This window comes from Cyanistes caeruleus, chromosome 5 (genome assembly GCF_971803275.1).
Source record: "Cyanistes caeruleus chromosome 5, bCyaCae1.hap1.1, whole genome shotgun sequence".
NCBI lineage: Eukaryota > Metazoa > Chordata > Aves > Passeriformes > Paridae > Cyanistes > Cyanistes caeruleus.
The window spans coordinates 57,547,549-57,755,290 of NC_141705.1; the positions used below are offsets into that span (position 1 = coordinate 57,547,549).

Sequence of the window (207,742 nt, forward strand, 5' to 3'; positions counted from 1 at the left end):
GTGATGCAACCAAAGGCTCTGAGAGGGCTGTATTTCTTATTGGAAACATCTGCCTGTCACTTGGCATTTGAATGAGCAGTTGGAAGCTGCTGGTAGGTGCTTGTGTCATGGCAATGACTGTGACAGGCTTTTTCCACCTCTGAGGAGATGGTTGTGACATTTGCTTTGACTGTGGCTTTGAAGCCACTGAGTTCCTGTGCTTGAGAGCAGACAGTGAGGATGAATGCTGTGTAAGGCTGTATTTCAGATCAACCCAGCAATTAACACTGTGCAGGCAGTGCCATCTGACTGGTGCTGCTGCACCTGTGAACAGCAGCATGCCCTGCCCTGCCAGAGGCTGCTGCAGCCTTGGAATTGAGCATGGACTGTTCAATGCTGCCCTACATCCTCTGCTGTTACACATGGGTTGGATCTGTTTGAGCCTCTTCTCCCTACAGCTTTGCATGGTGCTCCAGGGAACACTGAACACTGCTGTTGGCTGCTTTTCCCTCTTTTCCAGGTGGGATTCAGTGGAGAAATGGCCCTCACTGAGTTTAGGAATAAGTTAGGAAGGAAAAACTGTAAGGGACAGGCTGGTTTCAGGAAAGGATTAGCCATCAATACAGCATAAAGGTATTCTCTTTTGTATAGGAAGGATGGGCAATTGCAAGCTGGAACAATCAAGAATGCAAACTTGTCCTCCCTCCCCTGAACTATGCTCTGTTTCCACTGAGAAAAGGAATGAAAACTACAAGACTTACCTTATATCTTGAAATTGAGTGATTTTAAGGTGTCTTCAAAATGCAGAGGACAGCAGGCTTATGAGAGCCCAGTACCACCAGTTTCCATACTTTCTAACCTGTTAAACAGCTGAGAGCTGGGCTGTCAGCAGCAGAACCTCAGTGCCAGCCCAGCATTCTGTGTCTCTTCCAAAAGACAGGGTGTAGAGCAGGGCAGGCTGATGGGAGCAGCACTAGTAAGTGAAGCATCTGCAAGCTTGCCCCCAGTATTTGGGGGGTGTCCTAGGCAGAGGTCACCAGGATGCCCCCTCTGGAGAGACTCCCACAATGGTCAGATCCCAAGCAGGATTACAGATAAGGTACCACGGGCAGAGATGAGCCACTGGCAGGGAGCAGGGCGAGCCTGGTGACAGTGGCCAGGGTCATCAGAGAGCCCTGATCAGCAGAGCAGCCTGCAGTGAGGAGGGACAAGATCAGCTCTGTCACCGACTGCCAGCACAGCTGCAGCAAAGCTCAGGCAAGGAGCAGGCCTGATAGCCTGGACATGAATACAGCTCATGTGCCAGGGGACAGTCACACTTATCAGAGGTTTGGTCCCCTGCACCAGCTTCGGGGGATTTGCGGGGTGTTGATGGCTCTTTCTGGCAAGGCTGGCACATGGGATGAACCTTCCCAGCCTTTGTAGCAAAATTCTGCTTTTACTGCCAAAATTAATCCCAGGTAAGCATGAGAGACAGGGCACACTGCTCAGGGGTCATGGAGGGAGCTGATGTGGCTTGGCTTTGCTTCAACATGAACAAGGGGATGTGTGTGTGGGGAGGGTAAGAGAGAAGAAAAAGTCCCATCTTCCTGCACCCCTGCAAAGGAGTTTCAGGGTGTTCCACACAAACCCCATGATTTGATGTGGGTCTTCCCCTCCCTTCCCCACTAGTTGCCTTTGTTTTCATCGAAGAAACTTGGAGATTTAACACACACACACAAAAAAAAAAAAAAAAAGAAAAGAAAAAAAAAAGAAAAAAAGGGGTAGGATGTGAAGAAAAAACTGATAGGATTAAAGCAGGATTTGGGCACTGGCAGAGAGCTGCCGTGGGTGGTGGGTATTAGCAGTAACAGCTGCCGTGCTTCCCATTAGAGGAGCAGGCGAGGAGGGTCCCTGAAAGGATGGGTCTCCGGCAGGCTGGCAGGGCAGTGGTGGCAGCGAGCCCAGCAGTGAACGTGTCCCAAGGTAAGCGCCGGCGGCACCGGCAGCCGGAGCCCGGGCAGCCCCGGGCAGCAGCGCTGCTCCCCGCGGGGACGGGCACCGCTGGGGCTGGGGTGGGAAACGGCACAGCCGGGGCAACAGCCAAGGGAAAGAGCTGCTCCTCGGGGCTTCTTCCATGAGCTCCTGCGAGAAATCTTATCCAGCAAGGGAGGTTTAGGTGTGCCCAGATAGGAGGCTGGCTCCGTGAAGAGGAGACATCCTGCTGCTGGTCCAGGAGGGCTGGGAGAGTTAACAAAGATTCCTGTGATTTTCACATGCATCTTCTGGCACACAACTGGTTGGAGTGGCAGGATGCTTGACTGTGGAAGGTTAAATGCATCCATCTGCTTGCTGCTTTAGGCTGGGCATGAACTGTTTTGCGTGCAGTGGTGCTTCATTAGTCAGCTGGCAAGATTCAGAAGTGCTTGAGAGGGAGGTGTAAGTTAGACCTCCTCAGCCTCTGTTTCCTCTGATTTATTTATGTTTGCTCATTGACTAAGTGTAATGACATCTAAGGCAGGAAAGGCTGCATGTTGAAAAGAAGATGTTAGAAAGCGCTACATTAAAATCAAAAGTACCTGCTTTGTGATATCCATTACAATAAATGCCACACACTCACCCTTCAGCTTCACTTTGCAAAGCACGTTTTAAAAAAGCAGAATGGCACGATACTCTGTTCAATCTGGAAATGTGTTTTGTGCTGTCACCGCAGGGATGTAGCTCTGTGATGGCAGGCAGGCACAGGCTCTGCTCTGGCCACCAGCCCCATATGTGATGGGGCCTGCAGCAACTCTGCAGGTCTAAGGGGCAGATGCTTCCCCTGTTGACCAGGCTGTACATTTGGGGTGGGAGTAGTGGAGGGTGCTGAGTGTGGCTCAGTACAGAGCCTGCTTCTCCTCCTAAACCCCACAAGACTTTTTAGATAAATCTTTTCTGTCCACTCCCTCTGTGGGCAGCTTCACAAGAAATACATCCTCTTGTGGGGGGCTTTTCCCTCTCCCAGCCTGAACAGTTTACTTCAGAATGTAAATGCTATAGATTCCCAAAGTGGCTCCAGGTGCCACAGAGATCACTTATTCCCTTATGTTTAAAGACAGGGGGGGAGGTGGTTCTGGAGATCAGATAAATCAATGGCACCATTTGGGAAGTCACTGCTTTGAAGTGAACTCCACATTGTTTCCTGCTGTAGGATGGAGGATGGTGGGAGAGCCCACACTGCCATTGTTGGCTGGGCCTGCACGACCCTGTGCTTGGTCTCCTACGCGGCCGCCTTCTCGCAGGGCGCCAGCCTTTCCGCTTGCACCGACATGATGCCCAGGCACCTAAGGGTGCAGCTGCACAGCTCCAACAACAACTACGTCACAGTCCACACCAACATGTCCTTCTACTTCCCAGGAGACAAGGTGCCAGGTAAGGAACAGCTTCTCATTCCTGCATCTGAAAAAAACACGGCAACTTATCTCAAGTGATGGAATTAAATCTCTGTGAGGTCTGGGAAGATGGCTAACCGCTCTGAGTGAGCTACAACACCCCTCTTGTCATGAGGACATATTTACAGAGGAGTTCTGTTTGCAGCATGGGTGCTTTGGGTGGGATTCCTTTATCTCAGCTGTGTCTCAACCATACCAAACCTTGTTACATGCAATGGCACACGAGAGGCACCCCAAGTGGGTAAGGTCACCTTCCCAGCCCCTCTGCACCACTCACCAGGTGACTCACCTGACTCTTGGGCATGGTTGGCAGCATTCCCCATCCCTGGCATTGCTGCTCCTCAGGCAGATGCAGACAGAGCTGAGAGGCACCATTCCCCAGCTTGGCCACTTGCCTATTCAACCCTGTGCAAAACAAAACCCTTCTGAGAGCAGAACATGAGCTTTCACACACATAGAGTGGTGTCCAAACCTCCTTCCTTAAAAATGGTTCAGCTGCATGTTGCCTGATCCAATGTGGTTAACATCATCAAGGAAGGATGGGGCGTAGGGAGGGTGGGGAAAGTCTCAGGCAAATCCTGTGCGCAATTACACACTGCAAAACCAAAGGTAAAAGTCTGGCCTTCTGTATCCAGCATGTCCAAGACAGACTGTGAGAACAAAGACAGTAAGGTGTTTTCAGTAGAGTTGCCCCAAGTTTTTTCTGGAAACTCCATTGCAGGCAATTTACTCCATAACAGCAAGACAAATCCCTTTGTGTCCTGTGTTTTGTTTTCTAAAAGTGACAGTAAGAAGCACCCGGGATTACATGGGCTTTATGCTGCAAGCTCGCAAAGTGTCCAACAACGAAACTGCTGGCACGTTCATCTTCCTGCCTCCTGGTTCCAAGCTGCTGACTTGTTTTGAAGATGGTGACACTGTCACACACTCGGACAAGTCGCTGAAGAGAAACCTGTCCTTCGTATGGAAAGCACCAGATCAACCCATGGGAGACATCAAGTTTTTGTAAGGATGTGCTGGTTCCTAATCAGAATTTGTGTCTTCTCAGTTACAGGCTGTCCAGCACAGTGCTTTTATGTATCTTGAACCCAATATAGCTAAATACTTACCAAATGCTGCAACAGCATCCCAGCTAGTACATAAATCACCATTAATATCTGCTGAGTAGTGCTGCTTTTTATTTACATAGCCACTGTTTTCTCAGAATAGATACACGGAAAGATGACAGCTTAAGCATTTTAGGAAAAAGAAATATTAAGGCATAAAGAGAGAACTGTGACCATGTTGCCTGTCTTTGTAAATAATACAGCCCACAGGACATCCCTGCCTACAGTATAATCTTGTATGTCACTTCTTAAGGAAAAAACAAAAGTAGCTTAAAAAAAATTAAATGCATACAGAATTATTCACAATAGAAAGAGAGTGAGCACTGTGTCAAAACTTGACATCTCTCTTTTTGCACCAAAGTCCCAAACTGTCCAAGTAGCTTGGTTCTGATTTGGAATGAAATTAAATATCTCCTAAACTGCCTTAGAGGAAGCACAGTGGCTTTTCATTTCAAAAGAGATGAAATTGTTATATTTCAACTTTACAAAATCACTTAGAAACTGCTTGGCCAGATCCTTGGATGCTTCCCAAATCCTAAACATCCTGTTGAGTGTTGTGGCTTGAGCATCTCATTGTGATTCAAGAAAAATTCATTGAAACAGAAATATTGCTACTTGGAATTTCCAATTTTTGGCCATTGCTTTAGATCAAACAATCAATAAAGTTTAAAGAAATACTATTAAACTCACAAAAACCCCCAAATAAACCCAAACAAATCCCAACAAGACCTAGTCCTAGTCACCCACTCTGATACTTCCTTCACACTCTGGCTTTTGACCCTCTGAGCTGATATCTGATAGACTCTCCCTTTTTACCCTGTCACAGCATCTGGAAAATGCCTTGTTAGGCTTAAAAATACCTTGTAAGTGTCATCTGGCACAGAAAAACCCAGGTTGGTTTCCCCTTAGATAATTCTCAGAAGCAGCTGAGCAATCTGAGCTGAAATTCTCCCAAATTCATGTCTAGCTTAAATAAGGCTCTCGGGGTGAAGTTAAAGGTTGGCCAAAACAATTTTGGCACCTGAAAAAAAGCAGAGGATTAGGCAGGCTCAAATATCAGGCTGAGAAGAGAGACTTTTTCTTCACCTTACCTATTCTGCTGTTTGTACAAGTTACATTGGCTTGTTTTAATTAATAAATACCACTGTTGTTTCCCTGCCTACAGAAGATTATAAACAGAGCTAGTCCAAGTTCTACAAATGTACTTCAATCAACATGATGAATGTAATAGAGCTTTTTTAAATATTTTTTTTTAAGTTCCCACACATTTTTTGGCTGAGCTTAATTATTAATTGAGTGGTGATTCCTCACCCTGAATCTTTCTTATGGGACCTGCTACGTTTTATTTTTAATAGAAAATGTACGACAGGGTAATCCTTTAAAATACTTGTGCATTGGTTCTGTCTTCAGATTAAAGCAGTCTTTGTGATTAGCTAAACAGTCAGATGTTTTATTAATGCCATAAAGCCAGTAAATTCTTGCCTGATTATGTTTTAACAGCATCTCCATAGTCCAGTCATACTTTGTTTACTGGGCAAAGATTGAATCTGCTGTTGTGGCCCAGGGAGGGCAAAACAAGACTCTTGATGACAAGAAGCCTGATGCCGTAGCCCCTGCGCCCCTACAGGGACCAGCTGAGCCTCACCCAACAGGTATGGTGAGCAAGCCTTGTTTTGTTCCAGCACCCCCTGCAGAGTAGTTTTACAGCTTATTCTGGGCAAGTGTCTAACACAAGTGACCCAGACAAGCTGGGGGGACCCATTTAACTCCTGTGTCTGTCTAGGAGATCATTGATGGCCATGGTGAGCTCCTTGAAGTGAAGGTGTGGGTCAGTGTTTGAGGTGTGGGTCAGTATTTGAGGAGTTCCAAGGAGGGCACCAGAAAGTCAAATGAGGTTGCCAGATCTTCTGATTTCAATGCAAATCTTAGCATATTTACCTAAAACTTTAGGTCTTAAAGAGAAGGAAGTGCAATTAACAATGTTGCCTGAACAGAGGAACATTTTTTTCTATATATGTGATTGTTGCCCTCCAGGTATATATTTAGTTGTATTTATGCAGCCTTTGGTCAGTAAGATGCTCCAAGAATTTACTTATACAAATCAGACATATTTCTCAGCATTTTTGGTATGACACCAATGCTGAGTTTTAATTATTTTACTTGGCCATTACATAGGCAGCGAGCTTTGCTGCTTTAATTTCCACGTGGGTTCTCTCTTAAAAGTAAGTGGCATGAAAATAAAAGAGTCACTGTTACAAACCTTCCTGGCAAACCTTGGCACCGAGTGGGATTTGAAATAAACAAACCGAAGACAATAGACTTCTGCTCCTCTCTCCCTGATTTTTGTTTTGTCTCCCTGCTGGACAAGGTCCCATCTCTCCTGCAGCTGCCGCTGGCTCCCTGCTGCCTGCCAGCCCCACTGGCATCATGGCAACACCAGCACTGGAGCCAGGTTTTGGTGTGGGGTCAGACACTCATCCCGTTGCTGAGCCGAAGCAGCCAGCCCGGTCATCACGGGTTGTGTCCAGCAGGAGCATCCAGTCCAGAGACTGGGGGCTGGAGCTGTCACTTCCCACCCAAGACATTGGAATGGTGGATGCCTTGCAAGGTTCCCTCTCCCAGGACAATGCCTCCAGCTCCAGCACCTTCAATGGGTAAATCTAGGTGGTGGGAAAAGCTGTTTCTCCCATCCCTGTGGGGAAGGAAAATACTACTAGTTTCCCTGCAGATGAGCAAGGAAGATGTAGGAAGGTGTCTGTGTGTGTAGGGGGGAGGTGAGAGGGTGTTTGTTTGCTGAGATTTTGAGAAATAATCCTTTGGATATTGCACATGACAAACAGTGACAGGGAGAAAATCCAAAACTCCTAAGAACCCAACACTGTGTTGCTCAGCACAGTGGGAGATTGGCTAGGTGGTGGAAAAATGTGATAAAACCTATCGACTGTTACAACATTTTTCTGAAAGTGCATACAAATATTCAGTGGAACAGTGAACTCGACAGACCTATTTCTCCATCTGCAGGGAGAAGGAAAAAAAAGGATGCAAAGCAATTATGAAATTTGGGCTTGAGGATGTCTGCTCAGATCTTAGAAGGCTTGGGCTGCATGCGCTTTCATGCAGCATTTCATACTGTGGGTGAAATGATGGGGAATCAGTGACCAGGCATAATTCAAAATACAGCTTATATGATCTGCATTGCATGCATCTCAAAACTGCTCTAAGGAGCAGCACTTCTCAGTGGTGTGAGCCACGGGTGTCACTTGCTAGCCTTGCCTTTCCTCTGTCCCTATTTCAGAGCAGGAAGCATTGCCAGTGCTGCCACCCCACACCTGTGTTTGATGTGTACAGGCAACAGGAAGGTAAGCACCGGGGTGGGGAGGACACCCTTGCAGCCCATGTAGGTGTCATAAGTGGCTAAAGCTACATAGAGACTTGTAAAATTTTTTTAATTTTTGGTTTTGTTTTTTTTTTTCTTGGTGTGGTTTTTTTTTTTTGAGCCCACTGCCTGGGTTTTAAAGAGGCCCATTGTAAAAACAATTGCTCAATTGCTTTCCCTTATGTGACTACAGGCTGCTAGAAATGTGTGTGCTTCGAGATACAGGATACACAGTTAACAGGGTAAGTCCACTATGCAGGTGATGAAGAGAAGAAAAATACAAGGAGAAGAAAGAACTAGACCTGGTTTCCAGGATGCCAAAGGAGGAAGAGAAATAATCTCACAGAAAATGAAAGAGAAAGGGGACATACAGCACAGAATGAGCCAGAAATATTTAGGAAGTAGCAGAAGACAGAGAACAAGGAGAGATGTGTACCATAAGCATCTGGTGCACCCATGGAGAGAAGTGGAGAACTGGCAGTAGATGGAAACCAAAGGGAAGAACGAGTTATTGCACAAGATCAGATGAGCCTAATGAAGCAAAAACACTAAGAAATTAGGAAAAATGGAGAGGAGTATGAAAAGAAAGGAGAAATGAGCTGAGATAGGGCAAGAATTTCTTGAGGAAGTTCCATTTTCTATCCCAAATCCTATATCCTTACTGTATGGCATTTGCATTTTGAGGGCAAGTGATCCATACACATGCAATCCTAGCTTTGCCAGCCTGCTACTTTACAGATTGCATTTAATCCACTGAAAGTCTTCTATTTCCTGCTGTATTTTAATAGCACCTTCAGAAACAATCCCTTCCACAAAGGATGCTCTGACCCTCCACTACTTTCCTTCACAGCTTGCCAGGGCTCCTGCCTCAGCTTTGTGCTCTTGTCACACTGTCTTCCCAGGAAGCTTTAGAAATCACTAATGATGGTAGAGGGTGAGAGTTTCTCTGGTGTAATTAATGGATGTGTGAAAAAGCCTGCTGGGCTGGACAGGCTGGAGAGGTGCCAGCTACTGAGGGCCAGATCCAAATCTCAGTGGAGCCAAATTAAAAACTCCAGTACATTTTGCAGGTTTTGGATAGGGGCTCAGGTGCATATTGGGAATGCAAAAATTCATTGGGGATCTCCTAAATTGCATGCTTGTTCCCAAGTATTATCTTGGATGATACCTGCAGCAAAGCCTGAGCTGCAGAACTGGTGTGGAGCAGCTGGCATTTTGTGACAGTTAAAATAAGGTGCATGGAACCAGACGGTCCCCAGAAACAGGCAGGAACCATCATTCCCACTAAAATGGGTGGTTAAGCAACAGAGGGGCAGAAGATTTCAGAGTGGCTGTATAAACTGAAAAAGTAAGACAGGCCTTGGGGAGAGTTTATAGGTTTTATGTGAATGCCCCAAAACTGCTGATGGCAAAGGCCACTCTAAGTCTCCTGTGCCCATCCACTCCATAGCCTCAGAAGGGCAATACTGAATCCCAGTGGGTCCATGTGAGCCTACACATGCAGCTTGGCTGGGAAAATCACAGCTGCCCTTTCAGCATGACCCTGGTGCCACTCAAGGTGGGAATTGTTTATTAAGTGATATTATTTTGTGATAAAGATGCCTGTGAAAAATACCACCACCACAACAGGAACTGCAGGCATTCAGTTAGATGAAGCAGTGACCTTCCTCTCCACCTGTGCCCTTCACCTTTGTCCCTCCAACCCACACTGACTTTGTCCCTGGGACCAACTCGAGTGCCTTGTTCCTCCCATGGCAATTCTGGTACGGAATGAGCAGGGTTGCATCTGCTTCACCTTCTAAAAGCTACTGAGTAAACAGGGAATAAAGAAGAATTAGTCTAAAGGCAGAGGGACACATGGGCAGCAGAAACAGAGTTGAAGTGTTCCATGAGATAGGTAGTGAGAACTTAATCAGCCCCCTTTTCTCTTCCCTTACTGCACATTTTGGCATGTTTTTGCTTTCCAAGGGAAGTACTGACAATGGGACCATCTTGAAAGCCTCCCTACGTGTGACAGCGTCTCCCCCTGCCCTGCACATACACACACACCCGGGTGACATTACTGCAACCACAGTCTGGCTTGGTGATGCCAATGCTACTGGCAATTTGTCCTCGGCTTCAAGGCAAATGGCAGAAAGAGAACTGGCACCGCAGCCAGAGGAGGCAGGCACCAGGGGTGAGGAGGACAAGGATGAGCAGCAGGCAGCTGGGAATTCCCTGACATGGGTGACCAGACCAGCTCCCGAACCTGCTGTTCCCGAGAAAGAGGAAGGCCCTGGTAGAGGAACGCGACTCCTTGCAGCCCAACTTGGCATTGTCCTGGTCTGCACGGCTGTGCTGGGCCTGGTGCTGGCAGCTGCCATGCGCTGTGTCTGCACCCAGCACTGCCACAAGCGGGCCGAGGTGTCCTTCAGCGAGCCAGACCCCGATGTCATCACTATCACGGAAAACGGGGAGGTGATGCACTTCCGAAAGATCCGGGAGAACGGCTTCGTGCTGGTGCAAGCTGAGTACAACCGGGTCAGCCCCTCGGGCAGTGGGAAGACTATGGTGCTTTAGTCCCTCTTTGTGCTGTCATATAGAAAAACAAGCCCAAAGCAGCCAGTTTCAGACAGAGGTGTTAGGCAAAAGTATCTAAACTACAGCTGCTGAGAAAATAGAAGCTGATAGATTACACAGTGTTACACTTACTGCAATTAATATTGTATATCTTCTCATTAGCTGTCACTGTGGCAATGACAAACACTTCCTCTGTTACCTTAACGGTGTAGCCAAAAATAGAAATTCTTCCTCAGCACTATGATATTGGCTCCGGTTTCATCTCAATTAAAAAAAAAGTTTCTAGGAACTACAAACCCAACCGTTCTCATTTAAGAGTTTACAGGTTTGACTCTGTGCACTTGGTATCCCTCAGATTACAAATATTTGCCACAAGATTTCAAGTTTCAATTTGAAAATAAAAAGCAATAACTCGTTAGTGGAGAACATTGATCCCAAGAATGCTGAATTGATCCACGAGTGAGACACAGGATGGCAGACACCAGCTTTTGGGGGAGAAACATGCCTCTTCATCAGGTGCAAATGGAAGGAAATCTTTCCTGTCCATTTGCACCTGATGAAGAAGCTTGTTGAAGCCTGACAGTCAACATTTATTTAGTCTTTTATTTTGAGCCAGCTCAGTGACACTGTGCAGAAACACGGACTGAGAAGTACCCTTCCCAGGTCACTTGTCCTGCAATAGGAAGTTAACAGCATCGTTATTTTCTGAGTTTGTGCAAACTTCTCTCTGTGTGATTTTCTGCAGGAGACCCCAAAAGCAATCCTTTGAAAACAGCATGATCCTGGACACCTCCTAAGATTGAGAGATAAAGACAGCAAGGGTAAAGTTTTATTTTACTGCAGCTTTACAAGAGCCAGAAATAGACATGATAATGATCCTCTTGAGATGTACATTTTAGAGTCTTTCAGAGAGCAGGAATTGACCCTTCTGGTGTCCTTTTCTAGGGTGGATCAGCTCAGAGCTGATCATTCCCAAGCCATGTAGTGGGGAACAAACTTACATTTTGGTGCTGCAGCCTAATTCACAGCCCACAGCAATCCCCCTGAATAAGCAGATAATGACAGGACTCTGATGGTTCACCCAGCCTTCCTGGTGACAACTTCCCCTCTGTCAGGAGGGCCTCGTGGCCATCTCCAACTAGTTGCCCATCTCCATGCTGGATAGTCAGTCAAAGCCCTGCTCTCACATCCTCCCTTACCTCACCACTGACTTCAGAGGAGACAGGTGGGACATGAGTTCTCCTGCTCTGGCTCCAGCATGATGCACAGAGTGCAGCTTTTGCTAATGATGCCTTCCATTAGCATTCAGAAAGAGCTGGTTTCTGATCGTACTGCTGCACTGTGATCAGTGACATTTGTGCTGCACACATGGACAAATTTTTATCAACTTCACTTCTAGGCCCAGTGAGCCTTGGGCAAAATAAATGAGTAAGAAGTAAGTGTACTCACAAACGCAGCTTGCAGAGATGAGCTTGATGCTCTTAACCACTGTACTTTGAAGAGAAGGGCAACGGCACCATAGCCCTTTGTTGCAGAAAAAATAAGGGTAGTGCTGTAATTGAAAAGACAAAGTTTGGTTTACAACTCAGAAGGATGCCAGGTGAATGGTTTTATATTCACTCACTGAGCTTATGCCCTACCTACTAGTAAGTCTCCAGGTTTTTAAGCACACATCTAGACACTTACAATGGCATTCCTCCCCCTTGTCATGTGCCTTAGAAAGAAATCATGTTTCTGTAACCCAGTGTAACTGAACTGTGTAGTGACTAAAACAGACTGCATTCTAGTCATTGTTAATGCAGCCAAAAAAAAATCCTAATTAACTGAGAAAATAGGTCAACAAACTCTTAAATATTTAAAGAACTATCACATATTGTTTTAAAAAGTTTCTTATGATGGCATAGCTGTTTATGAATAAATTACAAATACCTATGGCCTCTTTCACTGTCTCTCTAGGATTAATGTTACCAGACTGCTCTGGCTGTAAGACCAGAACCTTCCTCTCCTCAGCTCTTTCCCCACAACCCATCATTGCTTCTTTCTAGGCTGACTAGAGCAAGGGAAGGTCTCACTGAGATGTTTGATTGGGGGAGTGGCACTTCAACGTTCTGCCTTCTGCTAAATTGATGTGCTCCAGTATTATTAGTAGTAAGACCAGTAATGGTGAGCTCTGAGGGATGCAGCTTCTCTGAATTAGTAATGAGTTTTGCTACTTTGCGGCTCTCTTGGCTGAGACCTAAAGTGCCCGTGTTTTTTTCTTGACTTCCGAATCATGTTCCATTTGTTGTAGTTGCCATGACAGAAGGAATGGAGGTCTTATCTCTTTTTTAAAGCTCTTAAAAACATGAGCACTAGTTAGTTTATTAAAAGGCAAACCATTCAAACATCCCCATTCTTAATTGGCCTGTCTTATATGGGAATTAGTCTGTGCTCATGCTTGTAACAGATTTCAGGGAAAAAAATGTCAGAATTAGGAAAACAGAGGCACAAATCATTCTAATATTTACTGGAGAGACAAGTGAAAGTTGTTGCCTTGTTTCACTGTCTAGGTGCATGACTGGGCTGGTCACAAACGTTCTGCTGGAACTGGGGATCTCAGTTCCTCCAGGGTTGCTCAGTCACCTGTGGCCCACATCAGGCTGTCATCCCTCAGCAATGTGACATGGTTTGGGGTCAGAAGCATTGAAAGCAGCTAATGAACACCTATCCTGAGCCTATCTTCCCACCAGCCAAAGAGGCATCAAACATAGTTTTGGCAGTAAAAACATCTATGGCTCTTGCAATGCTTGAGCTATCCTGACTCAAGAAAAAAAATAATTTAGAAATAACAAAATGTAATGTGGACAGGTTGCACTAAGCAAGACAGTTGATCCAAAGCTTGGACATCACAGACACTTCCTGCATTGGTTGAATTGTCACTAGTAAGCAAAAAAAGCCAGACATGCTTTGATTTGGCCCGCTTCAAAAAGGGTAACAAGACTCACAGGAGAAACCACAGGCCCTGTAGGCCCAGCAATCATGGTCAGCAGGGATGTGCGAGCTCAGGCTCTCCCAGATCAGTGTGGGATGCAGCCCCAGGCATTTCAGAGATCTGGCCGGCTGGCTTGGCCAGCCCTTTTGGCACAGTTTCTGCAACTACTCAGGACCACAAAAAACAAGGCAAAAAAAAGGAAGGCAAAGCAGCAAGCTCAGGAACCCGGAGGTGTTTCATTTATTCACTCAGATTTAAATAAGAATAACAAATGCCTGCAAAAAAGAAAAGGAGATACTCTAACAATTCCTGCAACATTCAGCTCCAAAAAGACAGCTGCTTATTAGCAAAAACAAATGACAAGGTAGGAGCCTGACCTGCACAGCTGGTGAACAGCAGAACAGACCTCTCACTCCTCCTGGTAAGCTGGACACATACACTGCCCCTGCCAGGCCCTTAAGGCTCATTGTGTCTGGACAGCTCTACAGGGCTCCCTTCCTTCCTTTGCCTTCCCTTCTCTCTCCTGTCAGCTCATCCAAGGCTACCAGGAGGGCAGAGAAGGACCTGGGGAGTCACAACTTTCCTTGGACGAGGAGCTGCTCAGAGATCTGTCCCAGCCCCTTCCTGCCACCAAACTGCTTCCCCTTCACAGGTCTTGTCTCAGCAGCCCTCTTTCCTTATTAGTGTGTGTGTGACCCTCTCAATAAAACATTTTGCTGTGTGATGTATGAAGGACCGTGTCTCAAACCACATTTTACTGTATATTTAAGTGCGAGTTTTGCTGATTTACTACTGTTCTAGAGAACATCTCCCTCCCCGAGCAGGGCAGGCCTGTAACGGATACATCAGCTCTGAGTAATGATTATTAGTACATCCCAAGGTTATGTCCCACAATCAAATAATGTGTAGGAGGGAAGAGAGACTCCAGCTTACTCGACTGAGGACAAAGATCACAGATAGTCTCTTTCAATCTTCAGATTGCAATATCCATTACAGATTGCCACCTTCTAATGTCAAAGTATAATTTGTTGTTGAGAAAATGTGTCGCTGTTCCAAAGGTGAGTCAAAGATCAGCCCGGCTGTATATCAGCGCATGTTGATGTACATTAAGAACTGATGGCCAGGTACCAAGGACATGGGGCAGCCGGTGCACAGAGAACGGCAGCAGACGTGACTTGCTGATCCTTCCTGTGCAAACACGCGGCCCGGAGCGGGAAAATATTTAACCCAGTCAAAGTCAGGTGTCACCGGTAATAGCCAATGTCTAAGGCAGCACCAATGCGACGTGTCAGAGGCAGCGGCTGCCTGCAGCGGCTCCGGGCAGGAATGGTGCTGTTCCCGCGCTGGCGGCCGGGTCCGAGCGGCCGCAGGCCCCGGGATCCATCCCCAGCTATTCCCGCCGGGCAGCGCCGCCCGCCCCGCGCTCCCGCCGCCAGGGGGCAGCATCGTCCCGGCGATGGCGGCCCCGCGCTCCGGGAGCGCCCGGGCTGAGGGAGGCCTGGGATCCTCCCCGGCTCTTACCCGTGCCGCCTCAACTTACCTGGCTTATACTCGCTCTTATTGTCAAGCCACTACAGAGACGGTGCTACTTTATACTGTAGTTGGTGGGGATTTTTTTCTTTCTAGAAATCCACTACACAAACGCTGCTGGGAAAACAATAGGCAGGGTGTAAGTTCTCTTATGTCCCCTTCTCCCTGCCAGATCCCTACTGACAAAGACATTTATGACAAAAAGCAATCCTCTCTCCAGTTCCAGAGGTGCCACGTGGGCTGTCTGGGCCCCATGGTCAGAGCTGGGCCCGGCTGAGCTCAAGTGACTCCAGCAGGTCACAGCCCTGGCCAGAGAAGGCTGAGGCAATGCTGTGCTGGTGGGTGATGCAACCAAAGGCTCTGAGAGGGCTGTATTTCTTATTGGAAACATCTGCCTGTCACTTGGCATTTGAATGAGCAGTTGGAAGCTGCTGGTAGGTGCTTGTGTCATGGCAATGACTGTGACAGGCTTTTTCCACCTCTGAGGAGATGGTTGTGACATTTGCTTTGAGTGCAACCCTGAAGTCACCGAGTTCCTCTGGTTGAGAACAATTTCCTCCTAATATCTATTCTAAAGCTACCAACACTGTAAAGCCATTCCTCTTCGTTCTATTACTACTTGCCCTTGTAAAAAAAGTCCCTCTCCAGCTTTATTTTAGCCCCTCTGATTGCAGAGGCCCCCAGAACTTCCTGCTACCAGCTTGCAGGAAAACACCACGTGTGGCATCATGGTCTCATTGGGAGGTTCACTGCCACCCTGCTCTCTGCAGCTGCTTCCCAGCAGCCCCTTCCCAAAAAACACCCACTAGAGTACATGGCTCCTGCAGACAGCACACACAAGTCCAATCTGGTTACAGCTATGTTAGGTGTGCAGAGCAGCACAAGTCAGATGTGCCAGAGACAGCTAAGCAGTGTCATCCTTCCTGTTCAAAGCACGGAAACATGGATGCAGCACAGTCCATGCTGGCCACGTCAGCCACAGCAACACCCTCCGGGAGGCTCCCTGTTCTTGATGTCAACAAGAGCTAGTGCTGTTCTGGGCCCACACTGACAAGGGCAGTTGTGGCACCTGGAACGTGAGGCCAAGGATGCAGCTTGTGTCTGTGGCTCCTTGATCCTTCCTTCTTCCTATCTGCCATGCTTACACATCCCCCTCATCAACTCCTCCCTCTCTCTCTGCCCTTCTCTCCTCCCTGCTATCTTTTCCCCCTGAATCCAAGGTTTGTCCCACCTGTGAACAGACTTGGTGTTGCAGGTGCTGTCAGCTAGCTCACCTCGGCCTTCCATGGCATTACAGATGCAGTTTCCTGGGTCCTTCTGCTCCTACCAGGTTCTTCTCCCCAGAATGACCCCAACTCTTCCTTCAAACACCTCTGAAGTGTGACCAGCTCACGCATCAGTGTCCCTTTGTTATCTGAAATCTTGCTCTTTCTTTATGGCACTGTAACTCCTTTCAGCTTCTCCCTGCCTTTGTGACAGTCAGCAATTTTGCTTGTCATGCTCAGGAGCTTCCCAGGTCTGCTCTGTTAGCTAAGGCTTTTGCCAGGCCCTAGTCACCAGCTTGTGTGCCTCAATGTGTCCTCCCTAAGGTGTCTGCATGTGGCATTGTCTTCTCCTGTCCTCTTCCTAGCCTTGATGTGCCAGTCTTCTCCATCCTGTGGAGCAGACAGTTCCAGCCCTTTGGAGTGACTCCCTTTGTGCCCAAGTGGTCTGGCACAGCCTCATTTTGCAGGTTCTGGGCAAGGAAGTTCTTGCCTTGCTCAGGAGACCAAACTGGACTGAAAGCATGTTAAACCACAAACATAGGCAACTTTATTTCAGCAACTAAGTCAACGTTAGCATTTGCATACATGCAGAGGAACAATGTGGGCAGGACAGAGTGGGCCATTGGTACTGAGGCGGCCTTTGGTTCAGCAGGCATTGCCTCAGCAGGAAATGGTCACCGTCCCATGCAACCTGCACTGGATGCTGTCCATTCTCCTGCTCAGTCTGTAACTACCTGTAGGTTCTTCAGGAGGTCCCGGATCCCAGTGAAGAATTCGACCAACTTCTTGAGTGGAAATGGACAGCTCTTACTCTCTTCCACTGGTGTCGGTAGCGAACTTGGATTCTGCGTGGGAGGTGGTCTTGGCGATGGATTCTGAGTGGGAGGTGGTCTTGGCAATGGATTCTGAGTGGGAGGTGGTCTTGTCCATGGATTCTGAGTGGGAGGTGGTCTTGGCCACGGATTCTGAGTGGGAGGTGGTCTCGGCCACGGATTCTGAGTGGGAGGTGGTCTTGGCGATGGATTCTGAGTGGGAGGTGGTCTTGGCCATGGATTCTGAGTGGGAGGTGGTCTTGGCCACGGATTCTGAGTGGGAGGTGGTCTTGGCCATGGATTCTGAGTGGGAGGTGGTCTCGGCCACGGATTCTGAGTGGGAGGTGGTCTTGACCATGGCTTCTGAGTAGGCCATGGGGTGTTCGTATGATGAGTCCAGGGTTGTGAGGCAGTTGTATAATGACTCCATGCCCAAGAAGACTCTACTTGTGGAAGCAGTTCCATCTGAATCAGAATCCAGTTATAGAAGTGCTGAACAGAAGTATATATCCCAGGCCGTTTTTCTCTGGCACAGCCTCTTCCCCAGCTGGTCACTCCAACAACCCAGAAGAAGTCAGCACTGTTGTCTTTGCACATGAGTGGACCCCCGCTGTCACCCTGCAGAGGAGCAGAAAGGATTAAGGTGGTATTGGGTGGCCCCTGTCAGCACTGGGGCTGCCTCCTTCTCTCTCACAGCCCCTGCCAGAGCTGTATTCCCAGCAGAGCAAGGCTCTGCTTAGGTGCTGGAGCCTCTAGAAGCTTGGCCAGGAGTGGGTTGGGGGTCTATGAAGTCAGGCTCTCAGCTTTGCCCAGTGATCCTGGATGTGCAGAGGACAGATGTTCCAGCATTGGTATCTGGACCTCTAGGCTGCCACGAGCACTACAGCAGGGCTTTCTGGGCAGAGTGCCAGGCCTCTGGGACTAGGCAGGCCCTGGGCTAGGCCCTGTAGACGGGGAATGGGTGGGAAGGCCCAGGAAAGGTGGGGAGCCGGAGCTGAGGGTAACTGGCCAGGAAAAGCAGGGGCTGGGCAGTGTTGGGGTGGTACTGCCTGTGCTGCTGGGGGCTGAGTGATTTGTCACACGCTCCTACCTGGCAGGTGTCGATGCCACCCTCTGGGTAGCCAGCACACAAGTTGTGGGTGTGGACGTCCCCCCCATACCACTCGCTGCTGTTGCAGAGCTGGACACTGATAAGGTGGACCTTGGCCTCCTGCAGGACATCACTTACTGTTTGAGCTGTGAGTACAGAAAGGAATGAGGACCTGGCAGCTCACTGCCACTTTGCCCATCTGGGTGTCATCCCCTTCCCTAGGGCTTGGCTTTGTTTCTACAGAGGTGCTGGAGCTCTGTGTCCCTGCTGTCTTTGTAAGCCTGACTCTGGCTTTGGCCTCTGCTGTCAGGAAGCCCAGCCCATTTTCCCAGTGTATTGAGCTTGCTCTCCATTTTTGGAAACTCACATCTTGCAGTGGTGGCACCCCAGCCAGCAACATAGCAGGTTTCCAGCTGTGCCACACTCAGTGTAGCATTGGGTACGCAGACCAGCTGGACGTAGGGGCTGCACTGGACAGGCTTGTTCAGTTCCAGCAGCGCAATGTCATTGCTCTGGTCGGCAGAATTGTATTCCTTGTGAACCAGCAGCCGCTTAATCGTGCGCACCTCGGCCCCAGGGCCCGGCTCAGTCAGCTGGGTGGCCCCAATCAGCAGGCGAATGGCGCTGATGTTCCTGAAGGCACGTGGAGAGAGGGGTGAGAGGGAGCAGAGCCTGGAGCTGTGGCAGCCCAGCAGTGACTACTCTAGCATGCCTTAGGCTCTGGGAATGTCAGCTGAAGGCTGCTAGGAGTAGTGGCATGTGCCCACCCTTCTCCTGAGTAATTTCTCATCTGGGTTCTGCACTGCCCAGGCACTGGGCACACTGCAAGGAAACGAGATGGAAGAGGCGTATGGCACTGCTGACAGGGAACCTGCTGATGTTGTGGGGATATCCCTGTTGCCTGCTCCTTCTTACCTGGAATCAGCAAAGCAGTGGGCTGCCGTGAGGACCCACTGTACACTGATGAGGGACCCTCCACACAGATGCCCCGTGCCTGCAACCGAGGAATCCTGGATGCTGACAAGCCAGGGCCAGGCCCCTGCCTCGGCGCTTGTGCCACCCACAACGCGTGTCATGCCTCGCTCATCATCAGAAGCCAACGGCCGGAGCCCACAGTTCCCTCTGCAATTAGAAAATCATTTCCATCCTGCTCCATGGCTTGCTGCTGCTCGAGCAGGAGCTCTCCACAAGGTGTGCAGGGACAGCAGGCCAGGGAAGGCCATGGGGTGTGAGCCTGTCCACAAGGAACTGAGGCTTTCCTCTGGGGTTTAGGAAGCTGTGGCCTGGCCATGGAGGCCAAGTGGGCCCTCTCCAGGGAGCCCCTGAAGTGCTGCCCAAGCTCCCTCCCAGAGCCTGGGGCCACTTACTCGCAGGCGTTCCACATGCCCTGCACAGGCCGGCATGTGGCCAGCAGGACGAAGAGGCAGAGCAGCAGCATCGCTGCCCGTGTCTCGTGTCAGCTGCGGGAGTGAGGCCTCAGCGCACCAGCACAGCCGCAGTGCCCACAGCACCTGAAGCGCCCTCAGCCCTGGGCTGATGTCACAGAGCAGCCGGTTCCATGTTCTGGGCCTCTGGCACAGTGAGCAACATGGAACCATAGAATGGTTTGGGGTCGGAATGAACTTTAACAGTCATCCAGCTCCAACCCTGTTAGGGTCAGAAGTACAGACTGTACCCTTATCTGTGATGCCTGGCTCTGACACCCAAGAGAGCGCTGAATTTTGTGTAAAACCACGGAGACAGCTGTTAAAGTTAAGCAGAGAAATTGGGAATGTGAGTGTGTAAGTTATATAGAGTTTTCTTAAGTCACTAGGTGAGAAAGAGTTTAAGGTTTAAGCTATTTTAGAAAATAAGAGACAAGATGGAGGACTTAGGGTGTTGTCACTTTCTCCTTTTTCTTCCTTCATCTAGGGATTTTTGGGTAATACTAAGTGATTAGGTAGAAAATGCCACAATGCAGCACACAGGTGTCGGGTCATTGGAGCACTAAGAAAAATAATTTACTTGGCATTTGTTAATTGGACAAATAGACATACAAAAGACCTTGAAGAGGTTCTTCATTAGCCATTTTGCACCTCTCTATCTCAGTATATGTAGCTCCTTGTACTCTGTAGATATGTAATATAGATAAGAAAAGAATAAACAGCCAAGTCCAAACAAGAGAAAACAGTCTCTCTCATCACTCTCAGTCCAAGGAAAAAGAACCCAATTACCAGTATCGCATCCCAACACAACCCCTGCCATAGGCAGGGACATCTCACACCAGACCAGGCTGCTCAAAGATCCATCCAACTGGGCTTTGAACATTTCCAGGGATGGGGCAGCCACAGCTTCTCTGGGCCATCTGTGCCTGTGCCTCACCACCCTCACAGTCAAACATTTCATCCTCATGCCTATTCTAAACCTGCTCTCTTTCAGTTTGAAACCATTCCCTCTTGTTCTACTTGCCCTTATAAAAAATCCTTCTCCAGCTTTTTTGTAGGCACCTCTGCTTGCAGGATGAGGGCGTGCAGGCCCTGGGGCACAGGGAAGCACAGATGCATTTGTCAGCAAGACAGACCATTTTGCTTTCATTCTTTAAAATACAGCAATTTGACGGACTTTTCCTATCATTTTCCTAATATGACAATTTGACTGTCTCTTCCTGGCCAGTTTTCCTAAGTAAAAGTCAGCTTGGCCATGTATGTGTGGTATTTGGGCCTGTCTATCGAAAGTGGAAAATACCTGTGTCCCTGCTTTCCAGGACGACTTGTCAGCTGCAGTCAGCATTCTCTCTGAAAGACTATAAAGTGCTAAGTGCTGCCTACAAAAAGCAAGGCATAGAGAAAACACTGATGAAAGCACATGATATTAAGAAGCATTGAGATATATCTGATAAAATCTAGCTTTGCTTTCCATGCCAGCCCATATATTCTGAAAACCTCCTGAAGATCCTTAACCAACCAACCAAAAAAGAAAATATGTAATCAAAATGGCATCTAAATATTAACCTGCTGACTGAAGCAGATGTATACAATTAATATGTGTATATACACATATTATTCTAGTTCCATAGTGCTTTCTACCCCTTTTTCTGTTTTCAGACAGAGCAAGGAAAAGATACCCACAAAGAAGAAAAAATGGGAAACTTGAAAAAGAGTCGAAATCTGTACTTGCAAACCAAATTAAATTTTTAGACACCTCGGTGTTTAAGCACTTTCTTTTCAATCTTATTAAAAGTGCCAAGTTCTCAGAGAGTACCTGTCCTCCCAAAATGATGGTTACCTGATATGTCAGTGCCAGCTGAGCATCTGCCATCATTTCTTATTATGGGAAATGTAGGCCCCATGTGTTTACACTTCTTGAGACTGTCAATCTCTTTCAAGGACTTGGCAAAAGGTTTGCATTTGCATTGGTTTTACTTATCTGAGTTGTTTTCCTATTCTTATGATCACCCTTTTTCTCTGTGAGAGTTTGAATTTCTGGTATAGTAATATCTATCCACATAAAAATGAAGGCTCGACACATTTTAAAAGGGAGAGTAATTTAATCATTGATGAAGGTGCAATATTCTGAGGAAGTCTTAAAACCACCAGAGGTCACACATGGGTTTCTTCCTTCCCCTTTTCCTCTTCCAGCATTTTTTTAAAATTTGTTTGGTTGTTTGCCTGTGCAGCTGGATTTTTGATACAAGGTAGCTAAACTTCACATGTGGAAGATACTGAAAAATAACTGCATTCAATGTTTGAACAGACCAAGTGATTCTAAATAAGTATTTTCCTGTGAAAATTAATGCTGTGCCCAGAATATGAAATGAAGCTGGTTTGCACAACTTGGCAAATTTGTAATGTATCATTTTAATGACAAACAGGAGAAATTAAAAGTATGTGGGTGTTCTTTTGTTGTTGTTTTAGGAGATTTTTGGTTGGTTGGTGGTTTTTTTTCTTTTAAGAGGGATATGGCAGTCAACACATTTGGAGAAATCTCATACAATGTTAGTTATGTCAGCTAGAACCACAACTTCTGCTGGCATAAAGGTCACATATAGAGTTTTCTTTTTGGTGACGATGCTGAACAGCTGAATATCTGAATGGGATACATGTCTCATGCTGATTTGAAATTTACTAGAGAAGTACAGACTTAGGATAAACTACATTGTTCCTGCCTTCTAATTTCAGCCTGTATTAGCATCCTCTGTGTGTGAGTACAAACTGATATATAGGATAGTATTTGTAGTCATACAATTTTGTGGTACTATGTCTTGCAATTAGTTGACACATTTCAACTCTAAATCAGTTCCCAAACAACAACCAAAGAATAATCAAGGGTACTTAAAAACTAGTTGGAAGTCATTGATCAGACTCTTCCATTATATTAGGAAAAAATCATAGACATAATGGAATGTGTGCTGCAGAAGCACCAGTGACCACACCAAATAAGCTCAAATCAACAAAAATCTAATTAAGTAAACTTAAAAATTACCTACAATGTATTCTTGAAAGATAAGAGGAGCACAAAGTATCTACAACTTCCAGAACAGAGGTAACTGAAACAGTGGAAGATGTTGGAATATTCCAGGACCTGATCAGGGCCCTGGGCCATGACTGACAGACACACGAACACAAAGAGTGTCCAAGTTAAAGATGTTCAAATCCACTGTCAGCTCTGGCTTCTCAGGAGACTTGGGGTACTCCATAATACTGAGGAAGGAGAAATAACTGGGACACTCATTAACACAAACCAGTTACCAGTTACTGTGGTGGAATTTCTCTAGAAACTAGGCATCCACATTTATCAAGAATCCAGGCCTGCCAGCCCTCTCATTTTCCAAACTGCAAAAAACCAAAAAATAATAAGGCCCAGGACAACCATCAGTCCAAATTTTTCACTTCAAGTCAAAGGACTGATTTGACTTTTGATTTTTAAAGGACAACTATCATGGCTTTTAAGCAATAATCTGCAGAAGAGATGAATAGCACACTTAGGATCTTCATGATTTATTTGGCAAAGCCTATTAGTTCTTTCTGGAGAAAATTAATAATAATTCTCATCTATTTGTCAGTGGGAATTTAATGTAGGCTAAAAAGTCACTGAGAGTTTTCTTCAGATGGAACTCTGATCAAAACAGAACAAAAAAGATGAGTTTGAGAAAAATGCTTAATAAAGTCTTCTTTAAATGAAAATTACTCAAGACTTGACTGTTAATCAAAAGAACATTACTTACCTTACTCAGCACCACTGTATCAAAATCTGGCAGCAAGTTTTTAAAAGGAACCCTTTTCTCTTTCTTATATCGTCATAATTTATAACAGCTGAATTATTGGCTATAAATACTCTTTTCTTTCTACTAATGTATTATGCTTCTGGGATTGTTCAGAGCAGATATTTTGTTACTAAGAGAATAAGCTCCTAAATTCAGGCTTCTGGAAAAAAAAAAATTAAAACACATTCAAAGTAGCAGCTGTTCAAAGAATATCACTGTGCCATCTTAACAGACTAAATTTTATTTTCACTAATATTAAAAAATATTGAAATTTGTCACTAAATTTATTTTCTGAACAAAGGAAGCTGCTGCTTGCCATAAACTGGAGCATATTTATGCATATACCAAAATTAAAGGTTCATATTCAATTCAAATATAAAAATTCAAATGGGATGATTTAGCAGAGGGAGTTTGCTGTTGAAAGCAGAGAGTTAGATAAGCAAAATACATTCCTAAAAATATGTTTAGTATCGAATTATAGAACATAAAAGATAATGGTGTAATATATATAATCATACACATGGAGGAGTTTTTCTACACATACTATGCACCTTACTTTAAAACAACACAAAAAACCCCTACCAAAAAATATTCTGTAAAACTAATACCAGCAAGATTTGAATTTTGTTGGGTTTTTTTGAAAATGCCCTGATAGATTCTTAATATGAGATGGTTTGGAACACTGATATGTGACAGTGTAGCTATATACAGCTCTTTATGCCTTTTATAATCAGAGAGGTTACACGTTAGTGTTTTGTGTCACAAGTAGGAGTTACCTGATCGCAAACACGATACGAGTCGGGCTCCGCTGACTGCAGCGCTTCTGTTCTCTTCCCTGACTCACACAAAATCTCATGTATCACAATTCCCCTGTTTTTACACCTGCAGAGGCTGAGGGAGGAAGTTTGTGAGCACAGGATGGTGCAGTACTGTGGGATGTGGCTCTGAATCCGGGAGAGAGCAACGCGGGATGCTCGCAGCCAGCCAGGCTGGAAAGATACAGGCTTCTCACATTAACACTCTGTGAGCTGCAGCAAACAGAGTTACCAGATTAGCTGGCTCAAATTGTGTCATGAACTTATTTTTAGCATGCTATTATGCCTCTGGGATATATTTTATTTATGAGGGAATTGAACCTAAACAGATGTTGTAGCTGTTTTCTGAAAACGGGCTTTATGCAACTTGCTGTGAGGAACCTGAAAGACTGTATGTTTTGGGGAAGGGGCAGAGTGAATGTGTGAGGCTAACATAGTAGTCCTGAGGCGCTTCTGGGAAATCAATTTTCCAAACAGACACCTAAAATAGATAAAAAAGGGGTTTCTTTTCAATTTTTATAAAGAAAAATAGAAGTTCTCCCAACATTTCTCTTAATTTGAAGCAGTATTATGAAACAGAAAAAGCAGGAATTTGCTGGATAGCTTGGCAAAATATGTCAACAGCAGTATGGGATTGCCCAAAGAACTGACAGTGACTCTAGTGGATCCAGCAGTGAGCTGCAGGTATGCATTATGTGGGTGTTCCCTCCCGGGGGAGCTGCAAGTCCTAACAAAGAACACAAGAACTGTAATTTGCACGGGTTAAGTTGCTCAGTCTCAGCACAAAAAACTGAGTTCTGCTTCCCCAAGCATCATCTTGGAAGGCTGCCCTGGTTTCTTGGCTACAGGACAGGGTCTCTAAGAGAGCTTGGAGAGCAGATGAGAGCATCATCTTGGTGATGACACCAGGTTCAGTTAGGGACAGCTAACTGGGAAAAGCTAAAATAAAACAAATTTTTTAAAAAAGGGAAAAAGACATTTTATCACTTACTTAGCAGTGTTGACAAGAAGTGGCAAAACTACACAGGGAAGGCACCAGGAAATAAAACAATTTTGTGACATCTTGGGTATGGGCTGTGCAGCAGACAAAGGACAGAAACAGGGAAGGACTGCAGTCACAATGCTAAGGAACAGAGGGAGCACAGAATTGCAAAAGCTTTTGTCAATAGGATTTCATACCCAATTATTGTCACAGGACTCTCAAATTTTATTTCCTGCATTTCTCCTGGCAGAAGGCCAGTTCTCACATGACCTCCATAATTTTTTAATCCTATCAATGAAATTGTCTTTCCTTCAAGGAAAGCCCATTTTCTTCCCTTTCAAGACAGCTGATTTTCCCTAGAAGTTACAACTGTTTTATAAGAAAACTGACCATGAATTGTAAGTTTTCTCTTACAGAGATGAACCAGCACCAGCATGCCAACATTTGCAAGTCTTTGATTTTGTGATTATTATACTAGATGCAGCCCTCCCACACAGGATGCCACACAGAGGCTTTTTTTCCTTTTTCTTACCTGGGTGTCAAATGGTTGTGCCAGGTGGCAGTTTTGAACACAGGCAAAGAGCAGATGAGACACACCAGCACGGGATCCTTAGGAGATGCTTGGCCTCTTCCATAGGCTGTAGCTGCTGGGTATGGAGTGCTCCTAATCTCACACCTGCTTCTGGCTGGGGCTAGCAACACAGTCAAAGCTCATCTGAACCTACCAGGAAGCCTTAAGAATTCACAGATTATTTTGTTGCTTAAAAATCCAGATGTTTCTTATCAGCTCAGCAGGGCTCTTTTCTGCATAATAATTCCTTTGATTTATCTGCCCTCCCTGTCCCTGACTATGGTCAGAAGAGTAGGTGGCAGGGAGCAAAGCCTGATTCAGCAGCTGCTATTGCTCATTTTCTTGTCACTCCATAGGTCACTGGCTGGCAGAAATCTCTGTGGAAATGCATCTAAAAATATTTTGAAAACTTGGCCTCCACTGATGAGAAAATTAAGTGGTGACTCATGCTCCCATCAGCTCCAGACTCGATTACTGCAATTTGATGGACTGAGAAGCTGATGCTCCACCGAGACTGCAATTTGCTTAGGGGAGCAGCCGAGAGGCCTCATTGGCATTCCTTGTTTCCAACACATCTCTCTTGTCCTTTTAATCACCAATAAATTTAATTTCACTTCTCACTGAAGATCTCACTCTCCACCTTTCTTGGCAAGAGGAACAATCCAGAGGCTGCTTTCATGACCTATGCTGCAGCTTCAGATGACAGCACAAAGCAGACCTGCCTGGAGCAATGCCTCCAACCTGCATTTCCCACCATAGCTTTCTCTAGTCCTGCACAGTCCATGCAACTCCAGAAGATTCCTTACCATCCTGCAGGTGTTCCCTGTAGAATGGGAATTTTACAGGAACAGGCAGAAGCGGCAGTGTAATGATCATGATCATAATGTGGTTGAAGCAAGAAAATGGCAAAGAGGAGACCACATCCCTCTCCTGACATTGTTCTGACAGGATGCTGTAAGTTTTGGTCTGGGAGACTGGGGCTACGGGCTACCCCCTGCATCCTTCCCCCCCAAAAAAAATAGGGACAAAAGAGATTTGGTTTGTAAGATGCTGGAAAGGGCAGGCCGTCAAATCTAAAGTAAAATACTCTTCATTTACTCTCATCATGTGCTACATTATCCCTGAGCTTTGTTAGAACGATGGCAGGGCTCTTCAAACAGCTTCCCTGGGGAGACTGCTCTGCAGCTTAACAACCTTGCACTGGAGATGTGCAAGTGTAACCAAGGGCAGAATTTAGTCTCTTGTCTATTTAACGTGTTTGCGAGGGACTGCCTGTGTTCCTGGCACTTTATAATAATAGTAATATAAATGCATTTGGATTATAACCAAATGGAGAAACTATGATTTAGCCCTTTACTGTGTTGTAATTCCCAAATGCATCAACATCTATTTAAGTGCAAAACAGTCTACAGTTTACAAATACAAAGCTGCGATTGTCTGCTGTAAGGGTTCTGTATGAGAGTATGATTCAATACAAAACACAATTCAGTGTCTGAAATTTCATTTTTAATGGCAGAATAACATCAAAAAAAGTAGCTCTTTCTCCATATGCAGTCTTGCAAAAAAAAAATGTATCCCAGGGACTTGGTCCTTTCTAGTCATTTCTACATATATAGCTGCTCATCTCTTATGCACGTATGCACTCGCACATAAATCAGTGTGCTTGCAGACAGACCATATTTCATCTTGCCTTCCAACCTCCCGCTGTCAAGATATTTCCACAGAAAAATGTACACAAATAAAACTAACAGCTCCTTTTTCCCTGACTGCCAGAGTAATGTAGGGGACTACTTCTGTAAAGCCAAGTTCCTTCTGCTCTGTGAACAAGCACAAGTGCGCAGCTTCTGCTGAGACTGCCTTTCTACCACATAACCTGTTCACACTAACTAAAGGATCAACGAGAAGAAACAACACAACCACATCTTTGATTTTAACTACATTAAAATCACTTATCTTGGTAAGTTACTGGAGTCATCAAAAGCTTTTCAAATTAATGCACAGAAAGGGAAATAAAATGTTTGAGTAACTCAACAAAAAGTGCAAACATTGCCTACGACCTCTGAAGTGCTGTTTCATTGTTTGTGTGTTTTTTTTTTTCCTCTGCTATCATTAGATGGGATTCTAGAGATGCAGAAATAGGAAACCTTGATGATCAAGAAAATCTTCATGTTGTAACATGGGCGAAAGTTCTCATTTGCCATCAGTTTTGTCTGATTTAATATCAGTTAAATTTAAAGACAAGTTGAAAAGATTCACAACTGTTCTAAGTCTTTACTGAAAACCTAGTTCAGTTCAATGCATTAATTTTCAATTGATGACAACTAGCAGTGTTTTGAGGACTTTCTTTCCTCAAGTTCATAAAGTATTTTCAGACAGTTAATGGGTTTTTTTTAAAAAACCAACCAAATAAAAAAGCAAACAATTTAAAAGCTCACCCACAAAAGAATATAACAGATAACAGAGGTAAAAATGTGACCTAGAGGATAAATAATTTTATCTTGTTTTCCTTTTAACAAAATTGAATTCAAAACCATTCTGTTTATTAAAGACATATAACAAGCCATAAAACAAATATCTTAACAGTCTTAACAGAATTGATGTGCACAATTCAGTTTCATTAAGTATGGATTTAAAATATATATTTCAGTTTAGCTTGATATTCCCTTTAGACCAACACCTCCAACACTCATACACGATATTTAAGCTGCCCCAAAGCAATCAACAAGGACTTTGTAAAGACTAACAAAACTACATTGTTAAACAGTTTGAAATACTTTTATGAAAAAAAAGCCCCAAAAAACAAAGGATGTGTTCAATGGAATCTAAGCAAGTTGTTGGAAGTACTGAAAGACAGAGATTCAGTACACAGAGGTAGCTCAGTAAGGGTACTTGCAGTGTTCTGACTATTTAGCATTGACACAACCACAGTCAGCTACTGTCTGCTTGAACTCTTCCTATGTACTTTAAAAAAGGGAACACTGCTTCTGGGCCTGTTGTCTCACCATTCAAAACCAACAGCAAGAGTCACTGATTTCAGTGGGATTGGGATTAAGTCTTTACATTTTCTGAAAATTCAGGTTTATGGAAGCAGAACAAAAAGAAACCATCCTGAGTTTGGAAGCAGTCCCCTGCTGCAAGCAGGGTTTTTAAACCCAGATGAATTTTTTTCCCATATGGAACCAGTTACCACTCAGAATGCTTAAGGAAGTGGAATCTTGAATTTGGCCCAGGAACTCTCCAGTTCCTCTCAGGCCTTTTGGTGGATCTGCCTGTGCTATCCAGGGATGCACTGATCAAACTTGTGAGCTCACTGTCCATGGGAAGAGAGCAGAGCCCTGGTGACATGGCCAGTGGACAGTGTCCCTCAGCCTCCTCACCTACTCAGCAAGGAGAGCTTGATCCCCCTCCAGGGAAGGAAAGAATTCAGCATGTGCCACCTCCCTACCTTTGTCACGTGGTCCTTTTATTGTTGTGCCAGGTCTGAACAGGGTGATGCTGTCAGCTCCCCATAGTTTCTCATACTGATGGCAACAGGAAGTGGCCATCAGGTAAAGCACCGAGGACTGGTACCGCATTACTTTTTGCCTGTTGTTCACAGGACTGGAAGTAACAGACTAGGTAAACTAAGCAGGTTTGTTTTGTTTTTTTTAAAATAAGGCAAAAAGATATTAATTTCACATGCCTATTATCACACAGAAGATCTTCAGCTTGTGTAAAGGCTTACAGCCTTATCAGAGCTCTGATAATCTATATTTGCTAAAGACTTGTTAGGTGTTTGTGCTCAGCCACACCTTTAGTTGCAGTGTTAACCATGACACACACGGAAGCTCTGCATTTATACCATTGACCTATTCCTTTCCTTACTTAATATTTTAATGCACAATTGCCAGCACAGTTTTTGCAGATGGGCACACCTCCCAGTCTGGACTAGAGCATGTTTCTGAAATCTTGATCTTCCAGACCAGATGTAGTCAGTGCTGGCTGCATGTTTAAATATATGCCTGCATTCCTTTCTCTTCAACACCTAGAAATAGTATCTTGTATTCTTTTTTTTTATATAAGTTTATTAGAAAGAGTAATACTATTTTTAAAAAGTCATGATTGATTGTCAAATGAGCTAAGCTAGAGTTTCTGTTACTATAAGGATCCTTTTAATTAGCAGAAAAAAAAATAATTGTCAACTTTCTTGTCCTCACAAGCTACTATTCATTACCAATGCAGCAACAGAGAAAATATAGCTTGGCTTACTACAATAAAGGCTCTGATTCATCATCCTAAATTCTCTGTGCAGGTCTCTGTGCATTGCACAGGGGGAAGGAACAGAAAAAAAAGAAAACCAAAAATTTGTGATCTTCAGGGGTAAATTATAAAAAGATCTCCTAGCTGCAAACACAAATACTTCACTCATAACCCAAGCACCAGACCATTTCTTTGAAGAAGCTTATGAGGCATTTAAGATATACAATGGCACAATATCATACAATGGAATTAAAAGAATTTTCTTGAGAAACCATTAACTTTGAAGGAATGTCTAGACAACTGTGTCAACAAATGCAAATAATTCATGCTTTTCAGCTTCTATCCATTGGATGGCCCCATGCTGAGTATACACAAACTCAGAAGAAAAAGGCATGTCACAGTCATATGACTGGGGAGTGTAACAGAGTCACACAAAAATTCAAGTCAATCTCAGACAAAAACCTTCAGAAAGCTCTTCCCCAGGATAAGCCAGCAGTGGGATAGGCTTCTGGTCATTTTGGCTAGTTTAAAACAGAGCTGGTGCACCCTGGCTTCAAAGCAGGGGCAATGGAAGAACCAGCTGTCAGTCATGACCATTTACTCGGTTAGAAAAATAAAGGACTCCAAAATACTGTACAACCTCTTGCAGCAGCCAACAAAGTGGCTTCTGAAAACAATGCTTTTGCCAAAAATGCATCTGTAAGGCACTTAACAGGTATCTTTTAATATATATATATATAGATATAGATATATATAAAAAAATAAAATATGCACCGAAGCAACATTCACAAAACCCAGCTGTGTCAATTGTCCGTGTGTACAGTATAGTACATATATACATTCACTGTGACACAGGCCATCTCCACAATTATACCTTCACGGGTGCTTTGGGCTGCCTGGTTAGTTTCAGTGCCTGTGAACAGGAAATGAAAAAGTCACTTTTTTGTACCCTTAAAAGACAAGCAACAGCACAGGGTAAGAGTCTCATTTTATAAGGGGCAACAAAACACTGTACTTCTGAGAGGCTGAGAGAGGAGTCAGCGTGCAGCTGACAGGCTGTGGGTTCTGAGATGATGTTTTTGTCTCTAATGGCCCATCACAACCTCCACTTACACACAGAAACCACCAGGACCATGGCTACAGTGCCAGTGAAGGAAGCAGAGATGGGTCTCAGATGCCTTTTAGAAAGCGACTATTTGGACCCCACTCAAACCACTCATGGCACAGATAGAAGAGCTTCAGACCCACTTAAGGAAAGACAGGGAAGAATTCTTTATACAGAATTTGTGCCAACACCTTTGCGTCCCCAGCTTCCTTCCACATGGCTCAAAGTCTGCTCAGAGGATAATCACTGCTGCAGTGGTGGATGTCATGCACCTCTGATGTTTATACCTTCCTTTCTGAGAAAAGGTAAGGATAAGCCAAAGTCCATCAGTCCAGAGGTGATCTTATGCCAGGGGACACCTGGTATCTTTGTAGCTCTGTTGTTGCTGAGGAAGAAAGAAATCCCTTTCTATTCTGACAGCAGGGTCCAGCTCTGTGTTCCTCACAGGGCTGGCCAGTTATGGTAGCTGAGCTATTTATTCAGTGTGACAGAAGTTCAACTCAGTGCTCATGCTTCCAGTTTGGCAGGAAGCAGCCTCTCTAGGAACTCTCCCTCAACTAGGGAGAGAAATGTGATAGGCTTAAGAAGGCCAGGTTTTCAGCTGCTCCTGTACAGCAGTGTGGTCACTGGGAAGGATGCTGGCTGTTGGTGTGCTCGGAAGCAAAAAAAAACTCCGTGCCTTCTTACAGGGAAATTAGCAAATTCCAGAAATTTGTAACCTGTGTTTTACCAAATTCTTTTGGGTGAAGAGCCCTGACAGACTGGCATTTGTCTGACTTCCCATTTCCAGCAGGTTTGCTAAACAAGCAATTTTCAGTCTGAGAGACACCTGATGGGGCTTCTTATTGTAGATATTAACCTTTAATATTGCACATTTAAAGCTTGTAAGCACTGCTTGAAAATCACTCCAGCACAAATGTAAACCCTTAAAAAACCCCCAAACCTTTAAAAATAAATGGGCTATATTCCCCTCAGAAACACCAGCATTTAACAATTGTTAAATCCAGCCCTTTGAGATTAGTCTTTTGGATATTATTCAGCAAGAGACTTCGGAGAGAGAGACATCATTCCACACTTTGTTTGGGGAAACAATTTTTTAACTTTGTAGTTTGGCAGATTCTGCTGCCATATTTACAAAGTAGAAATACCTTAGTGTAGATGAACCTCTAAATATTTAAATTCAATTTCATACAACTCGATCACATGTACTATCATAATTAAGTAAGAATGTCACTGCAGTTGAGTACTGTGACTGGATAACTGCCTCCCCCTGCAAGAGAGATGCCAAAATGAAGCCAAGGTGTTTGTAGAAAATAAACATCAAGGGTGATGATGACATGTTTATTTTCAAAGCAGGAGACCATTATCCAGTCACAACATTCACTTCTATTATACTTATTGCAACTGTACCAGATCCAACCTCATTGATTTTTTTCAAAGAGTAATTAAAATAACATTTGTGAATAATACAGAAGACCAACTAAAGAAACTGCTGCAACAGAACAACAATCCCCCAAAGTGGTTCTACAGTGGCATTACAGTCTGCTTAGCACAGGAGGTTTATTTGATGCTTAATGAATAAGAAACTAGTGCTGGTGAACTGTAAATCTCTCCAGTACTGATTGACTCTTCTGATGCTTTGTTTAAAGGCTGTTTTAACTTGCAGCAGCTGACAGCAGCCCCTAAAGGCCATTACTGCCCTGAGAATCAGGGAGGTCTGGATGAGCTCCAGCCCCACTCCTGAGATGCTGTAGAGAAGTCAGCATTGCAGGGATTGTTCTGTCACCAGCAGCATTAACTTTAGGCTATCTTTCTACAGGAATAACATGGAATTTTCTTTACACCACCTGTAAAGTCTCCTGATAATTTCTGATTGAAAGAAAAACCATGATTTTCAGACTGATAGGTAACTGCCACTGGATTCTCAGATTTTCATTTTCAGATACTCAGACCGGTATATATTAACAAGGTCTGATTTCTGAACACAGCTTCTGAAAACTGAGAGTTTTCCTGCTTTTTTACAGTTCAGGTAGCACATGAAAAGCACTGTTTTGGGGAATTTTAGCATTCAAGATAGCAAGGTTACTTTAGTGGTGTGAAGCTGCAAAATGACTATCACTAGGTTTTGCTGAAAATTATAAAGGTGAGTGTTATCAATAAAATAGATTTCTCCACAGCTAAGTGGAAAATGCAGGGTGCTGATGGAGCTGGGCTCAGCTCAGTAGGTCTCAGCCATCACTGAAAATGGCTGCCAAAGGTTGCTTCAGTTGCTGCAGCTTTTTAATCTTTATTATCTCAGAACATTAAAAGACAGCATTAAAGTCGATTTCATGGACTAGCTTTTTGCAGGGTTATTCTGAGAACCTGACTAAAACCACTACAATTATTTCCCATAGATCACAGAATGGCTGTCAGGTATTGATACCTTCAGTTTTGTACTGAAATAAACATAATTTGAATCAGTGATGTTGATTCCAAACCCTCTAGGTTATAGTCTATAATCCTACAAGTTATCCCATGCCTTAATTTTGGCATGAAATGGGATGCCCCAGACTGCTGTGAACTCCTTGTTATTGTAAAAGGTGACCCAAGTGGTGGGGGGGAAGGGGAAAAAAGTTTTCATCCTGTTTCAATCCAGTTCAGAAAGTGTCCTTATTTTACCTCATTTCCCCAGCTCACATGCCAGCCAACACATCTTTGTCACTTCTCCATAAAGGAGATCCAAAGCTGTGATTATTAGTCAGCTAATGGATGGAGACATTCTTATGGCATAATTTGAATGAATTTGTAATTTGAATTAACTGTAGAGGTCTAACTTCATGCTTTGAACTTTTTCATAGTCTTTTCAATCCCCATTTCAAGTGGGATAAAGTTCTGCATTTTTAATTTGACACTGCTGTGATTATCACTGTTACAGAGAAAGCAAGGAAATAGAAAAATCCCTACCATAGAAGGAACCCCAGGAGTTTAGGACATGTTTAGGTATTTTTCCCCTCACAATACACTTGCCATTATAAATCAAATCCAGCAATTCTTACCTTTTGCCTAGAAACCATCCAGGATTTTATTGTTGGTACCAACAGACTGCCAAGAAGGATCTGAGCAGGGTGATAGATGAGCAAAGGGACGGAAATTAAGGACAAGTGTTCATAACCTGCAAATACTATCTTCAGCATGGGAATCCCTGCAGGCAGAAAAACAGGAGACAGACTCTCACCTCAGACTTTGAGCTCCAGATAAAAGCAAACCATTTTATGTTGCACTGACATTTCACAAAAAAAAAAAAAAAATCCCCCAAATCCCAAAATGAACTGAAATGTTTTATATATTAAATCAAATCCAAACGAGCAAGAACATTAAAACAAAAAATACATGGCAGAGAAAGTTCTGTGGCAGAAGGGAGGAGTAGGGAATGCCAAAAAAGATCTTTTCTAATTATGGTAATATAGCAGTAAATAAAAACTGCTGCTGAAGACTTGATATACAATGCTAGAGCATGACTGTTCAGTTGCTGAGCACAGTTCTGAGCTGCTTTTTCTGAACTACTTCCTCACACTGGGCTGTTCTGTATTCACATCCAATCTCCATCCATGTCCTCCATCCATCTATCCATCCAACCTGCCCAACTCCTGCTTGTAACCTTTGCAGCCTTTCCTTGGTCTGTTCTCCACTGGAGGAGGGCCATGATTTGCTTGTACATTCCCTCCAGTTGGTGAGCATCCAAATGAGAGCCTTCCCTGCTTTGACTGATCCATGAGACAGAAAAGGTTTAGTCAGCTGAGTGAGCAATATGAAGTGATCCTGCCCACTAAGAGTTGGGCAGCAGCTGGAGTACAGAAGTTGCTGGATGCTGGAAGAAGTGTGCTAAGACCTAGAGATGGGCCATTTTTCCTAAGAGCTGGAATTTGCAGTCAACAGTGCTAATTCTATCAGACATCTCTGTGCACAATCTTCCCACTTGATGATGTGATACGTAAACCAATCATTCCCTTCTGCAGAAATGAAACCAGTTATGCCTACTTTGAGCATTAGTGCCCAAAATTATGTTTAAATCTTGGAACTTTGCTACCATACTCTACAAAGTACAGGTGCGGGCAAAACCTGCAACCAGCTCTGTCTTGCCTGACCAGATATTTGCACAGCTGCCAACAAGAGCAACTGCAATTCCTCAGGAGTCTCCTGAGAATGCACTTTATTTTCTCTCTCATCTTAAATGCCACTCTAGGAATCCTCTGCCAGCATCAATCTTGAAGTGAAACAGACTATACACACAGTTTTCACAGAGCTCATCTGAGTGTCTCATAGAATCATAGAGTGGTTTGGGTTGGAAAGGACCTCAAAGACCATCTTGTTCCAGGCCCCTGCCACAGGGACACCTTCCAGCAGACCAGGTTGCTCCAATCCCCATACAACCTGGCTCTGCCTTGTCTCCTTTCTCAGTAACGACAAAACAGATTTGTGCCACATACCCTCTATTTCCCCAGGAGGAGATCTGCCAGAGCTGTCATATTTATGGAAACTTTTCTTTCTATCTTGGATAAACTCCCATTCTCAACACCATTTCAGATTTCCTTTATTAAGTTGATGCCTCCCTATGTGAGCAAACAGCTTATTTGTTGAATATTACCACTTCCACATTACCAGTGTCCCACTATTGCTGACATGTGTCTAGGCTTGCTGAAATCTTCACTATGTTTCCACAGCACCATTTACATTATTATTATTATTATTATTATTAGCTTCATCACATCATGCCACTAAAAATCTCATGCTTATGCTAGTAGCTTTACCTATGTGTATATTTCCAGGGATGGATAAAATCAAATAAATAAAAGCTTCCATGCTTTATTTCAGTATCATGATTACCTTCAAAACAACATCATGGACCTATCCCACAATTGCTTATTATTAACAGTAATTTCTGGGTCATGGGAATAAATACTATTTAGATAGAAATTAAATAGGCATTTGCATTATATTAAGGCATGTAATTTACCTCAAATGCCCATCATACTGCTTCTGTAAACAAATAAAGGTTTTATTGCCTGTTTCCACATCTCAAATTGACCCTTGTGGGTCCTCTTCTATTTTCTAATCATAGAAAAACACACTAGAGTCCCAAGCTATGAACATGCTGTATTTCTGTTTGTAAGACAGTACCTGGTGTTTTGGTAGTGCAATTTCATCCACAGATCCAAAAACATTTTAGTAAGCTGAAGAGGGCTCCTACAGAGAATCAAAAACACTACAATGACTAGCCTAAGATCACACAGAAACTAATGGCAGAGATGTGAACAGAATGCATCCAAAGTGACTGAGACATGCTTTAGATAACTGTACATTTTCTGAAAGAAATATAAGAAATTCCAGCCTAAAAGGTAAATTCTCTAGAGGAAAACTATTTCTGTAAACTAGGAAGAGAAAATTAAAGTTGTCAAATATAAATACAAAATACTGTAATTAGCATGACAATATAATTAGATCACTGGGTAGAAAGAGGTTCTTAATTCACAGCTTGTTTAAATACATGTCACAACAACAGGTTCCTGGAAGCTACTAATGTGCAATTAGAGTTCCTGTTATTTACCAGGAAATGCTAACTGGTAAAAAGAAGAAATAATAACCATTTTTGCAGGTAAGGACTAGTCTAATGGAAAGAAAAAAACCCCAACCTTGTTGCCTTTTGGTTGCGCTTTCTGATCTTTATAATTCTAACTTTGCCAGTTTGCAACTCTGTCAGAAAATATTTTGTGATAGAGATCCCCATAGTGTAGTCACAAATGCTTGTGTCAGTAACATTACCACAAAGCTACACAGAATGAGTTTTATTTATTTTAAAAACGCCATCTAAACTTTTTAGTAGCAATGTGTAGTAGCTGCAAGCATCAGTATGACTTTAAATGACATAGAAAACCAATGCAAATATCTAATTAGGAAAACCATTCTCTAATAGTTACTTTTACTTCTTTTATAATGAAGCACAAAAGCAACTACATTTTTCTCATATATATATGTATATAAATATACATATATAAACACTTGGGGAAAAAACAAACACTGAAGGCTCACGCCACAAACACCCATTCATGCTGCTGTCATTTATGGAGTTAAAAGCTTCCAGCAATCTGGTTCAACCCTCTGCCACAGACCCTCACTCACTAAATATCATGAGACCTGAATAACAAAGTTCTCTTCTTGCTTTGGCACTAAGCTGGTCAGCTTTGCTCAAAGTGGGGGTTTAACAAGCTTCCCATCCTCCTCCAAAGAAAGGAGTGGGATGAGACAGCAGCACCCCACCTAACTAGGGCTATAGAGAGCTTCAGCAGAAGGGAGAAAAAACAAAGATTGTTCTACAGGCAGCCCTTTCAAACAGAATCATTGGTCTTCCCAACTTTTACCCCAAATTTCCCTCTTCCCCTTTGTTTGGGTATGTTTCTCCTACCAGTGATCCCCCATGTTCCCATCTTCCTCCTTGCTCTTTGGCTCTGGTATTCAGAAGCTCTTTTTCTCTTCGTATTTTCTCCCTTCCTCCTTTTCCCTCTGCCACTCCCATGCTTCCAACCTGCAAGGGTTTGTTTCCCAAGACCTTTGATTCTATTCATTGCAGAAATGTAAGTTTTGGGTAAAATCACTCAGCTGCACTAAGGGCAGGGGCACCAACATCACTATCCCACTCCAGCTGAGAGAAGAAGACGGGCCTGTGACCATGTTTCAGTTTTCTCTCTTTTTGTGTCCTCACTTGGCTCTTTTTTTTCCACATTGAGCACTTTGAAATCTGAGGAAAGCAAAGGAAACACTGTTAATCCATGACCTTCAACAGAAGCAGGGAAGAGTGAGAGAACTGCTCTTGAAGCCCAGTATAGGAAAGCCCTCTTTGCTCTCCATCACTCCAGGGTGTTCCAGTTTGGCTCCAAACAAGGTTATCGGCCCTGGCCAGAGGCCACTGCTTCTCTAATAACCTGCTCAACTGAAAACTACTTAATCCTTCCTCCAGTTTGCACCCACTATAGCCTCCCACATCCTCCCTTTTCCCCTTTGCTACTTTCACATTTCCTAAAAGGCCCATGAAAATATTATGCTGCACTTCACTACATTTAGTTAACTGTAAAATAATAATAATAAAAAACCCTAAAAGATTTGAAGGTATTTTTAAGATAATTTAAATATAGGACTCTTTTCATCTAGCTATCACTGCAGTAATATAAATGAAGCAAATTAATTTTAATGCTCCAAGGTACTGATTCTGTGTCACTGTCACTGACAGGATCCAACTAGACTTTATGAGACGGCATTTGACTTTATGGAAGTGAGCACTATGCACGCATTTACAATTTTACAGGGACTTTAAGCTGTCATGCTGAAAAATGTTTATAAAACATTAATCAAAAAATGCCTCTTTAATACAATGCATTGTCTGAAAGATGTTAGAAGGCACATATTGTAAATGGATTCTTTTTCTGACTAAAGTAATTTCTACCAAAAGCCTTTCCCCACTGCTATACAAGTACACAGTGTGGAGAGATAAAGAGCACTTTCTCAGCACATTACTACCTGATCCAAACACTTGGGAAATCACTAATGTACAGCATGCCATATTTCCATGTCACACATGACACATTTGTCTAAAATTACCCAACAGAGTTTGACATTGCAGCACATTCCTTAGCAGAGCTTTCAACTGACATCTGCCAAGTAAGAACTTCAAGTAGGAGCTTTCTTCTTCTAACAAGCAAGTAAGAGTTTTCTTTTATCCTATACCCATGACGGAAATGATAAAACAGTAAGTACTGGAAATCAGAGTTTTTTTCTATTTTAATCTGTTTATTTTATGCTCGCTGGATGTGTAAGCTCCCCTTAAAGCTCTGTTTCATCATTTGCTGATCTCTATCACATTGCAGTGTGTTTCAGAGAACTTAATAGAACATTTTTATTACCACCAAAACACAGGCCATTATCTCTCACACCCAAAGCAGAATTATTGCTAGTGCTCTACTTCCATACTTCACTGTATAGGTTTTTTCCCTTCAATGTCTTCATAACAAACAATTTATCCTAAACCTTTATTGCCTACATTACTGAAACACATTCCACATCACAAAACACTGCAGCATTTCTTCTCAGGAAAAGATATTTGGGGCAAAACAAAGAGGTCATTCTAGGGCTGTGGAACCATCAGGCATTCACAAATTAGAATGCCAAAGAACCCTCACAAAGTGCAAATACTTGGAAGAAAAGCTTTAGCCTCTGAATTTTCACCTCTCTTGTACTTGCCAATGCATTTCAGAACTCTGAATTGCCACAATCTTCAAGTGTAATACACAGAATGAATCAGGTGTATGATGGTAGCTTCTCTGATGCTCTCTATGCTACTCTCATTCTGAAGGATCCTCTCAGAGATTGATGTGAAAAGAACATTATTGGTCAAACAGCTATTTATTTTTTCATCTGAGAAAAGGCCTGTAAAGAGGGGCATATATTGATTGCACTGAACCTCTCCTAAGCTGCCAGAGCAGTGGGGTTCTGAATTCATGCTGCCAAGACAGTGCCAAATGAGCACCTGAAATTTGAGCGCTAAGTTTCAGAACAGCTCTGCGTGGACCCCAGTGACTGCGTGGTGGGAAGGGCTGGTGAGATTCAGGCAGGGCCTGATTTAGAGAATTAGAGAAGAGTTGTTCATGCAGAGAGTGGTCAGAACAGCAAGATACTGCCCATCTTACTTGAAAACTTTCTTAAGAGTTTCCCTGTTTCTTCCCAGGCAAATCATTGCTGTGGTTAGTTTTGAGGAGACAGAAGGTCACACACTGTGCCTGTCTTCAATGAAGCCTAACCAGGGATAGACGTTTCTTGCCCTCGTTCAGACAGTGCTATGACATACTGAGATCACCAGAGAAGATGTTTTTGACAAATTAACTGGATTCTTTTTCCTACATCCATGCCCTCTCCAAAGCACAACCTGAATTCAAGTTAAATGCTTTTCCCTAAGGACCAGTTTCTTTCAGGTATGGGAATAGATAAATGATACCTGACAGCCTCTAACAATGCAAATATTTGTTTGCTACTGAGTATTCCCATTCCAGCCAAAGAAAGCACCTTCCAATGTAATAAGAAATCACATTACATTGCAGGGAGAATTGTGCCCTTTTGCCCACATACATACTGTATGAAGAAGACTTACATCTAAAACATTCTCAGGGGAAAAAAGGACAATTTTTTTTTCAGTATGTTTTCATATTTCAGGTCAGTGACAAGTGTGATGGAAAGCAAAAACCAGGCTCATGGAGTAGTAAAAACAAACATCTGAGGTGGGGATTACACAAGGGACTGTGTGATGTTAGGAGACTCTGGAAGGACTGCAGGAGAAAACTGCAAAATGGAGGCTGTCCTCGCTCAGTTTGGAGGTGTGGACCCTAATCTTTAAAAATATTTCCCTCTCTTTGGGAAAGAACAATCCCCTTGCATTACAATAAATGATTTACCTCTTGCCAGGACTAGAATTACGGGCCTTAGTGATGTGGCCACATACTGGCCATACAGTTCTGCTGGGATGCAAGAATTTATACTATAAGAGACTGGACTGGTCTAATATTTAGGTAAAGAAGTAAGGGGAAGAGAAATTAATGAGAAAGAGGATTTTCCTTTTGCTGTAACTCCAACAAGAATTTAAAAAAAGAAGAAAACCTAATATGCTTTGAATGCTTTTGTTCATTCTTTTTCTTCAGGTAAATGCCCCTCTATAGTCATACAGAAATCAGTAATTCAAGTGCAATGTGAGTACAGTTACCAAAGAACAGCATATCTTCATACTCTCAAAGTTTTGAGGAAATAAAACTGCAAAAGCAGGGAGAAAGAGAAAGAAAGTACTGTTTGTCTGTTTCTGGGGTTTCAATGGATGCACTCAGATTGGAAATGAATTTTAATGAACACCACAGGCAATCTTACCAACTGCTAACAATGAAACCTTTAACACTAACAACTGAAGACTGGTGCCTGAGACTCCAGAACACCTCCACCTGACTGACAATATGGTGGCAGGAATTAGTTAACAGGGAATTCAGCAATGATTTGAACCACCATAAATCATTTTTCATGTGACTTTTTCTTAATTTGGCACCACAATGTGGATGTAGCAACGTTGTAAGCCCACATTCACACTTCAGTGCTTTTTTTATTCCTTGGATATCAGCTCACTCTTTATACACACACTCTACTCAAAGCATGGACAGCAAATTGATAATGAATTACAAATTTGCTATCAATAATGAAGCTACAAAGCTAAAAATAATAGAATTTTAAACCCTTTTTAGCGGTTTAGTACGGGAAACCTACGAATGAAAGGCATTCTGGACAAAGAGATGGACAAGCAACCTAAACCCACAAAGCTGAGATTTAATTAATTTCATTATTTCCTTGAACACTACTGCCCTTCCACACACAGCTGAGGTTAAGATTTCACAGTATTCAAGTTTTGATTATATAGATTTATCTACACATACTATTAAAAAAACCCATTAAAAATATGTTTTATAGTTGCTCTTATTATATTTGTAAACACAGGCAGGAAAGGTTTATGCTCCAACCTGTTTCATTCTATCTTTTCATCAGATTTTTTTAAAGCTTTTCTCAACCTGTAACCTTGATGCAAAGGAAAACACGATACACAAATTCATTATAAATAGTAAATCAGTAAAACTCTTCATTAAGGAAAAATCTTCAATTTTTCCTTTATTCATCTAAATTCTGTAAAATTTCAGAAAACCTTCCTGCTCCATTTGAGAAAGCATTTTGAGAAAAGTAGCTCCCTACACCTTGAAATCCTATGGGATACCATCTCCTGTTCTAAAACTCTGTGGATAGGGTTATGCACTTGCAGTGGTCATGGCAGCTTTTAGAGATGGATCGCTGTTCCAGACTCCCAAACTATTCTGCAATAGGAGATTTTTAGATTTCGCTGCTGCTGTTGATTTCTCACATCTCTGCACCCACTGCTTTAGAAGTGTCTGGAGTCAGCAGCTCAGACTGGCTGCCAGAAGGTGCACTGAGAGCAGCAAATGTAGATACAACTCTCTCAGGGAGACTCAACATCATCTTCAATAGTCACCAGCTTTCGTATGGGTGACACTTGTAGCCTCTGCCAGCTTGAGGTAGAAAAAACAAAACTTGAGTCATGTCCAAACATGGATCTTCCCAAGGGTAACCTGTCAGCTGTCTGCTGAATATAATGTAGTCTCTTAAAGTAGATAAATTAACTGTTTTAGGTGGGGAGGGAGAGCTCCTGTGTCATTATCATTTTACAGTTGGATATGTGTGTTTACTTTTTTTTTATTTCATTATAAAGAGGTATGAGCTTGCTGTCATTAAAACCCTGCAATCTGGTTTTTAGTGTCTGATCCAATTACGTGTGCTCCTGGAGAGACACACAACCAAATAAATAATTGGAGAGGTGCAACTCTGAAATGACAATTGTTATTCATCGATCTCTTTCTGCAAGTCAAGATTGAGAGATGTAAACTTCAAGTGAATGAGATCTCCTGGGTGAGATTCTTCAGTTCAAACACAGTAAACAACTGTTGTCCTCTGATGCACATTTTAGTACTGCTGCAGGCAAACTTTCTAAATATTAATAAAAAACCTATACAGATGAAAAGGAAGCCCTGGGAGCTGGTACAGAATTTCTTGCACACATTCTAGGTCTAATCAAAGAAACATATGTTTCAGGTCAGAAAGGAAAGGAGATTCCCTAATTTGCTGTAGTACTGCCCCTTTTGGAATCACAGAGGTCAAAATTTACTAAACTGCAACAGATTAAATGTAATAGACTGTGATGCTTGTGGTTAAAAAAACCAAAGGAGAGCCAGGTATTCTGTGCCCAAAAGCCACATAACTCACTGGATTATGCCATTTATTCTGTCAGACTGGCCTGCCAGCACATTTCTCTCTGCAAAGTTCAGACCCAGGGATGCTCTGCTCTGAAGGAGGCGAACAGGGGCCAGTCACATATGAGTAACGAGAGAAAATAAGAAAGACCCTCTGGCAGGGATGATCCCAGTGACCACAGCCTACCCAAAACTGCCAGTTTGACTTCCTGTGAAGACAATCCCCTCATGTGAGGGATGGTGTAAGTATTGCAGAAATGTTTTCATGGGTGAGATAGCATCTCACCTTGGGGGTGGGGAGGATTGGTGTGTGCAAGCAGGAAACACTCACCCAGTTACAGAAATCTTCTGTCTGTATTTCAGTTTGCTAATATTCTGAAATAGTTAAACATCTACATAAAACCTTGTAATATATATACATATCTCCAGATATACAAGGTTTTTCAGTTGTACTGGAATTATGCAATTTTTTGGGGTCTACTGAGACAGAAGACATGACAGTTACTTGGTGATAACCTGACTGATAGTACTGGTGGGGGGGTAAGAACCAAATGTTGGCTCTAGAAGACTGCCAAGCTAGGACACACCTGATGATGAAAAAGAAAGATGCTAACATGAGAAAAGGGCAGTAGATCAAGATGCTTCTGTTCTCCTCACTGTCATCTCATATAACAGAAATTGCTTGGTTCTTATTTTCCAGAGACAGAGGAGAATCACAGAGCTGAGGAAAAAGCCCAGACAATAACCTGCTGTTCCCTCCAAGAAAATGCTGGGCAAAGACTGAAGTGATGAGAAAAACATTTCATTTTGGTCCAAAGAATCACTGCATCAATTAAAAAGTTTCTAGCAGTCACTAAGCCCATTCGTGAGGGATCTCAGAAGCAGAAATGTGAGAGTTCCTAACTCTCTGGGCACCAGTGAGGGGTCCAGACACAGCCTTTAGAAGACACTCATTCTTTGAAGCATTCTCATCCCAACAGCTTCCCTTCTGCCCTGATGGACAGCACCCAGCAGTTCCAGGCAGAGGAGTAGCCAGAGAATTTTTACTTCCATCACCCTATCAGACACCGAGGGAAGGAATGAGACTAAAAACCTGTAAAAGATACAAATGCAAATTCAAGCACTACCAACACCAAGAAGTATGACAGGATGTTGTAGCAGACAACATCTGTCCAGTACTCATGAGAAAATTCTGAAGGTAAAAAAACAGCATCAGAAGTCTTACTCTTGAAAACTTTCAGAGAGCAGTTAAACAGGATTATTTTCTGTATCTTTATGTGAAAGAGAGAACCTTGATGAATAACTGCCTTAGAGGAAAGTTCTCTGCCAGGAGCAGAGAAAAACCACTACACTCCAAAAATACCAGAGAATAGCCTGAATACTCGCTTAGGGCAACACACCTGATTTTGCCATCTTACCTTTCTATTACAGAATGATTAAGAGATTTCTCCTTTTTAAAATCATCCACCTTTTATCTCAGCACAAGTCACAACATTTTGCCATTTTTCTAGTTAAAGGAGAAAGGTGATCATCACCATACACTACAAAGTGTATGGATTACTACAGCATTTCAATACATTATTTATCCTGAAAATTCTTATAGGGTGTTATCTGTAGAAAGCATGATAGAAAACTGTAGATAGCTGGGAGCAGATTGGAACTATATGTGAGCATGATGCCTTCTGTCCCACTGTGCAGCTGGGGAGCTCAGGGAAGGCATGGGCTGATTAATCCACAGCCTGGATGATCCACTCACAGACATTCCCCTCTGAATCTACTGGTGCACTACATCAGGCTTTTAAGAATTGTTCAACTATAGGCCATTGCTCAAGCAATTCTTACTTAAGCAGTAAGAAGCTGAGTATTTAAAAAATAAATTTGAATTAAAGTAAAAGAAAGTTGGTGTTTCAGCTTTTATTTCTAGAATGAACTCTATTCTTGCTGGAAAGTATTTGGTAGGCTAGAAACTTTGTATTACTTGAAGGGCTTCATGGCCAGAGAACTGCTACATTGCTGAATCCAAAAGAGGAAAAATACACCCCCCATCACAAGCAATACCCTGATCTTATTATTAGGTAGGGTTATTTCTGCTGTTTTGTTTTACAAATCTGCTGTTCGTCATACCTCCAGTATTAATATTTGCCCTTGTGGTAGCCAAAATAGGTAACAATACTTTGATTTTTGCTGGCAAAATAATCTAATATAGTAAATACCAAGAATTAAAGCAAATCTATATTTTTTTACAATCCTGAATTTTCCTTTCAGAGTTGTAACTTCCAGCCAGCAATTCATTAAATAAAATAAAATAACATTCTGCATTTGGCTGCAACTTTTGTGTAAGTGCAAGCAACACCTGCAGTATTTTTTTAAATGAGCCACAGTGATAGCTTTGCACTTCCTTGAGGCCTCTTCTCTTCTCACTGAATGAACTCTAGGGAATGGCATCATGTCGGGCTTTCCAGATGGATTATGTGAAGCCATAGCTCAATGTCATTTTCAATAGCAAGGCTCATAATTAAAGGTCAAATAGTCACTTCATCTGCAATCAATCAATAGAAGAAGTACTAATACTAAGTACTAATCAATCAATGGCAAATGCACTAATAAAAGCCATGCATCAAACGTCTGCATATGTGTGTGCTCACATGTACCGTGCATATATGTGAGCAGGCAGAAGGAGAGAAAGGGAACATGGGGGTGAAAATGCCAGAGGCCACTGTGGGTACTATATTTATCTTGGCTTCCTTGCAAGTTTATACCCTGCTTCACTCATTAGGTGAAATGCAAATAAACACTGGTTTTTCTGCCACAGCACCCACCTCTATGCAGAGGTACCGGCTTGTGCTCCCAACTACGGAACACAAAGGCACCTACCCTGTGTAATTTGTCCTTACACAAACAAAGCCCTGCACTCTGATCTTTGAGACAAAAAGCATGTCAACTGTTCTGTCTACAAAATAAAACCCAGCATATGGGAACAGCACTCATCTCTGCGCAGAGCAAGCACTTATTCATGGATGCAACAGTGGAAGTGGCAGTTGGCCTCATGAGCATGCACTGCATGGGAATTAGTTGGTTTCATAATATGGTGTGGGAGAAAGTGACTTACAAAAGTCTTCTCATGCCTCTCCTATTACCACTTCTAAAGCTTTAAAGCTGTCAGCTCTTCTCCCACTTTAGTTGGTGCCATTCTCAGCTCCCCAGGGAATGGGCCAGACATACCTATTTAGAGTTTCACCTGCCAAGCTGAGAGAAATCAGTTTCAAAGCGAAAGAACAAGTGTTGGGGGGTCATTTATACACTACCACTGGAATCCTGAAGATAAACAAAGCAGAGCCCCACAATGGATGTGAAATGAGAGCGTGAGCCGTGCTTGTGCTTTCAGGCATTGCAGTGACAGAGGGAGAAAGCTCTCTCCACCATACGCCAGAAGAAGATCTCTCGTTGCATGGCTTATAATAAACACCTATGGACAAGCAGAAACGTGCCAGAACAGCAGAAAAGTAAGAGCCAAAATGCCTGTGTTTGTCTTGTTTTTGCTAAGACCAGGGTGGACAGGGAAAGATTTAAACGTCATTCAGAAACAACTAATCCTTAAAAAGGAATTAGTTCTACTCTGCTCCCGCTTTCAGTGAAGGGAAAAATGCCGCCTGCTCTGGTTAACATATTTGTTTACATCATCAGCTCAGGGGCATGCCTCATCACACCCTGGCTTTGTAATACCCAATACTCCTTATTTTCATACAGATTTGTTTTTATACAGCTCTACTTTATCTGGAACTGGTACTAACACCAAACAATAAAATATCAATGGTCCCAAACTCAGCCAGCTGGAATCTGATGCACAGCAAGCACCATGGACACCCATGGAGCAGGGGGACACACAAGAGCAGCAGGTACTTCAGACTTATCAAGAACAGGCTCCTAGAAGATTGTCAAAAGAAGCATTTCCCCATCCCTCTCCCAGGATGACTGGAAAGCAGTCTGCCCCAAAGCTGACAGATAGAACAGTCCATCGCTGAGAAACAGTCCCACAGTACCACGTTCCACTATCTACCTGTTTCACTTCAACCTGCACACTTAGACATGGATTATCTGGACTAGGGAAAAAAGGTGTTTATGGCTGGGGAGAAGCTGCAGGAGTCCTTGAATTCAAGGTAGTCAAAATATTTTTTCTGGTGTACTCAGGCAAAGAAACCTGCAGAATACAAAAGCTGGCTCATGAGGCTATGCTGATATGAGCAGTAACTTGGAATTGGGAAAATGTAAGCCAAAAGGTCAAGGGAGCTAGGAACCTCAAACTAAGTTCTTCTAAAAAAGAAAATAAAAAATAAAAAATTGAGAGTGTAGTAGCTGAAGAAAAGTGAACTGACTCAGCCGTGTGCACAGTCAGGTCAAGACAGGCTGCATAAGGATGCTTGGTAGAGAGAGTAAGAGAAATGAACAGTCCTCATTTTTTGGGGGGTGATGGCAAGCCCCTTTAGGACTTAAATATTTAAAAAGGTTTTGTACTTATTTTCTTGGTGTCATGGCAAGCTGGCAGAAATATTCAACTGAGCTTATATAAAACTATTCTCACTGGGGAGAGAAGAGGAAACTTGCATATTTGTGCTGTTAAACACAACCAGCTTCTCTAGCATTTCCTCTGTAGTATCCCAGTTGTGCCCTAAGTTCATACACATCTCCAAACAGCAAACACAGCAGTGTGCTATGACTTTTTCTACAAATACAAGTGTAACTGTCCTTAATACATGCTCATTTATTAGTCCAAGCTCAATTTCATAGAACATTTGGCTGGAAAAGACCAATGTCATTTAATCTATGTTCTGCTCCGAGGCAGGATCAACTCCAGCTATTTAATTCCCGTCTGAGGCTTGTCTACAATGATAGGAGATTGAAGACATCAATAGGCAACATATTCCAAAGCTGAACTGTTTTACCCCAGACAGGTTTCCCTGATTGTTAGCTTAAATCATCATCACTGTAACAAAGTCCTTCCCTTTACAAAGTCCACAGTGACAGGGTTACTTTCTTCCTTCTTTGCATCAACCTTTTATGCATTTGAAGATCACTGCAGTATTTCAGTTATCTTCTCCCAACAATCCCAACTGCTTCAATCTACCTCTGGGGTCGTGTTTCTGAGGTCTATGATCATTCATGGCACTCTCTTCTGATCTCTTTCCAGTTAGTCCACATAATTTTTGAATTGTGGAGCCCAAAACACTGTGCAAATATCAAAAGCCAAAACATTCTCAAGCCAGACAAATTTTGCTACTTCTCCGCAACCCACAGGACCCTGTGTTAAAGGAAGGTAGGTTAATTTAGTATGCTGTGTATTTGACAAAGCTATGGGGCTGTTACTCATTTCCTTGTTCTTCCTACACTGTTAAAATAATTTATTTAATGATTTGGTTCAGTAGCTTTCTACAAAATTAAGTTAAAACTCACTGATCTATAATTCCTCGTCCCCTCCTCATTTCCACTGTAAAAAGAGACATTTTGTTTGATTTTTCCTTGTCTTCCAGGAACTCCTCCACTTCCACAGATTTCAAAGGCACTTGCTAACAGTTCTGCAGCACCAGCCTGGCTCAAGCAAAGAAACCTGAGGTGAGTTTTGCTCTATCAAACCGACTTGGAAAACATCTAAGTTCTTGTTCCTTCCCTGTTTCAGGCTGAGTTCTTACCTTTGTTATTGACCTTAGCTGTGTTCCTCTTTCACAGATACACTCTTGAAAAGACTCAGATATTCAGTCACATATTCTTTACCAGACATCTGTTTTTATAATCTGAAAACAGTCCAGTTGTGTCCCTGTCTGAACATAATGGATGAACCAGTAGCAAGTGGCTGTAAGTATTTCTGATTGAACAGTATTTTGTGAATACCCACCAGAACATTCTATTACTATGGGGTTATAAGTGACAAATATCTCTATGATGTTTTGATAAATAAATTCCAAGAAATAAAGGTATCCAAAGTATCTGCTGACTTCAACACATGCATTTTGCTCACGTTAAGCAAAAGAGTATTGTCTGTGATTTCTGAATAAACTACATCCTTTGATTTTCACTTTTTCATCTCAGCTTTTAGATGCAAGGTTTTACTGTCAATCTGGGCAAGAAGACACCTTGCAATCTCTTCAGAAACAAACCTGAAATTTTATCAGCATTGGATTAGGCAACAGAAAAGAATAAGAACAGGACAGAACAATAGAATAAGAACAGAAAGAAAAATACAGCTTTCCACAAATCAGGTGTTCTTACTCTACAACCACTAAAACCTCAGATGAGAAGATTGTGCTCTCTGCCCTGTAGGAAGCATTCATTTCATCTCTGCAAGAATATTATCCTACTATTAGTATCATACTGGTATCAGTACTTATCACACTAAACCCAAAACCATTTAAGCAGAAAAAACAGCAGCTAAACAATTTTTTTTTAAAAACACAGCAAGGCATGAATGTTACTGTTTTGCTCACAAGCTTATCTCCTGACTTACCCAGGGTGAGGGATTTATGTGTGGAACAAAAAACTATAGCCACTGTATCTGCTGGTGTGAAAGTAGAGTTATTCCTGCAAAACAAAAGAGTTTTAATAACCTATGATAGTAAAACCTTCTTAAAACAGTGTCTATCAAATTTATTACTTTGAGGATCCATATACACGCTCATATCGCTTTGATCAGTCTAGTGATAGAAATAATTCCACTCAAAAATGAACAATAGTGTTTGTTTTATTTTTTTTTAGCAGAATTCTTTCTATGTTGTGGCAAGTTTTCCAATAAATACACTCCCATGTGAAGGACAGGGATTTTGAAGACTTGGTGTGTAGGACACAACTTTATTACAGCCAAGTTTATTTTGTCAAACATGCAAAAATATCACAGCAGTGGCCACTTGCCTCCACAAAAGAAGAGAGAATGACCTATGATTTCTTTTTCTAGTAGGGAACAGTAACAAAATGCTCAGTTTGGACAATATATTGAGTATGCACAAGGTAGTTAGCTTCCACTTCAGAGAAAAACTACATCTAAGGGTTTAAACACTAGAACTAAGGCCAGGAGGAGTGGGGAAATGACATATATATAGAGAGAGAGATATGACTGGCCAATTGATCATCCTTGTATCCAAATTAGGAGTAATTCTATGAGATTCTAAATATTCACCATATTGAGCTGGTTACTGCTTAACCCCCAGGTTAGGTCTAGCAGTTAAGAAGTTATTTAAAAATCCCTTTTAAGGCCAGGATATGATCTTGTCACAGAGAAATTTTCTTGTGGCACTAAAAAAAGCCTAAGTAGCTCTAAGACACTGTACCCTTCTTTGTGATTCTCCCTTATGGATATTGTATAATTTATATAAAGCATATGCCTGGAGTCTGCTGTACTGTGGCACTCCCCTTTCAGCAGAGCACTGCTAAAACAAATACTTCAGTAAGCCTGAGTGAGAGGACAACTTAGGCTACTCCAACCAGCACCAGTGATGCCCTGAGTCACTGGCTAACACCATTCTCACAGTACTACTTTTTGAGAAGCGAATGTACAACTGTCTTTCCTGGCTGATATTTTCAAAAAAGATAAAAAAAAGCTCTACTAAACATTAGTTCAGGACAACTGTCTTTTAAGAATCACCATATAAATGTAGCAAATTTGACATATTCAGAGAGGAGTGTATTGCCAGCCCAGCAAATGTATCTTGAGATGTAAAAAGTCAAACTGAGTTCTCTCTCTCATATGTCATCAGCATGTCTGCAGGGCAAATTATACCTTCAGTGACATCTGTGCAAATCCATTTTTTTCAGTGGATGAGGTATAGCAGTGATTGATTGAGATTTAACAACTCTGTAATTAACACACAAGAAAGGACAGAATTCAGGTCCTGCTCTCTTAGCCTATGAAACTCTAACAGAGAAAATGCAGCAAGGACAATATGAAATAACCAAAATGAGGTCACCCCTATTCAGAAACCTGCCTTTACACATTTGCAAAAACTTGTCACGCAAAACAAAGATATCACACAAAAGAAATACTGTGATTCAGCACATTCAATTACCTTGTGGAGAAGAGGAAAGTCAAAAACATGAAGCTCATCTGAACAGAAAATACTGAAAGAGAAACAAACTGAAATTAGAGCACAATTGCAGTTACAGTGTCCATGCCTTTTGTTGCCATGCTACAGGTCAGAAACGAGGCTGGACCAAGTCTACCCAAAGAAATCCACTGACAGACAACCTTTAAAGACTGCCTGGAAGAACAATACAATCATTGTATCCAGGGAAGCTAGAATTAATGTCATGGCTGCACAAGTTCTTCCTCGGGTAACTCCTCTGAATCAAGTGTTTCTTGACACAATGAATGGCAGGAAATAGTGCATATACTGCACATGCCTTTGCACAAGTTTTGCTTTTTGGGTTGACAACATAAAACCTGTCAGACATGCTCTGGTTGCTGGGCATTTAGAGCTGCTATTCTATAAGCACAGTGTCTAAGGATGATCTAAATAAATATTCTCAGCCCTGGGTATGTTAATCATGGTCATTCATGGGGAGAGGAAGAGAAGATTATCATAGATGTTTGAATTCTCTCTGAGATTAAGGCTAATTCCTGGGCTGGGCAGTGTGTGTCAGACATTTCCTTCAAGCTCAGTCAGCTCTGTAAGCACAGGTAGTTGTGAGCATCCCAAGGGGAGCTCTTCTCTCTGCCAGTTCTGCTGACACCCACAGGGGCTCCTCCTCCCATAGGGGGCACAGAGCCCACTGTTGGACTGTAGAGATACAAGGAGAAGCCAGTGGCTTCCATGAGTAGCTGCAAACACTGAGATCACCCCAGAAGATGGGGACTCCCCACAAGGCTGGAGGAGAGACCCTGTGACCTTCACAGGCCTTTTCTGAGTTTGTGGGTTTTGGGAGAAAGGCTTTTACTTGCAGCAGAACCTGGGGTGGGTCCTCTCCCTATTCCTTGCAAATCTTGTGAGTGTAGTAAGGCTGACATGCCTCATAGGGCACTGCAATTCAAGATAATGCATCTGATTTTGACCCCAGTTTACAATTGGGAAACATGGCAGGGATATTAGCTATTACCAGTGACATTTTCTATTCTTCTACATACATTTCCTAGAATGTATAAATGTCACCTCAGCAGGCACTTAATTCCTCCTTCACGAACTAAGGGAGCAATCCAATGTTCCTGAATTACAACTTTTCTCCAACTAAGTACATTAATTTAATATGCACAGAAAAAAACAATCCCTTGGTTTATTACACATAATTCTGTAAAGCAATAAACATGTGTTGCTACCAATTATTCCTTGTGAATATTTTGCCATGGCTAGAATATTAGCATAAAAATTACATAAAAACATTAATCAGCAGAATAACAAACTCAGTTTCATTTCAAACTCCTTGTGCTAATTTTACTTCCTGTTCTAACAGAACACATGCATCCAGCCAATACATCCAATGGTGACACAGAACCTTTTTCTATGCATACCCATCTCCAAAACTTCCTTGGTTCTTGGTTTTATAAATATTCTGGGAAAAAAAAACCCCATCCAACTGTCTAATATGTTCCAAGTAGTTCCAGTGCTTATGTTAATGTTCTTACTAAGAAAATCCAGTTATGCACACTGGCAATGAACACATAGATATGATTTTCAGGGTATTCCACAGTAAATGGTACATTTCATTCTACATGGCACAAGTACAGGGTTGTCTTGAAGAGAAATAAAGGCCAAGCAAGGCAACAGAAGCAAACACTGTACATCAACTGCTCTAGGAAAAACATGTCTTTTTTAAATAAAAAAGAAACTTTCTCTTTTTTTTCGAAGTAGTGGTCAGCAGAGTAACATAAAATTACTTCATTCAGAGTTTCTCTGCCTGTTAAGTCTGAGTTGAAGATCCCTGTACCATCCTTTTTTGCTGAAAGCTCTGCACTGATTTAAGTGCAAGGTCTTTCTTGGGTGCCAGTGCAAGTTCATTGCATTTTGAAAAAAGCTCCATAGCATCACTTCCTACTTCTTGCTTTCAGAATAAAACATTTTTATATTTAGAATTCCATGTATTATTTCACACAGGTATAACGTTTCATAATCCAAAAAAAATGCCACAAATAGGACAGAATTAAGGTCTGATGCACAAAGAGCAGAGACAAATTTCCTACTGGCTGTAGTAGAGGTCAGATTTGCAGAAGATACATTATATTTATTAGACAGAAGCACATGCAGACACACCTCAAAGTAGGTGATGGACCGATTTCTTGAAATCTAACGGTTTTAGAGTCTGAGGTGTGATTTATACTGAAGTATACTGTAGTTACCTCTCCTCCATGCAAATTGAAACTCCTGAATGTGGACAGTCTGAAGCAAGATGGGAATTCCCTGCTGGGAGAGGAGACAGGGCCAGTACAGCACTGCCTTTCCTGGGAGGGAGCGATCTGCAAGAATGTTTCCAGCTGATGGCAAGGATACCAGCAGCCTATTCTCACGTGGATGTTATTTAAGGCTGAATGACTTGAGTGCTTCTAAAAGAAACTCTAAGAAATGTGCTCAACCACAGAAACAGATCAACACGTTCAAACTCCCAGCTAGTTTCTAGGTTTATAATATGCTAAGGAAGAACAGTTTAAAAATTGTAAGAGTGTTTCTGAATAACAGTTCAACCCCAAATCTTTCCTTGCTGTTTGGAATGTGACATCTGTGTATTTTATAGCTGTTTAATAACAAAGAAGCCAAAACCAGAATGCCAATAAATGCTTGTAAAGCACTACTATGCCCTTTCAGAAAGGAAGGAGCACAGAGCAACCTCAGGCACACCTAAACAGCAGGACTCATCCCTCTCTAAATGCTTACTCGACCCCTAAATTCATCCAGCTCCTAAGCAGTTTGGCAATCTGATTTACTAAATGCTTTAGAAGCTCTAACACCATGCCCCCAGCTCCTCAAATACACATAGCTCATTACAGACTTGAAACACAAAAAAAAGAATCACTTTAGGGCTGAACTTACTTATGAACACGACTATAATCAAGCTAAATTTATCCAGGTCAATATTTGGATTGGCAAAAGTATCGCAGAATGTTGTGTAGATGATCATCAGGAGCACACAGCTGCTGATAGCACCAAATGGAGGCTTCTTCCTTTCAAGCCAGTCCTTGATGTACCTTCGGACAATCTGAAACACAGAAACCAACAGGTTGTCTCTTTTCAAAGATGCAGGGAGCCAAGTTGGGCATCACAAAGTGAATCTGACAGCGGAAAGACACAAAGAGAAGAGAGTAATTTGGATGATGGCCACAGTGGATTTCAAAGCTTCCCTGCCACACAACTCTTCTTCTGGGGAATTTAACATTTGTAGTGCAACTTCCACTGGGCGTCCATAATGAGAGTATATTTTCAAGTGCATTCAAATCTATCCTTAATCATGCCAAATGTTCTTTGCTAGCTGTCACTGAGACATGCCCATTAAGCCTCCCCAAAGTTTATCTCCTCTGCTGATACTAATGGATATATGTAATTATCACAGTCCCCTTTGCATCAACAGACAATTCCAAGTGCAACTTTGGGAATCTTAAAAATCTGACATCTTCAGGAATTTCATGATGGTAGATAATCGAAAGTGATCCATGGAACATTTTAATATTTAAATAGCTAGCGATGCACCAGAAGTTTTTAATTAAATTATAACTCAAGCTTGAAAAGCAAAAGTGCATGTGTTGTGGGAGCTTAAATAATTCAAACTCTGAATATCTGGAGTTTTTGTAAATCCAAAGACAAATGCCATTTGCACGCTTTTAGAATACCAGAATTAACACATGAAAACAAGGAAACCTACCGTACTTAGCGGAACTTTTGCACTTTCAGGAAACAGAATGAAGCAGTTTTTCAAGAATATTTAGAAACTACTATAAATTTTAAAGCAACCCTCAAATTTCAAATTATGCTGAATACCACAGTACTAAGCCTCAGCAGATACAATGCATCTATTTCAGTCCTGCCTGGGGAGTCGCTTTTAGTTTTTCTGTTTACTTTATATGGTTTGAAAAAACTTTTTAAAGCTTTTATCGTACAGCTGCAACTTGTGTTAATTTTTCAGCAATCACATTATCTTGTCTAATTTCTCCTGAGACCTCCTGATGTTCTCTGTTACCACGCTCCTTTGGAAATCACAGCCCAGGATCCTGAAGCACTTCTGCCAGAGGGCTCCAAAGGTGTCTCGTGACCTTCCCTTAGTGGTGCCATTAGCAAACATCACCACCACTGGTTTAATAACACTGAGAATCTTAGAGGTATTCAAAACAAATATCAGGGCATCATCACCAACACTACCATAGGACCCTTTCACACAACAAATGCCAAAGCCATGGGATCAAGTTGCTCTCTGTTTTCCTCACGTCTCTCAGTTTTCCTCACTGGTTTCCTGGCTTGTTTGCAAGCCTCTCAGCAGGGAAGTCCTGGGAGCAGCTATCCCAGTCACCACAGCAATGAGACTCCATCAGGGCACACACTAAAACTTTGGCACATGGGCTTCATGCCAAGCTAAGCAGGCTGAAGATCAGCACTTACCTCCCAGCACTTGTGGGCTTCCTGCTGATGAAAAATAATAAATTTGCAGGAAAATATCTAAGGGAATGCTCAACGCCCCAGTGGAAACACTGAACTTTAAAATGTCACACTTGCCAGATGTTAAAGAGAGAAAATAACAAAAAATATAAGGCCAGGCTTCTGAAAGAGCCTCCACTGGAGCTCCTACAGCTACTGGGTAGGAATAAGACACTGCATTGATGAAAGAGACATAAGAAAGTGAAGACATGCAGAGAGCAATGTGAAAGACATCTAATAGGAAGTTCAGATTAGTCTAAATCTGAGCAAATTTGGGACTCTAATTATCAGAAGCAAAAAGCAAAGTCTTTCACTTCTAAAGTGAGTGGGGTTTTTTTAAGAAAGTTAAAAAAAAAAATCCTATTATCCCTTAAATTGTCACACTGGGGAAGAAGAAAAACTACTTAAGGCCACCTATTAATTTATGGTCCTTCCAGAAGATTTATACTGAAAGTAACGAGATGTTGAAAAAGAAAAGTGATGCTTCATTATGCCACAATTTCTAGTAGAAGTATTTAGTACAAAACCTATAACACTGTGCTTGTTCAGGCTTTTATTAAAACAGACATGACAATAATAACATTATACACATATTCATCCTTCACTAAAATAGAAGAGAAATTAAAAAAAAAAAAAATTAAAAAATGAAACTGCAAGTATTTCCTCGGAATCTGTCAACTGATACCTTCTTTAAATATCCACCTCTACCTAGACTGGAATTTTTGTGAATCAGTAACCATAAATACCAGTACAGCTTCTTACTGCACACTTTATTTTTAAAAAAAATATATAGTTACACTCTGAAGAACTAAATTGTGGCTTCAGGAAATCATCTAATCAACCCAGTGTCATGCTAAATGTGCACAAAACACAAGACAAAATCTGTCTTCTCTAACACAGAATCCTTTACATTTTGATCTTCTCACAAGGTTCAACATGATCTATAATTTCAGAGGTCAATTCCGCCTATAATCACTGATTCAAGGTAACCTATATTCTTGTATAACTTGATGGGAGAAATATAACCCCACAGAAGCTCATGTCAGCTGATTCACTTTGACTGAAAAACAATCCATTTGTTATTCATGCCTGGCAGAGTTGCTTCAGGACAAGGATGCTTTGAAAGCTTTTTAATTCTTAACCCAATTCTATAACTTTTCAGGGTAAATACAGAACTACAAAACCCAAAATTGTGAATATTTGTAGTGAAATAATGATAAATGTCACAGATACAATAAAGACAACACACATTCAGAGCCTGGGCTGGGATACTAAAGCTTCATTTGTCTGAAATGCAGCACAAGCTAACACAGTCATTTCTGAATGTTAATATCAACCACTGGTATCCAAAATAGCTGCATCACACTGATGGAAAAGAGCAAAAAAGGGATGTATTGGGTTTTGTGGCAAGGTTTGGAAGCAGGGGAGGCAACAGGGATGGCTTCTGGGAGAAGCTGCCAGAAGCTTCCCTTATGACTGATGGAGCCAGTGCCAGCCAGCTCCAAGAAGGATCCATCCATCCCTGGCCAAGGCTGAGCTCAGCAGTGACAGGTAGTGATGCACTGTAAAGATTTTCGTGCAGATTCAGGTGCCAGCCCCAAAGACAGGAAAAGGCTGACCCAGAGGTTGCACATGAAAGAACATGAAGGTGAATCCCTCCCTCAAGCTGCAGTTTAGTGGAGAGAACAGCAGGAGAGAAGCAAAACCTTCACCTACACCTTCGTAGTAGGTGATATTTTAGAAATTACCTGCATGATGAAAGAGGCTGATAAACCTACAGAAAAGTTAAACAATAAAAGAACACAAATGTGTTCAGCAGGCAACCACCTCCCAAAGACTACATTCTGGCAATCTCCAAAGTCTTTGGAAAGGCATCAGCTCAAATTTGCTTCAAAACACGGTTTCAGGCTCAAACTTTCCTCTTGCCCAGGATTTAATTTTTAACAACAAAGAAATGTAATTACACTTGAATTAACAGTAGTGTCCCCATTTCAATTTAGTTCTCCTACCAGAATAGTTATATCCACAGTATTTTTCCTACAGACTGCTCTGTATCCTGCCATAACCTCCTTGTCTAAACACCAACCTCCCTAAGCAAATGGGCTCACTGCTCAAATGCTTCTTTCACTTAACATCCTTGGGCAAAGAAACACGATCTGCCATTCCAGGAATGCAGGTAAATAATGCTCATCTGTTATTAGATCACACATGAAAATAGCAGAGGGTGTGCTACAGAAAAACAATTCACTTCTCTAATTGTAACTTCAAAACAGCCATACTGTGTGCCCAGAGAAATCTGTCAGTAAAATACAACTAGACCATTTCCACCTGTCTGCTCAAGCGCTGGACACACAAGATAAAAAATGCAATAAACAGTGTAATTCATTAATGTTCATTATTAATTGAACTAAATAGGGCAAGGATCTCCCCCCCGCTTACAGGGAATGGAATCATTTCTGACATTAGTCATGCAGTACATTTGCTAAAAATTGTCTAGATCTGTAGCTTATTTGTTTATTTAACCCAAGAAATGAAAAAACAAACCAAACAAAAAACAAACCAAACAACCCAAACCCAAAAAACCCCGAGGAAATGGATAAGAAGTCACCTTTTCTGTTTCCATTATATACAAGAAGCTCTCTTAGTATTTATATCATTATTTAAAATAGATTTTTTTCTGATTCTATCAATTCTTTTGGACTGCCTTCCTCTTCAACAGAATTTACAGTGGTTTTACTGCACTTCTGCTCCTTTTATTGTGTATTGGTAGGTTCTTCTAAATACCTGGGAAAAACAGCTGGGGCTTTACCACCTCAACAAAGAAACACAAGTCACTTTACCTTGTGTTCAAACACGTGAGTAAACTAGCTGAAACTGCTGGATTATCACCACACATAAATGCAGCAGTTACCTTACTTGTCTTCTAAGGTAAGATTCCTAACTCATTCTTAATGATAGTACTACTACTTATAGCAACAGACTTATGTAATGAAGTCTAAACCACAAAGTTTTCTTTTGAAAATCTTTGAGTCAGGATAGATATTTTCAACGGTCCAGTTTTTTTTTCATATCTCTTCTTATATAGTGATGGCAAAACAAGAAAGACAATTGCATGGAATATCAGCAATATCAGTCAGTGAAGCCTGTAAGACATGGAAGGTGAGAAAACTGGGAAGAAAATCAACTAAGATGAGAGAAGCTGTAAGAACCAATATAAAGAATCAGATCTTGGAATAGAAGAGAGATTAATTGGGTTGTATAAATGAAATGAGATGATAAGATATGCCTTCTTCACAGATTTCTATAGCATAGCCAGCCTCCATATATACATGGTCTGCATGCCAGTTCAAATGCACAGACCCTTTTACAAAGCAAAAAGTTGCACCACTTCAGCCAGACCCTGTCCTGATAATTTCACAGGGATTTTATCTGTGTGAAGGCATAAATTCCAACCTGATCCTGAATACTGCTGTAAAGTTCCAAACTTGGTGATGCTTTGCCTGCTTTCCTAGGTCACCAACAAATGTCAAATCTATCCTTATGCTACAGTGTGTGCAATCTAATATTTCTTTTCTGAACATTTCTTTTCTGAAGATTGGGTGGTAAAAAGCCCATCATTTTGCAATCTGAGGTTAAAAAAAAAAATCTTTTTCTACAAGCAACATGTTTTTTTTACCTCAGCTTACCAAATTCCCTCCCCTAAAAGCTATCTTACTCCATTATGTCAGTCAGCTTACTCCCAAGAGGTAGCTCCCGACACGTATACACCTTTAAAGCAAGGTTTATAAAAACCACATGAGGCCATTTTCAAAATTAACTTTCACAGTTTAGGGTAATTTACAACTGTTGTTTTAAAACCTTATAAACAGGTAGAACACAGTAAAAATGTGAAGGATGCCTGCAGCAGCAGTATGTTTCCTTCACATTTTGTATTCTGTGGAAAAGAGGCTCTGTTCCCTGTTGGAGTCAGGTGTTAGCAGGGAGTGAACCGTGCTCTCAAGGCTGTTTATCCACTTTTCTGGTCCTCTGCAACAAGCTCCTGGGAGAGCTCATCTCCCAGGGTACCTCTCCTCCCTGCAGCTCCCCTGGACTTTGAAGAGAATCAGGGCTACTTTTATGTGGATTTAATTTACAAGAACAGAAAGATTTGACACTGTTCCCCCCCCTTTTTTTTTTTTTTGTAACAGTTCTGTTAATTTTTGTTTTCAGCACCTTAGTTAAATAGTTAATTCTTCTCCCTATCAACTGCCACCTACCTTCCCCTTTCCATTTTTCATTCTTTAAAAATAAATACCTTGCTAAGCTTTTTAGTTTCGATTTCACTTACACCTTGTATTGCAACATAGCACCCTTTTAGACTTGTGTTTATAAGCACAGCTCCCAAATGCTGATAGGGCTCCTCTGGAACATTTTGGGCAACGATGCAGAAGGCACTTAAAATCCTTTACTTGTAGCACATCAAGAGTTTTTTTTTGTGTGTGACTAGATTCAGTGAGGATTTCTGTACTGGTTTCATTTTATAGATTTGGGAAGAAGAACTACACAGAATCATAACATTAATTTTAGCTTTAGTTAAGGTCTGTTTAATGTGAAGTGCCCACTTTATGCTGGCAGACAAATTACCAATGGGGCAACTAGAGAATGCATGAATGATAATGTACAGACAAGCTTTTTATTATTTATTCATAGAAAACAGTGGGTTTTGGTGTGCTGCTTTGAAAAATGTTCAAACTAGTAGAATATAATGAAAGCATGGTGAAAATTCTATTTCATTAACATTTAATCATAAATCACTCTTTAATATAAAGCATAAAATAAAAGTCTGTCATAAGCACTTAGGTGTAGGGAATGGAGAAAGTCTGCAAAAAGGGAAAAGGAAACATTGCAGAGGGTTTCACTGTTCCTGTTATCTGTCACTTCAGAAGAAAAAAATAAGCAAAGAAACAACAGTTGCCAGCTAAATCTCACAACTGGTTATGATGAAACTGCTTGGATATTTCTCAAAACCTTACATTTTGATGCCTAGATGCATTACCAATATCTATGGACAGGGAAACAATGACTGTAGGAAAATCACAACAGCTCAAGAGCAGCAATCTTACCCAGGACTCTGCTACCCAGATAAAAAATAATCAGAACTTCAAGCTGCCAGAGCAGATTCAAAAATCTTTTCCATGAAATATCTATTACCATGTTTATTGTATAACAAGTATTCTCAAATTCCCCTTAGAGATATACAAGAGTGATGCACAAATAACAAGCTCTCACCCACTACAGATCTTCAAGGCTTATAGTAAATTAGATCTTTATAAAATACTATAGATTATGTTCCTTTTCGAGACCTCTTGTCAGAAGGGCCTTATTCGTTACTCTACAAATACAAATGCAATATTATACTATCAATACTGATTTGAGTAACATCAGCCTGTCAATTAGCAGAACACATCTGCAGACACTGAGGACACAGGCTACAACATTTTTTAGGTTCAGACAACCTGCACATCCCTGACAAAGAACAGAGCGATTCTCCTTACTGGGGAGCATCTATCAATCACTGCTATCTGTGAGACTCAGTGCCTTTCTGATAACATAATATCTTCGTCCTCCTTTAACAGCTCTTCCTTTCCCTAAAGAATGGGCCACCACCTGAGCAGAGCCTGTACCTGCAGCCCTTTACACATTTCAATGTCAGCAGCTAGAAGAGCATGTTTGACTCCTGTCAACAGTAGTCCTAAAAAGCCAAAAGAAATGTTCAAAAAACAGTAGAAAATAAGCATCAAATTACACTGTTGTGACTTCTTTCTCCCACCCATCATCAAAAATTCTGACAAGCCAGCCAAGCAACCAAAACTCCTGATACATTTTGCCATAAAGCAAACAAAAAACCCCAAACAAATCTAAAAGCACCTTCTTATCTGCTTTGCTTATATCCCAGGGGCTGCTCAAACAGCCAGCTCTGCAGCCTGCTCAGGAAACGAGCATTTAGGCAACACAGGTTTTTCCAGAGGCAAGATTATTTTAAGGAAAATAAAGCCCTTGGAGAATGCTTTCTTCAAACAGCCTCCTCTGTTTTACACTGATGTGGTTCAAGCATAAAGCCCCCGTTGATCACAGATGAGTTAGGAAGGCTGAGGAGAGGCAATGCTCCAAACAGGCAGGTTTCAAGCCTGGGGGTTTTTTTACCCCAATAAAGCTCTTTGCTACCAGGTAACTTCACCAGGCCTTCTTCCACTGACTCTTCTGCTGAACAGAATGGCTGCATGTGGTAAGGAATTGAAGTTGTGGGCGTGAAATGATAAATTCAAATTAATTGCTGAAGGCATCACTCAGAAATTGTGGGCCATTATCTCCTAACACATCTGGAATCGCAGAGTGAGTGACCTGTGATTCACACACATGTCCCTGTGCCACATGTTGGGCAACAGTTCAGTGATGAGTCAGTGGTGGTCTGTGAACAAAGGACACAACTTCCCATTTAATTGGAGCAGATGAAGGGCAATAAACCCATCAATGCATCTCCTGGTATCAGTCCTTTTCTTGCTCATAGTCTTCCCTGACTCCTGCCCATTAGTTTTGGATATCCACCTTCAAAAAAGGCTTCTATTCCTACCTGGGCAGGCTGGTTTACCTTTGTACAGCTCTACCTAATCAGGACAATCAATGTAAACTACTGGCATTTCTGATCTGCAGCTTTCATTAGCATTTCATCTCTTCCACATCCTCTGCACAGATATAGACAAGTGCAGAAACTTCAGAAACAAAGTCCTTATGCTTAGAGAAATGTGAACAACTTCTGTTGGCCTTTCACTTCCAGCAACTGCTTCAAACACTTTTAAAGAAGAATCATTCTATTTCTTGTTGAAGCATATTTATAAAAACCCAAACTATTAATTTGTCACTACGTTACACAAGCTTTAAGATTCTCTATTTTTTCTTTCAGTCTTTATCAGAACTCCTAAATCCCATCTCAGTTAAGTCTCATCACGATTCTGATTTCAATCTTCTGATCACACAGAGCACTTGTTCCACATGCCTACTGCTCAATTCATCATACTCAGCCTTATCACTTCTTACAGGTGAAAGAACACCAATTAGCTCACATATCAATTTCTTACAACATCTTTCCAAAGTAACATTCCATTATATATACAGATGAAAGTTCTCTTGAAATTTTGCCATCACTTTGTCCAGCAATCTTCCGTCATTTTTGGGCTTATTACATTGCAGCACAGCTGCTGATGCTCCATGGCTATAGGACATTTTATTGCTAAATCTGCTGCCATGCATTTGTTTCCTAGAAATTTCTACCTAAGGCTTCTGACTAACAGCTTCCAGTGCTTGGACCTTTCAGAAGAGGATTCAAGTACTTTTGCTTGTCTGCTTTTGGTGGACACTTAATTTTGATGAGGTAAGAATGCAATGCAGAGATAGGCTAATTAGCAACCCTTTGTCCAAACTAATAAGGAAACTCTCTGGCATTTAATTCAAAGCTTGAGAGAAGTTCCACAGCCTTCAGGGGCATAGAGCTGATGTGTCCACTTTCCAGATGATATGACTGCAGAGAGGTTATACAGCAAGCATGCTGTCATCATCCTTGTCCCTTTATTACACTTCAATGCGTGTTTTCAATCAAAAGAAACTTCACTAGGAATTTGTAAATTTTCAGTAAATGCTGATTTTGAAATGTGCAATTATAGTTTGATACAAGACTGATTGTCCTATGTAGCACAGGCAATAATAGATATTCCTAACCTTGTCCAAGGTGCTCCTTTATAGCCTGTGCTTTCATTTGCCTGTATTTTAATCATGCTTTCCATTTCAAAGTCTGCTTTAGGCTGACAAAATTCAGAAGGTGCCAGCTGAAACCAGAGTTCAACTGGATGCTAGAATGAGCTGCAAATCCTACTGATATTCCCTCTGTGCATTCTGAATGCCTGAGAACAACAACCACTTACAAGTTGTTACAAGTAAGTAAAAATTAGACTTACAGAGTCCAAAAACAGTGGCAACAGTTATGACAACTTTTGGTCTTACTACTGTGGTTTCCCACCATGACATGGGAGAAAAAATAACTAATATTAACATTTGTGAACAAACAGACACCATGAAGACAAGGATCACAGAAAACCTTACATATGCAATTAGCATTTTTTACATTCAGTGGAAGTTTTTTATCACATGCCACGAAAAACAAAGCTTTGTGTGAACATATGAACAATGAGTATAAAATTAAATGCTGAATAACTGCTCATTTCACAAATATCTTCCACCCAGTGTAACATGATAGAGAAGTCACGTAAAAATAGTTTGCAGCTGTGCAACTAAACCCCTTATTGCAAAGTACAAGCAAAATGGCTTGAGCAGCTTTAATTTAATGATTTCTTAACTTGTGACCACTTAGCCTTTATATGTTTATTAATGTTGAGATTTTTTTTATTCCTGTAATTATTAGTAGATACTACACAGGGAGGAAGGATTTCCTTCAACCCCAGGCAAGGGGCATGCCACAAAAGGACTGTGTAGTATTCTCAATGCTCATTTGTATGGGGCTGGAATTTCTCACAGCCTGGGCTGCCATTTTTCCCACTTTATGTTCACAAGCTCCCTCCTCGCTCTGCAGAAGCGTATGTTTGTGGTGGTGAGGGACAGATGCTCAATCTCAACAAAGATCAATGTGGCTCCAGGGAGCAGTGTAGCATCTTCTCCCTGATATTAGACTTCACTATCCTGAGGCTGTTCCTATGTGGCAGCTTATCAGCTTGCCAGTCTGTCTTTAAGATAGCTCTCTTTATCTTGTTTTTTTAAATAAGAATGTATATTTAAAAGACATACCTGTCCAATAATAAGAGGGACTACAACAGTCATAAACAGCTGCGAGAATATGGATGTAAAAGGCACAGAGGAGGATGATCCAAGCTACAAAATAAAGATATACCATTAACATTGCATTTTTTCTTAGTATCTGCAAATTTCATACACAGATATCACACACTAATATGGACTTTATTTTACACATAAAAACTGGGAACTATGTGCACTGGAAGAAGCTGCACATGTTTAATAGTTAAGTCACAATAATGCATTTGGTGTTCCACAAAACAGAACTAAACCAATCTCTGATTATTTTATAACCTAGGGTAATATTTCCATCAATATTCATTTAACTGAAAACCTGCTACACATATATGCCAAGTAAATTATATAAGCATTTGTAGGATGATAGTCTAAAGAGACAGGGAGTGAATCCTCCTAACTAAACAGTTAGCCTGACTTACTTTGCCATTTATACAAACATCAAGCAACAGAAGTGGGTGCAGTTATTTCAATAAATAAATGAAAATAATGAAATAGTGAAGACAACATTCACGTGTTTTATTTCAGTACTGTTAAAAAGGGGATATACTGGAAGTACAGAGCTATTCTTTCATTAAGACAACTGAACTGACAGGCTTAGTCTTCAAGTAGGTGATTTCTCTAACTATAATTGTAAATGCTAGGAGCATTTTTTTAAAAGATTCAGGTAAAAAACAGGAACACACACAATCAGCAGGATTTTTGGAACCTGCTTCAGAATGTTTAGGAAAATATACAGTATTTTTTACATTCTGATTGGACTTGTTCCAGGCTAGGTAATTGGAAAGTTTCCTTTAATGTAATTTAACATCTCTTTAACAGCAATGGAACACACTAAGAAACACACTAAGAAGACTGAATAGCACTGTCAGAGCTCCCATAGACCACCACTTGCTTCACAATGAGGCAAAGGACACAACATTAAGGTTTTCACAGATCCACTCTATTTTATATTTTACACTTCACTTTAAAGATTCTCAAACTGAGAACAGAATGCAGAATCCTTTCAGCACCATCTAAATGAAGCTGATTTCCTAAAGCACTCTTACTTACATGATTCTCATAAATGATACTCAGATTGAATTATACTTTTCACACTTTCCTTCCTTTCCAAGCTACCTGCATGACAGACAAGGTAATCATGCAATCTAGTAACTTTCTGCTAGTCTGCCTTGAATCATTAACATATGGCCATACCAATGTGTTTGGCATAAAACAAGATTCTTCATAAATTTGAAGAACAGAAAAATAGTGAAGTATTTTACTTTATGCAGAAATGTACAACAGTGCTGCTTTTTTGTACCTGTACATTTGTATATGCACCGCTTGGGAAATGGGCGAGCACGTCTGTGGGGGATGTCTCTGGGCAAACTGAGCTTTTTGTGCAGGTAAATGGCATCAGATTTCATATGTCCCTTTCTGAGTACACTCTGGCTGAAGAGTCTCAGGAGGGATGTACAGGATCTGGCTGTTTCCTATGTGCTATCTTAACTGGCAACATCAGCTAAGATTCACACTGACCGTTTAATAAATTACAACATCTCGTCACCGTCACCTCCAACTTTAATACTGTGGGCACATGGGAGGGCACCTGAGGATGGTGCCACAGCTGAGAACTTTGGTCTGCAGGTAGGGACTAAGTGAGCCTAAATTTCCCATGGAGTCAAGAGGGAGAAGTAAAAGCTTGCATAAGAAGATTTAGATCACCCATGAGTACCCAAAGTCTGGCAGTGCAGGCACATTCCCAAGGGACAGAGGGCACTCTGAGCGTCTCCCTACAGAGAGCACAGACCTCCATCATTCCACTCATGATCTCCTTGTTGTTTTAATTCTTGTAAGGAGCTTGTGAAATTTTAAAAGGGTTCTTAGTTTTTTAAATTGTATTTGGACTTATTGTTACGTGCCGAGAAGCTAAAAGCATTACTTACTGTGTATTCCAGGAAGCCTTTTCAAGTGAAAGTGAAGATTTTTAAACTTTAAAATCTGCCTGGGCCACAGAGGAGTCAGTCTAAGCAAGCCAGGACACTTGCACAGCTTCACAGAACTATGACACTTTGGCAGTGACTCCTGTGCTTTTCTATAAAAATGTTGATTGGACGTTGCTCACCACTTTTAAGTTTTATGCTCAGTGGATGCATAATCAGTTTCTAAGTCAGCAGCATAACACTGCTGAAAAAGGCATAGTCTTGCCAGCTTTTTAAAATATTACTTCAAATGCAGTGTCTTCAAACTGTTGGGAATTTTTAAGCACTTATACTTAGTGTATATATAAGGATATATTCTCCTTTGGAATTGGGGCTCTTGGTATTTTTTTTTTTGTTGTGCTTTTTGCATAATTATAAACTGAATTAAAAGTACTGATATTATGTCTTCAAACAGACTTTTAAACTTTGTTTCTCTTCTGTATATTTTTACAATAATTTCAGTGGCCTGTTTTTTATCCAAATGTATCTGTTAGACTATTTCTATCAACTCTTGTATTACCTTAACCTTAAATCTGTTTCCTGAGAAAGACACAGAAGACATAAGCTAAAGAGAAGTCATGAACTTCTCAATGACACAGAAAATAAGGGCATTTTGAACCAGACTCTGAACATATGGTGGCTAACCATGAAGAATCAAAAATATTGAAGAACCCAAAGCAAATGGAAGCATACTTTGACCAGGGCCTTCTCAACATTTGTAGCATGAAAACTCATCAGGCTCACTACTCTAAGTGTCCCATGGATTCTCAGACATTACCTGAGTTCCAGAATTCCTTTGAACTTATCTTTTGGATATGCTTTCCACACTTGTTTTGAGAAAGAGAAGTGTGAATTGAGGAACAGAGGAAACAAAAACCTTGATATAATGTTAATCAAACCTTCCTACAAACTTACAAAATGCAAATATTCTGTCTGAGAATAATTAGGATGTCGCTCAGGTTTCAGTTGGATCAAGTTAAATTCTGTGCTCCATTAGCTGTCATGAAAGGTTTTTTTTAAAAGCTAACTATCTAGATGATGTGCGTTGCACAGAAATTAGTATTATGTTAAAATAGCTGATTATCTTTGGCTGCCCTCCTTGTTATAATAATCTCTATGCCTAAAAATTAACCTTTCTTCAATGACAAACAGATACACGGTAAGAACTGGCATAAAAAACACCATAAAATCAAACTGCTGATTTATAGCTGAAAAAACCCCACCCCTACCTGACTGGAATGACATATGGGAGATAAAATGTGCCACTTATTTCATGCCACCGTATTGCCTATGCTTATTTAGGAACATTTTTTAAAGTTTGATATTGTGAAGATATTGTTACAAACCATTCTGGATAGCAACATTTCAGCTAGAGGTTTAGTAAAGTAATAAGCCAGCCCTGCTTTAATGGACTCAATATTCAAGAAAAGACCCTAAAAATTCTTGACTGGGGAAAGACACTTTTCACTTAAATAATCTGAGTGATTTCAGCAGGGTAACTCAGATAAGCAGAAAGATAAATCCAGGCAAACGTTCCCAAACAATTCTGTCACCATGCAGTACTTCAAACCTGACCTGCAGCATTCTTGCTAATTTAGTCCTAGACCTTTCTTCTCAAGAGACAGTGTGTTTAAAAAAAAACAACAAATAATTTAGTGGGTTTCTTTATGAGCTTGGGGTAGAAACACTGGCTTATCCTTAATTAAAAGACTATTTAACTGGATATGGTAAAAAAGCCAAGAACAAAACCCAACCTTCCTTACATAAAAGTGAGATGATTCCATCTCCCAGCCTAGACTGTCTCCACAAGCCAGATGCTCCATTCTCATCTTTCTGGCTGACCAGGCAGGTATCAGCCCACACTGGATGGACTCAGAAGAAACATTTCCGCCCAGTCCCACCAAATTACAGCCCAGTGACACATGTGCTGCACACATTGGAGCAGGCTGTTATTTGAGGACCACTTTTACTCTCCCAGTGCTCTCCTGCAATTAATGCTGCCTCAGGTTGTGTCTTTGTGCTCTTCACACACCATCAACCAGCTTCAGCCTCACCAGTTGTTGAGCACAGAGGAGGAAGTGAGGCAGGGGTGGAAAGAGGGCAGAACTGATTGGGAGGAGCACTACTGGCTGCTCTGTTACACAAGACATTAAATTTTAAGCTTTTCTTTTCCACATTCTGGTGGAAAGGTCTGGCTACCCTGAAACCCTCCTTAAATTTTGCATTCAATGCTGTATTGCCACCACTTCTGGTTCCTTTCATCCAGCCAAGATCCAGCTGCCTCAGAAGCCTGTCTGGAGCACCCCATTCCCCAAACCCTTTATGTCCTGTTGTAGATGGCAAGCCCATTACAAAAAAGGCCACGGAATGCAATGCACTTTTGGAAAAGATGTGGATGGGATCCAGGTTTATGATGAAGGGCAGTGAGTAAGAGTTACCAGCTGAACAAAGCCCACCCTTGTTTTGGACTCTTTCCAGAGCCCTTATCCTGACCCAGTCCTTGCAGCTTGTTACAGAAAGATAACAATGTCTCCCTCAGTAACCCAGAGATGGAAATGCTGTGATGGGAACTGCCATGGGCAGTAATGATGCTGGGGCTCTGGGATGCAGGGAGCGGTTGGGAGAGCGCTGATGTGCTCCTGTGAGCTCCACGGTGCCCAGCTCCAGATTTCAGGTAGGAGGTGGAAAGAGGTCATTCCTAACTAACATCTAAACAGAGCTGACAGGCCACTGGGGTGTCCTTCCCACCCCCCTGCTTTACAGGCACTCACACACACCGCATTCGGACATCTCGGTGAGGCAGAGAAGCCGTGTAAGAGATGCCAGCTCCCAGCTCTGACCAAGAGCCATTGACTTCTACCAAAAGAATCCACCTGGAATGGGTGGAAGGGAAGGGGAGGCACATCACTGAGAAGGGAGTTTCTACAGAACATGTTTAAATCTAAAAACAAAGCTTTTAATTACATCTGTCAAAAACTGCAAATTGTTTCTTCCCTCAGAAAAGGGCAAAGGTACAACAGAGATTGCATCCAATGATTTGGCAGTCATGTATTTCAACAAAGTGATCTTTCGCTATTATTCTTAAAAATGAAACTTAAGTCCCCAGTTCTGCTAAACAACTAGATATATTTTGCAAATTCTTCCATATTCTATATGCTTGTGTGGCTGTGGGAGTTGATTTGGCACAAATGAGCAAGTATCTATTTGTCTACATATAAACTCCAGTTCTGTTGCAAATTAAAAAAAAAAAAAATCAAAGTTTCACATTCAGAAATATGGAAAAACAAAAGCTGACAAACTTGACCTTTTTTTTAAAATTTCCTGGCTTGGGCAATGAGACTGTATATTTTGGGTTTCCCTTGTTAAAATGATCACAGATGCCTAATCTCCTTTGGGTTCCCCTATGACACATTAAATACCAATCCAATTCAAACACACCTGTGGATTTTAAAGCCTTTTATAGAGCCATAAAAATAACCATAGGTATTCTTCATCTGAAATACACCAGACCTACTCTTCCACTTAACTCTGGTGCAATGATTTGGAGGGTTAATGTACAGAAACAAGATCAAGTTTACAACCCAGAAACACCTAAATGGGAATTAGAGTTATACCCTTGGAGACCTGGGACTTAAGGACTAGCATCCAAAAATTCTGCTGCAAACAAGGGGCTGACTAGCTGCAAAGACACAGATTAGTCAACACAGTGTAGTTAAGAACCATGAATATTATTTATCCATGAAAAAGAAAACTGTGATGTACCAGAAGAAATAAATCAGTCAAGATAGGGGATACTGGAGACATTACATGAGGCCTGGATAAGCCCTTGGTGAAGCAAATTGCACAACTGTGCAGGATTTGTATTACCTGGGCTGAAGAAGGAATTAAAACTGGAGCAGGTGCACAAAACACCTCAGATTAAGGGATTTGTTTTATGAATTTAAAGATTAGAAATGCATGGCATGTTTAGCCTAGCTGACTGAAGGTTGGCAAAAAGGAAGTCAGAGCCAGGGTGATAAATTTCAGAGAAGTGCTATTCAGATGTGTAATACTGGCAACAAAGACAAATGGATTACACGTCTTTAAGCAGTACTTACTGGAAATTAGTTTTCTGTTCATCACAGACACAAGTTTCTAGTACTGCAAGGGTGGAGTGAGACCAAAATCCCTTATTTTTAGACTGGGTCATGCTCAGTTCTGAAGTGAATTGCACAGCATGGAAAAGAGGTGGATTGGGTGAGTCAGGATGGGATTATCCTGGTAGCCTGACTCTATGATCCTATTAAAGAGGTGTGGTTAACTTCTGCCCATGGTGAAGCAGGTTGCACACTTGAAAGGCTCCCCTAGTTTCCTATAGATGAACATCTCAAGAGCAGTAACATGCAGAAAAACACCTAGAAAAATCTACAGTACTTCATGTGTGAGTCAGGAACAAGAAGGGTCCCTATTATTCTCTGTTACTTGTTCCAATTTAAATAACAAAGCCATAAAAGGTGAATGTGAAGAAAAGCAATAAAATTATTAAATAAATACTTCACAGCAGTCATTGAAAAGTTCTAGTTAATTGTAAAGAGTTTGGATCAGATCAGAGAATTTTGTTTTCCCCATGATTAAAGAGGAAAGGAAACAGTGAGACAAATAACCAGGAAGAAATAATGATGCTCTTTAAATCTTCCACATGAATGAGTTGATCTGTTAATAGCTAATGTACTGTGCTGCTCCCCCTCTCTTCCCCCCCATTGTAATCAGCCTTTTGTCACATACCAGTGAAATCCATTAGCTGCAACTTCCTTATCAACTTCCAAGGCTTTCCAGCTACTAAGATATTTGCATATTTAACGATTCATTTGACTGGTATCAACTCTCATTTACCAAGTGCTTGAGAAGAAAAATAAGGCATAGTGTGTGGAAGTACTGCTTAAAGACAAAAAAGTACTGACAGCTCCTTTTACTAAACAGATTTATCTGAATTAATGGGATTGGCATAGACTTGGTACAAAAATCTGAGATGTATCAACAACTTTTGGGCCAGTATTTTAATTTAAAGATTTTGTGAATACAAGCGAAAACTCTTCAGCATTTAAATCAGCTTCTAATTTCACTCACTTTATTTATTTCACTTTTCTCTGTGGTACTTGAACTAAATTTCCTTCACTTGTCTACTACTCCTGAATTATTTCAGCAGTGCTACTTTCTACTACTTATGACGTCAGCACTACAACATCAACAAAAAAAATAAAAATTCAGAAATCAAGAACAGGAGCAAGCTGCTCAAGCCTTGGGAAGATTCTGTTTTGACACAAATGTCATGGTAGTTTTATTGGCAAAAGAGCTAATGGGGGAGTAATGCCTGACAGACACACAGAAGGCTTGCGAAGTGTATCTTTAAAAATACACATGAATTTTTTATTGGGTCTTTAACATTCCACATTAACTGCTGTGCAGGCATGCTTCTGAAGAATGTGAAGTACATAAAAATGTACAATACTGGCTTATCTCTAATATTTTCGATGATTTTCAATAGAAGTATGTAGATTCACACACTTAAGACTTTTGATACTTCGAAAACTAATCTTGGAGAAAACAAAACTTATTTTTCTGCTCTAAAAATTTTCATGATCGATCTGCTACTCTGGCTTCAGCTAAGTGTGTGAAGTGACAAGAAGGAGATGGACAGCCTCACCCTCTGAATACTTTGGTACACAGCCTCCTAATCATTGGTAATGAAGCACTGCAGAGTGCTGCAAATACCAAACAGCATAAACTCATGCTAACTTGAAACTGATTTAACTTGCTTTGTTTCTGCTCACCACATATATGAACTCCAGTTATATACAGTTTATGGGACACTGGCCATTTGTAACATCTTTTCTGGGAACAGGGCATATTAACTGTTAATAACAAGGGTTAATATGAGGATGATGTTAGTGCTGATTAACATATCTACAAAGAAAGATTCAATAGCTTTTTATTAGGTAAAATGTTAATCAGAGGTACCTGTGACGAAGTCAGATATTCTTTATAAAGTTTAGCTAACCATCCTCATACAGTCCAGTAATTACAGGTACAGTATTTAAGGCTTCATTAAATTAATCCAAACCTCTTAGAATGTTATTTTTGAGTAAGCTTTATACCAGAAGTTTCATAGCAGAATACACTTCTAAGAAATGTAACTGACTTCCTCTTCAATACCATTCATTTAAGATAATAAATTATTTGCATTAAATGCATTATTTATTATAGCTTCAACATGCCTTTATCAATGTTGTTTAGAAAATTTATATTTACATTACTGGGCAATTATGAACAAAAAGGCAGCTCAGAACATTATATTCTCTGGTGCACATAGGGCAAAATATAAACAATAACTGCTACCTCAGGTGAAGCTATATAACAAAAACAAGCTACTAGACAACAATGTATTTTACTTCTGGCAGCACTAAAGGTATTTTATGCACTGTACACAGGGAGAATAACAAATATGAACACTAATGCAACAGAGCATCCAGACTATCATAGCACAACTCCGTGGAAGAGTTAAAGCTCTGGAGTACCAGACTCAGGAGCTAAAATTCACTGATGAGGTTGACTTGAAAGGTCCATGAATAGCATTCAGCAGCTCAGTTATTGTAGAGGTAAATGGAAGTTTTATTTTGAAACTTGAACATTCCATCCTGTATTAATTAAGCATTAAGGATAAGTTGCATGACTAAACTGATGAATGGTTCAGAGAAGATAATCAGGAATTTTCTAGTCAGTGCTCCTCATTCCACAGTAAATCCACAGTACCACAGGAAATGATGAAGCTGCAGGTTGTAAGCAAGCACACAGAAACATGTCAACTGTGTGCTTGAATCCACTGTGTGTTCACCAGGCCAGATGCATCAAGGAAACTCAGAGGAAAACTAGAGAGGCTCACAAGAAAAAAGGTTTCATCAGTCCATACCACAGACTGTCACAGGACATGGGAAATCGGGTTGTGCATGTTCAGCTGTCCTAACTATCTATCACTGGATAAACTTCAGATAAGGCAGACCTCATCTTAGCAAAGTGTGTTGCTGGGCTGACCAGAATACTGCTCCTCATGTGTGAAACTCTCAACAATGACCTCAAGAAGTTTTATTTACATACCACAAGAGAAGTCCTCAAGTTTTGGGCTTTGTGACAAAAACCCACAGTTTTTTAAACTCCCCTCATCCCCAGACTAGCTTGTTTATCACTCTGATAACAAAGCAATTAATATGTGTATCATCCTCAAGAAGAATAAGTCCAAGTCATGTTACAAAACACCCAACAATTAATGTGAATTTTACACACTTCTCATACAAATGTTTCCAGGACTGCTAGGAAGAACAGAGACATGATTTGCCTTCCTGTTCTTGCATACATGAAGTTTTACCTCCTCTTCTGAGAAATAGCAGTGAAAACTGAAATTTATGGGGCAGAATATCTTGTTATCTGCCTAGGAAGACACCAAAGAACTTTATCTTGCTTGAAAAGATATACAAATCTTTCCCTAGCTTTTCAGTTTCTGCAGAAAATACCCTTTTACTATTCAGTGCACCAAACTCAGTGAAGTAAAGCAGGGTGAAAGCTACCAGTAAGCAAAAGTGAAAAGAGCTGAAGTTTCACTTAGGAACAAGGGCACTGTCTCTGAATGAATGCCTATGGAAGAAACACTTTCTGTATACAAGAGGGAAGAGGATTGGAAAACAGTGAGGAAGACCATCCTGAATCAACATATTCAGTGCAAGAATAACAAAACACCCATCTTTTTTTTTTAAGAAAAGTTATCTTTTTCTACCTACAGGAAGTCTATGGTCCCAGGTGTACTGAGAAAGCTTTGCTTGTGTGTATTAGTATATACAATATGGTCAAAGCAGTTTGTGTATAAACACAGCTACATCAGTGAATTACAACTTGTTCTAGGAAAATAAAAATCTTCCCACACAGTTATTCTGAGGCAGTAACTGATGCTACAGCCACTCTCACAGTACTATTTATCCCAGTTTATACTGATATATTTGTATGCAGTCCATATGTTGCTTAAGCATCCCTGCTATAAACAGTGCATCCCTTGCATGCCACTTACAAATTGTTGCAGACCAAGTTCCCACTTCCCCCCCTTTCCAGTGTGCTGACTTACATACAAAGCCATTGGTAAGACAAACATGAAACAAAATGTATGTCTTCCTTAAAATCCTTCAAGTACTTCAGCCTATATTCCCTGCTCCTTCACAAAGCCACAGCCTCAGCAACTTGCACCACTTCACACCATTTATGCCAGCACCAGGACTTGCTGTCTGAGAAGGGATTTCCTAAACACCACCACCCACCTGCAAAAGCCTCTCCATTGTATGCTAACATCCATGCCTTTAAAAAACAAGATAAAGTTTGGTTTCCTTCCTTTCTTCCTACCATGAGCTGCAAGGATCCAAGGCCCTCACTGAAGGCACCAATTGAACAAGCAGGAACGAAGCAGCATTATGTTTAGTGATGCACAGGGCCCCCAGTAATCTTGCTAACCTCTACCACAAAAATACCCACGGGTTTAGTTGCCCAAAAGCAAGGCTCTGTTTATCTGAATAGTGCTTTTTCAGTTGTTCTCATCCACTTCAGATCAGTACAATCCTGTCCAGGAAAACTCTCCCAACCATCTCCCTGTCTGGCAAGTGCTTGTATTTTACCCAGTCTGACTAACAGCATATGATTTTACTCTTCTGCAAGAGCAACAGCTTTTGGTTATCTTAGAATGAAGTGTAGGTAGTGTTTGCATTCACTATGATACATTTTGATGGCCTTCCTGGGAGGTAGCTGATTTCAAATATTGACCAGAAAAATCTTCTTCATTATTCATGCACAGTGAAAATCGTCCAAACTTGCATTTTAAATGTAATGTCTAACAGGTGCAAGATTACCCAGTAAAAGATACATTAATATCATGATACTTACAAAAAGCAAAAGCAGAAGTGGAGTTATAACAATGCCCTGAAAGAAACAAACAAAAACAATCAGTCAGGGAGACAGAATAATCTTTACTTTCTTACCTTAGTACATGGAAACATACAAACATAATTTAACATCATAGAAATTAAGTAAAAAGATCAACTTTGCTGTTCACTGAGCATATTCTTTAACATTTATACAGCAATGATTTTATAAAATACAATCAGTACCAAGTACCTTTCTTTTACCTTTTTGCACCTAAGCCCCTCTGTTCTAAAAGATCTGATATACAGAAATAAGGATCATTTATTTAAAAAAAAACACATATTAAAGCTCTCCCCTCAGTGTGCTGTATCTTAACTTCACTAAGCAGCTCCTCCTTAGGGGGAGACTTGATCAAGTCCCATGCCACCCAGTCCCAGGTCCTCTTCTGAGCAAAAGCTGCATCAACTGTGATGAATTAGGTGTCGTGACTGTGTAATGTAAGCAGATGTTCCCCAAGGAAATGAGCTGAGATCTCAAAACTCATTTCACTTGATTAGACTTCATGTCTCACTGGTAGAAGGCAAGTCTTTCATCTAATTTAATCACACAGGACCACCTCGGCTTTCCACATCCCCCAGGCAGATGCAAGCAAAAAGATTTGTTGTCTTCACTGACAAGGAGCAGGTTTAAAGCTGATGATTGGACAAAATAGAGGATTTTAAGTTTCATGAAAGCAAATCTTAGAATGAGTTGTTTGGGTTGGGAGTTAACATGACATGCATCACTTTCATAGCTGCAAATAGCAATTCCCCATCATCCTTCCATCTGAATTCAATATTTTATTATTGCTCAATAAAATGAGTCCATCATTTAATGCATGCTAATTCATAGAGCTGTCTCAGAACTTCTCTAGGCCAGGACTATTCTTCATTCAGATAGGTCACAAGAATAGCTAGCTTTTCAGCTATTCACAAACTTTATTTTTTAAAGGACAAAGGTCCAAAACATGCTCATGTTTATCTAAAAAGGTGCTTATTTTATATTTCATTTAGCTACAAGTGAAAAACAATTCAACAGAAAACCCAGTTGTCCCCTGCTTTTCACTTAACCTTCAGTAACATGGCTTTACTTCAATCTCTTGGAAGAAAATATAAAGAAAAACCTTAAACAACTAGTTTTGTATTTGCTTTCTGGGTCTACAAAAATCCACACACCTAGACAGACTATCAGCCTATTGTGTTCCTATTGCGTTCCTAAAACAAAATGCAACAAATAAATGCCACAAATTATAGCAGACAGGAAGGATCAAGGAGGCAGCAGTTAGGCTGTACAACTTGAAGGCTCTGCTGAATTTAAAAACATATTTCAAAATAAATAATACATGCCATATCTGACTGCCCCACAGCCCAGCTATCCATAATAATTTATCTTTTTGCAAATGTCACAATTGAGCTACATCATAAAAGACTGAAAAGAGAAGTAGAAGCAGTAAAAATTGCTTCAGGGAGTCACTCACTATTTCCAGGAGGTCTAGACCAAAATGCAGATTACAGATATGAAGAAATATAGGTGTTCAAGTACAGCAGCTGGAGAGGAAGAAACTAAAGTTGAGGAAGGGAGGAGGCATCAAGGGCTGAACTGACACTTGCATACAGCAGAATCTATGAGGGAGAACTGACTGCAAGATCTGTGCAAGATCTGTCCCTGCTGTGTAATGTAGGGACAACACAGTCACTCTATCAGAGCGACCAAACTCCAGCTTTTAGGGACGACCACTAAGAGGACGAGAGCCAGACTTGGCCCTCCTTCCCCTTTCCCCACTGACAGCTCCACTGCACACCTCAAATACTACCAGACATTGCCAAGTGCCCGGGTGTTCCCTTAGCCTCCTCTAATTTTGGCAGAACACCACTGCGACAGGGTTCCACCCTCAGGCAGTTTCACATGGGGAGGAGCATGGATGGAGCAGGTGGTGATGCTCCAAAAGCATCCCGTACTCCAACAGAGCACTGAGTGTAGGGAGAAGAGAGCACACTGCCAGCTTGAGAGCACAGCCAGCTCTCCTCTGAACCTGAACAAACTCATTGATTCAGCACCATTAGCTATTTCTTATCTGTTTCATGCCTCAGAGTGGTTTTATGTTAACAAAAAAAAAAAAAGCCCAACAATAAAAAACCAAACCAAAGCAACTTTTCTCTTTATCTTGTTGATAAATCAAGAGGGTGTCCTTCCTCCCTGGGATGGAAGCTGGGACTTGCTACTTAATTACTTTAGAAGTTGGCTGATACTAACACAGTGGGCAACAGCCACTGCTAATTCAGGGCATGTGCCACGAAAGGAAACTGCACCTCTGTGAGAATAACACTTCCTGTAATTCTGTACGTGGAGAGCAAGAGAATCCTCCTATACAACATAAAGATATTCCTGACTGAGCATGCTGCAAATCTAGCATTCAAAAGGTCAATTTTAGCAACTTATTACTAGATTTTGCTATTAAACCCAGTGATCTTAATAATCAGAAGTGGGTTTCCTGTTGCCTCACCACAGAAAGGATTTACAAGGTTGAACTTTTCCATTTGCAACACACACACAATTCCCTGGGAAGCTAAACAATTACCTGACAGAAGAGACAAGTTCATATTAAAAAATAGATGCTGTTGCTGAATCAGAGTAATTTGATGTTAATGTTTTATTTTGATAAGGAGTGCCAGTTTGAAAAACCACAGGGATTACATTAAAACCAAAGGGTTTTTCTTCTTCTGTCAGAAGTGGAGTACTGGATGTGCTGGTTTACAGGCGCAAGCAAAGCACAATTAACTCAGGGAGGGAACCTCTGTTACCCAACTAACTGATGGACCTGCTAAAGAACAAACTTTGGGGATGTAAAGCCCATTTCTATGTTAACCTGAAAACACTGACATGCTTTTCTGTGCTGAAGCCCTTCTCTTCAGGTTCCTGCCCTAGATATAAAGAAGGGCTTACCCAGCCATGGTGTATCTGTCCAACAAAAGGCATTACCTTCCCCTGCACACAGCACCTTGTTTCAACAACCCCTGCATTAGGAACACACTCCTCAGTGTGCTTGTGAGCATTATGTGATGCATCTCAATTCATACCCACCAAAGAATAATAAATAGAGCACTTTGAGTCTAAAGTCTACTGGCAGAAAATACAGGAGGCAATTTACATTTTGAAGGTAAAGCCCAAAGTCTGATTCACCATGAATAAAAAAATGTAGAAGAAAACAGTTACTCCAGAGCCCAGCTCACGCTCCAGCAGAGGCTTCATGAAGATGAGGATATTCTGACACTGGCACTGTAGCTGCTTTCTAAGATTGCAACTGGCTGAGAAGCACAAAAGAAGCTAAAAATTGAGATGGCCATTTCTAAGTCCACTGGACACTGAGACCATCAGAGAGGAAAATGGAACTAAATTTGACAATGCTTTTCCCTGACTTGCGTTCCAAGCAAGTGCTGTCAAATACATAGTGTATGGAGATAAACAGATTGTAGATTAGCACTTCCAGCAAAAGCTGAGCATCTGCCCTTGAGAATGCAAGGTCATTACACAGTTTTAGCATCTTCAAAGTTCGGGGGAAGTGTTAGGCTTCCTGACTGCTGCCCACAATGGAGTCAAAGTTGTAAAGTGACTGCCGTTTGCTATCTGCAGAAAAACTTTCAAGAAATCCATTTACACCTCTGATGTGATACACTGACTGAATGTATTTCAATGATTTTAGTGGAAAGGGCAGAAAAAACCTCTCAGCCTGACATGAGACACTGATACAACATAGGAGCCTGAACAGTCAGATACTTGGAAACATCTCCTTGCAGTAAAGATCATGAAACCAATTTTATGTGAGAGTTTAAATACAGGTTTGTGTGTGCAAGCATGTACACAGATGTACATATTAACAGCAAGGATGTACTTGGAGAGCCATTTAATTGTTATTTGCTTTGATTAGATAAAGTTGCTAAGAGGTTTTCTATGGGTTTCATCCAGTACAGCATTGCTGTAGAGCAGGTATTAAGAGGTGTTTATCCTCCAAAAGAATATACAGCACCAGTAGATGGAATTGGCTGCCAAATCAGACAGGGAAGGGAAGTCACCTAATGAATTTGAAACTATGGTGACAAAGAATTAAGTATGAAATTATGCAAATAGGAAGAGAGAGGTGGGCACAGATCCAGAGGGACACATGGTAGAAGACAAGTAGGGATTATTGTAATGAGGCATGAAATACATGTGAACTTTCCTTCGTTTCCTTTACCCACAAATTTCCCGTGCAATTTTTCATCATTCTTACAGGTCATCGGTACGACACGCATGTGGCAACTGCTAGTGAGAAAAACCTTAACCAAAGTTCTGTCTGATTTGTCTAAAGAACCAGAGCTAGAAAGGCAAAAAAAAAGTTTTTGTAATCAAGGGTCTGAACAAATGTGTGTTTTTTGAAATCAATTACCTACTTGTGCTTAATGCTACAGAGGTTCCTGAATGCTTCATCAGAACAGAACACAAAAGAAGCTGAAGTGTAAGCAGTATTATGTAAAAACTTACTGGGCAGCATTTCCATGCTACTGATAGGGTAAGGTGTGAGAAAAAAGCTTATGGACATTCCTTAATTTCATCAGAAGACAAGCATAAATGAGAAATGAAACTCAGTCTTACTTCTGTGTATGGCAGTATTTCTCAAATGACTATTTCAAGAGTTGCTGGCACTTCTTTAAAAAGAAAGATCAACTAAAAAAATATTAGCTCAGTTGGTTAGCGTTAATATCGTCATAAAACCCCAGCTTCACCACCCAACAAACAAATAAACAAATGTTCCAAACACAAACTGTAGTTTTTATGGTTACAGTGAGAGAGAAACTTTACGTCAAAATATGTATTATTCCTTATGTCTTTTTTTTTCCCTTGGTTTTGTGCTCAGAAATGTGTCTTCAATTTTTTTTTTATTTTTAACAAGTTTGAAGGCGACTTTATAATGTTTTACATTTCAAAAAGAGAACCCTGCCTCTTGAAAAGTGCTTCTAGGTCCAAATTAGGCATGTTTGTGAGTAACAGGACAGCTAGTACCAAAGTTCTGACAAAATACAGATGTACCCCAGAAGAAAAAAAAAAAATCACAACAGAAAGGAAGTGGGCACCCCTAAAGATGGAAAAGCTGATTGTTCAGCTATTGATGTTTTCACTAACAAGACAGAGATTGTAAAGACCATGGCAGCACTTAGAGCCACCTCTCAGTCTATTCAAATCAAGGAGCACAAAACTCCCACTACCCTCATCCTTCAGACTGTTCACAGCTCCACCTCACAGCATCACCCCTGAGCAATCACACTGTTTATTACTTGTGATACCACATTATTAATCATCTTGAATAAACTGATTTAAAGTGTGCTCCCATGTCTGACTGCTCTGCAGTAATCTTAACTTTAGATATCACAGAATGATTCCTTTTGCTAAAACACAGCTTTCACATACCAAAATGCTCAGAAATAGCTGCCTTCTCCCTTCTTCCACCCATCCCCACATAGCTTTAGAACCATGCAGAACCTCTTGTCAAACACCACAGATCAAGACAAAACCCCCTGTGCTAAATATACATACTTGTTTCCAAACCAGAAGGGCAAAACCCACTAAAAGTCAGGTTGGGATCAGGCAAGTTCTTGTGAAACCACAAGCAGGCACTGAAGGGGCATAACAAAAAAGGGCCTGATAACAGGTGCAACAGGTGCAGATGCAGCTGTGAATTTTACATATTTTTAAGTTTTAAATTTTTTAAGTACTGAATCACTTGAGCATGAAGATTTCAAGTTTGTAACTGAAATAATTCCAAAAACATTTCAGTGCCTTAGCAGCTGGATCCAGGGGCTGCAGGGGCCTTTTAATGGGTTCTTTAAACAGCTTTTAATATTTTTGTAAGCATGGCTATACAAGCTATGCTGTACATTTGACTTACTTAAAAATGGCAGCAGAGATGATGAATTTCTGTTGATTGAGACGTTGAAATTGATTTCCACAATAAAACATGTTTCCCCGCTGTTTCTAACATTGTCCCCATGTAAATGACACAAATGCTTGGTTTTATCTATTGCAATCTCAGAGATTAAATTACAGCTTTCTCATTTTCTTGTAATTTCAGTCATTTCCCCGAGATACAACTTGTGTCCCTGTGTTGCTCCCCCATGGACATCACAGAAGCTCCTAGTGTCAGATAATTACTTGCCTTTTGTTTTCCAATTCAATTATTTTCAAAATAATTTCAAGTGTAAAACTCCTACTATATTATCCCCCTTCTGTCAGCTACTCTAATGACACTGTTGGTTCTAAGAAGGCTTATAAAACTCCAATTATTCAAAATAAAATATGTAATTTGGCTCTTTATGTCTTGTCTATATGAAATGACTGTTCTGAAAGCTGGGGAGAACAAAGGCTTATGAACTGATGCTTTTTAGGATGCTTAATACACCCATTCTCCCCATAATAAATGATAGGAAAATCTGAAAAGATATTGAAAAGAGTATGAAGTTCACACATTTTTGGTGAAATGATAAATATTGTACCAAGATAACAAACTACAATACAAAATTGAAAATACAATTCTATGTAACCCTAATTTAACTATCATTATAAATAAACACCACAAAAAATAGCTGTAACTAATCCAATTAGGCCAATATTAGATTTTAATAACAAAACTGTGAAATTAGAAACACTACATCAAAATGGCTTTTGATTTATCAGGGGGGGAAAAATAAACCAGATTTCATATCAACTATGAAATTATGTAGAGGGCTTTGTGAGTTGTTTCATTGTACCACCTTTGTTCTTTTGTCTAAATATAGTGTCCCCAATTGTGGGAATGAACATTAATTTGGAAAAAAAAAAAGAAAAAAGAATTATGAGATGATATTAAAAAGGTAACAAACATCAGATAACAGTAGAAATCCAAAGCATTTCCAGTATTTATTAATAATTACTACTGGCAGATGTTCCTCTTGCCTACATTTTATACAACTGTGAAAAAATGAAATCAAAAGGAATGTGAGCAGGCAGAGTTCAGTTCTTTCAATAAAACACATCAGAGAAACAAGAAATACCATGATCTGAACTACCAGCAGTAACACTACCACACTTGTCACAGATGAAGTGCAAAGAATAAAACCAAAAGGAAAGAACATTTTTTTCCAGTTATGGGGTGAGTTTCTGGTATCACATTGAGCATTAAGCCAAGAATAAGTAAAGAATTATTTTAGAAATGTAAAACTAGAGATAAGCCCAGCTTGCCTGGCTTTCCCAGCAGAGGGCATCTTAAACACATTAGAAATTGTTTCTTACACAGCAACAGAATAGCTCAGAACACCGCACTAAGGACCCTGAAATTCTAAAGCAACTATGAAAACTTCTTGGTGCTTCCCAGGTGATACAGGAGCAATATCTGGAATGATGCACAAAATACAACACAAGTCTCAATCAGAGCTGGAAATGACCACTTCCACCAAACGACCTGAAACCATCGGTTAGGTGGGAGCAGGCTGTGGAACAGCTTCTACAACAGGTGGGATCCCGGGTGCTGCTTCTGGCCACACTTTGCAAGTGCTGTAACCTCTCCACAGCAGCTCCAGAGCTCTGTGTGTGACCCAGTGGGCCTTTGCTCATGTTTCTGGAATAGGATCAAGCCATATCCACCAAACTTCTAACTCCTTCCCACAACTTTTTCTAGCTTCTCTCTTGTGCAACACCTTTAACTCAGCCATCTTCTTGCCGTCTTCAGTGAGTTCAAGGATACTGTCGAGCCTGCTGGAGCTACATTTTCCTCTTCCCATTTCCTCTTCAGTGCTTTTGCTGACCATCAATCCTGGCCTCAAGACTTTCCTCCTCACCTTCCACCTCAATGGAGCCTTTTAAAACTCCATCCTATGCAAATATTCTTCCTAATTCCATCTGATTAAACCACTGTCTGTTCCTGTTCAAATCAATTTCTCATGGAGTGCCAGCAGAGAACAAGATCACTAAGGTTCTGTATGTTAGGACAGGAGTTTATACACTGGCATTAAGTGCACTTTGGTTAGAGGAGACATAAAAGTGAGAAAGGAACTTTTTAATCATCTACACCCTTAGTCTTCTCAGAGTGACCTCCTTGTCTGTGCAAAAAATCACTTGGACACAATCCTGTAATTTCTACCACTACAAGCAGGTTCCACACCATATGAGCATGACCTCATTGGGACTGAGGAGGAAAGGCACAGAGCTTGAAGGATTAGGGTGCCTGTAGCTGTAAGCACAGCCCTTCCTTGAAAAAGGGTTTAAGATATAAGATAAGGACATAATAAGCCTAATTAGAAGTGTTGGGGTGTACTTCAAGTGCAAAGTATATTAGTGCAGTGTTAAGGATGTGCCACAATTTCTCCTTTGTTTTGTATGTAGAAAATAAAAATGCAATAGCAGTAACAAACATGTTTCACAAGAAAAGGTAATTTTTCACCAAATTTTTAAATCTGTTTTCTTGAAGAAGAAAGTTAAAAAGGATCTAAGTTTCCCTTGTATTTGGATCCATGCCAAGTCATAGGCAAATCTTAATTTAAATTACTAAGAAGCCATTCCCAGCAAAGCATGCCAGCATCAGCACCTCTGCTCCCACAAAGCCATGTGGCACTAGGACAGGATGGCACTAGATGGTGCTGTGGGACCTTCCAGGGAAAACAATCTCCTCACAAAACACAAGTTATTGTATTCTTCAATTAGCCAGAGAGTTGATTCTGTATTTTGAGACACACTGAAGAGTAGTAAGTCGCAACAAAAGAAACCAGACCCACAGAAATGGAAGGAAGGCACTAAGTAAAACATTCTGCTTTGACTGACACTGCTTTTTGGAGTAGCTAAGTGCCACTCTTCCACTGGAAGGCTTCTTCTTGCCTCACCTTCCCAAAGGAAAAGGATGTAGTTTTTATGCTCTACACCAGCCTTGCTTTAAAGGGTTCTACATGTAAACCAGAATTGAAACAGTCCCAAGTCACAGCTCCAACAGGCAAGGTCCCCACAAGACTGTTCTTTCATTCTTTGGGATTGGCGCTCACCACTCTTTAACAGACACCATTTTATTCTGGTCAATATTTAAAAAATTATTTTGACACAATAAGCTGTGAATTAACAACACTTTGAATGAACTCATCTGTAAATTTACTTTTCCTGCCATGATGATCAGTTGTGTGAAAAAACCCAGAAGCATAAAGGAACAATTACAGACACCTGAGAGAATAGCGATGGCAAATTCTAGAGAAATCAGAGATATCAAAATTGATTCTACTTATTTCTTTCTATAACTTTCCATGTAACTGAAAAATATTCAAGTAGAACAGGTTCTGTACAAAGACACTACAAACATATAAAGCAAAACACATTTTGTCAACATAAACACTATGTTTAAATAAACTCTGTCTGATCTCCTTCATTCTTCTTCAAACCAAGAACCTCAAACAGTGCAAGTATAAACACTGTAAAACGCCTCCTTGACAATGCAAGAAAATAAAAACTTTATTTAATGGGTTGGAACACTGTGGCAATTAAAACCTATAAGGGTTAATTATGCATCAGCAGTAGCGAAACACTTCCTTAGCATTGCAAGGTCTCTTGGTGACCTGCTATTCAGAAATACAACCTAAAATTCATCACTTAAGTGCTGCCATAATTCTCCACTCCCCCAAAACGTGGGTTTGGTCTGCAGTATCCATGAAATTAGATACTATCCTCCTCACCCCAAATCCAACCAACAGCACACTGTCTGTCATTATTGTTATGAATTAGATAGGTTACATTGGCTTTATCAGGAAAATGTCTCATCAGCCAAGTGCTACCTGCACTCTGTAAGGTGAGAAATGCGCTCCAAGTCCCCCAGGATCCTTCAAGATCATTCCCAAGTCTGCTGGAAAGTTAAGCTATTATCAATTAGTTTGAGAGATCATTCACTCATACATTCATTTTTTTATCTTTAATTTAAGTGCCCTGAATTGTTTTAATAAAATGTATGACAAAGCTCATTTAATCTGTTTCTGCTGTAATTCTCAGGCAGGATTTCTACTCAACATTGAGCTTTTCCAAGGCCAAACCCAACCCAAATGCACAGAAGCCCATGCATAGACACAAACCCCCCAAACCCAGCCCCCAGTATGGTAATCTATATTGCTTGTGTTCTGTGCTGCCTGCCTGGCCCCAAGTCATCAATAATGAATAGAAATGTACAGCTACAGCAGTAGCCTGTGTCATGGGCTTGTCAGGGATTTTTGAAAAGGAACACAGGTCTGCCATTTGATTGTGTCTTCTTCTGCAAACGCAGGAAGGGCAAAGCAAAGTGGTATTTAAAAAGGGGTAATATGATTAACCCTTTTTGTATGAAATGAATGGTTTCCTCAGCCATATAGATTAGAAAATTATTTTCTTGCAATGCAACCAGTATTCTCCTAGGCCTGAGAATTCAATAATAATGTTGATTCTGAGCTCAGGGAGGAGAGGATTTTTCAATTTTAAGATAATGAATACTGACGCAAGAGGAGTCAAATACCGGAGTTTACATAGAGGGAGAAAGGATTTATTTTCTTAGGAATCCAGTAAGTTCAGTATCACATAAATTTTGCTCTTGAAGAAGAAACTTATTGTATGCAAACACATATATACACAGTCAGTGAAAGCAATGGCATTATTAAAAAAAATATGTATATACTCATGAATGGGGTAGAAAACATGAAGGAAAAAAAAACGCATTTACTATTTCTTTTTAAATGTTCCAAATTACATTTCTACAGACATTATGACTGTGGTCTTACAGGAGTGATTATCTCACATTTTACAAACGGAACACACCAGCTGGTACACTACCAATCCACCCCCTGGGGAGGGTGGGTGGCAGATTACAAAATGTCTACAGGACACACACAAAGTACTAAACTGATTGAAAACCCAGTAGTAAACCCAAATATTTCTTGCTTTCTACATCTGCATAAATTCCAGGAAAAGTCCTGTGTTAATATATTTAATTAATAGAAACATTAACTTCTGTAGTAGATGAGTAATATTCTCTATTTTGGAAGACTCAACTGAAGATGCACCCTTGTCTTCAAAAAACCAGGAAATAGACAAATTGAGATAATCTATATAAGAAATGAAACTCTCTAAACATGTACTTCCAACCTGGCATCAAAAGCAAGACATCTCAATTCAGATAACATTGCCAGGCCTTCTTTTCTAAAAGCCAGTAACAAGAAAAAGCACATGGTTTAAACACAACTGAGGAAAATCTTCAGAAAGCAGCAATCAATAATACAATTTAACCAGCCTACTCTGCGTTCTGACCTAATGTTATCTTGTGATAACTGCTTTTAATGGCTAGAGTGGGATATTATAGTATTCAGCTGAGCTCAAGTGTGCATAAATCGCTGAACGTTCATGGGTTGAATATGTTATTAATGACTGTGAATAAGGAAAAAGGACCATAAACCACCTTTCTGTGGCAGATAATAAAATAACTGCCTCAAAATCATAAGTATACACTCCAGCACACTGAGGTTAAAAAAACCCCAAACCACAGAAATGTGATTCAGTTTAAACTAACTGATTAAACTGAAATAATTTACTTACAAAAGAAACTTTAACCTGTTTAAAGAATTCCAAAATTATTTCATAGCAGAAAAAGTTGCTTCTCAATTCTAATTCCAAATGCACTTCAGCATGACTACACTAAGTATCTCTCATTTTGCAAATTATATACAGTCAGTAAAAAGTTATTTTCTCCTAGTGACATCTTTTTGTGGTTTTGCAAGTGCTCAGATACCCCTCCTCCAGCCTACTGCCCAAACACGGGTTTGGCAGCACAAAACTTCTGCCTCGTTTTGAATATCCCCATGGAACACACAATCTACTTAGCACACATTTTAATGTGCTGAATATGCACATCTGCAAAAAGAAAATGCAGAGGGGGTTCTCATAGATGGTAGCATGGGCCAAAACTGTATTCTTAGTATCAATGCCATATGACCCTTGGAGCATCTTGTGATTTATTTTTTTTTTAATCCATCTGCTTCAAACATGTTCATTTTTTGGTGTGCCATTCACTAGATACAGGTCTCACACTCAAGAAAAGACCAGTGCCTTTGTTCGGTGTCACACTATTGCTCAAGCAGAAAGTTTAAAAAATCAGGCAGAGGCATCCTAAAGAACTGCTTTAAAAAAAACCACAACAACAAAAAAACCAAACAGGACAAGAAAAAACAAGAGGGAGAGGAAAGCAAGCAAAACTTGGCTTTGTACTTCTATTTCCTGTATGAGTTGTGCTGCTCCAACTCACCATCAGAAGGAGGCTGCTTTTCCCCTGTCTGATATGAATGCTGGTTTTGCATTTAAATCATCTGTCCCAAAATGTGGGTCTTTGATTCAGTGACATAACAGAATGTTTCCAGAGGGGGAAAATTGTTTCTGAAAGCAAAACAGTCCTAGTCTAGCAGAGATTGTCTAGGCAGGGAAGGGAGCTGGTGTGTGAGACTGGAACCAAAGGAAGAGAAAATATTTCCCTCACAGCCCCCACAACAAAGGCTTTTTTTTTATTTCAGCTCTTAAGAGCTCAGATAGCAAGACAGTGTTAACTTGGAAGGTGTTTCTGTTTTACAGGAGGTAAAACAAGTAAACAACTAAAAAGATGTTATCCAAGATTTCTATCTTCCTCTTCTCAGAGCAAGAGTCTTCAGTCTACTTTGTCCTCAGGGAAGCACAGCTCCAGAGGTGGCTCCTTTGTGACTCCTCCTCAGGCTTTGCCCCAGCTCTTCCCAAAGAAGCACTACCAAGGCTGGAAGTTCACAGTATGGGATTGGACCATTTGTGTACTTAAATTTACAAAAGCCTCAGTCCTCAGGATCCAGAATAATTCTCATTGAACAAGAAGCTTTAAAAAGTGGAATCCCTTGTAATTACTCAGTTAATTGACACACCACACACATTCACAGAGCCTCATTAGCTGAAGGGACAAAACATATCCCTAAGGCCTTTGATTTTTACAGAGGGTTTCTAGGATTTTCTAACCAACAAAAGATTTTTCTGTGCCTATTTTGTGTGCCTAAAACTTTACATAAACTGTTTCACCTGGTGGGTGGCAGACTGGACTTCTCCACAGAAGTTGTACAACACTGAACTGAACCACTTGCTGTACATCCCTACCCTGAATATGGGAATTGCAGGGAGTGCAGCAAGATTTAACTCATCCTAAGATAAATAACTGACATGATTTTCAAAACAGTTCTCAGACGCTGTGTTTGCCTCATTGGCCTAACATAAACCAGTGATATGCAACCTAGTAACACATTACACATTGTGATCTACCACTGTGAAAAATCACAAAAACAACTCATCACTCAGCTCAATATTACCTGATCATAACTTAATAGTTACCTATTACAGGGCAGTTTCAACACCCATAACACAAAAGAGTTAAACAGCCTCATCTTGGTGTTAAATATTGGTTCTGCTTGAAAATGAGAAACACACCTCCTTTCTGCCTAGGTATGAGAAGTATGCTTCTTCAGAGGACAGATCCATACTCCCATTTTTTTCATGATCAGTTTATTGTCAGCCCTTTTCATTTTAAGCGTAATTTCCATACAAAAAAGCCACAATTTCATGTAGTGTTTTTTTTACTCAAGTCTTACTGTATACTCTCACACAGGTGATAAAGCCAAAAATAACTCTTTTGGTTATTTTCAATTACACACAGCTACTTCATTTATTTTTCAAAGCAATCTGAGGCAATGCAAACGCACATAATACAGGTTGGCACAACACCCTAATGGGCAAATTAAAAAGCCCTATTCCTAAAAGGCCACAATGCCATCATCCCTCTCATTTCTGGATCAGACAAAAAGGACATCAGGCTACCTATAAGCAGAGCAAAAATAACCATCCTGTAAGGCTAAAAGTAACAAGAACTTGGCATGGTTATTCCAAACTGCAAGCTATCTAAAGACATTTTTTTTTTTTTTAGTTTTTATTTAACCACACTGTTTTACTGTGAAGGTACACGAAGTAAAGAGCTGAAAGATTGCTTGTCATATGCCTACTAGAGCTTTACATGCACATAGACAAAAGATAAAACTGCTGAATTATTTTTTATATATCTTATGTAAGAGGGGTTTTTAAATGTAAATATTATACTTAAATTAGCATTTCTGGTTTGCCTACAATCAAAAGCCTGTAACATCACAAATCATGACAACGAGGTGGCCTAGCAACCTAGACAGACAGACACAGGAAGTTCAGTCAGTCAGTAATAAAAAGCTTTGGCTGTCTGGCTTCAGGGAGAAGAAAATTGCTTGGATGATCACTTCAATACTCTACTAGGTGATGCACTATTTTATTCTTTCTGATAGCTGCAGTTTAAAAGAACTCAAAACAGGGAAATGCACATGTAAAGGCTGAGCAAAGATGTGGACTGAAGCTTTATTTTGTTTTGTTTCAGATTCACACTTTTGATAGAGCCTAGGGAGCCAGAGAGAGACGAAAGGAAAGTGTCCCCAGCGCCTGACAGTAACAAAAGTGAAAACAGCTGCCTGAGTTGTAAGCTACCTGCAGAGTGGCTCTAGCAGCAAGGGGCTCTGCTGGGGGGCAACAACCTCTGCAGTGTTAGCAGGCATCACTGCACTTGCCAGCAAAACAAAACAGACTTATCAAATCACAGTCATCATTTAATTGCTTATCACGAGTCACCGAAAATACACTGTCATTCTACTCACCAGCAAATCTACATCTAAATTCACCCCGTGGTAAATTTATAGTGCTGCTCATGAGAGACCCCGGCCTGACCATGCTGCTGAGCAACTACAGCTCCTCCCAGAGAAAGGAGGCATTCTGCCCCTAGCAGGAGGGTTTGTTTTTTAAAGAAGGAGGTGTCAGAGCTGAGGATTTTTTCTCCATCCTTCTTCACTCTAATTACATCTAGGCAATAACAGTGCTAAACTCTATGCTAAGGAGAAGCTTTAAATTCTTCTGTCAACATGACTGACTTTTCCCTTCCCTAGTCTTCTTCAGGCTCATTCTTTTCTGTTCCTTTCTCCTTTGCCCCTCCTCAAAATCTTTTCCAAGATTAAAACTGTATCCCTTCAAGGAGCTGACTTCCAATTACCTAACATTTAAGCCTACACCCAGCAGGACACAGAAACTGCATTTGCTTGTCATACATGTTTTTTCAAACTCTTAATCGTGAGACCAAGAAACACCTTCTAACTCCATGAATAGTATCAACATTGAAAAAACTCTCAGCATTAGCTTGTCCCCAGTCCCTCACAACTACTGGCAACTCACTCAGACAACTGGCAAATAAATGTGCTTTGGTCATTTATCCAGAAATCAGTGAATATCAAGATGAACATTTCCAGATTTGACAAGTAATTGCTGTATTAAATACCATAAGAGTACATTTCTCAGAAGTTGATGGCCCATCCACAGAATTCTTATAATTAGCAGCAATAACCATTCTGGGTAAGTGACTATTCTCTTCCAAGGGTAATAGCATCTGCTTACATAAAGGGGTATTTTTGGCACATTCTCAAGGTCTTCTTTTTTCTGCCCTGCTGTCAGAACTCTCATCAGGTATGCACAGCACCTACAGTGGTCCTGCATACTCCAGGTAATTAGCCTTTCCACTAATCAGAAAGCATCTCTCATTGCTGCAAACACACAGGACACTGATTGTTCCTTAACCCTGAGGTTTCCTTTGCTCATTTCTCAATGAACCGACTCAGCACCAGGTACCTTGAACTACTCTTTCAATGCACACAGTTTAGAGCTTTCCAAATAAAATCATTTCTGAGTATTTTGCTGGAAGCTGAATTTAAAGACATGAATTATTGATGTTTCAGCTAAAATGTATCCCTGATCTTTCCCTTTTTTCCTAATAGTTAAGAAAATAAAAGCTCACAATATGCTTCTCTGTGACCATCTTCACATGCTTTTCTGCTTGAAAAATTGATCACCTTAGATAAAAACTAATTTACACCTGTGATTTATTAAGACAAGAAACTCATGTTTAGAAGGAAAAAGGCTGCAGTAAGTGTCTATGCTCTGACAAATGGCAAAAAATACAGCTGATTTAACAAATGAGTGCTCAATCAATGATGCACTGAGGCACATGACAAAGGGAAGTCAAAATCCATTACATTCAAGAACCTCCTTTAAATTCCACTTCAGTGCACTGACCCTGTTGCTCAATGCTAAAGACTTTACAAGGTTTTCGGAAACATTTAGAGAAGCTTTTGTTTTGGCATTCACTCAGCTGCACCTCACAATTAACACTGCCAGACTCCTCTCTAATCAATTATTCATTAAGATTACTAGCATATCTTTTGAGCTCCTTAACTCCACATCAGAAGTGTGTGAGGGATGATACATCCATGTGTACTTTGCAGAATAAAAGGCAGATTCTAAGCAGGTTTTAACGTTAAATGAGAACAAGGCTAAAAGAAGCGAAATCAACACTTTTAGTCAAAGTTGAGCTTCAGGCGAGCTGCAGGCAGTGCACAGCGTGAGAGAATTTGGCTCCAGAAAGTGCCCATGTGTTGACAGCTGAATAAGAGTTTGAAGGCTTAATGGTAAGAAATGTTCCTTACACTACTTACTCAGTTAACTACTCATCTTGTCCAGCCCTGACAGCTGATGACACAAGCCCCGCTCAATTCAAGTTTTACCAGTTGCTATACAAACATGTTTATTGTGGTTCCCATGGCTAGTATTTTTACCAGTCAAACAAAAAAAAAAAAAAAAAAAAAGAAGGAAATAATTTTCAGATTTAACTATCAAATACAATTGTGCTGAGAAATCAGGAATGCAAAAGAAAAATCTGAAAAGCTGCTCAAACTATAGGAAAAACCCAAATAATCTGAGCCTATTTCTACTACTGTAATAACACGTGTAAAATAAGCAATTATCAACCTATGCTATGGTAGAACCTACTCTATTAAACACATTGTGTTGGTGAGGAAGATATTTGACCCCTTAACATAATTTAAGCACATAGGTTTGGAAGGGTCTCTATTGAAAGCCCATGAGAGATATAACTTGGGGTCTGAAGTTGGAAGGTGTAAATGGTTCTCCCCACAGCACACAGAAATACCCAGTTTTCACAGAATCTTTTAAGCTGGAAAAGTCCTTCTAGATCCCACTGTCAGGCTGAAGTGATGAAGCTTTCAGTCCTTGTTAGTATCCACCTGTTCTACCTGGGTCAGAATGAACAGCTAAATAGGACAGTAGGCAAGATGAGCCTAGAGTTATCTAGAATTTTGACATTTTCTAAACATCACAGCATGAGTAAAGTTTAAAAAAGACAAACAACACCAAAAGGAAAAAAAAAAAAAAAGAAAATAACAGCTTTACCAAAAACAAGCAAATGGTAGAGCCATAACTGTTCAAACGCTCACAGTGTTACCAGAGCAGAATTGAGTTTTCTGAATCTGAAGTGGTATTTAATAAAATCTTATAATCTAAGTGTGAACAAGCCTGTAGCTGCCAAAAAACATGTCAGTAAAATGCCAGAGGTGCCTAATACTCCTCTATTCTGCATGCCCACAGCTGCTGCCATCCTGACTGAGAACAGCGGCTCTGTGTTTACTTTCTACACATAGTGATGAGAATGTAATTTAACAAAATCCGGTAAATTTTGTATTTAGTAAATTTTTGGTAAACAAAAAGCAGGTCATTGACCAAAGACTGGATATCACGTTCCAAACCCTGATCTTACATTACACAAACAATAAAAAAGCTCCAACTCATCAGCAGCTGGAAGCAAGAGCCAGGCAATGCCTTCGAGCACCTGCATTCAAGATGAATGAATTCAAGAACTTCATTTTGAAGTGAAATTATGCTCATCATGACTACACCTTGCTCCTTAGGCTATCAAGCAACTTAAATGTGTAACTCCCACCAACTGGATTTTTAGAAGCTACCCAATTCACTAAAGACAGACAGAGGTGCCTAGAAACATTTCAAGCAAAGAAACAAACATAGAGTAAAGAGCTTAGAAGTGAAACTCCCTTTGAAATCAAATTAGGCATTTTGAAAAGTTTGGAAAGTACCTATCATGACTTTACAAAGCATACAAAAAGCTAATTTTGTGCTTCAACAGACAACTGTATTCCTGAAATTATGTTCATTATCACACATACTGTAAATATGTGCAAAAAACTCAATGACTTGGAATCTTGACAGCAAAAGAACTTAATGTTATCAGACCAGCATTACTGTATAGAAGCCAGCAACAAAGAGATTTAAAGTGTCCTTGAAAGAAGTATACCAAAAAGTATGAATTCACTGTACAAAATAACAGCTTTTAACACGTCTTTTGCTCCTGTTACCCTGTCAGTGATTTCATAAAACTTGGTTACTCAAAAATAATTGTTTCAAGCAGAAATAAAATATTATGGTATCTCCCAGCAAATAGACTGATATTGCAACTGAAGTACAGTCTAAATCTTTACATGATTTCCTTTACTATCCTGATTTCTTCTTTTTGTTCAGAGGTAGCACTTGCATATGTTGTCTTTGCTTTTCAAAGAGAAAATAATAATTTAGATTCGTATGTAAATTCCATGCTCCTACATGGATGGTCACAGCAATGCATGACAAACTGTACAGTATTATCACTGAAAATAAAAGTATTTTAAAGGAAAAAGAGAACAAGACAGGAAAAAAAAAAATTTCTAATAAAAGCATTACCAATTCTCTGTTTAGCATCAGAGGCCTGAACACAAACTACAGCTCTGCAATTGTAAAGCTCCCAGCTGAGAGCGCTTTTGGAGAGTTGGGTGTCAGGAATTTCTGCTATAACACAGAGGTCTGTGTTCAATGACCAGTTTTGCAAATGCTCATTGTGGAGCTCCCCATCATTTGTAAAACAGATCAAATGGTGCCACTGAACACCCCCACCCTGCTCATCGCTGTGTATGTAACCCTGTCCTCAGGGTGTTTATGAACAATGTTTAAAAGGCAGCAGTATGCACAGCTGATCAGACCAGCAGCTGATCAGTATTTAATCACCAAATCCAATAAGGAAACAAATGAGGCAGAGCACAGGGGTGGAAAACAAAGGTAGGTGGAAAATGTTAAATGAGCCACCAATTTATGGAAGATAAAAGCACTCTCAGAAACAATTTACAAAACAATTTTCTTTTTACACATTTAATAAACATTCTGTCAGAGTAAACGAAATCTCAGAAGCTGGAAGTTAAAAAAAAAAATCAATTAAAATGAAGTCACAGGGAATGGTGGGGAATTGTTCCTGGCAGTTATTTGATATAGTATGGTTAATATTTCTAGTCAGGCAAATTAACAGTTTGGCTGCTGTAGACTTGCATTCACACAACACATAACCTCTGAGGGTTTATTCTAAAAATTACAGAAATATATGCATAAATACTGTTATATAGCTACATTTGAGATGTACAATAACAGTTATTTACTACAAAGACTCCAATACAAAGGAATTCTATGCTGCTAAAAGCAGCTGAAAAGAATGTCTGCATCCTAAAATAAAGGTAAAAAATACAGCATTCATTCCACAGTCTCCCATTTCACTTGTAAAAGAAATACATTGAAAGCTTTTATATAAAAATCTGTTTCTCTATCCAACTGTATCAATAGATGAGCTTTTCTTTAATACCATTTTGCTGTATAATTTGTACTGTACCACACTATATTGATTGAAGAAAATTCCAGTGAGGCAGTGTCAGTTTCTGTTTCTACAGGGAAACCACTGAGCTGAACAGCGAGGCTCCTAAGGTCAAATCAGGATGCAACTTGTGTATCACTGCTTTAAAATTACATGGGGCTAATGAGGCAAACAATGGGAGGTTTGCAGACATATGATAAACATCACTTTCTCTCTTCACTATCCTGTTAATGTAACTTGAATAACCATGTAAAATGAAGGCTTTTACTTTTCATACCTTTTCACGAATGGAGTAATTTATGTTTGCAAGCAGAAGTTGTGTTTTCTTCATATGCTTCAAGTAATTTGCTATCTCTACTGTGCTGCCAAGTGTGGCCACATAAAGAAATCCATTTATCTTCCAGCTTATCTTGAGATTCTGCTTAGGAGAAGCTGCTGCTCCTTGTCTTCTGTAGCTCATGTTTGCGTTAGATATTTACCCACCTGCACTTCAGGTGCAGGGAGGGAGAGAGAAAGCAGCTTATCTTTATCACAGTCCTCTTTGCAAACACATGCCATTTGACATGAGTGGTCAAAGTACAGATAGGCAACTTGATGCATCCTTGCCTTGTTCAGAGGAATGAAAAGGGGAAGAAACAGGAGTGTTTCACATGAGAGTTCACATTCATTTACATCTGAGCTGTACAAGCTGTATAACTAACTCTCAGCTGTGACAGAACATCTGCCTGCAGACACCAGAAGTGGCATACAGAGCACCTCTAGTTTAGGTGTTTGGACACCAGTGGGTCAGCAAGTAAAGTGAGTTTCAGTCCTGCCCACTCTTCAGAAGAGAAGACTCCCCCTGTCCTGAGCCTGGGGCTCCTGGAGCCACCGTTCCTCTCTGATGCTGGGGCAACTCTTCATCCCAGCTCTCTACCTGACATACATGGTAATTCTGGATCAAAAGACTGTGCTGGTGTCATGCTATGGGCTTTGCCCATATTTCCTGAGCCTGGCTCCCCCTATCAGTGACATTCTTCCCTTATCCTGCAAAGATCTCAGAATTACACACAGGTTTGTAATACAGAGCCAGCCAACGAAAAGCTTCCACACCTTCAGGCTTTTAAGGTCTAACGTAAAGTTATGAAAATTGAGCTGACAATACAGAATGAAACAAAGGAAATATATCAATAAAAACAGTTGTATTTGAACTAAAGAATGTGCAGACTAAACAAACTTTATGTTGGCCTGAGGCATTTCAGATATGTCATCCTTGCTGCCCTCCCCCACAGATCATACAAGATATTTATGAGTTCTGTTAGCACGCACATGCTCAAAATAGTGAACAGAGACTGAAAGACAGCAATGGTTTTTATAAGCGCTGTGCTTAATAAGATCTTACTGTTTTTAGTGACTACTGGATAAAAAAAAACAAACAAAAACAAAGCTATTATCTCAGCTTGTGCAATGCCTCAGAAAGGCTAAATGAGCACAAAACTGAAAAGTATCTCCCACCCCAACAACAGCATGAAGAATGTCAGAAGTAATGCAATTAAGAGAGCCACCTATTAAAATACCACCATCTCTCAACTAGCTAACTTTGATTTAAAAGAGCAAAATAATTTAGCAGAGAACAATGCACACTTGCTAACCTTTCATACCATGTTAACAGGTGGCAGTGCATATTTTCTTTGATGTTTGTTGTGAAGTCAGGTTCAAAGAGCCTGCTCAGTTATTCTTTGTTCCATTTGTATTCCCCTCTGCTATCAATAGCCACATTAAAAAACCCCCCATATATTTTTAACCTTATGAGACAAGCCTTTCAGTGCACACAAGCATCATGTGACCTTTTTTTGAAGTTATAATTGATACTACATGCTTTTGACTGCTGAAGATACAGTTTTGTACAGAAGTTTTGTTTGCAAAATCAAGATATATAGCTGAAATTATCAGAAGGGATATAGTTAAGGGAACAAATGGACAAAGCAGAGTAAAGACAAGTTACATACAGAAGGCTGTTCCTGCCAGTTCCTTACCCAAAAGCCAAACTTTAGACAGGTCTCCTGCAGGTAATGATCTCAGTGAGTAACAATCCTAACCAAGCAGCAAACAAATGCAAGTTTTTCTGCTGCCCACCTCTATCAAACTATTATATCTGTGCCTTTATCCTGCAAGTAGTATTGTTTATTTCCAAAGATTTGCACTCAGTTACCTATTTTCCACTTGATCTGTGACACACTGAGATACCAATGCCCTGCTGTTTCAGTACAATGCCTGAAGTAGTAGCAGGTAGGCACAACCAACACATGGGAGAAATTGCAGGCTCTTCTGCCAAATCTAAGGGAAGAGCCCTCATTCCAGACATCTCTTTCCTTAAAACTATTCTTTTACAACTGGATGCATGTATAAGGGGTTGAAGAGAAAACAGGACAAGCTCACAGAAGATAAGCCTGTTGAAATTCATTATATATACAGAAATTATAAGTAATTTAGGAAATACAGAGCTGGAGAGTGAAAACTTCAGGGAAAGGTGACATATAAGAATAAATGAACTTTAAACACAGTGCTCCTTAACTATATGCTCTATGCCACTGATAGAGAAGGAATATTCAATCAGTTCCAGTATAGCAGATTTTCTTTGCTGCAATACAGTTGCAGCCATCCATGTATGAAGTTATTCTCATATAAAGAATATACCTTGTTTTCCCCCCAGACACATAACACAACTGAGCAGCCATGGAATCTCTCCCTGTTGTTTTACTACTTACAGACTAGGAGAATTTCAGAAATTAAGGAGACAGATAAATTACACTGTACAATTTAATTATGTCTTTGAAGAATAATGGATCCAGCAGAAAACTCTGTAATAGAATGACAGAGCTGTGAAAGAACAGTGAGTTCAAAATAAAGGCTCAAGGGCCAAAACAGCACAGAATCTCCCTTTCCACTGAAGTTCTCAGAATGTAGAAATAAACACCTCCCCAGCCTCAGTGACCACATGTGCAGCTGCCCCCTCCAGAGCTGCTTGGTCAGTGTGCATTATCTGAGAGATGCCATCTCTGCTAACAATCAGGGCCTCAGCATGGAGCACCCGCATCTGCCACAGCCACGCAGCACAGCGGGCACAGAGAGAACATTCCCAGGCTACAGAGGGAACAAAACTTAGTCCTGCACCGGCCTAATGAACCAGGATGTACTGCTGGTGGCTGAGGGATGTAAAATGTCCAACTGCTAGGAGAATAGCCCCAAGCTCTTCCTGACTTACGCACTCTGGTATTACAGGCCTGCTAGAAAAATGTATCAGACTCTCCTGTGCATGATAGTTATTCTTTTGGACGAAGAGGACAGATAAAAATTAATTGTAGAACAAAATCTGATACCCAGTGGAATAATAAAGGTGTTCAATGGGGAAAGGTTTTCAGGCACTGCAAAATTCTGCAGAATTTCAGATGGCCAGGACACAGGCATAATGAATGCACATGCATTCACTCTCATAAAGTGTGGAAAACTTGGAAAAAGAAAATTCACTGGTATAAACATAAAATCTTGTTCCAAGTGGCCTGAAAAGCTAACTATCCAGTTAATAGGTATATGCAAAACAAAAACCACAAACTGACAGAGTTTTTGAAAATGGCTTTGTGAATCAGACATGACAAAAAGTGCATTTTGAAACCGTATGACCACCAACAGTCAACAAGATATAAAAAACTTGGTCATCTGTGTGCTGAAATTATTTATCCCCATCCTGCAACGTGTTTAGTCTCAAAATTAAGGACAATAATAACTTGTTGGGTTATTTCATATTTTTTTGAAATCCAAACAACCCCAAGTACATGAGTTATAGCATCAATTAGTTCTACATTAAGGCATCTGGATGAGGTGAAATTCTGCAGATGGAAGTATTTATCTTACTGGTATCAACACATTCCCATCCAAAACCAGGATTTCACTTATACTTGAAATCCTTTGAAAGGAAAACTGTGAAGAGCTCTCTAGTAGCCATCTGTCCTTCTTATGCCAATACAATGTAGACAATTATAGCAGTATTCCTCTCAACCTCTTGAACAACGTACATTAAAAAGGTTTGATCAAATCCTCTTTATGCAATATATGTCACATCCAGTGAATACAAATTGATGACCTTGCCCTTTGCCCTGGCAAACTCTCTTTGTCTTTCCTCTGTGAAATGGCATATTTGACCACAGTATTTTCTTAAATGTTGCCCTGATTGCATATGGAGAGAACATAGGCAGCTAAATGTTAATCAAACAAGTGAATGAGGTTTCTTAAAATGCTCCTCTTGTACACAATGTTAACACTCTCTCACCCACCTCAAATCTTTTGTGCAATGAAATGCTAGACAGGAATATTATGCAAGTATGTTAAAAAAAAGGCGTAAGTTCAAATTATTTAACAGTACCGTGAAAACAAATCCTCCTTCTTGTACCAAAGCACCAACAGATTATCTTTAAAGAGAATGCTATAAACTCTTTTTAAAAAAGCTTGAGCACAAATTATGCTTAATAACTTCCATAGCTATGGACAATTCATTAGGCTGCTGTGACTGAAACAGGGTAAAGAGCACCTCTTCTTTTTGTTCAGTTTAGTATGCAAATGGTTGTCAAACTGCCAGAGTAGCTGGTTGAACTGATTTTTCTACACTGCCAGTTAATCAGTCTCCTATTTCATCTGTATGCAACCTTCATACACACATACAGGAGAAACAAAAACTGAAAACACACAGATAAGTGCTTACTTACAAATTATCAGGGAAGACTCAGCACTAGAACAGAGTTATTTACGTTATTTGTTTTACAATGGCACTAAATGGTTAGATGAACCAATGTGCAGTGAACTGCATGTATTTATGAGGCAGCCTCTTCCTCCAAAAGTCTATAACCTGGCTTATGAGACACACATTAAAAAATCCCAGAGGACAGAAAAGGAAGCCAAGAAACAGATAGATATATGATGGGGTTTGTCTGGTTTTGTTGGTGCCCCCTCCCCCTGCTTCTTTTTCAGTCTCTTTTTAATAAAGATCCCTTAAGAGTCACAGAAGTTACAAGGGATGGCACAAAGTGAACAAGCACACCTATCTGCTCTTGGGCTCCGGAACAGAATGGATTAAGTAGATATTTATAGACAGAGTTCAAGGAATTGAGACAGAGCTTTGTAAAGTGCACACCCACAGCATTCAAAGCATTTAACACAAAAACCTGTGTAACAGGCTGGCAAAGACAACGGATTAAAAGGAAGCGTTAAATACAAAGTGTTATTGTTGTGCTGACTGCCACTGCTTGATCATCAGGAAGTCAGGAGGTGGCAATTGATAAAGCTGATTACTAGAAGGAGAAACAAAGAACACTCCATCTGTGTCATATGTATGCCACAGCTCATATTAGCAATGAAAAATACAGAGAAGATTGTCCCTTTATTCATATTTATGGGGATAAGAAGACCTGGCTGCAAATAAGTAAGGACTGACAATTCTTCCACTTTGCTTCATTGAGCCGATCAGATAGAACAGAGCTCCTCTCTGGAGCACTGTAGCTCACACTTAACTGCTACATCACTGGTACCCACAAAAGGGCATTTCTCCTCTGATTTCTTACACAAAACACAGAAGAGTCCAGGCTCTAATCTAATTTAGGTAGTCTAGAAGACTTTTCTTTGGATTCTTTCTTGCAATATCCATACCTTTCAGAACCATTTCCAAGTCTTAACTTTGCTATCAAACTGTGTGACATATCTCATAGATATTCAAAAATGAAACTGGAAGCCCTTAAACAGCTGAAAAAAGAAGGCAGCGTTGACAATACACTAAGTGCTACTTATACATCCATTTGGTACTACGTATATTTTATCTAAACTCTTCAGCATTTGAAAAGTGATTTCATGTAACTTTATCTTTAAAATATTTGCAGTTGTTCCATTCAAGCAAAAGGGGTTTGAAAGCAGTAACATTTCTCCAGCTGGAAAGTACTCATCCTATTTATAAAAAGACAGAATATTGTGTACATTATTTGTTAATTGGACCGGGGGGGACCCAGTAGAATCATGAGAAGGACATTACCAGAAAGACTGTGTAAGGATAAGTGTATGAACTTAACAGCATTTCCACTTTTTTAACCATAAGAATGGAACGAATTGTAGAATCATTTAGTTTGCAAAAGAACACTAAGTTCATGAAGTCCAGCCATAAACCCAGCACTGCCAGGTCCACCACTAAACCTTCTCCCTCCGTGCCACATCTGCACGTCTGTTAGATGCCTCCAGGGGATGGTGACTCCAGCACTTCCCTGGGCAGCCTGTTCCAATACCCAACCACCCTTTCAGAGAAGAACTTTCTCCTAATACCCATGTAAGCTTCCCCTGGCGCAACTTGAGGCCATTTCTTCTCATCCTATTGCTTGTTACTTGGCAGATGAGACCGACCCCCACCTGGCTATAACTTCCTTTCAGGTAGTTGTAGAGAGATAAAGTCGATACGAGAGTGATATGAAACATGCTCAATTGTTTGTTTTTTTCTGGGTATAGCTTGGAGCACTTCAATACTTGACAAGATAAACTTCAAAATACACTACCAAAAAAAACCCCAGAAGAACAATTCCACCAAAAAAAGTAACTGCTCCTTCTAATCCTTCTGTTTTGCAGCAAACCATTATTTTAAGAAACCTTGCACTTTGACACCAGACCAGTCCTTTCCATTGATTTTTATCAGGGCAGAATTCCACATTTTAAGTTCACACAAGGCACAGTTTTACTTCAATCTCCTCCAGCAAAAATTGTCATTTTTACCTTCCTCTCCTTTGGCCGCAGTCAACCATCTTCTCTTCTTCAGTCACACATGAGACCATTTCTAAAATGGATCACAGATATGTCTGAGTGGGGAAAATAACCCCCTGGTTTTTGTTTTAAAACTCAGCTCATTTCAGTGTTCTGGTCTGAAACAAGGCCCAAGAAACCAACATGTTGGCACCTTTTTTTTTGCAGCATGAGAGGAGCATAAAGCAGGGTTGTCACCTCTTAAACTGATTTTGTCACCAGAGAGGTCTGTGAGGAATTGCACCTTAGATTAAAAAATAAGAAAAAAAAGAAAAAATATCCAATTTTGCTGGATCACACTTTCCTTTTGAAAGTGCTGTAAAAAAAACCCAAAAGTGTCTGTAAAAAAACTCTGACAGTTGCAGGACAAGAACATTTGTCTTTCTGAGCACCCTGCTGCTGTCTACCAAAAGATCCTCAGAACCAGGTTCACTGGAAGTGCACCAATAATCACATTTAGAAAAACATATGCTTTATTTGAAACATAATTCCTTACAACTGCATCATTTAAAGCACATTTCTTGCTGTAAGCAGCAAAGCAAGAAGTTTAGTGATCTTCAACGTTTCCAGGCATCAGCAGAGAACTGTGACCCACTGGGATGTCCCCACTGAAACACACAGAACCCATGTTCCCATTTGGAGCCATGATAGAACCCATTCTTCTGCCACATTTTTTTGTCCAAACAAGGTTAGTTCCAAACTCACAACATTTCTTTTAAACAATCAAATTTTCTTTTTGACTTGTTTGATGATTTTTCACTTTTGCAATTCCACTCACCTGGACAATCTACAGCAACCATGCAGCCATTTCAGCACTGTTCAGGGCTGTACAAAATACATGCACCACTCAAGCCTCCTGCAGGACCCCAGAGAAAGAATTTACTGTGGCATATACCACACAATCAACAATATCCGGCCTAACAGCCTCCAGTTACACTGACAAGCAAAGGACAGACCCTCAAACCTGCTCACCAGCTTGATTCCTGAAAAGGCTAACACACCTTTGTTAGACAAAACCAAATTTTTATCCTTTCAGTTACAGGGAGAAAATTGACAACTCTCTAAAGAATGCACTAGACATCCAAGAGATCAATTCCACCAGGTAAATTTACTAACTCCACTTACAGACTTATTTCAAAGTGTCTCTTTCTGGTCAAACAGAAAATCCCTGCCTACTTTTCACACTCAGTTTTACTTTTTCAGACACATTTTCAGTGTTCTTTAAGAAGAAAAACATCCATTACTCAAAAAAAAAATTTTTTTTTTTCAGAATATAATATATACTATGGAAAAAAACATAATTCAAGCATATAAGTACAGGTATAAGTTCAAAAGCATATTTCCTCCCTAATAATATGTTGTCCTACACAGCAATTCTCCATTCTCCTAGTGGTTCTCTGGTCCTTGTGACACAATTTTTTGCCTGTCCATAAGCGATGCCAGTGAAGAGAACTTCTATTGGTGATCCACTGCTACACTGACCTCCACCACCACAACCAGAAACCTCTGTGTGCTACCAAAGGGCTGACACCACGAGGATGGTTTGGCCACCAAACAAGGAAGACACACTAGGGTGACTCCTCTCCACTGCAACAGCATATTTTCCACTAATTGTGGCATGGACTTTGCATTACTTAGATGTGGAAGGCTTGGGAAGGGAATACTGGAACTGAAGAGACATGGGGTAGGAGCTGAAACCACCATTCCACATCTTTTGTGGCACATAAAGAGTCTTGGGAATTGGTCGGTTTTGAAAGGGCTGGATCTTTTGTAAGCAAGAGAAGTCAAACAATGACAGAAATTAAGTTCACTGAGCCAAGAAGGCAGGAAAAATGTCTTGGCACAAATGCAAGTCTCCCAAAAGCAGAGAGAGAAGAACAAAGGAACTGAAGTCTGTGATTTCACTGAGGGTAAATCTCTCTTGCGAAAAATAAACTCATTTTCTGAAGTCTTTGATTCTTTGTTTTCCTTAAAAGTGTTTCCTGCTAAGGGTAATTAGAAAAATCAAAGCCTCAACTCATCACTAAGTTGGCAGGGAGAGGTAGGGAGGTGAGAAAAACTAAAAATAATCAACACAGAGGACAGGTTGGCTAAGCCTCAGACAAAATCCTTGTTCTCTGAGGCTGCATTTCCACTTTTGAAACCAGGGGCTAAGCTTGCTTTCAGAGATACAAGCCTGTTCAGAAACTCAGCAGTCCAGTTCTGTCCTTTTCCTATTTTTGTGTGAGGTTCTTGCAATTTCAACTAATTGTGAGTTTTACCTGGAAACAGGAAGTGGGAGATGTCACTTTCCACAGACAGCTCTTGAGATGCTGTGCCTGCCAGCACTTTCCCTTGTGTTTGCCATTTTCCCTGGCACCTGTGAATTGTTCTCTGGACTAAGATCCTGGTTCCATGGCCCAGGACTCAGGTTTCCTCGACTCCCAAGGATCAAGCATAGCCTAGTGCCATTCTCTTTTCCATCTAACCTCTTCTGTTCCCACATTCTGGAATACCATGTTCTCACTAAGACAGCTCTCTGATAAACAAGACTACTGCCATGGTCGGTATTTGAAAACAAAACAAAGGACAAGAAAGCCTTGCAAACATGGGAAGGGAGATTTGAATACTCAGATCAGGTCTGTCACCCAGCCCCATCTCACTGCTAGTTGTGTTACAGCAACTCTGCTTTTGCTTCCCTGGAATTACAAGAAGGCTTCACTTCCTACATATAGATACATACATACATATATATATGACTGCCAGCAGCAGAAGTCAAAGCAAAGATATCCCTAAACCACATAAAAAGTAGCAAATGGAAATGAAAGGGAAAAAAAAAAAAAAATCTTTAAACTGTCTCTTCTGCACAAGTGTTAAACTGATCTTTCAATTATTGATATCTCACTTTCTCAAGTGGCCACTGAACTGGAAGCTGCCCAAATCTTTATTTGTATTTCAAGACAACAGTCAATGAGAAGTCTCACAGCCTTACTCAAAAAAAGTGAGCAGGCCCCCTGCAAAGCAAATTTGCAGTCTGGGACCACAAGTGGAATCACTGTTTTTCAATAGTGATTTCAACAGTGAACAGTATTTCATTGAAATCTGGAGATAAAACCTACTCCTATTCAAAAGCAACAGCCTCATATTAAAATGCCATTTATGCCAATATATTAAGAGAAAAATGAAGCTTTTGTAAATGGGCTTGTTTAACATGGCAGTGAAATATTCAGTGTGAAGTACTTTTATCTTGTTACATAAAACAAATGCAACTTGTATAACATCACTCCAAATACTAAATTGCTATGAAAAAGAACATGTGAATGTGCCTATATGAATTCAGAAATAAAAAAGAATGAAAAATTATATCTGCTGAAGTGAAATTAACTGAACAAAAATTCTCTGTGGCAATACTTTAGCAGCCTTACCAGTCAGCCTATCAGCTGAGAAAGCTGGGGGGAGGAAGGAGAGGTATTGCATAAAGTGAAAATACAAGTCTTCTCGTATAAAAGTCAATACATCATCTTAAGCTACAAAAAATGGTCCCTAAACATCCGTAACTACAATCAGTAATTGTCATTAAAAGCTCTCATTATACAGAGTAGGTGTAATTAGAGCATCTTGCCCGCACAGGGTGCAGCACACAGAGAATGCTGGAAGGATTCATAAATTAGTGCCAAATCAGTCTCATTCCCAGCTACCACACAATCTGCTGTAAACCAGAAAAATTGTATTTACACACATTAAGGCAAGGCCCACTGGCCTCTACAAAATTAGCCTAAAAACGAAATGCAGTTATTTGTGGGACTCCCTATTTCATTATGTGTCTTAGGAATAAAGGGATAAAGTTTGCCATCAATAACGCTGAACATATCTGCTGAACCCCGCAGATTCCAGGGCATTAATAATTTAAACTCTTATGGGAATTTTGTCATGGTGGAGATAGGACTTGTCTGCAAACGGAGCTCAGGGGATGTTCAATATGATCTATTCTAGTATACACACACAATTGCTACATTTATCATGATGCAGGGGAAAATGGTTCCTTCTTAAGGACTACAGGAATGTTTCTTCTGTAATTTACACAACAGAAACTCTGAGCATTTCTAGTAAAAAAAATAAAAAATCACACATCCTATAAAGATATTATTTTAAGAATTACACTGAAAGGTTTCTTTTCTCCCCCTCTCTATTACTTGTGCATGTACAAGCGGTGGTGTTTTCAACACATTATAAAATGGGATGGGAAGAAAGGAATCCAGCTGAGAGTAATGTTGTCTATGCAAGATGCTAATGCCAGCACAGATAGTGTATGAGCTCATGGCCTAAGAAATACAGCTGAATGACTCAAATATTCATACTGGTGCAAAGCTAACAGCTCTGTACTTGACACAGTCAGACGTGCACAACTACTGGATGGCAGAACAAAAATCCCCTTTTACACATGCCAGTGGAAAGCATGGCAAGAACAAACCCCTTTGAAATGCTCATGGTACTTGTAATTTACTTTGTAATACAGAGTAAATTCAGCCATTTCTGCAGTAGCCAGTCTAAGCGAAATTCTAGGTATGGACACATTCACTCAAATAGGCTTTGTAATAATTAGACAAGAAAAACATTCCTTTCACAACCAAGCCCTAATTCTTAGACTGCAGTTTGCAGGAAAAAAAACCTCAAAAACATTTCTGTCCACATGCTTTTAATGTGCCCACATTGTACCTTCACTATGCCAGGCATACTCAACCTGATGTGCACCACAGTTCCTGAGTGGCAGAAGGACAAACGTTCCCCTATAAAGATCAGGCACTAGGGAAGCTAGTGCAGGAAAACACCTCAAAAAAATTCCTTAATTTCCTAAATTTGCTGTGTTTCCATTGGAATAATATGAATACATAGGTGATCAGAAAGAGTCTTAATGGCATAATGAATGCCTCAACAACTTAGTCCAGCTGATTAGCTTTTCACCAGGATTTAAGATGGTCCCTGTAAAACCTAGAGAACAGCATCCAAATCCTCTACAGATTACTGCCTGATTACCCATGAAAACTGAACTCTGAGTTCAGTTCAAGAATTTTATCATGTAATGTCATAAACCAATTATATTTCTGTTGGGATATTTATAAACAGAATCAGTCTGGAAAATATAATTCAGAAGTTTTTCACTGTAGCAGCTTTTACTTGATGTTAACACTCTGAAGAGCTCTGCTCCCATCTCAGCATGAACAAGTTATGCTAGTGCTGGCTCTCAAATGATTATTTGGACAAGGCCTTCTGTATTTCTGATGAAAAAAGAAGGAGAAACCAAAGGAGCGAGAACAAGTAAGGCAGAGGATGTGTGGTAATGGTGCAGAGGGAATAAATCTGCAGGACAGTTGAGGTGTGTGCACCTTGCTGCTGAAACAGGAGCCCCCAGGTCAGGGCTGCCGCAGGACAACCCTGGTTCAGCCTGAGCCAGAACTTGCTGATCTTCTTCTGCATGGAAGCCAGCACAATCCCCAGAGATCTGCCCATGCTCTCTCACTTATCCAGTGGATCATCTTAATTTAGACCTCCTGCTCTCTAGGGCTCTCCTGTCCCAAAATCCTGCTTTGTCACAAACCTCTTTTTAATCTGCTTGGACATTTCAGTGCTTGACCGAGCTCTGATGTCTGATGGATCACCCCCTCGCTACTTCTCCAAAGAGAAAAACTTCTTAACCTGACAGGGCTTTAAAAAATCCATGGCCCAAGTACATTACCAAAACATTAACTGGACAACCTAGGGACAGCAAGAAAAATATACACCTACAAGTCCTAATGTATATCTCACTATTGCAGAGTGTTTGAACAACTTTACAAAACAGATTGATAAGGTCATAGTGGTTTTTTTCTATTAACCATGGCCCTTTACTGCTCCTACAGGAAAGCACAGTAATTATTTGGAAGAAGCTGCAGAGGGTTTTTAACAGCTTATAAAAATAATACCAACTGCAAATAAAATAAATTATACCTGCTACCATATATTACAAACTTCAGAGTTTTCTGTGTATTATTTGATAACACTGGGTTGGGGTGGTCTCAATACAAGTTCAGGTGGCACTGGACTGTGCAGTTGTATGAATTAGCATAATAATTTTAATCCCAAGAGTTAAGAGAAATCAGATTGAAAAATTAAAAAGGATCCATCACAATGCTTTGTAAGTATTTATGGTGCAATGATTATGGCACAGCTTGATGTAGTAGGACTCTCAAAATATATTTTTCCAAATATCTTTGGAGTGACATATCCCAATTTGACAGACTTTCATGAACGAGGGGAGGAACAGCCCTCCACTAACTCTGCTTTGGGGTAAGCAAACTGAAATTATAGCAATGATGAAATTCTATTTTAGTTCTCTGACTTGAATACATATACACTCAGGCTGGATTTTGAAACTGCAGGACAAAATGGCAGATGGGCCAGCTTTGCTGGGAAGCCCACACTGTAATTAGGAAGGGAGAGGGGAAGAGGAAAAAGAAAAAGCTTGCGGCAAAACCATACTTTTATTAACTGAGTGACTAAACTAGGCAGTAAGGCAGTACTCTATAAATATTAGGCTTCATCTAGATTTTATTATTTTGCAAGCTGTTTGTGTTACAGTGATGCTCTTAGCTTGTATTTTAACTACCTACTAAAAATATGGAAAGCAATAGTAATAAATATATTTTATACACGAGTTCATGTACCAGTTCTTTGTTGGGGATACTACACAGTCTATGAAATGGATCTGTAGTCTTTCACTCTGTGTTAATTGGCCTGTAAGTCAGGAAGATGGATAGAAGCCATTTCTCAAAGTCAGTGACCACAAAAACCTTACCAAAATGCTAAACAAGAGTTAAGGCTACAGTAAAATTGACATTTATTTTGCTAAATGCCTCATTGTAGTGCATTATCTGTGTTACAAATGCACCAAGTGGTCTTTCTGGGGACTGAATACAACTTCATATGATTTTGCATCCACTGTAGGGAGCTCCATTCTGTTGTACAGGGAAAGATACTATGATCACCACTTTAGGAACAAAACCATGTGTCTCTAAACACCAGTTAATAAAGAAATAAGAAAGAAATCAGGCTATTTCTAGGTGCTTATGGAAAACAGTGCATCCTCTGGGATTCATTTGTTCTTATAGAGAAAAAAAATAAAGTACATGCACATTGAATCCATTTGAAGCCTTTTCAAATTTCCAAAGACTGGTTTGCCAGCTGCATGCTGTCTACTTCCCAGGATGCACTGGACAGACTCTTGAATATATGTTTCACTTATTACAACCAAGGTTTCACAACCATATACAGAATGTTTACAGACCATGGACTAGCTCCTCCAGTCAGAGCAGAACTGCTGCCAATACAAATACCATGCCCTGTGAGCTGATGGACAAAACAAGTATTGTCTGTGTGAAAAAAAACCAAAACAAACAAAAAACCAAAATCAAAGAGGCATAGCACCATGCTTTTAGAACCAGCAGATCCAGGGACTACTTAACAAATAAATCCTGCAAAAGCTCTCCTTCCCTTGCAGTCATTCTAGGTGACCAAGGACAGCACCATGTCCCCGTTGCTGTCTCCCCTACTAGTCAGATATTGGGCTATTGTGGGGTTCCACCAGACTCTTCTAACAGCACTCCAGAGTGAGAACAACACTGGCTGCTCGTGTGCTGAGCAGGGGTTTCAGTACTGCTCCTCACTTTAAGAGACTCTTTCTTCCAATCCACTCCCAATTCTAATTTGTCCAAGAATTAGACCTGTTACAGATTGATTACTAGCTCCAGGCACCTGATAAGTCATGACAAAATTAAATTCACAGTCTAGTACAGTTTATTAGCAGGTTACTGAGCTGTTGGAAAAAAACACTCTCACTCCTCTCCAATGCCTTCCTCCCATGCTTCACACCACCCACACAAGAAGGCACCTGTACATCATGGAGCATAATTTCTACACAAAGCCTGTGAAGTCCAAAAAAGACTGCCCTGCAAATTAACACCTTATGTCACTCTGTGTGGAAGGATCAGATTTCTCAGGGTCTGCAGGTTTGTACAGCAACATTACTAACATTCAGACTCCCTCCTTTACAGAAACTGCATTTACCCACAATTGTGTATTTCCACAGCACTTTCCTGTAAAACACCTAACTGGCAAATAAACCTTCACTGTGGATTTATCTACCTGCATTATGTATTCATCATATTCTTTCCAAGCAAAACTCATATAAGGACTCAAATTCTGTCAGCTGCTCATCACGTAATATTAAAAAGATTACAGGGCAAAAATTAAATCATAAATGCACGAGGACCTTCTCCCTAACTGCTGCGCTATCTCACGCAATAAAATGAATAATTTAACTATCTGAAACTTCATATGTGCAGGGCACTGCAAGCAGACCAGCGGCATTTTCACTTCAAATTTATATAGTCTTTAGTCAGTATACTTAATCTGCATTTCTAACACCTGCTTCAGTCAGTCAGTGAAGTGCAATGTTATCTATAAAATTTTCTTTCATCTTTGTACTGTCCATCCAACAAAAAAAAATTATGATAGTGGATAATTATTTGACTTTTAAAAGGATATGAAACTTTTCACACGTTTTTTGATCACTGCTTGAAAGACATGCTCATGTATTTGACATTCCATTTTATTAAAAGGTTTGATTTTTTTCAAAAACCCTTTCCCATTATTCATGTTATCTAGTTCTCCTTCAAACAGTTAACATTTGCTTTCCACAGAGTAGTAAAAATGTGGTTAATAAAGTAGATCACAATTAAGCAATGAGGCATAGCACGGTGTGCATTTTCAGACTATCAGAGCTTGCCTCAAATACACCAGGAGGAAGAAGCCAGAATGGCTTTTCAACTCAGGTGGGCATCAGTGCTGGCACCTGTAGCTACCACAGTACAAGGTGATGTGGAAAGAGTACACAGAGAGGGTGAAACCACATGCAATCTTCATCCAGCAGGTTTATGTTGGGCAAAAAGCTGTTCCAAGTCATGCACAGTCTCAGTCAAGTTAAACACTTGACACCAATAAAGATATGCAAGGAAAGTGTCCCATGTTGAGCTTTCAGTACACTGGTTGAAAGACAAAAGATTATATGAAAAATCCCATCTTCATATATTAATATACAAAATTTTCTGACATAGTCACCTGATTTAGATACAAGTATAAATAATTCTTTTTCTTGGAAAGTAAAAAATGGCAAGTTTTCAATCATTTCACCTTTTATAGAGCATAGAGTTTATCACAGATAAAGCCAGATGTTTGCCTAGTCTGATCTTCTACCAGCTCTCAGAGAAAGGACATCACATAACCATCTTTGCAGCAAGTTATGCTGGAGTGACCAAGAAGGTACCATCAGAAAATAATTTAGAAAAATAATTTAGCCATACAATCTTTTTTTTTAGGAAGTAGAAACAACAAATACAACAATTTACTAATCATTGTAGGAAAGTAATCAGGAGGAGGTGAGTGGAGAACTGTAATGAAGGTGGAGGAAACAAGATGTTGGGAAGTGCATTTGTTCACATGCCATGCAGAAAAGGTAATGAACTGTATAAGCAAACCTGAGCCTTACTAACTGCAAGATGGTTTGGATTTTGCTGGGTTGGTGTTTTGAAGCACATTTTTTGTTGGGCATTTATGTTTATTTTTTGGTTTTACAAGAAGTTAAAATGAAAACTCTATGCCACTGACAAAGCATTGTTAAAAGAAACCAAATAATGGCAGACCATAAACTAAAACAGTGCCCTCCCTCCTTCACAATCACTGGTCTGTTCAAACATGTGCCTTTAAGGATGAAAGCTGAAGATTGTTTTGATACCTACAAAGAAGATAAGACAAAATAATAAAGGAAGCCTCTCAACAACAACACAAGTAGAGCTATTAAAAAAAAAAAAAAAAGAATTCATGAACTACTCCTGGCTGATACTGAAGGGTCATGATGGTTTCCCAAAACTGACTTTTAGAAAGCCAACAATAAATAATAAACACAATTTCCAAAGGAAGTTCCTGTTTTATAACCATGCCTTGCTTGTTAGTTGAGCTAAAGACTGCGAGAGCTTTTGACCTAACCTCTGGCACCTCCACTAAGACAGTATTTGTCACCCTGACAGCAAGGGGAATGATTTCCAGCCCCTCAACTTAGCGTAATAATGACATCCGTCTTGTTTGCACCCCTAGAGACTGAGGACTGCCGAGTTTTGAACAGGCACTGTTCAGTCAGATAGAGAAGAACCACAGGAAAAAAATCCAAGCAGAGATTTAACCTGTTCTGGCCCAAAACCCACAAAGTTTAATAAATTAACATGCTTAGGATATCTTTCTTCTCACAAAGAGTCAAGTAAAGGTAAAAGGAGGTTTGTAGAACAATGCAGCACAGGTATTGCTGTGTGTACTACATGCTAGAACTCAACTCTTGCTAGCTACTGAATCCACATTTGGTGGCCAGAGAAGGAAAAGGAGCTCTGTGCTCCCTGATGGATTAGTGGAGGTGACTGCTCAGCACACCAGCTCCTGTTTTACAGCACACCTACACAGCTGCTGGTGAAACAACTCCTGGCAGCAGCACTGCTTCAAAGTGCTAATCAAGTACAAAATAGGGCTCAAATATCCCTATTGCCAAGGAAGGGATGATTTCTCTCCACTCTCTCTCACCCCACACACACTTTTCTTATGCAGGTGATTAAAGCTGCAGCACAGAGGAAAGAACATTGCTCCATTTCAATCAGAAGCAAAACTTTGGGAGAGAACATTAACAGCAGATTCTAAAAACATTTTCATTTCCTTTTGATGAATTTTTTAAAAGTGAGAGAGAAAATTACATATTTTGTGCATTTCCAAATCTGTCTGCAGGGAACATTTACCCTTAAATCAGGCCAAATGACTACATGTTTGTGTACAACCACAGCCCTAGAGGAATGCAGAGGAATGCTTCTTCCAGTATTAAAAGATACTAGAGAGGGCAAAATAAAAACCAAATTGTCTTTCACAGTGCCTTCCTTCTCAATTTCTCCTTGATGCACCAACCTACCCAACATAAAGAACCAATAAATTCAAACATTTGGTTCTCACAGGCACAACTTAATTCTTCCAAGAATTTTAAATCTCTTGCTTTACAAATAAACTGTTCAAAGTTTTGTAATGTAAATTTTCACCTTTTTTAAAAAAAAACCATACATACATTTCTCCAAGCAGCCGTCAGAAACAAATAAAGCAGCTTTTCAATACAAACATTTTTTAAAACTAATTTCAAGCGATATGACACTGTTCCACGACACAAAGTTCAGTGACTTAACTAGAAGTCAGACACCTTTTTCTCACTTTATAACAGAACAAGTGATATTTCTTTCTGTTAATTTAACTTTCTTTATTTTGGAGTGAAAAAACAGGAAACCGTTCTGTTACAGAAAAGAAAATCACAAATTAAACCCAGGACCTTTCAACATTATGATCTGTACACAATTTCCATACTGGGATAATTCTTTTTATCTGTGGTTTTTGGTCTTGTTTTTTTTTTTTTCCTTTCAAGTTCTGACCAGTAACCACAGTAAGCAAAACCAGAAAAAAAATAGCCCAAAACAAGTACATTCTTTTGACAAAAATGCAATATTTTCACACTAGAGAGGACAATGACAAATCTTACTAATTATGGCATAAGTAATCTTAGACAAACTGATTTTATGCTAAAACTGTATCAGCACAGATTTGATTTACATACTAATCCAACCAATCACCTGATTACATAATATTAAACACATATATTTCCTTCTCTAGATATTCTCCAAATCATAGGTTACCAAAGACAGGCACTCTTCTGATTCTGTAATTCATTAGTTTCACTTAAAATGGACATTTTTATAGATTTCCAATATTAAGTTTCCATAGGGATGACTACCACAGTCACAGAGGTACTTTTATTTCCAGTCTCCCCACGCTATATGATAAGATGAAGGATGCCAGATAACAAAGTTTAAGGGACTTTGAGTGTTCAGTCTTTGCTATAGAAACTTCTCTCCCTTCTACTTTGCAATTCCCTACGTGACAATTGGACTGGAAGAACAAAGCTGCTTCAACTCTCACACTATCTTTCCAAAGTGCAACAAGCACCCCAAGTTCTGCCTCTGGATATTCTCCAGCAACATCCACTTTTGCTGTTTGTTTTACAAACCCAAGAAATGCCCTCTCATTTCCTAAAAGGCTGCAAATCCATGGAAACAGTAATGATGGGGGCAGGATTCAACCTACTGTCTCAAAAGCCATCACCATGTACCATGTCAAGCAAGTGCACTAGATAAGGCTGCTGGCCAAAAAAAGTAGGTGCAAGAAAAAAAATCCTACCTGTCTGCTATCATATGAGGAAGTGGTAAAAGCAGAATACCCAAATATATTTATCTTTAAAAAGGTAGCAGTTACTTACTTTTTGGCCTCAAAGATAATACAAAGAGATGTATTTAATGGCCTACTTATTGCTATCTTTAAACAAACTTTTCTTGGCAGAACTGACTGTTTAAGTCCCATCAGACCAAGCAAGATTAATTAAATGATCAGTAGCAAAAGCTAATGGGAAAACTGAGAAAGCCCTGAGACCAGCTACAGCCCACATAATTTCTACACATTTGACAGCTAATGGTTTCATTTTTTCTTATTAGGTAGATTTCAAGGCATTTTCCTCTTAGCCACTGTAAAAAAAAAATAAAAATACAGGGAGTAATCACTGGCCTTCTAGAAGACACTCTTTTGAGATCTCGACAGCACATTTTCTTTCCTCTTGGTTCCTGTTACCCACCCTCCTTCTCTGTAACATTTCAAAGATAACCAGCAGTGCAGTTATTTGTTAACTGGTTCTGTGGGCTGCCTGGCTCAGCAAATCCTTACTGAGATTACTTTTCAGCCCAATTGTGCCACAGGGTGGGTGCTACACCACTCACATTTCCAGTTATCCCTCTACCCAATCCCTGGGGAGGAAGATCCCATTTACCTCTTTTTGAGTGCTGTACCTTTATACTTACTTTTTATTTATTTATTTTTATTTTTAAGGAGTTGAGCATTAGTCATAGGCAGATTTTTTTATTATTATTTTCTTTCATAAAAAATTCTACATCTCATTCTGTCTGACACCCACTCTGTCAGTTTGGCTTTAGGAGGGAGAGAAATGATCAGTAAAGGAATAGTGGGTTGGATGCACATGCCTAGCAATCCCTCAAAATAATCATGTGTGTCAAGGCCATTTTTTAAGCCTGTGCTGAAGGGTGTCCTTCACAGGGAGCTTTGTTATTCTGCCTTGCTTGTACCAAAATAGTACAAGCTAACTCAAATTTAGGTATTCAACTGAGTATGCTGCACACTGGAAATTTAAGTACACAATAAGAGTGAAGGCCTACCTGCCTTGAAAAGTTACTTGGCAAACCTGGAAACAGCCAATGATGCCAAAGCTTATGTTGAGATTTCAGCTCCAGCTAGCAGAAATCAAAATGAGGGTGTTAAATAACAAGAGATCTGAGCACCAGCCATGAAATAAGTTACAGTAAGGCAACATAAGTGGCTCCCAAGATTATTTAAATTCCATGGAATATAAGCTTTTCCTGCCTGGTTCATACTATCTGGCCCAAACACCCGCTGCTGCCGAGATCTGCCATCCCCTTTCACTCATGCAAAAAAAAATAATCCTTCAAGGATAAGGTTCCTCCCTAGTGGCTGATTAAGAGGGAGAACTTGCTCAGGACTTGGATCAAATTCGGAGCACAGACCAGCAACACCTCTGTACTACTCACAGAGTGAGAGGAGACCGCTTCCAAGAGTGCAGTGGCTCACCATAAAGCAGCTCCACTTTGAAATTAAACAAGACTGAATCTAGAATTCAGCACCTGTTGTGAACAGACTTCCTGGCAAGATTTCCTTCTAAACAGCTAGCACAGTAAAAAGGGAATCCCAGATGACTACTCTGCCCCTTTTCAGACTGCGAAGACACAATTAAGAGGGAACAAAGGGGTATACAAACATGTGCTTGATTTTAGAAAAATATTTACAATGTCTGTACTAGAAATACGTAAGACAGATAAGGATATTTACCCTAGATATAACTAAGATAGAAGAAGTGATAATAAAAAAAGCCCTAAATAAATCTAAACCATTCAACATCCATTAAGGTAAAATAAAGTAAATAAATTCAGCCAATTGGTTATTTCCATATGGTTGGATTTCTTTAAATAGTAATGAAATCATTGCTAAAAAATCCATTGTTATTAAAATAAAAAAGTTGGCTCAGCCTACCAAAATTAGATTTGTAAGTTGCTGGTCATTCCCATAATTAAATCTGTGTCACAAATTTGCAAGAAAAATGGACACTATGACTAATGCATTTACTTGCAGCACTAGTGCTGTCAGGCTGTGTAAATCATTATGCCTGCTAGAGCAGACTAGATAAGAATTCCATACATTTTCATTAACCAACTAAGCTTTGTGTGTATGTGAGAAGCCAACTTTACTCTCTCCTACCTTTAGCTTGTATTTGGAAGATACTGTAAATAAAAACACTAGCCTTGATTTGACAAGCCATGTGGCTACTCTAAAAACTATTTGAGCTTTTTGAACCAGATCCATCCCATCTGAGAGATGGCGAGATAAGAACAAAACCATACATACTTAGATTGGACAAAGGGGATTAATGGAATGATGGGCACCTGGAATGTGTCTTATTTCATCTATTATCTTTCAATAGAGAAAGAAAAGCTAATCCAAGACAGCACTGGAAGAATTCTTAACCAGCACTTTGCTGTTTTCTCAGGAGTCCAGTGGTCACCAGAACAGAGTCCCCAGAATCCTCTCTTTTCCTCTTGATTTCCTGTCGCCATGGACCTTCAGATCTCAGTTACAGTTCTTTGTTTTAGGCGAAGCTGTTGGCTGCTCCTTTCACACTAACTGTTCATAACTCCAAGGCACTGAAGATCCAGCCTACTCTGACCCACGCCACAGGCTGGAAAACCTTATGGGATTCCCAGCCCACAGTCTCAAGCAGAAAAGAGATTAATGAGAGGTAGAAAGACTAGACAAGACTGGTGCAGTCTAGCAGTGCAGAGCATTTGTGAGGGCATGATGCTCTAGAAGTCAGTCTCCCACACACAGGGCATTACACTGTCACTGCAAACTGAGTGCAGCTCTCAGCCAAGCACGTCTCCAGTGCAGGAGCAGCCTCAGTGACAGCTGGACAAAGTCAAAGGAGCTGAGGAACAACCATCAGCGCAGCATGTTTTGCAGTCTCCTGCCTATTGCTCTGTGATTTGGACATTTGCAAGTATTTGTGATCTTCTTTTAGAAGCACAACAGAAATGCACAAGAAGCATGACAATGCATACAACATCAAGAATGTCAACAGACCTACACTTAACATTCCAAGCAATTTCTTTAGCTTTTAGGTGCAGAAGTATCCTGTCCTCCAAGTGGAAGCAGCTAACATAGTTCTATCTTAGCATCTGCATGCAACCTTGTGATAACCAACCACTCTGTAGGAGTAAAACACTACCAGATTATATAAAAACCCCATTAAGAGGAAAATCTGAAATCACTTCTTATGCTCTTTACAATTATTGTAAACCAAACTGCTTAAACGAGGGGAGGAGATAATGATATTAACTCCTCAACTCAGAGCAATCCTCTGTGGTATGAGCCTAAATATTCTCTTGGCTGAAATTTATGTAAATTGAATTCATCTATCATTAGTTATTACTAATCTAGCTATATAAAAACACTTTTCTGTAACAATTAGTTTTTTCAAACACTGTGTTTTAATTAGACCTGGGATGTTATTAAATTAAGTCAATAAAAGAATGTAAATATGTACAGTACCATTCCATGCACTGTTTTGTCTGTATATTTATAAGAATATGGGCTTTGGTGGAGTAAAAACTAATTACTTAGTGGTTGGCTGGTAGTTTTTGTAAATCTCTTTACCAGTGAAAACACCCCCAGGTCCTTAATCTAAGTGCACTTCTGCTCATCAAGACATACATGGCATTTCTACATTTTGTGCATCACAAGATGTTCCGTTTCATCTGAATAAACTGATCTCAGTATCATTCTAACATTATATTGGGTATTTTCCTGCTGACATTTTGTTCCACAACTCATTGTAACTTCTCAAGCACTATTTCCTAGTCTTAGGGAAAAAAAAAAAAAAAAAGGTGGTGGGGGCAGGAGAGTAATCAGCACAGCACGTCTTTCAGCCCTTTTAAATCAGCCTGTTTGACACTATCACACACAGGCACTGGCCCACAGGGCATAGTCTGAAGAGAGAAAACACTGGCCTGGCTTTGTCACAAGTGTCACAACCTGCCCACATGCTACACGTGGTATGACAAGTAATAAAAGAAAAACTTCAGCCTTGCTGAGGTCAGAGCCTTCCAAATAATCTCCAGAACACATGTAAGTATAAAATTTTGGTCTACAACTCCATCTAAGCCTGTCCACATACAGCTCATCATTAGACACTCCTGAGAAAAATGCAAATGTGATTTTGATTAATCATGAATTGAAGATACAGGACATAGATTCTCCACCCATAGCCAAATCTCTAAGTTAGGCACCAATATAAACTGATGGATTCCCTAAACCGCATCCACCAGGACCTTCCATTATCTTCTCAGAAACAAGCCAATTATTTTTACATTTTACAGAAAAGTTTTGACTTCAAACAAATATATATACACACAAACACACATGTGTTCAATGCTTTGCCAGTTTTTCAACAGCAAACTTTCTTTCTAAGTGACCACACACCTGCCAGTGCTCCACATCTGGAGCTGCTTGATTCAAGGTCATGTAGATCCACACCACTGTAAAACCACTGGTAAACCACTCTGTCTCCTTACTACTGTCCCTGGCCTACTATCACATTTCAGTCACAAAGTTTATCCTATCAGCTTCATAACTAATGAAATGTTTGTAAGAACAAAGCACTCAGTAAACATATTTGTAATTTGTTTTGTGTCATACACATGTATTCCCTATGTAAACATGATTTCAAAGTACAATTACCAGAACAAATGTTTAAATGTGTGGATATATTTTTAACTTAATAGTAACCAGTGTCTTTACCATGTTATTCTAAAGAAATCCATAATGAGAAAAAATCACCTGGTACTGTGGTTTCATTCTAGCTGATCTTTAATATTTTTGAAAAGTCTTTTCTGGGAACTTTGTAAGAATGATGTTTACTGCAATGCTGCTCCAACATTTGCAAAAAGACCCGAAGGGAACAAAAAGTGAAACTAGGTAATTACATGTAAGCAAAACTTTCCAGTGATCACAAACTAAGACCAAAACCAAAATTAGGAGTATTTCATGAAGGCAAAAACTAACATCTTCTTAAACTCAGATTTCTTCAGAGAGCTGCAAGCAACTACTAGAAATTGAAAATATGTCTCTGTTGCTTTACTAAGAGCCAGCATTGTAGTCAGATGCAGTGAAGCCTAAATTCTTACTTGAAGCCAAAAGAGATCTTCAAATGGCAGCTGAACTGAGCCTTTGGGTATTCACAGAAACCTCTTGAACTGAAAGCTGGAGACAGCAGAAAAAACAGGAGCTCGTGCCAAGCAACAGGAGAAAATACCACACACACAGAGACTTCAGTTTTTCCAACACTTCCACAGTTTGAGGCAGGCCCATGGAAGGAGGACATTACAGGTGAGAAAAAGGACAAGTACTTGGGAAGTGATACTGTAATCATGTGTGTGGTCATCTATACCCCAAAAAAACTTACAGTCATCCTCCTAACTTCAGCCTAGTCCCTCAAAAAATTCAGCAGAACAACACAACTTCAAAATGCTACGTGACTTTATCTCTTGATAGTACAGTTCCATATACTTAAGCTCCTAAAAGCCAGCTTTTCATTAAAAAAATAAACAAAAAATGAGCCATGAATAACAAGTGAGTTATTTTGTACTCACAGTTAGGATTTCAACTTCCTAATTTGAATTCTTTTATCATTCATTCATTTTATACATCACAGCATAAAATCGGGACACAAGACTGGCATCACAAACACATACTTCTAAACATGCATAAATTTTAGTAAGAACAAATTCAATTATTATCTGCCTAAATAAACAATCAGTCACAGTAGTTTGCCAACACATAAAACAATTTTTTATTTAATATTCATTAGTATCTCTCTAATTAACACATCTGCAAAAGAAATCTTCATTTCTTAATAAATATATTTAGTGTTCCTTACAGTGTCCTTTCCAAGTGTTTGTAGACCATCAGGACCACAAACACTGCTTTTGCTTTTTAAAGAAACAGTTATATTTCCAGCTGGATTGATTGCTTTCCCATATCTAGCTCTTTTAGTGTGCTCCTCAGAGACATCGAGTGGCTCCACTGACAGTAAAATATGCTAAACAAATGACAAGTCACTGAGTAAATTAGCATCTACTCTCTGATCAGCTGGGTCATGTTTTCTTTTCAAAATCCATGGCCTCTTGATAGAAAATAATGAGTATTTGATGGGCCTTATTAGAAAAATCAATATATTGATGCCCATGTCTGAAACATCTGCATAATAATAGATTCTGTTAACCCATTAAGGAGGAAATTAAGATGTGTTTACACATTATTAATTTACCACAAGCCCATAAAGACAATTTATTCACTATCTTTCTCAAGACTGTAACAAAAATAAAAGAAATTGCAATATCCATATTTAAAGGCATAAACTGAAAGATGATTCAAATTTTTGCAATCTGAATGGCAAAATTCCACCAACAATAATGTGGAAAAAATGCAAACACACCAATGATACTTTAAAAAAATGAGACTATCAAAGCACTTGCTATAAACACTGTGTTACTTACCAAAAAACTTCCAAAAGCGGAATTAAATATAGCAGCTGCCTGAAAAAAGAAAAAGGACAAATATCACCAATGGTAAATAGCTACAGTGCAAGCACAAAATGTTCTTTCCCCACCCACCAAGCTATTAGATTCTCCAAATACACACATACACAGAGACGATTAGGTAGTTAGACACTGCTCAAAAAATTGCCAGTCGCCTGTAACTTATGGAGACTGATGGATTCTGCTTTATGCATTCATAAATAATGTGCTGAAATGGACAAAAGCAGGAGGAGAAGAAAATCCTTGTGGATAGACTGAAGAGAAATATCCACGAGAACTAAGAATATTACACAGAAGCTTGGTCTCACTACTCGTCCTCTAACTTGCCAGGAACATTTTTATATACTGACCTATTAATTAAAATAAACATTACCTGATTGAACTAAAATACTGCATTTTCATACACTTTTAACAATTTTTATGAAATATTAACCTGGAAAATAATCTACTTTAATAGTTCATCATAATAAAGTATTGACAAGGTGAATTTCCTGTAGCTTGACAAACAAATTTAAAATAGGAATAACAAAAAACCCAACCAAAAAACCCCCACAATGAACATATTTCTGAGGCAAAAATGTCATTACTTTTCACTCCACAGTATTTTAAAATAAGAAAATAAACTATTTTGATAATGAGTTAAGAAGTGTTTGTGCTTACCTAAATATCCAGGAAATACAAGGTAGGAGTATTATTTCTTAATATGAACTCATTAAATTCCAGGAAATTAAAACTTGAGTCTTGCATTGCTTTACCCAATTACCAAGAAAGAACAGAAACTCTTGTATGGCAGCCAGTCTGATGATGAAAAGCCACACAGCAAAGGTAAGAGGAAAGGGAGGAGGGAAATCTACTCTTTACTTGCCAATTTAGAGGAAAATTAATCACCCTGGACACTTCCAGCCATAGATTAGTAACAAGAGGCTGCTAGTGAGTTGAGCAAGTTTGAATAAAGTCCAAAATCAGGGTAGGAGCAGTAGCTGAACCTGCCTTCTGCTCCATAAGAGGATGCACTGAAAATGAATGGGTAATGAGATCCTTGGCTCTAGAGAGCTTAGCTTTCTTATTCAAGTTCATAATTAATTCAAAGCTTTGATAATTTCATTAGATTCCTCCTCTGCTGGCCCTATCAATAAAAGATGGCACTGGACCACAGCTCCTCAGTGGCCCAAATACAAAAACAAATGCAGACTGGGAAACCTTTGCTGACTTGCTTACTAACAGGGACAATAGCATATGGCATTCCATGTTGTGGAGGGAGCATCTGAATAGATACAGCTAAATAAAACATTATAGTTGACAGTTGTAAACTACAGTAACATATTTTAACACCTCTTTCTCATCAGCATTTCTTTTTTGAACATTAAAAAAAAAAAAAAAAAGAGGCACAAGTCCAAACAGCTTCTCTTGCCAGAGATTATAGCTGAAAGGAAGCGTGAGTAGTATAAACAATTCTTCAACAAGTGTGCATTAAATCAGGATTTTCTACTTGTATTTGAAACTGTGCAACTGATACTTTCATGTAGCAAAGCAAAGACACATTGTTTCAATTCACACAAACCTAGAAGCATGGCTACCAATCCTGACCTGAGGATTATCTAGAGACAGGACATTATTTTACTTAAAACAGGCTGTAATTCCACTTCCAGGAAAAAATCTGTATCTGGAAAAGTGTTGAGAGATACTAGATGGTGGTATTTTGCCCACAACCAAACTTCTATTATTCCTTCCTGATCCATCTGGATGATATCTGGATTTTCTAAATAATCTCAAGCACGTAACAGGGACTAAGACAACAATCTTGGACAAATTTTATGCTTCAGTTGTTTAGCCAATCACATGCAAAACTCATAATTCACAACCAGTTCTGGAGTACACTAGTTTACAATTTTTAACTCCCTTTCTCTGAACTGTCAGAAATTATCCATAGCAGATGATGAAACACTCATTTAAGGCAAAAGAAGAAGGGGGGGAAAAAAATCAGGAATATTGCAAATTAAGATACAATCATCCAGATTACTCACCTCAGTGAGGGAGGACTTACACAGGTCAATTACTCTATCTGCAGTTTTCTTTGTAAACATTTCCCTGGCAAAATAAACTCAGAAGTCATTTCTTCTCATACTCACAAACCTGGGGCTTTTATTTGCGATTCTTGTTCAGTTTAAACAAACTAGTAGTAAACTGAATTATCTGCACCAATTTGTGATTAAACATACCTGGTATGTAGTAGCATAACCCTCTAGAATTTAAACACTTCCATGCTTCCAACTCCCTTCTATCAAAGGGATACATACCTCACAGGGCATTGTCAAAATTAATTCATTCCTTAAAAAGCACTCTGAAATCCTTAGAGGGATGATACAAATAAACATTAGTGCTGACACATGATACAGCCAGGCTCTTCATTTTCTATTTGAGACATTTATTAGTCACTATTATTGCATCACTTTTTTTAGTGTTTGCTCTTTTTGTGCTTCGACAGATATCAGACTGTCTGCAGTCAGCTTAAATGAAACAATAAAACATGAAAACATTTGGATGTCTTTATAATACTCCAAGTTCAGATTTGCATGTGTTTGCAAACCATTCATTGCATTTACCATTAGTATGAGGTGAGAGCGCTATAAAATCCATAGCAAAGTCCTTTCAAAAGATTAGTGCATAGCCATGTGTTGAAATGTAAGGTCAGCCCACATTCAAAAGCAGCAGTATCAACAACTAAACAAATTTTCTGTCTTTGTATCAACTCAAAGAGACACAACTGAAAGTCACTGCCAAGACTCTTAACAGGGCAAGTACAGAAGAATGTGGACAGAATCACTTGAATTAACAATTGTACACATTAGCTCCATTAAACTTATTAATTAAACAAATTAAACAAATTCACTTATTATTAGGCAGGTACAATTTCAGTCAACTCTTTATGGCCCTGGGCTTGAGGGAATGTTCTCATGGTCTACATTTCAAGGGAGAATTCCAAATGAGAAATGACCAGGCCACCTCTGAAGGATATCTGCCTGGCAGCACCTGACAGAAACTTTCCTCTTCTCAAACCGGAGTCTAGCACAAAGCCTCAGCCCTTCATCTCTCATCTTATCCTGGAATATAGGTATGAAAAACACTGCTAAGATTTCTACACTGACAGCAAAAAAATCCAAGACATCCTCTTGGCAACAAAGGCTGGTAAAAGATGGAAGAAAAAGGCAATGCCACTACCAAGGGGCTAAGCATTTCCCCCCAGGTGTGGATCCAAATGCAGCAGCAAGTACATGTCGGGCAGCAAATCAAACAAGTGTGTTTAGAATTCAAGTATTAAATACAGATCACGTTCTGAATTTTGTTTCATTGCCTTGTTTTTGGTACCAAACTAAACTACCTTGGAATTCATTAGACTAGATATTGTTTTGATAACAACATAGCCAGACTACATTAAACAACAGGAAAAGACACCCTGGCCACATTTGGCACACCTGGGTCAAACAGCAATATTTTATCATTATCAGAAGGTTTTTGAAGAAATTGCTATGCACAACTAAACTGGAACTTTATTGCAGAGTACAGGGAAAGGGCAGTGCCTCACAGCTTCATATGTGGACCTCAGAAAAAAGTAAGAGAATTTCTCACCAATACGTGTATACTGCTTCAATACTAAACCATTGGATTCTTGAGTGTCATTTGGCAGTCTTTAGGGAGACAACCTTCCTAGATGTATTTAAGCCTACACTTACCCCCAGGCACCCCACAGCTGGGACAGCACACTCCATGGACACCAGGGCCTGTCTGGCCCCAAGTCATCCCTGCTCTGAGGAAAGGACATTCCAGGGTCAAGGCCACAGATGCAGCATAATGAAACCAAACAGCCCCAGAACATCCTGGAAGGAAGCAGCCTGGGCATGATACAGAGCTGTTCTGTGTCTGTCTGCCATTCCCTGCAGTTAAAATCTGAGCACTAGGGGGATGTACCACACACTCAAGCATCAGCAATAAGACTAATTATCCTATTTAACACAGTGCACAGTGAAGAAGAAAAACCCAGAAGAGCAGAAAAGAACTGGGGAGGGACAAGGACTCTCACAGTTCTAGTGCCGGATTATGCAGTAGAGGACAGAGAACATGATGTGGTAGTGTGACATTTTACAGCATCCATACTATTATTGCAAAATTCAATACAACCATGTCTCCTCTTTGACAGAAGAAGAAAGGAAAAATACAAAAAAAAAGGAGAGACTGAAGAAAGCAATGGAAGTGGTTTGACCAAACAGGATAGAAAAGGAAATTTTATCTACCCAAAGAGATCAGTGTAGTTCAAAAAGGTGGAAAAAGGCTGGATGTCAGAAGTAACTTGAATGAGTTGGCAAAGTCCCTTTAAACAGATCCTTCAATCTCCTGCTTAAAAATAAAATCTCATGTGAGTGTTACCTCAGCTCATGTCTTAACTGCTGTTTCCAATAACAAGATGTACATCTCTGTAGAAAGCTATTTGCCACAGCACTGTTACTGCAAACAGAATATAAATATACCTAATAAGGTTTAATCTGTGTTGCTGTTCATAACTATTCATCTGAGTTCAGACAGGAAAAAAATATATATATATATTCAAGTTCCTGGTTTCGAGCACTAAATTGAATCAGGTGTCCTCTTCTCTTAAGAAAATTAAGTTGCTTTTGTGCAAGAGTGTTTTAATGAGAACAGAGCCTGCTGACACTGATAAATGGGAATGACACCAGAGAGAGCATGTAAGCAGGACAATATGTGCATGTAACAGTCTTACAGGCTATTTTTCACTGACTATCCTGAATGACTTCGCTGTTTCTTAAGGGGCCTATTAATCTCAAATTTAGTTATTACACAACGTTTATTTGAACATATATTCTGTGGATGATGACAGTTAATAAAGGAAATCTTTTACAAGCTGTATTTTTACATATTGTTCCAACTGCAGCTCCCAGTCATTCTACTGTATTGATGGAATAACCTAGTTATGATGCAGCTTTAAAAAAGGCACATATATTCAGATTCCTTTCTAAGCATATGGGGACTCTTAAATAACTGTTAAAATGCATATAAAAATCCTGCTCCAGCATGGCAAAAATGAAAGAGGCAGTGTTAACTGCTCAACCAAATCTCCAGAAGTGCACTTGCCCCCTCCAAGGCAAAGCACGTGCCTTTCATCCAGTGTCAGAAAATGTGAACTTAAAAAAAAGTATCATCCAGCATCATCTCTGGGAAATAAATAGGGTCTAGACTTGACTCTGATGTATGTACACTCCATACTGAATTCAACAGAAGCTGGAGAATACATCTTACACATGACTCCAGCCCATGGGCTATATATGTGATAGGGCACCACAACTGCTGTATTATGTTTACAACAAAACAAAAAACACACAAAACCCCCAAACCAACAACCACCTCAACACACAAAATATGAAAAAAACACAAAACCCCCACAAAACAAATGAAACCCCACAAAACTTTGATAGCAACTAAATTTTGAGTCCAAAGAATTTTTCCCAAAAAAAAGTGTGCTGATGTTCAAAAAGTCTCTTATAAAAAATACAAAATTATACTAATTATTTCAGTAGAGATGCATGTAACCTTATGCTCTTATTAAAAAAATAAATCAAAAATCCAGAGAATCACAAATACACACACACACAAACTACACCCACCAACCAAGAAGCCTCAAGTATACCAAAAAAAACCCCCAAAGTATGGAAGAGATTATGTATTTATTCACTACCATGTCCCCTGTGGTCCAACACAATCTTCTGACTGGGAAAAAGATAGCAAAGATATCACCTAACCCCCAACCTACCCCTAGAGCTGTGCTGACAACATGAAAACATTGCTTTATTTCAACCATGTTAAATAACCATCAGTTCTAGGGAAACAACACTGAAAAGGCACCATAAAATGAAAATAGAATTACTAATCTGTTGTTTGTTTGCATTTCAGCAGGGGAACATCATCCAGAGAACGATTCTCTCTAAAACACTGCGCTGAGCCCTCTGTTCCAGGCTGCCAGAGGTTGCCATCACTTGAGTAGAAGTTGGTGGTGCTTCAGGCAGGCACAACATTGTGCCACAAGCAGGGCACCAAAACAAGCTGGGGCCTCTGCTGGAAGAGAGTAATTGCCTCTCACCAGCAAAGTTGTTTCTGTTGAAAATCAGTCTTTCATTCCTTGATTTCTGTAGTTCCTCATATCCATTACCACCTTTTGGTAAATAATATTTACACGTACAAAAACATCTGTTAAAAGGAAAGCTTTTTGAACACACTAAGTTACATCTTCCTATTGAAGGATTTCTGTTTTTCACCAATAATTTCAGCAATACTGAGGCAGATAAAGAAAACTATCCTGTTCACTTTCTTTTTGTTAGAAATGCTAACTTGTCTCTACTGATAGCAGCTGGAGTGTCAGCATGGTATTTCTCACTCAGAGGCAGGAGGTGAAGAAAGGCTGAAAACCAGAAGAGTATATTCACTGAAGTGGGTTTTTTTTCCAGAGAGTAAAACCAGAACGTAAACATTTGTAACAATTCAAATGGCAAACATTAATCATTCAGGTCTCAGGAACATTTATGTGTCACTCTGCAAATTTCCATCAATACTAATATAAAGATGAGTAAGAGGAAATCTGTGTTTAGCAAAGGTTGGAAAACAACACTACTGTATCTCATTTTACTTGAGATTGCTTGTATAATTGAGCTGAATGAAGATAAAGACTTTTGTCATCAGAAATATCACATGAATAAAGCCAGGAGGAAAGAACCTCTGTCAGGAGCTGGAATGTCCATTTTCTCATTGAAAGAGCCAAGACTGGGTCTCCTCAGGTACAGAACAGATGAGAGGCTTCATGAACAGCACACACTGCCTGACTAGCTCACACCATCAGCTGTACAATGCTGTCACTTTGTTCATAATTTCTTTGCTTTATCCTAAATGGCAAAGATTTACCCACACCAGATGCTCCTGTGGCTATGTAGCAAACAAAACTTGTGTGATGTTCACAGGAAAAGCAGAAAAAAAGGCCATCTAGGCCATATTTAGAAACACAAATGTAACACAACCTTTGCAAAGCCTTGTCTATTCCTTCAGGTTACCAAGGTAAGAGTCTTCCTCTTTCTACAACTGTGATCCTCCTCCTTTTGACAGTGACAAGGGCTGTAAGCAGAGACAGCCACCAATACTCTCACCTCATCCTTGTGTGACAGTCATACCCCAAGCCCAGCAGTACCCTGAAGATCTAATTTAATTTTCCCATCCTCCTGTCAGCTGCAGCTCAAAACACAAAATCACTCTTGTACGACACAGTGCCTTCCACTGTTGGCTCCTACAACGGGGCAGTGGACTTCTGAATACCAACATGAATAAACAGAGGCAGTTTCTCTTTTTTTTCCTCTTCTACTTAAAAACTGCAAATGCAAACATTAAGATGACAGCCCAGTGCCAGTGTAAACATTGGCACAAGCAGTGATTTAAAGCTGACAGGCTCATTACAACGCAGGCTTTCTCATACCAAACACACACGTGCATAAACACCATGCTCCAGCATCTGACTTAGCTCTCCACAAACTTCTGACACACCAGAAAGCTCTGAGTTCCTGGAAAGGCATCTTGCCTAATTTTTGTATGTATTTTTCCCCAAATGGAAAGCTCATTTCCATCATTTTCCTAATCAGGGAAAAACAAGGTAACTTCTCCCTTGTACTCTCAAACTGTGAAGTGTAAGCCTTAGCTGCCATATATTTGACCTGTGATATGTGGTTAAAGGGCAGAAAATTAAGAATTTAACCAGTCACTGGCACTTGGCTATCAAAACTACCCAAAAGCCTTATGCACATCATGATTTCGTAGACACTCTGTGTTTCACCTTAGCAGTGAAGACACTGGGTCTCATACCAGAACAGATTGCTGAACAATGATCTAACAAAAGAGGCTCAACTGAGCAGTGCTAAAAAAGGAGTATTGCCAAAAAATTGTTCCTCTCTTATGGTCAAACACTTCGTAACTGTAAAGGACTTTCTCTCTAACAAAAAAAAAAAAAAAAAAAAAGAAAAAAAGATTGTGGAAGGTATCCTCAAAAGGATACAGAGCAATAACAACCTCCCAAACACACTTTTATTTAAGTTCACATTTTCTGAGATCTTAAGCTGTGATAAAAACACTTAAAGGTCTTGTCCCCTGATTCTCCTGGAGACACATCATCCATAACATGATTAGAGGTCTAGTTAAACAATGCATCCCACAACTCCAAAGAGTATTACTTCCCTGTTGAAGTGAAATGAAAGCACAAGGCCACTTTTTAAAAGGTGCCCTTTGCATTAACTCTAAGGCTGAGCCTGCACCAGGATTTTTCTATAAATATCCCGCTGTCATATTGCTTTCTGGGCAGTTAGTAGCAGAACCAGACATTTTAAATGCCAGGCCTTAAAAATCAGCTTGGAATAGCATTGTTATGAAAGTCCCTGTCAACAGAAAGACCACTGGCAACAGCTTCACTATTACAGTTGTGTAATGACAGGAGATGGGGAAACATAACACCAGTGCAAGGAAGGCCACAGCATGGGGAGGCTGGCTGAAACAGCAGCTTTGTAAAATATAAATTAAGTGTGGCCCTCTGCACAGATCCATGAATCCTGAGCTCTGGAGTTTGTGTCAGAATTTGTCATCTCATCAACAAATGTCCATATTTCAGAGAAGGACAATTTATTTTTTCTTAACCTAGCCCAAAGGTTAGGCTTTACTGTAAGCCAGTATTATATGGTACAGGAAATTTCCTTTTTATGAGCCCAGCCAAAGCTCTGCACACTGCAATATTGTGGCAGAGAGAGGAGGAAAAGAAAAGTTGCATACAATAAGCAAGAGACCAACATAACAGCCACTGCATGAAAGATAAAAAGGAACAACATGGATGCATACAACTGCATTCTTTGAAATGCTGCTCAGCTACTTTCACCCTCTAAATTAGCAATTCATATAACTGCAACTTACATATGCACAGAGTGAGAAAGTGCCTAAATGTGCATCTTTATATATTACATATCCCCAAAATATGCCCAAGGAATTCAGCAGTGGATCAGTAAAAAATGGAGGTCCAAGCAACATTTTTCTGACAACAAATTTACTACAGCAGTGGTATTTACCATCACCCTTCTTCTGAATCATGCCCAGAAGATCTTTAAATTCTACTCAGATGGTTGCCCCCATTTTTCAAGTGGACTGCTACTCTAAAGGGGGTAGAAGGGCCTTGTCTTCCATGCAGTGCAAGGATTAATACTCAAATGCCAATCAAGTCTGGGTCAGGAGCTTGTCTTCACAGCTACTTGACAAGCAGCATGAGTACATCATCAACTACAAAGATGCTGAAACTGTTATTTAGAATTTTCCTTCTTATATGTATATATTTATGATGTAAACATATATACAAAATACACAGCAACTCATTAGCAACTAAATTAAAGGTATTTTAATACTTCCTTCAGGTAATTTACTTGACTCTAATGGGTCATACAGACTACGATATAACCACTACTTCTGTGAAGAAAAGGTGGAGAGAAAACACTAAAACCTACGGGTTTCGTGTATGGAATTCTACGTATGCTCTGTGGAGAGCAGAGGACCACCAAAAGCTGTGGTGGCTGTGAGTTTGTTTCACTATAAAAGGTTAAAAACTTGCCATTCACATTGAACATGTACTTTGTGGCAGCATTCACTGAATTTTCCATTGACATCCAGAACTGGCTGAAACCTGGAATATGCAGCATAAGGGATATTGCAGTATTTAAATGTGTGCTTTAACCCTAAGTTTCCCCTATCTTTAAAATCACTAGTTTGGGTCCCATGTTTGAACTTTTCTTTTTCAATAATTTCATTTTGTTATTTTGCTGCTTTCAGCTGAATTTCTCCCATGCCTAGTGGAAGATGGCCTCTGTGACTGTTGCCACACAAAGCTTTCCAGCTGATCCACAATGCAGCACTGTTATCAAATTCTTACAATGCACCGAGAAGACACAGCCAGGGAGATCAGTTTACCATGAGAAATGGAAATATGGAACACCTAAGTTATACTGAAAAATGTGGACCACGTGAAAAGAACTTGTTTGCAAAACTGAGCAAAGTTAACCTGACCTGGAACAGAATATTTACAAACAGATCTTCCTGAAAGGCAGATGGAAATGGAAACATTTCTGCAAAGTCTTAATTGCATAAACTGGGGAAGAAGGGAAAAAAATAAAACCAAACCAAGAATGGAAATGTTCCCTATTTGAGACAGTATGTAGCTTGAGTTCTGTATTCCCAAAGCTGTAACTCAAGAACTACTGCAGATACAACGTGAAAGAAAAACATGCAGTTTTTGGAAAATACACTCCTTCAACAAGAAAGCAATTCTTTTATATCAATACTCCTATTTTTCAGCATTTTGTGCGAAAACGATCTTCTCACCTTAACTCATAAGCTGTAGAGAAAGGTACAACACATTCTGATATGCCTACAAAAAACTCCAAGGACACCTCAATAAAGAAATCAATAATTTTGTGTTAAGTACAAAGGCTTCAGCAGGACCCAGATAATGTTACTACCTGTTACTAACCTGTGATGGTTATCCATAGGCACCCAGTGAGGCAAGTGCTATAAAAATTCTCTGTCACGCCCAGAACATCCTGTATCTGCACTAAGTCTGCAGAAGAAATCTAGATCCAGAGTTCTTTTTTTCACCACACAGTACTTCAGTAACAGAAGATGCATAAGTGAATTACACTGTGTGAGAGGAATATTCACAGCTGCCAGGTCAGAAGCCTGAGAGCTGCCAATTTTGCTGCACAGCAGGAGGTACCCATGCCAACACAGACACCTTCTTAAGAGCAAGGCAGAGCAGCAATTCAAGTGAACACAAAGGTAAGGCACAGTACTGGGATACCCAGATGTGTGAAGAGTAGAAAAAGACACCTTATACACTAGGAGCAATCAGAAATCACATCTTTGTGACAAACCAATGAGCAAAGCTCCATGAGCAGCACCTCATCTATCAGAAAACTTTATATCTGACACACTAGCGGCATTTTTTAAAAATAGCTTTCACTTTCAAAAGTTCAATTTAGAGAACAGCAATTTATTTGACTAGTTGGTGATCAGAACTTTGGGATGTAAAACAGACAAATAATGATGTTAAAAATCTCATCTGTCTGGTATTTTGAATCGCGTTTTGCCACTGATAGAAGCTTGATAAAAGGCAGGCAAAGATTCAGTATATCAGGCCATATCATCATCAGGAAAAAAACCCAACCAAACAAACATCAAGCCTCCCCCATCTATCTGCGCAACACACTTTCATCTCACATATACATTCATTCTAAAACCCAGTCGTTGTTTAGTCAATTGTACTGAAAGAAAGACCTCAGAAAATATCGCAACATCGTCATCATCTCGTTGAATCAAAGTTCAATTTGCTCTAACACCATAACAAAGGTATTCCTGTAATCTGTATCTATATCCTACTCTCGAAGTATCAACAAAATTCAGAGTGATATACTTACCTACAATACATAAAAGAATCATATCACCACTATAAGCTGTAGTGTAGCAATATAGTGGCAAAGCATGAAACAGTAATCAAAGTCCTGAAAAATACACCATTGTCAGCACTGTACACTGGTACCAGTGTATTATAGCACCTCGGTTTCAAATAAATCAACCTAAGTGCCTGCTTTGGTAAGCACTTCGAATTCACTGTACATCAGCATTAGGGGGGGTAATGCACAAAGAAACAAATCATGGAATGGGACTTGTAAATAACAACTCAATTAGCAGATTTATATTACTCATTTCCTAATAAACTTTCTACCCACACCTACATGCAAACCCTCCTACAGCCTTTCCCCCTTCATTTACATATCTGTGCAGGCCTGCTCTTTTTTCTCGCCAGCCCCTTTGCCCTTTCAATCATGAAGTATATTACTCCACTGTCAGAGCAAAGCAGTTCCTAACAACAGGGAGCCCAGCTGGGATAGGAAGAGGGCAGCAGGCTCAGGCATTAACATAATAATCCAACTGTGTTCCCCCAGGCCCTTAGGGCACACAGCATATTAGGCAGCCCTCCTGCGCCGCCCGGACCAGGCTGCCGGATCACCTGCCCATCAACCTGTGGCAGTCGCCCCCACCTCGGCCGATCCAGCTCCTGCCAAGCCCCCATCCCAATTACCTTCCCACAAAAGACACACGGCCATTTTCCACGCCTCAGCGCGCCTGCTGCACATCCCGATTTACTCCATCCGAATGCACCTTGCCCTGCCATTGCCAGCAGACTCGCTCCCTGCCTTTTGACTTTGGGAAACTCTAGGGATAGGAACAGGACCTACTGCTGCTTCCAGCAGGATTCAGACCTTGGAACAAGAATTCAAATACACAGCACTGCTCTCCAGATGCAGCTTTCAGCCCTACCTATCCTCTGGCTTCCTCCCTGAAAGAAAGAGCAGGAAAACCCAAAGAAGCAGGCACATGACTCTATTATTTCTGTGCTGTGCCATCCAAGGAAATCGATTTAGGGTGGGCTCGCTTGTTCTTGCTGGGGTTTGGAAGGCTGGAGGATTTTCAGCAGTGAAGTTATTTCACAATCTTTGGTACAAGGCCTGCCACCCCACAGGACACAGCTACTGATCAAGGAGCAGGACCCATAACAAGAATCCAGCGTACAAACACACATTCTAGATATTTCCAAGAATCACTATAATGCTGATTTCAGACGCAAGGCCCATGAAACTGTCCGATTTAAAGAAGGCTTAGATTTGGACTACTCTTCCCAACTAACATTTCTTAACACCTGAAAAATATTCCCATATTTCAAATACTTTCAGTAGCAAACTACAACTCAGAGTATTAATTTGCATGTACCCTCTATTAAGGCCTTAAAAAAAGAATATATAGTTATTATGCAGTGCAACTCTGTAAAACCCCTTTATTTACAGTATATATGCTGCTTGTACAAAGTACTTAACAAAAAGAAAAATAAACACACTTGCCAATAAAACCAGTGTTTTCCTTATATTATACAAGACAACCTCAGAGACTACTAGGAGAAAAGCTTTTGGTTCTAATATAACTTTTATTCTCATTAAAACATGCATATTCTCTAATTACCCTTAACAATGGAAGGCACAACAGAAATGTAATGCAGTCTTGCTAAAATAACGTTTTGCAGACTGTGCAAAGCCCAATTTACTTGATCACTTGTGAAGCAAAATTTCCCTAACCTCATTAATTTTCATTAATCTAGCCCTCTCAAAGAAGGATATATTCAGCAGCAAATGTGCATTTTATTTGAAATGTTCGGTTGTTATATTTTCAGTACAAAGATGTGCTAGGCGTAGTAAGCCACGTCACAATAGCCTGTCAGAGAATGACCACAGAAAACAACATTAGCTATATAATTTAAATATTTCAGAAAGCAATCCTTAGGCAAGCTCAGCCTACTACTATTCCTCGAATACATAACACTAACAAAAAGTATATCTTATGAAAATAATGTGACACTTTAAAAACATTTGCTTACAAGCAATTAATTTTCCCAACGCAGACATTCTTTTCTGCCGTCACAGCCATAACTTGTTAGCAGCATGCCCCTCTGAGCTAGGAAAGGGACACAGTTAAAACAGCCCTTTGCCTTGAATTTATGCTGGGTCACAGGGTCACCAATAAAACACCAGGATAACCCAGGGGTTTGCTAAGCACTTTATATAGTCAGGAGACTTCTTATACAGCCACAAGCTCATATATTACTATGACTTGATTTAGAATTTTAGGATCTGCAATTTAGAGAGGAAGGGCTTTGTCAAGCAGCTTCTGATCCTTCCATCACCTCTTCTGCCACACAAGACAATTCCCATCATTGTTGGCATAAAACTGAACAGCACTTGGAAAATTCACTACATCATTTCTCCTTCAACACCTCTAAACACAGACGACTGCTCATCCAAAAACCAGGAAAAGGAGTTGACATTTTTAATTACAAGAGATCATAAGAACACCCATAGCTTTCTAGAGTTTGTTCTGATTAATTTCCTTTCTTCCCCACAATAGCTCCACAAACTAAACTAATAGCAAGTTGCACTTGACATGCTGGAAAACCGGATATTCTACAGCAAGAATTCTCTGCCAAGAATTTGAGTATAATCAAGTCACCGAGCAGCTTTTGCTTGTGATTACTCACGTGTTCATGCCATGTGCAGACACTTTTCAAAAAGTTGCCATGTTAGTTATATCCCTCATTTTTCCTATGAATTTCAGTGTTGTGAACGTAACATGAGACTGGAAATAAATTTGTGAATGGAATAAAAGATTTTCCTATTTATCTCATGACATGATTTTTATTTAGATTATGTCGCTGCCTCAATTACGTCAATATGAGGTTTTTAAATTTGATTTTACACAGCTCAAGGTCATAATGGCTCAGGTAAGTAAAAAGGGAAGCTACAGCTTAAGTTTCTCATATAGCTTGTGTTGTCAAGAGCTGTTTAAAACAGTTAACAGCCCCAAAACCACTAAAAATAACAATTGCAGCATGAAGCCAAATATATACAGATACATTTCATTTGATGAAGTAACTATAAAACACCTCCATATTCCTCTGAAGTAACAAACTACTAGGTCCATGTAGATGTTGTGTTTTAATTTTCTGCATACTTTGCCCTTCAATTCAACCCTAATTTTCTTTTCTTTTATAACTCACTCTCGCTGACTGCTTCTAGAACCCTTCCTCTTTCACAGTTCCTATGGATTTATTCTTAAATACCAGACAGGAGCACATTAGTGACAGAGCTGTTTTCATCCCTACATAGCTGTGCCAGCAGAGCATCCCTATCACCCCTAGATACCCAACAGACCTAGCCAGAGAACACTGTTCCCACAGATTTCTAGAGGGCTGTGTCTTTATTTCCTATGCTTATTCCTTCACAAAAGTTATTGCAAATTCATAGACTCTCTGGTAATAGAAGCACCCAGAATGAAGCAGTATTCATTAATATGCAATGTAACACCTTAATGTACTCAAATTTATTCAGCTTGTTGTGGTGGGTTGACCTTGGCTGGATGCCAGGGTCCTACCAAAGCCACTTTATCACTCCCCTCTTCAGCAGGACAGGGGAGAGAAAAATGTAACACAATATTAGTGGATTAATATCAGGACAGGGGGAGATCAGGCACCCATTTACTGTCACAGGCAAAACAGACCTGACTTTGGTAAGAAATATGTGGGGTTTTTTCTCTCAAATCACAGCAGGATAACAAGAAATAAAATCAAATCTTAAAAACACCTTCCCCTCACCCCTCCTTTCTTTCCAGGCTTAACTTCACTCCCAAATCCTATACCTCCTCTCCACCAGCGGTGCAGGGTGATGAGAAACGGGGCTTATAGTCAGTTCATCACATACTGCCTTTGCCTCCTCACACTCTTCCCCTGCACTGGCATGGGTTATCCAACATGAATCCTTCTCACAGGCTGCAGTTCTTCACATGGGTGCAGTCCTCCAGCAACAGGCTGCTCCAGGATGGGTCCCTCACAGGGCCACAAGTCCTGCCAGCAAACCTGCTCCAGTGTGAGCTCCTCTCTCCGTGATCTGAAAGTCTTGCCAGGACCCTGCTCCAGTGCAGGCTTGCCCCAGAGTCACCTCCTCCTTCAGGCACCCACTGCTCTAGTGTGGGTTTCTCCATGGGCTGCAGGGGGATCTCTGCTCCACCATGGTCCTGCACAGGCTGCAGCTGCTTCCCCATGGGCTGCACCAGGGGCTGCAGGGGAACCTCAGCTCTGGCACCTGGAGCACCTCTGCCCCACTCCTGCACTGGCCTGGGTGTCTGCAGGGCTGCTCCTCTCATGTGTTCTCACTCCTCTCTTCTCTGGCTGCTGTTCTCCAGAGACTTCTGCCCCTTCTTAGCTACATTATCCCAGAGGCACAACCAGCACCTGCTGATGGACCTTGGCCAGTGGCTGGTGCATCTTGGAGCCAGCTGGCACTGGTTCCATCGGATGTAGGAGACGCTTCCAGCAGCTTCTCAAAGACTACATCCTGGCTTTGGCACACAAATCCAGTACACTTGTATAAGGTATTTACACCTGTTTCTGAGTCCACTCAAGAACCTGCATTGCTCTAAAGCCAGTTTTCTGTAAATCCAAATAAAGAACTGCTTTATGTCCTTATGACATTTCGTGGTACAGAAATGTGTCACATGAACAAGAAAGCGGGGGACAATCTACTTGCAGAAGATATCAGTAATTTCACTAGTTCCACACTCCAACTACTTGTTTAATAACAACTAGCATCTCATAACTTCATCTCTCAACAAAAAAAGTTGCTAGCATGTCAGGGAGAAGTAGTTCCGCAGTGCTTTTCTCTGCTCTTACGCTGCATTGGAATCTCCCACATCACCTCAGATCCAAACACCTTTTTACTTAAACTGGTGAGGTAAAATTTATGAATTTTACCAGCCTGAAAACACAGGGAGAGGCTGTGCCATAAACTCATCTAGTATTTGCTGGCTGTGTCACATTCTTGCTTGTCAGCAGTAGTGGAAGAGCAAGAGCTCTAGTCAGATAACAAAAGAGAATGAAGTGAAAGGAATTCTGTTTCAGATACATTGCAAATCCATCCAGTAGGGTTCTCCCCAAACCTCAGCTAAGGATTCCACAGCTCCCTGGGAAACACCCTGCTGCCTGTGTGAGCTAGCTCAAAGGGAGCTCATAGTGACTGGCCTTTGCAGACACGACTTCATGGACGCCTGGATTTTGCCTCTTCCAGTTCTGACTGTAACCTTCAGCAGGTCAGTGCAGACAAACTGAACTGCTGCAACACCTCCCAAAGGAACAACGGAGGAGCAAAAGTAAGGAAAAAGCAACCCACAAGGGTTGTGCAAAACAGAATTTAAATGTTATGAAGACCTCATTTCTTTATGTTAGGACAGTCGGGCAGAATCTTTTGAGTAGCAGGCAGTTGCCAAGCAGTCATAGTGCTTATGCCTGGATTATGGCACATGAATGGCAACAAATGATCCAAAATCAAGGGTGCCACCATCCTTATGAAAAGAGCTACTGCCTGCAAACCACTCCTGTGCAGCTCCCCCTTCCCTTGCACCTCTGAGAAGCACAGTACCTGTCTCTATCCCATCCATATATTGAAATTTTCAGATAATGATCAACTATACCTGCTGGTAGCCATAGGTTAAATAACCCTGGCTCACCAGAAAGCTTTTCCCCCACATTTCTTTATATGGTGACTGGTTTTAAACAAAGCTTTGGGTGTGCAGCTGAACAGGAATGGGGACAATGGAGCAGCAGCCATGGCTGTGTTGGAAGATGCAGACAGCACCTTGTCGCACCACCTGTGCCAGAAGTGGAAGCATAAAAGAAAACACAATAGACTTTCAGGCAGGTCAGCTTTTGGGGTTTCCTGCTCAAATAAAATGGTTTGAAGTGAGACTGTCAAGACTGAAACAGACAAATCAATTCAACCCTTTAAAGTACTCCAGGGATCTTCTCTTCACTTACTGCTCTCTCAAAAATGCCTGTTAGAATTGTTAAATGCCTGCAATATAGACATGAAACCACACACAAACTTAGTGTGGCCAGAAGCTCGCACTCAAACGTGCACATACAGTACTTGTGTGCACATACAGCACACATAATATTGTATAATGTTAATAGTAGTGAAATTGTAGTGATCAGAACAAACAACAGGTATCTCTGACAACTATACGTTATTATTCACAAGTCAGGGAAAATTGTTCAGTTTTCAATTCTACAGCAACAGAGAATGTTATTACTTAGTAAAATAGATATTCAACTCACAACCTTCCTATTTTCACCTGAGGATAAAAAAAGAGAAGCACAGAAGGCCATAATCAGGTTTTCCTCTCTCTTTTTTCTCTCTCTCTAGGAGTCACTCATTCCTAAAGCACTACAAGAATTCAGTCAGCACTTACAGTCCCAGTTTGTTATTTCAGAATCTATAATACAAACAAGCATTGATCACTAAAAATATTAATTAGCATTTAATTAGAAATACCAATAAGGGGGAAAGCAATGATATGCAGACATCCTATCTCTGGAATAACATACTAATTCATTTTTGATTATTAAGAAACGAACTCAAATCACCACCCTCACAAGTGAACCATCATTATTGACACAGTTCTGGATAGGAATGACACCAGCCCAAAGGATGGCACAGGAGGCAAAGAGAAATCATGCTCACTTCTGATATTTACAAACTACCATGATAAAAAAAACATCTGAATAAGTTACATGAATTTGCTATTATGAGAGTGTTTAATTTACTTTTTTTTTTTTTTTAAACTAACGTAATGGTATCAAAAAGAACAAATAGTTCTTACAGACAGGACTGTACTGGCAAGAAAATTTAACCAACAAAAGGGTTAATTAGGGATACAAATTTTCTCAGACTGTTAATAATGGGAATGACACATAGTATGTGCCCATAAGTAATTCTCAGGTATCTTTGATCTTCAGCCCCCAGCGATTACTGTTGCCTACCATACCCTGGCCTCTGGGACTCTCTCAGAACCAGACATCTGGCTACTTTGTTGTTTTAGACTAATCCCATCCCAGGAGAGCTCAAGAAATGACACCAGGCAAGGAGGGTCCTGGCAAAGGAAAAAACATTAGGGTATCAGCAGATTTTTTGAGTGGACTAGAGCATCAAAATTGTCTGCAAATTTCTATAGGGATCCCGTGGCTTCTCTGCTCTCCAGCACTGCTTTCACACAGAACACCAGAATGCACATGATCCTGTTTTTTAGCAACTGTTAATCTCTTTGGAGAACCTAATGAATGATAATCCGAGCAAGAACATGTGACAAAGGCAAACAGAAATAATAATAAAAAATCCTGTAAGAAATAGGTGGATTTAATGAAGATTTTATTGAAAGACCAACACATGCTGCATGATCAAACAATGCTTTTCAAAGCCTATTAAAAAATACTCCAGCACATCAAAATACTCTCTTTTTGAGTCATTCACAGGTTTTAGCTGCCAGCAGTGTTATCCCCAAAGAACAACCCTCTGACAACTGCAGCAGATCCATCTGAGTGCCCAACTGGCTGCTCTGGGCTTAAACACTGAGCAGTTCATGATGCACAGAGCTCACAGGGGTCAAATGGGCAGCAAACATGGACAAAGGAAGACTTAAATCCAAGGCCAGGCTCTCTCAGCATCAGAGGCTACCTGGGTCTTGCCACAACCTCTAGCCCAGACTCCATCTGGCCCAAATCGCTGTAGGTCACATCAGATGTGCCGCTGGCGGCTGGACAAGAGCCGCTGCAGGGATCCCTGCAGAGGGCTCCTTTCCTATTCCTACTGCAGAGCTCCTACACCCCAGATGTTCCCAGTGCTCACTTACTGCCTGCACTCAAGGAACCAGAGCACTTAGACATGGAATAAACAGAAACCTCATGTATTTTTCTGAGAGCAATTAAAGATGTCCATAACTACGAACATTATCTGAGCCACGTACTTCCAATAACCATCGCTTTGAAAATCCAGGGATGGCACATAACAGCAAGAATTCACTTCTGTGTGGGTGTCCTTTTATTTCAAATCAGCCACCACGCCTTTTTTTCCCTTTCTATTGGAAAGGGAAAACTAAAAGAATGGACATGAAATAAAGTTAGATTCTAATGCTTTTCTAAAGACAGGCCCATACGATTTAATTTTGCCTCATTTCCAGGGTATTTTTAAAGTGCTCAGAACAAAGCTATGGAAAATCCTCTGAATAGTCTGTCATATCACACCAGCTCCCAAAGTAAACCTTCAGCAAGTGCTACAGACAGAAGCAGTTTGAAAATCATGTGCTTTACTGGAGATCCTGCTGTTCGAGAGCATCCTACTCTATTTCCACATTTCTCACACCACAGCTATCCTGCTTCCTTCCAGCCACAACATTCCCTTTCCAGCGGGACAAACAATACTAAAAAGTTACCCCAAAGTATTTAAGCAGTTTCCTAATGCACTGTAACAGTTGGACCAATAAGAAAAGAACCTGTGCATCACTGGCGTTAGCTGTGCCATATCAACAGTAAATTAACTCCTGAAAAATTCAGCATATTTCTGAGATATTCAGGAAGATGCTAAGCTATTTCTTTCTGAAGATGATCCAAGCAAATTCTCCTCTGCTTGTATGGTATTTTGGTAGACTGAATGTGGATTGGTGCAAATAATTAAATTTTAAAATACTGGCAGCATCAGGACAAGATAAACTAGTTTTTATGCTCTCTCTATGTAACACGTGCTGAACAAATGTTTCTCTTAAAAGCTTTGCTATGATATCAGCCTGTTAGAGTTTAATTGGTGACTTCTGTGACTGCTGTATCTTGCAAGAAGCTATGATGCTTCACACAACAAGAACCAAGTCATAAAATATTCCACACCACCATAGTAAAAACCTGTATTGTACTTATCAATACATCGTCTACTGCAGAGGATTCCAGACTGCAGTGTAACAAGAAAAGTGCTCTAAGGCAGAACAGGTCAAACTAATGTGTTTTTAAAAAAGCACGTGACTTTATTGGTGAGCTGGCATCAATACAAGTAACAAAAAATGAAGTGCAAACTAGGCAGAATTTTAATTTTGGTATTTTATGCACTGTAGACGCCTAATACCTTCTGTGTTCACCAGCCATAGAATTCAAATGTGCATCCCACACAGCTGCCTTTCCCTCTACTCCTTTTAAATCAGCGATAAACAAAACTCCACAAAACAATGCATTACCTACTTCACAAAAACACACAGAAAAAGGCAGTCAAAAAGCAAAGAAATCGCACACAAATTCTACATATCAAATACAGTAAAATTCAATATATATACATGTTCTAACTAACATTTCTCCCGGTGCCTAAAGGCACATTTTTGTAAGGTTGTGTTAAATATTGCATTTACAGCCTAGACATAGGTACTACAGCCTTACTTCCAAGGCCATATGCCATCACCAGGACTCCATCAGCAAATGCTCCAGAACATTAGTACTCCTCTATTTACCCTAAGTATTGATTTATGTTCTGTGGGTATCCAAACATCAGTAGCTAATGCTGCCTGGCACTATCCATTATGAAATTACAGCTCTTCAGTGAGGTTTTCTAATAGTGAATAAAGCTCCCCACAGCCCTTCTTCTCCAACAGCTCCAAAAGCTTCAGCTGCAAGCAGAAAGCACTGTAGCATGACAGGAATGACAACATGCCCATACAAAAGCAAATCAAATATGAAAACAAAACAGAGAAAAAAGGTCTTCAAACAAAATCCATGTTAACACTTCTCCTAATTTGGAAATGGAATGGAACAGTTCCCATTTTTCTGTCATTACAGTGGAACAGAAAGACAAAAAGCCATTCTGGACATTAATAACACCGCCATGAACAAGAACTCCTCCAAGAACCTAGTTAGTCTACACCAAAAAAGGTTTAATGTGTACCATTTTAAATGGCATATAGTTCAAACATTGATCTCACTGCAGAACCATTAATTCCCCTCCAGGTACTAAATCCTAACTAGGATTCAACCTACACATTTGCAAGGCTGTCTCTATAGCCTATGTCTATACATATTCTTTCCTCTTTCCCAATCCAGGGCATTTAACACTATAGCTCTATAGTTCACTGCTGACTGTGTGTATACCATGCACTTCTTCATGGTTTAGGTATTTTATTTCTGTGGTTTATTTCTGTCTGTATGAACAAACCCAGGAGAAAACATCCATAAGCCACTTTGATTAAATTCTCCTGGGTTTTGGAGGCTGCCTTTGCCTTCAATGAAAGCTGGAGGAAATAGGCTTCTGAATATAGATGGAAGAACTACACATTTCCTCCACCGAGCAGGGCTCTGCTTATCTTGTAATTACGCAGTTTGTCAGCTAATAAAATGACTTTACAGTCCTCTAATACTTGCATAAGGAGATAGTAGGGGGAAAGCTTAGTAATGTTTCCTGAGGAACACACTTACTAGAGTTAAGTACAGTTACTATAACTTCAAGAAAATTACAAACTTAGCCCATAAACAGAACTCCAACTTTAGAAGCATTTTTAGCATGAACAATACTGACACTTGTTTTTACTTCTCTATTTTAATATTACAGGTAGTTTCAAAGTTATTTGAAATAAAGACCATATTTTCAAAAAGACAGTATTTAACATGAGAATACAGTGGACAAAAATGCAGGGATATACTTATTTATGCATCTACTTGGCATTCATGTCAGTTGCATGCCTTTGCATTAGGACATCACACCAATTACTGCCTCTGGAATCTCCCTACTAGAAATCAAATACATCCAATTTTCTTTCTGACTCTCACCTACGCTGATCCAGCCAACTGCTTTGATTTCAACAGAATAATATTGGATTTACACTACGATAAAGGAGAAGAATCATGCCCAAGTTTCCAGGTACCTTCACTAGCAGCACAGGTGTTCTTTTGCTGGCAGCAGCTGGCGTGTGCTAATTAGAAGGAAAACCCAATTCAACTATTTCTAGTTTTGTAAAAAACATCTAAGAAATGAGATGGCTCAGAGTAAAGTCTCAGCATATTACAATATTTCCTTAGGAGGAAATAACCTGATAAAATGAAATTTTCTATTGCCTTGCATCAAACAGTTTGGAAGGAAATTGAAGCCTGACAGACAGGAAATCTTTTTAAAATCTGCTTGTACGGCAGATCTGCATTAGGCTGCAAAAAAATTATTAGAGTATTAAAAGACACTCTTGCCTCCCACTACTCACAAACCAAACAAAAACACCCACAAGCTGATAAAGAAACCATGAACACAGCCTGCTGCAAGTGTTGCTAAATGAGCCATCCACCTCACAAGATACTGTATGATAAGTTAGCATGACAAGTCATTTGTCTGAGTGTAAAATCCTCTTGCAAGTTAGAAGCACTGACTGATATTAAAACCACAGTCAGGAAATAGAAGACTACTACAGATTTACACTGTGGTTTTATACTAGTAGGGAAGATGACAAACAGCATGCTGCAACTGGCTGATGATTTGGAAGAGGAGATAAATTAAAACCAGTCTGATCACTTAGAGATATGACAGAATGCTCACACAATGTGCACAAGGACTTATATTATGCAAAAATACCAGAGAGGGGAAGAGCTGAGAGGATGGCAAGCATAACTGTGCTGCTAAGACAGTGGGGAAGATTTTACACATTCTAAATAAAAACATGCATATCTGAAACCTGATCACTGAGAAAGCACAGCTGTCAGACCCACAGAGAACCTCAGTTATAAAGTATCCTTATGTTCTAGGAGTTCATATTTCCATAAAACAAAGTTACACAAAACTACTGCACAGGCTAGTGTTTTACATTTGTACACATGTATACATTGCTACCTATAAAACTGAGCTAATTTAATGGAACAGTCTAAATTTCAAGAAAATTTAATTAAAAGGCTAAGGAATCAACTAAAACAAAGGAATCAAGGTTGCAAGCTAGGTATTTTGCTGTTATTTGCAGAAGATGAGATAAAACCCTGAGTTTTATCTACTGGGAGTTTCAGGAAGGTTTGGAAACCCAAATGTAGCAACAGAGACATTTGTTATTCAAGGGGTCATGACAGCAGACCCCTTATGAAGCAGAGATGCCCCAGAGTGTCTTGTTTGCAGAAAGGCTTTGAGGACAGCACTGCACAATACTGTACATTTTTCTGTGCATTTCATAGCTACAAATACCATTTCTTGTTCTGAGCTCCTCAGATCATAAATTACAGAGAACCAAGCCATGCAGAAGTCATCTGCACACGTGCTGCAAACAGCAGAGACATCCCAGTATCAATAGGTCACAGACATTTGTGACTAGGCTTAGAAACAGGAATGCCTCACAACTGCGCAGAAGAAGTGTCATTTCTGGTTGAGAAGAAAAGGTTTAAGAGAGGCCATTGACTAAATTATTAAAATATACACCTTAGAGGACATAACCTACAAAGAAAGTCTCACTGAACACTGATATTCTGGGCCATTTGGATAATGAACCAACTGTTTTTGAGGTAACACACACGACATTAGCAGTACCAAGAAAAATGTTATAGGATCTATTTTCTAAATTACAGGACCAAGTAATTTTAAAACAGAAGCATAAAACACATGTATAGATTAGAACTCAGATTTTATGTGTAATTTAAATGCTGCCATTTCTTGAATTACAGGTAACCTATCAAGCCAGTTTATGCTTCCTCTTCTTATATGACTTCTAAGTAATCTTGTAAACATTGAAAATATGAAAGGTTTCCCAAAAAAAACAATTCTGAAACAAAACACTTTGCTCAAGCAGAATACAACTTGATAGCCACTCTTAGAACTGACTTGCTGTAGTTCCATTACAAAATCTTACTACTGTAGAATTAGCTGATATTTTCAAAGAAATTAAAATAACTCTTGCCAACAGTATGTATGTGCTTGTCATTTGCAGTTGTAACTTGAGGAACAAATACCTTTTCTTAAGGAGAAGGAATTAAGAAAACAAAAGTGAAAAATATTTAATTTTAACCCAAAAGTGCTATGGCATTAAAAGAGGACTAAGCCAATTATTCTGAATAAAACTGCAATAGCTGAAACTTTCCTGTAAATGGAATCGCGTTCATGACAGCAAAAGGACAAACAGATTCATTTTTGGTGATGGTTGTTTAATGCTCGTGTTTAAACACAGCACAGCACTGGCAGATTTCAACACTTCTGCAAGCCAACAGGCTGAGCACTATAAACTCTGTAAGCAGGCAAGTGCTGCTTCAGGCAGGGATATTTGCAAAACCAGTCCCAAGGTGCAGCCACAGAGTTTAGACTCTACTCTTGGGCAGGTTTCTATTGCTCATTGGTACCACTGGAATGTATGCACACACACAAAGTTAAGCAAAATAGAGCACTTGAATAACAAAAACAAAATAGAGTGCTGAATAAACAGAAAAACAAATATCCATTTCCACTGACAGAGTAGAAATCTGGGTCTCTAAGAACCTTAGTCCTAGTTATGCTTTTCTGCCCTGTTTCCCTTCATTTGCTCTTTCTGATTTATGTGAACTATCAGCAAATAAGGTCAGAGATCACATCATGGCATGCACATGTGCTTTGATGGATTCATTAAGATCACTCAGGTTTACTAAAAATTATCTTCCTACAGAAGGATTATTATTATTATTATAGTCTGTGTGCAATGGCAGAGACTGACACACCTGAAAATCTAAGACATTTTTTTAAAAGCCTTTACAATATAATTTAAATTTTAAAATTTCCACCTTTGCAAAGGCTGAAATAAAGCCATAACAGTAGCAATGATTACAACCATTCTGATCTTCAGTATCTGATCTTCAGTAATCTTCCAGATTACAGGCTGTAAACTCAATAATGTGAAAACCTCAGTGAATGTTTCACGCCCCGGTATTATGTCTCAGAAATAACTTTTCAGACTCCATTATGTCTGCCATGAACTTGATCTTTCACCTCTAGTGAAAATCCTCTTACAACTATAATTCTAAAGTTAATGATGAGAGATTTCATTTGCTTTCCAAGCACAGATAAAACCTTTTTGAAATACACTCTCACTGCCATGACCTTGGTCTATGACTTAAGAGTTCACCACATGTAATAATTTACTTTGTCCCATAGGGCTCATTGAGATCTCCTTTTAAAAGGTTTTGGATATGCAGTTGGAGCTGGAGCACTCACACAGCATGCCTCAACTATACATCCCCATATAAATTACAGGTATTTTGCAACCATATCATTAAAGAAAATGAATTTAGATCATTAAAATATATAACAAAAAAATAAGCCTAACTAAACAAAATCATACAAACACCAGAAGTTCAACATTTTGGGGAATCCTGTTCCAATAATCCAGAATAACTGATAGAACAGGGACTTGCAAAATTTCACTAAAGTAACGCAAATAAATTGGCAAACTAATTCAGGAAATACACTGTTGCTCTCAATTTATCAGTTCAAACACAGTTCAGTTCAAACCCAGTAATACTCTAGCTCATCTGGCACATAATTACCAGAATTACTGCATTAGATTACCTGGTTAGTGTATGGCTGCTGACTTCTTTGCTGATAAGCAAAGCTACTCTGTTTGCTTAGGCACGTCTTACTAAACACATCTTTAGTATTAAAAACAAATAGATGAAGTCAGACCTACTGTATCCACCTCAATTAAAGTTAAGTTTTTTTCCCCCTGAATCTTGAATTTCTCCCAGTGCCAACTCCCTAGGGATGCATCTGAGGGCCTGGGGCAGGGCAGGATGCAGAGGCAGACAGCACGGACCTGGGGAGGTCAGGCTGAGGCTGGGGAGGGGACCCCAAGTGCCAGAGGAGCAAAGAGCCTCTAAATGCAGCTTGTATAGGGAGTATATACCATGAGGTACTGGATGGGTTGGCCAAGATTATATTTAACAGCAAAACTTCTTCTCCCCCATCACACAGATGAATTATCAGGGGGCTGCTGTGCTTCCAGAGCACTCCTTCACCCATCTCCTGTGCCTCAAAACTTCCATCTTCTCATAGGCTTCCTATGTGAGTACAACAGTTCAAGCTTCTGCACCAGCTATTCCAAGTGTTGCTGTTTCCCCTGCCTCTGCTAATTTAGAAGTGGCAGCAAAGTGCTGGATTCCAAACAGAAAAGGACATATCCACAAGGCAACATGTGCAAAACTCCTGGCTGAGCAGGAAAGCACCCGAGCATGGGGTCTGCATGTCTGGAAAAGGGCTCCCAGGAAACACATGGCTTTGCTTCAACATGTCCAGAAACAGTTTATCAGCAGCTTGCTCTTTTCAGACTTCATCATAGGGCATATATTTTCCAGAAATTGGAGCCTCTAAAATGCTTTGGAATCAGTAAAAATTTGCTGTTCTACTGCTCTCCACACTTTTTGCCACATGCTCTAACTAACAAATGAACAAAAAGCCCATTTAACAGAAAAGTACAAACGGAAAACACTTTAAAATATCCAAACTTCTCCTATGAAATAATTTTAAATAAATTTGAGCTTACTTAGCTGTATATAAAGTAACCTATGATTTCATCCTGTCCTCACACAAATCAGGTTCTCCTCATAAAATGTAAAACACATTTTCCTAACATGTATTGAATAAATTGACAAAAAATTTAGAAGACAAAAACATTCACAATGTTCTTTCATAATCACAATGATGAAAACAGAATAACAAAATAAATATAATTTCCTTGAAAAAGAATGAAATTTAAAGAGAATAATTATTTTAACTGAAAATCCTGCTTTGTGTTTCACAGCTTTGGTTTCAAAAAATCAGGACTTAATACTGCAAACACAAAAAGAAACCTAAAGAACAGAAATTACGGAAATGTTCAATTTGCTTTCTTTTCTATATATTCTTATTAGCCACTAATAAGAATAACTAAAACAGTGCTTCGATAGAAGAAAAAATTTTCCGAGTGAAATACACTGAAGCTTTGATTTTAACACATAAAGAGTGAAATCAAGAAAGAGGAAACAATGTAACATTATCTCTTTACAAGTCAGAGTTCAGAACCCGAACAGCAATGCTCTCCTTGACTAAATCCACGAAAGAAATTCCTAAATGGCATTTTTTGTTCTCAATAGATCTGTTTAATTTTGATGTATCTGCAGTGGGCTGTAAGGCAACAGGTGAGGGACAATGGAACCAGAACCCAGCATGTCCCTGGGTATCAGTGCCAGCAAACAACTGCATCCCTCTGCCAAAAGAAAGGTTTTCCTTAGAAAACCACCCTCATACAGTGAATGCAGGTGCTCAGTGGAATTTAGACTGCAAAAAAACACTCCACTGAAAAAAAAAAAATCACTCGTAACTTTTTGAATAATCTTTCCAATTTTCACTGCCCTCCAAAAAAGCTTTTCTCTCCAAAGGCCGAGTTAGGGAGAGCAGGTAACATTTTTCTTGCTAGCAAAATACTTGCTCTCTCTCAAACAGGCATAAAATTAAACAGCAAAGAGGACAGAGACTGAAGTTCAGAGCACTAGACCCCACCCTCTGCAAATACTTGAATATAACTATTTCTGAACTGTTCACAGTTAAAAATGCTTGCTTTGCATACACAATTATTCCTACAGCACTCACTGCTAAATAAAGGAAGCTCTTGCACAGTATAACTTCACACTGAATTAACCTGCAGACCAGGACAAATTCAAAACCACCTTTCTTTAAAAGGTCACTTTTGTCAAGCGTGAGAGCAAGACTCTCCTTCTGTCCTGGCTTCCTTATGCCACAAACAGCTTTCAGGGTCAGTGACTGTGCCACAGCAGACAAAAAACTGGCTTCCCAGCCAAGCACTGCAGAACAGCAGCAGCAAAGCCTCTAAAAACACCCTTACAAAGTCAGATCTAGGACAGTTGTGCAAACACAGCTGCAAAAACACAAGGCTGTGATGATTCCAGGTAGGTTCCAGCTACAGCCCAGTTTACTGCAATTTAAACAGGCTATTTTACAGTGGTTTAGATTATGGCAGAACTGCTACAAGGGAAGCCTGAACATGCACAAAGACTCCAAGTTCTGCTTTATACATCTTAACTGCACAACTCTAAGAGTCTTTCACTTTCCTACTCCCTTGCACTCCCAGGACTTTTTCCACTGGACACCTTATGAACCATATGAAGGACCCTCAGTTAGAAGGAATGGCAACCAGAGACAAAATTATCCCAAGTTTAACTCAACCACTGACATCCTGGGTTATTAAATCAGCTGCTTTTCAAAGGTGCTGGAGAATCTGAAAATTTGTACAAAGTAAAGAGCTTGGAGTTGAAGTGCTTGATTGGGGATTTCACACACCTCAGGTTAGCCTGGATCTGCTCCACTGAATTAAGGGCAGAGCTGTGTGCCTTTGAGCATCCCCTTCCCTCCAACAGTTTGACTAGTGGGTCTGTATTACAACTACTACTGATAAACAACAGATCAGTGAGAGACAGAAAAAACCCCAAAGAATCCCAGTTGCTTTGGAGTATAGAAGACTTGAGAAGATATGAGGAACTCTAGAGATAGCTAATGGAGCTGCATGACTGGGAAACATTACAGTGATGAAATTCATATTGCAAGTAATAATTTGGGCTCCTCCTATGCATTGATGGATATAAAATGCACTCACCACTCAGGGAAGGAAAAACCCCTAAGTATCAATAAATAGTTCAATAAAAACCATCTGCTCAAAGCACAGCAATGATAAAAGAAAGTAAACTCTTAGGATACATAAAAAATTAGACTGTAATATTAGAATAGAGTGGGTGAGTTTAATAGCACAACAGCTCCTATGTACATACAAAGCTTATGCTGACACGGTTCTTTATATTTGTACATGTGAAGTACAGACATATTGCCTAAATTTGTCCTCCAACACTCATACACTACTGAGTGAATTCAGCATAGAATCTAATAGCAGATTTATTTAATTTTCATTTAGAATTGTTGAATCTGTGTAGGCAGAAAAATTTACTACTTAGGAAAGGAAAAAAAGAATCACAGTATTTCTTTTCCTTTTACAGTATCACGTTTAAAAACAATAGAATTAAATTACCCTTTCATAAAGAAAACCTGGACACATTAATATTTTAAGTGTAATCTGGAAATCAAATTTTAGACAACACTACTGACATATTTAGAGAGGAAAAACTATATTACAGAAGACAACTAAACATCATGACACATTTAGTTTATTTGAAGATCTTAAACAATTTTGTTTCATAATGTTCATGTGTTACCTTCCAAGGGTAACCACTCATGGTACCCTGGTGCATCAGTCAGTGTATGAATCACAAACCATTAGAGCTTGTACTTCTTTTTATTCATTTTATTTTGTTTTCTAAAAGGTTAATGTACATGTATATACAGTTCAAAGAACTTCAGATATTTTTAGAGAAATCAATATCTTTCCTGTGACTTTAGAGTAGTGTTACTTTCTCTTTATTTCTACTAAAAAAAACCCCCAAAAACACAGAGGCGAACAATGGAATTTTCCAGTCTTCATTTCTTAGAAACTATTCATGTATTATGTTTTCCAAAATATAGTTTTTAACTATTGTATATAATTTGTTGGGCAAAGGTTGCTGTTCTTCCCTGATTCTTTCCCAGAAAGGCTAGCTGTGGACCTTTCAAATTTGTATTCAGTTTTATGTTCTACATCTGCTTCAAAAAACAAATCTAAAAATCAATAATAGAACTAATTTTTTTTACTTTTTACCTTATTTCATTAACACCTTTCTGGCTTTCTTCATTATAGCCTATTTTATATTTCAAAATCTTGTCTTGCATATGCAACACCTTGTTCTACTAAAGTGTATAGCTGAGTCATGTTAAAGTTGCAAAAAAAAATAATTAAGCAGCACATTAATTAAGAGGGTTTCTACAAGCTATATCTCAACTGAAAAATAACAAAAAACCCCTCAGTGGTGGTGTGCTGTATGAGATAGCAAAATAGCCAAAGTATTCTTCAACAAAATGAGCTGTCTGCGACAATTTATCTGTACAATTCCATCACAGCTCCTGCCTGTTATGTTACACTTCGCAAAAGTATGTCATTAAGCTGTCATAAAAGTCATCACAAATTGCTTTTTCTCCCAAACTGATAATAGACTTATAGATCTAATTTTCAATCTCTTTTCTTCTTTACTTTGATTCTTAAGGAGAGTATGACATTTGCTGTCTGAATACTTTGTAGTAATATCTGGCATCTCTACAGCACTTCTGTCTGAGTATCTCTGAGCTTTTAATAGGTTTGTTTTTACAGTGCCTTGAAATGACATATTTATTTGTCTCTATTGCAGACTTTTAAAGAAATTGTTTTAATAATTTCACTGAAAAACTACAAGACTTGCTGAAAAAAAAATTACACAACCAAGTCTTCAGTGCTGCCAAGCTACACCATTAAAATCCTGACCCTCCACAGTACAAGAGCAAAGAACAAACATGAGGCCTTTGGTTTTCATTCCAATTTTTTTAGCTTCATGGACAGTCCTCTACACAAAACATGAAACTGATTGACAAAAACAACTAAGTAATTGCAAAAATATCAACAAATTAAAAAATCAGATTTTGATTCTTATGGTGATCCCTCCTTATTTTTCACCAGTCAACATAGGAACCTTTTTTTTTTGGTTCATATAGGGCTTCATATGTACCAAACTAACATTCAGTGCTCGAAACTGGCTTTGCTAATGAACTAAGTGTATTTGTGCCAAAAGCTAGGAATAGGCTGGTTTAGAAAGTTGCTTGCAGGGTTAATGAAAGTAACATAGGAAGCGATCACAGAAGCAGTGATGGAAAAACATGGGGAAGGAGAAACAGAGAGAAGAAAGAAAATCTCCCTTTTATTATCTCACAACCAAGTTTCCCAATTAATATGCAGCAAAATCCACCACCCAAGCCACTAATGAGGTAGGTCACTTTCTAAGCATTTGACCAAATACTTAATTACCCTATCCCAGGCCAATAAAATATAGATCTTACATCAGATTTTTTCAGCACTAATCTTCAAACACTTCACAAATGTGCTATTATGCATCACAGCCAACCCCAGAGACACAATAATAACTCACTCTGTTTTACCCAAAAGGTTGATGACAGAGCTAAAAATAGAGACCAAGACCTGATATTTCTTTGAGAATAACCCAAGTCCAAACTGGCAATTAACAGCCACTTCTACTTAGACAAAGAAACCTAAACCCCTCTACACTGTCATAACACAGGCAACCACCACAGCTCTTAAGTGCTGTGTTTCAAGACATCCAAGGAGATCTTCAGAGCAGTTATTGAGGGTGTGCCTGTACGCTACAGCAGCAGGACACTTCTCAGACTAATTAGTTCACGTGGAGCTTCCTTGCTATATTCCTTCTGAGCAAGCTCATTTATCTTCATACTACATTATGCAGTGTAGATACATCCTCAGACAAATCAATTTCTCTAGGTAAGGGATACACACTTGTTGAGGCAAAAAGCAGCTTAAGAAGCATTATTATGAACAAATGCTCTCACAGTATAACCATTTGTATTTCCAGTTGACTCACAGCTTTAAATTATTCGTATATCAGAATGGATTCAAACTGAAATGGGAAAAAATGCAGTGTTCTGCTTCTATCAGAAAAAGAAATACATCACTAACAGCTCAGGTGAAGTTTGGAAAGCAGAGGTGCGAGACTGTTTTTCTCCCCTACCATGAGGGATGTGATTTGCTGATCTTCAGAAGAAAAATTAGTCTGAACAACAAAGAAACATCGAATCCCAAAAGTACGCTTGCATTGGAAACATGCTCAAGTTTGGCAATAACTTCACCACACGCTTTGTCTGCACTGAGCGTGGTTAAAGACTCTCTTAGAGCCTGACTGAGAACCCTCAATTCCCAAAACCCAGTTCTCAATTCACCCTCTCTGCTGTCAGCAACTATCTGTAAAACTCACTACAAAGTATGCATTTTTACATTTCTCCAACACCAGTTTGGCCCAGAAGAATCAGAGTTTAAAGCTTATCCTGTCAGTGATTTATACAATCACATAATAGAAAGCAGACATTTTTCAGCTGGTAGAAAATGCACACACCCTCACCACCCCACAAGGACACTACCATAAAAAAGTGCATTCTAGTGGTCAAGAAACTGAAGTACTTCTCTCCCTCCTGCACACTGTATTATATTGCTTTCAACAATCTTACTGTCTTTTTTTCAGGAGGATCTTTACCCTGTTCTAAGGTTAGCACAAACAGTGCTGAACAAGCACTCACTCAACACCTCATGTAATCCTCCCTGTTCACTATGTGGTATCTTGCTGTAATTTATATCATCTACATGTAGAATCATAACTGGAAAACCTCTCATTTCTCTATATTTGATTTCTCAATAGTTGATCACTATTAGGTACTTGAATTATTTCTTTATAGTATCTACTCCCCAGCACCTCCATCAGACAATTTTATGGTTCTTTTCTCAAGATAGCAAACTGGCAGACAGTGATGTGCATCAGGATTGCCCATAATTAGAGATGGTTGACTTGAAATACTTTGGGTCTCTCTTCAGAGGATAAAGCAATTAAACAGCACTTTGTCAGTACAAAGTACAACTTCAATCTCTTTCAGCGCTATCATGTGTTTTCAAAGCTGACATTAATCGGTCCCAAGAGCCTGAACTCAGAAAATGAGAAGTTCACAACTAATGGCCATATTTAAAACATGTGGTTGAAGTGAACCACCCAACCTCACACAGGAGTTCTATGGCTGAATTAAGATTTGCCATTAACCCTTCAGAATAGCATCCAGCAGCCCCAGGTGTAAATCCAATCTGCCAATGTTAATTCTCTCCTTTCTCCACCTACCAGATCTCCTCCACCTTCAGCAGGTAAGGGGAAGCAAAACTAAAGGAAACAAGTTAATTAATTAGCACAGCTGGATTAATTTCCTAAATGCCATTTACCTGGCCTTCCTGAAAACAGCAAGTGCTTTGTGGATAGAGCTTGAAAAAACACCAGAACATGTCATTTTAAAGCAGAAATTTATCATGACCAAACTGAGTTTACAACAATTTCTATTCCAGCATTTCCCATCTGTTGAGAACTTTGCATTGCATCATTGTCAGAGAACTCCACATTGCCTGAATTTTCACTTCATGCAGTCCCAAATAACAATATAAGATTTATCCATGTTTGTATTGCCGTGTCATTTGCTACATCTGCAGCTTCAAGCTTGAGAAATTCCTGCTACAGGACCTCTTAATACTGAGCACATCCAAAGAATCTCTGTAAGGGCACAGCTTCTCTGCAAATCTATTGGTCTATGAAATAACTACAACACAGCACAGGAACATTATAGGGCCAGGACTTAGAGTGCAGCAACCACCAGAAATCTCCCAACACTAATTTCTATCAGAAGCCTTTGTATCACCTCAGAAAAGAGAGTTTCTTTAAGTTTCACCAATGCCTGCACATAACATATCACTATTTTCCTTGTTTGACACCAAGACAACACCCGAGCCCTAATTCCAGAATACTTTACAAACCATGATAGCATCACACTTCTGTCTGTGCTTTGCCACTTGAGCTCATCATAAATAAATATTTGTTTGAATGCCTGTTTAAAAAAGCCAAAATGCAAACTCACCTCATTCCCACCAACAGCTTTGGTTAAAATTACAGCAGAAGACACAGGAGGTGGCATGCAGCCCACTGTCTGCAAGCTGAAAACAACAAAAAGAATGTTACATACTTTACAAGAGACAAACACTAAGCAACCTACAACCTCAAAATACCAAATATCCGAGTAGAAAGTCTTATCACCTGTGCAGTGCAATCAGTTTCCAATCAGTTACAGCCCTGCACTAGGAAGGGCACTCCTGGCTGGCAGCATTTCTATGCCATCTCTCACAGAGGTGAAGAGTCATGTCACCAGTACAAAGAACTAACACTTAACCTCTCTGTGACTCCACTTCTCCATCTGTAGTACTGTAGCTCTCATTCACAAGGTCTCTATACATCTATCACAGACTTCCAGATAAAATCACCTGACTGCCATCAAATCATCAACAGCTTTCTCTTACACTTCAGAAATCCAAGATACTCTATTATTATTGTCATTTTTTGGCACTGTTTGTGCAGCAAAGTTATTGATGTACACAGTAAATGCTGTTGCAAAGTAAGAAAAAAGTGGTGAGCTTTCCTTTGTTTTCAAAGACAGTCCACAAAACCACACCACAATAAATTACAATTAAATTTGGGGCTAAGTAAAATAGGGCTTCTGAAGAAAAACTGTGTTGACTTGGAAGGAATAGAAATGCATGGAATAAAACAGATTGCAAAATCCCCAAAAGTGTGGAATCTACATATGATTTCAAGTATTGGAGCTTGAGATTCTAATTCAGAACAATTACCAGCAGTGAACTATTTTGCATTCGTAACCGTGTCAGTGGAACCCCTGAGAAAGGCAGTGTCAAAAAGCTGCAGCAAACAGAAGTATTAAATCCAGGCACCAGGGTGCACATTACAGTGCAACTGATACTCTGCAAATATACAAAAAAAGCTTAAAGAGAAGAAACAGGTAAGTGACAATGACAGTCAGTATTCCCTTTGTCAGCTACAGACACTGTGAGAAAGGAAAGAGGCAACCAGTGTAAGCATTATTAAGCATACATCCAACCACAGGGTGCCAAGCACCACCTTGGAAGCACAGAGCACCTTCAGCTTACAGTGAAATAAGCTATGGCAGCAAAGAGTTATCAGCACATGGCAGAATAAGCTCATATGGAAAAGAAAAGAAATACAGGAAAAAGAAATGGTGCAGGAAAGTCTGGTAATATATAGGAAAATATACAGCAGACAAACACATGGCAATTCTGATGTCCATCCCCTACACTGTGATCCTGTTATCTCTCTTCTATGTGGCAGCCAGCTCCTCAAACTTCTCACCTGCTCTAATAAGGAGTGGATTAAGTTCAGAGTTATCCAGAGAGGCACAAAATGTGTACAAGGGCATTCATCTCAGCTGGCAGACATTTTCCACGCTACAAGGGAAAGATTTAATCATACAATCTCTGTTAATCCTCTCAAATTGAAAATAACACACTTGGCATTAAAAATAAAAATCCCTATCAAATAATGTTAATCTAAAAAAAGTGGAACACACAAATGGCCATACTTTTAATTGAGTGTATTGAAACATGCACCTGTGAACTTTTTTCAGTCTATATCAACTACACAATTCTATCAATATAATAACAGATTCCTCTAATGCTCAACAGACTACTAGAGATAACAACCAACCAACTAGTATATTCCACAGGGCATGCTATGACTACTAACACCAGGGGTCCAAACACTTGCTGTTCTGCTGATAACACTACAGACAACTGAGTAGTAGGGTCAGAAGTCACATGTTTTAGATGCAAAAGTGCCAAAGTCATACCTTATACCCAATCTTTGCATCTCATTCCTTACCATCTGTGCTGAAAATGCTATATGCTAAAACTGGAGAAGAGTTGAATCTGTGCATACATTAATAACCTGCTTCATGCTCCTTTTCAAACATATGTTGTCAATGCAAAACCTGGTCAGCTAATAAAAAAATTAACTTACAAGATGCTTAGTAGGGTGGCAGTTTCACCTCTATTTTATATATATTTTACATATCTTAAAATACTTGCCAAGCCACCTCCTGATATCATCCCAGACAGAGAGGGGGGAAAGAAAAAAATTCCACTCAGCTGTAGAAACACAGGTGAAAAGCAGGTAACACCTGAACCTCCCTCTCAAATAAAACAGACAGGATGGGAGAACCTGCCATGCATTCTGATGCAAGATGAAAAAGGTTGTGTGGGCTGTGCCCTTCAGGCATAACCTTGTGTAGTGAGGAGAACTGCAGTGCCCAGGGGAGCCACCCTGCCAAAGGGTGCTGCATGTCCTTGGGAGCACATGCCTGTTTTTCCAGGCCTTTTTGAGTGCTATCAAGCAGCCTCCACTAGATGCTGTGTTAAATGTGTGATAAGGAAGTAACTTTGCCAAAACCTGTCTTCTTCCCTTCCCGTTTTCCTTAGGTTTAGTGTTTCTAAGGGAATAAAAACTACAGCTGTGGGGCATTAGGATGAACTTTTGTTTACACACAGCTGCCACAGCACAGTCCCTCACATCAGCTCTTCACACACACACACAGGGACCTGCTTTGAAATGTGTTATTCTAGAATTAGGACAGAGCTCAGGGTCTTCTGCACATGCACTGTACAGCTCCCAGTGGCTGCTGCTCTGAGCGTGCTCTGAACAGCAGCATTTCTCAAGAAAACATTCTTAAAAGAAAACCCAACCAAACCACCTTAATTAAACTCTTCATTGTAATCATTCTTTCAATGAAACCTCAACAAACAGAGTTACTGCACTAAAAGATAAAACAGCCATATCAGAAGCAGACCTCAAGGAACAAGTGCTTGAAAGGCAGCTTGAAGCAAACAGAAGTACAGTAGCTCACTAGTAAGACACAGACACACTCTCGTGACAAATGAGTCTGGTTTAGGCTCCACATTAGAGAAATAAATGCACAAGTATTTATTTTCTTTACAAAAATACAGACATCCCTAGTTTTACAAACAGGTGCATATACATACAATTATATTTGTGCATGCAACAGATCACATCACTTAAATACTAAGAACTAAAATGGCATAAGACTCGTGGGAAAGAAGGAATGATAAGTGCTTCATGGAACCAAAAACCCCACAAAACTCTCTTTCACCTTGCACTTCAGAAACTGAAACTCCATGGATTAGGAAGGAATTTTGGCTGCTGTGGGAAATCACGTATCTGTCCTAGCTGACAAAAAAATTCACAATTATTTTACTTTAAGGAATACCCTTTACTACACATAGCTAAATGCAAATGAACATCATATATCAATCTTGTTATTTCCTTGCTTTACTGACACGGTTAAGCAAAAGAGTGTTAACTTTTAATTGATGTTGTCTCAATGTCACCTTTTCACTATCATTTGGACCAATTCACACTTGATGGAGCACCAGGAGAAGCTTCTTACAAACAAAATGAAATGCTCCTTTAGGTTTAGGCCTTGTAGAAACATAAACATGAGCAGCTTTTTCATTAAACTTTTAAGACAAGGAACTCCCCAAGCAATGTTTCACCAAGAACCAAGAAACAATGGGAATTCTTTCAGTAGTTTTCTGACATAATTGATTTTTTCATTCAAACACTGCAATATACCTGCATGGCACTAAGTATTGACCTCCCATTCCAAAAAAAAAACAAACACCCTTTTAACTTTTTTTTATTTTACATAGCATCTATCCCTAGTACACCATCAATGCAGCTTTGCACATTGGCAGTGTACACCCAAGATTTAAAACACACTGTTTTCATGGTAACTTAGTTTCTGCTCATCAAAAGTTCTTGTTCTACAAAATCTTTACTCTTTCTTTTCCCCAGAGTTTAGCTAGAAGCAGACACCAAAGCTATGCAAGAAATGCTCAATACAGACTACTTAAAAACAGAAAACCAGTATGTGGCATACACAGTATTTATTTACTGGTTTATATTTTTCCTCCAGCATTCCTTTTCTTTCCTCCCCACCTTCCCTGACACCTAACACATCACTTCAGCTGTGTTTTGTGAAAAAGAAAGCTAACTTGTTGCAACCTCCCTATACATAAGACTGTCCAGACTTTCTAAAAATGAGACCAGGTTCCTGAAGGGATAATCTTGTGTATGCACTTTATTTTCAACAGCAAAGTGCTGAAGCACAAAAAACAACCAGCAAAATCTGTTCACAACACAATGAAACACCAGTTGCAGGATAAGCAGCCCTTTAAGACGACAGCTACAAATGTATTTCACTCCATTATGCTTAAACATACCCTTTTAAAAGCCATTCATTTATAGGTGTGATTGATAACAGCTGAAGAAAGACCCATATTGCTGTTGGGAAGAACACAAGTGTAAAAATCTGGACAAAAAGGTGTAGTTTCACATGCATCAAAGCACTTGTCAGCTCCTGCAAAAGAAAAAGAAGAGAGGAAGTTGCAGTCATAAAGGCTGAAGCAAGATCTCGTTTGTGCTTTTAAAACAAGGATCAGCTTTATAATACAAAAGGAGTGCATGTCAAAAAGGCACCTTTAGGGATCATCTGATCGCCTCTTTAATAATGAAGCACATCCAGACAACATAAAAGCTGCCTGCTCCTGGGCATTTTTCCACAAGAATTGTCCACCACTTCAATAACAGTGTAGCTCTCAGAACAGCAGCTTTTCAGCAGGCAGCCTTAGCACTTTGTCATGGCTTCAAAACCTGTGTTAACTGCACTGATGGCTGTTTACTTTACTGACTTTTGATATCAAGAGGCATGAAAACTTGTAGTGAGCATGTGATTTCAGGTTCCTCTGTCTAAAGAGAGCCACAGACTGTGATTCACATTTATACTGCAAAATAAACAAAACTGTGTGTTTGTGGATGTTTGTATTACCAAGCATTCATTTGTGCTGTTGGTTTTTCTTAATGTTTGTTATTTTTTCCTTAAAAGCAAAGTAATCTGTAGCAGACTTTGATTATTTATTTTATCAACAGGTAGGAAATTTATAGGAAAAAAAAATAAATTGGCTGATGAAGAATAACAAAGAAAGAATACCAGGACCATTACAAGCTAAAAACTGTTAAGCCATAAATTTCAGAGAAATAAAGTGTAAAGCACCACTGGAGACTCAGAAAACAACAAAGAAAAATTTAATTTTAAATGGTGTAAGAGCACTCCAGAGAGGTGATCAAGTACCCTTACAGAAAAGCTCTTCAGCTAGCTCTGTGTCTCTGTTTCTGCCTTCTCAGGCATTTCAAGGACCTTCTACACAGGTTTTTGAGTACAAGGAAAGAGCCTTGCCCACTTCAAGTAATTTCAAATCTCACAGACTGAGAATAAAAATTCATCCTCCTTCCTCTCACAGTAACTTGCATTCTTTTCAAGTAAGCAGTGCAAAAGAACCGATGGCACTCTTATTCAAAACCTAATTTGTTTGGATTCTCCAGCCAACACTCCAGATACATTAAACATATCTATCTCTCACATACAGAAATAGCCTTTAATTTCATATTCTTACAACTGGAAAATACCTCAAAACCAGAGGGCTTTAAGAAGACTTTGTGATACTTCCAAAACCAAAACCCAAGACAAAAAGAAAGCCTCGTTGTAATTTGAGGAAGGTGATACAACACAGCCAACCTACTGCATGGAGGAATGCTGTATTAATGAACAAATCTTTGCAGATCTAAATTACCAGTATTGAAAATGTCTCCAGTGATTGAGAATAATAAGTTATTTAAAATAGTTATTATTATGCCTCAGACTGCATGATTACAGAATAAACACTGAAGCAAAGCAAAGAGCCTTCACCCTCTTAAACAGTTTACAAGGGCTTGTCCAAAAATACATCTGCCACCTCAAAAGTGTTGCTGGGAGCTGCTAGTTATGACTCTGTTTCTACACACCAGACAGAACAGGTTACCTTGTCTTCCCCAGTATTCTGCCCCCTTTAGGGAGCTTATCCCAGCCTCTCCCTGGCTGGTGTGGGTCCCTGTTGCCATTCAGCCACACTTCTGATACCCATAGCTGGATTCCTCTGAGCAAATACCCACACAGAACAAACACTGTTTTCAGTGGCTTGCCAAATTCCTCGTTGAAATGGATAACTCAAGTACGTGATGTAATTTCTGGGGCCCTATGGGAGGTATTTGCTTTAAAAGAGCAAGCTATCCAGTCACTGCAAACTGAAATAGCATTATATTAAGGTGGAATCAAATGTTCTTGTCAGAGAACACAGTATTCCTACAAATGTAAGAGGACCTTAATCACCTCTGGTTCTGAAGGTATAACAAGGCCATGCACAGACAGGCTCTCCTTGAATGTGGCCAATTATTCTGTAAAATGCTTTCTGAACACTTTAGCAAATTTTTTGCACTTACACAGCAGATTAAACCAGAAGTGCAACCTTAAAAGAGCATCAGTTATTTCGAATTTCGTGAGATTTATCAGAAGTCCTCTGTTAACATTTACAAACTTTTCATCCTGTCATAAAACACACCAAACACTATTTCCATCTAACTAATACATTATCTAGGAAAACAAAGCTGATACACAAGTCAAGAACAAATAAAGCCAAAAGCAGAAACTATATACTTTGCAATACAATAAAAAGGCATGTTGAGTAATAATATCAACTTCAGGTTGCATCTTAAACAACTATAACATGCCTCAAAGTATTTTAATAAAAACATGACCTGGCCACCTAACACACATAAGGATTGTTTTTAATATACACTTTAGAAAGTAATAGCACAAGGTACAATGTGAGAAATTCTTTTCTTCTTCTGTCTTCTACCCCCATGGCAGAAATTTAGGAAAGGCCTAGCTCCTCCATGAAGCATGAAGAAGCTGGATAACAGCACCAGCCCTAACTGCTGCTCTCAAAACAATCTGAGATCAGCTACCTGGACATAAACACCAGCTCCTGTAAAAGCTTCATTTTCATCAATAAATTATTTAAGTTCAAAGCAAGACACGACACATCGCCCAGAGAACTGTCAGTCACATCACCTTAACTGGAAGAAGTTAGATGTACACTAGTATGGAGAATCTAATCAAGACTTTGACAATGCTACTGATTTCTCTCACAGCTGCTTTACAACTACAAGGTTTCAAGGATACAAACCAGCAAAAGTGAAAAAAAATATTAAATTTTTTTCTCTGCAGGCAAAAATTCTCAAGCCTGAAAGAGGAAACTCCACCCTATTAATACTGCTCACCTTTGTGTTTTGGGTTCTCTTCTCTGTGGGAGAGAATGCCTCTCCACAGCCAATTTCCATTAGGATGTTACCATCCCAGGCAGATAGACAACGGGATTCTTCCTGCATCCCCACAAGGCTGCTACAGAGCTGACTAAAGTTCCCCAGTTCACTTACATTGTGTCCAATGTCTAGTCCACAGAACTAGAGGTCCTAGTGCCAGAACTGCCAGGAGACAGCAAAGGAGAGGGCAGCCGTCAACTCAAACACCTCCTCCACTTGAAAGTTCACCACTATAACCATGATACAAGTGGAGAGACTTTTTTGTTGTTGAATGCACAGTACTCACTCAAACCCCAGTTCACCAGGAGATAACTGAACAAAACTGTGATGATTCTTTCAGGCATTAGTATCATGCAACTTATGACTAGCATCCCCTGTTAGTCAACAGCATCAAGGAATCAGAAAACTAGACTAGCAGAGATGTGCAGTCTTTCATTTCAACTCTGGCTGCTCCTTCTCTTCTTGGCACATAGCCATCATTTCCCTTCTCCATGATTCCTTTACACACCCCTTCATCTCTTCTGAATCCCAGGCTGCTCCTCTTTGAATAAGGTGTGACAAAATTTTAAACAAATCTCAGTGCCTGTGACAGGCACCAGAGTGTAGACACCTCAAATCCACCTGTCCACAACAAAATCCTATGGGAAAAGACTGCCAAGACTTTGCACTTGTATATTGACATTGTGTCTGCATAGGAACCCTTTCCTGCTGATCCTAGCTGCTGTTCCTGGCCCTACCAAACAAGGTAACTTAAAGCCACCAGATCTTTGTTTCCACCAATCCAGCAGTGAACAGCTGCATCTCACCCTGATTTGGGTTTGGGACTCCATCAGGGTGTGGCTCCAGTCTCCAAACTGTGCTCATCATTTCCATTTAGTTAAAGCTGTGCAGAGACAAACCACCCACCCTCTGTGGATGGGTGACATTTATTCACACTGTCCTTCTCATCATCTTCATTACTTTGTGAAGCACTTTCTGAAATCAAGGAGGGTTACTCCTTAAACAGCTAACATTTATCTTCCCTTGTTAGCCATCCTCCCAGCACCACCACCATTCCAATTAGACTCAAATCTGATCAAAAGGAACACATATTTTTTTAGAGCATAACAGGAATGAAGCAATGAGAAGTTACAGTACCTCAGTTTTTAAGGAGAGTCCGCTGTTAAAGAATATAGCTGAAACGGCAATGTAAGTTATCGTAATTTCTGGTTTCAAGGGTCCTAAAAAATACAGACATAGAGAACAAAGTGAACCACAGTCAAAGGGATAATGATATTCAAATACTATACCAGACTAAATGAGAATATTTTAAAAAATACCTGGAAAAAGTGTAATCAGTAAAGTCTCTAATAAAAAAGAATGGCATTTCTATCAGGTTACAGAAAGCATGCTATTAATTTTAAATAAAAGTAAACCAGTGAGTGCAGAGTGAGTAATGTCATCATATAAATTTGACTTCCATGATTAGAGGCCACTGGGAACTCAGAGGTAAATTCTGGAAATTTGAAAATGGGGAGCCTTTCATAGTTCTCCATCAGAGTATCCCTACAGCATGGCAAAATCAAACCATACACACAAATAAAAATATTAACTGGTACCTTCACAGGGCGATTTACATCCCTCACACAGCTACCTCTCACTTCTTGCCCTACAACACACACACACCTGTCTGGTTGCCTTCATAGAAGAACCTAAATCACACCTTGCAATGATTTCTTTGGAGCAATGCAATTCTGTGTTATTCCCCTCACAACAGAAAATGGTGCAAAAATGGCTCATTCCAGCCCCACAATAACACATTTCAGACACTGCTGCAGTGAGATCAGCAAGGGCAGATGCCTGCACCACCAAGGCTTCCTTTGTATTAAAGGCTTACATTTGTATATATTTATATACTTTTTTTCAGGGAGATTAAAATACAGTCTTTTTTACGCTCCTATAAAAATGATGAATTCTCTTAATACACTTTGCCTTCAGAGGCCACCAAGCATAAAATGTATGTGCTCATTTTTTCATGAGCATTCAACCAGATACAATGTTAGAAAGAAAATGTTAGTGGTCTACTTAGGACCAAAATAATATCCTCACTCGACAAGTGACTCTAAGTTGTCATGAACAAAACTGCAGCAGCAAACAAGCCAGCCTTGATTCGCCACTCCAGAAGAGAAGAACATTTCTGCTCCCTCAGACACATTGATGGTTACACTGGAGTAAGGTCAATGATCCTTAAATCAGAGGGACTTGGTTGTACACGTCAAATTTTCATCTCAAGTCATTTCAACCCAAATCCTACTCTCAAGGAGAACTCTGTTGACAAGACACTAAAACTGTGTGTACCAAATACACAAAAAAACCAAAACAAAACACCAAAAAAACCCCAAAACCCACAAAAAAACCCCACACCAAGCTACAGATATGAAGACTAGGTAAAAACAGGACAGGAAATGCAAGAGTTACAGCTGCAACAAAGCACACAACTAGTTGCAAAATTATGGGAAGCTAACTGAATAGACAGGAAAAAACTCAAAAAGATTATATAAACATATAGCTCTACAGAAAACTACATTTTATAGACACAAGTACCTCTTTTTTCTAATCCTTTAGAAGATTAGAGTCTATGTACATGCACATACAGCAGACAGGCAGTGGGTTAGTCTGGCTAAAATAGGGGTTCTTCCCAGACTCAGTTTTTCTGGTTTATGGTTTTTCACTGGGCTACCTGAACTCCTTCTCCCAGGAGAAGCCTCTGCCACCAGAGCAACCACACACTCGTGGAGCACAGGGAACTCTGTTCACAACAGAAGAATTATTTTCACAAAATAACTAAATGGGCTCATTTATCAAATAGGAAAACACACAGAAATGGCTTGGCTTATGTTGTGAAGGTGACAACAACACAAATCTTTGTTATTTATGGCACAATCTTCCATGGGTATGGATGCTGGACTATCCATACCATTCACTAAGGCACTGCAAATTACGGTGCATGGCTTTGTCAGCTGAAAGATGATGAACTAAGGCTTTTTCACGTGTTGATACTTCCCACCCCTCACCTCTTTCTGCTTTTAAAAAGAAATATTTTTCTTCCTCAGAGCACTGATATGCCATAGTTTCAGAGGAGCGTAGACCACTATGGGGAACATGTGTTCACTACTTTCAGTCAATGCTTCCAAGATTTTTCAAGCAAATTGTCCCAGGAACAATACCGTGTCAAAGCTTGACATCTCTTTGCAGCAGGATAATTTAATGAAGTGCTCCATCATAGTGTTCCCACGCAGGAAGTGAGCCGAGGCAAAATCATCTCCTATTCTAGCTAAAAGGATCTCTCACACAGCTGCCAACAATTAGCACGGCACTCAAAGCAGAAAGGGACAAAACACCTGATACTATCAATTTCAAGTCGTCTGTAAGGTCTGCTGAAAACACAGCACAGATCCTGCAAGAAGCTCCACATGGGTTCTATTCACCTATGCAGAACAGCACACAGAGGTTAGAAGGGATCCTTGCACAGCAGCAATTTGCCTACCCTGAACTCCATGAAGAACTGGAGCTTTAGCTGCCACAGCATGTGTTCAGAGACATATATTTTTTAATCACTTTCTTTTTTTTCCCAGAACCTAAGAGGTAGGAAAAGTTTGGCTCCTCAGTGAGAAGCTGTCTATCCTCAAACTTCAGCTCTGTTAAGAGGAAAAAAAAAAAAAAAAAAGAAATTAAAAACCCCAAAAACCCTGTGCCTATAAAAGCATAGATAGATTCTTCCTCCTCTCACATAACATGGAAATGCTAGAGGAATTCTACTGAAGTGTTCTACATCCCTCTTCTTAAACCATCAGAGAACAAATAGGAAGAAGCAATACAAAATTTAATTTGTTCTTGAAATCTGTGAGCATCTGAAGCTGAAGTTCCAATAAAAACTAACCAGGAGACACCCCCAGCGTTTATACATCGTTTGTGTTTAAATAACAGTGGATATTTCATCAGCCCTTGTTCCGGAAAACATACAAGCCCTCCCTGCAAAGGACAGATCTGCTTTGCCCCTTGTACGCATTTTTTACACCACCACTTTCCACGGGATCAGTTTCCCTGTTTTCCCCCACCTTCCATAAGGAAGTAAGAGGGAACAACAACGAGACAAAAAATAAATAAACAAAAAAAAAAATCCAAAACTTTTAAATACAAGAGCTCTACTATAAAGCGAAAGAGAAGGTCTGGGCGAAGCACAGCACCACAATACACCTTCAGCTGCACCTCCGGGGAAGCTCCCAGACGGCAGAAACCCATATAGCCTGAGCTGCCAGCACTTCATGCCCGCAGCTCTGAAGTTACGACTTAGTTGAACAGGAGCACATTCAGAGCCAGTCTCTACTTGGCTTCCACCGCTCCCAATCCCAAAGGAGCAGGACACTCCCCCGGCCAGCGGTTGGGTGCCGAGCAAAGAGCCGGGAGCGCAGCCGGGAGCAGCTCCCGGGTTCCTGCGGAGCGCTGCTTGGATCGGGGACGAAGAGGAGCCGACGGAGGGCAGGGCCCCGCACGGGCGGGACGGGGCGCGGGGGCAGCGCGGCCGCCGGGACTTGGCGAACTCCCGGGGGCTCCCGGTGCCCCGCCGGGCTGCCGGGGCACGGCGCCCGCACTCACCGCCTTTGACGCCGACACCGGGCTCCAGCCGCGCCACGGCGATGACCAGCACGATGCCGAGGATGAACCACTCCTTCCGCAGCCGCTCCAGCAGCCCCATGGCGCTGCCCGCCGCTCCCCGCGGCCCGGCGCGGCGCGGATCGGCTCCGCCCGGCACCGCTCGCTCCGGTTCGGCCGGGCTCGGTCCGGCGCCGCTCGGCTGCTCCGGGCTGCTGCGGGCGCGGGGCGGGGCGCGGCCCCACCGCCCGCCGGCAGGGCCAGCCGGATCCGCTGACAGGAAAAGTCTCACCCACCGCCGCCATCGCTACCACGCACCTCCTAGTAGGCGCGCAGCGCCGCCATGCCGCCCGCCCTCCCGCCCGGCTACCGACAGCTGCGGAGCCCCGCCGGCTCCGGCCGCCCCCGCCCCGCATCCCCGCGCCCAGGCGGACACCGCGGGTGGCGGTGGCGGGAAGGGGACGGGCCGTGGCTGCCGTGGCCGGGCGGGTCGGGGAGAGCGCGGGCACGGAGCCGGTGCCGGCGGGCGGGCGCGGTGTGCGCGCTGTTTCGGGACATTACAGCGGCCGCCTGACGGCCGGCGCCTGACGCGCGGGAGGGCGGGCGCGGGCCGGGAAGCGCCGGGGCGGGATCCGGGATCGCTCCGTGAGGGCGCGGGCTGGGCCGGCGGGGCAAACTCCGACAGCTGCGCTGCCCGCAGCCGCGGGAGCCAGGAGCGGCGGGCGGGAGCGAGGAGCGGCGGGCGCACCGACACGTGGATCGGGATCGCCCTGGAGTTCCCGCTGAGCGCCTGCCTGTCCGTTCCGGGCAGCGCCAAAGGCACCTGTTCAGCCCCTGTCGCGACATGCCGACGGTGTCACGCGAGCCGGGCCAGCCCCTTCCCAGCGGCGGGTTCCCTGGTTTGCCTCAGTGCTATAGACACTTCCATTAAAACGGGATCGTAAAACTTGATCCTGGCGCTCCAGCCGCGCTGTCCATTCCCTGTTCCCCTCTTGTGGCGCTTCCCCGATGGGTTCATCGTCCTGCCCGGCCACGGCCGGCGCGCATTAGCAGGGAAAGGATAAAGCAGGAGTCGCTCTGTGCTCCAGCGGCTCCCGCCGCCGCTGCCCCGTCCCGCGGGGCTCTCCCGCCACGGCAGCTCCGCTGCGCCGTTCCTGAACATTTTGGGGAAGTTCATCCTGCACAGCCTCTGCCGATGTATTCCAGCTTCGGGGAATAGCCCGGCCACGCGCTTCCTGCTACCAGGGAAAGAAATGTTTCTAGCTGAAAGCTCAGCTGATCTCCAAGATGTGCAAATCCCTGCGTGTCCTGAGAGGCTCACTCGTGTAAACGGGGATACATCAGAGCCAAAATGCTTGGATATGGGAGGGAACGTGCCCTCTCCCACCCGCAAGCGGATCCAGACTGCACGATTTGAAATGATTATACATTTCACTGCTTTGCTAAAGTTTACTGCAGCACATGTTGATCCTTGCTCCCTTTTCAGGAGGGAGAGGCGGATTGCAAAATGTCACTGCACTTGCCCTGTGCAATCACTGCGGGTTAGCTGTTTTGGGAGAAAATAAATGCATAATGTGTTCATCTAGAGCAAGCTGTGGCTATAGCAAGTGTAGGATTTGATTACTTGGAGGATTTGATTGCTGCGCAGGAGAGATAAATCAGATGAAGATGTACAGTTAATGGTTATCATATAAACTATATTAAATTTCTCTCTGGATACTCACAGGTAGCCCTAGTTCCAGGACATCTGCACCATTCATGGGCAGAGCATGCACATCTTCTCCTGTGTGGCTCTGAAAGCCACACCAGCAAGGGCATGGACCCTCTGAACACAGCAGGAGTCCATGGCTCCCCAGGTGGTTTTGTTGTGAATTTTCAAGCAGCCCTGGAGCTCCTAACAGAGATGGGAAGGAGACTTTTCACCCTGTTCCCCGTGGTTCCAGCCAGGCTGGTGAATTGCAAGATGCAGAGGCCTCACACTGCTCCAGCAGGGCTGGAAGGCAGGAGCAGATTCAGCATAATTCAGGAAAAAATATAATAATAAATAATCTTTTTAGGTCAAAAGTTATGCACTCAGAAGTTCGAAGCAGCTGAATTTCATAGTGAATGAAAATGCTGCAGTATCAATTCCTGTGGAAGCTGTGGAGGGATGCAAAGAAGGGGCAGGAAAGGAGGATGCTCAGTCTAGCAATAAAATTCAATCATGCAGTAAAGACAGCAGTCTCACCCTGCTTTTGCATCGGTTTTTACATGGTAGTAATCCTACCCTCATTCTTTGCAGGTGGATACTAATCATGAATTTCTAATCTTGCTCACTGTTCAAGTTAATTCCAATTAATTTTGCCAACAAGTTGCAGATATTTGCTCACAGCAGATCTAATTGGCAAAAGTTAGAAACCTCAGGTTCAGTTCTAGGCTCTAGAAGGTGCTTCTCAATCTCCCTTCCAAGGGGTCACTTCCTGTGCACAGTCCCAAACCTGTTTTTCTTCTCCAAAGAAGGATATCTCACCCAGTATTACATTTAGAAGAGTTAAGAAATATATATACTAAAAACCATAAACAAACAAGAAAAGCCCCTAAAACCAAATGGCTATCAGATATAACAGAACTTCTGTTAAAAATAAAAAGATAAGCTTTAATGAGGCTCTTTTGCTTTGAGGGGACACTTTGCCTTTAAACTTTTTCCAAGAGAGCTGAAGTTTGCAATAAACATCTTTTGCCATCTGAATTACAAAACACTTGGGTTCACGAGGCTCTCTTCTTCTGTAATCTTTAAAATCATATGCAAATATTCTAAGCTGTGTGTTGAAAGACTTGAACAAAGACATTTTAGCTATCTGTTGTTTTTTTTTTAAGCTGTTCTGCTATGACTGTGGTAAGCATATATGTCTCTTAGATTAAATAAATTAAACTGTTCCTGCTTTTAAATAAGAAAGGACTCTGTAAGCCCTGCCATGTCCCACCAGAGTGGAGCAGAAGGGAAGAAAACACTACATGTAAATTTTATAATTGGCAATGTGAATTTATAATGACACACATCCGAAATCTATCTGCAAGACAGCATCACTGTTGCTATCAGGGAATTTATTACCCATATGGAGGCATTTGGTCCCTATTAGAGAGGGACAATCCAGCATGTCCAAAACCATCTCCTGCAATGTTTCACATTCCTATACAGATAATACACGTATTCTAATTAAACACCAGGACTCAAACAGATCTGGAATGGTCTGGCACATGTGTAAGTTTATTCTCTGTTACACTGTACAAAAGCATTTTGGGATATATTTAGCTGTGGCTTAGACGTAGCACAGGAACAAGAGTTTAGCTTCTCTCTGATTTCACATGACCAAATTTTCATTTTTGTTCAACTGCAAACATACCTCGGGGCTTCCAGATGCTTTCCTGCCTCCAAAGGCCCTCGTGCTTCCTTCTGCATAATACAAAAGCTCTGTGACACGCCTAGCTACGAGACACCAGGTTTTTGTTGCTCACAGGTAGCCTGCTGAAACCAACAGGACTGTTCATGTGGGCAGGGACTGGTTTCTTGTCTGCAAGGACGCAGGAGTGGACTGGACATTTCTGGGCTTCACATTTTGAACAACCACTCTCGTGTGGTTTGAGCCTATTCCTTTTGTGTGCCCAGCCTCTGATCTGCACCACCTACCTCGCTGCCTGATAACTGCACAGTTATTTTAGGGAATGTGCGAGGATTTTCACGCTCCTGAGTAGCAGATGTCATCTGATTACGCATTTAGACAGGAGAGATTTTATTATAAAGGAGATGGGATCACCAGATAAAGGGAGCTTAAACAAGAAGAAGAGATAGTATTAAATAATTTAGCTTGAAAAGAACAAAGATATTCCGAATGAACAAGATAAAGAGAGGTGTTAATTATAAATAGGAAAGTTGAGGAGAAAAAGTGGAAATATATGGGAGGCAGTTTACAACACATTTATATTTCTCACAAGCACTTAGTGGCATGATCTCAGATTTTCTCAGAGAAAACTGAAGAGATTGCTGTACTGATCCCATTAGCTGGATTTCCTCGTGGAAGAGGAATTTACAAGCATTTATTGTGTCTTGGCCTAGCTGCTTATACTGCTTTAGGCATCTGCAAAGGATCTTTTGGTTCTTGCTACTGCATATTATTGAATACCTATAAACACTTAGCTACTGCCAGCTGCAGGACTTACTACCCTTAGCACAATTCAGTAGCAGGAGTTATGTAAAAGTTCAATTTGGAACAGCACTTAATGGGACTTAAACACACATATAAGTGTGCTTTTCTAAATAGAAGCTATGAGATGATGAAAGGTTTTGTCAGTCTTTGGGTTTATTATAATGCTATGGTATTTTTTTTTTCCACAGAGACCTTAAATGCAGAATACTTTTTTTGTTTTTAACTTGTAATAAAAGGTCCTCCTTACATACTTAGTTATCCAACAAATAAGCAATTTTTCTTTTACTTAAAGAGCTCAGTGTGAAATTTTCATGAGATAAGCTCAGGCATTAAGAAGAAAATTTAAAAGGCAACAAGTGGGGGTTTTGCTGATCCCTTTCCTCGAACATGCTTGTTCTTACCAGAAACAGAACCCGGTTTACTGATTCTCCACTCATGATATTCTCTTGACTTTTCTTCCTAGACTACCAAGAGACCATATGAATTTAGAGAAATTTTCATGTTTAGCACTTTTTCACAGAAATATGGTTTCCCAGTAGACTGCAAAGCTATAATGTATGCAGAAGGTTGCATTAAAAAAATAAAAAAGGAAAAGAAAAGCTATTGGCATAATAAAGCTGTGCTTTTGATACAAATTATGGGCTTCCTCAACTGTAATTCAAAAACAGAAGACAAAAAAATTATTTTTTTTTAAACCATAATAAGCTGTATATATGTAGACCTGAAAAATGAAAGCAAGAATGGGAAATAACTTCCCTGGATAATTTCACAATGAACAACTGGATTTAACCTATTAAATAAAAGACTTCAGAGATAACATAGGGATACCTTCATATCTTTTTCTCCTTATGCTTACAAAAATAACCTTCTAATATTATGATAATCATACCAAAATACCTACAACATGAGAATTTTCTCTATAGAAGTCTGTGCTGCATTTTTACAGAGGAGAAGCAGGATATTTATTTCTGGGTGTGGATGCACAGATGTGCAGATGCAAAAGTTTCACAATGCTTTTATGGTAATTAACCACTCATAATGGGAAGAGTGTGTAAATCACAGAAAGCAGAAGGAGGAGAGCAGTCACCCCAGCCCCTCTAGCACTGAAATCAGGAGCCACAAAGGTCAAGTTTGGAAGGACCAGTCATCAGAGAAACCAGCTGCTAGAAGTTTCTGGAAGGTTTGTCTTAAGTGACGGTGAAAGCTGGCTTCTAGGAGCTTCAGCTTTGTCTTCTAGGATGTGCAAGAGGAAGGACAGCCCATTCTCCAAATTTTGTATTCTCTTAAGTGGGAAGAAGGTAGAGCCTTATTTCTCTTGCATCTGTCCCATCTGATTTTAATATTACTGAAGAGTTTAAAGATTCAAAGAGACAGGGCCTATTCACCAGCTTCCCTGAAGGAGAATGCTAGAGAAGGCTTTATACTTCCTGAGATTTATCAGTTTGATTTCATCTTGATAATGGCACCTGCTGTTACACCTCTTGGATCTTTGCAGGTCACTGCTGTGCCCTGTCCTCACCACAGGCCAGAACCCAGCGCTCCATCAGTCTGAAGAATAGCAAAGTGTATTCCACAGGAATCTTACAGACACATAACTTGACCTGCCTCGAAGTAAATTCCACCTTATTTGCAAATATATTCATTTGATCCCAGCCTATCTGGCCTTGATTTAAAATGGACAAGAACACTGAGTGCTTCCAAGTGCTGTATGTGTCAGTCCTGAGAGGAGTGTTCCCACACATCCTCTCCTAGAAAGGTACAAGAACACAGTACTAGATGGGCTCTGATGTGTCTGATGTTGATCAGGTTCACATTTAAGTGAAAAAATGTCAAATGATAAAGCAGATGCAAAAGAAAAAAATAAAAAAAAAAAAAAGAAGCTAGGAAGGGAGAGGGGGAAAGACGCTAAATAATTAGGAAAAATATAACCAGAGAGGAAGAAATCCTTTAACAGCTATCTAATAACAAATCAGATATTGTATCTGTCAATACATAAAAAATGAGGTTGCTGACAATTCTTCATCCCACAATCTGCAGCATTAATAAGTTATGAAGTATTAAAAAATCTGGGACGCTTTGTGCCTAAAACAGTATCGCAGGAGGACAAGGGAATAAAGCTGAACTGAAACAAAGGACATGATTGTGTTTTGCTGGCAAATAATGACATAAATGAAAAACAAAACTACAGAAACAAACACAACCCCTCCAACCATCAAATAGAAGGAAGCATGACTGCCTGGGTTCTTTGGCAGTTAATCAGATACAAATCATGAAGTCAGCACTATCTGATGGAAGTTTTGGGTGCAGTTGTTACTCCAGAAGGGTCCAGCCCGAACTGCTTATTTAAACAATGAGAAGGAGATGGCAGGGGAGCAGAGGATTGAAGTAACACTTGAGCTAGTTTTGGGATCCAAACTATCCTGAACAGCACCGTGAGGGGCAGAGCCTGAAGGGAAAGCCATTTCTATCCAAGCCTACTGTCCTGCTGCTCTCCTTGTACTGTCAATTCGTTTCCCTTACTGCTGCCCCACTGACCAGGAGACAAGACTGTCACATCCAGGGCTCAAACACCCACCACTTGCTTTTTGGCACAGCCAACAGAGCTGCTAAACCCTCTCATCCTCCCTTCTCTCATGCTCAGCATCTGCCTCGCACCTGTACCAGGACATTGCTGAATAGGTCAGCTCCTGGGGCACTCTGCCTTCTCTTTCCTGTTCCCAGGGAAAGCAAAGCATTATTCTTCTGTGAAACCAAAATATTCCTACAACATAATCAGGGCTTGACAAAGACTTCCAAGCAGCACTGTGCCCTGCCTGACATCTATCCAGTTTATGCCACACAAGTCATCCTTTGGCAATTTTGTATTGTTTATTTCACAGGTCTCATCCTATCTCCCCCCATTCCCTTCCATGTAAGCGGCTCTAATGCCCCAGCCTTGAGCTGCAGCAGGCAAGGGAAGGAACTATTTTTTTTTAAGTAGGTACAAGTCAGTCAGCAAGAGCAGTAGGGAAGTTAGAGCAGAGATGGGGAGGGATCATCTGGCTGGGTTTGTTTTTTTTTAGCAGAGGCTGTATTAGGTAGGGCCTTATATTTTCTTTAGAGGATGTGCATTAAGCAGAGTTCTACCCTGATCCCTTTAGGAAGTGGGAGAGTTGTGATGGTGCCTTTTCCCTGAGAGCATTTATAAGCTTTCCTCATAGGAAGCTTTCCTTGTGGTGCATTTTTAAGTAGATCAAATGTAAAGGAAAATCCCAATTCAGAATTAATTGGCATACATTTTTTCAGGAGCTGGAGGGATTTTGAGTTTCTTCCTTCTAGATCAACTTACAACACTCCTGCATTTGAAGTTGTACCTGTCTGTGGAAGGAGGCAATCACAGGACCTGCAGCAAGGCACATCACCCTGACTTTACCTCTCCACCCTGTTACTTCAGGGGCTGTCCAGTGTGGTGTTCGTAGTTCACATTTAACTCCAGTTTATTCTTGAAGTCTTTGCTTCTGTAGATGCTGTTCTCACTCTGGAGACAGTAGCATAGAAGGAAAGCCATGTTTGGAATTAACCATTTCCAGCAACCCTGCACAGACAGAATCAGCAGCTGAACCAGATGCTTGGTGGGGGAATAACACTCCTTTTTTAAGGGGATCTAGAGTAATAACTGGCTTAAAATTGCTTAGTGCCTTTAGCTCCAGGATCATCCACACCATGTGTTTGCCTCCTATTATTTTGTGAAACAAAGTAGAGGGTTTTTTTTACCATGACATGCCACTGTCCCCTTGTGTCGTGCTCCTGCTCTGGGAAAATGGCTTTCCCCTCCACATGCCCAACCCACTGGCACATCCAGTAGTGCCTAAGCAGCACCACTCTCCATCCAGACAGGTATTCCCTCTTCACCTCCCGTCCAGCAGCTCTCTGGGTGCACAGCAAGCTCCATCTGAGTCACACAGTAATAATCATTGCTTATATACAAGATCCCTTGTGTACTGTATATTAATGTCTGGCTGGTAATTTAATGGCACCTCTAGGCATAAACAAAAGTTTATTAAAACAGTAAGTAAAATGTTCCCGAAGACTGGCCTGCATTTCTAATTTTCTATTCAGCATTCCAAAGTACAGAGCCAGCCTTCTTATGCAAAAGGAAAGCTACAGAGAAGCTACACCAAGACACTTTGCACAAGTCAGACATAGCACAGTCTGGAGCAATAGGAAGCATCTTAATTCTCACAAGCCCCTTATTTTCTGGTCATCTTCAGCTATGACAGCCATACAGAAATTTGAATTATTAGGAAATGCGTGCAACTCCAAAAAGCAGCAGCATATCGATTTCTACTCACTTTACTTGTCACTTCTCAGCTAGGAAGCCACACAGCAGCTAAAACCTTAAATCCCTGTCAATAGTTGGCAGTACCCACCATAGTTAAGACTGAGTCACGCTCTCAACCTTGGGCACATAAAAGTAACACCATTCCTCCTCCATGTTTTTTATTCACCAGAATTTTTTTTTTTTACAAATTATTTAGTGCTCTAAAACCAGGTTTCTTTTCTCATAACCTAATTTTTTGAGCTCAGTAAAATGTGTATGTGCTTTCTAATGCATATGTTATTATACATTTACAGTGGGCAAGTAGGTGGAACCATTTTTTAGACAACATTTAAGAAGAAACTTGGACTGATTTTCACATTTTAAAGTTATGGAGACATGAAAAATTCCAGTAAAAAATTTGTCCATTGAGAAAATTCACTGTGGAGATGCTGGAGCAAGCAGCTGTGCTTTTAGCAAGTCTCATTTCAAATCCCAGCCACGCTTCCAGACTGCAGTGACATCCCCCTCCACTCCTCCACTTTATTTTAGTACACACTAGGGACCAGGAAGCATTTCTCAGCTCCCAGAGTACATCACCACCTGACTCCACAATGAAACACAACCCCATGGTGCTCAACTGGCCTCTTGGTTTTCACAGAAAGACAACAGGAGTATTCAGACTGAACAGAAGGTACAAACACATGCTTCAACAGGTCCTATCAATGTGAGCATCCACAGGACTTTGGGAGCCTGGAGAAAGCACAGCTGTTCTCAGCTCTTTGCGCAGAGCCTGAAATATTCTAGGTTATGACAAAAGTTTTATCTACTTGCCACCCTCTACAGCTGCCCTGAAAGGAGGTTGCAGGCAGGTGGGGGTCAATCTCATCTCCCAAGTGACAAGAGGATATGGCTTCAGGTTGTGTCAGGGGAGGCTGAGATTGGATATTAGGAAAAATTTCTTCACCAAAAATGTTGTCAAGCACTGGAGCAGGCTGCCCAGCAAGGTGATGGAGTCACCATCCCTGAAGGAATTTAAAAGATACCAATATGGCACTTAGGGGCATGGTTTAGTGATGGGCTTGGCAGTGCTGGGGGAACATATGGAAATGTTGGACTGGATGATCTTAGAGGTCTTTTCCAACCCAAATGATTATGTGATCAAGGAACTCAAACAGCTGAGAAGTCACAAACAGCAACAGCAAGAATTAGCAAGGAGGAGAAAGACTACAACTATCATGGAAAAAAAATGCCCAGAATAAATCCTTTAATGCCTGTACAGAATAAAAACTTATTCCGTAAAAATAAAAGCATTCATTGTGCATCAACTGCGTTTTTTAACACACCATTCTTCAGCTTTTTAATTTTTAGAACACATTTTTCTTATATTTAAGAGACAATCTAATATAAACAGATTTTTTTTTTATATTATATAAGACCTGTTAGCCTTAATCTGCAGAGACTTGTGTCCTTTATTTACAGCAACATGACTTTAGCTTTTAAAAAAGCCACAGACCCTTGTTCAAGATTAGGTATTAAAGCTTTGAGTATTCATCAGTAGCTACAGGACTCCAAGTCTTGCACAGAAATCTCAGGGGGTTTTTTGTCTATCAGTATTTCGTGGCACTGCTCATGTGAGAAAAAGTAAAAGAGGAGGGTCAGGCAACAATGCCAGTGTAAGTGTGATGTGCACTTTGTGGTATTTCTCATTTCCAGTTACAGCATCAGGGCTGATATGTTATCTGTCATAAAATGCTGCCACAAAGTATTCAGATATAATGGACTAGATATGCAAACAAGAGCTTGCATGATCTGGCCCAGAACTTAAAATTAGGCAAATTAACACTGCCTTTGCAGCCTTCAGACTCAACCTGGCAGTAAGTCCCTGAAATCCTCATGGAGGTCAAGGGGTCTTCCACATGGGATGGCAATTCTTATTCAAGCCATTCCCTCATATAAGACATTCAGTGTAAGTCTCTCTTTTCAGTGTCTTTTCTTCTAGAGAAGAGTAAGGATGTTTAGGATCCTCACCATTAAAGGTGAGAATTCATTCCCATTTTAGCATTTTTAAATCTCCCCAGTTGTGATTCAATAAATTCTTAATATTTCTCTGTCTATGCAAGGTCCACCTTTTATCTCCCCTGCAGAACAACTGTGAAGGTACAAGAGCCGAAATTTTAGCCCCAGTTCAACAGAGCACTCACACACATATTTCAGGTGCTGCAGCTGGTGAAGAGGCTGATTTACTTAAATGCTCTGCTGAGTTAGAGACCTGTGACCTTATATCATATGCAAGTTTAAACTGAGCTAATGGCAGTTAGATATATGCACTGACATAAACCACTGGCTTTTTCATTCCAGGAACAGAAGGGAAAAAGGAAAATGTTGGTCAGAGTCTGGAAGCTTTGCATATTCATACTTTTCACAGTTGTTAAGTGTTTGAAAATTCAGGTAATGAGCATACAATACTCAGGCTGCCTTTGTATTGCTTGGGGGTTTGCTATCCTAGTAATATCTCTACAGAAACCATTCTATCAAGACAGGGTTTTTTTGCCCTCAAATTGAATTAGCACTTGTACATCGAAGTTTTCAACATCACCCATAAGATTTTTCAACTTGTCAAAAGAATCTGCATGGTCTCTAACCATGAATAAAAATGATTTCAGATATCATCTTTATTTCAAGTTTTATTTCCTGGGATTAATCTAATTGATTGTGCTGATGGCTTGTTGAACAGCTGCTGAAATAAACAGACTATTTGTCTTTCTATGTAAACATATGGGTACCTGCTTTAATTAAAGTTCATACCAGTGTTGAGGGGGAAAACATCCAACAATAACAAAAAAAATACCCCGTTTTCCAAACTGACACCATAGACCTGAAATTGCAATAACACTCTTAATTTTCCTCGTGCTGTTTTTAATAAATCTTTTCTCATATAGAAAAAAAAAATTAAGTCCAGTAGATCATAGATAACCTCATTTTTTTAATATATATCCAGATGTTCACACAAGGCATGCATGGTTTTCTCCTCTATAAATAGGAATAACCTGGTAAATCTTTACTTCAGAATTCATTTTTTTGCTTAGCAGACCTAACCTTGTTTTGCATCTTCGATTACAATCCCATTAATTCTTTTAATGGCTTCATAACAGACCAGGGTCTAAACCAAAGACTGTAGGAAAAATACAGTGAAATCCACACCCCTTTGGCTTCAACACACATTTTCACTTTCCCCAGGTATCGCTAAGGGAGGAAAATAGCATTGCCAATAGGATATAAAATAAATAAATAGTTCCAAATAATTCTTCTTAAACTCTTAAAAAAAAAAATATTTAGTTGCTTTAAGACCCTTTAAGATCCTTAGGTATATTGATTTTCTTAGCTTTTCTCATACGCATGATCAAAAAATTATGGGCTGGCATGGAGGTAACAGGAGCATAAGTAGGTGGAGCCTTTAGCACCAGGGTGGAATTGGGCAAAAGAATTGCTTCTGTAATAAGATGCTGGCAAATAGTAGGTACATACAATATCAGTTATTAATAGCCTTTTTATGCACAGATAAGCACCACTCTTAGCAGTGTGCATGTGCACAAATGAAATATTAATAAGCAGCACACGGTTGTGTCCAAACAGAAGGAAAGCTGCACAGATAAGACTTGGAATCATAGAATCACTAAATTATTTAGGTTGGAAAATACCTTTAGGATGGAGTCCAACCATTAACCCAGCACTGTCAGGTCCATCACTAAGACATGTCCCTAAGAGTCACATTTACATGTCTGTTAAATACCTGCAGGGATGGTGACTCCACCGCTACCCTGGGCAGCCTGTTCCAATGCCTGACAACACTTTTGGAGGAGAAATTTCCCCTAACATCCAACCTAACCTCCCCCCTTCAGGTGCACTCTGAAGCCATTTCTTCTGGTCCAGTCACTTGTTGCCTGGGAGAAGAGACTGACCGCTATTCACCTACAACCTCCTTTCAGGGAGTGTAGAGAGCAGTAAAGCCTCCCCTGAGCCTCCTTTTCTCCAAATTTATCGCTGAACAGCTAAAAATTTCAGAAAAGCTGCAAAGACTTCAGAAGAGGCACAACCAAGCTATGGTTGTGGAAAAAAAGTTTTTCATTTAATGGCAAAAGTAAGCTATTCCCATTTTCTCAGATCAGTATATAATTTGGGGGGCTGTCTATCATGGGATAGCCTATTTTTACCCTTAACGAAGGAACATAAAAATTCTAATCAGTTTTCAAATCTCAGGAGTCCAAAGAGAATTTGCATATCTGCATAAAGAAGGACCTGGTACAGAAGAATAAAACAGGAATATTTTGGATTACACAAACTCAGGTGGTATGCTGCTGTGGTCAGTTCCCCAACAGGATTTAGCACAGTTGGTAAGACCTACCTTCTTTCAACCCCTCCTCTGGAATGATGCCAGCTGTAATTATACATTATAATGAGCAAGAATCTTGAATTCACAGTAGAGCAGTGAAGTTGTTTCTTCTCACCTTCAGTAATGTATTTCTGCCCTCCTTCTTCATCTTTGCTGTGTTGTTTTGTAGTTTATGTCAAACAAGTCTCATTCTTCTCATTACAGACAAAAATCTCTGCTTGTTGAAGTGCTGAGAGAGCTAATTCTTGTTGTTCTCACTCGTTACAGAAAACCTCCTGCCAAAGGAACCGTTTGGCTTAAAATATTGTAAACAACCTCTCCTCCTTTACCCGCCACCACGGCTTGCTTTTAAGAAGTCTGTTTTCATAAACAGTACGTCTTGTCTGCTCAAAAACAGCATAACTGGGAGTTGCCATATCAAATACATTTATAGAAGATGGCAGCAAAGGAATACCTTGACAGACTAATGATGACCTCCTGCAAGTCAGGCACTTAAAAGGCTCATTTCCCTGGTTAGCATATTAAAAAGTAATGGCTGAGTGTCACTGCTTCCACTCACTTGTCAAGGGTAATACCTGCCCTGTGGGCTACTGTGGAAATAACACCCAAACCCACCATAGGGGTGGCCACCAAATAAGTCAGTCTGATGAGGGGATATGAGATACACAAGTTAATGTCAGCTTCCAGCAGGCAGCAGAAAAGACTGAAGCTAGACCAAAAAACACAGACCTGCTTTTTCCATTGCATGCTTTGCCTTGGTAATGCCCACGGATTTCTACGGTGCTTCTTCCAGGTTAAAAGCAGGGTGGGAAGGATGAGCTTTGTTAAGGAGAAAAGCTGTCTTTGTATCTATCTGGGTGTTTTGCCTGGTACTTAAGCACTAGCCTCTTAAAATATGAATGCACACAAGCACTTAAGTGATTAAAAATATCCAACTGTAGCTGTTATTTAAACAATTTAAATAATATTTATGTCTGTGATAGGCAGAAAGGTCTGTGTAATTCCTGATGCAAGTAAAAGGAATAGAAAATGCCTCATGCCCACGACTTGGAAATTCACTGACCTGTGGTCTTGCACTTAGATTACTGCCACTCAGCCCAAATATTTGAACTAGATGTAAAAATAAGTTCAGTCTTTGAATGTTGTTTATTCTTCCAGACTTCAAAGCTGGGCAGAAAGCCTTGGTAGAAAAGGCAGAGTGAAATCTTGATTCTTTTCAGGTTAACAGAGAAGGTTCTCTAGACTTCTAGAAGTTAATCCTGACTTCAGTTTCTAAATTCAAAGTCCTGACCTCGTGGAAGTCTCATTAGCATTTCTGAAAGTAGCAGAGACCAACACATTTCTAAAATAAACCGTGCGTCTGAGTGCAGGCATTGCTCACAGGGGTCCCACACATACCAGCAGGTGCTGGGTGATGCTGAGTGAATTAAATTAATTCTTCCTTGGACAAAAGTCACACTAAAGCCCACTGAGCTCCTCCAGGTAGGAGTGAGCAAACCCCTATGCAAAGAGGTGGGGCTATTCCCCAGGGAGCAAGATGAGTGTTTGAAAATGGGAAAGAAGAACGCATTGCCCTAAAAAGAAAATTGATTTTCCACATAAGCAGGAAAAAAAACAAACAAACCCCCCCCAAACAAACAAAAAACCAAAACAATAGAATGAACAGCAAACTTAAACCAACTGGAATGATGCTAAACCAAACTATGATTAACCAGTGTCAGGTTCAGTATATAAGACACTTGAAATACCATCAGTTTCCGGATAGGTATTTATCATTAGACTTTGTACTTATAATATTCTTACTAACAAGAAGAAAGTTTTTGTCAACTTTGAGTGAAATACATGGGTATCACAGGATCATAGAATGGTTTGAGTTTGAAGGGGACCTTAAAGATCATCTGGTTTCCAAGCTGCCTGCCTTGGGCAGGGATGTATATGGCGGGATGTGTCCTAAGGCTGTTTGTGTTTCCCCCCACCCCTTGCCCACCCACTGGGGGGTTTTGAGAAGTTCCCAACTTTGTTTTCTATTTTACCTGCTGTATTACCCTCCACCTCCTGAAGTTGCATGGGTTACTATTTATTCACCATTTTGCTTTATTAAGATGCAGTTCAGGTTTTCACCTACATTGTATGTTTTGCAACCATGAAATAAGGATCTAAAAATTCAAAAGACACAAGAGTATAAAGAACCTTTCAGACACCTTCTGCTTCCTGAAGAAGCCTCTGCAGATAGAGCAGTTCAGCAGTGCAGGGCAGTTAACTGTGACCTAAAATAGCTTCTAATGCAGCAAATTATTGTAGGTATCAACATTGTTATGCTGGAATAAATGTAGAGCTCTCTCTACATTTTTGTCATGTTCTGATAAAATCCCAGGTCTGATGGGATATCTTGACTAAAGAGTCCACATGAAATATGTTGCTAATTATTTATACACCTCTTCAAAGGCTCAGTGCTGCTACTTGTACCTCTTGGTACTCTTACCTACCCAGGCCCTAAAGTTGTTTTTCAATCACTGAACTGAAACCCCTTAGAGTAACAAGTTTATAATAGAGGTTCATAAACCTGGCAGTGATTAACAGCAGAGTTAATCAAGTGGGTGTAGAACAGGTTTTTTCTCCCTTTTTCTTTAAAGGAAGCTGGCCCCAAGTGGTTTCCCCTTTTTGCTACGTGGAAATAAATTTGCAATTAACTTTTACTTACTGGTGTCATAGTGGTCTCTGAAGACCCCTGCCAGAATCCAGCGCTTGCTGTGCTTCTCAGCATGTAAATGTGCACCAGAGGACAGCAGTCACTCTGAAGTGCTGACAGCTCAGCACCATCCCACAACTGAGCTCCAGAGGCCAGGCATGGGCTCTGCCAGGACCCCTTCCTGCATGGAAAAGACCAGGCAGCCTCATGCTCATGTGCCACCCTTGTGACTAAAGCCACTTGATGGTTTAAAATTAAGAGGGGTTGTCCTCCACTGACATTGGTTGGTCAGCTTCTTATGAAAACCAAAATTACCAAGTCCAGCTACTGCCAAATTTCCTGTGTTCTAGTCAGTCCAAGACCAACAGGACATATGACTGCAGCATGTCCCACACACAGGGAATTTGTATCTGATTTCAGCTGCTTGCAGTCGGACTCTCACTGAACATGATAAAGTAACAACAGGAAAAATGAGTTTGTGGTGGTTACCAGGCTGGATAGCAGCTGGGCCTAGGAAGCCTGAATTTCCCAAAACTTGGAGCCAGTAAGAAACTTCAAACAGAAAACAGCTATAAGAGGCTGTTTTTTAAACCCTGAACCCATTGTTTATCAGTCAATGGCTACAGCATTTTTGTTTAGGATTTTCTGGAGCATCTTGAAATAAATGGGATTAAAATTTTTATTAAATCCCAACTGAGAAAAAAAAAGGGAAATTCCCAGACTGCATTAAATATATGCAAAGATGAAAAAAGCATTTTGAATTACACTGAAATGTATATTTGCTTCACCTCACTAAGTCAGAGGGATTTTTTCCTTGTGTTAATTGCTTCTAAACATTGCAGACTCCACAGACAGACTGAGACTGAACACCAAACACCTCCTCTCAGGAATCTCCCTTGCAAACCCCAGACTTTCCTCGCTACCAGCTCAGTTTGTGATAACAGAACCACCACGTTAATCCAGAGCAAACTCATTCTCTTGCTTGACAGCTCACCCTCCTCACGAGGTCCTGGCAGCTCACAGGAGCAGCAAGAACCCCTCGCTCCCTGCCTGTACCTGTGGCCTGCTGGGACCTCTCCCCTCTCCCCAGCTGCCAGTGCTCAGGACTGGAGCATCCATGTGCTGATATGTGCTGCACATCAAGCTGTGCAAATAATGACTGCCATGGGGTTACTCTGCTCCCTTACCCCTGTCCCAGCCACTCATCAGGATGTATTTCTTCCTAGATTATTTTTCTCCTGCTTAGATATTTCTGTAGCCCTCCCCTATTTCACTTTGTTTTGGTGATGGGCATGAGATTTTTGTATCAGCAAGCCAGAAGAGTGATTGAGACCTGAGGTAGAAGGTAGTAAGCATCAGTCCTCAGTTCTTGGGTGTGCTTATTCCATACCTTGGATCCATCCTGAAGGAAGACTTTCAAGGATTCACAAAAGTTTAAAAAACCCACCCCTTCCAGCACTAAGTTTCACCACACCAGAGGAACAAAATCCTCCATCCTGAAGAAGCAGTGGTTTACTTTTTACCCTCTCGCACCAAGTACTCTCTGTCCTGTACTGCCTTTCCTATGAAACACAGACCTTTCTAAATAACAAAAGTTACTCTCAGAAGGCATCTGCTTCCTGCTCACATCCTGCACTGCCATCACCTGTGATCCCACTGTCCTCTACCTGCTTTAAAATGCTGTTCTCACTTTTCAAGACAGATTATAGCAATCAGGAGCAGATTAAAAAAAAAGTTATTTGCACATAAGCATGAACTACTGGTAGACTTCACACAAGTTCTGAACAGCAAAATTTTAGCAATCTAAAAGAGACATAAAGACAGTGTTGCTTATGTTTCAGATAAAGGCCAAAATTCCTATTTATGGCCTGTGCAAAACTGTTGGGGGTGATTTATCTAAAAGGGGATGTTCCCTCTTCCTTGCTCCTACTTAGACAAGATATCAAAGAGAGGGAAGAAAGGAGTTGGCAAGGACATCACAAAAGCTGAAATAATTTCTTTGTTAGCTTATAGTTGGGGGTAGGTTTTTTTACTACTGGAAAGGTTTCAAAAAATGTTACATCCCTAACCTGAAATCCTCATATTCTGATGGGTGCCAGTATAGGATTTAAGGTCCAATTCATACATACATTTACTAACAAACTAGGGTAGTGCTAACTCTCATAGGAATTTCTGCTTTCATAACATAGAGGGACAATGATTTCAAGAGGTAACTGTGTGCATACTCTAAAAGACCAAGTTTTTGTAGTCCCTGGTTCACCAGCAATCTCTTTAATAAGAAAAATCAAAAAATAAGCAAACTTCACCACCAAAATAAGACTGCAAATTCCAATTAGCAGTTCCTTAGTTTTAGTACTACTAGAACAGCTTTGTCTTTTCTCTAGATTCAGCTCAAACTCTGATTTGATAGCTGGTCTTTGACTTGGCAGGAGCTTTGCTCACCAAAAATGCACCAGTCCTGCTTTCATCTTTCATTTCCATGGCTTTTGCTCTGCATAAGCCAGTGGCACCTTAAGTCCCTGAGTTTGAGGAAAAATAGAAACTGTTCATACAAATACACGTTTTCCATCATTTTACATGGAACAGGTCCATTTATGGGGGGGAAAAAACTTGATCATTGCAATGAAATTTTATGTTACAACAGGTAAGACAATACACAAACTCAAATAGTGAATCGCAGCCTGTTTTGAAGCCAAATGGAACATTGGACTGCCTCTTTAAAACAGATAGTCTTGCCAAAGAGCTGCACATCTCAGCTCTCAGAAGAAAGCTACCCAGCTATTCCCAGGTCTGGCTGAATTTTTAAAGAACACTGAAATGTTTGAAGCACTCACACATGTATTAATGCAGCAAAGATGCTTCCAATTCACTTGTTTTTTTCTGACTTAAAGTGGAATAAATAAAAGCAAAATCTTAGTCATGTACCTTTGCTGAATTAATGTTTCTTCCCTCCCTCTTGAACCAGCTTGGCTTCTTTATGCACAGATAGTGGTCTTGGTTAGGGTCAAGGCTGACACAGCAGCTCCTTCTGTTGCCTGACCCACTGTCACCACCTCTCACACCAATATAATGTACTTGTAAAATCATTGTCAAAATGTTACCAGAAAGATATATTGTGCAGGTACAGAAGAAAGTCTGCTATTCCCTGCAACATCATCCATTTTTATTATGCCACATTATAAATTACATTTTTCATCGTGTATCTTAGGCATGGAAAATAAATGCACTAACCCTCTAAAAATAAGATTCCTCACTAAAACCCTCTATACAAGATAGCAGTCCAGAGCACACATTTACAGCTACATCATAAATCTTTGGTAAAAATGGGATTTATAAAAGCTGTGCTGACACAGCTTATCTACAAGATTGTGAAAACGACAGCCACGCGTAGAGCGCTCACCCTGCTAAAACACAGCTCTATGAATACTGAACACCAAAGCCCACACATGTCCTCTGACCTCTGCAGCAGCCCCCAAACCACCCCTGCCTGCCTCCCTTCCCAAGCCAGGCTCCCATCCACAGCTGGAACACAACTGTGAATCAAACAGAGCAAAACTCTTTTCATCAATTCCTTCCCCTCACTTGTCTGCGGAAAGATATTTTTTCTATCCACCTCTTCTGGCTTTTTCCTCACCACCACCTTTTAGTATCTAAAGCAGCTGGGCCTTGCTAATTGATTAACTTCAGTGGCTTTGACCTCCAGGCATGTAATCCTTACTTCTCAGCTTCCTGATCTTTTCTGGTCTTCTGGTCTATTTTTAAGTATTCTGAGCAAAAACCTTTCCCACTTAGCACAAGCCCTGGAAAATACTGTGACATGCCATGAAACATCCTTCTGGGGACATGGAAGGGCATCAGGTGTTAGAGAGACATGAAGTAAGAACTCAACCACATTTCATTCCAAGATGTACCTCCTTCATTAGCCTTGCAGGAGGTGAGTCCCAACACTCTGCTGGGCACCTGAAGGCAGATTTGCTTTTGGCTCTGGTTGAGGAGAGGAATTTTCCCAATTCCTTAGAAGCAGGCAGTAGGGTCAGGCAGCAAGAAGATGCCAACACCAGGGCACTCAGCCTGACCCTCTGGAAGCAATTCCAGGAGTCACACTAAAAAGTATCAGTGGGACCACAGAGGGAGAAAGAGATGGACCAGGGGAATCCTGGTCCTGAGCTCACCTCCGCAGAACCTGAGCTGCCTTGACCTCCCAGGAAAAAAAAACAACAACAAAGCAAAACAAACCCCCCTAAAAGCTCCAAACCTTCTACTCACTAGCACGAACTACAGTAAGGTTCCTGATTGCCCCGGCTGTGTTTATATGGATGGGGTGGGAGGGCACATCTCACCCCACCCTCCCGGGACCCCGCCCGACTCCAAGCAGGGCGCTCCCGAGTGCATCCCCCTCACTAAAAGCCATCGCACAGCTGTCAGCACTTACAGCAGACAACTTCAAATGGTTGTGAAAGCTTCTTTACATCCATCCTCCTCATTCAGAAACATGCACGAACATTCTTAAAAACTGTATCAAGCAAAAAACCCTGAAACTCTGCCCTTAATAAAAAAAACCTAATTATCCATGCAAACTAACAGAAAAGCCCACCACAAAAGGCCAAAAAACCTCCCCATCATTTTGGCCTACTTTGGGCTGAAGGGTCTGGACCCAGCAGGAACATTTTCAGAGGCAGGCAAGCACACTGTGACTGGGAAAGACAGGGATGCTGGGACCTGCTAGGAAGTGTTTCCTCGTCTCATGGGTGTGCAGCAACAAATTCACTTACCCAAGGAAGCGTGCTGGCCTAAACAAGGAAAGCAAAATGCATTTTATTCAGGTAAGGTCACTATGTCAAGGCACCTACCATGCAACAGAACTGCTGAGGGATTAACAAGTAAAAATATGATTTGATTCTACATTTTCTGTATATACACAGCAACAGAGTCACAGACATGCAGCTTGATGATTTGAAAGGTTTCAAATGACAAAATCTCTGAGTTGTCCCAGGTCTTCCCTATCAAAACAAACAGTAAAGTAGTAAAGCACCAATTTAGTTTATCCCAATTCAGCAAAATATTTAAAGTAGGATGTGTGAATAGAAGTTCTTTTGAGTAAAGGACTCTACAGAAGTTTGTGTTACATGCTTTAGACCACGCTGTCTGCATTTTAAACTCTGCTTTGGATTGGCTGTATATATATCTGTCAATTATTAATCTCCTGCATTTTTTTTTTCTGGGCATCATTTTTTTCTTCAATTTTTCTTTACCTTTATAGTACCGTTTTCTGAGCTGTCTTCTTTCCTGTGTGTCTGTGTGTTTGCAGTTCCTAACACAGAACCATTTAATAAGCTTTGATGTTTCTGGCAAAACTCCCATTGATCGTCTTGATTGCCTTTGTAAGAGATTTCACTGGAATTCGATGGCTGTCTCAGGACTGGGGAAGACACGTGATAACACAGTCCTAACCCGCTGCTTCCAACAGGAAATGTTGATGCAAGCTGCAGATGTATTTCACAACTTGATTTCATTATATTAACAGCATTCCAAACGTACTTCATTAGTAAAAAGGGATAGGGAGCACAGGTGGGTGCCTGCCCATGCTCTGTGTGGGAAGGGAAGGGCTTTGATGTGTGCCTGGAGGTTGTACAAAAGGTGGAAAGCATTTCCGCTGAATTTTAACCCATGTAAAATGAAGAGGTTTCTGATTAGCTTTCAATAAAACTTAGCTGAGTGTCTGTGCCCACATGTAAGGTGGACAGCCCCCAACATTATCATTGCTGTTATGCACAGATTTATCTACTGGGAATTAAAAGCTGGTTTTCAAGGACTAAGTCTGAGCTCAGTGTGCCTGGCCTTGCGGGGATGGAGGCTCCAGCACACATCTGATATTTCTGGGAGATGCTGGTCCTAGGGGGGCTACCCCACCAGTCAGGTTCCAGTCCCACCATGCTCTGACTGTGTGAATATTCAATCAAAGGGAGAAAACAGAATAATTCCCAGACATTTTTTATCACCCATTCATGGAGGAGGATCAAGACTGTGGTGACTGTGAAAGGCACAGTCCGTGGCATGGCACACACCAAATACCACAGGCCACATGACCCTGTCTCCCTAAATAACACACCATTTAATGTCTCAGAGGTACAACACCGACCCAGAGACACAACTGTGCCTGCTCAGAAACACGAGGTTTTCGTCGCCTTTTCCAATGCATATCAACTGTCACAGTTTTTAATTCCTGGCTGGAAGGAGAAGGCTGTCTGGTGAATCCTGGGGACAGGTAAAGAGATCAGCCAACACCTTGCATAGCAGAAGGGGGAGAAAAACAAATCATATTTTTCTTGAAAACACTGAAGCAGTGGATGGAAGACACTGAAAATTTACCAGGGCTAAGAGCTCCGAGCTGAGGACGTGCCCATGCTGGTGATCAAATTAAAAACCACAACATTTTCCCAAAGTTAGCAAGCCCTGAAATATATCTGAAATGTATCTTTTGTTGCACTGAGTGCCTGGCACCAGCCTCCAGGCACCAGGCTGAACACACGTGTCCTCGTTGCTCCAGTTAAATGGCATACAGAGGGAGGGAGAGAGGAATTTCGTGCTTAATTAGGGAATGTGTTTGGAATATGATTTGTGATAATACATCTATAACAAGGGGAATTAATGAAAATAATTAATGAAGGCTAATCTAAGATACCAGGGTTTTGTCTAAATCAGCAAGAGTAGAATCCCAAGGACATTCACAGTGTGATTTATAGGACCTTTTTTTTTTTAAATGATCCATGAGGTCTTAATGTTTTCAATACAAGTAGGAGCTGGGGACGTGGTTAGGGAGGGTTCTCACCTGTGAGACCTTACAGGTGGGTTCCTGTGCTCCTCTGAGAGTTAGATCTGGATTCATTTTCTTTTTATTATCCAGCATTTCTTTTACTTTAGAAGCCACTTTATGTCTGAATTTCCCCCTTTATAATTTTATCTTGATCTGTAAGGAAGAGCAGTGAAGTTCACTGCATATCCACCTGCTCTGGTTTTACAGTGTTTGGACAGCAGGTATATCTCAAAAAAACCCCAAACAAATCCCAAACCAAAATCCAAACAATCAGAAATACAGGCAAAATCACAGTTTTGCAGGATGCTCACGACCCTTGAGCTATAAAGCATACAATAAAACTTGAATTTAAAGGAATGTATTAAAAATAACTTTTGTACAGTGCCATAGCAAGCCAAGCAGGTGATTGCTGTGCTGTTACCAGCTAGAGATGACACAGAACAGGGGACAGGAGAGTCACCACTGCCACTGGTGTTAGCCAAGGCTATGGATGAAAAAGGCCTTTCCTGAGGTCTCCAGGGCTGGCAGAGCCTTGGAAGAGCCTGAGGAGGCATGGGAGTGTTCTTGGTCTCCCCTGCCACACTCGGCCCACCTCAGACAGGAGGAGGGGTTCAAATCCGTGCCAAAATGAATGCCAAGAAGCCCTGTACAAAGACAGGCCCCGTCTCCACCTGCACACTCCCTCTTGGAAAAGCAGTTTTGGAATGGTGTCCCGGGTACCGTGGGGAATGTGCAGCGTGTGTGAGCAGAGGAGAGGCAGTGCGAGCTGGACAGCTCCTGCTTAGCAGTCTGCTCACATCGTTCTCCCACGAAGAATATTCAGCTTTCTTTGTCTAAAATGTTGAGTGGTTATGAATAGTAAGGATAGACTATCTGTAATTATTTTTAAATTATTAATGGTTTTGTTAGATCCCTTCACTTCTACATTAGGTTTCTGTTAATGTAAGTTAAATCAAAATGTACTTCAGTTTCCAGGCAGCTCCCAAATGTATTTTTCATTCTTTCATAATATTACTTCAAGTTCTCGATGAGGTGTCTATGATAAAGTTTGCTCCGGAGCCGGCAGACTTCCAGTCCTAATGAATTCAGCGAAAGGCTGGATGGCAAGCGAGGAGACCGTGCCTGAATTGCCAGTCAGGGTCCCACCCCCAGCTTCCAGGTGTCACACTCCATCCTTGAGGAGCATGGGATCCACGGGGAGATCACCAAAGACACGGGGTGGGGAAATCTGTCAGAATAACTGAGTTACTTTATTGGCACTTTCCATCACGCTTCGGAGACCCAGCTTGTTACGGCAGGCACTCCCGACCAGAAAATACCCGCGGAGTGCCCCGCTCAGGGCTCAGACCCTGCAGGTGGGGAGGAGAGGCTCCCGCTTGCCAGCCTGCCCCAGGAGATGCTCTGGGAAGGGGGAAGACAGAGGGGCACAAATGCGGATTTCTCTTCCCTCCTCGCCCCGCAGCCGGGGGTCCGGAGGTCGGCGGGTCCGGGACAGCGGGGTCGGCATTGCCCCGCTCCTGCCGAGGGCGCTGGGGACGGGAGCGTGCGGAGTCAAACGCGTGCATTCAACACAAACGACACGAAAAAATGCCTGGATAAATTATGCAGAGGGATTTCTGGATTTCTTTCAAGTAATTAAGTTTCGATTTCTTGCATTTATTTTAGTGCCAGGAAGCACGAGGCGCCACGGACGGCAAAACTCTTCATTGATCGTTCCGGGCTTGAAGTTTGACTTCGTGACTTGACTCCGCTGGCGGCGGCGGCGCGGCCGCGGATTTGGAGCGGGGGAGGAGATTCGGGAGAGGGGGAGCAGGGGCCGGTGAGGGCGGCCATGCGGGGCTGGAGGCACCGATGGGGCCGGGAATGCCGAGGCACCGCCGGCGTGCGGGGATGCCCCAACGGGGCGTCCCGGGCCGGTGCGTCCGTCCGCACCCGCGGAGCCTCCGCGGCGGCGGGGCCGGGTCGCCCCCCGTGCCCGGAGCCCCCGGGGAGAGGCGTGGGGCACCGGGTGGCAGGGCCGGGGCCGGCTCTGCCCTGCCCTCAAAACAAAGGTAGAGTTTGCTCAAAGTGTAGCCCGCATCTTAATGGATTAAAAATTCATAGGGCGCATTAGGTTCGGTAAAATATGAATGCGCGTCTTTAAATTTTAATCGTAAATCAGAACATGGATACATGAGAGGCGACAGTGATTTCTCCCCAGATGTCTGCGTGGGTCAGGGTGTGGGCGTGGGTAAGTTGGAGGGGGGGGCTCCGCTTTTATTTAGGCGGCCCAGCGGCGCTCAGCGCCGGCTGCGGGGCCCGCGGGGCCGCCGAGGTGCCGGGGGGCGGCGGAGGCTCCGCGGCTGCTGCGGCTCCCCTCGGCGCCCCTCCCGACTCCGGGCGGGACCGAGAAACCCCAAGACCCAAACACAAGCAAATAAACGAAAAGAATCACCGAGAAAAGGGGGGGAAATGGGAAGGTGCCGGGCGGTGGAGCCGCGGGCAGGGCGCTGCCAGCAGCGGGCACGGCTGCGCGGGGCCGTGGAGAGTCCCTGCAGGTCGAGAGCCACCGCGGGGACCCCCGGGGTCACCCCCGGGCCCGGAGCCGAGGAAACTTGGCCCAGCTTTGCGGCCGCGGCGCTCCGCGTCCCGGTGGCGGCCGTTCGGAGCGGCGATGAGCGCTCGGCGTTTTGGAGATCGGCTGTCAGTTGCTATTAAAATCAAGATTAATTCATATTAACGATATGCGTTCTCAATTCTCCCGTGTGACAGCATACATTAGAACAACTACTGCGAGTAATTAAACTCAGTGCGGGAGGGGTTAAATGTATAGCGGAGGGGGGGTTCCTCCTCGCATTTCTCTCCGCCAAAGTTGAGCCGGAGAGCCGGGCGGGCAGAGCCCCTTCCCCGGTTCCGCGCACCCGGCAGGCTGGCTGCCCTCGGACCTCCCCGTGCCAACGAGGTATTCTCTTCTTTTTCCTCCTTTTATTTTTATTTCTTTTTTCTTTTTTCTTTTTTTTTTTTTCCCCTTTCTTGTTTTTTTTCTTGCCCGGGAAGCGGGAGCTTTCCCTCGTTCTCCCGCGCAGCTCCCGGCACGCCCGCGCCGAGGCGCGCAGAGCTGCGGCCGCTGCCGGGGAGGCGGAGGCGGGGGCGCAGGAGCGGCCGGGAGCGCTGCGGGGACCCCGGCGGAGGGAGGCGGGGGGGACAGAGGCCTCCCTGCCAGTCCTGCCAGCCCTGCCCGCCACGGGCGGGCCGCACCCCGCCTGGGCTCGGCCCGCGATCGCCTCAAAACGCGCAAAATATTATTGATGGCTCTTTCTTGGGCGTTGGAGATGCTCGATGCTTTTAGACTAATTAGACAAGCCAAAAGCCTTTTGAAGATTAAGCAAATTGGACAACCCTTGTTAATTAGAACATAATTTAAAGTTTGAAATTATATCACTCATGAAGTAGCCTAATTAGTATGACGATATGTTAATAGCCTACCGAGACACGAAGCGCGGAGGTTTGGCATGAACTCCTTAAAGGCTTGCAAGAAAATCCTCTTTCCTATGTTGTCATTAATAAAAGATTTCTATAGACTTCAGCCTTTCAATGGTGACATACAATTTATAGTACACACAATGCATTAGCCCATAGTGCTGCTCAATTTTTTTACTATTATGAAAACTAATAAATTCGTCAAGCTGAATTAAGCATACAAATCAGATGAGGCATAACAGATTACATATTGAAGCGCCGTGTCTCCCGAGCCTAAATGAAATTTCAATCTAATAATTCCTTCCTGGCCCGGCCATAATTTGTTTAGAGATGTTGTTCTACTTCTTTCCAAGCGCTATTCACACCATAATTAAATGATACTCAAGCTTTTAACTTTGATTTATTTCATTTCTCCGAGCTGGCGACAGTGAGAGCTGATACAATGTAATTTTTTTTTATTTCCTTTAAAATTACCAAGTCTGCTGTTTAGGTGAGAAATTAAACACCTAAGCACTTATTTTAACCTTTCTGCTGCAAAGTGAAATTCATGGAAATAAACCCGACCACCTCCAGGAAAACTGACTTTCCCCGATTTCTTTTCTGTCTCTTTTCATTCCCCCCCCCACACTTTTCCTTTTCTTCCTTTCCTACTAGACAGGCGTGGGAAATTGGCGGGATAGCGGTGCGCTTTTGCAGGAGGATCCCTCCGGCTCCGCGCCGATGGGGGGACTCCGGCGGGGGCAGCCGCTGGCCGCAGCTCCCGGCCTTTCCCCGCGCTGTCCCCGGGCACCCCGCAGCGGTGCCAGAGCAGCGGTGGGACATTGGCTGTAGGTGACACCGGCTGTAGGTGACACCGGCTGTAGGTGACACCGGCTGTAGGTGCGTGCTGAGCCCGGAGGGGACTTTTCCACCCCCTTTTTTAAAATTTCCTTTTTCTTATCATGGAAGGTGGATTTGAGGCTGTGGGGTGGTCGCTTCCCCCTCCTTTTTTTCTTCTTTTCTTTTTTTCTTTTTTTTTTTTTTTTTCGCCTTTTTGGCTTTTTCCCTCCCCTTTCCGGGAGGCGATGGGGCGCGGCGGTGAGTGTGGGAGCACGCGTGGGCGTGGGAGCGGCGGGGGGCGGGCAGGGAGCGGCGGAGGAGGGGGCCGGGGCCGAGGAGGCAGGCGCGGAGGGCCCTTCCCGAGGAGTTGGGCTGTAGTGACAGGCGAGAGGGGAGGGGAGGGAGGGGAGAGAGTAAAACCCACCGGCGCGGCGGCGGGGAGGGCACTTCGCGAGAGGCGAGGGCCGGCGCCGGAGCGGAGGCGGCGGCGGACAGCGGCGAGCGCCCGGGCGGAGGGCGGGCGGGCAGGCGGGCGGGAGGCATCCCGCGCATCCCCCGCGCATCCCCCGCGCATCCCCCGCGCATCCCCCGCGCATCCCCGGCTCGCCGGAGCCGCCTCTCCCTCTCGTCCCCGGCGGGGCTCGGGCAGCCGGCTGGGGGGCGAGTGGGATTTTTTTTATTTTTTTATTTTAATTTTTCGGGGGTGGGGGCGCGGGGTTCTTGTGGCTTTTCCGGGGGGTTCGGGCCCCCGGCCCCGCGCCCCTGCCCTCCTCCGGCGGCCGGCTGCGGGCGGGCCGGGCCGCGGCGAGCACCATGATGATGTCTCTGAGCAGCAAGCAGCCTTTCGGCCTCTCCCACGGCGGCGGCAGCGGCGGCGGCCTCCACGAAACCAAGTACTCGGCCCTGCACACCGCCTCTCCCTGTCCCTCCGCCGGCGCCGCCGCCCCCGCCGCCAGCTCCCCCAGCAGCACCGGCACCGGCGGCTCCGCCGGACGCGGCTCCGGCTCCGGCTCCGGCCCCGGCGGCAGCGGCGGCTCCGGCTCCAGCTCGGGCTCCGGCCCCGGCGGCAGCGGCGGCGGCGCGGAGGCGATGCGGCGGGCCTGTCTGCCCGCCCCTCCGGTAGGTGCCCGCCGCCCGCCGCCCCGCTTTAAGGGGAGCCCCTCGGCGGCCCCCCGGATCCGCCTGATGATTTTTTCATGGCCGTGCAGCAAATCACCCGGCGCCGCCGGGCGCTCGCCCAACTTATGCATGCGGCGGCTCTTGCCGCTCGAATTAATTTTTATGACCTGGGATGCTGCGTGCGGCTGGTGCGTGTGTCCGTCCGTCCGTCCGTCCGTCCGCCCGCCCGCCCGCCCGCCGCGGCTCCTCAGTGCGAGCGGCTGCGCGCCTCGCCCGTTCCCTCGCCCCGCTCGCTCCCTCTTCTCCTCTCCTCTCCTCCCCCCCCTCCACCACCCCACCCCCCTCCCTTCTCCAGGATTTCTCTTTTAACATGCTGGGAAGGTTTTAGTGGCACGGCGGAGTGCGCGGGGAGGCGAATTCCCTGCTGAGCGTTATGTGTGCCTTCTATTTGCAATTGCAGAGCAATATATTCGGCGGTCTGGACGAGAGCCTGCTGGCCCGCGCCGAAGCCCTGGCAGCGGTGGACATCGTCTCCCCGAGCAAGAGCCACCACCACCACCCGCCGCACCACAGCCCCTTCAAGCCGGACGCCACGTACCACACCATGAACACCATCCCCTGCACCTCGGCCGCCTCCTCCTCCTCCGTGCCCATCTCCCACCCGTCCGCCCTGTCGGGCACCCACCACCACCATCACCACCACCACCACCACCACCACCAGCCCCACCAGGCGCTGGAGGGGGAACTCTTGGAGCACCTGACGCCGGGGCTGGCGCTGGGGGCCATGGCGGCCCCCGACGGCGCCGTGGTCTCCACGCCGGGCCACGCTCCGCACATGGCCGGCATGAACCCCATGCACCCGGCGGCGCTGGGCATGGCCCACGCCCACGGGCTGCCGGCCCACATGGGCTGCATGAGCGACGTGGACGCCGACCCCCGCGACTTGGAGGCCTTTGCCGAGCGCTTCAAGCAGCGCCGCATCAAGCTGGGGGTGACCCAGGCCGACGTGGGCTCGGCGCTGGCCAACCTGAAGATCCCGGGGGTGGGCTCCCTCAGCCAGAGCACCATCTGCCGCTTCGAGTCCCTCACCCTCTCCCACAACAACATGATCGCCCTCAAACCCATCCTGCAGGCGTGGTTGGAGGAGGCCGAGAAGTCCCACCGCGAGAAACTGGCCAAGCCCGAGCTCTTCAGCGGCGCGGAGAAGAAGCGCAAGCGGACCTCCATCGCCGCCCCCGAGAAGCGCTCGCTGGAGGCCTATTTCGCCCTGCAGCCCCGGCCCTCCTCCGAGAAGATCGCCGCCATCGCCGAGAAGCTGGACCTCAAGAAGAACGTGGTCCGCGTCTGGTTCTGCAACCAGCGCCAGAAGCAGAAGCGCATGAAGTACTCGGCGGGCATCTGAGCCGGCCGCGGAGCAGCACCGACAGCATCAGCGCCACCGTCACCGACAGAAAATTCGATAAACAACGAGAACGACAAAAAGGAAAGGAGGAAAACAACCCCAAACAACCCCAGCCCACCCCGCCGCCCGCCCAGCGCCCAACTTTCGGGGGGAACTTCCCCGCGGAGCCGCGCCAGGACCCGCCCCGGCAAGTACCGCTGGTTTTTATTCCTAACAGACCTCGCCCGGGTGGCAGCGGGGTGGCCACCATGCCATGGCTTTCTCGGGACCCAAACTTGAATCTAGAGTTGAGGCTTCGCACCGCGAGAGACGTCTCAAAAGTATTTTGATTTAAATAATAATAATAATAATAATAATAATAAATAATAATGATAATAGTGATTAAAAAAAAAAAAAAACAGATGGCAGGTTTTTCTGCATTTACACTGCGTATTATAAATATATAAATATATATATATTTTTACTGTGGTTATTATCCTTTTCCTTCTCTGAAGTTATAACGCTTAGGGAAAGAGCTGATCCTGCTGTGTTCACTGGTCTTCAAAAGCTATTATTAGATTACTGCCAAACAACCCCTTGTAAATTATTAATTTATCTCTCTAGCAACTTCATTTTGTGCTCATTCTAATTAATTACACCTCTTTAATCTAAGTCTTGATAAAAGTAAAAAAAAAAAATTGTTAGTGAGAATCAAATATTTTGTGTTGGTAGGATTTATGAACGTGAGCTTTTCTTCTTCTGAATGTCCCTTTTGGCCATCTGTAAATTGTCACCTGAACCTAAGGTATTTCTCTGGCGAGTATTCTTATTCGTACGGCGTCGGCACCCTATAGTAGATGTCCTACATTATTTGTGTAGCCTGATTCACTGTCCGAGGTATTTGTTTACCGCGTTACATATTTAATGGGGATTCCCACATTGTCCCCACCACACGCTGCTCCCGAAGTGAGAAAGGACGTGGCCGCGTAGGGGGGGGTGGGGGTGGTGGGATTGTCGCTTCGGGTTTCTTGCCAGCACAATATCCGTCTTTCTCGATTTCAAAGGTCTATCGCGACGGGCCCGGGCTCGGTTATTTATTTATCTATCTATCCGATTGGTTGTTTGTTTATTTATTTATTTATTTGGTTATTTATTACCTTTAATCGCAATGCTTTTCCACGGAGGAATGTCCCTTTTTGGAAGTCTGTTTGTAGAAAAGCCAAATTAAAATTTGTAGGGAAGGGGAGCGAGCGAGGGAGGCTGCACTGCTTGTAAATTCACAACCGGTTTGGTACATTTCTTTTTTTGGAACAACAACAATAAACTGAGGGTACTCGGTTGGGTACCTGTATGTATTGTAAATATTTCATTGGCGTTGACGCACATATAGATATATTCTTACAGATTTCGCTGTATCGCTGTTCTATCCGAGACTGTTTGAAGTCTTAAGTTCTGTACATGACCCGATTTCGTTGGGTTTTGTTTGTTTTTTTGGGTTTTTTTTTAAAATTTTGTTGTTTTTGTTTTGTTAATAGGAGATTTATTTATTCTAGTAATGTACTAAGTTATTTTTAAATGTTGTTAAATCGTCTTTCATTAAAAAAAAAAGAAAACAGGATTTTTACGTTTTATTGGCAAAGCGCGTTTGCTGCTTCTTGTTTTACCACGGCATCCCCTGCCCGAGCTCCGCGCCGCCTGCGGGCAGGGGGGAGCGGCCCCGCTCCCGGGGAGCGCCGGGGCAGCGGCGGCAGCACCAGGGACAGCTCCGCGCCCGCGGCTCGGGCGTGCCCGGGGAGGGGGGACACGGGGCTGTGCGCTGTCCCCGCTCCCGGAGCCGCTCTGTGCCCCCCCTGCAAGGGGGAGCCGAGGGTGCCCCGCAGGCTAAGGGGCGAAAATAACCCCCAAATTTGAAGAGGGAAAAGTAATTTCCCCGCGCGTCGCTCACAAAAGCCGGGAAAAAAAAACCCGACGGCGGCGGGCGAAGGGGGGAGGGAGATCATACACGAACCGCGATTAAATATTCATATTTCCGCCCAGCCACCAGCTCCAGCTGCAGCTTCAAAGCCGCCCGGGCACGCCGAGGGTGCCGGTGGCCTGGTGTCCCGAGGTCCGGCGGGCACAGGCGCCGCGTCCTCGCCGGTGTCCGCACCCCGCCCTCCCCGGTGGCTGTCGTGACCGTGGTGGCCCCGCGGTGTCACGGCTCAGCCCCGCGGGCGCGCAGGGCGGGCTGCCTGCTCCTCCATCCGCGGCCGGGGCTCGCAGCTTTTTGGGAGGGGGCGGCGCTGTCCCGGGCAGCCTGCGCGCCCCGCCGGGACCCCCCCAAGCGGGAAGTGGCTCCCTGCCCCCTCCCCCGTGGGCTGGGCTGCCGCGCAACCTCCGCGGGCGAGGGGCTCGTTCTAAAAGGTGAGGTAGGGCAGGAGGGAGCAGGGCCCGGGCGGCCCCCGAAAGCGGCAGAGCCCCCCCAGACCTTGAGCAGGCGAAGGCAGCGAGCAGCGAACAGCCCCTGAACCGCCGCTGCGCCCTCTTAAATGAGCCATTCACTTAAAGGCTATTACGGGCGAATTAATAAATTACACAGCGAATTATTAAATCCAGATAATTACAAGGAATAAGTAAGTAATCATTAGTTATCTCAGCTAATTACTGTGGGTCAGAGCGAGCGAGAATGTGAAATCCTCCTCGGGAATTGAAATTAACTTTGCACTGTGAGTCTCTCTGCTTGACATCCCCAGTCTGTAGGCACATGGCAGCTCCCCTGTGAGCTGGGCTTTCTATTTAACTTTGAGAGAATGGAAATAAAATTAAGTGGCGATGTGATAATAGGAAGCTGCTTAGAAAGCAAACGCGGTGGGTTTTATTTTTTACCTTTTACTGCCTGGAGATAGATCGCTCTCTAGTTTGCCAAATTAAAAACCCGGGGCAATTAGCCGACTTCTCCCAGTACATGCCGGTCCTGCACTTGCAGATGATTAACAAACGAAAAGGCACGGAAGAGCCGGGGGGCTGAGGGGTGTGTGGGGGTGCAGAGGTGCCCGGGATGCGGGAGAACCGGGCCGGGCGCCAGGGCAGCCCCTCCGCTGCCCGGGCCGAGCAGGGCTGAAGCGCCAGCGCGCTTTGTTTTGGGAGACAATAAGCTGACGGGCTCTAATGAGGGTCCTCGTCTCTTCCGTTGATCTTTCGCCAGATCCTCCAGGAGCCCCCCTTCTCCCCCAACACCCATCGACAGCTTCACTTCCCGGCTTTCCTTCACGTGCGTCCTTTGTAAACAGCAGATCTATAGGCGGAGATGCTCACGCTGCTCTCGCCGGGCTTCGCCCGCATTAAAACAACAACAACAAAAACAATTGCTGTGCGTGCACGGCGAGGAAAAATATCTCGGCTTCTTTGCCTTTATCAATTGCAATTAGGTGGACAGTCTTCCCCCTCTTCCCTTGCTCCAGTCTGGGATGATAATTAAAATTTAATGAAGCCTGGGAGTAGCAGAGCTCTGTCTGGGGACTGTGGAATAGAATATTTTAACTGTACATTTACACCAAGTGTCTGGCTTCAAAGACGTGACTGCTTTTAATCTCGAATTAGAAAACCACAGACCTGAAATTAAATATTAGCCACCCTCGGCTCCCCTTCCTTCCCGCCACACTGTCACGCCTGTGTTTGCCAGCCTTGGCCCACTACACGCACACATCCGCGTCTCGGGTCTCCAATTACCCTCGCGTTAATAATAAATGGCTTTGCCGGGGTGCGGGTTTTCCCCTTTCTTTTCCTTTTTTTTTTTTTTTTTTTTTTTTTTTTAAATAGGGTTAATGCAATATTAATTGCTCGTAGCTGCTATAAGATCGCGCCGCGTTTTTTCAGGAACAAATCGATGGATCGGGGCGGCGAGCGCGGAGCAGGAGGCGCAGCCCCGGGGCCGCCCGGGTGAGTACGGCCTCCAGCGGGGCCCTCCGCGCCCGCGCAGCTCCCGCGGCCCTTCCCGGCCCGGCCCGGCCCTCCTGAGGATGGGGGCGGGTCGTCCTTTTCCCTCCCCAAATCCTCTCTCGGGGGAAACCTCAGCAGTGCCCACTCCCGGACCAGCCCGGCTGGTTTGTGATCCCGGCGCGGTGACCGGAGTGGGGAGAATGGGGGGACATCGTTCCCCTCCCTCTTTTATGGTTGTTGTTATTTTGGCAGGTGAGACCCCCGAGCCCTTCCGGAGGAGGGAGCCCGGCGGCCAGGAGGGGAACCTGCCCCGCGGCTGCGGCTCAGCGCGCCCCGCAAAGGTAAAGAGGGGACTTGGAGGGAAGACGGGGACACCGCACAAGTCAGAGGGGCGGGGGGTGGGGGATAGAAAAATAATCACAGCCCACCAACCAAAAAAAATCCCCAGGTTTCCCTAGCCAGCCGGGACCCCCTTCCCGGGGCGGCGGAGTTGCTGACCTGCTGACTCGGCTCCTCCGTGCGGGAGCATCCCGGAGCCCGGGCAGGGCCGGCGGTGGGCGGGCAGGAGCCGCGGCCGCTGCGCGGGGTGGGTCACTCCTTCCCTGGCCCGGGGCCGGGCCCTCAGCTAGCACTTGTTGAGGGAAAAAAAAAAAGAAAAAAATTAAATGCGAGAAATAGAAAGAAACCAACCAAAACGAGCAAACCGACCAAAATCCTCCCCCAAAACCGGCTACGAACCCCGAACGAAAACAACAGAGGGAAAAAAGAGAAGCTCGCAGGGCTCCGGACGGCAGCTGGGACATCCCGGGAGCGTGCGTGGGTGTGCGGGGACACACCTCCGCAGACAGGCCCCCGCCCCCGCCCCTGCCCAGCCCTCCGCGGGGAGCGGCGCTGCCCGGCCGGGTTAGTCCGGGCGCCCCCCGGGCGCTGGGCTCTGCTCCCCGCAGCGGCACAGCCGGCCCCTGCCCCCGCCACCAGCCCCAGTGGGACCAGCGATCGGCCTCCTCCTCCTGCCCCGGCTCCGGGAAGCGGGGCTGCCCCGGGCAATGCGGAGCGGGGGCGGGGGGCGGTGCGGGCGCGGAGCTGGAGCGGCGGCGGGGCCGGGGGCTGAGGCATCGCTCGTCGGAGCGGCGGGGCTGGGCTGGGCTCGCCTCCCCGTTTATACAGAACAGGATCATTTACATAAAGTCCTTAAGGCAAATAACTGTTGGGGCTCTAATTTATATCTGATCGAAAATTAGCCGTCATTATGCGCTCCATTAGCAGCGTCTTTAATGTGCTTCTAAGCACCATTTGTCAAGCGGCTTGTTAATATCCTTCAAGTCTTTAAAGTTGAGAGCTCATTAAAGAGTGCGCTCTGTTATTGATGTAATTTAGATGAGTTTGGAGGAGCGACTGAGCCGCGGACAACCTGGATGAGTGGGGCGAGGCTGGGGCTGCCCCCGGGGCCGGGGGAGCAGCAGCCCTGCCTCGGTGGCCCCTCACGGTCGCCCCTCACGGCGGCGCCGGGCCCGGCCCGGGGCCCGCTCCGTGGCGGGGCCGGGGGAGCCTCTCTGGGCCGAGGCGGAGCAAACCCCGTTAATGATGTGCAGACGTGACTCCATCGGAAGAGCATAAAGGCCAATAAATTACCTCCGCTGCTTATCTGAAAATCCATCTATCCTGTCGCCTTTTTTCCCCTTTATACTGGAGGAGATCGCGTTTGTGCGACTCGCTGAAGCCGCCCCTCGAGGGCGGGCTGTGGGGCAGCGCCCTCCGGCCCCCCGGGGCCCTGCTCGGCCCCTCCTCTCCCCAGATCCTGCCGAAACCAGGTGTTTGTAGGGGCAGCCTCGGCTGAGCTCTGTGTCCCCCCCTCCCCCGGGCAGTGCGGGGGCTGGCGGAGAGGGTCCTCCCCTGCGCGGCCGTCCCCGGGCTTCCCCCGGGCAAAAGCAATAAAGCGGGTAATTAGACTGCTAAAGACGGATGTAAATAACGGGGAGGAGGCGGCGGTGACAGGCGTGCGACGAGGCCGCTGCCCCCCGGGGATGAGGAAAGGATCCTCGCAGTGCCCGCCCCGAGGCTCTGTGAGGGGTGGGTGCCCGCTGCCCCGGCGGCCGGAGGGCACCGGCAATTCAGGGGGGACTCACCACCCATCAGAGAGTCCCCTCGGCCCCCGGAACCCCCAGGGCGGGCAGGGCAAGAGCCAGGGCAGGGGGGCTGCGGTGGGGGGAATGCTGCAGGTATCAGCTGCCTTTCAAACCCCGCTGCAGCCCGGCAGGGCCCCCGCAGGGCCTCCGAGTGACCTTTCACACAGGCTTCTGTCAAAGGGGTGTCTCCTTCACCCCACGGTCCCAGGGACACGGGGACACCCTCGGTATTTTTCCTAGAAGTTTGATGTGTAAGCAGCCACGTGTCTGACCCAGCCCTGCTCAGGCAGTGAGCCCAGGGGTGCTCCCCATCAGAGCAGGGTGGGGCACATCCAGCCCTGGCCCTCACAGGACAGGTGGCTGCTCCTGACCAGCTGGACACATCATCTGCACCTTGCCTACTCTAGCATGACGTGTCCTAGTCCTAGAGCCTGAAGATCACCTGTCCCAGAGCCACCACTTTTATACTGGTCCCCAAAGCTCTTCCAGAGCTCTTCCTAAAGGGCAGAGGAAGAGAAAAATACCCTCAAGGCAGTGAGCAAGAACACCACCGTGGGTGGGCTAAAGCATGAGGCACAAAGAGCCACCAGGCAGCCTGGTGATGAGTTGTCCTTGCAGGTGTGCCCTTAGTGATTGTCACCAGGAGCACACAGGAGCTGCAGCACAGTGGCACATTGCCCTGAGCTCGCTGGCCTCTGTTTGCTTTGTCCGTCTGCGTGTGGCATTTGGAGACAGATTCCCCTCAGGGTGTGTGTGGGCACACGTGGGTGGCCTGCTGGATTTGGGGAAGGCTCGTTGCGTGATGGGAAGCCCTTTCTTACCCATCTTTTCACTCACTCACAGCTCTTCTCTTGCCTGTGGCTCCACATTGTTTTGGAGGGAAAACCATGGAAGTAGGCAGGATAAACTTTGAGAATGCACATTTTTTAGGGAGGACAATTACAGGGAGATAGCTTTGTCTGTATTGAACAAAGCTGTTCCAAGCCAGGATGTCAAACATAGACTTGCCTGTGCCAGATGGGGAGGGAAACCCACGGATGAGTCTCATGTTACGACCACGCCAACACTTTATAGCAGCAGTGGCTGCAGCTTTTACAAAAGTATAAAGCAGTTCAGTTTCTTGCCATAGTTTGTGGGCAGAACTTGTGGATGTGCAGCAGCAAATGAACCACGTCCTATTCTCACCCTGGACACCCTTGTGGCGGGGCTTCTGGCAGTGACACGTTGGCAAGGCCCACTGGGCAGCAGCAGGGAGCCCCCTGGGCCAAAGAAGGGTGTGATGAGCAGGGCTTGTGCAAACCTCGGCATAATAAAAGCTCCCACCCCACAGCCAAAAGGTGTCACCTTGTGAAATATGTTTTACATCCTGAGTTGGAAAATTTCTTTCCTCGTTGCTCTTCCTTTTTGAGATACCGATTCTTTAAGAATAGTCTTAAAATGCAGTGTCTTTAAAAATGACAGTGAATGGACACATCTGGTGCTTGATACCCTCTTAAATTTCTACTGCAAGAAGTGTCTCACCACCCCCTCAGTGAAGATGAGGGCATGGGATCCTCAGAGGCCACCCAGTTCAGCGCTGCTGGAGCCTGGGATAGCACCACAGGTCAGCATCTCCTGGTTGTGCCCGCACAGGGAATGCAGCAGGACAGGGCACCAGGCTGGCCACAGACAGCTCTGCCTCCCCTGTGCTGGCTGGAGCCAATGAACACCTTCCCAAGCAATGCCTGGCCACGGGCTGGGGTCAGTGTCTGCTCCAAGCAGGCTGCTCAGTGGTGCTGTTTTGGGGGAGGCAGGGGAATGGAGGAAGGGGATTTGCCATCACACAGTGCTGCTTGGCCCCAGGCTGGAGAATGGCTCGCAGCTGGTTCTGCAGACTGGCAGGGACGCAGCTGCCAGAGACCACCCACCACTCACTTAAGGCTTTCTCTCTTCTGTAAAGTCTCTTCCCTGCTGGGGAGGTCGGGCTGTGTTTGGCCTGGATGTGAAGACCAGAGCCTCTTCCCCCACCCAACTGAGCTGCTTTGTCTCCCTGACACAGGCAGCAGAACGTCCAACCTGTGGAACAGTCTGGCTTAGAACCAGACAGCTGATGGGCTCCTGCCCCCACTCAGGTTTGCCAGGCAATGGCACCAAGACTCGGTGAGGTTCTGACCTCTCCAAAGACCCTACTGCCTGTCCTTTGGATGATCCCAGAGCAGCCCCCAGAGCATCCCAGTGGCCCCACACGTGTGCTGATGAACAGGGACAGGTCAGGCATGGGATAGAGCCACGGGGCTGCTCTCCCAGGCAGCCCATGGGATGGAGCACAAGGCAGTCCTGAGAAGGTGGGGAGAGGGTTTCCCTTCTTTTAGACAGCTGTTAAAATGTTTTCATTTAATCAGCCGCAGCACGCACGGCTCAGTTAAACAGCTGGCACCCAGGCTGATGCGCGGGGATGTGTAATTTTGATTCCTACCTTTCTGCTTCAAAGCTGTGTCGTTTTCAGCACTTTGATCCAGAGACTAAGCTTATTGTGGCATATTTATGTATATGACATTTTCGTTCGCTCCTTTATTTATTTATTTCTGCAAAACACAGCACTGACAAGGTTTCTAGTGCTGAGGCAGAGGTGCTTTCTGAAGGAAAACACACGGTCCCAACTCCAGCGTGTGCCGCAAGAGTCCTGTTTTATACATGGAACAAACTCCAATGGCAGGAGCCGTGGCAAAGTGTGGAAGAGCTCATGCAGGAAAAGGAAAAACCAGGCGGGGGGTGAGTGATGGTGTATTTAATGCTGCATTCCAATGGATTGTTTTTTAGTTTTATAAGGATGCATTTTTCTTGAGTTTCACAATTCTTTCAGGGTCGTGATGGCAACTCAGTGCTTCTGCCCCTCCTTGATAGCAGCATAATGATCCCTACAACATTCTCAGGAAGTAGGGATGTGCTGTTATCCAACTTCACAGACGAGGAAAACAGAGAAGTTCAGGATGGAAGAGGAAATGGAAAGAAGTTTCCCAAGTCCTAAGAGGGCTCTTAGACTTGGGACCAACACTGCCCCATCTGACAACATCTCCAAAAAACTGAACCAGTACCTCCCTTGAATATCTCACTCCCAGGCAGTATGAGATACTCCATGAAATATCCATTTCTCTCAGAAGCACAGCAGGTTTTTTTCAAAGCTCATCCTCAGATGTACTGCAGAGGGGAAGTGAAAGCTGACTTCCCTGAATTTGGGCCTTTATATTGGGTTCTCTGGTGTCAAATAAGGCACAAACTCCAGCTGATATCAGAGGATGAAGCATTAATAAATCCTCTTGCCTGGGGCTTTCAGTGCATGTGATTTTCTGCCTTTTCCCTTGTGTGGGACACACATGGGGTCTGTCACCTCTGTCGTCCACTCTGCTGCACAAAACCTGTTGGGATATATCCACAGGTAAACCCTTTCCCTATCTGTACCATTGGCCTGAAGTGGGCTTAAAACACTTTTCAAACTGGTTTGAGGCTGGGGAGGTACAAACAGAGGCACAAACAGGGACAGCCGTGTAGAGTGTGGCTCTGCCAGGAAGGGAAAGGGGAACAGGGAAGCCAGGTCCCATCCATGACTGAGCCCCCTGAGGAAGAGATGCGGCTCGTGTGGACATTTCAGCACCTGAGGCACCTCCTTCACCCCTTTCTGCCTCCCAGACAAGAGGAGCAGACAGACAGCCTCTGTTCCAACAATCCTCATCCTCCCAGTGCAGGAGCAGCCCAAATGCAGCTCTGATGGCTGAGGCTGGCATTTATTATGTGCATTCCGCTGTCCAGGGACACATGTGAACACAAACTGCCCTGTCACCCACCTGGAAGCAGGAAAACTCCTTCCTGTAGAAACATTTCAAACATCCCCAGAAACAGTTTTAGAAGGTTTTGGGATTCACATTAGGAGAGCCCTGACGTGCTAGAAATTTAACTGGGAAAACGCAAAGATTAAATTAAAAAAATGAAAGTTACTCCTTGAAATTCTCAGGGTAATTGCTGGGGCTGTTTGTTTCTCAACTTTAGAAAAGACTCTTTGACTCATACACCTCCAAACTGAATTCCTGGGCAGTGCTGACACCAACTGTCCCTTCACCCCTCCAGAGCACTTCCCTTCTTTGCCCCTATGTGTTTTTGTGAGCCAAGTCTTCTTGCCCAGAGGAAACCAGCAGCTGGCTGGTGTGCTTCCTTGGGTTTTGTGTCAGATCTCAGTGAGATCTCAACCAGGTGCACGTTTTAGGTACGACAATCTTTGAACTGTCCCTGATTGAATAGAGAAAAATCAGCTTTTCTCACATAATGGTACCTTACATCTGAAGGAGGAAAACCACCTTAAATTACAGGAGAAATATAACACTGAATATGATTAATTTTCAGTTCAGGCTTTCTAGGAAGAAGATGTCGCTCCACCTTTCCTCTCACTTCAAAATTGTAGGCCTTGCCTTGATCTGGGAAAGCACTGTGCTCAAATTACGGACAAATACGATAAACCAACATCTCAGAACACGTGTAGTTCTTTATTTTGAGGTACCTATAGGCACTTTTGGCTGGCATTTCATCACACCTCAATCTTTTTTCTACCGAGGCGGAATCACTCTGATACACTGTAAAACAACATTGCTTGCTACCTTACACCCTAGGCAGTGAGCTGTAACTAAGATGCACGTGTGCAACCTGATATTTTTTGTGCCAAACACCTCTGCAAAGCCAGCTGCATGACAGTGTCACATATATAAGTAATTGTATTGCCCTGCTGACACCCCCTGGGTAGAAGTACCCTGCTTTTCTGAAGCTGAAAATCTTCCTGGAGTACAAAATTGCCAGAAGAATAAAAACTGTAATTACAAATCTTAACTAAATATGCTGTGTTTATGTGTCCATTTCAATATTACATTTCCATGGCAAGTTTTTCCATTGTGTGTCGTTCAGTCGTGTTGGGACAATTTGTTAAATAATGTAGAGGCACTTCATCATGGAACAACATCTGAGTTGATTTACAGTTCCATCTTTTAGCAGCACACCTGTAAATTGCTATAAATAATGCTAACCCCTATTAAGGAGACATCAGGGTGCTCCCAGACAGAGGGAATTAATGGGGAAGCAGTTGTGGATAACCCTGTGTGAAAGCATTGCCAGTTGGGGTTGTTCTGATACACAGACCTGCACAGTCCACAGCCAGAGCTGAAGGGGAAGCTGTGGAATGGCAAAGTTTGGAAGGCATTTAGCAGCAGGCTGGTGTCCAGAGATCAGTGACATTCCAGGCTTAAGTACCTTTGTTTCTCTTGGGGCTGTAATGGAATCTTTACAGGTAAGATGTTTGCAGCAAAGTTTAATTTGAAAGAGCTCCTCATTTTTACTTCTCATCTGTGTCACATCTTCATTTAGCAGCAAGGATAAAATGAAGGAAGGCTGTGAAGCATTGGAATTGTGGAGACAGAGGGGAGACTTTGAATGAAGGTGAAGGAAAAAAATGTATCTAAGGAAAAGGGGGGAAGAAAATGCAAATGGGGAAAGGATACAGTAGGCTCAAAACCATCAGATTAACTGTAATTAGTATTTGTGTGTCAACACAAAGCCTTTAAACTGGGGGATGAGATTCTGACTTAGTTCTGCTATGAATATCCATCTACCTGAAAATATTTTTTTAATGATGCAATGCTGTATGTGGCAAATGCTGAGAAAAGAGGATCAAGCTTCTAACCAAGGACTGGCCAGGGCAAACCAGACAAAACTTGGAAAGTACTTACCCTAGATGAGTGATCATCATGCAGGGAGGCAAAAAAACAGCTAAAGATGGCAGGACCACATCAAACTATGAAATAAACCTTTTCAGCTCACAGTGCTGTTACAAACACTTGTGTTTCAAGGGTGTTGAAGATAATTTCCAGGTAGAAATTCAAAAGGCTTCAGAAGTCAAGAG

General features: G+C 41.7%; 4 protein-coding genes and 1 long non-coding RNA gene across 14 annotated transcripts; 2 read left to right on the forward strand and 3 right to left on the reverse strand.

Moving 5' to 3' along the window:
• The first annotated feature begins 1,857 nt into the window (after nt 1–1,857).
• REELD1 (reeler domain containing 1) lies at nt 1,858–10,862 on the forward strand. Of its 2 annotated transcripts, XM_086889353.1 has the most exons (7): nt 1,858–1,944; nt 3,149–3,369; nt 4,172–4,394; nt 5,996–6,147; nt 6,864–7,149; nt 7,791–7,854; nt 9,840–10,561. In XM_086889353.1, the coding sequence occupies exons 2-7, from the start codon at nt 3,150–3,152 to the stop codon at nt 10,428–10,430; spliced, it is 1,536 nt and encodes a 511-aa protein (XP_086745479.1). In that variant the 5' UTR covers nt 1,858–1,944; nt 3,149; the 3' UTR covers nt 10,431–10,561. The 2 variants fall into 2 exon arrangements, with proteins under 2 accessions (XP_086745479.1, XP_086745480.1); XM_086889354.1 differs by lacking the exon at nt 1,858–1,944 and having other exon boundaries at nt 3,150–3,369; nt 6,882–7,149; nt 9,840–10,862.
• On the reverse strand, nt 2,419–15,130 carry LOC147653149 (uncharacterized). Its single transcript, XR_015286879.1, has 3 exons — nt 14,942–15,130; nt 3,679–3,794; nt 2,419–3,396 (listed from the first exon to the last, which is right to left on the reverse strand). It is a non-coding gene; the product is annotated as an uncharacterized LOC147653149 (long non-coding RNA).
• A 1,590-nt stretch (nt 15,131–16,720) lies between these two features.
• LOC111928838 (acrosin-like) lies at nt 16,721–19,717 on the reverse strand. Its single transcript, XM_023926289.2, has 5 exons — nt 19,466–19,717; nt 19,014–19,220; nt 18,466–18,731; nt 18,099–18,244; nt 16,721–17,626 (listed from the first exon to the last, which is right to left on the reverse strand). The coding sequence occupies exons 1-5, from the start codon at nt 19,534–19,536 to the stop codon at nt 16,916–16,918; spliced, it is 1,401 nt and encodes a 466-aa protein (XP_023782057.2). The 5' UTR covers nt 19,537–19,717; the 3' UTR covers nt 16,721–16,915.
• A 7,475-nt stretch (nt 19,718–27,192) lies between these two features.
• On the reverse strand, nt 27,193–166,851 carry SLC10A7 (solute carrier family 10 member 7). 9 transcript variants are annotated; one of them, XM_086889384.1, is made up of 12 exons: nt 166,630–166,851; nt 163,132–163,214; nt 159,021–159,157; nt 154,775–154,850; nt 120,591–120,629; nt 75,285–75,320; nt 64,348–64,431; nt 53,923–54,088; nt 50,974–51,025; nt 49,422–49,495; nt 34,091–34,236; nt 27,193–30,860 (listed from the first exon to the last, which is right to left on the reverse strand). In XM_086889384.1, the coding sequence occupies exons 1-12, from the start codon at nt 166,727–166,729 to the stop codon at nt 30,816–30,818; spliced, it is 1,038 nt and encodes a 345-aa protein (XP_086745510.1). In that variant the 5' UTR covers nt 166,730–166,851; the 3' UTR covers nt 27,193–30,815. The 9 variants fall into 9 exon arrangements, with proteins under 9 accessions (XP_086745510.1, XP_023782200.2, XP_086745504.1 ...); XM_023926432.2 differs by lacking the exon at nt 166,630–166,851 and adding an exon at nt 166,231–166,330; XM_086889378.1 differs by lacking the exon at nt 166,630–166,851 and adding an exon at nt 165,048–165,282.
• A 27,243-nt stretch (nt 166,852–194,094) lies between these two features.
• On the forward strand, nt 194,095–195,829 carry POU4F2 (POU class 4 homeobox 2). The gene is made up of 2 exons (XM_086889169.1): nt 194,095–194,400; nt 194,861–195,829. The coding sequence occupies exons 1-2, from the start codon at nt 194,095–194,097 to the stop codon at nt 195,800–195,802; spliced, it is 1,248 nt and encodes a 415-aa protein (XP_086745295.1). The 3' UTR covers nt 195,803–195,829.
• Nucleotides 195,830–207,742: the final 11,913 nt, after the last annotated feature.

Excerpts from the sequence above, each read along its gene's own strand:
- POU4F2 (XM_086889169.1), top strand. The coding sequence starts at position 194,095 with ATGATGATGTCTCTGAGCAGCAAGCAGCCTTTCGGCCTCTCCCACGGC. Across the intron at positions 194,401-194,860 it reads CCTGTCTGCCCGCCCCTCCG|AGCAATATATTCGGCGGTCT; the intron begins GTAGGTGCCCGC and ends TTGCAATTGCAG.
- REELD1 (XM_086889353.1), top strand. The coding sequence starts at position 3,150 with ATGGAGGATGGTGGGAGAGCCCACACTGCCATTGTTGGCTGGGCCTGC. Across the intron at positions 4,395-5,995 it reads ATGGGAGACATCAAGTTTTT|CATCTCCATAGTCCAGTCAT; the intron begins GTAAGGATGTGC and ends ATGTTTTAACAG. Across the intron at positions 7,855-9,839 it reads TGTGTACAGGCAACAGGAAG|GGAAGTACTGACAATGGGAC; the intron begins GTAAGCACCGGG and ends TTGCTTTCCAAG.
- SLC10A7 (XM_086889384.1), bottom strand. The coding sequence starts at position 166,729 with ATGGGGCTGCTGGAGCGGCTGCGGAAGGAGTGGTTCATCCTCGGCATC. Across the intron at positions 64,432-75,284 it reads CACTTCTGCTTTTGCTTTTT|CTTGGATCATCCTCCTCTGT; the intron begins GTAAGTATCATG and ends TTTATTTTGTAG. Across the intron at positions 49,496-50,973 it reads ACTTTCCTCTTCTCCACAAG|GAATAACTCTACTTTCACAC; the intron begins GTAATTGAATGT and ends TTTGTTTTGCAG.
- LOC111928838 (XM_023926289.2), bottom strand. The coding sequence starts at position 19,536 with ATGCTGCTGCTCTGCCTCTTCGTCCTGCTGGCCACATGCCGGCCTGTG. Across the intron at positions 19,221-19,465 it reads GGCATGTGGAACGCCTGCGA|AGGGAACTGTGGGCTCCGGC; the intron begins GTAAGTGGCCCC and ends TTCTAATTGCAG. Across the intron at positions 18,732-19,013 it reads CACTGCTTTGCTGATTCCAG|GAACATCAGCGCCATTCGCC; the intron begins GTAAGAAGGAGC and ends ACGTGCCTTCAG.